The sequence below is a fragment of the Podarcis muralis genome, chromosome 16, assembly GCF_964188315.1.
Source record: "Podarcis muralis chromosome 16, rPodMur119.hap1.1, whole genome shotgun sequence".
NCBI lineage: Eukaryota > Metazoa > Chordata > Lepidosauria > Squamata > Lacertidae > Podarcis > Podarcis muralis.
Window position 1 is genome coordinate 37,611,503 of NC_135670.1, and position 224,558 is coordinate 37,836,060.

General features: G+C 45.8%; 6 protein-coding genes and 1 long non-coding RNA gene across 20 annotated transcripts; 3 read left to right on the forward strand and 4 right to left on the reverse strand.

Moving 5' to 3' along the window:
* The first annotated feature begins 5,523 nt into the window (after positions 1-5,523).
* LOC114586213 (MORN repeat-containing protein 3) lies at positions 5,524-21,942 on the forward strand. Of its 2 annotated transcripts, XM_077920364.1 has the most exons (7): positions 5,524-5,663; positions 6,972-7,042; positions 10,703-10,858; positions 13,719-13,876; positions 15,498-15,657; positions 18,387-18,571; positions 19,224-21,942. In XM_077920364.1, exons 2-7 carry the CDS (start codon positions 7,039-7,041, stop codon positions 19,317-19,319), a joined length of 759 nt encoding a protein of 252 aa, XP_077776490.1. In that variant the 5' UTR covers positions 5,524-5,663; positions 6,972-7,038; the 3' UTR covers positions 19,320-21,942. The 2 variants fall into 2 exon arrangements, with proteins under 2 accessions (XP_077776490.1, XP_077776491.1); XM_077920365.1 differs by lacking the exon at positions 5,524-5,663 and having other exon boundaries at positions 6,881-7,042.
* A 1,377-nt stretch (positions 21,943-23,319) lies between these two features.
* LOC114586206 (calcium release-activated calcium channel protein 1) lies at positions 23,320-54,209 on the reverse strand. Of its 5 annotated transcripts, none has more exons than XM_028709307.2 (3): positions 54,052-54,209; positions 53,416-53,632; positions 23,320-32,985 (listed from the first exon to the last, which is right to left on the reverse strand). In XM_028709307.2, the coding sequence occupies exon 3, from the start codon at positions 32,977-32,979 to the stop codon at positions 32,410-32,412; it is 570 nt and encodes a 189-aa protein (XP_028565140.1). In that variant the 5' UTR covers positions 32,980-32,985; positions 53,416-53,632; positions 54,052-54,209; the 3' UTR covers positions 23,320-32,409. The 5 variants fall into 5 exon arrangements, 4 of the variants coding, with proteins under 4 accessions (XP_028565140.1, XP_028565141.1, XP_028565139.1 ...); XM_028709308.2 differs by lacking the exon at positions 54,052-54,209 and adding an exon at positions 53,751-53,936; XR_013391074.1 differs by lacking the exon at positions 23,320-32,985 and adding an exon at positions 50,933-51,712.
* Positions 54,210-54,552: 343 nt separating this feature from the next.
* Positions 54,553-142,896, forward strand: KDM2B (lysine demethylase 2B). 8 transcript variants are annotated; one of them, XM_028709290.2, is made up of 22 exons: positions 54,553-54,822; positions 56,276-56,420; positions 59,933-60,011; positions 61,238-61,284; positions 69,716-69,894; positions 73,669-73,775; positions 91,077-91,170; positions 93,212-93,365; positions 94,408-94,523; positions 107,992-108,118; positions 109,859-110,310; positions 114,973-115,059; positions 124,169-124,393; positions 130,675-130,818; positions 132,432-132,518; positions 134,109-134,381; positions 136,349-136,387; positions 137,064-137,737; positions 138,667-138,830; positions 139,562-139,723; positions 140,161-140,379; positions 141,687-142,896. In XM_028709290.2, exons 1-22 carry the CDS (start codon positions 54,790-54,792, stop codon positions 141,866-141,868), a joined length of 3,789 nt encoding a protein of 1,262 aa, XP_028565123.2. In that variant the 5' UTR covers positions 54,553-54,789; the 3' UTR covers positions 141,869-142,896. The 8 variants fall into 8 exon arrangements, with proteins under 8 accessions (XP_028565123.2, XP_077776960.1, XP_028565125.2 ...); XM_077920834.1 differs by having other exon boundaries at positions 134,118-134,381; XM_028709292.2 differs by lacking the exon at positions 54,553-54,822 and having other exon boundaries at positions 56,400-56,420; positions 59,933-59,989.
* A 479-nt stretch (positions 142,897-143,375) lies between these two features.
* RNF34 (ring finger protein 34) lies at positions 143,376-159,958 on the reverse strand. Its single transcript, XM_028709296.2, has 6 exons — positions 159,771-159,958; positions 148,501-148,719; positions 147,817-148,209; positions 145,779-145,835; positions 145,336-145,537; positions 143,376-145,039 (listed from the first exon to the last, which is right to left on the reverse strand). The coding sequence occupies exons 1-6, from the start codon at positions 159,774-159,776 to the stop codon at positions 144,852-144,854; spliced, it is 1,065 nt and encodes a 354-aa protein (XP_028565129.2). The 5' UTR covers positions 159,777-159,958; the 3' UTR covers positions 143,376-144,851.
* Positions 159,959-161,094: 1,136 nt separating this feature from the next.
* LOC144325746 (uncharacterized) lies at positions 161,095-164,901 on the reverse strand. The gene is made up of 4 exons (XR_013390936.1): positions 164,834-164,901; positions 164,149-164,298; positions 162,211-162,365; positions 161,095-161,768 (listed from the first exon to the last, which is right to left on the reverse strand). It is a non-coding gene; the product is annotated as an uncharacterized LOC144325746 (long non-coding RNA).
* Positions 164,902-164,968: 67 nt separating this feature from the next.
* Positions 164,969-186,440, forward strand: LOC114586410 (anaphase-promoting complex subunit 5). Of its 2 annotated transcripts, none has more exons than XM_028709817.2 (17): positions 164,969-165,277; positions 166,006-166,085; positions 168,672-168,781; positions 169,763-169,958; positions 171,485-171,551; positions 172,131-172,232; positions 173,154-173,344; positions 174,673-174,754; positions 175,579-175,668; positions 176,105-176,286; positions 176,640-176,775; positions 178,596-178,670; positions 179,688-179,809; positions 181,402-181,509; positions 183,340-183,487; positions 184,071-184,233; positions 184,655-186,440. In XM_028709817.2, exons 1-17 carry the CDS (start codon positions 165,074-165,076, stop codon positions 184,867-184,869), a joined length of 2,271 nt encoding a protein of 756 aa, XP_028565650.2. In that variant the 5' UTR covers positions 164,969-165,073; the 3' UTR covers positions 184,870-186,440. The 2 variants fall into 2 exon arrangements, with proteins under 2 accessions (XP_028565650.2, XP_077776104.1); XM_077919978.1 differs by lacking the exon at positions 164,969-165,277 and adding an exon at positions 165,402-165,576.
* A 17,449-nt stretch (positions 186,441-203,889) lies between these two features.
* On the reverse strand, positions 203,890-224,079 carry LOC114587009 (vomeronasal type-2 receptor 26-like). Its single transcript, XM_077920681.1, has 4 exons — positions 224,045-224,079; positions 209,602-209,893; positions 206,767-206,893; positions 203,890-204,791 (listed from the first exon to the last, which is right to left on the reverse strand). The coding sequence occupies exons 1-4, from the start codon at positions 224,077-224,079 to the stop codon at positions 203,890-203,892; spliced, it is 1,356 nt and encodes a 451-aa protein (XP_077776807.1).
* Positions 224,080-224,558: the final 479 nt, after the last annotated feature.

Genomic DNA, 224,558 nt, shown 5'->3' on the forward strand with positions numbered 1-224,558 from the left:
TCCCTTATTTGGGCTGCTGATCCCTTATTTTCGAGGCTGCTGGTCCCTTATTTTCAAATCTGTAAGTTGACAGCTATGCTTCTTACAGATGCAGAGCGAGTATTCCAAGACAGAAGGATGCCAACCACAACCGTGCAAGTTCTGCAGACTGAAGCAGAACTTCAGTGGGCGTAGATCTTGCAAGTAAACTGGTCCCAAGCTGTTGAAGGCTTTATATCCTAATAGTAACACACTGAACTTGGCCTGGTAGCAAATTGGCAAGCAGTGGAGGTCTGTGAGCAGTAATATGCTGATGGGGGTCTCACTCCTGTCAGCAATTGTTCCACAGCATTATGCACTAACTGCAACATCCAGATCAAGAACAAGAAATGCCCTATAAGGAGCGCATTGCAGCAAGTCTGGAAGTAACCAGTGCACGGACTCCTGTGGCCAAGATTTTCCAGTCCAGGAATGGTCGTAGCCACTGAGGCTGCCTGGACCTCCAGGGACAAAGCACCCGCAGACTGTGAACCTGCACCTTCAGGGGAGTGCAACCCCACACAAGAGAGGCAACTGAGCAGTTTCTTGGACACAGGAGCCACTCATCTACTGGGCCTCCATCTTGTCAGGATTCAAGCTCAGCTTGTCTTTCCTCTCCTGAGTCAGATGGAAAAACAGAGCTGAGTGTCATCAGCATACTCATCAGACCTTGCCCCAAAACTCCTAATGGCCACTCCCAGCAGCTTCATATAGATATTCAATAGCATTGGGAATAAGGGAGTGCCCTGTGGCACCCCATAACGTCACCTCCAGGGGACTGGAATGCATTCTCCCAATGCTACTCTCTGGACTCGGTCTCAGAGGTAGGACCAGAACCATGGTAACACAGGGCCTCCAAGTCCCACCTCAGGAGGATACCATGTCAATGCTATCAAAAGCTTAAGAGATTTTAAGAAGGACTGGGAACCATTTATGTACATCAGATGTCAAGGAAATAAGCAGCTATCCTATTTTTAAAAGTCATTTGAAGGCAGCCCTGTTTAGGGAAGTTTTTAATATTTAAGCTGTATTGTTTTTAACACTCGATTGAGAGCCGCCCATTATTATTATTTCTACAGAATCAATGTAAAGAAGTGGACACACTTGCAGGGTTTGATTAAACACTTGCACCCAACAAAACAAACTAATAAAATAAATGTAGAAATAGAAATATGAGGTTAGAATGATAAGAAAAGAGTAATAATTATCTTAAAGAATAAGAAATAACCAATAAGCAGGGTGAGATAAAGCACCAGAAAAGGTAGTTGAGGGAAGTCATGGGGGGATTTGGGGATTTATATTCTATTTCCCCCCCTTTTGTGTGAAATATGATGATAAAATTGAAAAACTTAATAAAACCATTAAACAACAAACAAACTTAAGAGCACTTCGAAAAGGAAACTGTGATTATTAAGTCCCAGCAATGGTTTCTAAAAAATAAGTCATGTCAGACGAACCTCATTTCTTTTTTGATGGAGAAACCAGCTTGGTGGATCAAGGGAATGCTGGGGATATAGTGTATCTTGATCTCAGTAAGGCTTTTGACAAAGTCCCCCATTGTATTCTTGCAGAGAAACTGATAAAATGTGGGTTGAACGAGGTAACTGTTAAGTGGATTTGTAGCATAATGGAGTCAACAATTTAGAAGGCAGGGCCAGGAAGGAAAGAAAACCCCTGCTGGTATAAATGGGAAATACCAGAGTTGCGCCTAGTATACAAATTCAAATATGTGTGAGTGTGGACTACTCTGGTCTAATCGGAATGGGATTAACAGCTAGATAATGTTAAAATGTAGACAAGCCGGGGGGGGGGGACCTTACATCTGCCCCCACTGCCTCTCCAACCCATTCTCCAAAATGTACCATCTGACTTGCTCTGATAATATACGGCTTGCTCTTCTGCTGTTAGTTTCAGCTTGATAAAACACAAGCAGCGCCCAATGTGGCAGGAGTCTGAGAATTCACACAACCCAAGATAATATTTGTTGTAATCCTAACACTACAACTAAAATCAGAAGAGGTATTATTATTTATGGCCTCCAGATGGCAGCACTGCACACAGTCTTTACAGGTTTGCTGAGCCTCCACCCAGTTGTCTGTCTACAGATTTTCACTCTGTAACCAACAAAATCAAGGAGGAAAGCTTAGGCCAATGCTGAGAGCACCTGTTTTACATGTAGAAGGTCCCAAATTGAGTCTCTGGAATCTCCAGCTGAAAGACGCAATTGCAGGGAAAGAATTTCTGTCTCTGCCTGAAACCCTGGAAAACCCCAGCCAGTCAGGCATTGCTTAAAGGTAAAGGTAAAAGGACCCCTGTCCATTAGGTCCAGTTGTGACCGACTCTGGGGTTGTGGCGCTCATCTCGCTTTACTGGCCGAGGGAGCTGGCATACAGCTTCCGGGTCATGAGGCCAGCATGACTAAGCCGCTTCTGGTGAACCAGAGCAGCACATGGAAACGCTGTTTACTTTCCCGCCGGAGCGGTACCTATTTATCTACTTGCACTTTGACGTGCTTTCGAACTGCTAGGTTGGCAGGAGCTGGGACTGAGCAACGGGAGATCACCCCGTTGCAGGGATTCGAACCGTCGACCTTCTGATCGGCAAGTCCTAGGCTCTGTGGTTTAACCCACCGCGCCACCCGTGTCCCAAACCAGGCATTGCTTGGTTTGATACAATTTGTACCAAGTATAAAACAGCTTCCTGGGATCCTAACTGAGTGTGTGGCAGGCTTATTTATTTAAATATATCTATGCCAAATACAACATTTAAAGCATAAATTAAATACCAGAGATTAAAACATTGGAGATGCAAATGTTTCTGAGTAATTTGGTAAAAGAATAAAATGAGAATTCCTTGGGTGCATAGATCCAGGTTTGGAGCAAGTGTTCTTTGGTGAGAGAGCCCCAGCAGAGATTTAAAATCACAAAACTTGCAGCAAAGTAGAGTGTGGAAATATAGGCTGTTAGTTTATCATATTCCCTTCTAAGTTTCTTCCAAAATTTCCCACTTCCCCTCAACATAGAAAGAGACCACACATTTGGTAAGTAAAAATGGTTTACTTACAAAGTCCTCAAATATCATATTCATGTCCTTTTCCATACAGCAGCAATAAAAGACAGGTGGTACAACTTAATTTCAAAATTGGTTTCTAAATGTTTCTAAATTATTTGCATAGAAACATAAAGATGGCTTGCTAAAGCCATGTGGTCTGGGCTTGGAGCAACCAGCCCAGACATTCTTACTGGTTGGTTCACCTGGTGGAAAGAGAAAAAGAACGAAGGGTTTGGTAACCCTTCCTCCCAAGGTGAGGGTATGTCACCTAGCTAAGCCTGTCAGGACAGCTTGCTCTATGGTCTTAACCCCTTCAACATTCATTAGATTTAAGCATGTTGGTTATATGAGGCTAGATACTGTGTATCCCAGAAAAGCTTCCTGGAATAAAACAGTTTTATTCAGTCACCTGGAAGTTAGCAGGTATGGGTCACTTTCAACCCTTTCCAGTAGTATCTGATCAGGCAGGGTTCTTACCTTGCATGGAGTCACGTTTTTGCTCCAAATATGTTTTTTGCCATCTCTGTTTGCAGCTGTTCCATTAAACTGCTGGCTCTGCTGCTGCATTTCCCCATCAAACCGCTGTTCCATTTTGTCAAATCATTGGCTCTGTTTTTCCATCATCAACTCCACCTGTTTGCTATTGCTATTCCTTCCTCCATTTCACCTCAGACACACAGCACTCAGAGGTCCTCCTGCAGGAAACATGAATCCCACTTCTAACACCAGTGTTGCACACCAACCCAATCTCCTAGTGGTGAGATATTCCAGGGGTTCCAGGTGCTTACCAAGTCAGCAGAGACTGTGGTGTCTTTAGGGTAATATTGTGTGTGTGTGTATAGGGATGCAGGTGGCGCTGTGTTCTAAACCACTGAGCCTCTTGGGCTTGCCGATCAGAAGATCGGCGGTTCGAATCACCGTGATGGGGTGAGCTCCCGTTGCTCGGTCCCAACTCCTGCCAACCTAGCAGTTCGAAAGTGCAAATAGATAAATAGGTACCACTCTGGCGGGAAGGTAAAACAGCGTTTCTGTGTGCTGCTCTGGTTTTGGTGTTCCGTTGCGCCAGAAGAGGCTTTGTTATTCTGGCTACATGACCCAGAAAAACTGTCTGCGGACAAACGTCTACTCCTTCGGCCTGTAATGCGAGATGAGCGCTGCAACCCCAGAGTCATTCACGACTGGATTTAACTGTCAGGGGTCCTTTACCTTTACCCTTTTATGTATGTATGTATGTATGTATGTATGTATGTATGCACACACACACAGACACACACACACACACACAACCTGAGCCAAGAAGGAGGGGCTCACAGCATTAACACTCCAAAAGGTCTCACTTCTCTCTTAGTCACAGCCTTAAATACCAGCAGAAATCAAGCATGGGTCTGTGTCCAGCTTTGCAGACTGCTTTGTTGCTGCTGACACCACACACCACAACTCTAGCTCTTGTATTCCTAACTACCAGCCAGGGATGGGGAAGGGCCCACCCATTTGCCCCGTGGCATCAAGCAACTTCTTTGGTTATGCCAATCATGGTCCTTATGTGGCTGGCTAATTGTTTTACAATTCCCTAGATAACGGCACTGGTTTGGTGAGCTTGGTCTTGTACCTTGGACTCAGAGGCATTACGTAGACTGATACCCCTCTCCCCCCAAAGCTGCAACAATATAAAATAAGCAGTTTATTATTTTGAGTGTGCATGTGTGTGTAAATGGATAATGTTACATTTATAAATTTTGTTAAATAAAATAAAATAATAAATGCTGACATGTTCTAACCTCTTTTTAGCTTGTTGCTGATATTGTTTCTAAAATGATTTAGATTGCTTGTTTTTAACTGTTTTTAATGATAGTTTTAATATTTATTGTAAACTGCTTAGTGGCTTTGCTACAGTCGACATACTGTACATATATACAGAAATACATCATTTTATTTTTATGCTGCCTTCCAAAGTTAAAACCGTGCTCAACTTGTCTTACAACACGGGGGGAAATACACAATTCAAAACACATAAACAATAAATAAAGCATCAAAAAGTACACAACCAACTTGAACAATTTCCACATCATAATAATAAAAATGCAAACAAAAAACCACAAACCAAACAGCAACACCCCCCAACAACACCTCCTAAGCACCCTAAGAATTAAGTAGTATATAAATTTTATTCAGTTGTTTCTTGATGCTAAACATGTATTTTTTCTGCAGAAAACAAACAAACCCCCAAACCCAGAAAAAAAGCCAAATTCCAGTGTGAGGAGGGGCAGTGGGCTACTGTGTCGACTCCTCCCCACACTTTAGCTGCATATGCATCGCCCCCCAAAAGAGAGGCAGTTCCCTGTGAACAGATTCTGATGGATTTGACCAACTTCTATTCATTAGACAGTCCTCAGGAGGGCAGGGCACCCTCGGAGTCCGTCTCTGGGCTTGCTCTCCTGCAGAGGCTTGCCCGTGTTGCCATGGCTACCCTGCCACATTGCAAGCTGATGTGACCAGCCTGCTCTCCAATGCCAACCCCACAACCGCCCTCAGTTGCTTTTGGGCAGCGCTTCTGGTTTCCCAGGACGGTCCAGACCTAGAGCGGTGGATCTGAGGTCAGTCTTTAATTGCGTTAAATTATGGAAGGGGAAGAGAGAGGAAACCTAGTCTCCTATTTGAAGGGTCCCAGAAGACAACTCAGTGGGAGTTTTTCCTGCAGGACTTGGGGGGGGGGGGGGGGAGTGTGAACAGGGATAGGCAAATCTGTCCGTTTTGGTTTCTCTCGCTCGGTTTCTCATTGTACCAAACTTAAATTCATTTCCCTGCACTTCCAAATCTGTTTCTGGGTGCTTGTTCTTTTTTTTTTTAAATCCTCTAGAAAATTCATCAGCGCCTTAGCGTTAATTTCCCATAATATGCACCATTCTTTCCCTTAATACAGTGCATTCTGTATGTTATTTCTATGGCTACATGCATTGTTATGCGCAAGTTGCCTCTGTTTGTGCATTTTTCTATGCATGATTTTTGCATTGCAGAATTCAGAGAATCGTGAATTTTCGACAATATCTGTGTTTCAGTTTGCATGTTGTGTGAAACTAAACAGAATTGAACTCCTCCCCCAACCCCATGAGCAAGGAGCCCCCTTAGCTAGACAGATCTGGAGTTTGGCTGCTTTAAAGTGTATATGAGACGGCATTTGATTATGAGGCCTTGTTTGCTTAAAATTTAGGATCAGAATGAATTTTAGTATATGTAGGTTTTGATCTTGGCATTGCCCCAGGTGCCTTTGGGAAGGGATTCAGTTACAAACTACACGTAAATTCAGCAATGTGAGTTTGTGGGAGGTGGAATAAATCTATATTGGTGGAAGATAAGTCTATCAGTGCCTACTAACAACATTGGCTCTAAAATGGGATCAGGCACATTCCCAGAGGATGGTGGCTTGATGAGTGCCTATTTGCTATGACAGTTATATGCCTAGGTTTTGAGGCAGTCTACCTCTGGTGGCCAGTTGCCACTAAATTGGCCCTCCACCTTCCTGTTTGTGGGCTGCCTGGTCTCTGAGGACGTAAGATGCTAGGAGGAACAGCGCCTCCTTGGACTCTGGAGCCAACCATAACCCAAGTGAACGGAAGCAGAACCAAAACACATTCAAAATGCTTTGGGCACACTACCTCAGCATCACGTGGCACAGTTAATTAAATACATTACCAATCAGCTTTCCTTGACCTGATGCCTTCCCATCAGTCTCAGCCAGGACAGCTGTTGTAACCCAGAACATCTGGAGGCTGTCAGGTTGGCAAAGGTATGAATCAGTATTTCGCATCACAACTTGGGTTTTTAAAAAAAATAAAAATTGATTGGCATTTATATTTTGTTTTTGTTTTGCAACCAGAAAAACAAAGCATTTGTCTCTATTACAGGCCAAATTCTGCAGATGTTCATCTATATAATTCTATAGAGGGTTTCCAGCACTGAATTCATTCAACCATGGGTGAGTATTTGAGTATAGGAAGCATATCAAGGTGGGGAGGAGGAGGAGGAGGAGGACATTAGATACAGGTGTACAGGTGAGGGGACGGAGAGGATCACAATCCGTAATCCATCTCCCTGCTCATCTTCTTAACGCCAGAAGAACAATGGTTCAGGTGGATTAAATGCAGTGCCAAACGAAGAGCTTCATTCTCACCTTTAAACCAGGGATGAGGAACCTGAGGCCCTCCAGATGTTGTTGGACTACAACTTCCATCATCCCCAGCTGTTGGCCATGCTGATGGGAGTTGAAGACAAGCAACATCTGGAGGGCCACAAGTTCCCTATCGCAGCTTGAACCATCACCAGCCCTGTGGAGGGCAGCCCAGGTGGGCCCATTGTAATCCAGTGGCAGTCCCATGCGCACGTTCTAGAGAGTAAGGCCACATCCACACCAAACATGGACCTTTCTGTGGTGGCTCCCAATTTGTGGAATGCTCTCCCCAGGGAGGCTCATTGGGCACCTTCCTTTTATATACCTTTAGGCACCAGGTTAAAACGTTTATCTGTAACCAGGCCTATCAAACAATTTGTGGCCTTTTAAATGTGTGCAGCAGGGCTATCAGTTTGTTTTTATTTGTCTTTGTTATATACCATATTTTTCCATGTATAAGACTAGTTTTTCCCCCTAAAAATTAATGTCCTAAATTTGGGGGTGTCTTATACAGTGGTGCCTCGCAAGACGAAATTAATCCGTTCCGCGAGTCTCTTTGTCTTGCGTTTTTTTCGTCTTGCGAAGCACGGCTATTAGCGGCTTAGCGGCTATTAACGGCTTAGCGGCTTTAAGAAAAAGGAAACAAACTCGCAAGAACTCACAAGACGTTTCGTCTTGCGAAGCAAGCCCATAGGGAAATTCGTCTTGCGGAACGACTCAAAAAACGGAAAACCCTTTCGTCTAGCGAGTTTTTCGTCTTGCGAGGCATTCGTCTTGCGGGGCACCACTGTACACAGGGGCCATCTCTCCCCATTTTCTTAAACCGGAGTCCCCAAAAATATACATGGGGGCGTCTTACAGATGGGAAAATACAGTATTTTGCATTCTCATTTTGGTTTTTTATGTTGTAAGCCACCCTGTGTTATTTGGATGAAAGGTGGTATCCAAACTTATTAAATAATAACAATGCATTTAAAGCACCAGGATGCCACTTTACCCGCCGTGGCCTTCCACCAAAGAATCCTAAGAACTAGAGCTTGCTAAGGGTGTTGAGAGTTGTTAGAGGACACTTATTCTCCTCACAGAGCTACAATAATCAGAATACCCTGGGAAGAGGGATTGGTTATCAAATGAATGAGGATTAGACAAATTAATGGAGGATAACTTGAAAAGTGTAATTAATACCTTTGAATGCCAGTCGTGGGTAGAAGCTACTGCCTTCATGCCCAGTTTATGGGCTGAACCAAGGTATTTTTCTGCCTGAGGATAAAATGGCAGTCCCGTTGGACGGGCAGCTGAATCTTACGTTAACCGTGGTGATGGGATGCTGGAGGGCAGTGAGACTTACCTAGTGGGTGTGCCTCAGGCTGCAGAGCCCACCTAGAGGCAACCCCCACTTTGTGTGAAATTGTGTGCAATTGAAACACCCCATTCTGTCCCTTTTAGTGACATCTTTTATGATGTTTCAGGGTCACTTTAAGGGTCTGGCTCTGTGCACGTGTGCACAATTGTGCACATGTTGGTCGCGCCTAAAATGGGGGATGCCTGCAGTTCTGTCCTCCAGCATCTTGATGCCTGAAGCAGCTGCTTCACTTGGCCTAATGGTAGGGCCGGCCCTTTCCAGGGGCATCTGTACGGCCACTGTAGGATACAAGATGCTAGATTATTATTATTATTCTATATTTCTTTTTACCCCGCCTTATTCCCTGATGAGACTCAATGAATCTTTGGTCTGATTCGGCTACAGGGCTCTTCTGAGCTTAGGAATTTCTAAGAGGCTTGTTCTTCAGGGTTCAACTTATTCTTTGGGGCCTCTAACTGTTAAATCTACACACAACTTCATGGTTTGCCAGCCCTAGAGCCTTGCACCCTGTTCCACTGCTAACAAAATACACAGAGCAGAGACCAAGAGGGAAAAGGCTGAATTGGCAAGATCTCCTGGGCAATTGGTGCCTCACAATATGGACACCCTCGCCCTTGACGTCACCCGTGATGTCACCATGACCTTATAAAGTCTGGGCAAAATAGCTTAGCCAAAGGATGCTTCAAGGAACTGAGGCAGGTCCCCAGGTGGAAGAGGCAGTGGACCAATAGGGCTGTCCGAGAGAATAACATCAATGTGAACTTCCACCTGCTATCTGGCCATAGGAATAGGACTATTAAGGTAACTCATTTACTGTTTGAAAAATGCATATACCCCAATTGAAATATGTTTCCAAGGTGGCTCATGTGAGGTAGGGGCGAGGTCATTGTTAAGCTCTTATTTAATATATGGCAGGGTTAGCTGCTTTGTAGGCCCAGAACAAGAGGCTGTTTACTGAAGAACAAGTTAACAAACAAATCCATAGGAAAAGGAAAGTAACTACCAGAGGAAGCTGAAAGGGTAGAGACTTGGCTCCAACTCATAGTAAAGGGAGACAATGTTTAGGTCTATCACTTCCCATTACTACAATAATCTATAGCACAGAATAGGTTCTTTAAAAGCTGCCTTATCTAGCCAGAGCCGGCCCTACCATTAGGCTGCCTCAGGCAGCTGGTTTTATGGTTCACAAAAGGGCAGCACATTGTTTGTGGAAGAAGCACTTGTAGGATTTTCTGCCTTGGGTGGAAACTTAACTTGAATGGCTTTAGATACTATGCACCTTGAATTGGTATGTTTGTGTGTGTCTGATTTGTTGCTTCCCTTCAGATGCAGCCCTTATCCTGCATCTACCTCAGGATTGTCTACACTGACCAGCAGCAACTCCCCAGGGTTTCAGGAAGGGGGATTTCCCAGACCTTTCCTAGAGATGCTGGGGATTGAACCTGGGGCCGTCTGCATGCAAATCAGGGGCATTACCACCTGGGTGCAGTGATACAGGAAACAGGTGTGACATCTTATCCTTAAAATAGTCACACCTAGTATTTTCCACAATAAGACAGAGGTTTACTCTGACAGTAGAATTTGCAAGGAGAGAGAGAGAGATTTAAAGTTGTCTGGAATGTATACTTTTTCTGCCTTGGAAACCTTGTCCTCCAGTCCTAAATGTGTGTGCTTGCTGATGGATGGTGGGTGATGGAAGGGAACTCTGCACATGCTCAGAGGTGCTTTTCTTCTGACAAGATTTAAAGCATTTCTCGGGCGCAGGGAAATAATATGTTTCCTGTGAACTCATTCACCTGCAATCAATCAGCTTGCTCTCTTCATTGCTCCAACCGTCCGACGACTTTATTCCATTTTTTATAATTTGGTTGCTGTGCAGTTATTGTTGCTTTAATTTTCTCTTTTATTACCTTTGCTTGTTTAGCCTGGTATTTAATTTATGAGAAGCTCCACTCTCAGATCAGCAACCAGATGACGCAGGTGATAAAAAAACTGCTTGTTAAAAAAGAAAGTCAGTCAGTCATCCTGCAGAACCCATGGCTACGAAAACTGTCTCTCTAATTGTATTTCAGATATCCCTAAGTTTTTCATTTGTCCCCTTCCAGGCAAGGAAAGTATGCCCATTGTTAAGTATCCCAGGACAGTTGACCCGCTTTGGTATGAATGGGATAGGAAGGCCCAGAAATGCGGACTAAGGCACACCGTTTACGCAGTCAATGGTGACCGGTACACTGGCGAATGGCTGGACAACCTAAAACACGGTAAGGACAATCCAGAGCAAGAATGATAGAATATGTTGCAGGATATTCCAGGCAAAAAACCCAGCAGCCGGGAGAGGCCCAGCGATTCCCTCAGATAAAACAGTCTACAGTTTGTCTGAGACTGCATGCAAGAGGACTTAATTAGTATCCACACAAACTATTTCAGGAGGCTGCAAGGGCACCTGGGAGAAAAACACAAGGCTGTTCCTCCATATTTTGACAATGTAAAAACTAGCCTCAGGTTGGATCCCTCTCCAATGCATGTTGAGGCAAGCAGGTCCCTTGTGAGCAGGGGAGGAGGAAGAGGAGTGCGGTGTGGGTGGGTCGCCCCGGATGTCACCACTGGGCGGCACTTACTACGGGGCCTTGCAGCGCGCCCGAGCCACATGTCTCTTCTGGGTGTGACACGGTGGCTTGGGCGCCCGCAGGCTCCGCACTGCTCCAAACTGTCCGCCTAATGCCTCCCCCCTCAGCTGTAGGGCGGTTGAGTGGAAGGAGGCAGGCAGACTCCTTGGAGGCCCCACGGAGTGTCCTGCCCCGGCTGGCCCCGCCCCTGGGCACAGGGCACAGGAGCCCCCCCAGGCGCCCGATCAGCTTGTTCCACCGCTGCTTGGAAGAAGAGATTTAAAGAGATGAACCTTTAAATGAGTAAAGCCAGAGCATGAAAACAGCCCCCCTCACCTGCAATCAGCTATTCACAGCAGGTAAATTGCTTCTGGAAAAGAGGATCTGATTTGCTGCCATGGCTAATAATAATAATAATAATAATAATTTATTATTATTTATTATTTATACCCCACCCATCTGGCTGGGCTTCCCCAGCCACAAAATATAATGGTACCTCGGGTTACAGACGCTTCAGATTACGTACGCTTCAGGTTACAAACTCCGCTAATCCAGAAATAGTACCTCGGGTTAAGAACTTTGCTTCAGGATAAGAACCAGAAATCATGTGGCGGCGGCACAGCGGCAGCAGGAGGCCCCATTAGCTAAAGTGGTGCTTCAGGTTAAGAACAGTTTCCGGTTAAGAACGGACCTCCGGAACGATTAAGTACTTAACCCGAGGTTCCACTGTATTAAAATACAGTAATGCATCAAACATTAAAAGCTTCCCTAGCTGCTAATAGACCTAGCAGGGAGTCATTGGCCTTTTTAGTTCTGAGCAAGTGCTGCGGGTGCCGTCCCCGCAAGCAACTTCTCTTCCCTCTTGCTTGCCTCACTCCCCTTTCCTGACTGAGAGGCAAAGGAACATACACGCTTGTGCACGCACACCTTGCTTTCCCAAGGGATAGACGTAAACAGATCAGTAGAATCGATCTGACCCCTGAAGAGCACATAGAAGTGGAAGAGGAAGTGTGGAAGAGAGACGCTCTTCCAACTTCCTCCTTCAGCACTAGGTAACTTTTCAAGAGAGAGAAAGGTACCGTCAACCACCTTGAGGACAAGGGGGCAGTAAGATAGGCTCAAAAACTTAGCAGGTGTCAGGGCAGCGGCTCCCCTCCCCCCCCTCTGGACCACACTTTCAGAACAAAAAATTACAGTGGTACCTCGGGTTACAGACACTTCAGGTAACAGACGCTTCAGGTTACAGACTCCGCTAACCCAGAAATAGTACCTCGGGTTAAGAACTTTGCTTCAGGATGAGAACAGAAATCACGTGGCAGCGGTGCAGCGACAGCAGGAGGCCCCATTAGCTAAAGTGGTACCTCAGGTTAAGAACAGTTTCAGGTTAAGAACGCACCTCCAGAACGAATTAAGTTCTTAACCCGAGGTACCACTGTACTCATGCCACACCAAAGTTTTTATTGATAAGATATACCATGGAAAACAAAAAGAAACAACTCCTAGCAGTGCTTGATTTATTATAAAGAGCAAAACTGTCTTATAAAATGATCACGAGACACCCAGAAAGTATAAAACATGAATCATTCCCAAAATACAATTATAAACGAGCCTCTTACATACATACCTTAAATACGTACACAAACTCAGTGAGAGGTGTAAGCTTGCCGTATCACTTGATGATCTCGCTCTCGTTTTGAAAAGATATCTGTCCATATTCTGCAAATAAATAAAATAACAAGTTGATACTGTACTATGCGACACTGAAATTCTTAAATGTTCATTTGCTTGTCCTGGAATCTTCCAGCCACACTTGCCATCCTCTTCTGCTGCCACACCAGTGCCAGGCATTGCTCCCTTTGAGAACCACGGTGTCAGGCGAAGAAGACCTCAAGGGCGCCATCACACCCCTGGGACACTGCACTGGTGACCCCTTTTCTATGTCCAGAACAGTACAGTGGTACCTCGGGTTAAGAACTTAATTGGTTCTGGAGGTCCGTTCTTAACCTGAAACTGTTCTTAACCTGAAGCACCACTTTAGCTAATGAGGCTGCCCGCTGCCGCCGCGCCACTGGAGCACGAGTTCTGTTCTCATCCTGAAGCAAAGTTCTTAACCTGAAGCACTATTTCTGGGTTAGCGGAGTCTGTAACTTGAAGCGTATGTAACCTGAAACGTATGTAACCACTATACAGTACAGGGTACCACTGTACAGTACAGCCTTTGTAAATCATTTTTCTTTTTACAATCAAGCGGCATATAAATTTTATGAAATGAATTAATAAATAAATATCATGCAGCGATGTTGAGGACAACCTCCTCTGTAGGTGAGCGATTTGGGCTCACAGGAGTCTTCCATGGATTTGCTTCATGCACTTCTCTCAGAACTAGATAACTACTCATTTATCTAGTTTGGAAACGATTGGCTCAAGTAAATTAAAACTATAATGCTTGGGCAGTTTTATTGGCCACGAGAGAAAGTCTGTCCTACCAGTTCCTGCCTTTTGTCCCCATGGCCAGGCAAGGGCACGCAGACATGGAAGAGGACAGGGGCCATCTACAGCGGAGACTGGAAATTTGGAAAACGGGATGGATATGGGACATACAGCCTCCCTGATCCCATCACAAAAGACTACAAGAAAGTCTACTCGGGTTGGTGGAAGAATGACAAAATGTGGGTAAGTCGTGCTCTTTTGCAATGGCGTATGCGAATGTATGCCTTTAAAAGTGAGCCGAGGGCCATAGTCTGATCAGCATTAATATCAGAAATGGGGGGGGGGGGAATTGGCAAAGCTCTGAGCTGCTTCATTCTTCTGACTCCTGCTGAAATTCACTAAGTGCCTTGTTCCTTTTTCTTCAAATGGTGTGCGCGCACTGCGTCATGTGATGGATTATGTGGGGCGCGGCTTAACAACCTCCCCCAATATTTTATTTAAGTTGGCACACCCGCTTTTAATTCCAGGAGCCTCATGGCTTCCTTAATTCTGTTCCCGTCTCTGAGTGACAGGAAGACAGCAAGCCATGAGGGGAGTGAACAGAGCCAGGTACCTCTGCATACTTTGTCCTCACACTTTGGGAGGTGGTGTGGATTCAGCCCAGAAGGTAGGGGTGGAGGAGAAATCCATAGAATCATAGAACTGTAAAGATGGAAGGCACCCCAAGGGTCATCTAGTCCAACCCCCTGCAATGCCAGAATCTCAACTAAAGCATCCTTGACAGACGACCATCCAATTTTGCTGAAAAACCTCCCAGGAAAGAGAGGGAGCCCATTCCACTGCTGAATGGCTCTTACCATTACCATCAGAATCTGCTTTCTTGTAACTTGAAGCCTTTGGTTTTGGTCCTAGCCTCTGGAACAGGGCAACTCTTTAGATATGTGAAGAAGGCCATCCCATCTCCTCTCAGCCTCCTCTTTCCCAGGCTAAACAGACCCAGCTCCTTCAACCGCTCCTCATGGGACTTGATTTCCAGACCCCTGATCACCCTCCTCTGCATACGTTCCATCTTGTCAATGTCCTCCTTCAATTGTGGTGCTCAGAAATTCAAACCATTTCGGATTTAAAGGTGAACCCAGCTAGCTTGCACTTTCCAAAACAATTTGTTGAACCGCAACCCAGGCGTCCTTCAAAATCTGCACTCCCCCTAATGTTGCAGTGAAGTTCTCCAGCCCACTAGTGTCCACAAACACACATATACTTGTGTGCGTAAAGATGCGTCTATTGGTGAAGACAGCATTATAGCAAGGAAAAAAATGTCTGTTAGGCAAACTTGCATACAAAAAGGAGAAATTCACACTAAAACTCTGGTGAGTTTTATGAGGACATTAAAAAAACAACAACCACAAAGTTGGCATGGAGAAATGAGAAGCTGAGAGAAAACAAAAATTGACAGATTTGTCCTGCTTCCAGAAGTGGGGGGAGGGGGGGTGAGCAAATCAAATTTGCATCAGCAACAAGTACAGTGGTACCTCGGGTTAAGGACTTAATTCGTTCCGGAGGTCCGTACTTTACCTGAAACTGTTCTTAACCTGAACCACCACTTTAGCTAATGGGGCCTCCTGCTGCCACTGCGCCACTGGAGCACGATTTCTGTTCTCATCCTGAAGCAAAGTTCTTAACCTGAAGCACTATTTCTGGGTTAGCGGAGTCTGTAACCTGAAGTGTCTGTAACCTGAAGCATATGTAACCTGAGGTACCACTGTATTGACTTTTTAAAGAAAGAAAATTAACATAAAAGTTAAACATTTTAAAGAGAAAGCTTGCTGTTGTGATCATCCACATGAATATCTTTTGATTTTAGGGATACGGAATAAAATTTTACTCAGATATGGAGTATTACGAAGGGGAATGGGCCGTTGGGAAGAGAAGCGGCTGGGGCCGGATGTACTACAAGGACGGCTCCATCTATGAAGGCCAGTGGTCTGAGGACAAGCCAAGCGGGCAAGGCATGTTCCGCCTGAGTAAGTACCGCCCTGCTGCATCCATGATGCTCGTGAGGTCTGCTCCTCTATGCCTTTGGGCAGTGCTCAGAACGGGCCCCAGCCCTTCCCACCCCCCAGAACAGAACTTGGGGTACATTAACACTGGCCAGATGGTGCCGCCGCCGCCATTCTCAGCTCTCTTTGCTCAGATAGACTGCTGCCGCCGCTGCTGCTCAAAAGGTGGCCTGCGCAATGACAACAACACAACGGCTTGTTGCTGTCTGTGCCACATATCTCCATTTACCCTGCCTCAGCTCACACAGTAGTCTTTTGAAGACTTAATGGGTTTTAGTGGTTTCAAGTACAGGGCCCCTGCGCACAGAAGCAAAAATCACATAAGTTGGGAGCACCCTGGAGGATGCGCAGAAAAGTGGGGGCGATGGCTGTGCTACCCCACACATCAGTGTAAAAAACAACAACCACAACCCTGCTGAGCCCCCAATCTCTTTGGGGCTTCCTCCACCCTCACTGACACCCTCTTCAGGCTCTGGGGAAATTTATGTTTAAGTTTCCTGTCCCCTTGTGTATATGCAGTCACATGTGTGTTGATCAAATGTCAGTGGCAGGGAGACACCCGTAAAACCCAAACTCTCCTGGCCAAGGCTCTGATGGGAGAACTTTTCCAGTCTGGGGGCCACACTGCCCCCCTTCTGGGTGGCATCCTGAGGGTCACAGGGCAAAGTGGGCAGAGCGACAAATGTAGGTTTTTGCCTTTGCACATGTCAGGGAACTGCCATCAGTGCCGGAGGGAGAGAGCAAGCTCCAGAGGGATCCCAGAGAGCGTCCCGGGATTGGGAGAGGCAGCCCATCTTCTGGGGAAGGGAATCAGCGTAGCTCCAGTGGAGAATGGGGGCAGATGGGGGAATCAGCGAGGCGGTCACATGACTCCTTGCCAGGGACCAGCGGGGGGAGGAAGGGTCCTCCGCTGCCTACACCTTCCTTGCACAAAAGGCTTCCGCACAGGGAAAGTAGGAGGAGACTGGGCGTCAAAGAACTTCTTTGCTGGAAGAAGTTTAAGAAACGCCCACTGACGGATTCTGCCAGCGATTGAGACAGCCACGGGTGAGTGGCTGTCCGGACAGGAAAGGTTCACTCAGGCAACCCAGCCAGGTGTTGGCACAGGCTTACGCACGAGCAACCCCTTGAACCATTACAGCCCAGTAGGCCAGTTTCTCCAACCGCTCTTCCGTCCAGGGAGGCCGGAGTTCATGGATGTATTCCAGCCAGGCAAAAAGGTTTGGGGCCAGTGAGAGGGCAAGGCCTGGGGGAGAATTCCAAGGGCAAGAGATCAAGGCCTGGAGAGGCACATTGGTCTCCTGGGCCAGAGGTTCCAAGCCTGCGCTACCGCCTTGAAAGCATGCCGTGCTTGGCTGAGCCAGTGTGGTGTTGGGGTTAGCAGGCTGGACTAATTAGAGCCCTCAAGACCTGGGGTCAAATCCCACTAAGTCATAACAAAGGTAGCTTGGGAACTCTGGGTCGTTTGCTCCTTCTCATCCTAACCCCCTCCCTCAGGGTTGTTGTGCAGGTAAAATGTGGGACAGACCCATATATGCTTTACTGACCTCCTGAGAGGAAAGGGAGGATTAAAATGTCCTTAAAAATTATTATTGTGCCATGCTGAGCAAACACATAATTTACCGCTGTTTTAATAGCTGACGGTATGTTTACACGAACTGTTAAAGCAACAGTTTGGTAGTCCTGCCCAGGTTATGCCGAGGGCAGGTACACTTAATTACACTGCTGTCCAGGATCTGTTTGTATCTAACTTCCAGCATCAGGAAATTGGTGAGATTTAGAGTCTTGGTGGTTATATGTCTTTAGTTTCTAAAAGGACAGGTAATGACTGTGCCTTGACAGATTTCAAGAGGATTCAGACTTGATATCACTTTACCTGAAACCCTTGAAGGTGACACTTCCTCAGCAGAGGTGCAAATTCACTTTGCATGTGCTCAGAGGTGCTCTTGTTGTAATATCACCTATTCCAATACTGAGGCGAGGCATTGAAAAGAAGATTATGGGGTTAAAATTAATACCTGCTGGGATGTTCTGGGTGTTAAGGATATGATGGATTTTAAATCACCACTGCCGCCACCACAAATTGAATAATTGGTCCTCCAGAGACATTGCCCAATTGATCATGAACTGGCTGGATTTTTCCTAAGGTTAAAATCAGCTAATTAATAGATGATTATTTTCCTGTGCCTGCGGATTTAGTATAGTCAGCTCTGTAACTGGAAATTTTGCAAGGCAGGGGGTAAATGCACCTTCTGTTAGGTTCGCGATGGACAACCATCCAAGATCAAATAGCTGGTACTGGCTGCTTGCCCAGAAAGGGTAAACTGAAACGTAGGATTCATGCAGTTTTGCTGGCTCCTCCCTTTCTTGCAAAAGGATTTAAGAGAGTTAACCACAGCATCCAAACTGTGAAGGGCACAGCTTGGTTGTGCCCTTGCGACGGACATGTGCAAAAAATGCTTCAGGGGCAAAGTCTACAGCCACAATGACCTGCCCCAGTGTGTGGGGGGGGGGGCAGGGGGCAAACTAGACCATGATAGAACCATTTATTAGGAGATGCTGCAGGGCCTTGTGAGAACACAAGCCAGCATCTCTCTCTCTCTCTCTCTCTCTCTCTCTCTCTCTCTCTCTCTCTCTCTCTCTGTGTGTGTGTGTGTGTGTGAATCCCACAAAAATCTCTGTGTCAATTGCAGAAAATGAAAACCGGTATGAAGGCTCCTGGAAGGACGGCAAGAAGCACGGTCCAGGGAAGTTCATCTACTTGGACACGGGGCAACTTTATGAAGGCTACTGGGTGGCAGACATTCCCCGTTGTGGAACCATGATTGATTTTGGCCGTGACGAAGCCCCTGAACCAACTCAGTATCCCATCCCAAAGGTAATCTCTAGGTTACAGGCTCCCCACAGGCCCAAAGGCCCAAAGGGTGGGTTCCACTGTCTCTTCCTGCAAGCCAACACCTGAGCAGTAATTATTTAGAGGGCAGTAATTATTTTATTACTGTGGCCTAATTATTTTATTTTATTATTTTATTACTATTTTAGTAGTAATTATTTTATTACTGTGGTCTAAACCACAGAGCCTAAGGCTTGCTGATCAGAAGGTCTGTGATTTGAATCCCCGCGATGGGGTGAGCTCCCGTTGCTCGGTCCCTGCTCCTGCCAACCTAGCAGTTCGAAAGCACGTCAAAGTGCAAGTAGATAAATAGGTACCGCTCCGGCGGGAAAGTAAACGGCGTTTCTGTGCGCTGCTGTAGTTTGCCAGAAGCGGCTTAGTCATGCTGGCCACATGACCCGGAAGCTGTACGCCGGCTCCCTCAGCCAGTAAAGCGAGATGAGCGCCGCAACCCCAGAGTCGTCCGCGACTGGACTTAACGGTCAGGGGTCCCTTTACCTTTACCTAATTATTTCAAAGTTGGCATCTGTATATTTAAATTAGCATATGAAAATGTTATGCAAATCTGTCTCCCTTTTTGTTTGTTTTTTGGCAATGTATTAAATTGCAACACCCCCCCCCCCCATGTTTCTTTCAGGTTGAACTAGCGGACCCAGAGGGTGTGTTGGAAAATGCTATTGTGTTGCTAGAAAATGCTGAAGAAGCAAATTCTCAGCCTCAGAAGGAACGATGACGGCTGACAATCCTGCCCTCCAAAGCTGGGGTTCCTTCCCGTTGAAGGCTGAGCAGCAATGTACAAAGTGTTCTTTCCCAAGAGATTCCCAAGTTATCCCATTCCGATCCCTTCTCTGTTCCCGGTTATGCAAGAGCCCCTTTGCTCACTAGTTTAGCAGCTGCAGCAACACAGAGGGAAGAGGGACATGGTAGAGACCTTGTGAGTTGAAATATACAAGATACCACACATTTCTTTGCAAGTTGCTTACTCTGGATTCTTGAAGCAGCTAGTTGCCCTTTGCACGTCCCAGAGCCGGCCCTGATGTTAGTGGCACACACCTCAGATGGCAGGTGCTGAGGGGGGAAGAGGGGCCTGAATACCTCCAAGGAAGGAGGGTCTATAATTCCTTCCTGAGTGAAGAAGAAGAAGAGGAGTTTGGATTTGATATCCCGCCTTTCACTCCCTTTAAGGAGTCTCAAAGCAGCTAACATTCTCCTTTCCCTTCCTCCCCCACAACAAACACTCTGTGAGGTGAGTGGGGCTGAGAGACTTCAGAGAAGTGTGACTAGCCCAAGGTCACCCAGCAGCTGCATGTGGAGGAGCGGAGACGCGAACCCGGTTCACCAGATTACGAGTCTACCGCTCTTAACCACTACACCACACTGGCTCTCCAGCTCTGGCACAAGCTGGGGATACAAAGCAAAGGGAAGATTTGGGGTGATGACTGCAATTCTCTCCTCTTCCTGAATTCTCTTCCAGAAAAGCTTCTGTCTATTTTGAACCACCTTTTCGTACCATCAAGGAGAGAGACTTTGAAACTGGGATAAATATGATTGACACTGCAGCCTGTAACCCACCACAGCAGGGGGGTGGGGTGGGGGTGGCAAAGAGAGTGACAGCCACATAAGGCACAAATTGTGTTGTCAAGGAGTCTAAAAGAGTCCCTGATAGATTCTCTCCATCATGATCGCTTCTTATTTCAAGACTCTCTAAAACACACATTTTGAACCAAAGCTATTGATAGTATCACGTTCTCCCTTCTCCAAGTAAGGAAACCTTCACAGAAAAGGAAGAAGGAAAAAGAGAGAGAAATCTTCGGAAGCCAATGGTGTATCTTCATTAGAAGCAAATGAACTTGCTTAATTTGCTAGTGTGCGGGTTGACACCAAGCAACAGATACAGCTGTAGGCTCCTTCAGAACGGTTCTGGCGCCAGCAAGACAGCTTCTTATTGCTGTTAGCATAATGTTAGCAAGAGAATTTCCCCCCAACTTGGTCCCCCCCCCCCAATATGTTTTGGACTACAGCTCCCCTCAGCCCAACATCAGGAGGGGCACAGACTCTTCCCCCTTGGTCAACAACCTGCCCACTGCTAACTTAAAATGTCAAATGGAGTCATAATACACACACCTGTCTTTTTGTGTGAGGATGTTGCTATTTTTAAAACGTTTTATCGTTTTCAATTTTACAAAATTTGAACATTAACATTTACCAAATCGCAAACCATACATCTAACATCAACTTCCCTCCCACCCCCCTTCCATAGTTTGTTTTAATTACCTTTTACTGCTGCATATTGTGGTTATTCCATACCCCCCCCCCCGTTTTATCTCAATCTCCTTTACACTGCTGAATTTAATCTTGCTAACATCCTGATTTGTTTACAACAGTTTTTTCAAATATTCTACAATTTTTCCCCCAATCTTCCTTAAAAGATTTTTCTTCCTGGTCTCTTATTCTACTAGTTAAACTAGCCATTGCTGCAAATTATTCTGAAGGGGGACACATAACTCTATACCCTCAAGCATCTCTCTGATGAAAACAGGAATGTCCTAAGGAAAAGCGGGACATTCCAGGATCAAATCAGAAACTGGGGTGGCTTCTATAAATCCAGGACTGGCCCTGGAAAATAGGGACACTTGGAGGGTCTGCAAATATAACTCCTTATTTAGACTGTAATCTCCTCAGGGCAGAGACCTGCCACACTTTCCTCCCCTTTTGGCTGATGTAAACTAACACTAGCTTGGTTCATACAGAAAAACAAGCCATGATCTAGTGTTACAAGAATGAGCTTTCAAGGGAATGGCGGGCTTCTTTCTCCCCTCGCCTCCTGGACCCCAACCCTGCCACACCTGGTTTGAGGCAAGTCATATGCTTGTCAAAACTGGGAAACGGGTTTGTGATCCTGAGAAACCAGGAACAAAATTTAGAATGAATCCCTGGCCTGCCATGATGTCTGAATCAGACCGTTCAGCCTTGGGTTTTTATCCCAGTTTAAAGCACCCTGCGGGACGTGGGTGGCGCTGTGGGTAAAAGCCTCAGCGCCTAGGGCTTGCCGATCGAAAGGTCGACGGTTCAAATCCCCGCAGCGGGGTGCGCTCCTGTTGTTCGGTCCCAGCGCCTGCCAACCTAGCAGTTCGAAAGCACTCCCGGGTGCAAGTAGATAAATAGGGACCGCTTACTAGCGGGAAGGTAAACGGCGTTTCCGTGTGCGGCTCTGGCTCGCCAGATGCAGCTTCGTCACGCTGGCCACGTGACCCGGAAGTGTCTCCGGACAGCGCTGGCCCCCGGCCTCTTGAGTGAGATGAGCGCACAACCCTAGAGTCTGTCAAGACTGGCCCGTACGGGCAGGGGTACCTTTACCTTTACCTTAAAGCACCCTGCACAGGGTTTTAAAAAAAAATTATATGTTTAATTTATTTTTATTAAATATTTTCTTGGTTTACAAAAGTACATGCCTTGTCTCTTTTTTTCAGGTTGTACAGTTTCTTACAAATAAGTTACATTTGTTGTGAGACATTAGTGTAAAGTATAAGGTTGGGGAAGAAGAGGGGGGAGACTTATTCTTTTATATCAGGGGTCAGCAAACTTATTCAGCAGGGGGCCGGTCCACTGTCCCTCAGACCTTGTGGGGGGCCAGACTATATTTTGAAGGGGAAAAAATATGAACAAATTCCTATGCCCCACAAATAACCCAGAGATGCATTTTAAATAAAAGCACACATTCTACTCATGTGAAAACACGCTGATTCCTGGACCGTCCGTGGGCTGGATTGAGAAGGCGATTGGGCCGGTTCTGGCCCCCAGGCCTTAGTTTGCCTACCCATGTTTTATATAGTGTGTGTGTGGGGGGGTTGTGTTAGTGTCAACTGGGTAGGTTCTCTTTCTATTTGTTTACAGTGGTACCTCAGGTTAAGAACTTAATTCGTTCCGGAGGTCCGTTCTTAACCTGAAACTGTTCTTAACCTGAAGCACCACTTTAGCTAATGGGGCCTCCTGCTGCTGCCGTGCCGCCGGAGCACAATTTCTGTTCTCATCCTGAAGCAAAGTTCTTAACCGGAGGTACTATTTCTGCGTTAGTGGAGTCTGTAACCTGAAGCGTATGTAACCTGAAGCGTATGTAACCTGAGGTACCAATGTATTACAGTTCGTTGGTAGAGGGAGGGATTGGGGCCCCAGGGTGTCGTTGGTTGCAGTGGGGTTTATTTGCATTTGTGGGGTCAGCCTTGTTGGGTCAGGTAAGCCAGATTGATTCGTATACTGTCAGTGGGTTCCTATTGTTGTCTTGTTGGGCAAGATTGGAGCCATACTGGGGTGAAGGCATCCTCTTCTATTTGTTCCTGTGTCATTTTCAGTTTGTTGCTTAGATTTTCTAATAAGGCTGTTTCCCATACAATTTGGGACCATTGGTCCATGCTTACTGCTGACAGGTCTCTCCAGTGTCTGGCTATGAGGCTTCTGGCTGCTGAGAGTAGGTAGGTTATGAGCTCTGTGTAATGTGAGTGGCCATTACAATCTTGGAAGGTGTTCAGTAGGGCCAGTCCTGGGGTGACTTCTAATACCCGTTTAGTTAATTTGCAAGCACCCTGCCCAGTTGATGGTGATGTACAAAGCAGCAGAAATTCTTCCTCCTTTGTTGAGCTGCAAAGCACTGGACATTATGAGCCCCAAAAAGAAAAAGAAAAAATACAGATATTCCTCCCCAGAAGAAAGAGACTGCATACAAAATGCACAGAGAGTAAACTGGAAAAATAATTTTAATTTTCTAGTTTCATTTTTAGTCATCTTAGCAATTATTTTCAAACTAGAATAGGTAAAAATCCTTCAACAGAAACGTGATTAAAAAACAAGCAACCAGCCCACCCAAACCAGGTAGTATGCATTGCAGAGCCAAGTCTACTTATTACAACAGTTGTCAATTCTGTCTTTCCCAAGATACATCAAATAATATTTGTGCACATGGCGATAGATTGCTGACAAAATCCCACTGAACTTGCAAAGGAACGTGCCCCCCCCCCATCTTTGGCAAAACCATCAACTCATAAAAATTTGCACATTTGAAAAATCTCCCCCCCCCCCCGTTGCTAACACATCTATACACTCATGTAAAAAGAGTTACATTTATGAATAAGTTACCATCATAATGACTCATTAATTAATTGATTAATTAGGGCTAGAACTGTGTGTTTGTCTAGACCAGGAGTGGAGAAACCTTTCCAATCCAAGGAGTAAATTTCCTCATGGACACCCCCTTCCCCTCTCCCATCCATCCATGCAAAAACAAACAAACAAACAAACAAACAAACAAACAAACAAACAAACAAACAAGAGGTGCTTCGTCACCATTCAAGGACATATTCCAGCCAGGCAGAAGCACAGCAGGATGGGTGAGGAGTGGGGCCTGTGAGGAGCTCACACAGCCTGTTCTGGAAGTCCACCTTTGGCCCCTGGACCTCATTCTGCCCCCTCCTGGTTCAGATTGCCCAGGCACATTTTGCACAGCTTCTGGGGAAATGAGAGAGGTCCACATTCTAGTCCTATACCCCAAGAGGAGGACTTATTAAAAAGCACCACCAGAGCCACCGCTTTGACCTTGTGAACCAGGGACGGGGAGCCTGTGGTCTTCCAGCTATTGCTGGACTACAACTCCCATCACCCCTGACTACTGGCCTTGCTGACTGGGGCTGATGGGACTTGGAGTCCAACATCTGGAACACCCCAGACTCCCCCACCCCAGATTTTGCATGACATTTCAGGACAGCTTACAGCACGGCCCCAAGTCATCTTGAATTCAGGGGGCATCTGGCCTCAGGCAAGTGTTTAGGATTGCAGCCTCAGTCCTTCCAACACAGGATTTCCAGGTACTCTGTATTCTGGATTTAGTGATGTCAGTTTGCTGACCAGATCTACTCAGAAGTTGAATCCCAGTGAAATCTTTCAAGCATGCTCCCATGTAAGTGGGGTCAGGATTGCAGCTGCAGCAGATGGGCTTTAAACCACCCCTGTGCCACTAATGCTGTAATGTCTCGGCTGCCTGGCCTGGTGTAGAGATCCCCTGCCTTGGGAGTAAGGGTGACCCAGTGGGTGCCTGGTGTGTGTGAGAAACTCAGTGCAAAATAAATTTCAGGTGAACTAGGTCAGGATTCAGGGAGGCCCTTTTTCACGTGCCTCGTCCACGAGAGGTACAGAGGGAAGCAGTTCTGCTTGTGGGACGCTCTCCCCAGGGAGGCTTGTCTGGCGTCCTCTTTACATATTTTTAGGCGCCAGACAAAAACATTTCTCTTCAACAAGGCATTTGGCTGATTAACGTTCTATGGCTTTTTCAGTCTGTTTTGTTGTTTTATTATGTATTTTGCATTCTCATTTTGTATTTTTCTGTTGTGAACCACCCTGGGATCTTTGGATGAAGGGCAGCATACAACTTTAATAATAATAATAATAATAATAATAATAATAATAATAATAATAATAATAGCAGAGGACCTCCATCACTGACTGGCAGCTGGCTTTTGATGCGAGCTTTCACTGGGCCAAAAGGGATGTGGGGGGCAGGGGACATGGCTCTCAGGAGAGGAGGAAGGTCCAGCCTTTTGTAGAAGAAATATTGATTATAGCCGTTGTCAAGCTCAGGCTTTGAATAGGCGAAGTCACAGGTCCAATCACCAGCGCCTCCAATTAAAAGACTACCAGGAGATGGGAAAGGCCAGGTGGTTGGCAAAGAGAGCCACTGCCCGCCAGAGCAGGCAATATTGGGCTCGATGGACCAAAGGTCTGACTCAAAACAAGGCAGGTCCATGCACTTAGGTTCCCAGGTGCTGTGTGTATAAAGCCTTGTATAAAGCAGCAACTTTTGCATCACCCCTTTGGCGCAGCATCTTCGGGTGCCAAGCACCTGAGGCGAATTCCAGGTTCCACTGATTTTCAATATATTCAGCAATAGCCTCAAGGTAAACAAAGGGGAGAATCAAGAGTCCCCAGTTATCTTGGGGCTCTTTGCAACTCGCTTTGCAGTTGGGTTTCAGCTCCAAAGAGGCTTCCCATCACCTGAAGAATGTCCAGTTGTGCAAATAAGCCGTTAAAACATTGCTACATGGCATGAAGAACAGCAACAGAACTACTATGATTTTGTGTTGAAGTCTGCATTCCAAACACCCTGCATTTCTTTTTTTAAAAAAGGTTACAGCCTTAATCTGAAAGGCAGAGCTCATTAAGATGATCTCAACACCTTCAAAATACACCCCATATTGGCTCACTGGTCTCTTGCAGTGTAAAAGGGAGCTCATAGAGCATCTTGAAATCAGAGTCTTTTTTTGTCCCCCACCCTCCAATATTCATCATGAAAGAGGGGAAGGGGCTTCCTGAAATCAACAGAAGTCCCTGGCAGCACCTTCAAAGTTCACAGGTGTATGGAAAGGCTACTGACAAGGTAGGTAGGTAGGTACACATACGTTGCATGCAGAAGGAAAGCAGGAGTTACCGTATCTTTCACTCTATAAGACGCACCAGACCATAAGATGCACTTCGTTTTTGGAGGAGGAAAACAAGAAAAAAAATATTCTGAATCCCAGAAGCCAGAACAGCAAGAGGGATCGCTGCGCAGCAAAAGCTTCTGGGATAGCTGCGCAGCCTGCATTCGCTCCATAAGACGCACACACATTTCCCCTTATTGTTTAGGAGAGAAAAAGTGAGTCTTATAGAGCAAAAAATACGGTAATCACTATTTTAAAGTGAAGCCAAAAGGCCGACACCGTGCTGGCTACAGCCCCCTGCTGTATCCTTTTCCAGAGGATAGATGCGTACCAGACAACCCCATCCATCCCTTGTTTTGCCTTGACTCTCTCTGAAGAAAGATTATATACAGTGGTACCTCGCAAGACGAACGCCTCGCAAGACAAAAAACTCGCTAGACGAAAGGTTTTTCCGTTTTCGATTTGCCTCGCAAGACGAATTTCCCCTATGGGCTTGCTTCGCAAGACGAAAACGTCTCGCGACTTTGTTTTCTTTGTCTAAAAACAAAGACATGTTTTGTTTATAAAGTTAATTTATTTTCCCTTCAATTTTTGAACTGCTCTTTACAGTATGTGTGACTTTAAAGAGCAGTTAATAAACTGTTGTTGTACCAAATTTGGCTTTGTTTGGACTTTTTTTGACCATAGGAACGCATTAATTGATTTTCAATGCATTCCTATGGGATTTCGTGCTTCGCAAGACGAAAAATTCGCTAGACGACAAAAATTGCGGAACGAATTAATTTCGTCTTGCGGGGCACCACTGTATTTCTTCCCTCTGCATCTGTCTCTTCAAACATTAGGTTTGTGGCTTCTGCCAAAACTAAACTGCCAAACATTTTACGATACAAGGCTGTGACCCGATTCGCATGGTGCAGTGCGTCGTACAGAGCACAGCCTTCCCAACTTGCTACCCTGCAGATTTTTCGGACCACAACTCGCACCAGTGAAAACATCGCTTGGCCATGCTGGCTCGGCAGTTGGTGAGAGCTGTGGTCTGAAACATCTCCAAGCTACCTGGCTGCTGTTGGCTGGCTTGGCAAGACAGTGCAGGTCTCTCTGTCCCGGAGAGAAGCCAGCGGCCACTTTCCTCCTCCTCCCTGGTCCATTTCGCTGCAGACCTACTGCTCTTGGCTAGAGGTCATGGTTAGCAAGAGAGCTGAACCCCAAGGCCCCGAGTGGGCGACATGCTCAGCCAAACCCTGGCTTGGCTCAGTGTGGCAGCACAAAGGACAGGGAAGGGCAAAGCGGGTGCAAGCTCCTCTCCTGGAAGTTTGGGCTGTGTGTCCTGTGAACTTGCTTGTTCGGTTGTGTTTGCTGCAGGCTAACATGGCTCCTCCTAAGCTCTTTAGGAAGCTAAAGAATGCATATATAACACTGTCCAAACTCCTTCAACCCCCAGCTACACAGATGATATAGAGCTAGGATTAAAAAACCCCCGCACAGATTGGAGGAAGGAAGAGGGGTCCGTTTCCCGGTCATTGTTGCAATTTCTCATTGCCGCTAAAAGGGATGGGCCAGGCGACCAGCAAGTTTAGCAAAAAAAAAAAAAAAAAAGAGCACCTGCTTCTCCTTTTGGGTAACGGGTGTCTGGGGAGTAGGAAGAGACCTGCAGCGTCCCTCAGATGCTCTGCTGGGGAAGGTTTCTCCGCCTGGGCTCATCTCCTCCCTTTTTGCTCTCTCTGCAAAACCCAGCCTAGGAGAGGAATGTGCGAGATCCACAGCCACATTCTACAACAGCCTTCGTTGGTAAATTGTCATGAATGCAAAAAAATAAAAAATCTCAGAAGAGCACTGGGAGAGAGAGGGAGAGAAATGGAATGGGTTCAGGTGGCTTCTAAAAGAACATAGAGTCACTTCAACTAGCTCTGTATTGTCTACACCAGTGGTTCTCCCCCCTCCCCCCCGCTCCCTTGAAAATTGCAGAACATCTTGACATGATTTTTCTGCCTGTTGTAGCAATCATAATGCCCTGTGCTAAATGCTGTAAGAGTTTTACTTGCAGTTTTATTGCCTCTTTCCCTGCCCTTATATATTGTATTTAATGGTATTGCGATTTGATTCCAAAGAATGCAAATTGTAATACTAGAAAATGCAGTATATAAGAAATAAAAGCAGCCATAAAAATACATATTCAATGTGACGCCTCCTGTCTTTAGTCACAAAGCCACAGTCATGCTGCAGAACCACCTGAACAGAGTCTGCAAACCCCTGATCTATGCTGCCCAGGAGAGGATCTCTGGGGTTTTAAGCAGCAACGCCTGGAGGTGTCAGGGATTGAAGCTGCAGCCTTCTGCATGCAAGGCAAGTGTTCTTCCACAGAGCTAAGGCCCCTCCCCTACTTCAGTACATAAAAAACTGATGCTGGCACCTACTGATTTCAAGTATTTTCCCAGCCCTGTATAGGGAAGTTTACTAGCTCAGTGAAGATGCACATAATGTAATACAGGGCGTCTCCTTTTTAGTACAGGTGGGGACCTTTTATCTAAATCCGACTCTTGCATTTTCCAATATCTCTCTCATCGCGATGAGGGCAATTTTGTTTGTGAAAAAAATATGGTTAACAGTGAGGGCTAGAGACTTTAAAAATAAAAAGAATATGTAAGCGAGTCAGCACAGCCAAGGGTCAGGAATGATGGGAGCTGTAGCTTAGCAACACCTGGAGGGCTTCTGGTTCCTCGCCCCTTTTCTAGACCCAACGCCGTCACACAAAGAACACAGTACTTTGATAACACACACACACATCCTGAAATAACACATCCTGCATTCCAGGCTCCCATCACAAGCACGGAAGAGGTTTGCCCAGAGAAGAACTCTGAGCACAGCAGTGTTTTGACACTCCAAAAACGAAGCAATGAGGATTGCCCCTTAGGAATAAAATAAAAATAGAACACAAAAATACATTTCAAAGCCTTCTTGATAAACACTTCTATACAGAGAGACTTCAATGTGCCAAAAGTAAACGCACATCAGTTCCAAAAGATTAATGTTCCTAAAGAACCTGAAAATATTTTCCAAGACACCACAGAAGAGGTTGCATAAGGAAGAAAAAAAAAAAAAAAACAGCTAGTAGATTTCAGATTCCACCCACAGCCCTTACTGCAGGGAAGGGGTACATGTGGCCCTCCAGATGCGGATGCACTCCAACTCCTGCCAGCCCCAGCCAGAATGCCCAATGGGCAGGGCAGCTGTAGTCAAGCAGCGTCTAGAGGGCCAGATTCCCTTCGCCAAATTACAGATTAGAATCTGATTCGTTCGCTATTATTTTTATTTTAAAGAGTGGCATATAAATGACATATAAATTAGGTACTCTCATTTCGGAACCATTTGTTGATCCAAACATTTCCCCAAGATATTTAAAAAATTAATATATATTCACTTCTGGAGCCAAGTGAATGGTCTAGAAACATCTGTAGTTACAGCAGACTTCCTCCCTCAACCTGACGCCTTCTAGATACTACAGTTCCCATTATCCCTGACTGTAGTCCAACCGTCTGTGGAGGGCAGCTTCACTCCAGCGTTCACTTCAGTAGTAAAAGTGCTTCACTTCTGCAAGTTAACCTGCTGCGGGAATAAACTGCCAGAGCAGGAGCCACCCTGTATCCTCAGGTGCCGAGGGGAAATGCAAGGCACTTCGGAAGAGAAGAAAAAACAGACCCCAAAAGAAAAGTGGAACTCCCCGATTTCTTCAGACTGGATGACAGCAACGCTGACGAGCTGGTCCAGACCCACTTAGAACTGTCTTTCAAGCATCCCAGGCAGAAATAAACAGCAGTTAATTAGTCCCAGATAGTACAGCAGAAATTTTAACACCACACTTCCACTTTAAAGTGCAAACCCTGTTAAGTCCAGCAGTAAATTGGGGGGGGGGGGAGAGAGAGAGAGAGAGAGAGAGAGAGAGAGAGAAGACAAAGCACATCCACTGTCTTCCTTCCCTCTTGCCCTCAAAGGGCACAGCACACACCAAAGCAAACACCAGGTTTGCATCTGAGGAAGGCCGACTGCAGTGGTTCCTGGAAGCTTCTGTCATAATAAATGTGTTGGTTGCTTTAGGCAGCTACAACACCGTTTGTTGCTTTGCTGCCAATACATTGACATGGGTCCCTCTGGAAAAAAGGTTTTAAGGAATTGCTTTAGGCAGAATCTGACAAGGGATCCATCCTGTACAGGCAGCCTCCACCCACACCTGGAGCCACCCCCAGATGTCTGTCCAACAGCATCTGGAAGGCACCAGATGTTAGCGAAGGTTGCTGTGGGTCATCAGGGGGTTAAGCCAAACCTTTGGGAACAACCCACAATACCTACCGTAACCAAGTATGTGCAACAGAAACAATCACATATTCATATTTTCTTCCTGTTTACCATGGACTCCTTTATCTCTTCCTTGCTGTTTCCCCATGCCTGTTTGGGCTGAATAGCCCCGTGGCAAAGGGGCCTGCCCACCCAGGGCTCTCTAAAGCACCATGTATATAGGTCCAAAGGAAGGACCTTAGCTCAGTGGCAGAGCATCAATCCCCGCCATCTCGGACTGGCACAGACTTCTGTTTGAAACCCTGGGACTCTGGAGAGCTGCTGCCAGGAAGTGGGGGCCACCTTGGGCTAAACTGAAAACTACTCTGGCCAGTGACAAGGCAGTTTCCTGCATTTATTTCTTTGCTTTAAATTAAACACTGAATTTCAAATCCCCAAAATGACTCACAACAACAGTGTTCAATTCTGGGTTATAGTGTTCCCAGGGAAGCCATGCTGGGAACGGAGCCTGGCCCTCAGAAACAGGCAGAAGAACACTTTGGCTCCTAAGCCAAACATACTTTCTCCCAAAGTAAAACAAGGGCCTTGGGTCTACGGGTGGGAAGCACAGGACCAAGGGTCTGCACACACTACAGAAACAGAACCAGTTTGCCAAGGCTATTTTAACCAAGGCAGTGAAAATGGTTGATATTTGCAGCGCAGCTGCCGTGGTGGTGAAGTGATGCCATTAGTAGCTGCCACTGCAAGAGTCCTGTATAAAAGTTCTAGCATAACAAAACCTCCAAGCAACAAGACTCAAAAGGAATTTGGAGCACTTCCAAAATGCAAATGCATTAATGAAGGGAACAATTAACTTCTGCCCCAAGGACAGCGCTCTTGCTGCCATGGTATTCTCCATTCTAACCTGGGGTTGGGGGTGGGGTCAGGATCACTCTTACTTTCCCCAATAACCCAGGGGTGGGGTGGGAGCCTGGGGGCCTCCTGATGATGTCACTGGACTCCCACTCCCATCATCCTTCCTGACCACTGGGCCGTGCTGGCTGAGGCTGATGGGAGCTGGAACCAAGAGCCAGAGGGCCAGGTCTCTCCACCCCTGTTCTACAATCTTCTATGCTTATGTGCAAGTAAGCTCATTATGTTCAAAGAGGCTCACTCAAAGGTAAGTACGGTTAGGATGTGCTGGCCTGGAATATAAATGAGCTGGATATATTTAAAACAAACAAAAGCCAAAATGTGTTCAAAGATGACCCATGTTTTTCAGGAAAGAATGCCAAATTCTGCATAAATCCTGCTAACTTAAAGCCAATGTGCTCAGTTTCTCCTATTCAATTCTGCTTCAACTCAAGTGAACTGAAGAGTTAAATAGGGTGCTCATCCTGCAGCCTAGAAATCTCTCTCTCCCTCTCTCTCTCAAAAGTCAAGGTACTTGGAAACTGAATTTTCTGGCTAAGAGCTTTTCTGTCCTCCAGGGAGATGTTGTTGCCTACACAGCTCTGTGTCCACTTCTTACTTGTCTCCCGGGGTTTTAAGAAACCCAGGATCACCCTAAAACAAAATATTGCTCCTCGATTCTCTCAAGCAGGTTTGAATTCAGGTTGTTGCAACATGAATCTGACAAGCAAACACCCCCCCCCCCCCAATGCTAGTTACTAAGCATGTGAAAGTAAAATGCTGCACTTCCTTACAAACTTCTTAACTTCCTCCCTTCTCCCCACAGGCCCACCCCCCAACCTGACAGCACAGAATGTCCATTTCCCCTCATGATGAATCAGCGTCGAAAGACAAGGATCTGGACCACAGGACAGGAGGCGGCAGGAGGAGAGATTCCGAATTCCTCTCTCCAGCACCTGAACCTCCGGGTGCCAGTCCTTCAAAACACTGCAAGAACAGCCCATTGAATCATTACTGTTATTTTTTTAAAAGCACTAGAGAGCTAGGATGCGGTACTACTAATCTGTCTTTCCAGGCCAGCCAAATTCACAAAGAAGGGAGTCCAGAGAGCACAGTAGAAACATTTGGGCTGGCTTTAAAAAACAAAACAACAAAAAACAATTTTCATAGTTTGAGTATCTATGCAAAATGGCTGCCCGGAGGCGGGAGGGTGTCGCCTCTGTGGTCCAGCTGATCCTGGAGCCGCGCGAACTCGGCCAGTTCGTTCAGTTCCTGGAACTGGCGGTCTGTCTTGTGAGTTACCAACGACCGGTAGAAGTGGACCGCAAACACTATGAAAATCAGCCCGAAGGGAACCATGATGGAGGTCGAGGTGATGGCAGCAGCCTCGCCGGCAGAGAAGCCCTCAGTGACGTTGCTGGGCTTCCCGCCTTCGAGGGGGCTCTTCTTCTTCAACGGGTGGAACTTCACCCAGCAGAGGAGGACCACTTCGGCCAGGAAGAGCAGAGTCCCAATGACGGTGGAGAAAGCCCAGGCTAGCTCGATGTGGCGGTGCATGCGCTCGTGGGGGGACTCCTTGACCGAGTTGAGGTTGTGGACGTTGCTGACGGCCTCGATGTTTGGGAGGATGCAGGTGCTGACCATCAGGGCGAAGAGGTGGACGGCCACCAGCACCGTCGTGCAGGCACTGAAGGCGATCAGGAGCCCCGGTGGGTAGTCGTGGTCAGCATCCAGCTGGACTTCCACCATGGCCACCTGGGAGGCAGGGGAGAGAAAGGGCAGCAAGAGGTCACAGTTCAGCCCTTGGACCTAAGCCAGGGGTTCTCAAACTTTTCTCTCTGGGGCGCGGTTTCAGGATAACAATTTGCTTGCACCACACTGAATTGTTTTATTGCTAAGGAAGGCATTGGGAAACAGAAAGATGCAACTCCTGGCTGTGTTTGGTTTATAACAAGGAACACAACATCTTTATAATATGTCATGAGACATCCAGAAAGGATAGAGGAACATGAATCATTTCCAAAATCCCTGTTCACAACAATATTTCATGGAGATAGCATAGCTGGTGATTAAGGATAAATAAGTTTTTTTTATATAAAAAAAGGTTGTAATATAATGGAATGTGTACTAGAAACAACTAGGAGAATAAAGCAGCAACAAGAGGAAACCTTGGATGCACCAAGAACAGAGTGTGGGAGACCAATTTTTGGAAAAATTGTATTAAATTCGTAAAATTTGGAAAAATAAATAAAAAGAATTTGGAAACTGGTTGGCGGCCTACTCTGCAACCCCCACCCCGCTGCCCCAGCCATGCTGCGAATAAGAGGCGCTGCTGGTCTCCTCCCACCCATGTTCATGGTGTGCATCTTTATTCCTCCCTTGTTCCTGATGTACATCTTCCCTCACCTCTTCTTCCTGGGGAGGAAGGCATTTGGTGGTTTGCCTCAGGCGCCAGCATGTCTTGGGCCGGCCCTACCTTTGTCCAGCAGGCCAGCTTCCACGCATGCCTCTGTCTATTCGGGCAAGCGAGAGGAATTGCCAGAGCTTGAAGACACACTCCAGCCTGGGAAAAGCACTCAAGGAAGGTCCAGTGCAGAGCTAGCAGAGGGCGTGGCCTGCAGGGAGTCTGGAGGGCCAAGAAAAGGAGCCTCAAGGGCCAAATCCAGGCCAGAGCATGAAACCTGGACTGTGCCCGAGCCTGGCATGGAGGCATGCCATGTTCCAACCTCGCTAAACCCAAAGTGGCTGCAGTTTGGCCAGTGGCCGGAGAGAAGAGTGCTGGGACTCCCTCCTCCCTTTGAGTTGAGATGACAGAAAAAAGGATATTTACATAGCTGAAAGAGGCTCTCACAGGTGTCTTGCATTGCGCCTCAGAAGATACCACACCCAAGCATCTTCCACGCCATGTGCTTTCTCTCGTGCCCAACCGCATTTGCCAGCCTGGACTACAACTCCCACCAGCCAGCACAGCTGCAGCCCCAAAACATCTGGAGGGCACCAGGTTGGCAAAGGCTGCTTTCTGCAAAGGAAGCCACACATCAAGCAAACTTAAGGAATACTTTCCCATTACCCATTAACACAACCCCTGTCTGCTTTGAAAGCTCCACAGTGAAGGGCTAAGAATTGTCTCTTTCGCCAGAGCTGGCACAGAAGCTGGGTTTATCAAAGGAAGTGTCCCTCCCAGTGCAGAGAGGGAATATTTGGCATTCCACAAGGGCCTCTCCTGCCCATCCAGCAAGGCAGGGAGGTCCTGGTGAAGGGTGGAACAGGAGGGGGCAAGGTTTGCTTTGTGAGTTTCTAGCACGGCATCTCCTGGACTTCCAAACAGCCTGGAAACCTCAAGTAAATGCCCGGAGATCGCTCACTTATGGAATACCACTGCGGGAAGTATAAGAAGGTGGCAAAACAAACCTTCTTGGAACTATGGAACTCCCTGCCCAGGGAAGTTTGCTTGCCAGCCTCCCAACTGGCTTTCAAGCAGCAAGTGGAAACCTTTTTCATCCAAGGCGTTTCCCAACATAATTACGTTCTTGAGTTAAGCAGTAATCAGTTGCCCTTTTAAAAGATTTGCCTTTAAAACTTACACTTCCTATTTGTTTGTTTGATTTATATACCACCCTTCATCAAAAGATTTCAGGGTGATTCAAAATGGCACCCAGTTTTACCCAAACATCTTCCAAAATCTGCTCTTTGATTTCAGGAATTATCATGCGAAAACTTTTATACATACGTATAAATGATCTTTATTAAGTTTTCATTTGCAAAATACCACAAGAGCACCAGCCAGGCTCAACGTATTTCAAAACTAATTGCCCCCACGATCCTGAATCAAAGTCTCTTTTCCATGCAAACCAGAAAGTGACTTCTCCAGACAACAGAACAGCTCTTTCTTCCCCTTATCTCTGTGGCTACAATCTCCTGGGGGACATGGACACCATTAGACAGTTGAATGCGCATGCGTACTCTGTCTGTTTCCCTCCCTCCCACCTCCACCTCCGTGCGGCCCCAGGTGCTGGCAACTCACGCTACGCCACTGCCCTACTGACAGAAATGGGCCATGTTCCCTTTGCTTGCACAATACCTTCATTTTGTATGCGAGCTTCTCCAAATGTGCTTTGTATGCCAAACTACCCATTCAGACCCCTTGCCCTCAGTCCCCTCACTATGTAACCAGCATCTCAAATGTGAAATGGAGGAAAGCCTTTACAGCTCTGTGGTTCCACGCTATTGCCAGATGCCCTATGAAGAGAGTGTTTGTCCACGTGGGGTAACGTGCCTGAAGATTTACCCCACTATTTACTGGTTTGTCCAATCTATGAGCACTTAAGAGCAGTTAAGATTTACATCTCTCAGTTGAGAGACAGATTGGATATTTGATTTAACTTTTTATTAGGGGACAGGTCGCCCTATACCTCTGAAAAAGTGGTCTGTTTTGCTTCTAGAGTGGCAATGTGGAAGGAGAACACTTGTGGGGATGACAAGTTAAATTCTTCAGGGGAGCAAATTTATCTGGCAGAATGTCTGGTTTGAATAATTGGTTTGAATAATTATTTTAACTGTGTCGTATATTCTATTCCGGTTTTATTCTGTTTTATGTATTTTGTAATAGCTTAGGCTAGACAAACAAACAATTTCTGCAGATCTGCTGATACCAATACTTCAGATTCTGGTTTTAAACTTTCTCCAAAAATGTGCAATGGTGGCCCTTACAGCCAAAGGGAAATGCAAAATCTGCTCATGGTGTTTAGGTTCTCTATTCCAGTGTTTCCCAACCTTGGGCCTCCAGCTGTTTTTGGACTACAACTCCCATCATCCCTGACCACTGGTCTTGCTAGCTAGCTAGGGATGATGGGAATTGTAGTTCAAAAACAGTTGGAGGCCCAAGGTTGGGAAACACTGCTCTATTCCAGTCTTTGAACAGACGCAGAAGGGCCAATTCTGCAGACAGGATAATCACTTGTGAAGTTGTTGTAGATAACGCCTCAAAAACTTTCCTCCAATATTTTTGGATTTCTGCCTGGGAAAAGCTTTGGACAACAGGAATGAAATTTCCAGCATGTTATGCCTTAAAAGAAAACTATTGCAAGGTGATATCTAGATGGTATTTAACTCCAAAGAAGCTAGCTCAAATATACAAAAATGGATCAAACAGGTGTTGGAAATGTAAGGACTGTGAGGGGTCATTCTATGATATGAGGTGGACCTGCAGGAAAGCAAAGGCCTTTTGGGACATGAAATATAATGAAATAAGATTTTTTTAAAAGTGAGGTCAGAATACTCCTTTCTGGGGATGCTAGACAGTGAAATCCCAAAGAAAGCCTTAACGATATTTATGTATGTGCCTACAGTGGCAAGGATTCACTATGCACAGAACTGGAAGGAGAGAACACCTTCAAAGGAAGAATGGCTGGTGAAAATCTTGGAACATGCAGAGAGCAAAATTGACGGCACTGATAAAAGATACAACTTTAGAATCTTTGAAACAAGACTGGAAATGGGATTTGGCGTGTAAGAAAATAACAGAATATATTAAGAAACGTGTTAAAAAGGATGAAATTAGATAAGATGGAACCTTAAAAGGTAACTGTATGTACCGGTAATTTGGGTAATAAATATTGACGTTGGGTGAGCAGGAAGTCACTAGCTTTGTTGAATGGGAATATATAATTTTTGAGTAACAAATATAACTTGTTATATGAAGAAAAAAAGAATACAGTGGTACCTCGAGTTACATATGCTTCAGGTTACATACGCCGCTAACCCAGAAATAGTGCTTCAGGTTAAGAACTTTGCTTCAGGATGAGAACAGAAATCGTGCTCCGGCGGCACGGCGACATCAGGAGGCCCCATTAGCTAAAGTGGTGCTTCAGGTTAAGAACAGTTTCAGGTTAAGTACGGACCTCCGGAACGAATTCAGTACTTAACCCGAGGTACCACTGTATTTTTTAAGCAATACAGTGGTATTGCTTAAAATTTCTGGAGCTTGAAACTGAAGTTGCACCCCCCATCATGGTTTATCATGGAAATCCTCAGGAGTTGTCCAAATGCGTAGTGAGCAGAGAAACAAATCACTTTCCAAAATATATAGGGGACTAAAATTTAATTAGTTGCCATGTGCCGAAACTACCAGGTGACACAGACAAAACACCGATCAAAACATAAAACAGAAAATACAGCTTTTAATAAAACACAGTGGAGTCCAAGTACTAGAGCTAGAGAATATAAGAAGCCCTACCTTTAGAGCCACAAAACCCAAACGCCACCAGATAAACTGAGAACAAGGTAGTTAATATTGAAACCATTAACGTAATAAAAGATGTTAAAATGGTTAAAATGCCCAGAAGGAGGCTGCCTGCCTTTTTGGCAATCAATGATTTAGCGGGTTGGATTATATGACCTCTGCGTCACCTTCCTGCTCTAGAATTCTATGCTTCAATGAATCACATTTGGTTCCTTTAAAATGTTCTATATTTTATTGGAGGAAGGAAGAATATAGGATATGGGGCGAGGGCCTGCATCATAGCGCACATCCTTTTTAGCCTCCAGTTGGCTAAACAGCAACCATTTCTCCCTCTTACAGGAACAGGGACTCCTTGCCAGCGACTCGCGCTCACTTCCATGTGGAACAACAAGTATTATACAATGAAACCCTCCAGTTGGCATAACGGGGCCTCCCAACCGGCAGCGCCAGCTGAGAAAGTAGAAAACACTTCTTAAGGACGCTTTTGGGCAGAAGCGTTTGCTGGTGCCTTGGACAAAAGCCAGCGTCACTTTGCTTGGAGAGGGGTTTGGGATGTGACGCACTTATCGCAAGGGCGCCCTCCGGGAAGCAGGCAGAGACCATTTCCAACCACAGACAATAATTGGCTGCGCAGAGTAAAAAGTACAGGAAACGGAAACCTCCCAAAACTGACGCAGGCAGATGCTTCCGTTGTTTCTGCTGAGAAAAACCAACAAGCTCTTTGGTGATTTGGAAGAACCCAAGTAGGCCTCATTCCCAGAGGCTAGATAACTCTGTACTCCACAGAATGAGGTTACCTGGCTGGTTTAAGCCAATGGTCTTTGACTGGTGGGAAAGGATCTTCTACTGCAGGGTGTGGGGTAGGACATCCAGTCTGCAGGCCAGATTAAGCCCCCCTCAGTCGTCCCCTTTTGGCTCACAGGGCCATTTTGGACAAGCTAGGTAAAGGGACCCCTGACCATTAGGTCTAGTCGTGACCGACTTTGGGGTTATGGCGCTCATCTTGCTTTACTGGCCGAGGGAGCCGGCGTACAGCTTCCAGGTCGTGTGGCCAGCATGACTAAGCCACTTCTGGCGAACCAGAGCAGCGCACGGAAACGCCGTTTACCTTCCCGCCGGAGCGGTTCCTATTTATCTACTTGCACTTTGACGTGCTCTCGAACTGCTAGGTTGGCAGGAGCTGGGACCGAGCAATGGAAGCTCACCTCATCACAGGGATTCGAACCACTGAATAGAATAGAATAGAATAGAATAGAATAGATTCTTTATTGTCATTACACAAGTGCAACATTGCACAAGTGCAACGAAATTGGATGCCATCCCTTAAAAACAACAAAAGCAAAACAACAACAACAACCAAACAAACCACATTCCAGCCACACCCACACCAACACCCATCAAACTCCCAGGTCACACTATCGAGTTACAGCATTCAAAAAGGCCACAGCTCTTGGATAGAAACTGTTTTTCAGTCTATTTGTCCTTGACTTGATGTTTCTATATCTCCTGCCAGAAGGCAGTAGTGCAAACAGACTGTGTCCCGGGTGAGATGAATCCTGCAGGATGTTGTTTGCTTTCCTAAGACAACGGGAACCGTACAGTTCTTCCAAAGATGGGAGAAGATGACCAATAATCCTTTGGGCTGTGGTTATGACCTTCTGGAGCACCTTCCTCTCCCTAGCTGTACAACTGGAGAACCAAGCACAAATACAGTATGTAAGAATGCTCTCTATGGAGCCTCGGTAGAAGGACACCAGCAGTCTCTCACTCAGATTGTTCTTCTTCAAAAGTCTGAGGAAATAAATTCTCTGCTGGGCCTTCTTCACCAGAGCAGTGGTATTTGCGCTCCAAGTCATGCCCTGATCGATAGTTACTCCCAAAAACCTGAATTCCGCCACCCTCTCCACCCGTTCCCCGTTGATATACAAGGGCTGAATGTCCGCCTTTTTTTCCCTGTAATCCACCACCAATTCCTTGGTCTTAGCCGTATTAAGAGCCAGATTGTTCTCTCCACACCAAACACAGAGCCGCTCCACCTCGTCCCGATAGGCGGACTCATCCCCTCCTGAAATGAGCCCTACCACCGTAGTGTCATCAGCAAAGTTGATGATTTTGTTGCTGGAATAGATGGCTGTACAGTCATACGTATAGAGAGCATAGAGCAGGGGACTCAACACACAACCCTGTGGTGAGCCGGTGTTAAGGCTAAGGGCTGTGGACATATGTGACCCTACTCTAACCCTCTGAGAACGTTCTGACAAAAAATCCAAAACCCAGAGACAGGTGGAGTTGGAGAGTCCAATCTTCTGACCTTCTGATCGGCAAGTCCTAGGCTCAGTGGTTTAACCCACAGCGCCACCTGCGTCCCAATGTCCTATATGCCGTGGACCAAAGGGACCTGATCGGGGCACCATACAACACTCAAAGGTTAGCTTTGTTGGGGCTTACCTAGCTCCATACGCAGTGCTGTGCAAGTCTCAAAACAGGTCACCTGGCAACACGTGAAGTCAGGTGACTGACAGGAGGGTGGCCCTGCTCACCTGTAAAAGTTGGCCCGTGGCACGTGGAGAGAGCCAGCTCCTGCCGTCTGTTCTACTGGGCTGTGACCTGATCTAAGGCAAATCACAACAGCAGCAATACAGCTATACAAACATATGGTTAATAAAAACAGAAATAAGGTCCCCAGTGCATGTCTGGGTGCATCTAGGACGCAAAAAGCTGAAGGATACTAGTTCAGGGCAAAGGAAACAGACATAGACTGCTACTTTATCAAGTCTGCCCACATCTCGCTTGAATGGAGAGCAGAGTTGGAAGCTGCTAATGATTTCAATCAGAAGACAAATAAAGCTTTTAGCTGGTTTAATCGATGGGTCCCCCTGACTCCCCCAGGGATCTTTCAATGCTGCTGCTTCAGGGGATGAAAAAATCAATTGAAGGCAGCTTCTCTTTCCAAGAACGAGCGGCTGCTTTGGTTTCTGAAACACAAAAATCCCTCACACTTCCTTCCACATCTCAGAAGCAAAGTGAACAAAAAAACAAGCTCCAGGGGGAACAAGACTGAGATTTTGCTGTGGACATTTAAATCTAAACAGACTAACTAAGCAACTCATCAGTCAGAAGGCAGGCAATTCACCAACTGAAACTTCTCGAAACCAGCTTTAAGGGAGAGGCATTTGCTTGGAAAAGAAGAACCCAGCCAACTGACAACGAAGTTAATCAGAAACCAGTTACATTCTGGGTCCCACTTGCCCCTTGGCTCCCTACTGCAGGACTCAGGAGCAAGTCAATGGCCACCAAAGTCAATTAAACACCAAAGCCCTCCAGTGCTTAGGGGTCCTGGGTGTCTAAAGCTCTACTTCCTCCCGCATGAACCTGGCCTTGGGCAATACACACCTTGACTGTTCTCTGCCCCAAGCAGCAAAATCCCTTGGACCAGGAACATCTTATCAGGAACAGGGTGCTTTGGGTAGCAGCACCATTCATCCTTTTTTCATGGTTTCTCCAGGAAGGCTCGCCTGTGACTGAATTTCACGTTCTCCCAAGTTCTTTTTTGTGCAAATCTTCTAGATCTTTAACATTGCTGCAGGGTTTGCTTTTTAAAAAAACTGCAACTCTACTGTTTTAACGTTGTATTATTGTTCGGTTTTCTGAAGCAGAAACAATTTCACATTAATGTTCCCATCCTAAGCACATTTTCTCTGAAGTAAGTTCTGCCTGATTTCGATGCAGTTAGCTTTCCTGCAAGAACGCTTAGGGTGGATCTACAAACAGGGAAAACGCTATAAGTATGTCATAAATTAAACTGTTATGACAAAAGAAAAAACCCTATGTAAAATTGCATAGAAAGGTTTTGTGCTCAACAGTGCCATCTGGTGTTACATGTTTATAACACATTTAAAACGTTGTTTTTTGACTAATGTAGCTGAGTCCTTAGTGTTGCGGTCATGAACTTCCTGTTTGTGACTGCAATTGTATGGGAGGAGTGCCTTCAAGTGAGCAGAGGGGTTAACCAATGGGGGAACACGGTGTGCACACACACATGTGTGAGAACTTATGGTGGTGGTGGGGAACAGGACATGTTCCCTTCATTCTGATCCTTTGGAATTGCCCATACCTTCCAATTAGGCCAAAAGCATTCATCAATTGCACTATGAGAGTCTTTTCACAGATATAACTTGAGTACATTAAATAGCCTCTAGCCCCTTTCATAACATGGCACATACTCATCCGGCGCAGTACAGTCTATGCTGAATGTCAGCAATTCTCTAGAGGTTCAGACCGCACATGCTTGCACATGCTTCCCAACTGGAGATGTTGGGAATTGCATCTGGGATGTTCTGCATGCTGCTCTACCGCTATACTCCAGCCTGCAACTAAACAGTTCAGTGGGGAAGCGCATCATTTGAAGAAAGAAGGCCCCATGGTCAAAATCAGGTATTGGGGAGGGGGGGGGAATCCCCCAGGTTGAGTCTTTTTCTCTTAGGCCACTTTCTCAGGCACCGCACATCTCCTGGGACAGAGTTATCTCTGCAACAACCACCTACAGTATGTTCCAAACTAATTATATCAGGGGTCAGCCTTAATGGGGTTCTAGTAAAACAAAAAACCATCAGCTGCAACTTCTGCCAGTCAGAGTTAGAAAAGTTAATTATTATTATTATTATTTGCACACCACCCTTCATCCAAAGAACAGGGGGCTCTGTGAACATTCTGAGCCTAGATGTTTGTCTGTGGTACTGGAACTGAACTGAGATCACAATCCTGCCTTTTACACAAAGGTCCACCTCCCAGTTCCTTTTCTTGATTTTGGTGGAAAGAGTCATTTAGCTGTTGCTGTTTAAACAACTGGGAGTCAAGATGCCTTTGGTGATCTACTTACTGCAAATCACCGAGAGATCTACAGGTGGATCCTCATCTACCGTCTGCCCATCCCTGTGCTAGAACATCAGGTAAGGGGGGAAAGCACAGCCCAGATCCATTGCTCCTCGCCTGCCCTTATAAAACATGCACCTGGGAAAGAGTCTCGTGCAACACTTGGAACGAAGGGGTTTTTAAATGGTTGCACAGCTGTGAAATTAAAATGCTTTGCTCCAGAGGCATCACATGTTCAGCTTGCGGCTCCCAAGCCAACACAAGTCACCCGTCAATCAAGCAGACGCCAGCCTTCTGCAAAGACCCTTCAAGAGCCACAACCTGTTTTTAGCTGTTGAAGAACAACTGACATTTATCTGGCCAGTAGCAAGCTGCCATGCAGAAGAGGCTGTGCTGTGAAACAGCATCCTCATGTGTTTTCTTCCCGTTTTGAGAGCTGCAGTATTTTCTTTTTTTAAAAGTCAGTAAGTTGCAATTCAAACCCCCCTTTAAAAAAAAAGAAGCCTGCACAGTATTTTAAAAACAGAACAAGAAGTCTGAAGAGCTGACAAGCTTTTTCCTCCCTTTCATTTTTGAAGGCAGTTTGCTAAACAAGGCGCAACAGCCCACAATACCATCCATTGGGTTTCTGCTACAGCAAACCTAAAAACTAGTCAATAGGTGCAATTAGCAAACTAAACCTAACATAGGAGATTGAATTTGAATTCATTATCTCACACCACCTGCACAGCAGCCTTCTAAGGTTGGGTAGTGATGTGAGCTTTTTTTGGGGGGGGGGTCCTGTGCAAACGTGGGTTATATGCACAAAGAAATTAGACTGGAAATTGTTCAGTTTGCACAGGAAACCTTTCTGGTGCCCAAGAGCAGGAGTTGAGAACCTCGGGGGGGGGGGGGGCAAACGCAGCTCACGGTTTCCGCTCTCTGTTGAGCCTTTGGGATTCTCCGCCCCCCTCTCTCTAGCTCTGCTCTGGGCTTTCTACCTGGCTGGTATGTTCTGAATGGGGATAATGTTTCTTTGTTTGCCTTGAGGGAGGGGGCCTCTGAAAAGGGTCTCAATCTGCCCATTTTTGCCTCTGGCCCCACAGACCACTGGCTCCCCATGTATCCCTGGAAAGGTGCCCAGAAGGGAATGCCACCCTGCAGCTTAAAAAATGCTCCCCTAGAGAGCGATCTAGTTTCCCATTTTTATTTTACCTGAATTTAGTAAACAAAGCTAGAACTCTGGAGCTGCCAGCCTCGCCTGATGCTGCATTTGCTGTTGGCAGGCACTCATTGCTGCTGATGAAATAAAGGAACGTTTTCTGCAGAAAAATTAAGCCCTGGAAAATTTTCCACCCACATTACTGAAGGCAGGTCAGTACTTTTATCCCCATACAGCAAATGGGGAGGTTGAAGCTAACAGAAAGCGTGCAGGAGAGTCCTGCCTAAAATAGTGCAGTGACTTTGCAGCAAGGATGAGATTCGATTAGTTCATCCTCTTAGCTACGATGCCTTGCCAATTTGACTTCTGTGGGGCTAATTCCCTGGGGCTGCAGCCCAAATCTTACGCCTCTGCATTTCAGGGATGACAAACGAAAATCAAAACATATTTTTCCTCTAACTGCTTTTGTGTCTGAGATTTGTCCATAATAGTTGCTGGCAGAACGAATTTTGGTCCATTATCCCCTTCCTAATCACACAAACGGATGCCAAGGGTTTATACACCACCCACCTTAGCCAATGGTGCAAAACAGTAGGTGTACTTTGTGCCCCCCCCAGCCCCACTTTTTGGAATTCTTTGCGGGGAGATTTAGTCAGCAGAAGCTCCCATGAGACATAATATATGCTAAGACCCCAGTTCAAATTACGCCAAAGCCAGCCTTCATCAACTGGTCTCTTTAAATATTTTGGGCTGCAACTGCCATGAACTGATTTGGTGGGCAGACGCCAGCCTCTCCTCTTCATCTTCTGCAATGGGGGGGGGGGGGCGCAGCATACTGGGGTAATGAACAGCAAGTACTTTGAATGCTACAGGCACATTGACAAGTCACAAACAGTCAAAGCTGCCTGCTTTTCATTGTTAACTGGGTACAAGCAATGGGCTCTTAGCTACAAACCCTTCCCCATTATGTTACCTGGAGAGATTTTGACTCACCACAGCCAAGTGGGTAGTACAAAGAAAGTTATGGAAAGAGAAGGTTTAAATACAGACCTAAGTAATAACTGACCATCTGCAGTCTCATTAATATGCCCCGTTTGTGGAATTCCCTCCCAGAGATAAAATGTTTGTTATGATCTGTTTTATTTTTTAGACAGCAAATGTAAACTGCTGTACAACTCAATTGCAGCAGCATGGGCTGAATTTTAACAGCATGCTTTGATTTTACTGAAGGTTGCTTCAGGGCCACTGGGGTGGAAATGCACAGGCTTTAAATAAAGCAGTATAAATGCAGCTACTGTAGATGCAAGACCTCAAGGTTAGGGGAAGTTGGGCAACCATTTAACATGATGGATGTCCATGTCCCTCTGCCCATTTTCCAGAGTTCACAAAGCACAACAGTTTAGAAAAGAAGGGTGTGCGTGGCACAGTTAACTTGTCATCCTGGAGGCTTATTCACACTGCAGATAACGGCGCAGTAGGCAAACACTTTTGTGCATTTACTTGCTCACTGACCCACAGGGCGCAATGCCACAAGGTTGGAAGATTACGCTAACAGTCTTGGCTACTTTGGGTCCCAGATGCTGTTGGAAGCACGCCCCCCCCCCCTTAACCAACAGTCAGGGATGATGACATCTGGGCACTTAGGCAGAATCTGTAACAATACAACTACAAATCGTTCCACACCAGGACAATACCAGTAACATTTACAAAGAATTTATCTCTATCACTCAAAGCAGCTTCACTTACAAAATGATGCACTCTACACATTAGGAAACATGCAGCATAAGTTATGAATAATTATTACTATTATTAGCACAGGAAACCTAGAAGGTTGCCTTATATCAAGTCAGACACTTGGTCCATCTAGTTCAGTCATGTTGGTACTGACTGGCAACAGCACCCAGGGTTTCAGGCAGGGGGCACTTGCAGCCCTAGGGACAGAACCAGATGCCAAGGAACTGAACCCAAGGCCTTCTACATGCAAAGCCATGTTCTGCCACTGAGCCCTTCCCCCAAAACACCCATCCTCATTGGGGAAGGTGGGGGTGGAGAAGGGGTCCACTTCTATCCCTGTGGGTAATGGTGTCTCTGCAGCTACACTCAAAACAAGGCTGGCAACAGTTCACTCCTACTATGGGAGGAAAGTTCAAGGAGATGCAAATCTTCCTCTCTTGTGGCATCATGAAGAACCAACCGCATTCCTACATGCACACTTTCCTCCTTTTGCTCACACTGAAGTGCAAATTGCACAACACCCCCCTGCACGATTACTGAGAAGTCTAAGTAAGTTCGGTGGAATTTACTGCTGTGTAAATGTGGATAGTTTTGCAAGGCGGGTATCTGGAACTGGCATAGATCAACGGACTAGGAGAGTGGCTGGGTGCTCATATTCACATACAGGTACCTAGTCCTGCCCTGTTGACTCCTATGGGAGGGCTGCAGCTTCGTGCCAGAGCATCTGCCCCCCCCCCCTTCTCTCCCAGACATCTCCAGGCAGAAGAAGGCCTAAGAGTGGCTGCTGTTCAGAGCAGGCAGTATGGAGCTCTATGGATAAATGGCCCAATTCTGAATAAAACATGGGGAGGGGCAGCTAAGCCCTGCTCTGCATTATCGATCACAAGATGTGGCACACACACCATTTGAATGGTAATGTGCATCAATTTGGGCGCGGGGGGGGGGGCTTCCTCAAATATATTTTTTTGGGAGGGGGGCTATTTCGACCCCTTGGAGTTGGCTCCTACGGAGGTATAAGGCAGTTTCCTAAGCCTCACCGCAGCGCTATCAGTTAACTCGGGATCGGTCTAACAAGCATTTGCACAAATTCAAAAGTTGCGGGAGGGAAGCTGGAGCAGCTGGGGAGCAAAACTCTTGGCCGGCCTTGCACGGTTTAATTCCCGGTTAACGGGCTGGAATAAAGCTCCAACCTAATTGCCCTCCTGGCACCAAGGTAGGCCGGGCGTTGTCCTCTCCAGCAGGGAAGAGGATGCCAGGGCAGAGACACTAAGCAGTTTGTCGAAAGCACCTACTGCGCTCTCAGCTTAACTGCTTCCTCCGCCGGCACCACTCGCGCGCGGGCCAGAGCCGAACTCGGAGCCGAGCATTCACACGTTCGCGGAGCGGAAGGGGGCAGGAAGCGGTTCTCCGCCGGAGGGCGCCCCCAAAGGAGCTCCCCTCCCGGCCGGGGCAGGGAAAGAGGGCGGTCGAGCGCTCACCATGGCGAAGCCGGAGAGCAGCGCCGAGGTGCGGCTGGAGGCTTTGAGCTTGGCCCGGCTGAGGTAGAGCTTCCGCCAGGACAGCGCCTGCATGGAGTGCTCGTTGAGGCTCATGGGGAGCTCCGGCGGGGCGCGGCGCGCAACGCGGACCTCGGGCGGCTGCTCGGCCTCCTCCGGCTGCTGCTTCGCCCCGCTCGCCCTCGCCGCAGGGCCCCCGCCGCGCGCGCCTCAGCAGCCCCCCATGGCGCCCGCCTCGGTGCGCCTCCGTCCGTCACTCCGCCTCGCTGCGCCCCGGCCGCCTCTCCGCAGCGCCTCCCTCCGGGGCTGGGCCAAGACCGGATGCGGCCCGCTGCTGCCAAGTTCCCCTCGCAGGCCCCTCCTGCACGGAGGGAGGGAGCCAGCCAGCGAGCCTGGCTGCCAACCGGCCTGCCGGCGCCAGGGAGCCTTTTACGCACCCAGATGCGCCCGGGCGCACGCGGGCCTTGCAGCGCGCCAGTCTCAGGCAGCGCAGGAAAGCACCGGCCCTCGGCCCCTTCTGGGGCACTAGCGGCTGGCCCTCTGCAGCGAGCTGCGACTGTGCCGGGAGGCTCCATTTAGCCGGCCTGCCCTGTTGGGTGGGATCCAAGGAGTCCAGGGTTGAGGGACAGCGCGGCTCTCTCGAGGTCGCCGTGCTCTGAACTCCCATCAACCCCAGTCGGGGCACAGGAGTGATGGGAGTTGTAGTGAAGCGGCCTCCCGCGGGGAGCAGGTAGCGGTAGTCAACCTGGCGCCCTCCAGATGTGCTGGACTCTGGCTCCCATCGGCACCAGCCAACCAACTGGTCAGGCTGGCAAAGGCTGATATGCGCGCAAAGAAGGGCGCCCGCCGCCTGGAAGACCAATCCTCTTCATCGTCGCTCCCCGTCGGGTACACTGCCTCTGAACATGGATGTTCCATTTAGGCAACATGGCTCACTGGCATTCAGCCCAGTTCTCCTCCATAAATTTGCCGCACCTATGCCCGATTAAGATCTCAAGGTGCAATTATGGTATTTCAGGACACGGCAGAGGGTTGGGGCGAGTGCATATCCTGGCCGCGGTGTCATCCGAGAAAAAGCCCCAATGACTGACATGTGTCATTTATTTTAGACTTTTTAAAAAGGGGAGGGGGGAGCCCCTATAGGAATCCGCCGGGAAAGCTATTTTTCGTTGTTGTTCCACGCTTCTCGTTGCCTTTTACAGACTCTTACAAAATGAAAGAGGAGCCGGCATACAAATGGAGCTCTTTCACATTTCCCTCTCCATTTGGCATAGCGCTGGGATTGTGAAGAAACGCGGGCTCCGAAAACCATGGCTACGGCACGCACTGGAGATTTTAATGAGCTGCTACTTTCTCGCCCCCCGCTCAGCTGGTGGCCGGCGAGGGCAGGCCGACCCTTCATTCTCGCCCTGTGGCAAAATGGGGAGCGAGTTCAGCGGGAGCAAAAGCTGCTGGAACAGCTTTAATTGCCTGTCTGGAGCTCCCAGCGACCATCCTTGGGGGCGGCTGCTGCTCTGCGGAAGGCGATGGCTCCCCACGTGGCCGGTGATGCCGCCTGGGCAAGATCCTGGGCCAGTTTATTCGGGACCCCAATCAGCAGAATGACACCGCAGGGCTTGTGCATCACCATTTGAAGTGAAGTGACACACACTGCAGCCTCAGGAGAGGTAACCCCTGAAGCAATTAAGTCCAGAGTTCTTACTGCACCACTGTCTTTAGGGCTGCAGCATTTACAACAGAATCCTTTGTACATTTACTGAGAAGTAAATTCCACAGTGGCCCTAGTAACAATGCAATCCCAATAATATAGTCAGAAGAAAATCATTGAATTCAGATAGGCTTACTCCCCAGTAAGTAGGTTTAGGACCATGGACACTACTGAACTCTTTAAAATGTGTCCCTACTTAAGCAGGGAGGTGTTTTAATTAAAAATTAAAAAAAAACTTTAAAACACTACCAGTAGCAAGCATTTTCTCAAGAGGCCTTGGGTGGTGGCGGAAGGTTTGCCACATCAAAGGACCCTCTTCTAAGAAAGATGCTAATCACAACATATGTGCTTTTTTCTTTAAAAAAATGTTTAGGGGTACTCTCATTTTGACTCAAGAAAATCACCATTTTATAGTTCAAATAGGGAAAAATAAATACAGTAAATGGACAAAAGTACAAAGATTCACAGAATGTTTAGGGGTATGCATACCCCCAGAAAGTTTTATCTAAAAACTAAAGTACGCATGCATCTTGTTTTAGAAACAATTGTTTTTACAAACATTGCAAAAACAAAGTACCGATTAATTCGTTTGACTGAAACCCACATGCTTAATCAACTAAGATTTCTTTAATGGGCTACAGTCTTAATATTCATGTTGTAACGTTCTGGATGTTTTCATCAATTATGACAGGGGCAGCCTGTCTTGTTTTGCCGCCTGAGGCAAACAGGAAGGTACCGCCCTGTGCAGGAACTACACACTGCCCCTGCCAAAGCCTTGCTTGGCCAAAGCCTTGCTCACTGGGATGGCGATGTTTCTGCTGCTGGGACAAGGCCTGAGAGATTGTGCAAGGCCTCTGGGAGATCTTGCTGGAAGCAGCCACTGCGACGTCTGGGGGGCAGTGGGGGGGGTTGCCCATGGAGGTACCCCTTAGGTTATCATTATTTATCTTGGGGTAGTTCACAGCATAAAAATACAAGATAAAAACACAAAATACGTTAGAATAAAAAGAACAAAAACAAAGCAAAACAAATAACCCCGTTCCCCACCAAACACATTTGAAATGGTACAGGATGTTAGTCAGCCCAAAGCCTGAAGAGGAATGTTTTTGCCTGGTGCCTAAAGGTGTATAATGGAAGGCACTAGCTGAACTTTCCTAGGGAGAGTGTTCCACAAACTGGAAGCCACTGCAGAAAAGGCCTGTTTTCTGTTGCCACCCTCCGTACTTCTTGTGGGAGAGGCACACAAAGGGCCTCAGGATATGATGGCAAAGTCCGGGTAGGTTCATATGGGCTGAGGTGGTCCTTGAGGTGTTGCAGTCCTGAGCCATTTAAAGCTTTATAGGTCCAAACCAGCACTTTGAACTGGGCCCAGAAACTAATTGGCAGCCAGTGCAATTGGGCCAGGATTGGTGTGATACGTTACTGAACCATCTTCAGAGGCCGTCCTACGCATGATGTGTTGCAGTAATCTGCCAAGGGCCTTCTGGCAGTTCCCTCACTGCGAGAAGCAAAGCTACAGGGAACCAGGCAGAGAGCCTTCTCAGTAGTGGCACCCACCCTGTGGAAGGCCCTCCCATCAGATGTCAAAGAGATAAACAACTACCTGACATTTAGAAGACACCTGAAGGCAGCCCTGTTCAGTTAAGTTTTTAATGTGTGGCATTTTAATGTATTTTTAATCTTTGTTGGAAGCTGCCCAGGAGTGGCTGGGGAGACCCAGCCAGATGGGCGGTGTACAAACAAACAAACAAACATAATAATAATAATAATTATCCTTGAGATTACCAGAGCATAGAAATAAATTAGGCTATCCCTGTCCAGATAAGGGTGCAGCTGGGCCACCAGCCCAAGATGATGGAAGGCGCTCTGCGACACTGAGGCCACCTGAGCCTCAAGTCACAGCAAAGGACCCATAAGTACCACCAAGCTACATATCTGCTCCTTCAGAGGGACTGTAACCCCATCAAGAGCAGGCAACCCCCCATCCATACAGACCAGGGAACTGCCCACTAGCAGTGCCTCAGTTTTACCTGGCTGCGTCAGTCTGCCTCAAGGACAGCCTGGCCCTGAATTATGGTATCCTTAATTCTCACCTCTTGATTTATCCTCCAGTTCATCTCTGTGATTACACTCTTGTGAGATACGCTCTTGTATTATGCAAAGTGGAGAAATGGCTCTCCATTCATGGTCAAGAACCTGAGTTTCACCCTTCTGGAAGGTGGAGGCAAACCTCAGCCTTTGCTTGGCAGTACTCACATGCTGTAACCAATAAAAGTTGTGGCCTAATTTTGCCCATTAACCTAAAATAACGTGTCTGTGTGTCTTATTATAATCCTATGTGGGTGGAGGGTCCTTGACTCACAATATGTGTGAGAGAACTGAGGGGGAAAGCTGATGTAACGCTTGCTAGGAAACACGTGCATTTATAAGGAAACAACATAGGCCTCTTGTTTCAGAAATGCTATCTTTACAGAGAGGCAAATCCATGCACATAGATCTGATCAACAGACTCAAAACTCAGATGAGAATTTATTTGTAGCCAACAGGTACTAATAAATCAATGGGTGGCCTTAGAAGATTAAAATATTAAACAGTTTAAAAATAAATATACCTCCAAGCGGTATATCATACACAGGCACACAATCACTCAATTTAATTTAAAAACAAACAAACCAAGAAAAATAAAACAAAAGCATAATAACATGTTAAAACATTTAAAACAAAACTTCAAGCACACAAAACTGGATTTAAGCACACAAAACACTGATTTTATGGCAGAGGTGAGGGCATTCTGTGGTATAGGAGCAGCAGCAGAAAATGCCTGTTTTGGGGGCCCTGCCCTATGAAATTCTGTAGGGTTCGGTGCTGCAGCCAGAATTTCCCCAAATGACCTAAGTGACAAGCCTGTGCAGGGGCAGCAGGTCATCCAGGTAACCCGGTTCCAAGTTGTTCAGAGCTTTTTATACATTTATTGGACATGGCTGCTCATCATCTGCATTATCTAGCCCTGTTATTTACAAAGGTAACACTGTTCCAGAACTTAATGTAAGCCACATCATGGGTTCCCCTGCTGTCATATATGCCATCTGCCAGCAGTGCCCTTACATCAGTTCAGACCATTAGCTCAATACTGTCAGCCCTGACTGGCAGCACCTCTCCAGGGTTTCAGATAGAGAGTCTTTTTAAGTTCTACTTGGGAGATGCTGGAGAGAGAACTTGAAACTTTCTCCATGCAAAGCAGATAGTCTAGCACTGGGCCACAACCCTTTTCCGTTTGTCCCTTCCGCAGCCTGCAGAAAATTGAATCCGACATTAGAAATGGCAGTGCCCAAAAACAAGCACAACATTTCAAGCACCAGGACATTCTGTTTCTGATCTTTAAGATGGTCATCCATGAACTTCAGAGTGAAACTTCAGCAAGAAATTGCCAGGATGGTAACTTACCAAAAAGTTTGGTACTATTCATTAGGGTCTGAATGGAGGCAATAGGTTCTTGCCCTGCTATAGGACAATGCAAAGATGGTTGTGTTGCCACCAACACTTGTCATAAAAGGTTCATGTGCTTATTTTGTACACATCGTTAAGCAAACGATTTGAGATTGTGTTTTTTGAATTTTATTCCCATTTAAGTCCAGCATTTACATTTCACACCCTTTAAATCCATGTACTGTATATGTATGCCTGCCAACTGAGATTCACACTGCATGTAGCTGATGCAGTGTTGATCCCATAATAAATTTAAGGTACTGTACTACAAGCCTCTTTTTAATCTTTTGTTAAACAACACATTTATCCTCCTCAAACAAGGTACAGTGGTAACTCGGGTTACGTACTTAATTCGTTCCGGAGGTCCATATTTAACCTGAAACTGTTCTTAACCCGAAGCACCACTTTAGCTAATGGGGCCTCCTGCTGCCACTGCGCCGCCGAAGCACAATTTCTGTTCTCATCCTGAAGCAAAGTTCTTAACCTGAAGCACTATTTCTGGGTTAGCGGAGTATGTAACCTGAAGCGTATGTAACCCGAGGTACCAGGGTATAAGGAGTGCTGCATGCACGTGTATCATTATCCAAAAATTTAAAATGAAAGCATGCCTTTTTCTTCAGAACTACTCGTTTATTCACAAGCAAATTCATGCAGATTAACTAGCTACCATCCAAGACACATTTACCTGGGAGTTCCAGCTAAGTGACATCTATCCATGTTATAGTGACTAACACAACAGCTAATTAAGTCTTATCATGTATTGTTTCTTATTTTTTATTTATTAATAACCAAATATCAAGAACTTAAACAATGTTGAAAGCAGCATAAGGTTGGGCATTATCTATGAACTTGTTCCAAAACATTGCAAAAAATACCTATTTTCCCATAAACCTGAGGCTGGTTTATATGTACCCTTTTGTAATAAATTAGCTGAATCATGGTCAGTATAGACCAAATCTCAATCAATTCAGATATAGTAGGATATATGCCCCCCCCTTTTTAGCTAGTATAATAACAACCACCACAACCACCTTGCTTCCATCAAGGTTGAACACATTCAATTGATCATTTTCCAGAATAATATATTTTAGATATCCAAGCAAAAATTCTTAAGGTTCCAAGGGGATATGATATCCTAACATATAAAAAGATATAAGCCTGAACAGATTTCCAGAATAGTTCTATTTGAGAATTCCAAACGATAGGTATGTGATTTGCTTTATTTAATCTAAATCTCCAACATTTATCCAATCCTAATTATACATTAAATTCAATTTACAAGGCATTAAATACCATTGATAAAGGGTTTAAAAACAGTTCTTTAGGTCTGCTGAAATTTTATGAGAATGGAAGTTGTCCCAAATCCTGCTGACTTTAGTGTGTTGCAACACACTTCATGCCATCATCTCTGTAGTCCTTACAACAACCTTGCAGAGTAGGCTATCATCACCACCTTCGTTCCTTTGCCATGTTGCAAACAGGAGGGCCACAGTTGAGAGCAGATTACCTGAGATCACCTGCCAGAGGTGAGGTGTCAAGAACTTCCTGGTTTCCAGCCCAGCCTCTGCCTGCACACAGATGCTCTTCCTCTCCAGGGGGGCATTGAGGGGGTGTTTTATGGGGGAAGGAACCACCCCTCTCCTCCAAACTGACACGAGATGATCCGTAGAAGACAGAACTTGCCCTATGGACCTCTAAGAGCACATTGTGCCTCTGAGGCTTCCCTGGAAAACAAGAGATTCAGTTTGGGAGGTGGGATTCTCTCTACACCCCAATACCCCCCCATGCCAGGCTTTCTGGATTATGGGATGCAGCGCCTGTTAAAAAGAGCGCGCGAAAAACCTCTTTGCAGATTGCCAGCTCTCTCGTTCACTCGGCCCAGGAAGAAATAAGAAATACAGGAGACCCCCCCCCCCTGCAGCTTCCACTTCCTGGCGGCTTCTGGGTCTCTCTGCCAGCCCGGCTGCCAGCCCCTCATCTCGCCCCAGTCCGCCCTCCTTGGCCTCTCTCTCCGCCCTCCCCAAGGCAGATGCTGCCAGGGACCCCTCCACCTCTCCAGGACCCTCGCAGAGCGCAGGCTGCCCTTTCCTCCAGCCCCCTCCGCCGCTCCTCGCATCCCCCCCCACCCCAGCCCTACACTCACGTGTACGTCCCCATGCACACGCGCAGCCTGCAGCGCCTGCGTGCTCGGGCGCACTCGTGACCCGCCAGCATCCTTCGCCAACATGCGCGCCGGGAAGGACCGGCCGCGGTCCTGCGCGGAGGGCGCCCCAAGCGCGGCTCTCCCGCGCCGCCGCCTCCCCCCCCCCCCGCCCCAGTGTTTACGTTCCGGGGGCTGCCATGACGCCTGCGCGCGCCCTCCCCCTTCCTGCCCGCCCCTCCCTCCCTCCCAGTATCCTCAATGCTGGGAAATGATTGTTGAAGGACTTTTTGCATAAGAAACACACACAACAAAAAACACAACAACAACCCCAAAGCCGCCCCCCCCCGACCGTCGACCGCCTCGCCTGCTGGGGCTGCCGCTTGCGCAGCTCCAGTGCTTCCTCTGCCCCCCCCCCCCCGCTGCTAAAACACACCCACCCACCCACCCCAGAAGTGCAGATTGCAAAATTTGCAAAAGGGGGAGGGAGAGGGGAAAAACTTTGCAGAGACCCGGATGGCCTTCTGGAGGGGTGGGGGGCTGGCTGCGGGTTTGTTTCTAGAGGCGCTCGGAGGTGGGGGGATCCCCCCCTCCCAGGGTTTCCCCTTCTCTTTCGTTTTGCAAGCCTTGTGTGTGTTTTGGGCCAACCCCCCCCCCCGGCAGGAAGAGCCCCGGCCGAACCTTTGCAGCAGGACCCAAAGGAGGAACTGTTGACAATTAAGAGATGAAACTCTTCAAAAGATGGAGACAGAGAAAGACTCTGGAAGAAGATTGGTGTGTAGTGATATGTTGTTGTTGTTATTGTGGTGGTGGTGGTTTGGGGAGTAGGTTGGGTTGGGGGGCGGAGAGGGGGGGTTGTTTTCAAGCGATTTTGCGGAGATGGTGAGCGAGAGGCTGTTTGCAGGGCGGAGGGGAGCTGCTGGCGTGCCTGTGTTGGGGGCTTTAAACCCCGGGCATTGTTGCTGGGTGTGTTTTAAAGTGCTTTGCAGGGAAACGGCGGCGCCTCTCAAGTGTGATGGGGGGGGGCACAGCTGGTGCATTGCATCTCCCCCCCCCCCCCAGTCTCCTCCTGCGAGCCCTCGATCACGCGAGCACAGAAGAGCCCAGGAAGCACCGCTTGCAAGTTGGGCTCAAACACGCTCTGGGGGTTGCTGCTGCCCCCGTAGCCCAGCCAGCGTGTTTGTTGCTGTGTGTGCCTCTCTTTTAAAAAAATGGGGGGGGGGGAGAGATTTAACTCCTTCCTGGCCTCCTTTCCCCCAAACCTTGACTGAAAACACTCCTGCCCCTCACCCCACTCTCAGCCTTGGTTTGTTTTGTTTTAATGCACTGAATGCCACGCTAGGTTTTGAAGAAACGGGGGTGTATTGTGGGAGGTTTGCAAAGTCGGGGGGGGGGCTCTAGCCCATAAATCCCATGTTACATAATGCAATGTGTTTTTTAAGAGGCTGGCTTCCGGTGTGACTAGGGAAACAGTTGGATTATGTAAATGTGCGCCCGGGCTTGCCTGTTTTGCGTTTCTTCCTGCGAAAGAGTTGCTGCTTTTTCGTTTCCAACGTACGGGCAAGAAAACCCCGCCATCGTGGGCGGAGCGGGCTGCCTAATAAACTCACCCCCCACATGGCTGGCTTTCCTTGTTGCTCGTTTGAATGGGCAGTTTGCTCCTGCGCCCCCCGCTTGCCTTGCCGGGTGAGATGTGCCCACCTGGCCCTTCAGGACCTGACGTCTCAGCCCAGCCCTGGCCACGGGGGGAGTCAGCAGGCCTTCAGACTACCGACTTGCAACATTCACGACTGAGTACCGTTCACACGCACACGCGTCCCCTGTTAATTTAGGGTTAGGAATCCTAGGTTGAGGGGTAGACCGCGCTCCAGTTGCAGAATACATTTTGCTTGCATTTTGAAAACTAGGCTGTTCCCGTCCCCCTGAGCAATGCGCTGCAAAAGCCATCTTCTGCCTTGCACGCTGCAAGCCCTCTGGGCCCATCCTTTCCCCTCCACGCTGATTTGCGCGTAGGACCTTATTTTTGTATATTTATTTTGGTGTCTACGTGTGGCTCCTGCAACGACCGAACTTCTAGTCTGTTTGCCCGGACCGCACACAGAGAGTATGTTTCGCTCCCGGCCGCCCTTCAAAGGAAGCGCTACCTCTACACGTTTTGCACGCGTATGCACCGACGCACACGTGTATGTGTTGTGTTCTCACCACCACCACCTTCCCCGTCCTGCAGCGATCGATCGGCAGGAGGCTGTACGACGAGGACGACGACCTCTCCGACGTGGAGGAGATCGTCAGCATCCGCGGCTTCAACCTGGAGGAGAAACTGAGGAGCAAAATGTACCGCGGAGACTTCGTGCGACCCATGGAGGGGAAAGGTAACCCGGGGCGCCTCTCCAAGGCCTGGGCCCGAGCGCCGGCTTGGGAGACCCGGGCGCGCCGCCTGGGCGCGTCGGGGGGCGGGGAAGGGGTTTCCCTACCTGCCCGGCGGAAACCCCCGACGGCTTCTTGGCCCACGTGCAAATTGCCTGGTGAAGTTCGTATTTCCCGCCAGCATCCCCTTTTCTAAGGGATCCGGTGACGAGGAGCAAGAGGGGAGGAGGAGGAGAGCGGGCTGGGAGAAGAAGAAGAGGCAACGGCTGGGGGACTCACGCCAGGGGAGCCCGGCCGGGAAGCGAACCTGCTGCAGACGTGCGCTTCGCGGGGCGCGCGTCCCTGGACATGCCGATGGCAGCTTGGAAAGGCAGCGCATGGGAATAAAGAGAGAGAGGTTTTTTAAAGGAAGTGAAATGATTTTGCACCACCGATTTCTATCCCAGCCGCAGCCTCCCCGCCCGGATATGTCCACAGCGGATGGCGGAGTTGACCTGGCCTGCCTTGACGCCCCTCATGCAGTGGAAGCAGCAAGGCTCTTGCACCCAGCCTGCTCCCTCCTGCCTGTCGGGGGACCTTGGGCCTCCAAGTGCACGTTCCTCTTCAATTCGGAGGTCGTGTGCACCCTTCCTGAACGGGTTTGGGTGATGCTGGTAGCAACTAGCTTCTTCCCCCCAGGAGGCTGCAGGATTGGCCTTGGTGTTCAGGCTTGGGGTACCTGTTTGGGTTAAGTGTTATGCAAGCAATTTACGGTCCAGTTCTTAGTTCTAAGCAATCCACTCTCCCAAGCATTCCTTTTGTGAATCTTTTTTCCTCTTTTCATGAAATGGCTCCTACAATGTAAGGCCCATTTAACTCAGTTATTATAATATGTAAATCTATATGTAAAAAAAAAATTATAGTGTTTTTCAGTGGAATTTTTTTTGTTTCACAAGTTCATCAGTAAGATGGAATAGGTGCCAATTCCAAATTCCCCATTTTTCCATTTTAGAATATTCAACAATAAATATAAATCACACACAAATCCAGTACAGTTTTCTGTGACTTTCCTCCCTGCTCTTCTGCAGTTTCTTATTTTTCTATCAAATTCTTACTGCATATCTTAATTTATCCTTTTTACCCATTTATCCTTTTTAATTCCCTTAGTATCTTTACTCCTCTTGTTTATCCTGTATCATTCCTGCTAATGTTTTCAGTTGTTTACAGTTTGTTTTCATATATTCAATAAATTCCCCCCATTTTGCTACAAAGAGTTTATCATCCTGTTCTCTTAATCTTCTGGTAAGTTTAATCATCTTTGCATATTCCATCAATTTTAGTTGCCAGTCATCTCTTTTTGGGGTAAGTTCCTCTTTCCAGTTTTGTGCATATATCATTTGGGCAGCCAGGGTACATACATAAATAGATTTTTCTGATCTTTCGGCACCAAGTATACCTAAAAGGAAAGCTGCTGGTTTTCAAACACAAGTTATTTTAAACATTTTTTTCAATTCATTATAAATAATTTCCCAGAAGGCTTTTGCACCTTACAGGACCACCACACATGAAAAAAGTACTCCCTCTCTTTTTACATTTCCAACATACCAGTATATTGGATTTAGACTTACACATTTTTGCCAGCTTGGTAGGCGTCAAATACCATCTATACATCATCTTCATGTAGCTTTCTTTTAACGTGTAGCATGCTGTAAATTTTAAATCTCCTTTCCAAAGTCTTTCCCACGCTGCCATATCAATATTATAGTCTATATCCGTTGCCCAGTGTATCATTGATGATTTAACCATTTCAACCTTTGTTTCCCATTCTAATAATAATTTATACATTTTAGACATTACCTTTTGGCTTTTCTTTAGCAGGTCTTCTTCTAATTGTGAGGTTTGAGTTGTAAAGCCAATTTTTTTATCAATCTTAAAAGTCTCATTTAGTTGATGATATTGTAGCCAACTTGTTAATAATCCACTTATTTCTTCAAAAAAAGTTAGTTTACTCTCTCCTTCCTTCTCTTTTAACAACTCCCTTTAAGTTACCCAGTCCTCTTCCATGTTCTTTTCCCCCCACCGCTATGGCTTCTACTAGTGAGAGCCACATTGGTCTTTTCTTTTCCAGCAAGTTTTTATATTTATCCCATACTCTGTATAGATGTTTTCTAATTATATGTTGGTGAAACTTTCATGGATTCCAGTTTTCCCATGCCACAAATATGCACACCAGCAAAATTTATTATCATGTCCTTCAAGATCCAAAATCTGCAAGTTCTTCAATAAAAACCACTCCTTTTAACCAGCAAAGATAGAATGCCTCATAGTATAGTCTTAAGTCTGGTCTGGAGAAGCCACCTCCTTCTTTCACATCAATCAATTTTTTGGGGGCCCTATCTGAAAAAATGGCTTCAAATAGTGGTTTGTTGGCAATAGATGCACCAGAGAAAAACCCCTGGGCAAGGTTCACACATAACACTAGTTTAATAAGCTGATAGGATAAATAATAATAAATAAATAAATAAAATAAAGTAAAATAATAGCATTATGTGAACCAGCCTAACCTACCTCAGAGGGTGAGGTGCCTAACCTACCTCACAGGGTGGTTGTAAGGATACAATGAAGGGGGAAGAACTGTCTTCAGCTTGGAAGGAAGGTGGAAGGTGTAGTCAACAAGGCCCCATCTGCACTAAACATTTAAAGCAGTATCATATTATGTTAAACCAGTGCTTTTTTTGTGGGGGGACGCATACAGTGGTACCTTGGGTTACATACTCTTCAGGTTACAGACTCCGCTAACCCATAAATAATGCTTCAGGTTAAGAACTTTGCTTCAGGATAAGAACAGAAATCTTGCTCCGGCGGCGCGGCAGCAGCAGGAGGCCCCATTAGCTAAAGTGGTGCTTCAGGTTAAGAACAGTTTCAGGTTAAGAACGGACCTCTGGAACGAATTAAGTACTTAACCTGAGGCACCACTGTACTCCTAAACATTTTGTGAATCTTAAGTTTCGCCTCATCGAGGGGTAGTATTTCAATATGAGTAGGAAAATGAGAGTATGCCTGAACATGTTTTTAGAAAAAAAGCACTGGTTAAGCCACTCTGGGAACTGAAGCTCTGCGAGGGGAACTCTTAATCAATTTGATTTTAATTAATTTTTAGAATGAAATATTTTTAGAATGTGTGATTATTTGACTGTTTGATTATTTGATTGTTGTTAGCCGCCCTGAGCCCGGCTTCGGTTGGGGAGGGCGGGATATAAATAAAATTTTATATTATTATTATTATTATTATTATTATTATTATTAACACCCTTAGTAAACTATAGTTCCCAGGATCCATGAGGGGTGTGTGTGTGTGGAAGTGCTGCCTGTTAAAAAGTGATGTCGTAGTGCTTTAACGGTATTGTGCAGATAGGGCCCAAGTTGTCTTCATGCTTTGGTTGTGGACTTCCTGGAAGCCTTTTGGAACCTGGGCTAGATGGATCTGTTGTTGCTCTCTCATGCCTTTCCCCCTCTCTCGTATTTTTCCTCCAACCAGATTTCACTTTTGAGTATGTGCAGCGAGAAGCACTTAGAGTCCCCCTCATCTTCCGAAGTAAGGATGGACTGGGAATTAAGTAAGACAGTACTCCTAATGTTTAACAATATACCTCTGTTTCAATTGGATGCGTAGCTTGCCCGTCTCAAGGGCCTGGGGTGGGGAATAAAGGCCGTCGGTGGCCTTTCTGAATGAAACATACACACAAGGGCAGGCTTTTGGGGGATATCCAAAGGAAGCAAATCCCAAAATAGAGGGGCTGGCTCCCCAAAATAGAGGGGCTGGCTCCCCAAAATAGAGGAGTTTGCGTCCTTTGGAGAGTCTGCAAAACCTGAGTCTGGTCTTCCAGAAGCAAGACAGAGAAGAGTTTTTCAGATGGTGTGGCACCCCTTTTTAAAGTACCACTTCTCTTGCCTTCGGAACACTTTCATTCTCATGAAATGGAATTGCCCTCAAGGTGTCATCAGACTTGAGCTCCTCTTAGCACAACCCAGCATTGGCAGTGGACAGGGAAGACAGGAGCTGTTCTTCCAACAAGAGCTGGAGGTTCATGGGTCCCCCTTACTAAGCAAATAACTGCTGCTGGCCTCATAAGCCTAGTAGTAGGGGCTGAAGTGCCTGAGCTGTGAACAAGGAATGTCTTAACATTCAAATCCTGGTTGTGCCATCAGTAAAGTTGGTGGGCTACTCAAAACTCAGCCCCCAAATCTTCAGTCTAATATGGGGGAAACCAGTGCTGACCTACTTAACAGGTCTGCAGTAGGAGAACTAAGTTAGTGTCTGTAACATCCTTCAAATGCTCTAAACAGTGGTGACATGTATACACAGTATTATTATGAGTTTGGGGTGGGGGGCAGAATCCACCATTAGCTTTTTCTGACAAATCCCAGCCACCAAGTTCATCCCTGAAATGGCTACGTTTAAAATAGGCAAAGCACATTTTTACAACCCTGGGTTGGCCTGTGGAACCCACTGCCACAGGTACGGTGAGGTCCAGTAGCCTAAACTGGCTTTTGAGAAAAGAAAACATTAATAAATGGACCGTCAATCTGCAACCCCAATACCCAGAAGTGTAGCTCCCATGCTCAGACAGTATATATCTGCCTGAGCATCTGATTTGAAGAATTCTTAACACCCTCATTGGGAGCTTTTGTGTGGTGTGTAGTCAGCCATGGTCAGGAGGCAGGTTGCAGCGCTGAGGGAGAGTGGGGCAGCCCAAGATGGCAGTTCTTGTGTAAATTTCCTCTTGTCTGTGTTTACCTCCCTGAATTCAAATTGATCCCCTCCTTCCTTTGCTGATTTCAGGATGCCGGACCCAGATTTCACTGTACGAGATGTCAAGCTGCTAGTTGGTGAGTTTGGTTTAGATACGCCGCTTTTCGTGCTTTGGGGGTTGGGGAGAGAGAAAGAGAAATTACCTCTGTTGAAGACTGTGTCCAAAAGTATTCAGATGCCCACATATTCCTTGTATAAACGGTACAAAAATGACTAGTTCACACAACTGTATTTGCCTTGTGTACCAACAAATAATCTATGTGACTCCGTTGTCTACCTATCCCTTTGTTGTTTAGTCGTTTAGTTGTGTCTGACTCTTCGTGACCCCCTGGACCAGAGCACGCCAGGCACTCCTGTCTTCCACTGCCTCCCGCAGTTTGGTCAAACTCATGCTGGTAGCTTCAAGAACACTGTCCAACCATCTCGTCCTCTGTCGTCCCCTTCTTCTTGTGCCCTCAATCTTTCCCAACATCAGGGTCTTTTCCAGGGAGTCTTCTCTTCTCATGAGGTGGCCAAAGTATTGGAGCCTCAGCTTCAGGATCTGTCCTTCCAGTAGGCACTCAGGGCTGATTTCCTTCAGAATGGAGAGGTTTGATCTTCTTGCAGTCCATGGGACTCTCCAGAGTCTCCTCCAGCACCAGAATTCAAAAGCATCCATTCTTCGGCGATCAGCCTTCTTGATGGTCCAGCTCTCACTTCCATACATCACTACTGGGAAAACCTATCCCTACCTGTGTTAAATTAAGCCTCCATATTCAAAGGTAGTGTATCTGAGTATTAGATTCTGGAGACACAACTATGGTTGCTTTCATACCTTTCTTGTGGGCTTCCTGGAACTACTTGCCTTAATCCTCAGGTCACATCTTAGCATTCTTGTGCCTCATAATAGCCTGAAAGGGTTTGGGTTTGGGGTGAGGAGGATAATATCTCTTTCTGTTGCAAAAGTTTTCCTGTAGTGTCACTTGGCGCAAACTTTTATTTACTGTGGGCGACCAGAGACATGGCGCTCACAAGCCTCTTGTCCCTACCATGGCTTTCCCCACTAGGCCACATTGCCTGGGGCAGGTGGGCGTTGTCCAAAACACCCAGAGGACACCAGGTTGGTGAAGACTGATTGAAGCAGTAGGTACAACTATTTTGCTAAGGATAATGGCGGTCCATTTGCAGGACAACACAGAGACCAAAGGCAGCTATGTCGTAGAAGTCTGCAGTGCCCAGGATCGCTGCGTAATACGTACAGAATAAGGATTTTATTGATCCAAATGATAGTCAAACACTTGCTTGTTAGCCACGACATTAAGTGTTTTTTTCTAGGCCAGAAATGAGACGCCCGCCACTTAGCTAGAGGGCACATGTAATCTCACAGTTTTTTTTCATACTGTAAGGAGGTGAGTTCTTCCCAGGTGAGGTTGGTGTCAGATGGGGATCTGTTGCTGAGTCACTGTTTTGTTCATGTGTGTGTCTTTTCTTTTAAAGATATAGCATTGCACTGTAAACTTCTTAAACGTATAAAGGCCTTGCTGGATTCATTATGCAGAAAGTTGCTAAAAGAAATTGCAAAGGACATATTGAACACTAATCCATATAAATGATGCACATTTGTATACATCTGCTGAATTGTACATAATTTATTCTTCTGCTAGCCATGTAGATATACAGAAGATATACCACAGAGAACAGTCACACCTCGGGTTACAGACGCTTTAGGTTGCACGTTTTTGGGTTACGGATGCTCCGAAACCTGGAAGTACCAGAACGGGTTAATTCCGGGTTTTGGCGCATGCGCAGAACCACTAAATCGCGCTATGCGCAGAAGTGCCGAATTGCAACTCGCGCGTGCACAGGCGCTGCGGGTTGCGAACATGCCTCCCACACAGATCAATTTCGCAACCCGAGCGTCCATTGTACTTCTTCTTTCTTGCCAGCTTAGGCTTCTGGATATTGCCAGATACCATCCAGATACCTTCAAGCCTATCTGTTTAACCATTTGGGCTGAAAACTTGCTTTGAAAACGAAACATTCCTGAAAGATAGAAAGCTGAGATCCAGTGTTCTGTTATGCACTTGGCTGTTGTAAGCACAGTTATGTATCACAGCATAATGTCACTAGTGCTGCTTCACTGTGGGAGCACATGCTTGGCTGGGAGAAGAGTGGCTTTATGGAACAGACTCCCTCGGAAGGTTGTGGACTCTCCTTCCTTGGCAGTTTTAAAGCAAAGTTTGGATGGCCATCGGTCAGGGATGCTTTAGCTGAGATCCCTGCAATTGCAGGGGGTTGGACTAGATGACCCTCAGAGACCTTCCCAACTTTCATCCTATGATTCTATGGTTCATATAAGTTGAGTTTCTCTTGAACTAGGTTAAACCTGGGACAAGAGCAGGAGGGAATGGCTGGCTTGATTTTGCCAAGCTGCAGTGCCCCCACTGCTGGTGGTGAAAGGGTGGCATTGCAGCTTCTGGCCTGGCAGACTGTGGTCACAAATGGAGCTGATAGGATCCCATCTGGCTCTCTAAAGGTCCTGATCCTCGCCTGCCTCCTCAGTGTCCAAGCTGTTGCCCTATCTGCTTGCTTGCAGGACAAACGTCACTGGCAGAGAATGGCTGACAACATTTGTACGTGGCAAATGAGGACCTTTTGGGACCCTCAGCAGCAGGTGTGGGGCACACAGTTATGTGCTTGGCACTCTGTGAAATGTGGCCCCTGTCAGTGCCCATTTTTAGTGTTAGGTCAGAGGTTTTGTGTGTGTTAAGATTGCATCTAATCCATCAGCCTGAGCCAACATAATAAATGTAGACGTGGCGTACTTTTTAACAACAAAGCAAAGTGAAATAGAACAAAATCCTTTGCATAGGACCGCTGGGTGGGGTGCAAGTGTTTCAATTCCTCGTGCCACTGTTTTTTTGCAGAGAAGAATGCATGCATTACTTCCTTTTAGCCTCACAACAACCCTGCAGGGCGGGTCTGCGCGAGAGGGAGGGTGATCTTGAAGATCTGAGCTACCTGCAGCCCTTTGAAGGATGCCTGAATGACTGCGAGGTCTTGTGTGTGTGGTCTTTCTTTCTTGCTTTTAGGATCAAGTTTATTAGCTAGAAGCCTTTCCATCTCTGGGCCGCAGCGAGGAGTTAATGGCACCACTTGGATTTAACAAGCTAGAGTAATTGTCTCTTTCCTTTTAAAGGGAAGTTTAACGGTTTTCTCTTGTCCTTTGGGGGGAAAAGATGCCCACTCCTTTTTCCTTTCCTCTCCCCTGATGCCACAATCAGAGCCCTGGCAAGCCATTGTGAGCCTGATCCACTTGCCTGATGTGCAGGGAGCTGTGAAGCCTTAGGCTGCTGAATCATTTTCTAAACATAGTAACTAGGATTTCAGCTTTTTGCCCTTCAAAGTCTTTCCTGTGTGAACTGCTCTGTGGGCCCTTGTCTTCTTGGGCTTTTTGCATGAAGGAGGAGACTTGCTTACTGCTGAAATAATGGAAGTGGATTCTCCTGGTATAACATGCTTATTCTTGCTCCCGTTGTGGTTTTCAGTCCCATCAGGAAATGCTTCCATGTCGATTTGGCTGCAGAACCCAGAGCATTTGACCCCTTGAACTGCAATGAATTCTGGGGGTGTGGGGAGAAGACACTGCTTAATGGTTATCGGATCATGCTGTTGCCCCATTTCTGAGAGAGAGCAGGACCTGGGACACACTACCCCCCTCCCCAAAATGGGTTGGCCTTGTGAGCCTCAGGCTTGCATTCTGTCTCCTCCTGTTCCTCCCCTTGCTTTCAGCAGTGGAATGCCTCCTTTCCTGAGCTACTGCCAAAGCATGGTTTGCAGTTTCCTCCAAACCCAGTAGTTTGCACAAACTGCACTTAACTTGAGAAATGGGGCCAGCAACTGTTTCCGCAGGGAGGCAAAGAAGCAGGCTGCTCTCCTCCTGAGCAGCACATTGCTCAAAGGGAAGAACTGAATCAGCATTGCAGGGCTTGACCCTGAGGAGCCATCAGACCTGGGCATCCTTGCCCTGGGACTAGAGGTCTCCACAGTTGGGGTGCTGGATTTCTTTCAGATGCCCTCACCTCTCACAGGGCCACAGCAGCAGCAGCAGAGATGGTGGCAGGAGCTTCAGAGCATCTTTCCCGACTAGATGCCCATGAGGCTACTGGGGAGGAGGGAGCAGCACATGTAAATGCCTGCGTGGATCGGCACCTGATGGAGATTCAGCTCCCATGCAGGCTACAGATCTTTCCCAAGCTACGGCCTTCCTTTCTGACACCCGGAAACAGATCTGCAAAGGATGCTGTTGGTTGGTTGTGTCACCAGATCCTTGCTGGGCTGGAGGTTGGCGTGGCATTCTTTGTTTATCTGCAGTTGAGATCAAGCCAGTAGCATAGTGACACGCTGGCCCCAGCACCCTGGTTTGAGCCCCCTGTTGTCTCCCCAAAGCTCATCTGCCCCGCAGTTGATGCCTCTTCCAGCTGCTCCCGTTCCCATTGCCTCTTCCTCATCTTGCTTTGGGGCTGATTCTGTAGACTTCATCTCCAGCTCTACCCAAGATACCTGCCTAATCCCTAGTAGTACATCTCAGCAGAAGAATCCCAATGCTATCACAAGTCAGCCAGGCCCCTGACACTCATTGCTCTGGCTTCTAATATCTTGGTAGCTGGGATTAACCGACACAAAAATGCTTAACGTTACATTGCTGTGTTTTGGCTGCCTTGCATTTTATGGATTGCATGGTTGCTAGCGAGCTACAGCTAATTGTGCTTCTGGTGTGCAGGCAGGACATATTGTGGCTGCATTCACAGTTAGAACATGAAGCCAGGAGTGGCTGACGTGACGCATTCCAGATGTTGGAATGCAACTTACATCAAGCCCGGCCAGCATGGCTAGGGGGTAGAAGTGGTAGGACTTTTAGCCCATGCCACCTGGAAGAGCACCATGTTGGCTACCCCTGTGGCTAAACTGGCTTATTTAAGAAACCACAAATAGCCTCACAGACGATCAAACAAGCGGAAGTTGGTTTCTCCGAAGATTGGTTTGCTTTCCAGTGGCAGTGGCTGGACAAAGGATGGTTTGCCCTAAACAAATCACGGTTTAGTGTTGTGCATGGGCCAGGCCATTGATGTGCCCAACGAGGTTATGTGCCTCAATATTGTCATAGTGTTTCATGCCCAGTGGTGAGTCTTAGCTAATGGTGTTTGTGATGAAATAGGTGTGTGCTTTGGGCACACTCCTGTATACTTGTGAAGTGTCCCCTTGTTTTTCATTGACAATTGCTTGTACTTTTTTGCTCACATTAATACTAAATACATTTCATGCATTAAACTATGTTTTACAGTTAAAACTATGAACGTGCAGGAGGCAGGGATGGCCACCAGCCTAAATAGCTTTAAAAGAGGGCTATTGAAGGCTCCTTGTCATGATAGCTGTGCTTTTGAATACTGTTGCTGGATAACACAGGGAGGGGAGGGTGCTGTTCTTGTGGGCTTCTCCCAGCCATCTGGTTAGCCGCTGTGAGCCCAGGATGCTGGACTAGGTGGCCATTGCCCTGATCCAGCAGGGCTCTCGTCTCACGTTCATGGCTGATTACTTGACCCAGTGCTGTCACCTGGATCACAAGGGCAAGGAGAGGGCATGTCATTTTCCAAAAATGGTTCTGATCAGCTGGTCAACTTCTGGTCAACTTCCTGACTCGAGTGAAAAGCACTTATCTCAAAGGTGTTTGCCAAGGCAAAGAGCTTCAGTTTTGGGCTTGTGCGTTATGGCAGGGGTCAGCAAACCTTTCCAGCAGGGGGCCGGTCCACTGTCCCTCAGACCTTGTGGGGGGCCGGACTATATTTTTTTTGGGGGGGGGGAATGAACGAATTCCTACGCCCCACAAATTACCCAGAGATGCCTTTTAAATAAAAGCACACATTCTACTCATGTAAAAAGACACTGATTCCCAGACCGTCCGCAGGCCGGATTTAGAAGGCGACTGGGCCGGATCCGGCCCCCGGGCCTTAGTTTGCCTACCTATGATCTATTGCCAGATTCCTCAAACTGTTGATAGCCGAGGCACATATTGTCTCCCCCTGAATTAGAAGTGGAGGCTCAGGTTCACTCATTCACTAGAAGCTTATTTTTAGCATGTGTAGGAGGATTAATTTCCCTTTGCTCCCTCATCCTCCCAATGCTTTTGCATGAATCACTGATCATATTGGATGGAGGCAGACCTGGAGCAACGACTCGTTCCAAGAACTAGCTGGGAACTTTCCTTTTGCAGCTAGGTAAATTCTGCTGGATCTTTGACTCACTTGGTTATTTCTCTTGCAGTCATGCAGAAAGTGCAGAGTTGGGCCCAATATCTCCTGGCAGAGCTGCTAAATGCCCCTGTCTGAAACCCTGGAGAGCCCCTGCTAGTCAGTGCACAAAATTCTGAGCTAGGTGGACCATGGTCTGGCTTGGGTATAAGGCCGTTTCCTTACACCAAGGAAGTGTAGCTGTGTTGTTTAGTGGTTAGAGTGCAGGACTAGAACCTGGGAGACCAGGGTTCAAATCCATACTCAGCCATGAAGCTCGCTGGGTGACCTTGGGCCAGTCAATGACTCTCAGCCTAGCCCACCTCACAGGGTTGTTGTGAGGATAAAAGAGGAGGGGGAGAACCATGTACATCGCCCTGAGCTCCTTGGAGCTAAAATGGCTTATAATAAACAAATGGCTTCACAATCATGCAGAGACAGTCTTCTGACAAGTCTCTTGCTGCTGTGTTATGGTGTTGGGAGTCACTGAGTCATCCAGCAGAGAAATAACCACCAACAGTTGCAGAGAAATATCCATCCAAGCTGGTTAGAGGGAAGTGTGGCCTGAATGATTCACGCAGAGCGATTATGGGCTGCCTCCTTCATTTGTTGGCAAGTTGGGCTTTTAAATTAATATACCAGTTTTATATCTAGCAACCTGCTAGATAGGTCATGGAATGTCTGGTCTAAGGCCTGGTTGACTGAGGTGGATAAAAGGATACTACAGACTGAAAGTGGAAGATAGCGTATCAGCATGCTTCCTTGCAAGTTTTTTTTAAAAATAAAAAACAAAGCCCCTTTTTTTTAAGTACATAGAAAGTTAGCATAGCAAGGGGTGTGGTGTGCTGAAACATTTCTTCCTGCTGTGCTAAATTTCTGCTTGCAGGGAATTGCTTCTTTATGGAAGGGAAGATTCTACCCCCTTCCTTTATTTTTAGAATTTTAATCTGAAGCAATAAAGTTCACTCTTATCATCTTGGGGTTCTTCCCCTGAAGGATAATGTCCCAACCTCCTTTGATTGATCTGTTTACCCATGTTCTTTAATACCATTCGTTGGGTGCAAACCTTTGCACTCAACGAATGGTATTAAAGAACACATTCTACTTATTTTTTACCTCTCTTTTGCTTTTCCTGCAATAAACAGGACCAGTTGAGAAGATGCTTCCCACCTGCCCCAGTATTGTACCTGGGGTAAGACTGGGAATTGACCTCTGACTCTCCCCTCTGCTCCTCCCCTTCCTCCTCTTCTTGTCCCTCACTGCAGGGACAAGGGATTGGGGGACAGTGTATGTTTATTTGAACATGGGGTCTCCCTGCTACTGCAAAATAAAACCTACTTTTTGGTGGTTTGCTTCAAAGTGGGGGATATCATCTGAATAGGCTCCTGGAAAGGCAATTAAGGAGCAAGGTTGTTGTTTAGTCGTTTAGTCGTGTCCGACTCTTTGTGACCCCATGGACCAGAGCACGCCAGGCACTTCTGTCCTCCACTGCCTCCCGCAGTTTGGTCAAACTCATGCTGGTAGCTTCAAGAACACTGTCCAACCATCTCATCCTCTGTTGTCCCCTTCTCCTTGTGCCCTCCATCTTTCCCAACATCAGGGTCTTTTCCAGGGAGTCTTCTCTTCTCATGAGGTGGCCAAAGTATTGGAGCCTCAGCTTCACGATCTGTCCTTCCAGTGAGCACTCAGGGCTGATTTCCTTCAGAATGGATAGGTTTGATCTTCTTGCAGTCCATGGGACTCTCCAGAGTCTCCTCCAGCACCCTAATTCAAAAGCATCCATTCTTCAGCAATCAGCCTTCTTTATGGTCCAGCTCTCACTTCCATACATCACTACTGGAAGGAGCAAGGAGGTGGCCCTATTTATCAGCTTTCTGTATAAGAACATAAGAAGAGCTGTGCTGGATCAGGCCAGTGGCTCATTCAGTCCAGTCTGTTCTCACAGTGGCCAACCAGATGCCCATGGGAAACAGGGAAACAAAGCAGGATTTGAGCACAAGAGTACCCTCCTTTCCTGTGGTTTCAAGCAACTGGTATTCAGAAGCGTCACTGCCTCCCAACTGTGGATTCGTAATGTAACCGTCATGGTTCGTTTATCATAGTTTATCTCCTGAAACCATAGTTTGTCTCCTTGTGTTAAGGTTTTCGAGACTTGGTGTAGTTATTTTAAACATCGTGCAGGGAATAAAAACTTGGTTGTCTTTCTCCTCACCCTTTCCGCATGTCCAAAATCATCTTACAGGGAGCCGTCGGATTGTGGATGTAATGGACGTCAACACGCAAAAGGGCACAGAGATGAGCATGTCCCAGTTTGTGCGATATTACGAAACCCCGGAGGCGGAACGCAAGAAGTTGTACAACGTGATCAGCCTCGAGTTCAGCCACACGAAGCTGGCAAACATCGTCAAGCGCCCCAATGTGGTAAGCTGAGACCTCTTTGGGTGGTTATTGCGCTTAGGGTATTGGGGCACCGACATTGGGGTAGTTCGGTCCTTTGAGACCAGGGAGTAACCTGACCCTCTAAGTCAGCGGTTCTCAACCTGTGGGTCCAGACGTTTTTGGACTACAACTCCCATCATCTCTGAGCTCTGGCCTTGCTAGCTAGGGGTGATGGGAGTTGTAGTCCAACAACATCTGGGGACCCACAGGTTGAGAAAGGCTGCTCTAGGTGTTGTTGGGTCACATCTTCCCTGACCATTGGCCACTCTGGCTGGAGCTGATGGGAGTTGGGGGACCCCCAAAACCTGGAGTGCCAAAGGTGCCCCATTCCTGGTTTATCCCCTAGTCTTAGCGGTCTTACCAAAGGTCCTCCTTTTTAGATGTCAGTGAATGTTGCTTCACTTACTCTAAAATGTGGTGAGCCTGCCCTGCTGCATTTTGGGGGGTCTTCCTGTTGGTCCTGCTGAGCCAGTCAATGGCCATCTGCCCAAAAGTCCTATTCTGAAAGCTGTGTGTGTGTGTGTGTGTGTGTGTGTGTGTGTGTGTGTGTTCAGTGAACACAAAAGAAGAACCGGTTGGATCTGACCCTGTGGCCCCTCTAGTCCAGCATCCTGTTCTTACATTGGCCCACCGAATGCTGCTGGGAAACCAGTAAGCAGATTGTGAGAGCAAGAGCAACTCTTGCCCTCCCCTGGTTTCCAGCAACTGGTATTCGGAAGTCAGAGCACATATAAATAAATATAGAACAATAGCCCAGACTTTGGAACTGCCTCCCTAGAGAAGTTAGAATGGCTCTCTCCTTTTTGGGAACTGACTGCTTTTCATGAGAGAGCTAGTGGTGTGTTGGTTTGTTTGTTTATTTATATTATTATTATTATTATTATTATTATTTATTATTATTATTATTATTATTATTATTATTATTATTATTATTATTATTACTGTAATTAACTATGTTTTAGATCCATCTACCTGTTTGTCTAATTGTTCCCGCCCCCTGTGTTTTGAGCTGTTCTTATTTTTAATATCTGTAAGCTGCCTTGAGTCCCTGTTGGGGGGAAAAGGCGGGATATAAATAAAATTACAATAGTCATAATAAAGCAAAGCCAGCGTGGCTAGTAGCCATCGATAGCCCTCTCTGCCCTGAGCTTGTCCAGGGGTCAGCAAAGTTTTTCAGCTGGGGGCCAGTCCACTGTCCCTCAGACCTTGTGGGGGGCCGGACTATATTTTTTGGGAGGAGGGGGAGAACAAATTCCTGTGCCCCACAAATAACCCAGAGATGCATTTTAAATAAATGCACACATTCTACTCATGTAAAAACATGCTGACTGTCTGCTGGCCGGATCAGGCCTTAGTTTGCCCACCCATGAGCTTGTCTATTCCTCTTTTAAAGGTATCCAACTTGGCCGCTGTCACTGCCTCCTGCAGCAGGGAGTTCCATTGTGTGACTGTCTGCTGTGTAAAAATGGACTTAGTAACCTCTCCTGAATCTTCCAACCCCCAGTTGCGTTTGGGTGCTCAGGAGTTTTAGTGTTATGAGAGAAGAGGAAAGCTCTTCCCTGTCCACTTTCTCCATGCCAGGCATAATTTTAGAAACTTTTGTCATGCTGCGTCTTACTCCCAACTTAGTTTTCTCCAAACTAAAAAGGCCCCAGAGCTGCAGCCTTTCCTTGCAGGGGACTCACTCCACCCCACCCGCCCCGGATCATTTTGCTTGCAGTTTCCTGAACTTATTTTCCAACTCAACAATATCCTTTTTGAGTTGAAGCGACCAGAACGGTACACAGGACTTCAAATATGGTCACACCATGGAATGATTTGTAGTAGGGCTGTGATTGTAATCCGTTAGATTAATCAGTTAAAATTAATGACTAAAAGGCACCCTCAATTAATTGGGAAAAACATTTTTAAAAGAAGTTTATATTTAATATATAATTTTAATGTAACAATTGCAGATGGCAGGGGCCCTCTTAGAAGAGGCGTTCCCAACCTCTCCATCCTGTCTGAAGAGGAATTTTTTATAAAATTATTATTTTATAATGTGATTATAATATAGCTTTTATTAATTTCTCAGAAGCATTTTACCCAGTTCTTCACCCAAAAAGCTTGAGTAGCTTACAACAATCAGTAATGACAGGGATCCACTTAAACATATGCATGTTTCTGCTTTCCTCTTCCCTTGAAATGATTATTCTAATCATATGCAAATTTATACAGGTTTGATTGATTGATTTCCTCCATTAAAACTTATTTTTATTGACTGACCTTGCCGTGCTCTCTTGGCTTGTATGCTTCTATGCTTCATGTTAACAGGGCTACTCTGGAGTAGGTAAGCAGCGGCTATGTGCCCTGTCTCTCGTCTTCCTCTTTTAGTTCTATCCTGCCTTATTCTTAGGGATCATCCAATGGAACTGATTGGCAGTAGACACAGGACCAAGGGAATTACTTCTCCATGCACCACACGGTGCATAATCAACTTAACACAGTTCATCGTCCCACGATTGTGTTGTGGCTGCTAGTTGCAGGCTTGCAAACAGCCACTTGGCTATTGGATAAATTCACAGGGGACTGTCCTGTCGATGGCTGTTAGGGGTAATTGCTAGGATTGGAACCTGTAGTGGCTGATAACTGGATTAGTGGAACTTTTAATGCCTTCCCTTCCCCGCACCAGGATTTGTTTCATGCTTGTAAAGGTTTCTCCATTGAGAAAGAGCAGCTATTCCTATGGATCAGTGGAGAATCATAATGGCTGCAGTAGAACCTTCATGCCTGGGTAACTGAATACGACTTGCTGGGATTGATGGTGGGAGAGGACTGTGGTCTTCATGGAGCATCTAATTGGTCACTGGGGGAAGCAGGATGCAAGCCTAGATGGACATTTGAGTCCAATCTAGCTGGGCTCTTTCTTCTTATGAGACTTTATGGCTGCCTCCCTGTTTGATGTCTTCCTACGCCCTGTCAATTGTTGCAGATGGATTGCTGAACCTGGGGGAAGGGGGGGCAGCAGACGGGGACGGACCTGTGGTGTGATCCAGCGCAGGCATGACCTACTTGATGATGTGCACATCCGCCTCGTCTGCCTGATACCAGTCAATGGGAACTTTGTTCTAAGTCTCCCCAAACCTCTGTGCACAGTCTTGCAAATTCACACTCCAAAAGAGACTAGGGCCCTGCGGGACTTGACATCTTTCCACAGGGCCTGCAAGACAGAGCTGTTCCACCAGGCCTTTGGCCAAGGCACAGTCCTTTGGTAATCCTAACAGAACTCTAGCCCAGTGGTTGCCATTAATTTGATTTTGAAATGATTTTAAAATGAATTGATTTTAGAATGCTGTTACTTTTATTGTTCTGAGCTGTTCTGAGCCTGGCTTTGGCTGGGGAGTGTGGGATATAAATGATGATGATGATGATGTCCCAACATTTCATGTCCCCTAAATAAATAAAAAATGTTTGCCCTAACAAAATCCTGAGAACGGTGCACAAGTTGTTGTGTACAAGTGTGACATTGTGAGATCTAAGCCAGCCTCAGAAAACCATGGAACCGTACAGTAACCGTGAGAGGAATGTAATCTTTGTAATTCACATTTCTGGCAGAATTCAGCGTTGTGTGTTGCTGAATGTGGTTTGCTTGGGGTGGCAGAGTTTTGGTTTCTTTTTCCGCCTGCACACACATCGCTCTGCCAGTATCCCTTCCTTGCTCTGAGATCTTTCTCCAATATTTCCTGACTTAGCTGGTTCCTTTGGATGCCCTTTTAGGTAGACTTGGTCGACTGGGTGGATAACATGTGGCCTCGGCATCTGAAGGAGAGACAGACAGACGCCACCAATACCATCTCAGAGATGAAGTATCCAAAAGTAAAAAAGTAAGTTGATTTCGCTTCATTATGAACCACTCCCTGTGGAATCTCCTGCTGGTGTGAAGCTTCGGCTTCGGATGAAATTTGAACCGTGTGTGTGGCTCTTGTTGGGCTGGAATTATTTTGGGACGCAAGGCGGAGATTGCATGTTTGAATGTTCTTTGCGTCAGTGATGGAACACAGACAGGACAAGGTTCCCAGGGACCCCAAGAGCTGTTTGCAGTGGTGCAAGGCATCACCGGTGAAAAGGCTTGTTTGTTGTTTAGTCGTTTAGTCGTGTCCGACTCTTCGTGACCCCCTGGACCAGAGCACGCCAGGCACTTCTGTCCTCCATTGCCTCCCGCAGTTTGATCAAATTCATGCTGGTAGCTTCAAGAACACCATCCAACCATCTCATCCTCTGTCGCCCCCTTCTCCTTGTGCCCTCCATCTTTCCCAACATCAGGGTCTTTTCCAGGGAGTCTTCTCTTCTCATGAGGTGGCCAAAGTATTGGAGCCTCTGCTTCATGATCTGTCCTTCCAGTGAGCACTCAGGGCTGATTTCCTTAAGAATGGGAGAGGTTTGATCTTCTTGCAGTCCATGGGACTCTCCAGAGTCTCCTCCAGCACCATAATTCAAAAGCATCAATTCTTCAGCGATCAGCCTTCTTTATGGTCCAGCTCTCACTTCCATACATCACTACTGGGAAAACCAGAGCTTTTACTATACGGACCTTTGTTGGCAAGGTGATGTCTCTACTTTTTAAGATGCTGTCTAGGTTTGTCATTGCTTTTCTCCCAAGGGTGAAAAGACTAGCCCAGCACAAAGTTTGGTTGCAGTCAGTTTGAGGTGGGGGCCACCGATGTGGGACCTGAGGGCAGAGTGGCGCCCCTGAGGTGTTTCCCAGGTGCCCGTGATGCCTCTTAGCCCGCCTCCCACCCTGCCTTTTTTATCGTGATGTGGTGAAGAGCGTTACCTCCTCACCCCGCAAAGTACACAGAACTGCATAGCAGGGGACTAGATGACCCTTAGGATCCTTTCCAACTCTACAGTTCAGTGACTCTATGCAGTTAGAAGAGTGATACGCATTTGGTGATTCTGGAATAATCATTGGCTTTTAAGATGCTGTTTTATTTATATTTTACGATGCCCCAAGGGATTTGGTGATGGCAGAATGTCTGGGCACACCTGCCAATATGTTTGAGAGGTACTGGCCAATCAGAAGGGCCTCTGGCTACGGTTGTAACCTTAGATAGGAGCTGGACAAGCAGAATATCTTAGCAAAGTTTATTATTTAGTATTATTTATTTTGTCTTTGAGGAGCATGGGGCCAGGTCACACTTTGAAACTTCCTGAAGCCGCTATAGGAATCTCGTTCAGTTGTTGAGATTTCAGCTGCACCACTTTCATAACCACAAAAGCTAGAAATGTGGGCAGTGTGGCATTGTTTTAAAGAAAGCTTAGATTCTCAGGAAGCTCATGTTCTGTGCTTTTGTCTGCATTTCCAAGGAACTGAAGCATACAAGAAGCCTTGCTAATCGTGTGTGCCTGCAGTTCTGTGTGCTTTTTCTAAATCTAAATCGAATGCTGGTCCAATTTTCTCAAATGGAAAGCAGACCAGCAAAAAAGCAAAAGAGAAATGAAAAGTGATGGTGGTTTTTGCAAACACAGATGGTGCCATCCAGTGCAGATGTTGGTTTTGGCTGCGAACTGCAAAGTTCTGTGCTGGGGATGAAGTTAGCGATTGTTCCATCTGCTGTACCAGTTCAGAGATGATGCTTGAGAAGGAGCTGGAGAATGAAATGGAACTGTTCCATTATCTCTTTTGAGAATGATTCTTCTTTCCCCCATCTCCTCCTTCCTTACATTGATGTTCTGAATATTGTTGTGAATTGCTTCGAACAGGCAGTGAGTGACTTGCTTCCTGTGAAGGGCAAGGATCCCCAGATTATGGGACAACTGCCACTGTGTTGTTGGGGGAAAACAAATGAGTGAAAAGGTGTCTGCAAACCTGGTGGCCTCAGGGCACAGAGAAGGTGGATGTCTGTGTTTTGGTAGCGCTGTCTTTCTCTTCAGTACCAGTCGGCCTCTGCTGTGGGGTGGAACATCTATATCAAGCCTGATCACATCAGTCACTTCTCATGGCTTAGCTTTACATGTAGAGGCTGTGGAAAGCCTTGCGGTTTGCACTCCCCTCCCTTCTTTTGCATACAAGAGGAGGAGATAAAACTTTCACTTTCAATTTCAAAGTAGCTGGAGCTCCCCATTACATCCGGACTTGAGGAATGCTTGTTAATGTAAGATTGTTTTTGTTTACATAGCAGGATTTATATACTGTTTAATGAAAAATAAACAAGCTTATAAGCATGCTTACAATTTTGTCTTGCTTCCTAACTAGAGCCTAAAACCTGGGTGGGCAACCTGGGGCCCTCCAGCCGGGCCAGTGGTTGGGGATGATGGAAATTGTAGCTGAACAATATCTGGAGAGCCACAGAACAGCCATTCCTGAGCTATACCTACCAGGGGATTCTGGTTAGTCTTGAAGAACCCCGCAGGAGGGGAGGGCGAGTGCCCAGCTTCTACCCATAATGCTAAATGAGGGGTGTGGAAGCGCTGGCCCCCTCCCAGTGTAGTTGGACTCCACCGCCCATCATTGCTGACCGTTGGTCATCCTGGATGGGGCTGCTGCGTGTTGGAGGGTCATTGGTTCGCCATCCCTGAGTTAAGCTGCTATTGAGTGTTATCTGAAATGGCTCTTCCTCTCGAGTCACGTGAAAAGCAAACTTTTCCAGGTGTAAGTGTGAACCTTGCCCCCAATTTTTACTGAGAAATAAAGTGTTCCTCAGCTTCAGCCTAAGGGACATGGGTGATTCTGTGGGTTAAACCAGTGAGCCTAGGGCTTGCTGATCAGAAGGTCAGCAGTTTGAATCCCTGCGACGGAGTGAGCTCCCGTTGCTCAGTCCCTGCTCCTGCCAACCTAGCAGTTCGAAAGCACGTCAAAGTACAAGTACAGTGATACCTCAGGTTAAGTACTTAATTCGTTCCGGAGGTCCGTGCTTAACCTGAAGCTGTTCTTAACCTGAAGCACCACTTTAGCTAAATGGACCTCCTGCTGCCGCCGCACCGCCGGAGCCCGATTTCTGTTCTTATCCTGAAGCAAAGTTATTAACCTGAAGCACTATTTCTGGCTTAGTGGAGTGTATAACCTGAAGCGTATGTAACCCGAGGTACCACTGTATATAAATACCTTCCGGCGGGAAGGTAAACAGTGTTTCCGTGCACTGCTCTGGTTTGCCAGAAGCGGCTTAGTCCTGCTGGCCACATGACCCGGAAGCTGTACTCCGGCTCCCTCGGCCAATAAAGCAAGATGAGCACTGCAACCCCAGAGTTGGTCTTGACTGGACCTAATGGTCAGGGGTCCCTTTACCTTTACCGCTTCAGAGTTTTGGGGAGCACAGCAAACTAAGTTCCATATTGTATATTTACTAGGGGTTTCCATCCCTGCTCACGTTGATTGCCACCCCATACCCCGAAAGTTTGCCTAAAACTTCCCCAACGGCTCCCCCCAATTCTGCGACCCCCCTGCTGTTGGCCCTGCACACAGAGGAGAGGGGAGTGAAGAGGAAGGAGTCTTGGTCTACATACTGCTGCTTGACAGAAGGAGGTTTGAAATGGCAGTAGACTACGGGCAGAGAGGCTTCAGCCTGTGGCAGCAGTGGCAACCACGGGGAGCTTGGGGAGGCCTTCATGGGCTGACCACCTGGCTGCCCGGTCACTTGCCCCTCCGGACAACCTGTACCTTTGCTCTCTCGGCCACCTGGGCCACCCACTTGCTCAGATCCCCCCCTTTTTTTAATAATAAATTTTTATTAGTTTTCGATATAATCATACAATTTTATCCAAATTTTACCTGATTTTAACAAAATACCAATTTTGGACTTCCTTCAACTTCTCTGGTAATCATCCATTTTTACCCTTCAGTTCGCATTCCTTTAATTGCATTGCCATTTGTCTTCCCTCCCCTTTCTATTTTCTTTCAGCAATACCTCTTGAAATTTTACAGTGCTTCTTGAAACCCCACTAGCGTTGTTTGCACCTCACATATCTTTTTCAGATAGTCTACAAATTTCCCCCAATCCTCGATGAACTTTTGGTTTCGGGCATGCCCACTTGCTCAGATCCCAGCCTTTCTATGCCCCTGTTGTGTGTGCATGCTCCATAACCAAGCCAAGGGTGTGACAACCTGCGCAACATGGGAAGCCCTTAGCAACTTGGGACTTATTTGCCTTCAATATCGCCTTACCCCACATGTACACACTCAGACGCTTCAGTCGGCAGAATGGGCTGTAAGAACTTGGTTGTTTAGTGTGGCAGCATCTACACTTTGGAACTCCCTGCATATTGAGATCGAGCAGATACCTTCACTGTACTCTTTTTGGTGCCTGCTTAAAACATTTTTGTTTAGACAAGCCTGCCCAGATGGCTAGAAAGCTGAGGTAATTCTTAACCTGTATTTTGACTTTTGGATGTTTTAAAGCAGGGGTGCCCAAACTTTTTTCAAAGAGGGCCAGATTTGATGAAGTGAACATGCGTGAGGGCTGGCCAAAATTGTTGAGCTTTTTCTAGGATTGAACTTGTTGAGCTTTTTTAAGGATTTGTCCCCAATAAATAAACTGCCACAGGGGCTGGAGAAAACCAACCTGTGGGAGGGACAGATTAGGCCCCCCCAAACGGACTTTGGACATGTCTGTTTTAAAGTATGGCTGTGAATTCTTCTCAATTTTTTTTGTTTTATCTTTTTGTAAACCAAAAAAAAAAAAAAAAAGACAAAACTCAATCAAGCAGTATATGAATCTAAATGTAAGAAAAGAAAAGGGAAGGCCAATCTGGGTCATTTGCTTGCTTGTTCTTCTAGCCTGCCTGCTTGGCTCGCTCACTCTTCAGACTTGTTATTATTTATTAAATGTACATACCGCCCTTCATTTGAGGACCAGAGTGTGGCTTAGAGCAGAAAAACACTAAAATGCATGACATAATAACAAACACAGTAATTCCCTCCCCCACCTGTTTTCACACCACTGTTCATGTGGCCTACTGGCCACCTACTGGCAGCCATGCAAACTGCAGCATAGCAACTTTTTCCTTAAAAAAATAATAATCTCAGAAAGGAGATACAGTGGTACCTCGGGTTACATACGCTTCAGGTTACAGACTCCGCTAACCCAGAAATAGTGCTTCAGGTTAAGACCTTTGCTTCAGGATGAGAACAGAAATCGTGCTGCAGCAGGAGGCCCCATTAGCTAAAATGGTGATTCAGGTTAAGAACAGTTTCAGGTTAAGAACAGGCCTCCAGAATGAATTAAGTTCTTAACCCGAGGTACAGTGGTACCTCGCAAGACGAATGCCTCGCAAGACAAAAAAACTCGCAAGACGAAAGGGTTTTTTGTTTTTTGAGCTGCTTCGCAAGACGATTTTCCCTATGGGCTTGCTTCGCAAGACGGAAACGTCTTGCAAGTTTGTTTCCTTTTTCTTAACACCGTTAATACAGTTGCGACTTGACTTCGAGGAGCAACTCATAGCACGCGGTGTGGTAGCCTTTTTTGAGGTTTTTGAAGACTTTGGTGATTTTTGAACCTTTTCCAAAACTTTCCCGACACCGTGCTTCGCAAGACGAAAAAAATCGCAAGACGACAAAACTCGCGGAACGAATTAATTTCGTCTTGCGAGGCACCACTGTACACTGTATTTTGTAAGGCAGCAGACCAGTGCTGTGTTGGGTTTTCCTTGCTTTCCCAGCTATGCTTGTGTGATCACGCAGTGGCTGGATTTGCAGGATTTGCAGTTTAAGAGACACTGCAGGTCCTCCCGCGGTGGGAGCTGCGGCCTTGTTAGTGAAACCCAAAGGGCGGTATCAGGATGAGGGCAGGAAATGCCATCTGGATCATCCTGGCCCTTCAAGGGATCCCTGTTCTTGATGCCAGACCTGAATGTGGTTTTTATTGTGGGAAGGTTTCTTGGGACACCCGGTAGAAACATTCCTGTATAGACAAGCCTACCCAGATGCTTAGAAAGTTGAGGCAATTCTTAATCTGATTAAGTATTTCAACCATCAAAGTTTCTTTCAGAAATCCAAAGAAATAAAGATCATCAAGCCTGAGACAAAACAAAATGACCGCCTCAGTTTCTCTCTCTTTTATGGTTGGCTGTCTTAACTGTATTTTGTTCTGAAATTGTTCTATGGGTCTTTGGACCGCAATAAAGATTTATTATTATTACATATTTCAACCTTAGGATGTTTTAAAGTGTGGCTGTGGATTCGTCTCTGTTTTCTTGTTTTATCCTTTTGTAAATTGCTTTGAGGGATGTTGTTTTTCGCAATCAAGCAGTGTATGAATCTTATGAAATAAATAAATACTATAAATATTCCAAATAATAATAATATACACCTGGATTACAAAGTTTGTACATAACTTGACATCTTTGCAGGCTCATGGCCAAAACTCCTGTGGTCTAAGTGGGCAAGGAATCATTGCAGAACAGCTGGATTATAAATATAGGTCGCTTAAAAAGTTATTACTCTGTGTTACTATTTAGGGAGCAGTTGGTTAGAACAAGGCCTTCCCACTTCCCTTTATATCTTTGCAGCTAGCAGGGCTGGGGCCTTCCAAATGTTGTTGGATTCCCACACAGCCAGAGGTTAGGGATTTTGGGAATCAACTCCGACAAGATCTGAAAGGCTGTGGGTTCTCCCCTCCTGGGCTAGAGGCTGATGTTTTTCAGTGCAAGCGGAACATGATTTTTCCTTTCCTCCTATTCTTCTCTTCCCCCCCTCCCTTTCTTTCGTTAAACTTGCTAGTAATTTCTATATAGTCATTTTATTTATTTATTTACGGTTTTAAATGCAAGCTGAACATTGAGGAAGGGTTCTCTCCCCCCCCCCCCCCCGGATATCCCTGATTTTGTTACAGGTCCACCTGAACTGCTGCCTGGTGCTTTGGAGGCCTAGTCTCACCACTTCAGGCCTTAAATGGTGGCATCAGCTGTTAATGCCTGTAAGGTGACGGCAGGTGTGCCCTTTGCCTGGTGGCGCCAATGTGTGCCCTTTAAGGTGGAAATGTGAGAGAGAAATGTAGGCACCATGAGACCCTCCAAACTGCATCTGCTGATGTTATTGAATGAAAATGGTTGACTGCTCCAGAGCAGTTTTGAATATGTACAGAACATGTTATGTTAAACCACAGATAAAACCCTATATGAAACAGTAGAAACCGCATTCTTTGGAAAGAGGGAAACACTGGCTCTGTTTCCCAGGCCTGTGAACCCTTATTACTTGGACAAATGGAGAGTGAGTTCAGGTTCCTTTCTGTGTTTTGATAAACTGGTGCATCCAAAGGACTTGGGCCGGTAGCAGCACTGACCGGGCAGGTGTCTTTAATTGTGTAGACGCAGAATGTTTTGTCTATGCTACAGGAGATTAAAACCTCTTCACATGTTAGCACATCCCTCCACAGAAGGTTCTCACTCAGCCATGATGCTCGTGAGCATAAGAAGGGCCTACTGGGCCGATAGCCCATCTAGTCCTGTATCCTGTTCTCACAGTGGCCAACCAGACACCTGTGGAGCAGAACATGAGCACCAGAGAGAGTTCTCTCCCCTCTTGAAGTTGTGCAGGCAGAGCACATCATGGCTGGCAGTCGTTCATAGTCTTCTCCACCATAAATTTGTTTCCCATACTATTCGGTACCATTGGTCCATGCTTACAGGACCTGACAGGTCTCTCCAGTGTCTGGTTATGGTGTTTCTGGCTGCTGAAAGTAGGTGGGTTATGAGTGCTTTGTGGTGTAAATGGGCATTGTTGTCTTGGAATATGTTTAGTAGGGCCAATTCTGGCGTGATGTCTAATACTTGCTTAGTTATTTTACATATTTCTCGTATGGCTGTTGTCCAGAATAGTTGGATTTTGGGGCACTCCCACCACATGTGGAGGTATATGCCTATGGAGGTGCATCCTTTCCAGCATTTTGGTGAGCTTCCTGGGCGTATTAGTGCTATTGTGCAATCTTTTTTTAAAGCCATCCAGGTTGGTTGTCATCACTTCCTCCTTGGGGAGCAAGTTCCATAATTTAACTATGTGCTGCACAAAGAAGTACTTTCCTTTATCTGCCCTAAGTCTTCCAAAACTCAGCTTCTAGTTCTAGTGTTAGGGAGAAACACTTTTCTCTATCCACTTTCTCCATGCCAGGCATAATTTTATAATCTCTTACCGTAGGCTATTCACTCCCTTAGCCTAACCTACCTTGCAGGTCTCTTTGCAGAGATCAAATCCAGCAGAGAGAGAGTGAGAGACCCACATACTGTATTTACTCAAATCTAATGCTCACCTTTTTTGGCCAAATTACATTTCGAAAATTAAGGTGTGTATTAGATTTGATGGCACATACACATTCGCCAGCAAACGCGTTTTTGGTTTCAAAGTTCTGAAAATTATTATTTGGGGGCAGGGAGGTGTGCGTGTCCTTTGCATGTGTGTGTTGTGGGGAGGGAGAGGGGCTGCTGAGCTGGATAAGGACACACTTTTCCCAAACCCTGGGGGTACAGTTATTAGCTGTTGTTCACTGGGGACCCCCCCCCAATCCCATCAACCTCCCACCTCTTTTTTCTCTCCGAACAAAGGCAAGAGGGGGGAGGAGAGGATATGCTTTGAGCAAGATGGGCTCCTTCTTTGCAGCAGAGGCAGGAAGACCAGTACAGTGGTACCTCGGGTTAAGAACTTAATTCCTTCCGGAGGTCCGTTCTTAACCTGAAACGGTTCTTAACCTGAAGCACCACTTTAGCTAATGGGGCCTCCTGCTGATGCCGCACCGCTGGAGCAGGATTTCTGTTCTCATCCTGAAGCAAAGTTCTCAATCTGAGGCAATATTTCTGGCTTAGCGGAGTATGTAACTTGAAGCGTCTGTAACCCGAGGTAACACTGTACCAGAAACGTTAGTGTCGGTTAACTCTTGCTTTGCTTTGTATTTCTGTACTTAAGCTCAGGTGGATTTATTATTATTTTTTTGGAGTAATTGAATTTATTGAATGGTTGGTTTCTGCCATTTTTGACTTTACCAACATGTATGTCGTATATTTGTATTTCCAACGCTCTGTGTTTGATATTTTGAATGTTTGCTGTAAGACACTTCAGGCATAGCTAATTGTGGAAAAGCGTCATATAAGTAAACTCAATCAATTGACTTATGCATCCCTTAAATCCTGCACTGTGGAACTGGCCACCCTAAATCATATTTATGCTGCCATGTTTCCTCTCTGAACTACAGGATAGTTCAGAAACAAAGGCCACTCCCCTCACCTGATGGTTGCCGAAATCCACAGTTTTGCTCATGGCAGTTTGTTGCTGCCTCACAGTTCATTGTGTCAGCTAAGGCAAAACCACCATTTTTTGTTTCCCTTCCCTGCAGACTAGTGGCATGGTGTGTGTGTGTGTGTGTGTGTGTGTGTGTGCGCGCGCGCCTAGCTTTTTGGATTGATAGTTTTGGATTGTCTTTTTATCATACTGTTTCCTTGAAGAGAGATTAAGGGTGATTCACCCCTGCTTTTAATTTCACAATGACCTTGTGAGCTAGGTTAGGGCGAGAGCACAGAATGGCCCGAGGCCAACCAGTGAGCTTCCACAGCTGAAAGGGGATTTGAACCCGGGTCTCAACGTCCAATTTCAACACTGCAGCCCCTACACTAGGTTGGCAGTTTAGATAATGGTAATGGGCTCCCCCTGGAATGATGGGCTAGAACTTGCCAGTGGCTAATATGGAACCCTAGTATTGGAAATGTTACCCTTCCCTCCTCGAGATTGGAGTCAGCGCAGTGCTGTGGTGTCAGTTCACTTGTTCAGCTTTCTTGCCCTGTCCTGAAGTATCAGCGTACAGTGGTGCCTCGCAAGACGAAAAGAATCCGTTCCGCGATTCTCTTCGTCTTGCGGTTTTTACGTCTTGCGAAGCAAGCCCCTTAGCGGATTAGCGCTATTAGCGGCTTAGCGGATCAGCTGATAAGCGGCTTAGCGGATCAGCTGATTAGCGGCTTAGCAGATCAGCTGATTAGCGGCTTAGCGGATCAGCTGATAAGCGGCTTAGCGGATCAGCTGATAAGCGGCTTAGCGATCAGCTGTTTAGCGGCTTAGCGGATCAGCTGATTAGCGGCTTGGGAAAAAGGGGGGGGGGAGGAAAAAAACCCTGCAGGAACTCGCAAGACATGTTCGTCTTGTGAAGCAAGCCCATAGGAAATTCGTTTTGCGAAGCACCTCCAAAACGGAAAACCCTTTCGTCTAGCGGGTTTTCCGTCTTGCGAGGCATTCGTCTTGCGGGGTACCACTGTATGTTGCTCTTGGCACCTGTTCCGACATAAATATGCCCCTCTTTCTACCCTTACCATGCCAGGTAGGTTGGACGAAGACCCTGTCTACTGTCCTTGTATGAAAACCATGTCCATGTAGGAATTAGCACAAATCTTACTGCGTAGACAGTCATTCAGGGCGAGCCTGAATGCATGCGCAGCGAGAAGCTGTGTGTTACTGTTGCTGTCTGGGGTGGTGCAGTAAAAAGCAGGGGTGAGAAATCAGAAGGAATTTCCTGTAGCAATCAGGTCATCTGTGAAGTGGCCCTCCAAGATCTTCAGGGTGCTAAAAAAAATACAGTTAACTTCTCTGCAAAATAGGAATTTTTATTTTTTAAAAATAATTTTTATTAAGTTTTCCATTTAACAATCCAATCATATCACATTAATTATTCCAGATTATACCAATACATATTGTATAGTCCGAATATTTTGCCAAATTTTAAATTTTGTTGGGGGTTCCCATGTTTCGAGCTCAGTGAGGGTCCAATCATCTCATATTTCTGCTGCTTTTGATGTTCACAAATCCCATCTTCCAGTCTTCTTGTTGTTATCATTTTTCTTCTTAATAACCTCTGAGTTGTTTCCACAGGCAAGTTAAACCAAACATTGTTGTATTTCTGTGTGAACTTTGTAAGGCTCTCCTTAAATCACCACATGCTGATCCAACAGTCCTGCTCGAGCGGCAGGCGCCATTTTAGTCTGTTCTGATGTAATAAAGTCGCAAAATAGGAATTTGAATTCAATATACTGTCTCTCAACACGGCACTCTGGGGTTAATGATTTCCCCCGATAGATATTTTGTTGTTGCAGACACAATTCTGTAAGTGGTAATTACTGCTAAAGGTAAAGGGACCCCTGACCATTAGGTCCAGTCGTGACCGACTCTGGGGTTGTGGCGCTCATCTCACTTTATTGCCCGAGGGAGCCGGCGTACAGCTTCCGGGTCATGTGGCCAGCATGACTAAGCCGCTTCTGGCAAACCAGAGCAGCGCACGGAAATGCCATTTACCTTCCCGTCGGCGCGGTACCTATTTATCTACTTGCACTTTGACATGCTTTTGAACTGCTAGGTTGGCAGGAGCAGGGACCGAACAATGGGAGCTCACCCCGTCGCGGGGATTCGAACCGCTGACCTTCTGATCGGCAAGCCCTAGGCTTTGTGGTTTAACCCACAGCGCCACCTGCGTCCCCAATTACTGCTACAGTTCATAATATGTTGTTCTGGAGCGTTCTCCTATTTGAATAACAGTGTTGCGCCCATCTGATACAGTGGACACTCAGGTTGCGAATGTGATCCATGTGGGAGGCACGTTTGCAACCCGCAGTGCCGCATGTGCGGGTCACAATTCAGTGCTTCTGTGCATGCGCAAAGCGCCGAAACCTGGAAGTAACCTGTTTTGGTGCTTCTGGGTTTGGCGCGGTTCACAACCCAAAAATGCGCAACCTGAAGCGTCTGTAACCCGAGGTATGACTGTACTGACTTTATATGTGTAGGTGAACTAGCTATGGCCGATGTTATGTATTGGGTTTAACACATTTTATGTTACAAGACACGTTTTATTTAACAGCAGACCTATTTTGTGGTACTGGTGTGATCCCCCCCCCCAATTTATTGTTATTGTTTAGCTTGAAAAGTTCCAATTCAAAGGGTAGTTAATGATTAACAACAATTTGGTGTTTCAGTGCTCTTTGTCAGGGTCAGTGAAAGTAATAATTTGCTCCAGTTTTTGTTTGTAAGATTAAAAAATGGCACTGATAGTAAGTGGCAGTGCTTCTGCAAAATTTCTTGACTGTCCTGTTGAATTATTTGCGTCTTTTAAATGCTCGCGGAGGGGAGACCACTGGCATTTCAAATGTGTGTGAACATGAGGATAAGCACAGAGAAACCATGTGAAGAATCCCAGACCTGAAGCAAAACATTGTGTGTGTAAGGGCCCCCATAACTGAGCCCCTCACAAGCAATTAATAAATGAACCTATCACGTCTCTCGCCTCATAAATGCTCCATGCCTCATACTAGTGTCAAGAGAGCAGCTACAAACGTATGTTTAATTATGGGGAAAAACCAAAACCTCAAATCCTCTCTCTGCAGTTTTGCTATAGTTTTATGATGCTGGATTTTAGACTTGTGTTTTTCCAACCCCCGTGACGCGCTCTCTTAGAAGGAAGGAAGGAAGGAGTTACACTTTCCTCATTGGCCTGAACAAAAGAAAAAAGGAAAAAAGAAATCCCAGGGAGACCAGGGAGCCATCTGCTAGGAATTGGGAGTGGTTTTATAGTCTGATCTCAGAGGTAGGGGTGGCCTTGTAAGGCCAGAGGCCAGAGGCTGGGCTGAAACTCCAGCCGGAGGCGAGGAACTGATCGGAGGGTAATGATTGTGTTTGTCTGTCCATTGGCTTGTTCGCTTCTGCACATGCTTTCTCTAGGAGTTTGGCTGAACATGTGTGGCTTTTACTTCTCTTGTAGCAGGCCCAGTTTTCCTTCTGCATCTCTCTGTCCCTCATGTGAGACACCCCTTTCCGCTGCATGTACCTGCCGGGGAGTTTTCTTTGTCAGTTGGTGTTGATCAATTCATCCCTCTGTGTTGGTTTTGCCCATGATGGTTCTGTGTCTTCCCCCTCGCTTTGCCCTTTTTGCTCCCTTACACATCTGTGTCCGCTATCTTTCAAATTTTTCTGCACATGTTGTTACATTTTACCTGTGAATTGGTGCATTTCTGGGAACTTGTCCGGAATTATTTGCTGATGAGGTTGATTTTGGCCACAGTGGGCCAGGAACATTTCTTCTGGAAACACCTGGGAATTGGGATGGTACCACAGAAATCTGTTCTTACACAATTCAGAAGAGGGACACATTTTAAAACATTGTACAGTGGTACCTCTGGATGCGAATGGGATCCATTCCGGAACCCCGTTCGAATCCTGAAGTGAATGCAACCCGCGCACGTAATTCGCCACTTCTGCGCATGCGCGTGACGTCATTTTGAGCATCTGTTCGTACGCGAGCGGCGAAACCTGGAAGTAACATTCTCCATTACTTCCGGGTCGCCGCGGAGCGCAACCCGAAAACGCTCAACCCGAAGCTACTTCAGCCTGAGGTATGACTGTACGTACAATTGCTGGGTATATAACAGAAATTTCTTGTTATCCCATATGTTGCCAGTTTGTGCCTATCCATTTCCTGTGGCGATTCTGTGCCCCATTTTCCACAGCATTGTGGGTTTCCGTTTCTTGTGCAGTTATGCAAATCTGTGGCATACATTCATCATGTCACAGTGAGACTTCAGTATGGTCGAAGGAAATGTACATAGCATCTCTCAGGGAGATTTTTTAAAAAAAATGTATAAAGGCAATCTTTAGAAGAGCATCAGACAAGGAAATCTCTGCCCACACATTTATGCGGACAACACAGGAAGAAAATAACACCCACAAAGCTTAGAGATGGCCTTTTTGGTGCTATAATGGAGTGTATGCAAAGTGACACAGCAATTGTTTCTAATTTGGGTGCAATTAAAGCGGTTGACACAAATGCTGCCTGAATCCTCTCCAGTTCAGCCTCAGCTAAGTAGCAGCACAGAAAATTCCGCAATAAATTCCACCCCCACCCCACCCTGTATCTTACTGTTCACCACCTTCCAAATTTTTATTGACCTAACAAAAAAGAAATTACAAAATGCAACAGCTCAGTAGCTGAGCATCTTTCTAGTCCACAGCAAAGTCACAAACTGAACTTTCTAGGGAGAAAATGAGGCATCAGAAAATGCAACATGGCTGTTGAAATTTAATGAAATTATCAAGGGATGGGCAGTGGAATTTAAATCTTGCATTTTTACTGGGCCTGCAATTTTTTTTTTTTAAAAAGCATTTTATTTTTTTTGCAAGAGTTTGCAGTTCAAGGAGCTGGAAGCCCCATGATTCTGCCTATCCTCTCCCCCCCCCCCCAGCTCCCCATGTCTTCTTAAGTGCTTAGGGCTCTGCATTATTTTAAGTGCGTTGCTCTCAGCCTATTGCAGGCAGTGGGAGAGCTTCACCTAGATGTGGGTTGAACTGAGGAAGTTTCCTTTTTTCCAAAATGGACTCTCAAGCAATTTCATGCGGCAGAGAAAAGCCCCTTTGAGAAGTTGAGCCTCCATCTCCCAGAGCAGAGGCAAGTCCGTTTTGTGATGAGAAACCTGCTTGCCAAGGCTGGAGAGGGATGTCGGATTAGCCTCCGCAGCAGAAGCTGCTGTGAGTGGAGCATGTGACTGCAGCGTTATGTTGGGAGGAAACGGTAGAGGTCAACGCAAAGGCATTTCGCCAGAGACTGCATGGCGGATGAGAGCTTTTTCAGATCCCTAACCCTTTCATCAGCCGCCGATAGCGAACAGAGGAGCGTCAGATTAATAATGGAAATTTCAGGACAGAGTAGTTTATTTGCTCTCTGTTGCTGAGGGAGAATGAAGGGCTTCTGAAGGCCCTTTAAATATATTTTATTAATCCATCTGTGTGAGGGGAAATTTGCCATTCTTGAGACTGGGTGTTCAACTTTGGGATGAGGCTAGGGGAACACTCAAGAAATTCCCTTGTTGCAGAACAAGGAAATCTGGGTATCTCCTTCCATTGGCGCTGCTTCAGTTTCAAATGTTGTGGGGATTCCATTCAGACTGAAATGGTCGAGTTGCAGTCCACACAAACAGGCTACCGAAAGGTCTGTGGGTTAATGGTATAGCACATGCTTTTCACATAGAAGACCCCAGATTCAGTTTCTGGCCATTTAAGTTAAAGGCTGTCTAGTGGCAAGTGCGGTTTCGAAAGATCTCTCTGCCTGTCTGGGTTTAGAGAAGTACAGTAGTTTCTGAGTGCTCACAGTGCTTCACATTCTCAGTCCTCAGAATAGCCTTGTAAGGTAGCCTTGGATTAATACTCTCATAGCATTTCTAGAGCAATCCTAATGGTGTCGATTCAGAATTAAGCTCCATGCAGCACGTTCAGTGGGACTTACTCCCTGATAAGTTTATACGGAATCGCGGCTCTGGAGGGTTCATGGAAGATTTGAACTAGGACTTTTCTGGCGGACACACCTGGCCACAACACTAAAAAAGGTTTGGCTGTTAGAATTGTAGGCTACGTTAACAAATTGTATGTGGATTGCTTATTCATTTATCATTTTCAATTTTGTCCTTAAGATGATTGAAAATAACACAGCTTTGAATTTGGGGTTGTTGCTTGTTTGTAACTTTTAAATCATTTGGAAACTAAAAGAGTCGTCCCATGTGATTGATTTTGTTAAAAGTTAGTTTACACATTCTTTTTCTTGTAGATGGACTTCAAAAGAAAGAATAGTATGGTTTTCATTTCAGCTGGGCATGTAAAACAATAAAGTGGGGATGGAGAAGGACAGTTTATCTAGAAAATGTGGAGGAATAAAGGACTCATATTTTGAAAAGTGGTATGTGGAGGTCACAGTCCAACCTAGTTACGCCTGCTTCAGCATGTCCAGTTCTGTGTTGGATTGTCGCCTGAGAGTCTTAACAGCTTCTTTGGGATTCTGTAATATTTATTCCCCCTCTTTCCCCCCACCAAGGAGGAAAGATTTAAGTGTCTAAAATATCCCCTGGATGAAGCAGGAAAATTAATCTCCGTCTTGCCTTCAAAGTGCAGTTGGAATTCTGGAGTGGGGAAACAAATGAGGCTTGTAATTGTACAAGGAAAGCATTTTAATTGCAAGGCAGGGGTGCAAGGAGGGTTGGTGTGTGCCCCCCTCCCTTTCCCCGAATTCTGCAAATTTACTGTCTTCATGACAGCATTGCGTGTCAACTCCCGGCACTGGATGGGGTTGCTAGGCAGCAGGTTCTTCCATATCCCAAGACTTTCTGATTTGCCAGCCTTCCTGAGGCACATGGTTAAGCCTCTTTCCAGCCTACCGTCTAGAGGGACTTTTGCATGCTGCTTGCATACTGTCGAGATCTTGCACCTGAAATGTGACGAAAGGGGGAGGAAAGCACTGCTTGTTGGAGGCTTGGGGGGGGGGGAATGAGGGGGACTGGAGAGGGGATTCGCTTTTTGGCGCTGCATCCTCAGTCTGGTGCAGAAGGTTGGGGAAATAACTGTATGTAAAAAGGACGAGGCTGGGATACAAACCCCGAACCAGCAACCGGAACAAGGAAAAGAGGTTAGTGGGTTAAGTGGCGTGCATTTCCTGCCTTTGCGAAGGTGCCTCTTGTAAACCTAAGAATGGAGGCAGGAATTCAGCCATTAGATATGGATGGAGGCTGGAGAATCAAGTGGAGCGGTTGGGGGGGGGGGGAGGCGGCGGACGCTCTGTGCCTTTGCAGCCGCCCTGCTGTAAAACTGCTCCCAAACTCTTACAAAGGTGACTAGGGGAACGAATGGATTTAGTACTTTGCAAATTCCATCTGTGGATCCCTTCTCATGTTCTCTCATGACCAGAATCTTAGAAGATAATAAAAAACAGGAGCAGCTGAGCACAGCTCATGTTTCTAGTGATACTCTTGTCTTTGCCATCCCTTGCGAAAGCAACGCTGGTCGTGAGTAAGCATCCACCTTGGTTTAGGTTCAAGCAGAACTGTTTCAAACTTTGTTATTGAACCGCATTTGAAAAGAGCTGGAAGAGAAGCTTTTCCTGCCCACCCAGAGCTAAGAATCACATTGGAACACAGAGCCAAGGGCTGTGCACGTAGATAGCCAGTTTCATTGCTCCACTTTGGGGGGAGGGCTGTGTGTGTCCCCCAACAGATATTCCACTAAGAAACCCAGAACTGCCTAGACGGGTTTTTCTTCCAGAATCCAGTTGTTTTAAAACCCATTCAGAGGATTAATGGAGTGTATTCTTGTGAGACCCTTAACGTTTATGCAGTTACTACTAAACATTAATTTGTGGGAAATTGCTTTTGTTTCCTATGGTTGGTTAGATTTTTAAAAATGTTTATGTGCTTTGCAGGTACTGTCTGATGAGTGTGAAAGGATGCTTCACAGATTTTCACATTGATTTTGGGGGCACTTCAGTTTGGTATCATGTCTTCCGTGGAGGGAAGGTAAGTGGATGTGACACCTTTAGAGGAGGGGAAGGGGAAGGGGAAGGGGAAGGGGGGAAGAGCCCTTATTTGCAGCCCAGTAGCCTCTGATTTTATGCTCTTTATCAGATCCTTGTAATTGCTTATGCTCAGATTTTGGTCAGTAGAAAATGCTAAGATAGGAAGAACATCTTGCTGTGGTTTGTGAAACAAAAATGGAGCATTGTAATGTACTTATTTGTTTATTTATTACACTTGTTCCCAGCTTCTTAATTTTTCCTGGGTGGCTGTGGGGACCTATAAAAAACAGCTCATGACATTAAAATAAATAATTTTACACCAACAACTCATTATTAAAGCAAAAGACCAACAAATAATAACCAACTATCACCATTTCTCATATATCTGGTGAAAGAGAATGTGCTTGGCTTCAGAAACTGAGAAATATATATTCTGTTAACCTAGTTCCAATAGGATCTCTCTCTGTTCTCAACTCTCAGACAGGTGATTTATTTTCACACACCCGGACGTGGGTGGCGCTGTGGGTTAAACTACAGAGCCTAGGGCTTGCTGATCAGAAGGTCGGCGGTTTGAATCCCCGCGATGGGGTGAGCTCTCATTGCTCAATCCCAGTTCCTGCCAACCTAGCAGTTCGAAAGCACATCAAAGTGCTAGTAGATAAATAGGTACCACTTCGGCGGGAAGGTGAACGGCGTTTCCGTGCCCTGCTCTGGTTTGCCAGAAGCGGCTTAGTCCTGCTGGCCACATGACCCGGAAGCTGTACGCCGGCTCCCTCGGCCAGTAAAGCGAGATGAGCGCCGCAACCCCAGAGTCGGTCACGACTGGACCTAATGGTCAGGGGTCCCTTTACCTTTATTAGGATTCAACTAAATGTTTATATATGCTGGTTGTTCTGCAACTAGAATTGCAGGTCTCTTTCTTGAGATCAAATCACAAGGTCTCAGAGGCCAAGTGCCACTCAGTTTTTCTGCCCCATTTCTTACCACTGTTGGGGTTGTAATGACTTACGGGCTGCAGTTTTAAGTGTGCTCTGGCCTTCCATCCCGCTCAGTCAAAAACTGAAGAAGTTGAGCATCTCTTCCGCAGAGCAGAAGTGCGGTTGGCTTGTTGCGCTCAACTTGATTTCAATTCTTGGGAATTGCTTGCCTAAAACTCGTACATTACTTGGGGGCAGATTTGGCATCAGGAGCTCTGCAAGGCTGGTTTAGACTTATTTAGCCATATCAGTCTCCATTGAACATACAATATTTTTTTGTGTTCCACCATTAAGTGGACAACACAAGCCCCTGGTAGATCAGGAACACACTGGGTGATCTTAAACCTCAGTTTCCCCCCTGTCTCTTGAGACAGACGGATGCCAATAAAACAAAAAGGCCCACAAAAAGTGGTGAAGAAAGTACCCAGCTACACAATAGAACAGTGTGGGGAAAGGTTCAAGTATGCAGCATGAAACAGGCATACCTGTTGGCTAGAGCAGGCATGAAAGGTGTGAATATTGTGAAGCTGGTAGAGCCACTGGCATGCCAAGACAAAATGCCGCCCAAATCAGATGGTAAACTCCATCTAGGGCTAAATATTGGCATGAGACCAATTGGTATATTATTATTATTTTAAAAAAGACTTTTGTACTGCTTTTCCGGTTGCTTATCTCACAAAGTGGTTTACAATCAGTAAAATACATTGGGGGAAATATCAGTGATACAGCAGTGAAACTAAAAGTTGTATTGCATTCGACAACAGCAAGACGTAGGCACACTGGCTGGTCATGGCAGGACTCTGGGATCATGATACAACTAGCCAAGAATTACCATAAGGGAAAGCCGAAAAGAATTTCCAAGAGAGATTTCTGGAAGTCCTTCTGATCAAGGCACAGCCCTTTTGCAAGGGTCTTTTTGGGGGGAAACCTTTAAGCAGGAAACATTCAAGTGTGAAAAACGTTTATTCTGCACCTCCTTGGATAATGATGAGAAACCCTGAGGAAATGTTTATTGGGGTATGAGAAGAGATTCCCCTGATTCTAGTTTTTCATTTTTATTTCTAGATCTTTTGGCTGATCCCTCCAACTTTGCAGAACCTAGAACTCTATGAGGAATGGGTTCTCTCAGGGAAGCAAAGTGATATCTTTCTGGGGGACAGGGTGGAGCTATGCCAAAGAATTGAACTGAAACAAGGGCACACCTTCTTCATTCCTTCAGGTAATGCAACTGTTTTTCAAAGCCATGTCCTTCTCCTTGCATGTTTTTGGGACTAGAACATATTCATGGAAGGCCATCACTTGATCCAGACCTGGATCTACAGCAGGTTGTTGCTTCCTGCAAGTAGAAAAGTAGCAAGCCTGGGAGAAAGCTGCTTGCCTGGCCCCTTGCATGCAGAACTGTTTTTTCTGTTTCCAGGGAGTTCTTAGAAGCAGCGAAGTATTGAAAAACAATGTGTGCCTTCCTTGCAGTCTGAAATAGTGTGGTTTGTTTCAGCCTCCCGATTGTGCTACATGCATCCTCCAGACCTGTGAGCCTCTAATCCAGTGTTCCTGGGGCCTCTGGCTGCTCAGTTTGGGGAGGGAAGGTGTTGTGCTGGCCTTTGAGCTAAAGCCAGCAGGTAGTAGTGCTCTGTTCACATAGCAAGGCCAGAGGGCCAAACTTCCGATAGGCATCCCAGCTCTGGCTAACCCCAAGGCTTCATGCTGCCTGCTAAATGGAGGCAATGGTGTTGCACATTCCTCTTCTGTCCTGTGCTTGAAGTCTGGGGGTTTTGGGTCCTGTGTCCTGTACATACCTGTTCCTAGGTAGCCTACTAGGCGAAGCCACAGCCTCCAGCTTTGAGGTTCTTTGTTCAAACCTTGGGGATATGGACAACAATATTACAGGCCCTTCAGTTTTTATAGTGAAAACACCATGACTGGGGGAATTTTAGCACATTCTGTGGTCACTGAAACTACACACTACTTAAGACAGCATTTATTATACTTACCTGGGGGGTGGAGGGCTTACCGCGCAACAGCTGCCTATTCTCTGACTGAGCACATGAAGATCCTAGTGTGCTCTTGTGTGTCGTATGCAGCTTTAGGAAAGAATCTGCATGCTGACATGTTTATCACGCAGTCCCCCCATTTTGTTCTCTCCCCTTAAATCCTTCGCCCCATTCACCTTTCAGTGATTTTTACTTCGCCACTCTCAGATGGTTTTTCCCAGGGGGTGTGTTCTTTTCCCGATGTCTTTCATTTTCTCCCCACCTTTCTAGGGTGGATACATGCTGTCTATACTCCAGTAGATTCCTTGGTGTTTGGTGGAAACATCCTGCATAGTTTTAACGTTCCCATGCAGCTTCACATCTATGAGATCGAGGATAGAACGAGGGTAAGGATGCTCAAATATATCTGACTGTTCACTCATGCCATAACAGTTCTTTTTGAAAGGCAAGACACAGAAGGTACCAAGATGCCTGGAAAAAGACAGGTAACATCGCCTGTCGGTCTGTGGTCTCTTGGATGGAAAAACAACTCTCAAATCTTTGGGGCAGAGTAGAGAAGAAGCACACTTGAGGTCTAGGACAGAGCAGCAGGCTGCATTGGAGCAGGCTGGAGACCAGGAGCAGACTTGGGTCCACCTGGTGCTTCCCAACTGATGTTAAATACCATCTTTTGAGCCCTGGTTTTTGCCATCCTCAGGCAGAGGCAGGATTCTGGCCAAACTCCAGGAGTTGCAGGCCATGGGCAGCTTGATGAACCTTTTGAACCTTCATTGACATGACATGTTGGTGGCAACGTTCTGGGGAGCTAAGGAATGACTTTGTGTGAGTTAGTGAGGTGAGCTTTCAGTAGCACCCCAGCAGCTGCAGAAATGAGATGCTGTTTTTGGTTCCTTCCCTTGTTCAACTGAATATGGGTGGTTCTTTGGCAACAGTGCCTCCACTCTTCACAGGCCCTGCAGGTTTGAGGACCACTGGCTGCCCTTCTTCCTCCAAGTGGACCCATAAGCCCCGCCAGATGACACCAGTCTACCTTCAGCTCCTCTTGGACCTGTGCTACCCAGAGCAGAAGCCCCTCATTCCTTGCCCTGCAATGCACTCTACCTAGCCTAGTCCTATTCATTCTCGTTCTGGCTTGGAGTCCTCATTTCCCATGGTGCATCCTTGTTTGACTGGGGAGGGGGTTGATGTTGTAAATTCTGCCTGCCAGCTGGCACAGGGCCACACTCCACTCCTTGGTTTTGATGGTTCCTCAAAACTTGGCTTTGTGGAATTCTAGTCTGTGATGGAATTCTGTCAATTGTTCTTGATTGGCTCCCTGGCATTTTATTTCGTGAACACTGTCCAGTTACGTAGCCCTGTCAGTTGTTAGCCAACTGGGTCCTCCGTAGTAGTTCTGGAAATCCCACCCCCTCCAAGTGTCCCATAAGGGCCTGCTCTCCACTGTGTGTTTGTGGTGCCCTCTGCTTTCCCCACCTGCGTCATCTAGTGGGCCTTTCATGCCAGTTGAAACATGGAAGGTGACCCTGTCCTGCTCCACCTTTTTAGGAGGTGTTTGAGAGAAGGATCCACCCACTGGAACACAGGAGGAGACCCTTCTGCCTCATTTTCCAGAGGTGCCATGTTAAATTGATAGGACTTTGCTGCTAATTTCTACACAACACAATTCAGAGAAGTTTGCTGTGCTTCAGAGGACAGGTGGGGCAAGTGCTTGGGGCTGTTGAAGTGTATGCATCACATGCAGGTAGTAGACAGGTGTGTAGGGCGCACTGCATCTCTCCCAAATTTACTTGTATGGCACACAGACTGCTGGGAGAACCCATAGAACCCCATATTCCATTGTTTTGGTTGTTCCTTTTTTAAAAAAGTATGTTTATTTCGTTCAGACTTGTCTTGAGAATCTTGAAACATGAAAAGAGTGTAACTAGTGTTTTTTCAAAAGATAAATTAATGTAATCTGAATTTGAAAAGCCCCAAGTCTCCCCTCCGCCATGGATTCATTGCATGGCCTTGGTCAAGCCTCTCTCTCTCTCTGCCTCAGTTTCCAGTATGTACAACTTGGAACAATAGAGACCTATGTAACATGAGAAGGGTGTTATGAGGGTGAACACAGAATGAATGGAGCCATGCTTACTGATGTACCCTGCCCAACCAGTTTGAAGGTCTCCATTGCGTGATGTAAGGGTGTCCTGGGGCTGTGGCCTAGACTGTGATGGGCAGCCTAGTTCTGCTCAATCTTACCTTTTCATTTTGTTAAACTACAATTCTTGTTGTCTCTTGATTTGTATTTAAATTTATAAAGCAAAAGTGCATCCTTAGGCTCTCCTGATATTAATGGCACTGCTAATCTGCACAAATGATCCTAATTATGCACTGTTGCTTAAGAAAGCGACCAGCGCCGTGCTGAATCAGACTACAGGCTCCTCCAGGCATCCTGTTTTTCAGCATTCATTCCGGTTTGCTTGCACAAAGCTTATGTGGTGGTTAGACTTCTCTGTCTTTATTTAACATTCATCTTACTTGTTTGCAGGGCGTTAACATATATTCCTGTTCATCATTTGTTCATCCCACACTTTTCAATGCATCTCCCTGTCACTTTCCACAGAGCAAAATGTCCTAGTTTTTTAAAGTTGATCTGCTATGCCAGGGCAATAGAGCACTTTAGTCCCCTTGAAATGTGCAGACCCAAAGTTCTGGTCTTCAGTTGAATATCTTCTGCAAAACACTAACAACCTGGAAGCGCCCTTAAATACTGTACTCTGTCCAGTATCCCCAACAACTAGCAGTCATCTGATGGTCCACTTTGGGGGGCTGCAGTCTTTCTTCTGCCCACCCCTGGCCTAGGCAGTGTTTTCTCAAATGGAGCCACAGTCACTGTGTGTAGCTGCTGGGGACTTCTCACTGAGCCACTGAATTTCTGTTTTGCATTTTGGGCCTCCTGCAAGTGAGATCAGGGGTCTTCAGTATGGGGTTGGGTGGGGGCAGATTGTGAAAAGCACAGCCACAAGAGCACCATGGTGACCTAGTTCACTGGCTCTCCAATTGGCCTTCAGCTACAGCCTAGAGATCTTTGATATGTGCTGGCTCCACTCTTTAAGTGTGTGCCTTAAACCTGCATAACAGCTACGGCCTTGCAGACCCAGCAGACCAGAAGCAGCACTTTACTGCAAAGTAAAGCCCATTACTCTGCAACACCAGCTGAGAGGCGGCAGGGTCTTAGGCCTTTCAGGCAGGAAATGACCATTTACTTTGCAGAAAAGGCTTTACTTTGCAGTAAAGCGCTGCTTCCTGTCTGCTGGGTCTGCAAGGCCAACTGGGCAGTGCACTCTCTATATATTATAGGGTGAAAAAATATGAAACCTTTATTGTTGTCTGGAGTTCATACCGATAAGAGAAAAAATATCATTATATTGCCCACTCCTGCCACCAAGTCCTGTCTCTAGGCTGTAGCTGAAGGCCAGTCGTGGCTGTGTTTTTCACACTCTGCCCCCCCACCCAAGGCTGAAGACCCCTGGTCTCCCTTGCAGGAGCTCCAAAATGCCTCTGCATAGCAAGTTGACTACTAGTTAGCATGGAGTTGAATTTTCTTGACATATTATAGTAGTAAAAATCCTGTAAGCTGACTCGTTGGCTCACTTGCCTGTAAACTTTCATTTCTAAGGATTGGTCAGTATTGTATTTGCCGTGGTGAGATGTGGATGTTAAAAACGGAAAAGACAAGGAAATGCTTCTTACCTTTTTTTTGTTTGCCTGAAAGACAAAAAATAGAATAAAGACAAAAATAGAATAAAATGGTGGCAGCAAGTGAAAACCTTTTATGAAGAGGGAAAGTTTCTGGGTGTTAAAGCTACTTATAAGCTGTCCTGGGTGTGAGGAAGTACAGCAGCAAAAATGTGGTATCAGCTTCCTGGGAATCTTGGCTGTCATTTTTAATATACAAAATATTTTTTAAAAGCAACCCCACTTTCTCCCCTCCTTCGCTCGAAGATCGCAGCATAACAATACAGTGGTACCTCGGGTTACATACTCTTCAGGTTACATACGCTTCAGGTTACAGACTCCGCTAACCCAGAAATAGTACCTCGGGTTAAGAACTTTGCTTCAGGATGAGAACAGAAATCGTGCTCCGGCGGCGGGAGGCCCCATTAACTAAAGTGGTGCTTCAGGTTAAGAAGAGTTTCAGGTTAAGAATGGACCTCCTGAACGAGTTAAGTTCTTAACCCGAGGTACCACTGTACAAGATGAGACTATATGCTTAGCAATGTATGGGCAATGCCTGCTGAGATCTCAGAAACCAGGCAGGTGACTGGATCAGATCTCTAGTGGACGAGGGGCCTCAGGGTTTTAGTTAACTGTAGCTCTTTCCTCCATTAGTGACTGGTAAAACTAGAATAAATTATACTGATAAGAGAAATCGCACCAATATACTCAGTTTTGCTTGCTTGCAAATGCCGTGCAGAATTTGGATTGTGCAGATTTTGGGGGTGTATGTTTTTATTTATTTTCAAGAATAATACCTAGTTACAGAATAATAAAAATGGCTTCAGCAGTACAGATAGTGCAGAATTAAAAACAACAACAACATTTTAGCACAGAGTACCAAGTAGCTTATCTCCTTGGAAGGAAGCCCTACTCAGATTGTTTGGGGCTCATGTGCAAGCGGTTGTGATTTAGCCCTCTTGGTTCTTCCTCTGCAGATCATATCCTGTAACGTTTTCTTCGTTCAGAATATTGCAACAGAGTCTCTGGCTTTTCAGCTGAACTTCCTTGATGGACTCCATTTAGGCGCATGGCTTTCTTTCAAGCACTTAAGTGTGTGTGTGTGTGTGTGTGTGTGTGTGTGTGTGCCCCCCCCCCCCCCCCGTCCAGCAGCAGAAGGAGATTTCCTGGTGCTGTTCACAAAGCAATTCTTGCCAGCACAAAGAGAGAGTGTCGTGCAAGTGTGGCTTTGCTCCACCTTCTTTTTAAATGGCAAAGATGTGCTTGAGCCTGTGCTGTACTGTGATTGTTGGTGTTCAAAGCCCCCACCCCAATTTTTTCTTTCTTTTAATGGAGGGAGGAGACTGGTCAATACTGTAATGCTGATTTATAGCCTGACCATACGTGATGATGTTCGTCTAGGAGCTAGGACCTAGATTAATTTCTCACATCTTGAGAGTTGGGAAGAGTTTGGAAGAGACAGACTAAGAGCTGGGGTGGGCAGAGCGTAATGGTTAAGAGCATGAGTCCCGTGCCATGAGCTTGCTCAGTTGCCTTAGGCCAGTGTTCCCCAACCTTGGGCCTCCAGCTGTTTTTGGACTACAACTCCCATCATCCCTCACTAGCAAGACCAGTGGTCAAGGATGATGGGAATTGTAGTCGAAAAACAGCTGGAGGCCCAAGGTTGGGGAACACTGCCTTAGGCTACCCACTGCCTCTTGGCCTTGCCCTTCCCACCAGGAAAATATGGGGCTCATACAGGGATAAAGGTAAAGGGACCCCTGACAGTTAAGTCCAGTCACAAACAACTCTGGGGTTGCGGTGCTCATCTCGCTTTACTGGCCGAGGGAGCCGACGTTTGTCCACAGACAGTTTTGCCGGGTCATGTGGCCAGTATGACTAAGCCGCTTCTGGCGAACCAGAGCAGTGCACGAAAACGCCATTTAACTTCCCGCCAGAGCGGTACCTATTTATCTACGTGCACTTTTTGGTGTGCTTTCGAACTGCTAGGTTGGCAGGAGCTGGGACCGAGCAACGGGAGCTCACCTCGTTGTGGGGATTCAAACCGCCAACCTTCCAATCGGCAAGCCCTAGGCTCAGTGGTTTACACCACAGCGCCACCCGCGTCCCTTCATACAGGGATAGTTATTATATTTTCATTTTCAGGGTGGTTTACAACAGGAATAAAATAATTTGAAGTGCTTCATAAGTATGAAAAGTTGTTGTTGTTACTATTATGATTATGATGATTATTATTCGCTAGAGGTCTGAACTGATCCTTCTGTTGGGCTTTTGAAATAAGACCAAGGGCTGCAGGCTGCTCACCACTGATGCAGCACATTTTGAAGTGATTGTCAGCCCTTCAAATTCTGTTCAGTAACGAATGGGTCTCGGGTGCAACTCAAACAAGGCTGGCATCGTGTGCTCCAGAAAGCAGGCCTCTAGTGACATTGTGCTCAGCACGGTAATGATAGGGGCCATTTTGCAGCAGCAGCAGACACTTCCAAACGCTATTCGAGGGATCTTGCAGTAATTTAATCTGGATTTGACCAAAGCATATGTGACAGAGGCCGGATCCTGCTGGTCTCACTTAACCACATAATTATGTCAGTCTGGCCTAAAAAGGGAGAAAGAGAAATTGTTGTGACGTTTATGAGTCTTACTCTCAGCTGATGATTGAGTGGCTGCTTTTTTTTAAAGGGTTAAGGAAGCAATCCTATGAGAACTGATCTGTATCAAGCAGTAGCCAGAGGTGTCGGCTAAAAAATGCAACACTTGTGGGGTGTGGGTGTGGGTGTAAATAGATTTTTTTTGTAAAAGCCCCTGAAATATCTTTTAACATTTCACTTTGAACTCTGGAAGCTATCCTTCCCCAGTGTGGATACATTTCCTCCCATAATGTTCAGAAATAATTTGAAAAAACCTTTGGCGGGTTGTAAATTATTGATCACAGAACTTACCACTGGAAAGAATCAATTAAATCATTGCCTCCAAGCGCCTTGTAGGATAGGCTTTTTCCCTTCGGTAGATGATATATTGGAATATTTAATGATACCGCTTTGGTTCTGCAGTTTACTGCATTTCCTAATTAATGGCCTGTCTTTGTGCTATAGAGCTTGCAAGGCGGCTCACAGTATTGAAAAGCAATTGCAGTGCAGTAAACCTGCAATTTGCGTGGGGGTTACGCTCCGGGATATTGCCTAAAGCGGAAACTGCATAGAGTCAAAACGCATTGGGTGCCCTCTTTTTAATTTGTTAAATATGTTTTGCCGAGCGTGCGAAGCTGAATGCACACAAGTTACATGTGTGCAAGTTGTGGGCTTATTATATTTATTTATTTATATTTATAACCCCGCCTTTCTGTCATTTTGAAACTTAAAAGGACCATCCCTGAGAAGAGGGCTTTTACATACTCGGGTTCAGCAAGGTCGCTGTATCATCTTCCTTCCGATCATATCCTGGGACCAGCAGGCCCTGAAATGCAATAAAACCCAAAAGCACTGCTAAAAAAATATTCCAGAATCGCAAGTGTAAGAAACAGCAGCTCACCTCCCTCCCCCCCCCCAAACCTCAAATCGCTGCATCATTCGTCAAATGATCGGACAAATAAAACAGTTTTAACTAACTGCCCACAAAAAGCCAGCCAGGTTGGTGTCACACAGATGTTTCTGGGGAGTTCATAAGAAGAGCCTTTCTGCCTTCTGTTCTGCCTTCTGCTTCCCACATCAGCCTGCAAGATGCTGATTCATCCAGGGCATGATGGCAACATCCCTCCTCCATTGCTTCGCTCTCAGCAACTAATCAGTGATGTACTGGAGCTTCCAATTTACCATCCTGGTTAATGGCTGCTGATAGAGCTCTCTGCTTTGTAGCAACCTTCCTCGGAGGCTGACACCTCTTGTCAGCCCAGTGCGGCCATTGGCTTGGGGGGATGGTATTTGTGATCCTGAGCACCCAGTTAGGGAAGGCTGCTTTATAGAAATACAACTTGAATTACTGGACGAGAGCTAAGAGCTCATTGAGTCCAGGATTCTGATCCTAGCAGTGGCCGACTAGAGCAGTGTTTCCCAACCTTGGGCCTCCAGCTGTTTTTGAACTACAATTCCCATCATCCCTGACCACTGGTCTTGCTAGCTAGGGATGATGGGAGTTGTAGTCCAAAAACAGCTGGAGGCCCAAGGTTGGGAAACACTGGACTAGAGGAAGCTTCCAGCAAGGCATGAAGGCAGCTGCTCCCCTCCACTGTTACGGTTCATGTCTGGCAGGGCGCGTCGTCTTCTATTCACAGCACATGCACCGGCCGTCTCTCACTTTTGATGGTTTTGCAGAGCACAGGGCACATTTCAATGAGATAGCAAATTAGAGACATCGAGGGAATTGGCTGTGGGATGGAGCCTGGATCGCGAGGCCATTAGGAACTCAAATTGACGATTCGGAATTGATCGTCCATGGCACGGGAGCACTGCATGCCTTGTGACTGCCTTGTCTTACGCATTTGAATTTTATTTCGTTTTATTTTTTACACTGGTAAAACGGCTGAATTTGGTGACGCTCAGAAACCTGTCAGCGAAAATGTTGAGCAAATGATGTCTTTAATATTCCCCAGGCATCTGGCTGAAAACCTTTGGAAGGCCGAGGGGTGGAACGGGCGGCTTCCTGTTTGTAAGTCAAATTCTTTGCCAATTTTGTTTCCTGCAGTGCTCTCTAAAGAAAAAGAAAAGAAATACACATTAATCATTTGAGTTCCTCTTATGAACATCCCTCTTTTAACATGGCTGGTTTCCCTTGTGTTTGACTATTGCAGTGAGCAATCTGGTATGTCACTGAAATCCTAGGCAAGGCGGCAGCAGCCAAGGTGGTGCCCTTGAGATATGGTTGGAGCACAACACCTGCGCTGGTTGGGACAGGTGGGAGTTGTAATCCCACAGGATATTGAGGGCACCCTGTTGGCTACTTCCGCCATAGAAAGCTGAAACCCCAGGCTTGAAGGCTGATGAAAGTTGCAGATATTGCTGGGATGGTTGGCCTGTATTCTGGGAACCTCACTATTAGTGGGGCAGAACTTGTTCAGTGGTAGAGCATGCGCAGAGGTGCTGTTTGTGGTATCTCCAGTTAAAAGTCTCAGATACCAAGTGATGGTAAAACCTGAGAACCCCAAGAGCCACTGCCAGTCAGCATAGGTGGACAATACTGGCTAGGTGCCAGGCTGCCTCCAGGCACTGGGACAGTTAGGCATTTGCCTGGGTCCCGAAACTGCCAGTGGACTCACTGACATCACAGCGCTACCATTTCCACTAAGAAGACCAGGTGCGGCCTGTGCAAATTCTCATTTTGCATGTCCTGTCTCTCTTGGGTGAGGGGAAAGCACTGATAGGACTGTGCCCTTGGAGCAAGCACCACCTATGGACAAACAGTCTGATCTGATGTAAGGCAGCTTCCAATAGCCCAAACCTATAAATAGTACCGGGACGCGGGTGGCGCTGTGGGTAAAAGCCTCAGCGCCTAGGGCTTGCCGATCGAAAGGTCGGCGGTTCGAATCCCCGCGGCGGGGTGCGCTCCCGTTGTTCGGTTCCAGCGCCTGCCAACCTAGCAGTTCGAAAGCACCCCCGGGTGCAAGTAGATAAATAGGGACCGCTTACTAGCGGGAAGGTAAACGGCGTTTCCGTGTGCTGCGCTGGCTCGCCAGAGCAGCGATGTCACGCTGGCCACGTGACCCGGAAGTGTCTCCGGACAGCGCTGGCCCCCGGCCTCTTGAGTGAGATGGGCGCACAACCCTAGAGTCTGTCAAGACTGGCCCATACGGGCAGGGGTACCTTTACCTTTACCTTTATAAATAGTACCAGCTGGATAAAAATAAGTTTCCCATTGATAGAGCATGTTCACTCAGGTGGTATGAGATCATGGGAGGGTCTTCTAGGGGAATGGATGTGCTCCCTGCACAGTCTCCTCAAGGTGTAGCTTGGTAGCCAGGGGCGCCAAATTGAATAAAATATTGGGGTGACCCAGGTAAGCCCTGCCCCGATCCTATGCACCGTATGCCTCTAGCTTGTCTGTCTCCTCTTTCTTCCCCATAGGCCCCATGTGGGGTCTAAAGACATTCTGGGCACAGGTCAAGGTGTCACTAGATGCCTGCATGCCACTTTCCAGTCACTGGTTAAAAAAGCAAGCCTTTAAAAAAAAATCATTAAAAATGGGAGGGGCAAAGGGCCTGGGCATGCACCAAGGAGCAGTATGAGGTTGCCATGGTACCACATTGGGAAACACAGGTATAAGCTGTCCTGAGTGGCCATTTTGCTTAGAATATACATAGAACCCAAATGCTGTTGGCTGTGTCCCTAATACATTTCTCCTGCATTCAGAGTCAGAATGCAGAAAAGCAATGAGAGAAATATGCAGCATTATTATTATTATTATTATTATTATTATTATTATTATTATTATTACTACCACCCCACCCATCTGGCTAGGTTGGCCTAGCCACTGTGGGCAGCTTCCAACACATTAAAAAAAACACCAAACATTAAAATCTTTCCTATACAGGGCTGCCTTCAGACATCTTCTAAAAGTTGTATAGTTACTTATCTCCTTGGCATCTGATGGGAGGGTGTTCCATAGGGCAGGCGTCACTGCCCAGAAGGCCCTCTGCCTGGTTCCCTGCAACTTCACTTCTCGCAGTGAGGGAACCGCCAGAAGGCCCTCGGAGCTGGACCTCAGTTTCCGGGCTGAAGGATGGGGGTGGAGACGCTGCTTCAGGTATACTGGACCGAGGCCGTTTAGGGCTTTAAAGGCCAGCACCAACACTTTGAACATGTTCGGAAACGTACTGGGAGCCAGCGTAGATCCTTTAGGATCCGACGGCCACTCCCAGTCACCAGTCTGGCTGCCACATTCTGGAATGCTGATCGCAGGTGTGACTTTAAATGGAACTATGGGTGAAACACCAGGGCTTAGATGGAAACATGTTAAAAGCAGGCCGGGCTGGAAATAGACATCAGTGGTACTGGATGAATACCAATATTCCAGCATGCTGCAGAGCAGAGAGAGGGGGGGGGGGAAGCATGGTTACTCCATCCCTGCTGCTCAAAGTTGCCTTTGGCTCTTCTGCAACTGTCACCAAGCAGCAGCAGTTCCACCAAGCTCCCTGCACTGTTTCCATTCCAACTGGTTATTATAAGTTTAAACATTACAGTAGTGCCGGAGCTTGTTCCTTTCCTCCTCCATCCCCATTCCCTTTTCCTTTTATGTCATCTATTGTAGGTGGTTTTTCATTGATCTGTAACACTGCTTTTTTTGGCTAAAGGTTGGGATAAAACATATTATAAATAAATGAGCCCAATGCACTGTGCATATATCTCTAGTATGTTCTGGCTAAGTCTTCACCTGCCACCTTTAGAAAAGTCACCAATAAAAAGGGGGGAGGTGAAAAAAGGAGTAAGAGCAGTTAGAAATAAGTGATGCAGCAAGAGTAGTGAGTCCAGTAATATTCTTACAGGGCAGCACTGGGAAAACTATCCACATCGGGTTCTTTTCAACTGACCTTTACTCATCGTAGACCTCAGAAATGAATATTCATCCCTAATGTTTGCTCCTGCTCTGGAGGGTAGGACTTGAACAAATGGTTTCAAGATATAAGAAAGGAGATTCTGGCCAAACATCAGGAAAAACTTTCTGTCAGTAAGAGGTGTTAGAGAGTGGGACCGTCTCCTTTGGGAGGTTGTGGGCTCTCCTTCCTTGGAGCTTTTTAAGCAGAGGTTGGATGGTTACCTGTCATGGATGCTTTAGCTGAGATTCCTGCAATTTCAGGGCTTTGGACCAGATGACCCTGGGGTCTCTTCCAATTCTAGGATTCTATAATTCTAAGCCAACATTTTGCATCTGGCCATAGGTGATGGGCCAAGGTGTCTCTAGGAAGAGAAGAAAAGATATTGTGAGGGGAAATTTGTAGACTGCTTTATGTATACTACACCCTTTTTCTCTTTGTGGAAATCAAGGTGGTGGTATGTATTGTGTTCCCATCTTGCCTTTCATGAAAGGCAGAATTGCTGTATCACACGCCTCCCTGGGAAGTGTGGTCATCACTGTGTCTGTGCAAAAACAGCAACCACAAAGCGCCTCGCTATGACTAGCAAAGTGGCAATCACGATGACTGGAATTTATTGTCTACCACTGGAATGGGCTGTGATGTCCATTTAATTCTATGGAAGAAAGTTGAAAGCAGTTGCAGCCTAGCCGCCCCTGACTTCCTGTGAAGTGTGCCTCCTACAGGAGAGGAAGGTGCACTACACCAGCAACCAAGGGTGAATAAAGCAAACTGGCAATTTATGCATATAGATTTACAAATTGCTGATTGGGAGTTGATGCCAAAATAGAGTGACCAGTTCAAGGCCAAGCAGTGAGTTTGCTTGAACTGTGGGTTCCCCCAGAACCAAATCTAATCCTCTGTCCACTGGATGACGCCAGCTCTTGAATGTGTAAGCTGTTACATCGACTGTGTATCTCACTTCTCAATAATCCGAAGTGCCTGCTTTATGACACGCACTTTGGCTGTTCCTTACAACAACCTTGTGAGGCGAGTCCATGACAGTTCTCATTTTACTAGTGGGAAAGCAGAGACTGAGAGGTGAGAACATGCCATGTGTAGGACTAGGATTTGAACCCACAACCCCACTAGTGCTGAGTTCATTTGTAGAAACCTTTAACAAATGTTAACCACCGCATCTGGCGACAATAGCGACTGAGGAAGCAGCAATATGGTTTCTTCATGATAGTAATAGAATTAGTAATGTATTTTTATAAATTCTAATCTCGATGCTTGAGGTTTGCTTGCGCTTTTTCTAAGAAGAACCAAAGCCCCTTCGCTCCCCCCCTTTATTATTGTTGTTAAATGTATTTGCTTCAAGGGCTGCTTAGTCTGCTGCAGAGTACAATGCTGGGGAGAGCCCAGCCACTCAACATTGTGATTTGCTCTGAGACCTATATTCACATCCATGGGTGGGGGGTGGAATAAGCATTTGCAGATGCTAGGCAGTTTTGTGTCATGGGCCCTCGGTCTTTTAAGTAGATACCAGTCCCCCTGATATTTAGGAACACAGAGGGTGGGGCGCTGCCAAAGCTTCACTCTTCCCCAAAATCTGAGGTCCTTTCCGTTTTTCCTCTGAAATGAGTCACCTCTGCACAGCACCCTTCTCTGCTGTGTGAGTGAGTGTGAGAGAGGGAGAATGAATGATATCACAACATGAGCGGTACTATGCGGTACAGAAGGGGAAAAACTCAGCACCCCAAGGGATCCACTTTTGACGGCATCCCTGCATTTGAATATAACGGGAGTCTTCCTGGATCAGATCAAAGTGGCATCCTGTTTCCCACAAGGGCTAGCCAAATGCCTCCGGAAAAGCCCACACGTAAAGACAGTCATCCCCACTCACTTGTCCCCAGTGCCTGACACTGAGAGGTATACTGTCTCTGATGCTGGATGTTCTGCCTCGCTACCGTGGCTGATAATAATTAATAGACCTCTGCTGCTCTTCCGTGAAATTGCCTAGTCGTCTTTCAACGCCAGTGGACGCCACCACAACCTGTTGGGGCAAATTCCGTCTATTAAGGATGTGTTGTGGGAAGAGGCACCTTCCGACATGTACTTCAGTTCTCATTCTGTTGGCAGTGTGTGCATGTGGCTGTGCAAAAACGGGAGGTAACTCCTGGGTCATCTAGCAACATACACATTCTCAACTTGAATCCTCTGGAGACTAACATGTGCACCACCATTTCTATGCTTAGAAAGGGGAAGAGTAATATATCAAATTAAAGTTATATTTTGTGTGTGTGTGTGTGTGTGTGTGTGTGTGTGTTGGGGGTGGGAAAGAATCCATGGTGAGGATTCCACCCTCCCCTTTCATCCCCCTTCCTCTCCCCCCTCTCCCCTCCCAGGAAGGTGTAAAATTAGTGAACCACAAAATGAAGCGCTAGCTCCCGGAAGGCAGGCCAGGCTGCTCATTGTGTATGCAGAAGGCATCCATCTCTCTCAGCTCCCGCCCTCTCTTCCTCTCCTCCCGCTCCTGCAAAGGCCACTTGTGCTCTCGATAAGATGATAACAGGCTTGAGGAGCAGCAAACTTCCCTGTCTCCCAGATTGACCGATGTTTTCCCTTTTTGCTTTCAGGTGCAAGCCAAGTTCCGTTACCCTTTCTACTATGAGATGTGTTGGTATGTTCTGGAGAGATACGTGTTTTGCGTGACCCAGCGCTCCCACCTCAGCAAAGAGTATCTGAAAGAATCAATGTTAATTGGTGAGTGAATTCTTTTGCAGCTAATAATCAGAGTGAACAGGCAGGGAGATGGAACGGCACCCTTCCTTTTTGCTTCTGTGCACAAACGGGTCGAAAATCATAACGGTGAAGAACTGTGGAGATTGAACTGAATTATTCTATCATTTCCTAAAGGAGCGAGTGTGTGGCTTGAACCTCAGGCGTTTTATCCAGCACACCAAGTTCCCCCAGGAAATGATATTTCTCAAGGTCTCCTGCGAGCAAGCGAAAAAAAACATTCAGATATGTATACTCTTGTGTTTCTGCAGGGTTTGAATCCTCCCCAAGAAATGAGGGTTAACTGGGTGCCGTTGACACATGGGAGCAGGAGGGTTAGGGTGGCATCCCAGGGCACACCCCTAAATTCTGCACAAAGGAAGTACATTTTTCAGCACTTGGAATAAATTATGTAGATAGTTCAACTTTGCATGCTTAATTTGCATAGCATATAGCCAGTTTATACACTTTGCAGAATTACGTGGTAGAGCTTTTCATAGACTGGATCAAATGAGGCTGCAGTTTTGGGTGGGTGAGCAGTGGTAGTCTGTGGGAGAAAGCTGAATGCCCTTCTTGGCCACATAGGGTGGGCTTGCAATTAGCTGTGGAGCTTGCAATTAGCTGTGGAGCATAGGCAGCTGTCTTACGCCCGATTTGTCCACCTAGCCCAGAGTTGTCCCATGTAGACTGGTAACACCTCTCTAGTGATAAAAGCAGATATCTCTACCACTAAAGGTAAAGGTAAAGGGACCCCTGACCATTAGGTCCAGTTGTGGCCGATTCTGGGGTTGCGGCTGAGGGAGCCGGCGTTTGTCCACAGACAGCTTTCCGCGTCATGTGGCCAGCATGACTAAGCCGCTTCTGGCGAACCAGAGCAGCGCACGGAAACGCCGTTTACCTTCCTGCCGGAGCAGTACCTATTTATCTACTTGCACTTTACCGGCTACTAATCCTTTTAAACTGGAGATGGCATAGATTGAAGCATCTTCTTCAGACAGTGCTGGTATTTCACCACTGAGCTATGGTCCCTGGCAGAGGCAAGTATAGACCAGGCCTGCAAGGTGCATGCACCATTCGCAGAGAACAGTTATCAGTGCTCAGATGAGATGTAAATCGATGAGGTCATTCATTCCTTTTTTTCTCCTACTCCTTCCTGCTCTTCAGGAACTGTGGCACCACTGCCACCTAGTGACATCCTCCAGGATGGCAGGTCTCTTCCTTCCGTCAGCAATCATATGTGGAAGCCAAGTGGGGTAGTGTGACCATCAACCTTGCATGCACCATCACTAGTGTGTGTGAAAGGCTGTCTTAAGTGCTCTCCAGTTTAAAACAAAACGCCTGCCAGGTGCACAGAAAAATAGCCTAGCCTAGTCAAGAGCCACTGTGGCATAGTAATAGAGTGTTGGTCTAGGATCTGGGAGAGTAGGATTTGAATCCCCACTCAGCCATGAAGCTCACTGGGTGACCTTGGGCCAGTCACCATCTCTTAGCCTAAGCTACCTCACAGGTGGTTTGTGGGGATGAAATGGGGAGGAGGAGAACTATGTTCACCACCTTGAGATCCTTGGAAGATAAAAGATGGTATATAAATGTAGTAAATAAATAACCATACTAGTGATGGTCTAGGGACTGTCCTTGGCTATCGCCTTTGAGCTGCCAAGGCCAGCTTTCTGTGCAACTGAGTCCTACCTTCAGGGCGTTAAAAATTCTTCTTATCTGTCTCAGATACAACAAGGAAACGCAGCTTAGACAGCTTCTCATCGGATTCCTGGGTAGACATGGATGACGAATCGTGTGATGTCCACACCCGGGAAGAGAAGGATGACTGTCTGGAAAAAATCCCCAAGGCCTTGGCGGACGGATCGTCTTCTCCCAACAGTATACATTCAGAAGGGAAGGAGGTTTCAGGGAGGAAGGAAAAATCTACAGCCACCCGCTTCCTCAAAAGGACTTTGTCCAATGAGTCGGAAGAAAGTGTAAAATCTACACCGGCAGACTATCCCAAAACTCCCACGGGCTCCCCAGCTACAGAGGTCTCGGCGAAATGGACTCACCTGACAGAGTTTGAACTGAAGGGTTTGAAAGCCCTTGTGGAAAAACTTGAATCCCTTCCGGAGAATAAGAAATGTATACCTGAAGGCATCGAGGATCCTCAGTCTCTGCTGGAGGATATGAAGGTGTGTAGATGTTTTGCTTCTAAAAATGGTAAGCTCTGTGATGTCAGGAGGCTGTCCAAATAGCCTGTAGTTGGGAATCCATCTCGAGAATGGGCCCTGATTTCTGTGCACTTCACATACCTTACATAGAAAACCCACAAGGAAGAAGAATGTGTTTGGTGTAGTCATGTGGTGAGTAGTCTGCTTAGCTTTGTAAAGAGTGAATAGCTTGTCTCTTGGAGCAAGAAAGGAAGGGCTATTTCAGAACCCAGTGAGGGCCTATCCTACTGATCTTCACATCCAGAAGCAACAATTCCCTGTATGTAGCCATAGCTTCAACAGTTTTCTGCTTCTCTTCTTTCTAGTCCATCTCTGTGTGGTGGACAGAAGCCACCTGGGAAAGAGTGAAGTGGAGTGGAACATCTTCTGTTAATGTTCTCACAGAAAAAGCACTTCATTTGTGGGGGTTAAGAAGCTGCCACTATTTTGGCTGCTTCAACAGCTCCTGCACATAGACCAAAACCAGGAGTAAAGCACATTAAAAGGAGCTGAATGACAAAAAGAAGGGAAGTCTCTGGCTTTGTGCCCTGAGAGCAGGGGGTGGGGAGACACACACAACACTATGGGACTCCTTTCCACTTGAGTGGAATCCTCAAAGCCTCTGGCTGGGGGTGGGAGACCTGCTTTAGACACAACTTGGTTCTTTTAGCAAATACTATATGTATCTAAGAGTTTAGCTTTTCGAGGTCTTATCTTCATGAGTTATGGGTACTGGGAGAGCTCTTAACTGCATATCTCAGCCTTGAAAATTAGTCTGCAAAAGTTAAGAACCCACAGAACTGGCTTGTTGCCTGTCTGCTTCTGCATTGCCATGTGACATTACAATGATGACCGGGGAGCCACATGTATGCAGCCACATGTATGACAGAAGAAAGGTGGGATATAAATTTAAGAAAAATAGGGTGAAGAGAGCGGGAGAGAGATGGAATTGACCCTTCTTCAATTTGCCAAATACTTATCTTGCCTGGTTAGTATCCTGAAGGTAATTCTTACTCCTCATAGGCAGTGCTATTTTTCTAGAAAAATAGGTGCCAGAACTCACATGAACGCCTCCCTGGTTCTCTTAGAATGGCAATGGCACCCATTGAGAGGTGCCGAAAGTGAGTTCCAGCGAGTTCCCCCTGACAATAGCCCTGCTCATAGGTGATCAGACAAGATAAAATGAGTTACGTCAGGGGAACAAAGAATAAATGTGGGCAGCAGTAGTCATTAGGTTTCATTTACATATTGGGTAAGGATATGTGAGAGGCTTCGTTAGGTTTTGGGAGAGGTCATTCCAGAAGCTTCAAAGAAGGGGTGAGCTTTGAGATGAGGTGGTGGACTCAGCCAGCATCAGGTGATGCTGTTTGGGGCTGTCCTTAGGGATGCTGGGAATTGTAGTCCAGCCCCACCTAGAGGGCCTTGGCTTCCCATCCTTGGCCCTAGGAGTGTGTGGAACATGATCCAGGTGAGAGGGGCCTGGGCAATGTTGCTTAGTTTTGAACTGTTGGAAACTGTACCACTGCAGATCTCACAAGGTGGGTCAGGGTTGGCTCTTCAAATGCTCCCACCCATCAGAATCTCTCTGCACACATGAGCTTTAAGCACTGGAGGTAGGTATCCTTCTCTCACCTCACTTAGCTAAATGACTAATAACTAATGTGGATTCGTATATTGCTATCAATATATGTGGCATCTTAGGTAAAGGTAAAGGTACCCCTGCCCGTACGGGCCAGTCTTGACAGACTCTGGGGTTGTGCGCCCATCTCACTTAAGAGGCCAGGGGCCAGCGCTGTCCGGAGACACTTCCAGGTCACGAGGCCAGCGTGACAAAGCTGCATCTGGCGAGCCAGCACAGCACACGGAAACGCTGTTTACCTTCCCGCCAGTAAGCGGTCCCTATTTATCTACTTGCACCTGGGGGTGCTTTCGAACTGCTAGGTTGGCAGGCGCTGGGACCAAGCAACAGGAGCGCACCCCGCCGCGGGGATTCGAACCGCCGACCTTTCGATCGGCAAGCTCTAGGTGCTGAGGCTTTTACCCACAGTGCCACCCGCGTCCCTCTTGTGTGGCATTTTACAGAGCACCAAAAAGAAGACAGGTCCCTGCCCCAAGGACCTTACAGAAAATGTGGGTTTTGATGAGGGATATGCAAGGGTAGGATAGAGAAAAAGAGGCACCAGGAAGGAGTTTTATTAACCTTTCCTGCGGACTATCAGTAACGGCAGTGTTTGAGACAGGATGTTGTGAATTGCAACACAACCCCTACCTTGATTCTTTCTCTGTTGGGGACAAGGAACTGAATCCTTTAGATGTGTTAACTGTTTGTGTACGTGGAGATTTTAAACAGCAAAGCAGGCACCATGCAATGAGCGATTTCCCCATTGTGTGGTGCGTTCTCTTATGGAACTGTATCACATCCCCCCAGCCCGGGTGTTTAAATACAGTAAGAAAACACTTAATGAGGCACTACTACCAGTTGCTCTTAAAACACTTTTAAATTTGATTTAGAAACTCATGATAGGTGTAGGAAACTGAGGTTTTGTAGTGATTAGGGGCAGGTGGACGCTGCATGAAGCTGATTCAGCTGTAATAATTTTCAGGGTGGCGCTGTGGGCTAAACCATAGAGCCTAGGAGTTGCTGATCAGAAGGTCGGCGGTTCGAATCCCCGCAACGGGGTGAGCTCCTGTTGCTCGGTCCCTGCTCCTGCCAACCTGGCAGTTCAAAAGCACGTCAAAGTACAAGTAGATAAATAGGGACCACTCTGGTGGGAAGGTAAACGGCGTTTCCATGCGCTGCTCTAGTTTGCCAGAAGTAGCTTAGTCATGCTGGCCACATGACCTGGAAGCTGTACGCCGGCTCCCTCGGCCAATAAAGCGAGATGAGTGGCGCAACCCCAGAGTCGGTCACGACTGGACCTAACTGTCAGGGGTCCCTTTACCTTTACTAGCTGTGTGTTAGTCTGTTGCAGTAGAAATTACAACGTGTCTTGTGGCACCTTAAAAGACTGACCAATTTATTAAGGCATAAGCTATCATAGATTACTAGAGTCCACTCTTGCTTCTGACAGATTGTTGTCCACTAAAGCTAATGCCTTAACGAATTTGTTAATCTTCATTGAGTAAGTTCTGTTTGCCTTGATGTTAGGCACTTACGCTGAATGCTAGAAAACGTGGGTTGTGTCTGTGAAAACGAGCTCTGCTGCATGAAGAAGTGTCTCTCGTCTGTTTAATTGCCCATGTCCTATTTTCCCCAGACAGTATCAATGTTGGTTGCTGCAGTGTAAAGAAGATTGAAGGATGTGGGGTTGGAATTCTCACAATGTGCTTTTTGTGTTCATATCAAGATCCCTTTCCCTGCCTCCATTCTTTCCCGATCTCCTATCAGCACAATCCTCTACATGTCTGCTGATCATCATTAATAGTGCTTGCTGCTAGGAAAATGAACATTATTTATAAAGATATATTTGAAAAAATAAATTCGAGAGGGGTGGCTGTATATTAATCTCTTGCAGCAAAACTAATGAAGACTTATGGCACAGCACCTTAGAGACTGAACACACTTTCATAAACCGTAGTCTCCGTCAACAAGAAATTTACAAGTAAAAAACCTGTTATAGTCAGGTTTATTATAAAGTAATTTAAAGAAATCTTAAGTTGATTTAATGACAGGACTGGAAGTTGATTACCTGGTTGGTCAGTGAGAATCTGCACATGTATTATTTGCAGATAATAGGTATATGGGACCGCCTCTCCTGCTATGCCCCATGGAGGACCTTAAGGTATATAGCAACACCCTAGAGGTCCCGGGCCCTAAGGAAGTTAGGTTAGCCTCAACCAGAGCCAGGGCCTTTTCAGCACTGGCTCCGGCCTGGTGGAACGCTCTGCCTCATGAGACCAGGGCCCCGCGGGATCTGATTTCTTTCCGCGGGGCCTGTAAGACAGAGTTGCTCCACCTGGCCTTTGGCTCAGAATCAGTTTGATTCCCTCCCCCTCTTTCTTTTTCCTTTCTCCTCCTGTGAAAAGGCTGCATCCTAATGTTTTGATGTTGTATCTTAATCTTTTAAATTGTATTTTAATCAACTTGTTTTTATTATTGGTTGTTAGCCTCCCTGAGCGCGGTCTTGGCTGGGGAGGGCAGGGTATAAATAAAATTATTATTATTATTATTATTATTATTATTATTATTATTATTATTATTACATTTGAGAAAAATACCAGCTTTAAAGCAGCCTTCCCCAGCTTGGTGCCTGCCAGAAGCTTTGGAGTGTTAGTTTGGTCTAATGGGAGTTTGGGGGAAGACTGTTCTAAAGGAAAAGGCATACTTTGTTAAAAGTAAGGAGCCATACAATTGCTCCAGTTAAAAATGACTGTTTCAGCAATTTAACCCCCCTCTGCTTCTTAGGTTGTAATAAGGCATTCGTTGTATCATTCCTGAAAGCTTCCTGAATGATCTCCACCTTACATCCACAAAATGAGAATTGCGAGGTGAAACTTCCACATCTTTATTTCCAAGCTTCAAAGCAGAAAATAACATTTAACCTTTTCACTACATTTTTCTGATTTTCTTCCCTTTGGCAAGTCATGGTGTGACAGGTCTTTGCGCACACAGCCCTTAATTACCCTCTTTTCTTTTTGAAACAGAACATCCTGAAGGAGCATGCAGACGATGACCAAAATCTTGCCATTTCTGGGGTCCCAGTGGTATCGTGGCCTAAGAAAAACGCAAAGGTAGGGTGTTTGGAGCTGAACTTGTCTAAAAATAGCCATTTCCATGCCTTTTTCTCTCCCCAAACTTTGACACTTCTTGGTAGGAGCCTGGCCAGTAAGTAGTTACTCACCTGGGTAAACACTCAAGCCTTGTAGCTAGCTGGACAGCACTGCTGGTTTCTATCAGGCATCACTTTCCAGGCTGCAGCATTTATTGGTAGTTGAAGAACACACAAGGTAGCGTCATATCCAGATCACCATTCTATAGCAAAAGGGCATGAGAGGACTGCGTCTATTAAGGAGCACTTTCCCAAGGGGTTAGCACAGAGCTTTTCAACCTTTTTAAGTCCATGGCTCCCTTGACCTACTACTCCTGCAGCACCTATGGGGCTCAGGAGCTCAGTTATGTCACCCCTTGCCTGCAGAGCTGGCAGCCTCTCGCCCTTTTTCAAACACCCTCCCTTGTCGAGTGTTCCCTCAGCCTCCTCTCCCCTCCTCTCCCATTAGGAGTCCAGGCAGCCACTGCTGCCATTCTTGGTATCTGATCTGCTCCCCCTGCCCCAAAGAGAGGTGCCACCTCAAACTGCCCCACAGGGGCCTGGGAAGCACCCCCTGGCTAGCCCCAGAGGCACCATTAGCCTGGGGAATTTGTAGCCATGGCTGCTGCAACAAACAGCCACACAAGCCTTTGGGAGGCAGAGACTTGAGAGGGCATCAGAGGAGGGAGGGAAGGAAAGAGGGACAGGCCAGTATTGCCCATGGCACCCCTGACCATACTCAAAGGAACCACAGGGTGCCATAGCACACTGGTTGAAAACCACTGAGTTAGCGGGTTGCATCAAAAACAACAGAGTACCATATGGTGCCTCTACAAATCTCACTGCGACACAAGCTTTTGTGGAGTGGGAACTGGTTCATCTGATGTCTGAAGTGTAATGCTCAGTTGGCAGGTACTGGAAAAAATGTAGACGTTAAATGGCAATCAAACTTAAAAAGTACAATCTCTGACAATTCAGTTAGAGTTAAAATGTAAGCAAGCTAAGAATCCACAGCAGCAGTAATAGGTGATAACCCAGTCATTTTAGCATTGCTGAGTTAAATGGGACAGGAAACCATTTTCTCTCTTCAGACCTACATTTAGTCAAGGTCAGGAATGCTCAGATTATATTATCACCAATCCCTGCCATCGTGAAGGATCACAAAAGTAACTTAGTTGGTGAAGGTTCAGGCATTCTGATACTGAGTTGATGCTGGGTGAGGTGTCAGGGAGCAGGGATGTGAGAGTCATTTGACAATATGAGCAATGAATGAGCAAAGGGGTTCCTGGTTATTAGAAGTTAGTTTGTGTTCCTTCTAAATTTGTTCCAGTATTATGTTAGTGGCCCGCTGATGAGAGAACATGGGCCCCACATTCCTTAGGGGGTGCTTCCTCGTCAGGCTATGTAAAAGCTTATTAAATCAACTGATTTTGAGAGGATTTTGCTTTAAAACAATGTCATTGAACTTTGGTCGAATGACATTGAACTAAATTAGATTTTAAACCTTTGATTTAGGTGCGTATAGGCCAACTTTTTACGTTGTTCATCAGTTTCAGCTGACTGGATCACATCCACACCATACATTCAAACACTTGGCTTTCCCCAAAGAATCTGCTCACAGAGCTACAGTTCTGAGCACCCTTAAGAAACTGCAGTTCCCAAGACTCTTGCAGGAAGTCATGTGGTTTAAATGTGATCCTGTTGGTTTGTACAACACAAACAGATCATTTAAAAATTAAGTGCAACTGACAGAATAATTTTGGGCCAAGGGAGATGCTGAGGAACCATAATTTTCAAATGGGTAAGTGGGAAGGGTGTAGCTTAATGATTTTGTGGGTTACTCTCAAGGAGAATCATGCCAAAGAAATTTTTGTTGGGGTGCCTCGTCTGGTTTTCCCATAACCGTTTCCACCCACTCGCTGACCACACTCCGTGTGTAAGCTGCCACAAAGAGTTGCTTTTCAGAGAAGAGCTAGCCATTCCTTCTGCCATGGGTTGTAAAAACTGGAGGAAGTTGTTGGGGGGGGCAGGTGTTGTTGAGGATATCAGTAAATCTGTTCAAGAGGCAGGATACACCTTGCTCATTAAGGAGCAGGGCTTGCTCCCACTTCTTCCTCTCTCATAAGAGAATCGGTGCCGACCAAAAGGTTCAAGCAGAGGAGACTCTGCCATGACCATGGCTGCCTGCTTGCTTAATTTCAGGAAAATAAGGCCAGCTTAAGTGGAAAGTGCATGCAGAGCACAGCAGCTAAGTGTGAGAAGTTTGCGCCAGAAAAATGCTAGTCCAACTCTCACCTCAGTCACACAAACATACTTGAGTGGCTTCTGATCGGTTACTGTTTTCTTAGCCTAAATATGCTGCAATACAGGGCTAACGGTGGCCTATCTTACAAAGGGTTATGAGGCTTAAAATATTTGAAGTGCTGTGAATGTAGATTGTAGGGCCCTCAGGGCAGAGACTGGCCCTTTTATCTCTTTCCTTATAGGTTTTTAAGCTGAGGTTGGATGGCCATCTGTCCTGTATGATGTTGAGATCCCTGCATTGGAGCGGGTTGAGCTAGATAACCCTTGGGGTACCTTCAAACTTTACAATGATTCTGTGATTCTGCTGGTTGACTGAAAAGTAAGCCTGGCTAAGCTTGATGGGGGTTACTCTGAAGTAAGTGTACTGTTGTTGGTTTTTGTTTTTAAGCACAGATAAAGCTAATACGGACACGGGTGGTGCTGTGGGTTAAACCACAGAGCCTAGGACTTGCCGATCAGAAGGTCGGCGGTTCGAATCCCCGCAACGGGGTGAGCTCCCGTTGCTCGGTCCCTGCTCCTGCCAACCTAGCAGTTCGAAAGCACGTCAAAGTGCAAGTAGATAAATAGGTACCGCTCCAGCGGGAAGGTAAACGGCGTTTCTGTGTGCTGCTCTGGTTCGCCAGAAGCGGCTTAGTCATGCTGGCCACATGACCTGGAAGCTGTACGCCGGCTCCCTCGGCCAGTAAAGCGAGATGAGCAGCGCAACCCCAGAGTCGGTCACAACTGGACCTAATGTTCAGGGGTCCCTTTACCTTTACAGCTAATTTGTTGTTGTTGTTTAGTCGTTTAGTCGTGTCTGACTCTTTGTGACCCCATGGACCAGAGCACGCCAGGCACTTCTGTCTTCCACTGCCTCCCGCAGTTTGGTCAAACTCATGCTGGTAACCTCGAAAACACTATCCAACCATCTCGTCCTCTGTCGTCCCCTTCTCCTTGTGCCCTCCATCTTTCCCAGCATCAGGGTCTTTTCCAGGGAGTCTTCTCTTCTCATGAGGTGGCCAAAGTCTTGGAGCCTCAGCTTCACGATCTGTCCTTCCAGTGAGCACTCAGGGCTGATTTCCTTAAGAATGGATGTGTTTGATCTTCTTGCAGTCCATGGGACTCTCAAGAGTCTTCTCCAGCACCATAATTCAAAAGCATCAATTCTTCGGCGATCAGCCTTCTTTATGGTCCAGCTCTCACTTCCATACATCACTACTGGGAAAACCATGGCTTTAACTATACGGACCTTTGTTGGCAAGGTGACGTCTCTACTTCTCAAGATGCTGTCTAGGTTTGTCATTGCTTTCCTCCCAAGAAGCAGGCGTCTCTTAATTTCTTGGCTGCTGTCACCATCTGCAGTGATCATGGAGCCCAAGAAAGTAAAATCTCTCACTTCCTCCATTTCTTCCCCTTCTATTTGCCAGGAGGTGATGGGACCAGTGGCCATGATCTTCTTTTTTTTGATGTTGAGCTTCAGACCATATTTTGCGCTCTCCTGCACTCACTTACATAGCAGAAGTCTTACCAACTTATTATTAGATTGCCCCCCACCCCACCCCCCAAAAAGACCATGTGCTCAGGAAAAGTTCTTTTAAAAATATTTATTTCCATCAAATGAAATACTGCTGCTTCCAATTGTTCTGCAAACCATCTAGAGGGGAAACATGCTTTAAAAACCCAGGAAAGATGAGGAGGAAGCTTGGGGTGGAGGAACAGTGCAGCTTCAGGAGGGTTTTTTTTTGGGGGGGGGGTTGTCCACCTAAAATGAAGTCCTATTGACCCCCAGAGAAGATGCGAGCCTCCCCCCTCTCCCTGTCAGCCAATGGCGAGGCTCCCCCCCTCGAGCCCCGGCCTCCTCGGCTTGCCATTGGCCCGGCCCGCGGGGGCCCGCCCCTTCCTGGTTCGGCCTCATGCATATGCATGAGTTCCCTCCCTCCGTGTGGCGAGCGAGCGAGAGGCGAGGCGAGCCGAGTGGCGGCGGCGGCGGCTCCCCGCCATGCCCGCCCCCCGCCCCTCCTGCTGCCTGGGCCCGCCATGAGAGGAGGATGGCCATGTCGGTGAGCCCCGACGAGGACGACTACGACTCGGAGCGGGAGCCCGAGCACGACCAGGTCGGAGGGGGGGGGGCTTCTCAAAGGCAAAGTTTGAAGGGGGGGGAGGGGGCTTTCCAAGAAGGCCGAGTGTCCCTCAGTGCAAGGCGCAAGGGGGGGGGAGGGAGAGACAATGTAGCCCCAGAGAAGCCCGGCCTGCATCCCCCCCGCCCCTCCCTCGCCAGGAAGGAAGCCTCCAAACGGGGAGGGGGCGGGGAGCATCCCTCCTTGTGTCAGCAGAAAGCAAACGGGGGGGGGGGGGGCGGGGGCTGGCTTTTGTGCTCCCAGAAAGGGCTCCTCGGGGAACTTCATCTTGCCCCCTTGTCGAAAGAAAGGAGAGGAAGTCAGAAAGAGGTGTATTTAAACCCAGGCTCCCATTGTTGGCGTGGCTTTGAAATTGACATTTTATGCAGCCTTTTGCTAATCCAAAGGTTTGTTGATTGAGCTATTGGGGGGGGGGGGAGGACGGAGATCCCAGGTGCTGTTTTCTATGGATGAGCTGCGCCTATGGGGAGGGTGAATGGATCTGAGCTGCTCCATATAATAGGGCTTCCATTCAGCGCTGGGACTAATCCTGTCCCAAGTGCTGGCTTTGCTCCGCTCTCTCCAGTTTACAAAACAGCAGCTTGTGGCACTTTAAAAGTTAACAAATGTTTTTGTGGCATGAAGTTTTGCAGGCTACAAGCCTCCTGCTTCTGAGTCCATCATATTAAGGGAGTGAACCCAGGAACAAGGCACATTGAACATAGTTGGGTTTGCTTATGATTAAACATGCATAGGCTGAGCACAGTGTACCTTGCTGCCTTATTCACATTTATGCATAAGCAAGTTGCACTGATTTCAGCAAACTTTACTCTCTGGCAAGGATTGCTGCCCATTTACTTGGACAGCCTGATCTTATGCATGGTCTGTACTTCTCTGCACATTTTCTGAGGAACAAGGCACTCTGAACACAGTGGAGTTTGCTTCCAAATAAACCTGCTGTAACATGTACTCAGGCCCAGAAATTCTCACATCACTGTAAACGTCTTTTAAATTGTCACAGGACCTGCTGTTGTGTATTGAAGACTAATGGCATATGGCCTTGAACAATTTTGAATTGCTCTGCATTTATGTAATTTACCACACCTATTAACAACAGTTCTCAGTGTGGCTTACCACACATATTAATTGATATAAGACCAGTGCTAAAATAAAAAAGAAAAACAAAGTAAAATAGAAATAATATATTCAGTCGCTTCAGCAAAAAGCCACCAAATGCCCTGGCAATTAACAAGGTTTCTACTTTGCAGCTAAACACCATTAAGGTGGGTGTCGGGCAAATGAGTGTTTCAGGGATTTCAAGAGAGTTTTAGGGATGAGAATCTGTCACTGGTAACCACAAAGTTCTAGGTCTCAAGTGAATAATGTAAGCAGTCAGGTAGCCAGGGTTTATGTGCTGATTGACAGCTGGAATTGGAAGTGAGTGTTACTGTTGTGTAATTTTTAGAAACATAGAAGATCAGGCCCTCTGTGCAGTGGACGGATTTGACACACTTAATAAACTGGTTAGAAGACTTTCCTTTGTTCTATATCATCATCGTCATCTGCTTCAAATGTGTTGTGAAATTGTATAGATCTTCTTGAACTCCCCAAAATGCAACGTCTTTGTAAACAAGTCTTTTTAATAGCAAAATAACTTCTAAATTGTTGCTTCAGATGGTCATGAGAGTGGGGATGAAAAATGAACTGATCATTAAATAACCCAGATCATGTGTTATAGGGGGTTTATTTTGCTCCATTGTAGACCTACTTCAGAAATATGAAAGAAGCACAGGGGCTGCTGTGTGTGTGTGTGTGTGTGTGCGCATGCACACACATAGGCACTTTCAGACACTTCAGGCATTGCAGGAGATTGGACTAGAGGGCCCTGGGTGTCTCTTCCAACTCTACAATTCTAATTCACACATGACATTTTCAGACCTACATTTAAAAGAGTAAAGTGAAGGGAAACCTTTGCTTGCAAATCTGCATTGTGTATACTGTGGAGTCAGACCATAGGTCTGGCTAATTCAGTGCTGTCCAGAGTGTCTGATGGGGGCCTCTCCCAGCCCTACCTGGGAGATGGAGCCCATGCAAAGCATCTGCTCTCCCACTGAGCTATGGCCGCTGCCTTTCTTTCTTACGTGCTGCAGTTGCTTACCCAATGCACAGTCAGTAGCAGTCATAGTCAGCTACTGTGCAATGTATGAACAGGCTGCTCTTATGCTGTGTTAACATAGGTTTTACATTTTTCTTTTTTTCCTTCCTGCTGGGCGCCACTGCTCCAATTCTGTTTGTTGCCTTGAGTAATGGTCTGTGGTAGTTACCTTGCTTCTGTAACAATGATGAGTCGCAGTTTTAAAATAACTGCCTGGGGCTTCCCTGAAAGAGGAACATTCTTTCACTTAATAAAATGTAAAATGAAACTTGTAACAACTTCTACTTTAATGGCTCATTTTATGTTGTGTACCCAAAAATGCAATTTTGTGCATGTTTACTCAGAAGTAAGTCCCTCTGTGTTCAGTGGTGCTTACTTCCAAGTAAGTGTGTCTTGAATAGAAGTTTTGATCTAAATAATAAAGAGCCCCGTAACACCTTTAACCTGGGGTCCACTTCATCAGAAGCAAGTATAATCCTCATCTGGCAGGTATTTGGGGAGAATGTTGGAAGTTAAATGGCAGCAGAATGCTAAAAATATGGCCTGACAATTCTGTTGGAGCTCAGTAAGAAAGGTGACCCTTCCCAACAGTTGTAACTGGTGATGCCTTTAGAATCAGTCGCCTACCAGGATATCAACTTGGCTTAGGATTGCTGTAAAAGGAAATTCCAGTGTGAAATTGCTGAATTACATTTTCCAAGAAATTCAGTTTGGATGGAGATGATGGCTTCCTCTTCCATTACAGGTGTTAATTTACCTAGCAATGGTAAGATGTTTGGGCCATCACCAATTACTGCCATTGTGAAAGGTCACTGTTTTAATGTTGCCTGCATTTAGCTGTGGCTGTGTTGTCACAGACCATCGATTCCACGAAAGCTTAAGCCAGACTTCACATGGTTTTCCCTCCTGGAAATAGGAGTCTCTAAATGTCCGTTGTTGGCCTATATGATGTCTAGTGTCTTTTGTGTCAGACTGGCACTGGGTGCTTAGACGCATGGCCTAACCTACCTTGCAGGGATGTGGTGACAATAAAAGTGGGCAGAGAGGAATGGAAGCTGCTCTGGGTGATTTTGAGAAAAGGTTGGATAAACGATGTAGTAAATAAAAGAGGTGTAGAATCACGAACCATAGTTTGCATGATGTGAGCGTGATTTTACCCACTTCACTAAAGGATTCTATGAGTATTGAAAAGTCCTCTCACCCCACAGTGATGCTTTACTCTCCCAATTAACAATTAAAGGCTTGGGCAAGCAAAAAATAGTCTGGTGCTTAAGCAAAGATGGTGCCGGGAGTCCTTTCACAAACAGGGAGCCACCCCTGAGAAGGCCTGTCTTTGTGCTGCTGCCACTCTCTGCACCTCCCTTGAAAGAGGCATGCGGATAAGGGCCTTGGTATGATAAGGTTCATATGGGAAGAGGTGGCCCCTGAAATATTGAGCCCCTGAGCTGCATAAAACGTTATAGGTCAAAACCAGCACTTTGAGTTGAGCTGGGAAATTAATTGGTAGCCTGCGCAGTGATGCCAATTTAGTGTTGTAAATTCATACTGCCTTATTCCGGTCAGCAATCTGGCTGCTGAATTCTGCACTAGCTGCAGTTTCCAAGCAGTCTTCAAAGGCTGTCCCAGGTAGAGCACGTTGTAGAAATCTAACCTAGCGGTTACCAGAAAGTAAACATCAGAAGATAGGGCCACCAGTCTAAGCTGGTGAAAGATACTCTGGGCCACCATTGCCATTTGTGCCTTGTGTGACAGTAATAGACCCAGAAGTACCCCCAGGCAGCAGAGCACCTCCTTCAGGGGAAGTGTAACACCCTTCTGAACAAGCTGAACCTCACCTGCCTCGGCTAGGGAACCACTTGCTAAGAGCGCCTCTGCCTTACCTAAATTAAGCTTTAGTTCATTGGCTCCCATCCAGTCCATTACCAGTGCCAGGCCCCAGTCTAGCACATCCATTGATACGTGTGCAGACATAAAGGAGAAGCAGAGCTATTTTTCATCCACATACCGCTGACAATGTACCCCAAGATGCTGGATGACCCCACTCAGTGGTTTCATGTTAACAGCATAGGGGGTAAAATTGCCCCCTGTGAGGCCCCTGAACAACTCTCCCCAAGCTCCACTATTAGGGAGTGGGCATCCCGGAAGGAGTACACTCCAGAGGGATTCTGGAAGCTGCTGAGAGATCAAGGGGAATCCGAGGGAAACACTTCCCAATTTCTCTCCCGACAAAGATAGTCATGCAGGGTAACCAAAGCAATTTCCAGGCCCAAACTTGACCCAAATCTTAATTTAAATGGCCAGCACTGGTGGGCCTTGGCAGGGTTTGAGGACCCCAGAAAATTCTGAAGGATGCCTTGTTCTGGTGTAACTGGCCTTAAGTAAGCCAGTTCCTTGCAGCCTCTGTCCCTGTATCTGCAAACTAGGGATAATGATTAGAATATGATTATCCTTGCTCAAAAGGTAAGGATTGAGAAATAGGGTATGGGAAATACTTGGAACGTTGCTGTTTAAACATTGCTGTTGCTTGCCATTCCCAGAACCGGGCCGTCGGGAGACCCAAAGGAAAATTGGGCCCTGCCTCAGCCGTGAAGCTCGCGGCGAATCGGACAACTGCAGGAGCACGGAGGAGGAGGACGCGATGTCGCAAGTGCGAGGCCTGCCTGCGCACAGAGTGTGGCGAGTGTCACTTCTGCAAGGACATGAAGAAGTTTGGTGGGCCTGGCAGGATGAAGCAGTCGTGCATTATGAGGCAGTGCATTGCGGTAAGCCTATTGCCTGATCGTCTTGTGCAGTGATTGAGAATCACCTTTAGGTGACAAGCCTGGAAATGTTCTGGCAAAATTGGTGCTCACAGACCACAAATGATGAAGTTAGGAGGTAGGCTAGTACAAGTGCAGGCAAATAATAATAATAATAATAATAATAATAATAATAATAATAATAATAAAAATTTTACATAATAAAAATTTAATAAACATTTACAGATTTTTAAAAAGTGCTAGAAACAGGGGAAAAACAATAGTTAAAAAACAATTAAATAGTGATAGAACTATCCTTATCTATTAAAACCATACAAATAACAACAATTAAAATGCACCACACCAGCCCTTTCATTAGAAGCAATCAGTTCCCAAAACCTCTTGGAACAAAAAAGTCTTCACCTGCTGGCAGGACGACAAGGAGGAGGAAGCCAGTCTGCCTTCTTCAGGGAGGGGTTCCAAAGTCTGGGAGCAGTCACCAAGAAGGCCCTCTCCCACATCCCCACCAAGTGTGCCTCTTCAGGTGGCCCAGGGCAGGTTCATATGGGAAAAGGTGGACCCTCAGTTAGCCTGGACCTAAGCTGTATAAAAGCTTTATAGGTCACAAGGAGCATTTTGAATTGTGCTGGGAAACAGACCAGTAGCCATTGGAGCTGTTGTAGCAAGTGAGTTATGTGCTCATATATTTATTATTATAATTTATTGCATTTTAACATTTTTTTTAAAAAAAACTGCTTTCCTAACGTGTCTGAGTTTGCACTGAGTGTCATTTTGTAGAACTTGAATTTCCTCACTGGAGAAAGGCAGAGAGCTGTTACCAGGATTTCTAGGTCTCTTGATTGCAAAGCATAGGAACGTAGGAAGCTGCCACAGAGCTTGATCCATATGGCTCAGCTCTGTCTACCCTGACTAGCAGTGTCTAACTTGGAGATGCCAGGGATTGAACTGGGGGCCTCCTGCATGCAAAACAGGTGCTCTACCCCTGAACTGCAGCCCCTTCCCCTTAAATGTGCTCCATTGAACAGAGCAATGGCGTTACACCTCTGGGTACAAATTCCGTTCAACCATGGACTCTCTGGATCGACTTGTCCTGTGTTGCTCCTCTATGAAACCATCACAATAATAGCTTTCCCCTTGCTTATTAGGATAGCGGGGTGGGCTGGGGGTCTGGTTAAATGAGAGATTGCACCGAAAGCAATGTTTCTCAAACTTGGTTCCCCAGCTGGACTACAAGTCCCATCATCCCTAGCTCGCAGGACTAGTGGTCAGGGATGATGGGAGTACCTGGTTTTCAACATCACGATATATCACCAGCTACAGTAAAAACAGTGATATGCTGATATATCACAATGTCCGAAATGTATCTCGGCTGCTTCTTCCTCCCCACGTACAATTCTCTATCCCTGCTAAAGAGCACAATCTTGCTGGGAAAATCTCCTGGGCGTTTGTTGGGGGCTGTCTTGAGGAGACAAGTGCCTGTTCATATCAGTGGCGCTTGCCCAAGGGTGAGTTCCAGTGGCTCCTTCGAAGCAATATCACGACTGTTGTGCAACTTTGCCTTATCTTTGTGTTCTTTTCTTCTTGAATAATCCCAGTCTTTAAAGCTACTTGTGTCTCTAGTGAGGTATTTCAGTCCATGTTCCATTATCTGATGTAGGATTTTATTCATGTGAATTACCTTCTAAAAGCATCTGCTTTTTAGAACTCTCCAAGCTGCAGAATCGGCTTACAGAAAAGGGGTGATTTATAATCCTTTCTTTTAATCATTATTGCTTTTCCACTGACAGCGCCTTTGTTTCTTTTTCTCCCCCCTCCCTTTTGTCATAAGACTTGTAACAGATTGCAGCAGCCCATGTTTGCACTTGTGTCTCCATAATGTAAGGGCAATTAATTAAGTGACCTTCAGCACCTGAGTTGCTGGGCACAGGGATGTTGCAGAAAGCAGAAGAAATGTAGAGTCTTGTGCAAAACCTGGCAGTGGTCACATCTCTGAATGCTAGGAATCCTTAACTGACATCCTTGGATTATAACTAAGGCTGCAACCTTGAATTAATTTTACAGCATAGTCTTATACATGCCCACTCAGAAGAAAGTCTCATTGAACTTCCTGGGGCTTATTCCCAGGTAAGGGGTTATAGGATTGCAGGCTAAAAAGATCTCCCCTATTAAAAATAATATTTATTAAAACTGCAAATGCTACCCACTGTCCGAAAATAGGCCATTCTAATCTGAGTGGTCTATTTTCATAATCTTAAAGAATGAAAGTAAATTGTATTATGCTGGTCAATGCTTTGTTACACTTTCGTGTATAGGCAACCCCCTGTTTACACACCTTGAATATGTGTGTGACCATGTATATACATGCATCGTGCAGAATGTGGAAGTGACCTGGAAATGTCATAAAGACATCACTAAAAGGGTGGAGTGTTTGCAGGTCTTTTCAATTATATGTGATTTCACCAACGCTTGCAGTGTCTTGGAGTGTAACCCCTGCGTAAACTGGGTGCTACCTGTACTTTAAAAAATGATAACTTTAGAAAGAGAGGCATTATCACCCTCTTCCCCACCAAAGGAGGCATGCCTCTTCAGGTATATTGCTTAATTCACTGGCTCATATTTCTGCAATTAAAAGAGCTGGTGTGGTGTAGCAGACTGTGGAACTAGGACCAGGGAAGCCCACTTTAGGATCCCTTCATGGAGTGATCTTGGGCCAGACACTGTCTCCCAGCCTAACAGGGTTGTTGTGAGGATAAGTTGGGGTGAATGGGAGAAGGAGAATCGTGCCTGCACCCTTAAACTCTGGAGGGAAGGTGGCATACGAACGTAGTTAACACACCTAATTATAGCCTGTGCTTTCCAGTTAGATTATGTCTTTAGAAAGCTATATCTTAGATTTCTTTTAAAAACCTAGAGCCATAAGAATACATTTTTAAAATAACTGAACAATATTTATTTTTATTTGAACGATTTATATACTGCTTAACTACCATCTTCTCTAACCAGTGTACAGAAAAAATACAATTTGGAAAAGGTAATCATACTTCAGTTAAAATGTCTGCTAAAGTAAGAAAGAAAAAAATCTTCAGTAGGCACTGGAATATATATGAAACAATCTTAAAACCATCTAAAAAAAGTTTGTACCATCCAATAATATTGGTAGAGCTGAGCTTTTATATGCCACATATTAATAGAGTGCCTGTCTTGGCTGTAGCTGCAAAGGCAGCCCTTTTGGGTGGGTCAGTATTAGCATCACCAGAAGGGAGCTGAGGCCGAGAGGGGATGGCTTGCCAAAGGCAAACTAGCAAGCTTGCAGCCGAGCAACTGTGCTATTGGCTGCCACACCAGCGCTCAATGAATTATTTTTAAACCGCTTTTATGTAAAACAGTCAAAGTGACTTACAAGGGACAAACAGATGGAAGAGAAAACCAGGTGAAACAAAATACTAAAGTGGTAGCATTAAATATTCATATTGAAATGACAAATGAAGAGCAGCAGACATAAAGTTCCTTAAAACCAACAGATCGGTCTGAAATGCTTTGAAACATGAGCGCAAGATGATCACCAATACAGGCAATGATTGAAGTTTCCAAACTTCCACAGGTGACACATTTGCAGCAGGTTAACTATTATGGGACATGGGTGGCGCTGTGGTCTAAACCACTGAGTCTAGGGCTTGCTGATCAGAAGGTCAGCGGTTTGAATCCCCGCAACAGGGTGAGCTCCTGTTGTTCGGTCCCTGCTCCTGCCCACCTAGCAGTTCGAAAGCTCGTCAAAGTGCAAGTAGATAAATAGGTACCGCTCTGGCGGGAAGCTAAATGGCGTTTCCGTGCGCTGCTCTGGTTCGCCAGAAGTGGCTTAGTCATGCTGGCCACATGACCCGGAAAAACTGTCTGCGGACAAACGTTGGCTCCCTCAGCCAGTAAAGCGAGATGAGCGCTGCCACCCCAGAGTCATTCGCGACTGGACAACTGTCAGGGGTCCTTTACCTTTATAACTATTATTTTATTATCTATTGAATTTGTTCATTGCTTTATCTTGCCCAGGGCAACCCAAAGCAACTCACAAGTGGACAGATAGACCAAATTCCCTCCTAGATACATTAAAACCAAGAGAAAAAGATAAATATATATAAAACATCCGCCTACTTCTAAAAGGCCATAGACACTTAGAGGCCAATGGACTGGTCACAGAGGAACATTTTCACCAGGTGCCTAAAGAATTGTAACGGAGGCACCAGGCGAGCCTCCCTGGGGAGAACATTCCACAAACGGGAGCCACTGCAGAAAAGGCCCGTTCTCATGTCACTACCCTCCAGACCTCTCATGGGAGAGGCCCACAAAGAAGGGCCTCATGCAAGATTATAAATATAAATATAACCTCGGACGGATGGTCAGGACAGGGAGAAAGAAAATAATAACCAGATGCAGATAAATTAATAATCTCAATACTTGAAACTTGGCAGAGGTAATAAAATAATAATAGTAAAACATAATGATGATAATAATAATAATAAGATCCTAGGCGGGGAATCCGGGTGACGACACTGATGTCATTGCTCTCTCGATAAATTTGGCAACCTTCTCTGTTGTCGAGCTGTTCTGGTCGGCTAGGAGTGAGAACAGTTTGGCTTCACAAGAGTGGCCCGGGATGGCAGATAGGAGCGGCGTGATGGTCTCGTCCCTGAGATCTTTATATAGGGAGCAAGACAAGAGAACGTGTGACACAGTCTCTACATAGCCAGCTCCACAGGGGCAGAGCCGGTTCTCAAATGAAATTTTTTTGTTATCTACCTTCAAGAACAGCTGAGGGTAGCATATTTAATCTGGCCAGTGTAAAGGCCCGCCTGAGTTTTGGAATGGTTAAGGTAGACAAATACGGTGCCTGAAAATCAAAGTGGGAGGGGGGCAGATAAGCGTACCAAGCACTAAATTTCTTAATATAGGCCTGGAATAATCTACCAGAGAAAAGGCCACCGCCCATGGGACAGAGGGCCATTATTGAATGATAATCCAGTTTTTACCTAGGGTTTTAATAGGTCATAAGATTCTATGGTATCTATATTTGTAATGTATTTTTGTCGGTGTTTGTTCTTTAATGCTATGGCCTGTCGGCTACGCAGATAAAGTCTATTGATTGATTGAAGGGCCTCATGGGATAATCACAGGGACCAGGTCAGTTCCTATGGGGAGAGGTGGTCCTTGAGCTTTTTTAAGAGCTCACTTAATGGTTTTGGCCTTTAGAACATACTATGGCAACAGGTTTCATAGACTGGAAGTCCCTCCCTCCTTGCCTTCCTCTGCCAGCAGGTGAAGACATTCATGTTCCAACAGGATTGGGGTAATGAAGGGGCTGGTGTCATGCTGTTTTTATTTTAATGATTGGTATGGCTTTCATAGATTTTATATGTGTGTGTAGTTTTACTTTGAGCAATGATTAATTGATTTTTAATTATTTTTCTATGCTTTTTCTGATTTTCATTTTTATATCTAAGCCGCCTTGTGCCCCATTAAGGAAAAAGGCGGGGTGTAAATAAACATAACAATACTTAACTGTTGTATGTGTGAAGAAGCCCTTCTGTTTTCGCTTGCTTTAAACTGCCCTCCAGGACTGGAGTGATCTCTCTTTTATTGATTGACAGTCAGCTCTCAGTTCTTGAGATCTTTCCTCCAGGATGTCCATTGCCTTGGCAAGGGCAGACGCAAGAGGCAGGGTACATCAGTTGGGACCCCTAGCTCGGGCTACAGAATCATAGAACTGTATAAGCTTAGAGTTGGAATTGGAAGGGACCCATGGGTCATCTAGTCCAGCCCCCTACAATGCAGGAAGAACTGCCTTTCTAACAGTTGCTTTCCAGAACAGCCAACTTTAAGTTGCTCAGAACACTGGCCCAACACAGAGCCTAAGTGAGCCCCACACCACCCCAGCTCTGAGCTGGAAGCCAGGCTATGGGGGCTAGTTTTTGCAACAGCAGAATCTCCCACCTCAGCAGGAGGCACAGAGGTTGGCATGTTTTCCTGGTCTCATTTCAGAGGTTGGGGACAAGGCCCTGCCCCACCCCAGATTTGCCAGCCCCTGTTCCTCTGTGTGTGATGTTACGATAACGCCTTGGCGGACATAGAATCACAGAATCGGAAAGACGTTGGGTTTCTCAGACCTTTAGAAGAACCAGCCACTAAAAGTGCTGCGAGCCGAGAGGATGGGGAGGTTTCACAGGTGTCTGTGCTGATAGCTTGCTGCCTGTTTCCTGATCTCTGCTCCTTTCCTCCTGTTTGTGCGTGTTTAGCCGGTGCTGCCCCACACGGCTGTGTGCCTGGTGTGTGGGGAAGCAGGGAAAGAAGATACGGTGGAGGAGGAGGAGGGCAAGTTCAACCTCATGCTTATGGAGTGTTCCATCTGCAATGAAATCATACACCCAGGATGCCTCAAGGTAAGGGCTCTCTGAGGTGGGGTCCAGAAGCTGCCTCAAAACAGGCCTTGCCTCACTGTTCCATTTGTCATGTTCTTCGCAAAATGACTGAGCACAGCTCCGTAGCCATGCGTGGCAGCAAGGTCGGCCCAAGGCTCTTTGTTGCCTGAAGCCAGTAGCGCTCAGGGGAAGCCAGATTACCCTCCTGCTTCTGCAATCCTGAGCCAACAGCAAAAAGCAGAATTCTGAATACACAAGTAATGGATAGAATTGTCTGCCACAAGATGTGGTGGGCACAGATTCTTGGATCTGATGCCTGAAAACATTAAAGGGGAAAATGGCACGTCAGCAGGCCCAGACCCAGACAGGCAGGTTTATGGCAGGGTTCTGGGCCAGCCTACCTGTAATTACGCTTGCTTGTAATTACCCCCATATGATGAATGCCTGGAACGTCACTGCAAGGTGGTGGTGCAAATTAGTTTGCCATTCAGACGGGGGTATAAAGAATAAAATTGTTATTATTTGTTAGGCACAAGGAAGGATTTCCCAGTTAGATTTCTTGGATCTGTTGTATGCTCCAACCCTCCCTTTCTAGCCTACTTTGCTGCCACATACACCCGGACAACACCATTACTGGCCCCAACAACATCACACATACCATCTTGGGACTATTTAATTGCTCATCGTCTAACATTGTGTATGCCATCAAATGCCAACAGTGTCCTTCAGCTCTCTATATTGGACAAACAGGCCAAACCTTACGCCAAAGAATAAACTGACATAAATCTGACATCAAGAATCACAAGACAGAGAAACCAGTAGGAGAACACTTCAATCTCCCAGGACATTCTATACAAGATCTCAAAGTAGCTGTTTTACTACAAAGGAATTTCAGAAATAGACTGGAAAGAGAAGCTGCTGAATTGCAACTCATTACCAAACTTAAAACCATGGAGAGACCTGGTCTGAACAAAGACATTGGATTTTTATCTCATTATACATGACAAAGCCATTTTTCACCTTCTCACCCCTTGCTTTTCCCTGTAAGACCTATTGCAGTCGTTAAGAGTCGTCAACAGGCTCATCACAGCTATCTGCCAATCACCCATTCCCACCACCCTTCTGAGTAATACCCCTCCCCACCTTCTCACTATATAGAAGGATCTGGCAACTTCTGTTTCAGTGTATCTGAAGAAGTGTGCATGCACACGAAAGCTCATACCAAGAACTAACTTAGTTGGTCTTTAAGGTGCTACTGGAAGGATTTTTTTGGTTTTTTCTAGCCTTGTTATCCTCTCCCATAATATCAGTTTGGGAAGCCTTTCTTTTCTTCGTTGTGAAGACCTCTTGATAAAGTTTATAGAAAAGACTTAAGAATCCAGGAAAATCCCCATGTGGGTGTAGAAGTAAGATTTTCAGAGACTGGGGAGAAGGGCAGGGTTTATTTGTGCTTATGCTAGATGAAGCAGAATAAATTATATGAAAGATTCAAAATGTAGTTGACTGACATGAATTGTAAATTATCAGCACACTTTTCAAAGAGCATTTTGTTTAAAAAGTGCCAAGCCCTGCCTGCCTGCCTGTATATTGGGAGCTGATCTGTAGCTTCCTCTTGTGTGTCATTTTCCTCCCAGGTGCGGGAATCAGACGGGGTCGTCAACGAAGAGCTGCCCAACTGCTGGGAATGCCCAAAGTGCAACCACGCTGGCAAAACTGGGAAAGTGAGTTTCACTGGAATTAATTGTGTTCACTGGAAGGGAGCTGTGCTTTTTCCTTCCTCTTTTTTTTAAACACACGCTAAATTGCTAATCTCACTGCTGAGCAGGAGCAGCTGCCAATGTGCTCAAGGTTTCTCCCATTGCTTCACAATGCAGCCGGGAGATGAGTCACTGCAGGCAAGATATCTTGGGGGAAAGTTTTGTCTGCCGCTACTGATCTTCTCCACTGAGCAACCCCAGAGAAGTTTCAAGGAATCCCTCCCCCCAGATTATGCTCTCTGCTTTCTCCCACAAAAAATGAGAAACTGGTCACACCTTCTCTCTCTCTCTCTCTCTCTCTCTCTCTCTCTCTCTCTCTCTCTCTCTGTGTGTGTGTGTGTGTGTGTAATATAAATATAAAACCACACATGCATTAAGGACAACTCTTTTTCCATTCCATATTAACAGCTGTGAAGGTTTCAAGATTTGAAGATATACTCTGACTTGTCTTTCTACTATTATTTTAGTTTTGTTTTTGTAAAGCGACTATATATAAAACCTTACTTATTATACATATATCTCTGTGGTGCCTAAAATGTGTCCCCCCCCCATAGACTAATTTAACACACTTGATTCATTCACTTCTGGCCAGAGGCAGACAAGGGGAAAGGAGGCGCAGGGTGTGTCTCTTTAACCCTTTCCAAATCCCAACCCTGTAGCTTTAACTTCCCCTGTAGAGTTTTATATATAACTGCAATTTCATCTTGTGCAGGGGTTCAGTTCCAAGGGTGCCTCATATACTCGAACTGCCCCATGAGAGCATCCTAACCCTTTCCACAGCTGGTGCACTGAGTGGGCCTTTCTTTGTAAGCAAGGCAGAGAGCTTGAAAGCTCTCTTCACACCAGGAAAGTGTTGCATGGTTTTAATCTGTGCAAATTCCAACTGTGCAAGACTGAAATCGCACAAATTAAATGTGTGTAAGATCTGATTGTACTGTATTGCACTCTTAATGTGTCCTTCCCCCTCAACCCTTGAGGGCAGGAGCTAGCGGGTGGAGCCAACTGTTGCTGGCCCTTTAGCTCTGGCTTGAGTACAGAAAAAGGAAGTCACTGAACATTAGAGAGAACTGACAAGGTTCACTCTGACTCTATAATAATGTGGGCACAGGCCCTTGGGAAGGAATCAATGGGTTGAATTTCTGCTGCCACTTATGAGCTGTGATGCAGGGTGGAAATTTTGTGTTTCATAATATCATTAGTGACAGTAAATGGCTGCCAATTGCAAATACAGTATTTGGTGAACTTGGCCGTTTCAGTCATAATTAATATTTTTCAGCTGAACTATCCTTTTGCTTTTGCCTCTAAAGTCTTTACAAGTATTCCAGTAAATTTCACTGGGTGTGGATGCCAGCAGTCTTTTTAAAGCTTTGTTTACTAAGTGAAATCACTTTCTAGAGGCAGGGTGGGAAGATAGTGCTGACCAGCAACTTCCATCCCCATCTGGAGGGTCAGAGGTTTGCCCCCTCCCATTTTCCAGAAAACCCACGCTACTACCTATAAGCCACGACGCAAAAGCATAAGATATAAAGTTTGCTTGTGTGCTTTGTCTCCCTGGCGTACAAGCAAAAGCGCGGACCAGGGTTCAAGTACGCGTCAAACCTGCCCGGCTCTCTGCTGAAAGAGCAGAAGATCAACCGAGAGAACAAAGAGGTTGTCCCAGATGCCACCAAGCGGAAAGTCGAGTGTGAGGAGCCCCCTCGGAAGAAGTCCGATGACCATCCCAAGAAGTCTCCTGTTGACCCTCTTTTGAGGAGGAAGTCTGAGGAAGTCCACCCACGGCGGAAACGGAAATTCGAGAAGCCCCAAGAGCCTGCCATGAGGAAGCGGGTATGTGTTCTGCCTGGGGGGGGGGGGGCGGTGTTATTGGGCCTCTTTGGGAGACCTTAGAGGTGGGAAGTGGCTTTGTGAGCAAGGCCTGGTGGAAATGCTCCCAGCCTGCTTGCCCACCTACGTGGATCAACGCCAGCTATTGTGTGACATGTCGGAACAGACAAACCTGCATGTGGGATGTTGCTGTCAGGCAGGTGTCTTGAGATAGCAAGCCAAAGTGCCGCAGCAAAAGCCATAATAATAAGGCTCGGTCTTTGAGCATTCAAACGCATGAGTGCTTCACTGATGCTACCTTGTTGCAGTACCTACAACAGCCCTGTAAGGTAGGTCAGTATTCTCCATGTTGCAGAAGTCGGGCCGTTAGGCAGAGTGGCTTTCTGAAGGCCACGGCAGAGGCAAGGAGACCAGCCAGGGTCTTCTGATTCAGTGATCCGGCCTCTTGGGCTGCAACCCTGAGCGCATTCTAACCTTTCAACTTGCTTCTCAGCAGACATGCTTAGGATCTAATGGTTAACCACTATTGCTAACCTCTACCCTTTCCCTCCTTACTTTAACTATTTTATCATCATTATTTTAAAGGCAGTTGCATCTCATTTATAGCTCTGCTCTACATGATACTAATATTTATACAACATGTCGCATAGATGTTGGGGAGATGCTGTATGAATGGTAATACATTAAAAAAAATTAACTACTCTATAAAAACAAACTATGCAGTGCCTGCTCCCTTGTGCTTCAGGGGAAAGCAGGAAAGACTCTGGCTGTTGCTAAGGATCCATTCAGTTTCTAGAATTAGGGAGGCCCCCAAATGATAAACTTCTACTTTATTTTGTTCTTTGGAAGACAGAGAGTGACAGAGAGGGACCTTAAGTCTGTGTTAGAGAGCAGGTATTGCATTCGAAAGGTCCAAGGTTCAGTACTCAGCCCCTCCAGTTTAGAAGAAAAGAAATAATCAAATAACAAGTGATGGGAAAGGGACCCCAAAGAGGCGCTGCCAGTCAGTGTAGGCAGCACTGGCCTGGGATTCAATAGCTTCCTGCATTGCTAAGATTACAGCCCATTCCTAAAACAAACCTCCTTTCCTGTCTCAGCCACTAGGTGGCACTTATGGGTCTTTTCAGACTGGTGCTGCAAATCTCCCTCTTTCCCTTCCTTCCTGGTAGCTCTTTTCTTCCTTTGAAGGTGCCCTGTGCAGTCCCAACTCAATGCGCATCTTTGGGGCTGGCAAGGTCAGACCTTTTTTTAGTGTGTTTTTCCTGGGTGTTCTGTGGACATGGAAAGGTGAAAAAGCCCTTCCCTACATCCTGCTTTGAGGATTTCACAAGAGATCAGAGGATACCATCCACCCTCTCCATCTCCCCCCACCATCCCATCCTTGGAGCTCTCATAAATGTTTCCCATTCCATTAACATCATTTTTTAACCATTCCTAAATACTGGGTCCTGGTGCGACTGAGTGGCAAAGATTTGTGATCTAGGAAGCTCTCCGTTCAAATGTCACCTCGCCTGAAAACTCCTGAGGTAGCCTTGAGCAAGCCAGGGGTGATTTTAAGTGTCTTAACTAACAAGCGGGTTTACACAATTTAAAAAAGCAGCCTTGCCCACAGGCGTATAGTCAGCTTCATTATCTCCTTCCTTTTACACTGTAGATGTTGATGTTCATACTATCCAATATTTTCAGTTGTTTAATTTTTAAAATCTGTATTCTAAGAAATAAAAACGGTAAATCATGTATTTTACACCTGAATTGTAAAACCCTTGGACTGCAGTTCTTCCTGCAGGTTACCTAAATCCCCTTGGATTCTATGGGAATTAAATAGTTCATTGGTGTACAGGATTGCAGTCCTTGGTCACTGAAACGTCATACAGAAATGTTGTGTACTGTGTGTGTGTGTTAGCTAAGTTGTCTATACTAAGTCTTGTCTCTTTGCTCTCTCCCACCCCACAATCCCTTTCCGACCACAGTTAAAACTAGGCAAAGAAGAGAAGCTGTTCAGGAAAAAGGTACTACATTAAATGGTGTAGATTTCTTCCATTACTTCACTCACCTATCCAATGACTTACTGTGACTATTCTGGAAATGGCAGGTTTTGAATCTTAGATTGGGGGGAGGGGGGACGCTGGTGTGTCTTCTGCAACTCTGCCTACACACCTGGAATCTTAGCTTTGATTAATTATTGGTTCTTGCAACATGGAGATATGGTTAGCAATGAAATTCAGTCTCCCTCCCTGCGAAAAAGAAGAGCAGGCCTGCTGTTTTACTCTGCCTCTGTGAAAACCTCGCAGGCCTGTGGTAAAATGTCAACCTGAGTTAGAAAATTGTGATTTGGATGCAGAATGCCCATCATATAACTAATTTGTTGTGTGTCCTTCCTCCACATCTACTTAGAGCATGTTTTGGATGACATTTATAGTTGAGGGAATTTCTTGAGAATCTCAGGGCCCACCTGCACCACTGACTTAAAATTGATGGAGCTGTAAAAGCTTGGGCTGTATAATACCAAACTAAAATTCTGAGGGCTTTTTGTTGGAAGTGCAGGGGATCTTTTTAAGGGCCCAAGCTTTCTTCACAAAGCTACAGTTGCCCCTGAAAGGAAAGGACCCCTTGAAAGCAGTTTTAGTCTATAGGGTTGAGGGGCGCCCATTGCCTTTGTACTGAGCCAGAACCTTCCCTTTCCAGAGGCGATCGTGGAAGGCCACAGATGACCGAGCTGCCCTGGTCAAGCCAGTCCGGCGCTTCAAGCAGGAGCCTGAGGACGACCTCCCAGAGGAGCCTCCCAAAAGCAAGGAGAGTGACCAGTCTCGCTCCAGCTCCCCCACGGCGGGGCCAAGCTCAGAGGGCGCAGAGTCCCGAGACAAGAAGAAGTTCAAGATCCGGCGGAAAACCCGCCTCCCAAACAAGGAGCTGAGCAAGGAGCTGAGCAAAGAGCTCAACCAGGAGATCCAGAAGACGGAGAACAGCCTTGCCAATGAGAATCACCAGCCCATCAAGTCTGAGCCGGAGAGTGAGAGCGAGGAGCCCAAGCGGGTGCTGTGCCCCGAGCGGCCTCACCGCTTCAGCAAAGGCTTGAATGGAACCCCCCGAGAACTCCGGCACCAGCTCTTGTCCAGCCTCCGGAGCAGCACCCCCCGGGCAGCTACCCGGCCTCCCCGCTCCCTCTCGCCCCCCAAGTGCATTCAGATGGAACGTCACGTCATCCGGCCGCCCCCCATCAGCCCGCCCCCAGACTCGCTCCCTCTGGATGATGGGGAGGCCCACGTCATGCAAAGGGAAGTCTGGATGGCTGTCTTCAGCTACCTCAGCCACAGCGAACTTTGTCTCTGTATGAGGGTTTGCAAGACCTGGAACAGATGGTAAGGGGCAGCGGAGGTGTTTGCATCTTGGTGTTGGGAAGGGAACAAGTTCTAGAGAGCAGGATTGCCAGGGCCATGACATTTGGAAAAATAAAACTCAAGAAAAGTTTCCAGTGCCACCTGCAGAATCCTGTAAATCTTGGCTTTGTTTCATAAAGGGGGGGGGGGGTTTCTAGACCTCTTTGTTTCTTTTGAAAGGCGCAGGTGAGATGCTGTGGTCATATTTCTTATATCTGAGTTTGATGAACACTGATAATGGCATTGGAGAGGGTTTGGTTGGGTGTTCCAGGGAATTAACTTCCTGCTCGCTTATTTCTTAAAATCCAGTGTGATTCAGTTTCTGGAATGTTGCAGTAATTATCCAGGTATCCCTGAAGATATCATGGGCTCCATTCATGCAAGGTCCATGATAGGGAGCCTGTGACCCTCTAGATTTTGCTGGACCACCTTTCGCACTGTCCTTAACCAGTGTGTCTCCCCCCCCCCCCCCATTTTAAAAAATATATATGTTTAGGGGTACTCTCATTTTCCTACTCATTAAAATACTCAATGAGGCCAAACATAGATTCACAAAATGTTTAGGAGCATGCATACCCCCAGAAAACGCACTGCCCTTGACTATTAAGCATATTGACTGTGTCCAATAGGAGCTGGGAGTCCAACAAAATCTGGAAGGCCACAAGCTCCCAGCCAGTGTGTTAGGTGTTTACCACATGTTCAAGGAAGTCCAGGTATCTGTATCCACATCAGCATTTTGAAAAAATCTCATCCTATTTATAAAGTTTTTTCTGATGCAAAACTCAAGCTGCTCGTTGTAGGCTTCTCATTTCCCCTGGTTTTGTTGGAGGTTTTTAAAGAAATTGTGTAGGTCTCTTTGTCCCAAGTGCCAGACCAGCTTTCTTATGAAACCTTCTTCCTGATCTGCTTAGGTGCTGTGATAAAAGACTGTGGACCAAAATAGACCTAAACCACTGTAAATCCATCACCCCTCTCATGCTCAGTGGTATTATTAGGAGGCAGCCGGTCAAGCTTGATTTAAGTGGGACAAACATATCGAAAAAGCAGCTGAGCTGGCTCATCAACAGGCTCCCAGGTAGGTCTGCAGTGACTACGGTGTGCTGAGGGACTCACACACATCTCCTACCTTTTGCGGGAAAGAGGCCTAAATGAACACTATTCTCTTTACCTTGCTGAGGCCCAGAGATGGACATTGCAGCCTCAGAGCCCAGTTAACTGCTTTTAATGTTTCTGATAGTAATACTGTCTGGGTTCCTGCGTGGCTGCAGTCTGGCTGCACAGGAAATGTGGCAGACCCAGGCAGAAGTGGGAAGCAGAGCCCGATACATTAAAGGGGGCTCATGACGAGGCCTACATTTGTTCCTTTCGATAAACTCGGGGAGTTGTATGTGTTTTGTACAAGAACAACATTTTAGTGTCCTAACGACCTGCCTCTAAGCTTGGCCATTATTTATGTTCACCTGCAATATTGTTTCAGCTGTTAGTTTATTGCCCTCTGGAGAAAGGCACTAGGAATACTTTTGAAAGCGGAGCCTGGTGAGCCTGTGGCCCTCCAGATATTCTTGGACTCAAGCTCCCATCAGCCAGCATGGCCTGTGGTTTAAGTTGATGGAAGTCATAGTCCAACAGCATCTATAGCGGCACAGGTTCTTCATTGCGGCTTGTCATCCCGTTGCTTGTGTTAAGCAGGAAACTTTTCAACCTCTTATTGTGAAACTAGAACCTCCCCCCCCCCCACCCCACAGCATTCCTCAAAGAAATATTTGCTCAGTGTGCTGTGTGCTCACTTCCCTTTCTCTTCCCTAGGTCTCCGAGATCTGCTGTTGTCGGGGTGCTCGTGGATTGCAATGTCTGCTCTCTGCAGTTCCAGTTGTCCACTCCTCCGAACACTGGATGCGCAGTGGGTGGAAGGCTTAAAAGATGCACAAATGAGAGATCTTTTGTCACCACCAACTGACAACAGGCCAGGTATATCCTCTTCCTTTCTGAAGAGGAATAGCTTCCTTTGTATTTGGGCCAACACACAGAAGAAAAACCATAAATGTGGCAGTGGGTTAGGTGCAGGATTCAAATGTTTCCTGAGAATTCTAGGATTGCTTTCCAGCTACACCAGTTCTACTGATTGTGTCTCTGTGTGTATTATGTTCCTGGGTAAAATTCAATTTTATGTACCCACTTATAAAAACCCATTTTTCAAAAATCTCTATTTGGGGCAGCTGTCTACATGCAGTTTTCTCATTTGGAAGTCTAGAGACTTTTTGGAAATGCCTCTACTTCCATTGTATTTTAGGCATTGTAATCGCATATACCTTAGCCTGATGTATTCAGTGGTTAGACCATTTAATTACAAAAATAAACATTTCTCTCTCCTTTCCCTCCCCCCCGGGTCCTCGCTTCTTGTATAGGCCAAATTGACAACCGGAGCAAGCTGCGCCACATCACAGAGCTGTGCCTGTCTGGCTTGGACATCACTGACGCTTCCCTGCGTTTGATTATCCGGCACATGCCTCTACTGTCCAAGCTCAACCTCAGTTACTGCAACCACATGACAGATCAGTCTATTAACCTGCTAACAGCTGTGGGAACCACCACACGGGACTCCCTAACGGAAGTTATTTTGCAAGGTATGAGATGGGGGTGGAAGGGTGCTAATGGACAAGTCAGATTCAGCTGCCTAATTTTAAGGGCCCTGTGATGAAGGTTGAAATGCTGCCTTAAAGAGCAGAACAGCCCACTCATCATTTGATGTTCAGCTCCACATGCAGTCCCAGCACCACCTCAGTCTGGTGCTTCCTTTACATTACACCATCGCTGGAGAATACGTGACCCACCGGATGTCAGCATGGCCTGTGGTCATGGATGGTGAGAATGGGAATCCAAGAAAATGAGACAAGAGGTTTTCAAAGTGCCTAAGAAGTTTGTGCTTCTGCTAACACTCAACATTTCTTAAGGGGAGATGGGAATCCTTCGGGGGCAATTCCTTTTTGTTGGAACAAGGGGATGAGGGAGACTGGAGGCCATTTTCCAAAGTCTGTTGGGCATTAGCAACCACAGCAAACCAATTTTGTTTTCTTGTACCCAGTGCGTTATTTTCATTGTTTTGATTTTTGGGAGTTGGGATCCAGCAACATCTGGCGTACCTTGCTATACACCTTTCTCTGTAGTGGAAGCAGAGCCACAGATAAGAATAGGGTGGAGAATGCCTTGTTTCCTTCAGTTCCTTTGTTGTGGGCCCTTAGCACATAATTTCAGATAGCTGAGACACCTTTTCTGACTTAAGGGCCACAGAATGAGGACAGGAAATGCCACCCAATAATCCTGCCATCAAAGAGAGATGTTTCTGGTAGCAGGCAGTGTGTGAGGTATTTTGTGGAAAACTTTTGTAAGCACCTTTGAGCCTTATAAAGTGGGAGGCAAGTGTTCCAAGTAAGACTACCTTTCCTTCACTCTCTCCCCTCCTCATTGCTTCATGTTTTTGTTTATCTATATGCTGTTCTGAATGTGGCTCCTGATTTAGAAGAAGTAGCAAGGCCAGAGCAGTACAATCGTACCTCTGAAGTCAAACAGAATCCATTCCGCGAGTCCATTTGATTTCCAAAGCGCGGCTTCTGATTGGCTGCAGGAAGCCCCGTCAGACATTTGGCTTGCAAAAGAATGTTCGAAAACCGGAACAACCACTTCCAGTTTTCGATCGTTTGGGAGCCAGAACTCTCGGCTCCCAAGGCATTTGGGAGCTGAGGTATGATTGTAATCCATATGGATGCAACAGGTAGCCTCCTCAGAGGGCTTCTGGAGTGGCTGTGATTGGGTTATTCAGTTGCAGCCCATGCAAAAACACATCTAAGCTTCATAGCCCTAGCAAAGGCCTCTTAAGAGTTTAAGAATGGGTCTCCTAAGCCAACCTTCCTCCTATTTTTTGTCTCCCCGACAGACTGCAACAAGGTGACAGACCAATGTCTCTCCTATTTCAAGCGGTGTGGGAGCATCTGCCGGATTGATCTGAGGTACTGCAAGCAAGTGACCAAGGAAGGTTGTGAGCAGTTCATCGCAGAGATGTCTGTGAGCATTCAGTTTAGTCAAGTGGAAGAGAAACTGCTGCAGAAGTTGAGTTAGTGTTTACTGGGGCAAGTTTGTAAATAACCAGGAGCTGGAAAAAGGACTCCAGGAGACCACAGAAGGAATTTTATTTTCAGTTGGGAGATGTGGAATATGCCAAGTTGGGGGACTGTTTGGGCTGTACAGGAACATGTGGTGTTGAAACCATCCACAAAGCGCTCTAGCCTGGATGGGATCTTTTGACACTTTGCCCAGGCTCTTTACATACCTGCCTCTGGTGACAGCAAAGGATTCATGCCTAGAAGAACACTGAGGAACACCTATTTATATACCACAGCTGGAGCATGTGTAAATTTTTAAAGCATTTTTGAAAATGTCAAAAGCAATGTTAATTCTGGGGTTATTAAGGTGGGCCATTACCTGTTTTTCTGCCTTTTGAACTTTTTTTGTTACATCCAACGTTATGCAGAACTATTTTTGTACAAATTTGTTTAAAAAAGTTATTTATGCAGAGTTACTGAATGCATTGCAGGTGTTTGGTCATTGGTTTCAGATTGCCAAGTTTTATCTTGAGATAGAAGAGAATTTGAACTTCTTCCCACTTAAATTACCTGCTGAGAGTTATACCCCAATTGGGATGGGGGAGGGGGGAGTAGGTTAATCCTTTGAAATGAAAAAGCATGTTTAATGGAAGTTTTATATACTGCTTTGTATAACACTGTAAGCATGTTGTGGAGAAAAGGAGGTGTAAAATACAGATCAAGAACAAACAAGTTGCCAAGTTTTTCCCTGTATAAAAAAAACACATATTTTCTCGACTGAAACTTCCAGTTACAGCTGTGCATATGGGAAGGCATTAAAATACTCTACCTGCTGTAAAAAGTCCATTTATATCAAACAGTTTCAGGGTTTGAGTGAGTTCTTGTTGTCCATATTTAACCTGGTTAATTTCTGATTGTCACGAAAGGGGGGGATTTCAGTATTGATAAGTGCCATTGTTGTAAAGTGGTGGTGAATACCCCCAACCTTCCTTCCCGATACAGTTTTACCTCTGTTGAATTTGTATAAATGATTGTACAAAAATGGAGAGGTGACCTGTGCATTATGTTCAAGTTGGGTATTGAGCAGGAAACTGCTTGTGCTGCAGGGGCAAAAGAGAATCAAACCCTTAATGCCACTTCTGCCTTGGGCTGGCAACTGGAGGCTAGTTTGGCCTAGCAGCTATGACAACAGGCCTGCTAGTCAGCTCTGTGGGGTATATTTTAAGAGAACAGTGCCCAACAGGCAGCTCTGAACAGCCCTGGATCTATTTTTTTACCAAAATGACTTTTTGTACATCTGACTGCAGGAAGGTGACCTAGTTCTCTGGTTGATATGCAACTCATGTCTGCCTTGTAGTAATACTGACTGGGATTCCTTCCTTCCATGGATGTATAGCTTTCTATCTGCTAAAGACACCCACCCACCCCTCAGTAGTCTGTGCTGGGGACAGTTTAGGAGCTTGGCCTTCCTGGCTCCCCAATCCCATGGGCTGCTTCAGCCAGGCGCGAAAGAAAAAAGTCAATGCCAGATAACAAAATGTTTTATTAAGTCAACAGCCATTGTTCAGAATGTTAGGGGTATGCTACATTCTCTTTATGTATGTACTCCCTGAACAAGGACTTGATCAGCTGATTTTCTGCACCTTATCTTTAAAAAAGATCTTTTCTAAAAATAAAGCCATATTATCTTGCTCCCTTCTGAAAAATAAAGTATGAAAGTCATACATTCTGTCTTGGCTGGAGACTGAATGGTACTCCATCCCACTCAGTCTCAGAGCCTTCCCAGTTACTTAGTTCCCACAAACATTAAAATTTACTCTTGTGCGCACAAGCTTTACACTATCTGCTTTTGAGAAGCAAAACAGCAATACCTGCCTACTGTGCAACGAAGGAACTTTTTAACTCCTTGTTAAGACATTCTGGGCCAGACTGACAGGATTGCCATTCTTCCTACAGAGGTGAGGCAGGACTTTAGGAAGAGGATCAAGACTTTTATCAAAATATTGCTATGTTGTTTCAGGTTTTTCCCCTCACGGCTCAAATTCAGTAAGGTTCTAATAGTAAAGTATTTGGTACTGTGTAACCCCAAGAATGGGAGTAATGTGTTTCTTTCAACCTGATCCTAGAGCTGAAGCTTCACATTTCTATACTCCTTTCCACTAGATATGCTTTAGCTATGTCTTCTAGGAAACTGGAATGAACGTATTCTGCAAAAAAAAAACCACTGAAATAGCTGTTCAGTAAACTTGGTAGTGCTTCTGAACAAAGGAAGTCATGATTCCTATTAAGGATTTGTTTTCTCTGAAGAAACCTTTCTACTTGGCCGTTCTATTACTCCATACTCATTTCATCGTAGGAAATTTCTAACATGTTAGAACTTATGAATAATCAAAACTGAATGGGTCACCTTAGAAGCAAGTATGGGGTAGGGTAGCTTTAGGTACTATGATTAAGGCTACTGCGCTTCATTGGGTACATGTGGAATTGGGACTAGAGCCCCATTGCCTGAATAAGAAACATTCACCAATCTGTCTGCTTGAGATGGGTGTGAGTGGTACATTTGAGGGTCCATTTGCATTTCATTTAACGTTTAAAGGACTGCAGCTAACTATTCCTTGGGATGGTACACTTACTTTTAAATGCACTTGGGCATCATCACTCCTGCTGCTTGCTAGAAAGGCAGCACCCTACTTCCTGGCCCTTCCACTGGGTAACGTGCCATATTCTTCAGAAGAGAGCAATGAGTAATGCTAGATTTGCTGCTGCATGTTAGATTCAACCAGTTTCTGGTTTTATCCAGGTAACACAGCTCTATTCTTAACAAGGCATCTGTCTGCCTGAGCAGAAGTACATTGGTCAAGCTCCTAAGCTTCTGTTCAGGATGCTATGAATTTTTGGAACTGAGGCCTACTATGGGGCATCCAGACACGACTACCGTGGTCTGTGCCTCACCCCCAGAGAAAGCGCACTGAGAAGCCTCTGGTTTTGGTCTCCCACATTCATGACTTGAAGACGTGCACGGCTCTTACAACATACTGTCGGCAGATGGGACATTCGCTCATTCGCTTGCCGCATTTCGTGCAGGTGACCATGTGGCCGCACTCCAAAAGCACGCAATCAATCACTGCGTCCATGCAGATCCTGCAGAGGTTGTCGTCCTCATCATTCAGTTGAGGTTTCTCCCCCACTGCGAAGAACCAACAGAACCCATGTTAGAGAGGGAGGCATGCCATGACATAGGTCTTTCCAATTAGTAACCCCACACAAAGAGCCAAGCTGCTTTAGTGCAGACTTGTTTATGCTAGACAAAGAAGCAATATTATAACTGCAACTTTAAAGCAGCGTGGAACTGTAGTTCTACACTGATGATCCATTTTTTGCATTAACAAAACATCAGGGCAGCCCCGAAGATGAAGGGCAAAGAGAGCTGTAACAATATGCAACATGCCCACCCCCAAACAAGTAGAGAATAAGTACACCTACAAGTCCTGTGATTTGCTTCATTCTCCCTGTAGAGCCTGCTCACTTTTTCCACCAGCTCCCATTTTTCACAGCATCCCGAGTAGTTGACAAAGTTGCGAGCAAGTATTTCCTTCAGCTGGCGAACATTTAGCCCTTCAATATCATCCAGGCTTGAAATATCAGATAGTGAGGCTCTTGCACGCTTCCTGGACTGCCCTGGGGTCTAAAATTCATAAGACGTCTATTAGCAAAGAAGCAGGCGGCATTAACTCTGTTTGCCTAATGGGGAAGGGGAGGCCTGGCACACATTAAATATGCATTTGTTTTAGAATGTTTCCAAGTCTTAAATTATTTTAAGAATTTTCATTTACGAATCTTGTATCGCTATATCAAATTAGGAAGTTCATTCTCTTTTTTTTTAGTGACTGCAAGACCTAAATTTCACCGGGTGATTCACTTCTTACCTGCTCTGCATTTTCCTCCTCTTCACCAAGGTTTGCCAAGAGTCTCTCACTTTGTCCCTACACCCACAAGAGTATAAGCAAAATCCATATTAGGGCAATACCTTTAACAAAAGATTCCCAAATAGCATGCAAGCTTTTCGATTCTCCAAGTTTTTCATCTAGGCTAGATGTTAAAAGCAGCACAGGGGCAGGGGAGAGAAGAGTTGGCTGTTGGCAGCGCCACTGATTTTGCGGTAGTGGAGGAAGAGATCTTGCCAATTGCTCCACTAGGTAGGACTTTGCAAATTAGAAAAATGTCCATCCTAGAGTGGGACAGCACTCTTAACAGTTCCTTTCTGGCTAGCTCTTGACAGGCAGGGCTTCAACAGGTTTGTTTGCTATCTTGTGCCACAGTCAAAGGCAAGCCTCATTCCTCCCTTCTTTTCTATCTATTCTGACTACCTATGTGGAAAGCAACACGATGGCCAAAAACAGTAACAATGTGAAAAAGCTTTATGGAATAATTCAAAACATCAGAAGTAACAAACTGAAGTCTCTGAACGTCCTTAAATGAATCACGGTGCCGGACTTTATGCAGCGGAGAGCAAGCTGTGAAGCTTTGTATGATCAGCAAATGTCCAATTCTGATGTCCAAACTCTGAACAGTGTTTCCGGATGGCAACTACTGTTTTGTTCAGTTCTTCATCAGCCAATTAGTTCAACAAACACTCGTATGAGCACTGTTCCAGAGTATCATTCATTTTCATGTATATTATATCAATTCTAAAAAAGATTGGTTAATGAGAAAATTATACATCTTTCTACTTACAAGTTTTTGTTGAACTAATTGGCTGGTGAACTGAACAAAACAGTAGTTGCTATCCGGAAACGCTGTTCAGCAGAGTTCAGAACTGGACATTTGACGATTATACAAAGCTTTACAAGCTTGGTCTCCGCTGGGTAAAGTCTGGCACCGTGACTTATTCAAGGACTTTCAGAGACTTCAGTGTGATAGTTTTGATGTTTTGCATTATTCCATAAAGTTTTCTATACTGTAATTGTTTCTGGCCATCCTGTTGCTTTCGATATTGCTGAGTTACATTTTTTGTTTACTTACTACTTACTACCTATGTGGAAAAGCAGAGAAAGAGTGAAGCCCTCTCTGGTGACTTGGATGAGATGGATAAGCAAGAGTAGCAGGGGAACCTGGCAGAAAGCTGTGTGTCACCCATCATGATTTTCTAGTAAACATTAGCTGGATCTGATTGTCCTTGGTGGCACACATGCATAGTGCCACAGACAAGGAAGCACTTTCGTGGGCTCCAATGGGTCATTCTGTCATTTCAGGAGGTTCGCCACAAGTGGAGGCTGTTGTTCCCAGCACCTCTGAAGGGCCAGGAAATTTGCGAGTGGGAAGATGCAAGTCTCATGGGCTGGTGGATTCAGCACAGAGACCACTTTGCACAAAGGAAAGCATGTATATATAAAGTATGTATACCACCTGATTGCAAGAAAACCTCAAAGCAATTTACAAAAAGAAAAAAAAAAACCATTTAGGATTATCAATACAAGACAATTAAAAACATTCAAAAGATAATTAAAATCAACAGTAAGCTAAAAAGATTAAAGAGAGAACTTTCTACAAAACAAAATTTTTTTAAACAGGGATTTATCATGATAAGTTCAATATTCAAATCCGCCTCTGATCTTAGTCTTAAGATAGAATGGGAGCAAACATTCAAATAAAGGCATTTAGGTGCTATGTCGATATTAGGTTGCATCACAGCCTGCTGAGAACAAGAAACATAACAATAGTTGACACCCTGTCCCAATTTCTGGAACTACAGAAACTGACTGCTACAATTCCTCTTTCTCTCCTCCAGATTACCACCACCTCCTCTGCCAGCAAGAGAAAAACACATGGATGCATTTTGCTATCTGTACTGTAATTAAGATGCAGAGCCAGAGGATCAGCTTCCAGGCCAAGCTCCACCCCTATTCCACCCTAGGGTACAGAGGGGCAGAAAGAGCCCAATTGCCCCACCCAATACTACCATACCTGTATCTGTAATTCATTTCCTGTGCTCTCATGCCTATGTGCGAAGTCTCCCTGAGAGGACGATACAGAAGCTGACAGAGAAATAGGATGTGTAGAAAAACTAGAAGTCTGTGATCGTGCTGAATACAAGCTGCTAGTGTCTGTATCCTCTTCAGAAGCCAATCCATGATGGCACAGTACAAGATCTACCAAGTCTTCCTTTTCTCGACAAGTATCTGTAGGGATATTTCGAAGTATCAGGTACTGACGCAAATCTTTGACTTTCAAACGCATTAGCTGCGGACGCTGGAATGCTGTCTCCTGCAACAACTGACATGTGGCGCATCTTCGGAGGGTCTCTTGCAAGACTGAACACATGGAGCAGAAATCCTTCTTGCACTCACAACAGACATGCTAAGTGCACACACAGAGGAGAAACAAGCCAGAAGAACGTTAACACAATTGTCACCAGTACCTAGACATCTTCTTTCCTCCAAGCACTATTTACATACACTTTAAGAAACCCACAAATACATCAAGCGGATTCAGAACACAGAAATATTGGGATTTACAATGTATACTACAAGCTGAGCCAGACTTCTTTCCTTGCCCCTGTCCAGCAATAGGCTTTTTGGGCCAAAGACTGGGGGTGGGGGAAGGCAGAGACATACAGCCCTCAAGTGACGGAAAGTGCTATATACTCACCCTTTTTCTGAACACAGAGAATGTGAGGCCACAAGATTTACAGACTAGATTAGATCCCCCTGCTGCTGAAGAGGTATACACGGTGAAGTCTGTACTGGGTGCAAATCTAAAGGGATTTGCTCCACCCCCAAATCCAGGTTGTTGGCCACGAACAGCTCCTGTCCCCATGACTTCATTCAACAACCCACAACAGGAAGCCCACATGGATGTCGCTCCCGCCTGTAAGACACAAACAGAAGCCAAGGTGGTCAGCTAGTAATTCTCCTGAATTGAGGAGCCTCTCCTGACCATAAGGAAAACAAACACACCTCTCTCAGTGCTAAACTTGTGGTAGTGCTAACATCATGAGAGCCACATAACCAAAGAAGAAAACAGAGTATCCCTGCTACAGATAGGCTACCTTGAGGAAAGGAATTGGGATTACCCTTAACAAAACAGCAAAAACTGCATATTTGTTGCACAGGAAGCCTATTTTCAAAAGGGCCCCAGCTCTGCAGAAAGCATTCTGGAAGAAGTACTTTGTTTTGTTTCTGTAGCAGTCATTCTAGGAGCACAGTACACCATTTCCAGAATGTTGGCAACTGAACAATTGTCATGATAGATGTAGAAAAAGGAGAAAACCTGTTTCAGTCCCACTGCACAAATTGAGAGAGACTAGTCCAGCAACACCTAGACAGCAAAACTAGCAACTATCAAAACCATCTTTTCCTTTTTTATTTTAAGAAAAATGCACACCACCTTTGTTCCCTTGTCCTCATAATCCTATCTATAATTTATAACCTGCACTTCTCACTTCAAAAGTTCAAGAAAGCTACATAAAGCTATAGTTCAGTGATAAAGTTCATCTTTGTTTAGATTTTTCCTTATTTTTCCGTGTATAACTCGCCCCTGTGTATAACACGACCCCTATTTTTTGGGACTCAAAATTGAGGAAATGGGGGAAGATTGCACAAGTTGTTGAGCTTTTTTTTTGGGGGGGTGCCGACAATCGCTCACCTGACGCTGCCAATCGCACTCATCCACGAATCGTATGCCCGCTCGCTGCCAGCAGCCGACAATCACACGACCAATTGCCACAGCAGCCAATCGCCAGCAGACCTGGCCACAGCAACCATTCACACACACACCCCAACGCCGCTGACAATCTCCTGCTCGAGGCAGCAAGACGACCCCAAATTTTTAGCATTGCTTTTTAATAAAAAAAAACCTTGTCTTAGACACGGAAAAATATGGTATGCCCACAGAACATCTGACCTCTAAACTGGAACAAAAGACCATATTTGTGGTGGTGCATCAGGCCAGGTTAAAAACATTGTGTGCTGCATCCAATATGATTTCTCATCATACAATTCACATAAAAATATATTCCTTTATTCACTTACGAATTTTCTAGAAGGTCAATCAGAGGACTTTTAAATTAGACAATAGTTAAGTTTGTTACTAGAGGATAGTTTTATATGAACCAGCAGTGAGAAAGTTATGGGCTACTTTTTTGACCCAACATAATGTCAACTAAGGCACACGGGTGGCACTGTGGGTTAAACCACAGAGCCTAGGACTTGCTGATCAGAAGGTCAGCGGTTCGAATCCCCACGACAGGGTGAGCTCTTGTTGCTCGGTCCCTGCTCCAGCCAACCTAGCAGTTCGAAAGCACGCCAGTGCAAGTAGATAAATAGGTACTGCTCCAGCGGGAAGGTAAACAGCGTTTCTGTGCGCTGCTCTGGTTCGCCAGAAGCTGCTTAGTCATGCTGGCTACATGACCCCGAAGCTGTACGCCGGCTCCCTCGGCCAATAAAGCGAGATGAGCGCCGCAACCCCAGAGTCGGCCACGACTGGACCTAATGGTCAGGGGTCCCTTTACCTTTACTTTAATGTCAACTACCAAGCAGATTTTTTTAAAAATCTAAATGAATTGGAGAACTTTACCAAATTAAGTTTTGATCATTTGATTAACTGTGTGCCAGGTAATATAGCTTTTCTGAAGGGGGGGGGGGGAGAGAGAGAGAGAGAGAGAGAGAGAGAGAGAGAGAGAGAGAGAGAGAGAGAGACACGGATGTACATACATACACTGCCTTTCCCCCTAATGGGACTCAAAAGGAGTTTACAGGTAAAAAAACCAGATAAAAACAGAAAAATCAAGGTTCCTGGACCATTCTCATTATTCCTTCATCTAAACCTCCTCTCTTCGATTTAACTGTGCCCGTCTTTCAGAATGCATAGTCTCATTTGTGTGTCCCATTAAGCACCCAGCTTACTTTTCAAGGAACAGCCACTTTCTCTGCTAGACATCTAGACTAGAGATGACTGAGACTGATTTCACTGAGAAAAGCAAAGAATGAATGGTGCTTGCACACTTAATACTAGAGCCCTGGGTACCAAACTGATTCCAGGGGACAGCATCGCTTGATGGATCACAGTTGATGCCAAAAGGGCTAAAATCCCATCTAAAATGGCATCTGGCATTCTGCTAAGAAGCACCATGCTCTTCTCAGCAACATTTACATAAGCCGAGTTTGCAAGATCAGAATATAGTATTTAAGCTAATAACTATTTTAGCAAAAGAAAATGTGTGTGAAAAACTGCCAGCATATAAACCCGGGGGGAAAAGACACAGCAAGTCAGGCAACCAACTTCCTGTTTCTTCCTAGACTTTTATTTTACACACAGTAGTTATTGTCTTGAAGGATGTGTTAAGTTAACCATTCCAATGTAACTCAAACATCCCAGCACTTTCCAAGGCAACATTTAAGACTGAGGGCATAATTGGTTGGAAATGCATCCTATGAAATGCAGGTAGGTTACAGCTGAGCGTATACTTGCTATAAGTAGTACCCATCTGCTGAAGTGAGGTTTGCACAAGAAAACACTATTAATGGATTGGGCCCTGAACTGGTATTGCCTATACTACAAACCATTGTGTGAGTTTAAATAAACTCTTCTAACAAGACCACATCAAAATAAGCTGCATCACAATCCATGGGTAGACACAACAAAATAAAAGAGTAAGTGTGGTGATGGACATTTTTGACAGGTAGGAAAAGAGGGATGTTTCAGTTACCTCAGCTATGTAATTTTACAAGGCTATAAAAATGCCAGAAACCTAAACATTTCATATTATTTTCCTAGCTATGATCCCAGGAATCAAAAACGTATCTTAATATTGTGTAAATGCACACGCAAGTACACACACTAAACAAAGTGAACTGTTAGCTCCCGAAAGGTTGTGAGATTTAGAAAAGAGATTTAAATTAATCACATTTAAGTTTGGGCTCTTTTCTTATTTCTGAGCCAAAGCAGTAGAATTCAAACAGAATTAATACAGATCATGACTTATAGCCAAGAAGAAAGAACCTGACTATATCTAAGTGTTTTGAGATGAGGTCCCTTTGAACTTCATGACAGAGCAAGGTATTTAGTTAAACTGAACACATTATAACTCTTGCACAGTTCACTTAATTTTTATTTTATTTTAGTTAAAAGCACCCAATTTTTGTGGTAGTTTGATGCAAAGGTATTGGACTCTTATACTTTCCAAAGGCCAGGATTAGCCCTTCCAATACAATGACAAGAACATGTGCCAGATGAATACACAAAATACTGTAACATATATTCTATGAAAAACTTGTACTATAAGTGTAGCCCTATATAGAGCACATTGCAATAATGCAAGCCAAAGATTACCAACATACAGACATCAGTAGCAAGGCTATCCCAGTTCAGAAATGGTCAAAGCTGGTAAACTGCACTTCTAACCACTGAGGTCAGCTGTGCCTCTACCAACATAGATGGATCCTCAAACTATAAACTTGTGGTACAGTGTCTCAGAAGCCAAACATTTTGGTTTTCGAACACCGAAAACCCGGAAGTACTTGCTTCCGTTTTCAAACATGCCTCGGAAGTCAAACGGCTTCTGCTGCGTGTTTTTCCATTTTTCCAATTGAACTTGCAGCCAGCCCTTTGCGCCTTGGTATTTGAACGTTTCGGAAATCAAATGGTCTTCCAGAACAGATTACATTTGAGAACTGAGGTACCACTGTACTTATAGTTGTTGCACCACAACCCTCTCAATCACCTTTCCCAAAAAGGGGATTTGCAATCGGGAGGTAGTTGTCACAAAGCAATGGGTTTTGATAACTTCCACTGGACATTTTACAATAAAGTGCAGTGAACGCTAATGTAGCAACAAAACTGCTGTAGAGGGGCTCAAGTGCCTTGCAAACAAGTCACTGTGGGCTTCCAAAGAGTCTAAAATTCCATTCCCTATAGATACTGTATTAACAAGCCCCAGATAATACAAAAAGCTCAACTGGGCAGCTACTTGAAGATGCGACGGAGACAGAGAAGTGGGCCTTCTTCACACCACACAGCAGCCACAATTATAATCTTAAAGAGCAGTGCACATAGGCTGGTGGGCACAGCACAAGAGCAACCAAGAACCCAGGAATTCCATGAAGGCATTTTTATCAGAAACCCATTTGCTGAGGTGTGGCTCTTTATCCTAGTTGCTATAATAGCCAATTATATCATTTCTGTACATATTTTACTGGATTTTACATACTTCTTCTAAACTGTGATGTTGTATACCGTTGGAAACTTTTCTTAAAAAGTGAAAGCAAAAATGAAAGATCTTGTCAGGCTTCTTAACAAACCTGTAAAGGAGACGCAGCACTGTTACATCAAAAGCTGCAGGAAGCTTAAAAACAAGCTACACAGGACAGGGCAAATGGGATTAAATTCCAAAGACGGGCTTTAGATGAGCCACCCTCAAGAGTTACCCAAGGACTCAGTGTTCTCCTGCCCTCTGGCAAGATTTAGATAATTTCTCTTACGTATACTTAAGCCAAATTTAAAAGGGGTTGATGGAATGTTAATCAGGCAAGCCTTTGGGACATCCAAGTTCCACCAACTCCACATACTTATATTTTGCCCAATATTAAAAAACTGGGAGAAGGTGCCTATAGGCTACCAGGAATCAACAGCAATTGAAAGAGGAAAGGAGGTAGAGATGAGATATTCTTCTGTTGCAACCTCCTTAGTGAGCAGGACTGTAATTATCTACAGATTAAAGTCCAAATTCCTAAGACTCTGATGCTGGTTGTCCACCAACAAGTTGTTCTCTTTTTGAGATGGGTATACCTATGAAATTATCTTATATCAATTCAGTAATATTTGCATTCAAGTCTGACTCAGGTACTGGAAGGTGGTGGGCCTTTATCTCTTGCAAAAACCACTTAAATGGAAGCACATTCCTATGTTCTTCTGCTAATCCAGAGCAGCTATTCACCTCTGGCACCAAACTTGGATTAGACCTGTCTTCATCCAAAACATTATGATTAAACAACACAATCCATGGCTCTTGGCTCTACAGAACAATGCTAATGAAGGTGTATAACTTTGCAAAAAACCCAGAGGTGAAAAACTACATGTGTAACATGGAGCGTAAGCACTACCCCTGCAGGATTCAAGAAAAATCTCAAGTTTTGTCCTCATCACCACATGGTGCATGCACTTAGTTGGCACCAAGATGTTTAGGAACAGTAAGAGCTGTTCAGCAGTGGAACAGACTGCAACGAGAGGTGGTGGACTCTTCTTCCTTTGAGGTTTTAAACAGGTTGGATGGCCATCTGTTATGGATGTTTTAGCTGAGATTCCTGCATTGCATGCAGTTGGACTAGATGACCCTTGGGATCCCTTCCAACTCTAAGATTCTATGATTCTATAATCCAACTGCCAGGTTTTTTTTGGGGGGGGGGCAGTTTCCTCCTCCAGTTGCCACCCCCACAGCACCTGCAAAATCATTTGGCCCCAAGAAAAAAGCAGTAATAGATTCTTCCAAACAAATTTCCCTTTCCATTTTATTCTAATGTATTAATTGATAGTTATTATTGCAATGATCTTATGTAAACTGCTTTATGAGGTCACCCTGAAAAATGGTATAGTATATAACTACCTTAAATAAATAGTACATTAACACAACAGCAAAACAGGAAATCACACAGCAGGGGGAAAAGAATTTCCCTTTGCTAAGAGAAGCTCTGGAGCCCTTTGCTCCAGAGAAGCTCTGGAGCCAACACAGAAAAAGCTCTGCTCCTCAGAGATAACACACTTATTGGGCTAGGAAACATAACCGGGACGTTGGCTTCATGGGCAGATCCTAACACACTAGGTGGGTAAATATTATATGGGAAAGGTGCTTCTAAAGCTGCTGGGGGGCAAGATATTATAGGGCTTTTAAGGTCAAAAGAAACACCTTGAACTGGGCTCAAAACAAACAGAAAAGATGCACACAGCTCTCATCAACAGACACCTGTGAACAAAGAGTCAGAACAGGAGCATTCTGTTTATTACATGTACAACAGTTTATAAATAACAATTCCACCCACTCCTTCCCTCGAGTTCAGCCCACCCTATTTTAACTTTTACAACAAATGTAACAGAGTTTTATAGTACCTTGAAGTGGCACTTTGGCTCACTGTTTAGTTTCTCTCTTTACCTCGGTGTTATGCATGTGTTAGGGCTGCAACATTTAAACTGGTTAATAATTAAGAATATTTGATCAAATAAGAACATACCACAATTCATTTGGCAGTCCTTTTTTAAGTTGTTGATTTTGCTAGTACAGAAATTATAAAAAATGGTGACAGGCAGGTGGCACTTTAAAGAAGAGTGCTCCTCTTTTTCCTGCACACAGGAGGGAACAGATTGAATTCCCATTCCCTCCTCTGCTGGATTCCAGCAAGCCACTAACTTCTGTGGGCTTATTTAAACACTGTTATATTCACGTGCACATTTATTCATACTTAATTGATCAGCTAATACATATTTGATTATTTGGTTAACAGTGAAATCCTGTGCATGTTTACTCAAAAGTAATGTTGTGTTCAGTGGTATGTACTCCCAAATAAACATGCACTCTCTGATTTCTTTAATCAGCTGAACAGCCCTTGTGTGTATATATCATATACTACACACACAGGATACTTATTACATTTATATGAGTGGATTTTCTAGAACCTTGATTTTATCTTGCTTTCTGCTGCTATTTTAAACTGGCTTTCCTTATTAAGGTTTTTTTTTTTTTTTTTTAGATTAATAAGAAATCACAGATTGCATTATCTTTCTCTATTATGCTGATCTTATGTACACCTTGTATTTTTTTTTAGAAAAAAGGCAGAGTATAAAGAGGTGCTAAAAATATATCTGAGGAGAAAACTTCCTGTGTGGGATGAAGTAAGTTCTGGTCCACAACCCATTCTGTCACAACAAGACTGCATTCCTACACATGCACTTCCTTGGGAATAAACGCCACCAAAACCATTGATTTACTACTTCCAACTAAACATGCATAGAGTCAGCCTACATTGGCCTGTGCCAACCTGGTGCTAATTCAAAACACCAGGTTGGCAAAGGCTGGAATCCTACACAAATACTTCCCAGTAAATGGGCAGCAATTCTGCACACAGACATTCATCTGGGAGTAATCCCCACTAAACCCAGTAAAATGAGGCTACAATTCTGTTTTTTTTTTAAAAAGATATTTATTAAGATTTTCAAAGTATTACAAAATGAAAAAAGAAAAATACAAAATAAAAATAGTTAAAAGCAATTCCATCTTTCCATTACTTATCTTTCATTTTTTTGTATTCCAGTTCAATTTGTTAGTTCAGCAAATCCTTTCCCTCTTTATTTATCCTAGTCTTTAATCTTAAAATATTATAACATTAAATTTTTGCCTGTTAATAATCCATTTTTTCATATTCCTTATAGCATTATAGCTAAAAACCACTTAACTTCTTATCCAACATCATTCTAACATTCATTAATTTTACAGTATTTCTGTAAGTAGACTTTAAACTTTTTCCAATCTTCTTCCACCGACTCTTCTCCCTGGTCTCGGATTCTGCCGGTCATTCCACCAATTCCATATAGTCCATCACCTTCATCTGCCATTCTTCCAGAGTGGGTAGATCTTGTGTCTTCCAATACTTTGTGATAAGTATTCTTGCTGCTGTTGTGGCGTACATAAAAAAAAAATCTATCCTTCTTTGACACCAATTGGCCGACCATGCCCAGGAGAAAGGCCTCTGGTTTCTTCAGGAAGGTATATTTAAATACCTTTTTCATTTCATTATATATCATCTCCCAGAAAGCCTTAATCCTTGGGCACGTCCACCAAAGGTGAAAGAATGTACCTTCAGTTTCTTTAAATTTCCAACATTTATTATCGGGCAAATGATAGATTTTTGCAAGCTTGACTGGTGTCATGTACCACCTGTATATCATTTTCATAACATTCTCTCTTAAGGCATTACATGCCGTAAACTTCATACCTGTGGTCCATAACTGTTCCCAGTCAGCCATCATAATGTTATGTCCAACATCCTGTGCCCATTTAATCATAACAGATTTCACTGTTTCATCCTGAGTATTCCATTTCAACAGCAAGTTATACATCCTTGACAAAGTCTTAGTTATGGAATCTAACAATTCTGTTTCCAATTTTGATTTTTCCACCTGGAATCCAAATGAGGCTACAATTCTGTAACCACCTAACCTGGGAGTAAGCTCAGATCTGGGCAGATCCACACCAGTGTCAGAAACTCAAATATATAAGCTAATTGCCAAACGGCAGCTTAAACCTAGGCTATGGTTATGTAGCTCATGAGGTGACCTTGGGGCCGTCACAGCCTCTTAACCGACCTCACAGAGTCATTGTAGGGATTAAATAAGATGGGGCTGAACCGTGTACCGTATTTTTCGCCCTATAGGGCGCACTTTTTCCCCTCCAAAAATGAAGGGGAAATGTGTGTGCGTCCTATGGAGCGAATGCAGGCTCCTTGGCTTCAGCGATAGCAACGCGAAGCCTCCGAAGCCTGCTCCGGAGGCTTCGCGTTGCTTTCGCTGAAGCCAGGAGAGTCTGCTCTTTGAGGCTGGCGGTGGGGGAAAGCAGCGCTTCCCCCCACTGCTAGCCCCACAAGCTAGGGGGGCACCGGGAAGGCGCGCGACGCCTTAGCGCTGATCCCCGACCCGGCTTTGAGGCTAGTGGTGGGGGAGCGCAGCGCTTCCCCCATCGCCAGCCCCAGAGGATGGGGGGCAGCGGGAAGGCGAGTGACGCCTTCACACTGCTCCCCGACCCCACTTTGAGCTGCACACTCTTTAAAGGCTGCACGGCTCTTGGGGGCTTTTCCCGAAGGAGGGAGAAGGGACTGACTGGCTGAGTCAGTCCCTTCTCCCTCCTGTGGGCTTTTGCGGGAGATGGGGGAATTCCCCCACCTCCCGCAAAAGCACCCAGAAGCCGTGCACTTTTTAAAGGCTGCGCGGCTTCTGCCGGCTTTTCTATGAGGTGGGGGAATTCCCCCACCTTGCAGAAAAGCCTGCAAGAGCCGCCCAGCCTTTAAAGAGCGCGCAGCTCTTGGGGGCTTTTCCCCAAGGAGGGAGAAGGGACTGACTGGCTGAGTCAGTCCCTTCTCCCTCCTGTGGGCTTTCGCGGAAGGTGGGGGAATTCCTCCACCTCCCGCAAAAGCAAGGAGGTGTCCTGTCCGCTGCTCCCAGAGCTGCGGGGGGGGGGGGAATCATATTTTTTCCCTTGATTTCCCCCCTGAAAACTAGGTGCGTCCTATGGGCCGGTGCGCCTTATAGGGCGAAAAATACGGTACTCCTTGGAGAAAAAGGTGGGATATAAATGAAATACATTAGCTCTCGTGCTTATCTGCTTAAGAAAGCTGGAGGGGCCAGTCAGATGGAGATATCAGTCGCCAACCTGGCACCTAGAGATCTCCAGAGAGTCGCAATTGGACCTGCGCCAGTCACAAATGCACCTGGCATCTGGGGAATTGCTTACACTGATCCACACCATACAAATAAAACATATCCCACACCCATTATCCCCCCTCCAAATAATTCTGGAAACTGTAGCTTGTTAAGGGTGTTGTGAATTGTATTTCAGTTCCCAGGATTCTTCAAGGGAAGTCCATGGGATTTAGATGTGTGGCAAATGTGCTTTTAAATTTTATTTTATTTGTTTCATAAAATTTATATACTGCTTGATTGTAAAAAAAAAACCCTCAAGTGTTTACAAAACATAAACCAGTAAAATTAAGAAAAAATCACAACCATACTTTAAAGTTAAAATACTAAAGCAGATCAAAATTACCTAAATTTTCTAAACAACTACATAGGCGATAATGTTTCTAGCAGGTGCCAAAGAGAGCAGTGAAGCTGCCTGCTTGATCTCAATAGGCAGCAAGTTCCAAAGTGTAGGTGCTGCCATACTAACAAGGTCTTACAAATGTGGAACAAGTATTACATGTCACCCATAGCAGTGTCAATTCCACCTACTGAAGCAGTCAAGTGGGCACATGTTGGGTAAGGCGATCTCTTAGGTAAACCAGTCCCAAGCTGCTAAGGACTTTCTATGCTAATAGTAACACCTTGACCTTGGCCAAGTAGCAAATTGGCAACCAATGCAGAGCACAGGTGAGGTATGCCTCCGTCCTGTCAGCACTTGCGCGGCAGCATTCTGCACTCACTGCAGCTCAAGGGAAGCCCCACAGAGAATGCACTGCAGTAATCCAGTCCTGATGGTGCAGATCTGTGCTACGCTGTACACAGGACAGACCCACTGAAATCAGTGGAGTTAGGTAAGCCACAGCTAATTGAAGTCAGTTTATTATGTGTCTCCTCCAAGAATGACTTCCTCAGGAAAAAAACATTTAAGAAAAAACCAGCCCTGGTGGATACAGCCCAGAGAGACCTCCTCCTCTGCGCGCGCTTGTGTGTGTGTCCCCTGGGGGTCTCTGCAGGCGCTGGAAAGCCCCCAAAGGCACACACACTCCCATTGTATCCCGAGCCAAACGGAGGCCAAAGATCTATCTGGATTATGTTGTCACAGACACCCGAGTAAACATGCCGTAGGAGCGCGCTGTCAAAGTCTTCTGGAGGCGCCACAGGACTCCCGGGATTCTGCCGGATAAAGGGGCCCCCACCCCCCTCCTCCCGGGGGGCAGCAAGGCGCCCTTTTAACCCCCCCCCCCCATTGACAGGCGAGCGCGCGGGGGGGGGGGAAAGGCTGTTACCGTTACTTCGTCGCCTTCAAGAAAAGGCTCCGCCCCTGGCCAGCCCCGCCTCTTCCCTGGCTGCCCCCTCCAAAATGGAAGACAACCCCCCTTCCCTCAAAAAAACACCCCCCACCTACCTGCCTCCCCACCTTAACTCCCCCCCCCCACTTTTCAGGGTGCCCCTCAAACCTCCCCCCCCTCCCCGGGTCGCACCTTCATGGCCGCTTCGGCGCCTCCTTCCTTCGCCTCAGCGGAGACGGTCTAGCGGGGGAGGGGCGCCTGCCTCCCCAACGGTCTCCCTCGCGCCGCCGCCTTGGTATGCGCATGCGCCGCGCACCCCCCCCCCTTCCGCGGAGAAGGGCCTGGCGCCGGGACCACCCACCAAGCCGAGCTCGGGAGGGGCCAGGGAAGGACTCGGCTCGCCTCCCCAACAAGCGCCACCCCGCCTCCCCATTGGCTGCCCTCGGAGCCCAATCAAAGGTGTCCGCTCCGCAGCGCCACCAATCAGAGGGAGGACGTTCCATTTCCCCTTCCACTGAAAGGGGAGATTAAGAGCAGGGGCGGAGGAAGAGTCTATATTCCACTGGGAGAGGGGGGGGGAGGAAAGAGGAAGCAATGGCTATGACGTCACAGCTCATTCTTTTCTAATGGGATCTGTTCGTTTGCTCTGTAATACCTTTGAGAAATAGATGGGGGGGGGGCAATTGACAGTGGTAAGACCTCCATATCTCTCTTCGGTAAGTCACTGTAAATAAATACACGATTTAAAGCGGCAACTCTAACTCCACTTAGCATGGGCATGGGAGCAAGCCCCGATTGAATGCAACATTATTGACATCTTGGGTCTGCATTATTAGGACTGGGCGTTGAGGGATTCCCTCCATCCTTCCGCCAAATTCCACAGCGGCCTCGGCTGAAGTGCACCTTGATTGCATTAAAAAAACACACACACCAAAAAAAACAACAACAACAACGCGCGCGCACACATACATACATGCATACATAACGGGAATATATTTTATTGCACTGCCGAACAGAACAAAACGGCTTCTGCCTTTTTCAGTAGCCCTGGTGTGAATTCTGCAGTGGGAATATAGATGCAATCAATTGCCCATTTATAAAGACTACTGCTTTACAACGCATGTTGGGAGAGCTGCTAGCTGTTGGCAAATCTGGAGGGCTTGTGCAAATGGCCCTGCTCGTGGGGTGGACGGGTGCCTAGCAGTGCTGTCAGGATGAGGGCCGCGAGTGGGAAATGTGCAGCCCTGATTTTCACATTGCAGAGCCTTTGGTAAGATAAGGGTGGCCTGGTTCCTTCCCCTGGCAATCCACTGACAGGGAGGGAGAGATATAGAAGCAGGTGTTGTCAGAAAGAGAATTACTCTTATTTTCATTTCTATACTGCTTTATATTTTTAATAAAATAATCTCAAAGCAGTTTATAGCACATTATAGCATTAGGCAATGTTGGGGTTTGCTGACTGGGCCCAAGCTGTCTTGTTCACTGAAAAGCCAATAAATGCCACAGACAGAGGAGATTCCCATAATCACTCGTTTATTCAGCTGAGTAAAACAGAGCAGGAGAGCCACACTCACCAGTGTGATGGTGAAATCGCCCCAAATAGCCTTTGTTCATACTTTTTATAGGCATTCCCCCTTTCGAGGTTCCTTGCGCTGATCAAAACAGGACACCCTTGAAGGGGAGAGTTGCCTGGCAGAGGGAGGTGCAATCGCCTAGCAACGTTACCTGGTTTTCACATATTTGTGGTTCATCCTCCTAAATTCCAAAGCAGGCAGTTTTTTACAGAAGCAAAATGGCATCAATTAGGCTAACAAAAAAAGAGAGAGACAAAAACAGGGCTCTGTGGCTTTTCCTAAGACCCCACAAAACAATGTCCCAGAGAATCGTGGAAATTGCAATGTGACAAAGCAGGGGGGGGGCAGTTCTGTCCCACAGCAGCTGTTCCAACTGAGGTCATCATGTGTGCCAGAGTAAACAAAGAGGTTCCAGTCACCACTTGCTCGGATGAAGGGCTTCTGGGACAGTTGCTGCAGCTCTGTCTAAATACAAGACACGATTGCCTATGGACATCTCAAGCCTTGGGCATTGTTGAAAGTTATTATTCCTCTACTTTCTTCCTCAGTATCCCTTCTGCCGGGTGTCTTATTTAGTTTTCAAACCTGAGGACAGGACTTGTCTCCTCGTTTCTGACTGAACAGCAGGATGAAAGAAAATAGAATAAAAATATTAAACTGTACATTTAAAAGAATATATTCCATCTTTGTAGAGCTTGGAGTTAAATTTGCTCTTTGCTGTTCTGGTACAGCCAAAAGGAACACTATATTTTCTTATGGAAAAATAAGCTGGTGGTATTGCCAAGTCTATTTCCTGAGGAGCAAGGCTCAGGTATCAAGCAACAATAAATAACACTGGGAAACAAAATTTTTGTTGCATTGGCACCTGCAGTTGTTCTAACCTAATTTCGTTGTGCTTTCATATCTGAAGTTGGTTTTGTTCTGTAAACTCTAGTTTTTTTGCAATTCATGTTTTCCACTTTTTGCCATAATTTTGCTTTTCAGAATGCAAGAATTCAATATTTTATTAAGCACATAGCCAAAGTAGTACAATATGAGTATAAATGTAAGTGACTTACATAGCATTGAACATGACATGTATAGCATTGAACATGACATGTCTATGTACATAGATATGTATATGCTGGAGGTATGCAAAAAAATGTGTTCCCTTGGGATACACAGTATACTGGGGAACATTTTTTTTTTTTCATTTTCTGTTGCATAGTCGGATCTGAAAAATACAAATATTTTAAAAAATAATAATTAAAAAAACAAAAAACTAGGATGGAGCTCCTCTACTCATTGTCCCCCAGAAGATGGAGTTGCCTGGACAGAGCTACTCCCCCTTCCCCAGCACAGAAGCCCCCACCTTCTCTACCGGTATCTTTCCTGTGAAATGGCCACTTTTGAGATCCTAGAGTTTTGGGAGATAATGTTTCCTGCATTCCAACATCTGGCTCACTATTGGAGCTCTCACACACCTGTCTCTCACTGGCGCTGTTTTTCTCCTTCCCTTTGTTCCCAGCTCCAGATTACAGCTGCTTTCCCCCTCCTCTCTGCCTTCTGCTGCTTTGGTTTAAGACTACTTTGGTTTAAGACCTGACTCCAGAACGGATTAAGTTCATAAACCAAGGTACCACTGTAAGGCATTATTTAATGGTACTAAGAGCCATTATAAAATTGGTGAATTAATTGAAAGTTAAAGAGTTGCTTAGAAACATAAAGAGTAGCTTCCTATTAAAAAGGTCAGTCTATTGACGCTTATATAGTGGTACCTTGGTTTAAGAACAGCTTTGTTTATGAACAACTTGGATTAAGAACGCTGCAAACGTGGAAGTAGGTGTTTTGGTTTGTGAACTTTGCCTTGCATCCAGAACATGTTTCGCTTCCTGTTGAGCGTGTTCCATTCCATTATTTTACACCACAAGGGTCTTCAAGTCCAGCCCCTGCAGGAATCTTTTGCTCTACATGGGGCTCAAAGGATGACCCTGAGATTAAGGGTCTCGTGCTCTACTCAACGAGCTATACGGATTGATCTAAATAGCAAACAGCAATTATTTATTTTTTACAATTTACAGTGGTGTAAAAGAAAGGGTGTAGGAAATGAAATGATTGTTGTCTTTTCATTGTTTAAGGATGTTTTGTTAAGACTTTTGATTCAACACACTTATTTCAATATACAGTTGTACCTTGGTTTTCAAACTTAATCCGTTCCGGGTTAAACCAAAAGCATTCTTAAACCAAGACGTGCTTTCCCATAGCAGCAGGGGACTCAATTTACAAATGGAATACACTCAACAGGAAGCGAAATATGTTCTGCAGCCAAAAAGCACTTTTTCACCAACCAATCAATCAATCAATCAATCATTTATTGTATTTGACTAAAAGGCATTACAAATCCAGTTACAAAAGCAGCAAATCCAATTAAGCCTATTAAAAAATAGGTTGTCCAACCCCCTTGGAATGCAGGAAATTCAGTTGAAATTGTATTTCTGTAGTGCTATTAGGAATACTCGAAATGGGTACCCACCCACCTCCCTTCATTTGGGGGGGGGGTTCTTTGCCCAACAGCTTCCCTGCCTGCTATCTCCCCCTCCATTGCCTCCCCCTGGCATTGCCTCCTCCCCCAGCCCCCACCCCAAAATGCCTGCTGCACCCCAAGGCGTTTTGCACTCACCTGAACCCTTGCAGGGAAAGGGGCGGGGCACAATGGGAAGGGGCGGGACAACAAGACTGTTTAAGCCACGCCCCCTTTCCAACAGAAGCAGCATGGGGGCAGGGTGTCAGTATCCAGAATCCCCTTCTCTGCTTCAATATATTTCAATGTAAAATGCTATATCCTGTATTGATATAGTTAGGGCAGAGAGAGAGAGAGCGCTCACAGCAGAGCAGACATACAGGACAAACTGTGTCCTGTACTGATTGAACACAGGACCTATATTGATTCAATACAGGACCTAGAATTTTACACTGAAATACAGGGCAATCCTGTATTATATAAGACGGGTGGCAACCTTAGCTGGGCAGATGAAGGTATCTGGTTGTGCTGGTGCTGATGCAGCATGGCATTTCTTCTTCACTGCGCTCCTCCCAGCGGTCATTCCTCCTTTGGTCACTACCGTGGATACACAACTTGACTGCCTGTCTCCAGGCACTGCTGTTGTCTCCAAGAGAGTAGCACAGGCGGAGTCGCTGTTGCCAAACTTTGTGTCATGTTTGTAGACATATTTGTAATGCATAGATGGTTTGCCATGGTGCTGGAGGAGACTCTGGAGAGTCCCATGGACTGCAAGAAGATCAAACCTCTCCATTCTGAAGGAAATCAGCCCTGAGTGCTCACTGGAAGGACAAATCCTGAAGCTGAGGCTCCAATACTTTGGCCACCTCATGAGAAGAGAAGACTCCTTGGAAAAGACCCTGATGTTGGGAAAGATGGAGGGCACAAGGAGAAGGGGACAACAGAGGACAAGATGGTTGGATGGTGTTCTCAAAACTACCAGCATGAGTTTGACCAAACTGCGGGAGGCAGTGGAAGACAGGAGGGCCTGGCGTGCTCTGGTCCAGGGGGTCACGAAGAGTCGGACACGACTAAACGACTAAAGAACAACAAAGTTGGTTTGCCTAGCGGCTACCTCTTCCATTCTGTGTAAATGACCAAGCCAGAACAGCCCTGCTATAGTTTTATATTTATTTACATACCTTTCCTTTTCCCCTGACATGGAACCAAACCAACGCGGAACCTTCCACTTCGCGCTCCGCGTTTCCACTTCAACCCTGAAGTACGCCGTACTGGAGCCGCGCTCTGATTGGCTCCTGGGCTTTTCGCGCCGGAGCGGCTCGGGACGAAGGCGCGGTTGCCGGGGTGACGGCGGCGTTTGCGCAGCGCTGCCCGTGCGTGCGTCGCTGGTCTGTGCCCGCCGCTGAGCCGGGAGCGGCGCTATGGCCAGCGTGCACGAGAGCCTGTACTTCAACCCCATGATGACCAACGGGGTGGTGCACGCCAACGTCTTCGGCATCAAGGACTGGGTCACTCCGTACAAGATGGCGCTGCTGGTGCTGATCGGCGAGCTGGGCCGGGCCGGGCCGCACCTCAGCCTGCTCGAGAGGCGGCGCCTCAACCGGCTGCTGCTGCCTCTGCTGCAGGTGGGGCAGGGAAGCGGGGGTCGGGGGGGGGGGTCGGCCGGGGCAGCACTTGGGCGAGTGGCCACGCTGCCGGGCGCGGGTTCAGCTCTGTCCCTCATGCACTTCATTCCTCTCTCTCCTCGCCGCTTATTATCCAACACACACCTACATACACGGGGGCATCAGATTCATGCCCGTGCGGACTGTCGTCGGGGAAAGCTTGTGGTTTGTTATTTGTGTGCATTGATATGCCACCTTCATCCTCCAAGGAGCTCAAGGTGGTGTGCATGGTTCTCTCTCCCTCACAACACCACTGTGAGGTAGGTTAGGTTTAACTGGAGGTGTCAGGGTTTTCCTTTGTTTAGCTCTGACAGCGCTCTTCTGTTCTTCTGTTCCCTGGCCCCTCTTCACTGGAGATACAGTGAATGGGCATTGGGAGTAGGACTGCCTTTGATGGCAGTGCCAGAGTGACCAGGGGAAGAAGACAGGGCTGCTGCACCTTCATAGCTGCAAGGAAGGCCGAGTTTCAGTAGGGTTCTTTGGATGCATAGGGAGCTATTCGTGACTTTTCTTTCCTTCATTACCCAGCTTGGGAATTCTTGTAGTGCAAGTGCAGCAATCAAAGTTGGGCACATTCTTTCCTGTAGTAGTAAAGATGGCTATAGATGTTGGGGCTGGTACAGTTTACTTTTGTTTTCATCTAGAAATTGCTGTTAACTATTTCGTGTTTCTCCATGTGCTTTATTTAGGGGCCTGATATGACACTGTCTCGCTTGATTAAGGCTATTGAAGAATGCTGCCCTCACTTAGCAAGTTCTGTTCAAATAAGGTAAGTTCATTTGTTCTTTCCATAAGCATAACTGAGATGAGAGTTCTTAATCTTAACCCTGAATACTTTTCAAGCAGAATTAAACAAGTATGTAGATAAGGACATGATAAATTGACATAGTAGTAGGTTTAGTGACTTTTGTTCTAAAGTTCACATTGTCTAAGTAACCTGAAACAGAGCAATGTGGCTTTTTAAACAAGTAGGAAAACCAAAGGGCAGTGCAGAATGTTCTGGTTCAATATGCAGTAAGCCAACAAATCCATTTTCCAGGAAACTCTATTCTATCAATTCTCCAGCCCAGTTTTCCTGCCTCTCCCTCTCTCCCTGCCCTTAACAGTCAATACTGCAAGGCCACTCAGCATGCTCAAACCTCATTGGACTGCTTTTTAGTCCCCCCCCCCACCTTTGGGTTCCCCCCTCCCATCCCCCATCATGTGCAGGTGTGCTTCTGCAAACCATGGGTGTGAGGGGTTTACCCAAGCTTGATGATGCCTCTTCTCCTAGGGGTCTGCTTGAGTGTACAGTGGTACCTTGGGTTACAAACGCTTCAGGTTACAAACACTTTGGGTTACAAACTCTGCTGACCCGGAAGTAGTACCTCGGATTGCAAACTTTGCCCCAGGATGAGAACAGAAATTGCACGCTGGCGGCGTAGCAGCAACGGGAGGCCCCATTAGCGAAAGCGCGTCTCAGGTTAAGAACGGTTTCAGGTTAAGAACGGACCTCCAGAATGAATTAAGTTTGTAACCCGAGGTACCACTGTAGTTCTTTCTTCAGAGTGTCCAACACTCCCTCTCCCTTTTCTAGTTCATTCCGCTCAGGAGTCAGTCCTAAATCCCAGCAAGTCAAATCTTAGAGCTGCTTAAGGGTTCCAGGGGAGGGTCTCCTCCAACAGGGGGCAGGTTTATTCTGAAATTGAGGGCTTCTATGCCTCTCCAGGTGTTTGGCGGGGTGGGGGGTGGTGGCCTCTGTCTAGGCCCAGCCTGAAGAAAGCTTCCAGTGGGGAAGCAAGAACCATATCTCTGTAGACGCGCCTTGTTTAGGCATCCAGCCTATTCCCTCCTCTGGATGTTCATCCTGTTCTCTAAGGCTTTTTATACCCCCCCCCCCTCATTCTGCATAAGGCACAGCAATAGGGTTCCCTCTCTTCCACCAGACAGCTAATGGAAAGTGCTCCTCCCTCCTCCCACAGCTGGAGTCTCCAGAGAATGTCCAGTTGTGGTCTCCTCAGGAGCCATTGCCTGTTGGTCTGGGGTGAGGCCTACTTAAAGGGCCAAGGGCCAAAAACACCTGGCAAGCCCTGACAGCCCTCCACTCTCTCAAGCTGTCCCAGTTGAATGAATAGGTCTCTGCCATATGTATTAATTTTGTATTATATTTAAAGTAATCTGTTGTTTTTAAATGTTTTTGTTACATTTTCTACATTGAACTGGGACATTTTTAGAAGGCGATTAATACACAACAATAAATACTAATTAACGCAAGAATGGTTCTTCTTTGGCTACATCAGAATAGGCACTTGGAATTTAGAACTCACTATGAATATGTATGATGGGTTTAGTTCACTCCAGACATCGCTTATATCCTGTCCTTTAAAAATTTGAAGCAGTTGCATTTGTTTGTATAGGACTTTGTATAACCTTTATAGAAAAGCCTTATGGGAGGGGAGTGACACCACATATGTTCCAGCTGAAATCTCCCTCCCCCATAATGATCTCCCCTTGGGCAGATGAAAATAAGGACTGGAACATTGACTTATACAATTTATTTTGGCCTCTGTTGGGAGAAAATGACATATTGTTGAGGAGCTAAATATCTACTCTGAGGGTTCTGGTGGGCACATGTTCCGTGGGATGGTCTTGGGAAAACAGACATCACTGCCCTCATGTCATATCACAAATTGCTTTGGAAATCACTCACTTTCAGAATACTGTTTAAAAAGTTCTAATAATAGAGTTAATTATGTAGTTCTTTGGATCCTGACTACAGATTTGTATAACACCTAGTTTTTGTTTTTTTAAAAAGTCATTTATTTGAAACTTTTTAAAAACAACAACATAAAGCTCTCTTTGCAAATGCTTGCTTATAGACTTTAAAGGTGTGGAGAACTTGTCTACCTATAAATATAAAAAAAACTAACAGAGTAGCATGATGTAATGGTGTCATTTCTAGTATTTTATTATCCTCGTCCAAGTGCTCTGTAAACACCGAAAATTATACAGATTGTTGAGCTGGTTGTTTTTAACCTAGTCTGTTTCTGGCCCTGTTCTTTGGCACATAATTCTTAAAATAATAATGAAATTCCAGATTGATCTAATTTTAACGCCACTTTCTAAATGAATGCTGCCCCCTGCCCCTTTCCCCACACTATTCTTTGGGGAGAGGACAATAGCTTGGTGGACTATCATATGGTTTGCATGCAGAAGGTCCCAGGTTCAGTCCAGGACATCTCCAGTTGAGATGATCAGGTAGCAAGTGATGGGAAGGGCCTGTGCCTGAGACTCCTGGAGAGCTTCAGCCAATGTGAGTAGGCAGAACTGGGCTGGATGGACATGATCTGACTCTGTGTGGTGGTATCACTTGCAGAATAAAGCTAATGGCAGGAGGGGAGTTGAAAGATATGGAACAATTCTTTGATGATCTTTCGGAGGCATTCAGTGGAACAGAGCCAGAAGTTCACAAAACCAGCGTTGTAGGTACTGTATCATTTATTATATAAAAACCTTGGAGAGCCTCTCTCTATCCTTAGGGACTTCCAGAGTCCTGGGTCCAGAGTGCTCACCTCTTTTTCCTGGGCAGGGGAAAGAAAGCATGGTTTCTCTCACTTTCCTCATATTCTCAAGGTAAAGCTGTTTCTAACATTACAAAGAGTCATTTGTAGTTTATCACATTTGATGATATTTTGCAGTGATAATAGTTTTTTAAAACTCCAGTAAGCTGCAGTTTCCCAATACCTGCACGTTGCACAAAACATGGTTTTGATTAGTGACTTCAGTGTGCCAATTTTTGTCAGGTGAGAAGCAGCCTTTCACTTATGTTTTCACTAGTGGAGACCATGGAGGAAACCCTGTGTGAGGGAGAAAGAGGAAAAAGAAGCCTTTTGGTTTGAGATGAGGAGGTCTGAGAATTCTTTACTGTCTTAGTGGAAACTCCTCTATAAAAGGAGTGGCTAGCAGAGAGGTCAGAAAGGAATGGGTGGGTTTATACATTTGCTGAAAGTCTGTGGGCGTAAAGGAAAACTGGAGAGCAAAGAATTCAGTTCTCTATGAGTTGAGTCTGTATTGGTTTCTGATCCTTACACCTGTGAAGATATACAGAAAAGTGGATGGGAAATGTTAGTTAAAATCTCAGAAGCCAGTGGTATGGTTGAATATGGTTTCTAGTGATTGGAGTTGCATGTTCAGTGAGCCACCGAGCTCCTAACCACTATTCATGACCAAAACAAGCTATGCAAAACAAAGTGGATTTGCTTTGCTTAAGTTGTAGCATTCATCCAGAGTGCAAAATTAGAGTTTATTTGGCCATGTGATTAAAAAATTTTTTAGCGTGGAGTACGCTTATCTTGGTTATAAGGACTGTCTCCCCATAGTGGTGTGAGTGGGTACTGCAGGATTTGATGGAGATCAAGACATCTTAATACACTCCAAGAAACAGATCCCTCCCCCCTCTCTCTGTAGGCTTGTTCCTGCGCCACATGATCCTGGCGTACAACAAGCTCTCATTCAGCCAAGTGTACAAGCTTTACACGGCTCTTCAGCAGTACTTCCAAAATGATGAGAAGACAAGCGGAGGAGACGAGACTGAGATGGAGCTGACCCACTGTGGGGAGCTGGAAGGGAAGATGGAGAAAGATGAATTTGATGGGCCTCTCAGGTAAGCTTCTAAGATTTGTTTCTAAAACTTGTCTCTGCCCTGCTTTGATAAATAAATCCTTCTAGCAGCTTTTGTCAGCTTGGTGTCCTCCCAGTTCTCATCAGCTGCTGCCAGCACAGCCACATGAATCACAGGACTGTAGAGTTGAAAGGGATTCTGAGGGTCATCTAGTCCAACCCCCTGCAGTGCAGGAATTTCAACTAAATCATACATGACAAATGGCCATCCAGTCTCTGCTTTCAAATCTCCAAGGAAGGAGAGTCAGCCACCTCTCATGGGAGTCTGTTCCACTGTCAAACAGCTCTTACTGTCAGAAAGTTCTTCCTGGTGTTTAGTTGGAATCTTCTTTCTTGTAACTTGTTCGGGCCGTAGCCTCCAGAGCAGAAGAAAACAAGCTTGCTGCATCCTCCATGTGATAGCCCTTTAGATATTTGAAGATGGCTATCATATCTCATCTCACACTTAGACTAAACATACCCAATTCCTTCAACTGTTCCTCATTAGGCTTGGTTTCCAGACTCTTGATCACCTTGGTTGCCCTCCTCTGCACATATTGTAGCTTGTCCATATTCTTCTTAAATTGTGGCGCCCAGAACTGGACACAGTACTCCAGCTGTGGTCTGACCAAGGGAGAATAGAGCAGGACTATAATTTCCCTTGATTAGAACGTCAGACTTGACTTCAGTTAATGCAGCCTAGAAGAGCATTAGCCCCTTTTGCTGCTGCATCACACTGCTGACTCACATGAAGCTTGTGGTCTACTAAGACTCCTAGGTCCTTTTCACAGGTACTACTGGTAGGCCAGATATCGCCCATCTTATATTGGTGCAGCTGGTTCTTCCAGAACCTTACATTTGTCCCAATTGAAATGCATTTTGTTAGTTTGGGCCGAGTTCTCTAATCTGTTAAGGCCATCTTGAATCCCAGTTCTGTCTTCTGTGGCATTAGCTATCCCTCCCAGCTTTGTGTCATCTGCACATTTGATGAGCTTCCCTTCAATTCCTTCCTCCAAGTCGTTTATAAGGATATTGGACAGCAACAGGCCCAGGACAGAACCCTGCCTCACCTCACTTGTCCCCTTTCCCCAAGATATGAGGAACCATTAATTGGCACAGCAAATCCATCCAAAATCTTGAGAAAAGGTCTCTCCCATCATCTATGACTAGATCCTTCTAACAGAAAATGCCAGGAACTGAATCTAGGATCTTCCTCATGCAAAACGTGCTGTATCTCTGAGCTCATTTTCCACCTCCCCCCACTCCTTAAGACACATTATCTCAATCTTTTATACAGCCCTGGGAAGACATAGAGGTTGTCTATATTACACCCATATTGCAAATGAGGGGCTGAAAATGAGTGAGTGAGTGGTTCAGGCCAGAAGTAGTGTTTGACCCCCAGGACTTCTTCATTTATGATTCAATAGGCTGAGCATATTGAAAAGCCATTTCAGCCTCTTTGGTCTTGTAATTATTAGCAGGCTAGAATTCTGAAGGAATTTTACAGTGGGTCTTTTGCTCTGTCTCAAGGGAGGAAGAAATATCTTGCAATAGCCCGCTGTCACAGAAGCAAGCAGAATACTTCCTATCTCAACAGGTAAGTTAATAGTTATTCTTAAACCTGCCAGTCGGGTGAGCTAAAGGTGTGGCTGCTGGGGAGGGGGGCTTTTCCATGGTGGCACCTGGTTATCCCCAGACGTGCTCCATTCTTAGTGTCTTTAAAATGCCATGTGAGGTCTGTCCTGTTTCCTCACACCTTAATACCTATTCACTCTGTTGGAATTCTGAAACAGTTTTTAAAGTAAAATATATTATTGATGTGATTGAAAATTTCAAAGGGCTTTGGATCCCAGCCTTTGAGTTCAGTTGCATTGACATCTGGATGCTAGAATGAAAGGTATGTTTGAGAGCCATTCTTGCTTGAATCCCTTAAGCCCGCTTTTCATTTCTCGTAATCAAATTAGCAAGAGCCTCTCTTTTGAGTGTAGCCTAACAAAGCTTTGGCTAAATCTCTCCATGGCAATTTGTAAACATGCTGTCAACCACCTTTTTCTTCTTGATATGGAAGGAATTCTGTTGCTGTGGTGATAATAAATTTAAATGGTTTTTAATCCCAGCAAATTCATGCTTGTCTTTGTCTGCTTGCTCAAGTGACAGGTTTTTAATTTAATTCCAGGCATCTTTATTGAAAAATGATGAGACCAAAGCTCTCTCTCCAGCAGCTTTGCAAAAGGAGTTGAACAGCTTGTTAAAATTTAACTCAGATTTTGCTGAAGCGGTAAGTTTGGTTTGGCCCCCCCCCCCCCCAGGCAGTCTGGTGTAATCTGTACTGTAGCACACTCAGCAGTTTGGTGTTGGTAGCACTGGTAACAGTTTTAGTGACATCTCTGACCATCATTGGCTGAGCTAGTATGTCCTGGGCAGGTCAGGCAGCAGAGCTGTCGTTGGTTGAGGTGCCTTGTTTCTAAAGGAGGGCATACAGAGAAGAAGAATGTCTCAACAAATTAGAAGCTGGGAAAGGTAGGGCACCTGGGAAAGCAATGGGAATTGGTACAGAATGCTGAAAGAAGGAGGGGGTGGGAAATTGAGAAAGGGGGAATGGGCAGAAAAAAGAGGAGCATGTGGTTGGGGCCACAGTGTTAAGGAAAGTGGAAAGTACTGTGGTTTGAAATTAGCCCACCAGATTCTTGGCCTCATGGCCCCTAGATTTATCATTGGGTGACCTCGCAACCTTTCACCAAATTAGGTAAAGGTACCCCTGCCCGTACAGGCCAGTCGTGTCCGACTCTAGGGTTGCACGCTCATCTCGCTCAAGAGGCCGGGAGCCAGCGCTGTCCAGAGACACTTCTGGGTCACGTGGCCAGCGTGACTAAGCGGCATCTGGTGAGCCAGCACCAGCGCCGCACACGGAAACGCCGTTTACCTTCCCGCTATAAAGCGGTACCTATTTATCTACTTGCACTTAGGGGTGCTTTCGAACTGCTAGGTGGGCAGGAGCTGGGACCGAACGACGGGAGCTCACCCCACCGCGGGGATTCGAACCACCAACCTTGTGATCAGCAAGTCCTAGGCACTGAGGTTTTACCCACAGCGCCACCCGCGTCCCAAATTACTGTGTGCTAAATCTGTGTTCAATGTGGCCATTGCAGTTGCCTCTGATCACTCGCAAGCTGTTGTTTGCTGCTGTTTTCACTTCCAGCATTATTTAAGCTACTTGAACGGCCTTCGGGTCCAAGATGTCTTCAGTTCAACACACAGTCTCCTTCACTACTTTGACCGCTTGATTCTCACCGGCGCAGAAAGCAAAAGCAACGGCGATGAAGGCTGCGGGCGGAGCCTGAGATACGCAGCTCTCAACTTGGCTGCGCTGCACTGCCGCTTTGGTCACTAGTGAGTTGCTTCGTGTTCCTCCTGCTGCACAAATTGGCATGAGACCTTCTTTCCCCATCTGCCACATTGCTGCTTTCCCTCTGAGAGATCTCATGTGAACTCAAGACGGTCCCACAAGATCTCACAAAGGCATCTCAGAGCCCCTTTGCTGAGCAGCACTTGCCTGGTAAGCAAGGCGGAGCACTTAAAAGCTCTCTGCCTTTTGGGGGGAGGAGAAGAAGGCCCTCTCAGCATGCCACCTTCAGAAGGTAAGGATGTTTGCACAAGCGGGTTCCAGGGAGGTCAGGTATGCAATATGGTAAGCTCTTATAGTTCCCTTCCTTAGCGGTAATGGTAACTGCAAACAAATAAAACAAAATAAACTAAAAATTGTAGTGATAAGATGATGGTAAAGAATAAAATAGTAATAGGAAATTGGAAAGAAAACCATCACCATCGTTTTAATGGAGGGAAACATGAGTAACAGGATTTGTTCAGTGAAGTCAGCCTTTGAGTGGGCCCATTGAATGAATAGACTTTGACTTGACTCCTTTGATTTCTGTGGGTCCACAGTGAGCGTGGCCTAGCTGGATGCAACCCAGACTCACTGAGTTTCATTCAGTAATATTGAAAAAATTGATATGAAATGTGGTTATACAAATAAACAGTAACTGACGGGATTGCTCTGATTAAGGATGTGTCCTGAACTTTGTCATTCCAGTAATGGATGAAACGTTTTTAACACAAAAGAAGTGGTTATCTCGCTCACTTGTTCTTTTCCTTTCTGTGCTGAAAATGAATCAGCTGAGACTGAACGTTTCTCTAAAACACGATGCACAACTCACCCCCTGAGCCCCCAGCAAGACTTGAGAGCCAGCCACTTTTTCAATGAGCCAAGGAGGGAGAAGGGGGGACCTTAGCGTGCCGGTGGGGGAAGAGGGATTGTCTTCTCTCTCTTGATGCTGATCTCCACACAGACATATCCAGCCGGTCCCTTGGCCTATTTTCCCAGCTGCTGTTGCTACCACTCCTGCTTCTGCCTTCCGGAGCTGACCCCTTGCACTGTGGTTGCATTTCCGTGCAAAGGTCCCAGAGTGTACTGTGGATCAGAAGTGCTCCCCCCCCCCCCCAGCTCTTAGCATCAAGATTCTACTTAGTGCTAACCCTGAAGTCCACTGGGAGGGGTGGGGGATCAACAATGGGATATGATCTTTTTGGCCCCTGACGGTTCCAGGCCCTGCTCCTACCAGACCCCTGGGTTTTTCCACCTCCCTGCCTGTAACATCTCATTGTTGGATGAGTCTGCATGAAGAGATTCTTGGCTACTTCTGTGTTTCCTTTGACTGTAGCCAGCAGGCTGAGCTCGCCCTTCAGGAAGCTATCCGGATCGCTCAGGAGTCCAATGACCACGTCTGCCTGCAGCATTGCCTGGTAAGATGATGGAAGCTTTCAGCTGGTGTGACAGAGCTGTTGCTCACTTCCTTTCCATTACTGGTGCCTTCACAGATGCTGACCCTATTTGCCATAAACTCTGAGGTTCGGACAGGCTGCACGTCTACAAAAATCTTGGCTGGTTTTACTAAACGGCTTAAAATTGTGATCTGTTGTTTCCATCCAGCCCATGTTACATCTAGTTTAAAAAAGGAAGAAAACAATTGACTTGTTAGGTTTTAAAAGCTGATTTTTTGCCTCCAGCTGGCTCTGGCCGTAACAAGTATGGCTATGTAAAAGCATTCTTTTGCTCAATCTGTATTCTTTAACCATTTGAACACTGCACTCTGTTCTCAAATCTTTACTGGCAAATGCCTTGGCTTTTATAGGTTTTCCTTCCCCTTTAATGGCACCAATCAGAGAGAGAAGATTCCTGCCTCAATGGCAGAATAAAAACTTGAAAGCTGTGAAACATCAGAAGCATCATCAACCACTGTCGAAACCTATGACCATAACTCTGTGGGTCCCATTGATTTGTGGTCCACTGGCATCCATTCTTAATGTGAGGCTCACTTTTGGCATGCTTGACTCCTGAAAGGCAGTTTGCAGGCATCTATAAAAGAGAAGAATCTACTCCTCCTCTGTTGTGTCTGTGGACCAGCCTTCCCCAACCTGGTGTCCTCCTAATGTTTTGGACTACATCTCTCGTTGGCTCCAGCCAGCACATGCTGTACTCCTAAGCATCTAGAAGGTACCAAGTTATGGAAGACTGATTTAAACTATTATGCAACATTCATTCCCCCCCTTCACTCTTCACTTTCCAGAGCTGGCTGTACATCTTGGAGCAGAAAAGGTCGGACAGCTGTGTGCTCTTGGAGCACTCTGTGAAGAAAGCCGTCTATTTTGGATTGCCGGTATGTCTCTCCAACCCTTATTTATCCATTCCTTTGTCATTATAACCATTTTACGCAGCCCTTGGATTAAATGTGCTAAGGGCTGTTAGCAATAAGCAAAACTGCAGTTTTTACAACTGTAAAGGGCAATCACAGCAGATTTCCCCTTTTTAAAAATCCATTGGATGCTGAGCTGCAACCCTCCCTGGGAGAAGGTTCTGTAACTGGGATGACACACCCAAAAGCACCCTGTTCCCAGTTGCTCCCCCAAACACACCTTGGAGATGCCAGGGACTAAACCTGGGACTTCCTGCAGGCACTCTGCCGCTGGGCTGCCTCCCTTCTCCAAACTCTGGCCCTGCGAGCTTGGCTCTTGTCGTTTGCTTGGGGCTCTCGTTGACTGATTGCTTCCCTTTTCAAATTCTGTGGCTTTGTTTATTTTGTTCCTTTCTCCTAGTATTTAGCTTCCCTGGGGATCCAGTCCTTGGTTCAGCAAAGAGCTTTTGCGGGGAAGACTGCCAACAAACTAATGGGCGCCTTAAAGGACTCCGACCTCTTGCACTGGAAACACAGCTTGTCCGAACTCATTGACATCAGCATTGCCCAAAAGACGGCCATTTGGAGACTGTACGGTCGCAGGTAGAGCAGACCCTTATCCATCTGCCTGCGCCTGCCTGCCACATGCCCTGATTCTGCAGGAATGTGGAAAGGCTGCTGAATGTGGTATTGGCCACAGACTTAGGCTTCCTGGTAATTCATCGCTCTACAAAGTTTCTCTGTCATCCCCACAACCAGCAGAACTGAAATAAACTCTGCAAAAATAAAATAAAAAGGGAACATGCAAATAATAATAATTTTTTTAAAAAAAATTGCTGGCAAAGGATTTTATTTTATTTTTTGCTGCAAAGTACATGAGATGCTTCTGCACATAGCCCGAGGTGCAGGGTCTGTGGCTATCATCCTTCAGCGCTCAAATCTTCCTCTTGCCTTAGCACCATGGCCCTCCAACAAGCCCAGATGTTGCTGAGCATGAACAGCCTGGAGGCCGTGAACGTGGGCGTGCAGCAGAACAACACCAAATCGTTTGCTGTGGTGCTGTGCCACCTGGCAGAACTACACGCGGAGCAGGTGGGTGGTGTGTGTGAGACTGCATGCTCTGGTTCCACGCAGTCATTTGCTCTATAACTGGCAGTTCTTTTTCTTCCTGGAGGCTGGAGGGAGAGGTCACTCTTCCCCTGAAGCAGCACCTTGGTTCTAAAAGGCTCTGGGAAGACCAAGGAGAAATTTGGCTTTTAAACGAGGAGAGCAAGTCTCTGGCTGTCTTTAGCCCTCAAAAGTCACCCCTTTGCTGCTAGAGAGAGCTTTTGCTCCAGCTTTTAGCTCCTGGAAGAGAGAGGACAAGATGTGCCAAAGCCTCAGAGACCTAGGAATTATCTGTCACCCCCTGGGCTTCTCCTCACTGCTCAGTTTTTTTCATCAGCCTTTTGCTGTTTTGTTAATACTGTTATTGTTTCGTTCTGTGGTTTTTAATACAGTGGACGCTTGGGTTGCGAACATGATCCATGTGTGAAGCACGTTCACAACCCGCAGCGTCCGCAACCTGCAGCGCTGTGTCTGTGCACGCGCGGGTTGCGATTCGGCGCTTCTGCACATGCGCAAAGCGTGATTTAGCGCTTCTGCGCATGCACAAGCGCCGAAACCCGGAAGTAACCCATTCCGGTACTTCTGGGTTTGGTGCGCAACCTGAAATCGTGCAACCCGAAGCATCTATAACCCGAGGTATGACTGTATTACAGTTTTACTAAAAGTCTTGTTTTGATTTTAGTTGTGATGGCCTTGTAATCCACCCTAGGGCCATTTGGTGAATGGGAGCTGCTATCAGTATAGATAATGTAGGGTTGTCATATTTCAAAAAGTAAAAACCAGGACACCCCGAAAGTTGTTGAGCCCAAATGTTGTCCGGACATATGGTAGCCCTAAGATAAAGTCTAATAATATATATTCAGGGTATCATCTGAATCTGCTGCGAGCATGCTTGCTTGCCTCCCTTGTCTGTCAGACTTCCAGGCCTTTTCAATCATCCCTAGGCCCCACCCCCTTTCCCACCTCATCCAGTAGGGTTGCTTTTTCTCCTTGTGGCACTACTATCCCACCCACCAATCAATTCAGCTGTTGCACAGTCCATGGAGGACACCAATGGATGGTGCCCACTTCCAAGATGTGGATGGGTTCTCGGTTTCCCATTCTGGGAAAGAGCAGCTCCCATCAGACCCCACCACCTTGACGTTAGCCAATTGATGACACTTGCCCATTGTGGAGTCCCCTTGTCAAGTGAACTCTCTGGTTGGATACTCATGCAAGTGTCGTATGTTTCATAGCTTTCCATGACTGCCCAAGTATAGCCATGATGTGCTTTGGGGGTTCCACCTGAAAAAGTGAGTCTAATGGAGAATAGTTCCCTGGTCCCAGAAGGTTCTACTGCTCCTGCTTGGGTAAAACCATTTTAAATGTTCCATTTCTGCATCTGACAAAGTAGGCCATACTATGAAAAGAAAAAACACACCAAACCTCTTCAAATCAGTTAAGGGTGTGTTAATCAGTTATTTATTTTCAGGCTGTTTCATTTTGGGGCATTTTATATTTTCTATTTTTCTTGTAAACTGCTTTGTGTACCATGGCAAAAAGGCAGGTTAGGAAATAAAAAAGAAATCAAATAAATAGTCAAGGACAGAGTCCAGTCAAAGGCAAGTTCTGTTAGGGCTCTTTCAGTGAGAGAGTTCTCACTTCTGTTGAAATCAATGTGACTTAAAAGCACTTAGCCTTAGGAGGATTGTTCCCCAAATCTTATATTTTTCTTGGAGTTCCTATAGACATCAAGGTTTCTATTTTGAGAACCAATTTCTTGAACATTTACTTCAGTCTTGTCTTTCTGTGTATGTTTGTGTCAGGGCTATTTTACAGCAGCCTCTGAAATACTGAAGCACCTGAAAGAGAGATTTCCTCCCAACAGTCAGCATGCACAGGTGAGGCCCAATGTTTGGACTGTAAGCTCCTTGGGAGCAGAGACTTATCTTTTTTATGACATAGGGAAGAAGCACTCTCAGCTTGCTTTGGGTAGCATTTCTGAACAGTGCTGTGCCGAGGATTTGGTGGGCCTTCCTAACCTCTTAAATTCTCATGCTTCACCTGGAGGAAGCTCTCTGCAGACTTGAGTGAGAATAGTTCTGGTTCCCACATCTCAAAAGGCTAATGTACAGCTGAAGAAAGACGAGCGGAAAAGGTGAAAAGTAAAAGCCTATCCAAAATGTGACCAGGGATCTGGAGCAGCTCACCTGATGAAAAAAGGCTAACATGGTGCCTCTCTGATGCTGTTGGGCTCCCATCTCCCTCCAGCCCCTGCCAGCATGGCCAGTGCTCAGGGAAGGTGGGAGGTGCAATCCAGCAACATCTGGAGGAGCCACAGGTTCCTCTGCCCTAGTTTTAGAGATAAGGGTTAGGGCAAGTGATGCCATTATCCATGGTGTGAAGAAAGAAAAGTGATTCTCCTTCTCTCCTTGGTCCTCCAAGGAAGGTGATTGGCATGAGATTCAGGGCAGGCAAGAGGAAGTCCTTTTCCACGCAGCACATGGTTAAGAAAAGGACTTGGACGAAAGACTCCCTTCAGTAAATGGACAGGGAGGGGACTGCAGGGATGAGTGAACTGGAAAAAGAGATGCCGCCTGATCCAGGAATATTGGAAAGGATTTCCGGGTGCATGGACGTGACACCGGTAACGCCAGACGACTGCATCCTGGAGGATAACAATACCTGACCCTTTCTGCTAAAGCAAGCACCCCATCCTCTGGGTTCTGTCATGGCCATCTTGGCTACAGCACCCTTTGATTTGTGTCAGGCCAAAGAAAGCAGACCCTGAAATGTTACTACCTCTGTAATATATATACCTGTATGAAGTTGGCATGTCATATATTTATGAGGTGTGTGTGTAAGTAAGACTCCTGTCCTGTTTCTTTTTAACCTGATCTGGAAATGTTCTTGTCCAGCTGTGGATGCTGTTTGACCAGAAGATCCAGTTTGACAGAGCTATGAACGATGGCAAATACCATGTTGCTGGCTCCCTGGTGGCTGGGATTACAGCCCTGAATAGCATTGAGGGGGTTTACAGGTAAGAGATCACAAACCTGCAGGAACAAGGGCCTCTTCTGATGTCCCCTTGAAACGGGATTAGCATTAACATGGGATTAAAATGCCTGTGGGATAAGGCATTGTATTCCTCTTTCTTTCTTTCTACTTGTGCTAGCTTTTCCCACTGTTATACTGTAGAATATATATATATATGTGTGTGTGTGTGTGTGTGTGTGTGTGTAAGACATTTTGTACATGCATTAGTAATGCTTTACCGCATGAGTTGGGAAAAGCCTCACTGGCCCTCAGCCGTTGAGTGCATGGACTGCCAGTCCTGGATGTTTCACTATCCATCGTACAGCCCTAAGAGCTTGTGAAAACTTGCTTCTTTTAAGAAGAGAGAGAAACATAACTAGGATGCTTCCTTATTCCCTAAAGGCAAGGCCACAGATCTGTGGCAGACCACCTACTCTGTTCAGAAGGATCCAGGTTCAATCCCTGGCGTCTCCAGGTGAAGCTGCACAAGACCCCTGTGGGAAACCCTGGAGAGCTGCTGCCAGTCAGTGCATGTATGACTGAGCTAGATGGAGCAAGTTCTACTATTTGTCTCCCTAGCCAAGTATTGTCTTTTCTGGCTGGCAGCAGCTCTTCTGGAGCTCAGGCAGTCTTTCCTCGCTTGCCACCCAATCCTTTGTAAAATGGCGGTGCTGCCAGAGATTGGGCCTGGGCCTTCCTGCCCCTCTGCGTGCCCCCCTCCCTCGGCAGCGTCTGAGCAAGCTGCGTTCTGCATACCATGCTGCTCTGGGCCCGCAGTGTGAATGCTCTGGTTAGGGCAGGATGCCACCCGTGAGCCCATAAATAGAGGGAAAGCAAACAATTTCTAACTCCCCCTTTCTGAAAAGTCTGTTGCCCGATGCCAGTTGGCACTTGCCATGACGAGGTGACTTTTGCCTTGCCGAGTTCTGTGCTCTTTCAGATGCGTTGGTGGGGGAGGGGTTTTTTGTTTGTTTGTTATTATGTTATGAATTTTTGTGTTTTTATACTGTAAACTCATCCTTGGATGAAGGGCAGTATATAAATTTAATAAATAAAATAAATAAAAATAAAAGAAGCAATTAAAATGCAATTAAAAACCACTATGAATATATAATATGGACACACCATAGGCCACCTGAATGAAACTTGCAGACCACAGTTTTGGAGCCCCTGCATTAAGGTTGAATCAGAAACTAATGACACTTCATTGCAATCCATTCTTTGCATTAAACTGTTAGAAGTCTGTATTTTATTTTGAAAAATTATATCCTGCTTTTCATCATCTAGGTCTCAAAGCTGCTTACTGTGATAAAAAACAAATAACATACAAAAATTTAAACATAAATTAAACCACAGAAATTTAAATTCCCAGATATTTTTAAAAGAACATGAATTTATTTATTTGGTTATTGTTTTTAGTGGCTGGTGACAGTAAGGCGCTAAAATGTGGGATACAAGTAAATAAAATCTTACACTTGATCCAGCCAAAAATAAGCACTTTGATATTGAGGGAAGAGATTTTGAGCACTTGAAATCACTGCAAATTGGAGGTGCTTCAGACTCCATTTTGGGGGCTCCTGGGATTCTGTCTTCCAGAAAAGCCATCCTGCTTAAAGCGCAGAATCAAATGTCTGAGGCGCACAAACTCCTGCAGAAGCTCCTGATTCACTGCCAGAAAATTAAGAACACCGAGATGGTGATCAGGTAAGCATTGAGTTTCCCTGGGGGCCTTCTAAGTGCCCTGCAGCCGTGGGGCGAGGCTGGGGGTCCTGCTGGGCCTCTTGCGTGGGTGGCCCCTCTCTCTTTCGTGGGCCTGGGGGAAGCTCACAGGGCTTTCCTGCAGCAGCTCCCCGCATGCAGAATGCTCTCCCCAGGGAGGCCCACCTGCTATCAGGGCAGCCCTCATTTCAGCACTAACAAGTAATGTTTTGCTTTCCTGGCATTTGGGCAGCACCAGTATTTTGATTACATTATAAACATGCTCGTGTATTTTTATTGTTTTTTTACTCTGCTTGTAAATCACTTCAGACTTTATATTATATTTTATATTTATTTTAAAAATAAGAATAAAATCCTTGTGCATTTTTAATTTTTTTTATTCTGGTTGTAAATCACTTCAGATCTCTTGTAGTGTGCTTCCTTTCACACTGCTTCCTCTGTTTTATTCTCTCCATTTCCTGCAAGAAGGGGTGGGGCTATAATACCAGCCTCAAGTGCTGGGCAGGGCCTGTGGCTCAGTAGTAAAGCACCTGCTTTGTAGGCAGAAGGTCCTGGATTCCGTTCCCAGCACCCCTAGGTAGGAATAGATATGTCTCCTCTCTGAAAGTGCTTCTCAAATGTGGGTCCCCAGCTGTTGTTGGACTACAACTCCCATCATCCCTAGCTGGCTGGACCAGTGGTCAAGGATGATGGGAGTTGTAGTCCAACATTGGCTGGGGACCCAGGTTTGTGAAGCACTGGTCTAGATCAAGGGAACTAATAGCACCACTCTATCCTGCCTTGGTCAGACCCAGCCTGGAGTCCTGTGTCCAGTTCCCAGCTGAGAAGCTGGAAGGTATGTAAAGGAGGTTCACTAGGATGGTCCAGGGTCTGGAATCCAAGCCTTATGAAGAACAGTTGAGGGAATTGGGTATGTTTAGCCTGGAGAAGAGGAGAGGTGATATCTGGAGGGCTGTCACGTGGAGGATGGAGCAGGCTTGTTTTCTCCTGCTCCAGAGGGTGGGACCCAAACCAGTGGCTTCAAGCTCCAACTAAACCTCAGGAAGAACTTTCTGCTGGTAGGAGCTGTTCCACAGTGGAATGGACTACCTTGGAATTTGTAGACTCTCTTTCATTGGAGGTTTTTAAGCAGAGGTTGGATGGGCCATCTGTCGGGGATTCTTTGACTGCATCTCCTGCATTGTAGCGGGTTGGACTCCAGTACGTTTCCGAGCAAAATTCAAAGTGTTGGTGCTGACCTTTAAAGCCCTAAACGGCCTCGGTCCAGTATAGCTGAAGGAGCGTCTCCACCCCCATCGTTCTGCCCGGACGCTGAGGTCCAGTGTCGAGGGCCTTCTGGCAGTTCCCTCACTGTGAGAAGTCAAGTTACAGGGAATCCGGCAGAGGGCCTTCTTGGTGGTGGCACCCGCCCTGTGGAACGCCCTCCTACCAGATGTCAAAGAGAACAACAACTACCAGACTTTTAGACGACATCTGAAGGCAGCCCTGTTTAGGGAAGCTTTTAACATTTGATGCATTACTGTATTTAAAATTGTGTTGGAAGCTGCCCAGAGTGTCTGGGGAAATCTAGCCAGATGGGCGGGGTATAAATAATAAATTATTATGATGATGATGACCCTTTGGGCCCCTTCCAACTCTAAAATTCTGTGGCTCTATGAAACCCTGGAGAGCCCCTGCTGCCATACTTGACAATTGGGACCAGTGGTCTGACTTGATAGGCAGTAGCTTCCTACATTCCTAAGAGTTGAATTTTCCCGCTCCTCTACTTACGCACACTGTTGTATTTCTTTCCTTGCTCCCCTCTGCATGACTTAGTGTCCTCCTGTCCATTGCTGAGCTCTACTGGAGGTCTCTGTGCCACACAATAGCTCTGCCCGTCCTGCTCCAGGCACTGGCTCTCTCCCAGGAATACCGCCTCCAGTACTTGGCCTCTGAAACCATCCTCAACTTGGCTTTCTCCCAGGTATCTTTGGCACAGGTGCAAGCAGTACCTGCTTTGTTCTTCCTGCTCCTTTATGCAGTTCTGTCAATGTGCTGTAAGGGGACAGCCCCTTGCCCCAAGAGGCTTGCAATTTAAAGTTCGATGCACAAAAAGAAATGGTAAAACTTACCATATAAGTTTAATATATCTATCAGTGTTTAATTGTTTTTAAATGATTGCTCTATCTATGTTTTCAGGGGTTCTTATTTTTATCTGTAAATAAATATATATTTTTTATGTATATGAATCTATAATAAAAGGGGGGATAATAGGCATTTATTTCATTCTCCTGTACTTGGGCTTAGTGAATGACCTTGGAATGTGGGATCTAAAATAGCCGTTCACCAACATAATCTGCAGTTGGGACTCCAAATCCCATCAGTCCCGGCCAGCGCAGCCAGCCATTGGGGATGGAGGTAATTGCAGTCCACTCACATCTGGGAGCGTCACAAGTTCCCCAAACCCCTCTTTAACTTCTACACAATACCTAATTCAGCAAAGCGAAATCTAAACCAGCAGGTGATGATCTCTGCCTGACATTGGGGGGCTCCCGCTTCCCTTCCAGCTAATCCTTGGCATTCCCGAGCAAGCGCTGAGCATTTTGCACATGGCGATCGAGCCCATCCTGGCTCACGGGGCAGTGCTGGACAAAGGAGCCGCCATCTTCCTGGTGGCCAAGTGCCAGGTCGCCTCTGCTGCCTCCTACCCTCCTCAGAAGAAGGCGGAAGGTAATAACTCTCCGTGCACCTTCTCATCTCTATTCCATAGGCATGTGAGTGGAACGATATATTGCGGGTGGGAGGACTCAGCCCAAGAGGCACAGGCCTTCAAGGGCATCTCTTGGGTACACATACCATCCTCCGTCCTCCATCCAGGGCCACAGTCCGGCCAGGGAAGTGATATGGGAAGGGGACGGAGCAGGGCCAAGGAGAGGCGTGGCTGGTGGAGGCTTGGTTCAGGCAGAATGCTGAAGGCCCAGATAGGCAGCTGGCTTTATAATCTATTTAATCAACTGCATTTTAATATATTTCACTGTTTGATCTTTGAGGAGGGGGGTGTTTTTTTAACAGTTGGGCAATATATGGATTTTATGAAACAAACAGGCAAATGTTTAAGCAGCAGAAGGAAAACTTTGCTCTTTTTTGACAGCTCTGGAGTCAGCTATCCTGAACCTCAACGAAGCCAAAACCTATTTTGCCAAGGTGGACAGTAAGGAGCAGCTCCGGGATGTCCTTTATCTCCAGGCCAGGCTGTTCCACAGCCTTGGCAAGGCCCAGGAGAGGAACCAGTGTGCCATGCTCTTCCGCCAGCTGCACCAGGAGCTCCCTGCGCGGGGGGTCCCCTTGATCAACGCCTTCAAATGAGCCCTTTGAGCAGAGGGCCTCACTCCAGAACAACAGGGCTCAGCGCCGTTCCGCTTCAGCAGGACTTGTGCAAGAGAACTCTCAAATAGATTGCCTCCTAATCCGTTCCTCTGCAGCAGCCTTTCCGAGACTGGTGCTGTCCTCATGTTTGGGTTGGGGCTGATGAGGCGGTAGTCCAAAACATCTGGAGTTTCTCCCCCACCTCCTTCCGTTTATTATTATATGTCTCTTGTTCTGTGCAATCCTCAGCATTTGGAAATCAGTACCAATAAAGTTGTAGGTTTTGGGGTTTTTTCTTGCTACAAAGAAGGATGTTTCTGTCTGCCCTGAAATATGTTTCGCTTTGGCTGCAATTCATGGTTTGCTTGGGGATTTCCTGCCCCCCTTCTTCTTGCAGCTGAGACTTGAGCATTTGGCTTTACAAGTGGCTCCATTGTAGGGAAAGTAGGCTTTAGGAACACAAAAGGTTAGTTGTGTGGGCAGCTAATTGGCGACTTACTTGCGAATTGTGCAATTTCTTCATAAAGTGTGGGACTTCTCCCCGCCTCCCCTGTGTTTGGAAACACAGAAGTGGTTGGCTCAGAAAGGACTAAGAGCCTGTATGCCTGGCTTGGACGCAGTACGGTCACTTTCTTAAAATACTTCTAGGTTACACACAGCATGCCATCCTCACCAGCTTCTGAGGAAAAGAACAAAATTTCTAGCTCTCGTGGATGTCTCAAGAGATCTGAAACCACATGAACAAAAGCAACCTCAGCTTCACCACAATAGTTTAAACATTATGTATCCTAAGTATACTGACATTACAGTGTGCTCTATGTGGGGCTACCTTGGGACTGATCTGGGCACTTCTGCTGGTGCAGAACGCCGTGACTTGGTTGCTTGTTGGGGCATATTTGCCTTGTTTACGGGGATTGCATCGCTGTCAGTTTGCTAACAAGCCAAGTTCAAGGTGTTGATACTGACTTAAAAGTTCCTGTACAGCTTGGGACCAGGTTACCTGAGAGACTGCCTTATCCCTTATACACCCAGTAGGTGGCTGCAGTCGGCAGGAGAGTTTCTCTTGCTAGTTCCAGAGATCTCAGAAGCCTGCTCTGCAGAAACTCTGAGCAGGGCTTTCAGTGCGGCTGCTGCTGTTGTATGGAATAGCTTTCCCCTCAAGATACAACAAGCACTCATTATCTTTACTTCCTGGAAAGAGTCAAAGGTATTTTTGTTCCAGCAGCCTTTTCCAGCTGGATAAATGGGTCTTCGCCATGGTTTTAATCTTCTAAATGCACTTGTTGCTTTTGTGTTTTTAATTGTGTGTAAATCGCCTTGAGACGGAAGCTCAACCCAAAAATGTTTACAAAAATACATATATTGGGGGAAACTACATAAAAATGAATGTATTAGTGAAGATAGCTGGCAAAAATGTGCATGTAAGTCAAAGCTGCATCAAAAAAAAGTGTTTATTAGGAGAAATTCACATTAAATTGTTGAGAAATTTTCATGATTTTTTAAAAAAGAAATTGCTGTGGAAATGTGGAAAACTGAAGATAGGAAAAATAGAAAACAGAGAGACCTGAAAATGGCAGATTTGTCAATCCCTGGTGACTACAAGATGCTAAACTGTTGAGCGAGGTGGGGTGGGTGGAATGGAATGGAGTATCCTGGCAGATGGGGTAACTGGCTTGCTAGAACCCTGAACAGAAGTGTTCCACGTTACCACATATTGTTGCAGGTCCTCTGTGTCGGTGCCCTTTCCATTTACATATATGCAGTCTTCGTATCCAGCTCAGAGCCACAGTTCCTGCCATGACCACATAACAGCGAGAGGGTGTTTACCCAATGGATCATGTTGTGTTTGTGCAAGACGGGTTCAAATCCTCAATGGACGGCCTTGGGAAATCATCTGTGCCTCATCTCTCCCATCAGCAAAATGGGAATAAAGAATTTATAGGGGTGAGAGTTGTAAAATGCCATGTGTGCTTGAATGACCTGATCAGGGGAGCTGCTGGCTCTCGCTGGGAGGGAGAGGAGGGGCCACACACAGGATAGACACACCCTGGGTACTCCCATCTATTGGACTGGCCTGACAAACTGGGTTTGGTGAGTTCTGAATCAACTCACGCTGGCCTAAACTACAGTGGTACCTCGCAAGACGAATGCCTCGCAAGACGGAAAACTTGCAAGACGAAAGGGTTTTTGGTTTTTTGAGTTGCTTCGCAAGACGATTTTCCCTATGGGCTTGCTTCGCAAGACGGAAACGTCTTGCAAGTTTGTTTCCTTTTTCTTAAAACCGTTAATACAGTTGCGACTTGACTTCGAGGAGCAACTCATAGCACGTGGTGTGGTAGCCTTTTTTGAGGTTTTTGAAGACTTTGGTGATTTTTGAAGCTTTTCCAGAACTTTTCCGAAACCGTGCTTCGTAAGACGAAAAAAATCGCAAGACGAAAAAACTCGCGGAACGAATTAATTTCGTCTTGCGAGGCACCACTGTACTTTTTCTTATTTTGCAGGTGAATAAAAAGAAAACCACTGAGTCGGAAAATTGGTTTTGCATTTCATGTCTATTTGACCATATATACTGGGGCAGGGTTGACTGTGCATGTTACATAGGAACTTCTATAGCATACTACACTGTAAAGGCCATACTGAGCGGCAGAGTGCCTTCCCTGCAAAGCAGCAGGTTCCAGGTTCTGTCCTCTCTGGCACCTCCAGGTGGGGTTGGGAGACTCTTGCCTGAAACCACTGCTGGTGATGAGCGTAGATTATACTACATTTGAGCCAAATGTTCCAAGGGTCTGAAAGCAGCCTCCCATGTTCCTACTTACTTTTGATTGTCTTAGCCTAATGCATCCTTCAAATCGGCTCACTCCAGCCATGTAAGCTCAGCCAGACGGAGTCCCAGCCCCTTTTGGGATGCTTACGGTTTTGAGAAGGTGGTTGTTGTTGTTTTAGCGCTGCCAATGCAGCGCTAAAACTCAAACACAGTTCGAACACATTCCAAGATTTTAATAAAAAATAATCTTTATTAAATAGTTTTCCAGATGAAATACAATAAATGATTGGTTGGTTGATTGGGGGGAAAGTGCTTTTTTACTTAGATGCTAACTTTCTCTCTGCATGCCATTCCTTGAACGGCAAAGATAAGGCTTGCTTTCACTGCTCTGTTCATTTGTGCATTTGACTAGTGTTATGTGGAGGGAAATGCAGCCCCTGGGCTGAAAAATGTCCCCCTCCTGCCCCCTTGGGTGTCCGGTGTGGCCTTCACAGATATAGACACACCTTGGGGGAGGGTGTTTTGGCTGCTGAGCTGCGCCCCCCCCCCCATTGTGAGGGCTGAGGGTGTGATGGTGATGCCTCCCTAGCTGCTGCCATTGTCTGTGGGTTGACTGTGATGCCACAAACACATTTGGCAGCTGAGCAGGTATGAATGTGGGCCAAGGTGCAAGCCTCGGCAGTTGCCCTCCCCAGAGAGAAATGGGCAGCTCGGTGGCACTCAGCCCTGGTGGTCTCCTGCCCCGTGGCAGCAAGCTGACAAGCGGAAGGAGGCAATCGCCTGGTGCTGGGATGCTGTGGAGCAAGGAGAAGGCAAGTACAAAGTTTACTTGCTGGTGGGATCGCTACCTGAAGGCGACGGATATTCAGCTCTGAAGCTGGTTGATGCCTGGCAATGGACCTGGCGAGGCTGCAGCTGGTGGGTGATTGTCGGAAGAGTTTGCGTTCAGGCTAGTGGATGCCGTGAGGCTACTCTGGCAGAGATGGATGCAAAGTGGTTTGGAAGCCTTGTTTGTTAACAGGCAGCCAAACCGAGGAGGAGTCTGGGGGGACGCTGTTGGATGGGGGCCATCCCACTCACCTCTTTGCCTTTGCCTTACAGGGATGTCCGGAGCCGGTGAGGTTTTCCCCAAGTCCAGCCTTCAAAGTCATGAAGAGAAGCGCAGGACGTCCCTATTTACATGGGAGAAATGAACGTGAAATACTGGCAGCGAACAAAGGACAAGGCCGTGGCCGTACCTGAGAGAAGGAGCTTTGAAGGAAGACTGCAGGCGGACATCTGCTGCATTGCAAGTGATGGGGCAGTGGGGAGAGAGAAGAAAATGAGGGAGGAAATATTAGGCCACATTAGGGCCATTGGAAGTGCTATGAAGACGCTTTGAACAGGAATGGCTTCCCCTCAGGGATTCTGGGAACTGTAGGTGGTTAAGGGGACAGAGAGTTGTTAGGCGGGTTAGGCTTAGGCTTAGGGTTAGGAGTAGGGTTAGGGTAGGGGTAGGGGTAGGGTTGTGTTGGGGTAGTGTTAGGGTTAGGGTTCCCTTCTTGTCCGGGAACTCCGGGAATTGTAGCTCTAGTTATGGGTTAATGTGTAGGGTTAGGGTTCCCTTCTTGTCAGGGAACTTTGGGAATTGTAGCTCTAGTTAAAGGTTAAGGTTAGCGTTAGGGTTAGAGTTAGGGTTAGCGTCAGGGGTAGGGGTAGAGTTCCCTTTTTGCCAGGGAACTCTGGGAATTGTAGCTCTTGGAGGGGAAGAGGGGGTCTCCTAACAACTCTCTGCACCCTTTTCAAACTATAGCTCCCAGATTCTTTGGGGGAAGAAGCCATGAGTGTTTAAAGCGGCTTCATAGCACATGAAATGGTGTGGATGTGGCCCTGGCCTCCCTCACCCCACTGCCCCTTATTCTTGAGGAATCGAAAATATTTCCCCATGCAAATCTGTCGGAAACAATGTATTTCATCTGGAAAACTATTTAATAAAGATTACTTTTTATTAAAAAAATAAACCTGGGAGCTATAGTTTGGGTCTTTGGGTTTGATGCTGTTGTAACTGGATCTGTAATGGCTTTTAGTCAAATACAATAAATGATTGATTGATTGATTGATTGAATGACTGACTGATTGGTGAAAAAGTGCTTTTTTACTGAGATGCTAACTTTGTCTCTGCATGCCATTCCTTGAACAGCAAAGCTTTCCCAGGCTTTCCAATAAAGAGCAAGGAGCTGAGGAAGCAAAGGAGGAGAGAGATGAGGAGGATGTAGGTGAGTGTCCGGTTGTTGGCTTTAACGATTGGAGTCTCCCTGTTCTTGACAAAAATCCCAAGGACTAAAACTGTGATCAATGAGAAAGCAATAGTCAAGGTAGCTAAGATGATCCCTAAATCTTCTTTGTAAGAGAGGTAACTTAGAACCTTAGCAATGCATCTAGTTTGGTCCTTGTTTGGATATTGGTCTTCTGGACATTTGACACAGGCATTCATATCTGAAAACAACAAAGAGCTGTTCAAATATTTCTATAGGTTGTGCTGCATAATTCTAATAATCTAATTTAGTGCAAGAGTTTGCTGTTGATGGTGGTTTTTGATATTTTTGATATAAACCCTGATTGAAATCAATGTAGAAAATCAGTTTCCTCCAAGAGCACCTGGTCATCAACTTGAATGGCTTTAAAAGAGGATTGGACAAATTAATACAGAATAGGGGTATCAATGAGGCAGTATGCATCTGAATCCCAGCTCCTGGAAATAACACAAGGAAGAGTGGTCTTGTGTTTGGGTTGTCTGTTCAAGGGATGTGCATTCTCAAAGCAAATACGATATGTTACAGAAGATGAATGATATCACAGTACACAATTGCCTCCTACCCTTCTGGCCAGATATCATTCCTTCTGGACACGGAGCACAGTCATAACAGCAAAATTTCTCTCCCTCCTTCTTTTTCCTGCTGTAGCCAGGATGGCAGTTGTCATTGCACACAGAAAGGGGCAGCACCTGCACAGAATAATATAAAGGGACTTGGATTAGTGCTCTTCATTCATTCAGCTCTACAAAGAGAATTAAGTTGGGAAGATGAACCATTTGGCCCAATTCCTAAAAGAACCGTGTAAGGTGCATAGCAGATATTATATTGTGCAGCTTGGAGCGATTGGATGCATAAAACCTTTTCGAAAGAAACATTTTCCAGACCCATTATATATTATTTAAAACTTTACTTGCAGAACTTTCTACAAAATGATCTAATAAAATCAGAGCCCCAGCTACACTAATCAGTCACTTCCACTCCCTGTTTTCCAGAACTTGTAGAAGTAATATCTGAGTTGTGTGTTTGGGGACATTGCAGACAGATGCAATTGGAAGATTCCTGTAGGGTTCTTGACTAGCCTGAAGACTTTGGGACTCAGTGAAGATTTCCTGGTGTGGCTTATCTCTTTCTGAGAGAATTGGAGTTACTTAAAATATGTCGTGAGAATAAGTAGGTTCTGTTTGGCATCATGAAGGCCCAACAGAGACTCCATTTTCCCAGGGTCTTGCAAAAGAACAATGTCAAACAAAAACTGATGATCTCCTTCTACCTGTCCACAACAGAAAGTATCCTTTCATACTGTATTACAGTGCGGTACGCTGGTTTGACAGCCACGGACAGAAAGTCCCTACAGAGGGTGGTGAATACAGCACAGGACATCATGGGCTGTCTCCTGAGTTCTCTAGATGACATCGCGTGAGACCGCTGCCTCGGAAGAGCGAGGAAAATTTTTGGGATGACTCACACTCAGGCCAGCACCTCTTTAATCTCCTACCTTTGGGCAGGAGATACAGAAGTATAGTCAGCCACACCAACAGGTTAAAGAACAGTTTTTATCTGTGGGCTGTTGGGCTGCTGAATGGAAAAATAATAGTGGTGCAATTGACTTCCAACAGGCACATAGAGTGTGAACAGGACTGAGTGTATGTGGGGGGTGGGCAGCGGAGGGGGGCTCGTTTAACTTCACTGCACACAGGTGACAATAAAGGTTTATTATTATTATTATTATTATTATTATTATTATTATTATTAGAGTTCTTTTCCTGTCTTCTGAAGTGTTATCTACCCCCCACAGGCTTTTGTCACCTCCAAATTGATAAAGATTCTCTCCACCCTTTTGTCTTAGTGATCAATAAATATTTTGAGAAACAAGACCTTCAAAACAAAGCCCTGAAGTATCCCACTTGCAATATCCCCAAACTCTGACGATAAGCCATCCATGGGTTCTGTTGTCCAACACGTTCTCTATTCATCAGATTGTATAATCATCTAGCCCATATTTCTTTCATTCAGTAACTAAAAATCATGGCGAACACTGTCAGAGAGTTTCCTGAAACCAAGATGGTGTACCATACTTGTGAAACCTCCATGCTCTAATGTACACGACTTGCCTGTGGAGTCTTGTGGATTGCTGAAATGGTGGCCATGTTGGCAGAGACTTCAGAGATACATCCCCCAATGAAAGCTATCAGATTGTTTTGGTTGTCACATTTGAAGTTGGGGGCAAACCTATGTTCTGTGGAGAGCAGGCTGAGGGTGGCCTTGTAGGTCATCCTTGCAGTGTAGTAGCTATTGAGGATACGAAACCCCAGAGAGATATTGGATAAGATGTTGGGATTCTCATTGATTTCTTTGACAGCAAATGCTAAGGCCAGAACGTGCTGGTAGTTCTTTGGCACTGATCTGCAAGACAATTAGCAGCTGTTTAATAAAACCACAGCTATAACAACAACAAGAACAACTTGTGCACTTCATCATCACATCTCTACAGGTTTCTAGGATTAAACTGTAGTTTATAACTGCACAAGATTATATACCAAAGTACAAAAATAAGACCTATGAAATAAATATTTCTCCAATCAATTAACGATCTAAATGCTCATCCAGTTCTAGGACTTTTTAATGCTTAATAAAATATTACAGGTGGAAAGTACAATGAAATCCTTTCCCCAGATACTATTGTATTGTACTGGAGTCAATTCACAAATCACATTTCTTTAAGAAAAAGGGGGGAAAGGTCAGTATCGTATTTAATATGATTTAATAACTTTACAATTCTATGATTCTAAATAAAAAAGTATGAACAAGAAATAGAGACAAGTTTCTTTTGTAAATATTGGCCTATATCTAATGATACTTCCATAAGAGGGTTAGGTTTGCTTTGCCCCTCTAAAGTCTGTTATGTATTGCATCAATAGCCCTATGTTTCTCCCTGTATAATGAGAGAGAGTAAGCTTTGCAAATTAGATGCATTAAAACAGGAATAAGAAACATATCCATTTCTCTAACATATAACAATATGAAACCAAATGTCAGAAATACTTGAAGTCTGAAATGGCAAGGGAAGGGCTGAGATTGAGATCAAGGATGTAAGACAACAAAGTGTAGCGAGAGCAGAAATGAAATCATTTTAAGCAGGACTTTTTTCGCCCAGAACTCACTGGAACTCAGTTCTGGCACCTCTCAGGTGGGCGCCATTGCCATTCTAAGAGAACAAGCCGCTTATGGTGAGTTCTGGCACCTCTTTTTCTAGAAAAACAGCGCTGGTTTTAAGGTTTCCTCATTTTGCCACTCATTTAAAAAGGAATAGGACTTCTAGCAGTTTGGAAATAAATTTAAAATGTAGTATGAACAAATGACAACCAGAAAGAAGATAAATGCTCCTTGCCAGATAACCACCTCAGAAGCAAATAGATGCTATGAGAGGATCCTGCTCCAGCTGCGATACAGAAATGCACACGATCCATTCATTTCTGTAAGATATCTGGAGGAAACACACTAGCGGTTTATGCCCAACAAGACATTGTAGAAGGTATCACACACATATTAACAAACCAAGCGTCACTTCATTTACATCAAAAGCTCAATAAAGCACATCGATCCTTAAGGCAGTGTTTCCCAACCGGTGTTCCGCGGCACACCAGTGTGCCGCGAGACGCTGCCTGGTGTGCCGCAAGATGTTGCCTGGAGGGAGGCGGGGCGGCGGCGGCGAGGAGAGGCCGCGCCTCCTGCTGCTGCCTGGCGCTCCTCCTCGCAGCCGGCAGCGCTGCCTGGGCGCCTCCGCGCGACTCTGCCTCGCTGGGTTTGGTCTCCCAGCAGAGACGGGTCACACGCGCCCCTCCCTCCCTCCCTCAGCCTGCGCGGAGGGAGAGCCAGAGAGAGGCATCGCTCCTGCGCGGCGGGAGAGGGAGCAGCCGGAGGGCTCCCCCAAACGAACGCATGGGACCGGAGGGGAAATCCTCTCCGAGGAGGATTGAGCGCAGCCGAGAGAAGCCTTTCGAGGAGCTGCCGTGTCCCCTGGAAACCCCCGTCCCAGCTCTGCCTGCCTGCCTGCCGTGGGGCTCGTATCGCCCTTTAAAGGGCGCGGGAAACTAGAAATGTGGGGACTTGGGGTTTTCCTCAGGCTGAATTCCGAGCCTTTTCACAATCTGGTGGCGGGAGAGAGGGGAATCAGCTGCGAGGGAGGAAATAAAAGGAGCTGCTCGCCTTTCCTATGGCCATTCTACACAGCTGCTGTTTGCAGCCCAGTCTGAACGCCGCCTCGCCAACCCCGTCGATAGTTTCTTAGGCACCCCCCTCCCTCCAAACCTGCTTCGCCCTGGGACGTGCCTATAACTATAACTCGTGGTTCTGATGTCCCAACGCTCCCACGGGGCACATTTCATTCAGGCGGAGGAGGGGGTCGTTGGCTAACGGCCAACAGGCAGAAAGGACTGTCCAACAATGCGATTATCCACACACACGCATCTGATCCATGGATTAACATCAAAATCCTTGCATTAAAGCTCACTCCTAAGGAACCAGTGGGTCATTAGGCTTTCAGATGCACTTTGAACAAAGAGATGTTCAAAGGGAAAGCTGCTTTTAATAACGCTGCTTTTGCAGGTACTATTGGTCTGGGCCTCATCCAGCATCTTTTCAGTACACCCAGTTAGGATTCAGCAGTCCAGTTGTACACTCTTGGGTATTCAGCATTAGCTTAAGGCGTGCAATAATCACATGCCCACTTTTGCAGCATCTTCATAGCATCCCAAGTCACTCTTGGAATGCTCTCTTTATCATACCCTCCAAGTGTTTACTTGTGTAACACACCCTACCATATCTTGCAGAGAAGCACTTCAGAGAGGGCCAAATTGTCATCATTAGACCAGTGTTTCCCAACCGGTGTTCCGCGGCACACTAGCGCGGGGCTCTCGCCGTCTGCCTGCCTGGCTGCCTGCGTGGCGCTGACGTCACGGGGCTGTAACGTGCCCCACATAGGCACACACGGGGCGGCGAGCGAGCTCCCTCCCACATTCCATCGCCGCTCGCTTCGGCCGGCCTACTGGGCTGTCGCAGGCGGAAGGCCTGCGCATGCGCGAGGTTTTCGCGCCTTCGGGATTCCCTTCACGCCTTCCTCCTCCCGGGTCCTTGAGAGCGCGGGAAGTGGCAGCGCGAGACCGGCGTTGAGCCTGGTAGGTATTGCGCTTGCCAAGGCAGTCATTTGGGAAATGAAAACTTGCAAAGCAAGCAACCAGTTCAATCTGAAGTACGTGTATGCTTAATATCCTGTATCTGAAACCTGTTCTGCCCCCTCCCCCACACTTGGTGCCATTTTCATCTACACATGCAGCAGAGTAAGTTGACCCAGAATAGTACCAATTCAGGTGGCAGATGGGGGAATGACAGTGCTGAATGCTTTCCCATGTAGAACAGTCCCTGCAAATAAAAACCTAGCATATTTGGAAGAGGGATGCTAGCCTAACCATTACCTTCTATGCTGTTACTATTTTTTTTTTTTTTACATAAGTAAAAAGTGACCTTTCCCCATCTGGCATGGTGGTGTGCCTCGAGATTTTTTTCATGAAACAAGTGTGCCTTTGCCCAAAAAAGGTTGGGAAACACTGCCTTAAGGATATGTTCTGAATAATTATAATTCATACATATTTCAAATTGTGTGAGAAATATTGATGCCTTACATAGGTTCGTCAATCGTGATCTGGGCAGGCTGTTCCATGAAAGAGAGCATATTAGAGAGGAGTAATACTTGAGAAACAATCTCACCAATGACAATGCCTCCTGGCTGGTAAAATTCATGAGGAATAGGGAGGAGATCATCATATATGCTGCAATTAATAGAATGTGCATTGCATACCATACAACATGGTAGAACGAGCAGCAACATCACCACAAGCAAGATCCTGTTGATGAAACTCCCCTTCCAAAGCTGTTTTCCCATGATTCCAGTTGCAGAATTCAATGTGGGTGTTTTTCAGTTTTCTACAGTCTTCCTTGAATGGCAGATGGTGTTGCTGCTACACAGATTTGCAGCATGGCTATTTAGGGAATCTGGGTACCAGTATCCTGCTACTTTATTTCATTTCACCTCCTTGCCCATCGTTCCCAAAACAGCGTATTTTCTTTATCTCCCCCCTTTATCCTCTAAGGATGAGCAAATTTTTAAAATTTATTTCTAAACAACTTAATATTCGTGTCTACAGGTCAGGTGTCAGTAATTTTGCTGGGGTGAGCAAAGGAATCCAAATGCAAACTTGTGAATTCTCAGCTTGTTTCCCCAAAAGATGGGTATGCAAATTACAGGGCATGTGTGCTATTCTATACTGGTCAACGAGGTTCAGTTTTCCACAGTAAGAATCTGGGAAGCAAAAATTAAACAGGGGAAGCAGGAGAATATATGAGGAACCAGGATACTCACAGCATACTTTATTTGTTAAAAATCAGTGGGAAAGTGGTTATGCAGAAGAATGAAGATACCCTATATATCCCTAGATCCAGTTCTGAATAACACAGGAATTATATAGGTTTTTCAATATGCTTATTTTTTATTTTTCTTACAGGCTCTGGATGTCAATTGTGTCACAAGACAGAAAACAGTAATTTTGGCAATGATAGGAATGATTATAATTTCCCAAGCGTGTTTCTGGCCTCTGAAGTGGCATCATTCAATACAAAGCTCCTAGGATATCTTTTCTGAATTTTCCAACTATTTTAGTGTTTATCCTCTTTTCTTTTTCCTTATTTGCTGCTCCCTGTTATATAGTCTCATGCCCAAGTAGAGAAGACAACATGGAGACCAAGATCCCGACAACAGTTCTTGAATATGAACTACAATTCCCAATTTCACAAATCAAAACAGGGCATTGACCTGTGATAATGTTTGTCCAGTACAACTGTACTCACAAGAAGGCTACATTTGAGCAATGGTCTCTCTCTATTAAAACACTAATACAGTGGTGCCTCGCAAGACGAAATTAAGTCGTTCCGCAAGTCTCTTCGTCTTGCGAGTTTTTCGTCTTGCGATGCACGGTTTCCCATAGGAATGCATTGAAAATCAATTAATGCGTTCCTATGGAAACCGCCTTCAGACCAGGTCCGGGGACAGTCTGTCCCCCGTCCTCTTCTGAAGGCTGGGGGGGGGGACAAGGGCTTTTCTTCCCACCCCCAGCATTTTAAAAAACCCCGGGACAGCGGAGGACTTCTCCGCTGTCCGGGGCGATCTTAAAATGCTGGCGGGCGGCATTTTAAAATCGCCCCGGGACAGCGGAGGACTTCTCCGCTGTCCGGGGCGATTTAAAAGCCCCTGGGAAGGCAGGCAGGGGGGACAAAGACTTTTGCCCCCCGCCAGCCTTCAGAAGAGGTCCTGGACCTCTTCTGAAGGCGGGCGGGGGGGGAAGTCTTTGCTCCCCCCTGCCTGCCTTCCCGGGAGAGCGGAGAAAGGCAGCGCGTTTCTCCGCTGTCCCGGACGGCTTTTGAAGGCAGGCGGGGGGGAGCAAAGATTTTCGCCCCCCCGCCCGCCTTCAGAAGAGGTCCATCGTTCCGAAGCCCGGCGGCGGGAGGAGGTGTTCCCGCCCCGTCGCCCGGCTTCGGAGGAGCCTTCCGAAGCCCGGCGGCGGCGGGAGGAGGTGTTCCCGCCCCTCCGCCAGGCTTCGGAGGAGGTCCGAGGACAGTGGGGAAGACGCGCTGCGCTTCCCCGCTGTCCCGGAGATTTCCCTATGGGCTGTCGTCTTGCGAAGCAAGCCCATAGGGAAATTCGTTTTGCGAAGCGCCTCCAAAACGGAAAACCCTTTCGTCTAGCGGGTTTTCCGTCTTGCGAGGCGTTCGTCTTGCGGGGCACCACTGTACTAAAAATCTCATGATGTGGACTTTCCAGTGAATTTTTAAGTGAGCTTAATAAACAGATGAACTTACATCCTCTCACTTTTTCTGGCCATTATTTGCTCTCTACTGGTCAGATCAGGCCTGAATAAAATTATGTAGCATTTAGGAGAAAAGATGCAACCCAGTAATCCAGCACTGGAGGCCAAGATGGAGAAGATCTCCACAGCCACCATGTATTTTCCTTTGGTGCTCAGGTAGGTTGGAACAAACACTGCAAAACACCAACATGCTGAAAGTGATAAATTTGGCCTCATTGAAACTGTCAGGTAATTTCCTGGCCGGAAAAGCCACAACGAAGCTGATTACGGCTAGGGAGCCCGTATAGCCCACGACACAATAAAACATGACCGCTGATCCCTCATTACAATTCAAGATGATTTTCCCATTCAATGAGTGCATGTCCGAATCTGGGAATGGTGGGGAAGTACTTAACCACGGGATACAAATGCTAGCTTGAATGAAGGTGCAGATGAGGAGAATTGAATTTGCCAGTCTTTTCCCCACCCATTTGCTCATCCCAGATCCTGGTTTGGTTGCCATGAATGCCAGAACCACCGTTACGGTCTTTGCCAAGACACAAGAAAGAGCCACAGAGAAGATGATGCCAAATACCATTTGGCGTAGAAGGCAGTTCCCTTCTCCTGGCTGTCCAATGAAGAGCAAAGCGGAGATGAAGCAAAGAGGAAGGGAAACGAGGAGGATGTAAGTCAGGGTCCGGTTATTGGCCTTGACTATGGGTGTGTCCCTGCGTTTCATAAAACTTCCCAGCACTAGAATTGTGATGAAAGAGAAAGAATTGGCTAAAGTAGCTAGGATAATCCCTAGGTTTTCTGTGTAAGAGAGGAAGCTTAGAACTTTGGGAATGCATTGACTGTGGTCCTTGCTGGGATACTGGTCTTCGGGACATTTGATACAAGGATCCATATCTGAGCGGGGGGGGAATGAAAAGCTGGTTATTTCTAGGAATTTACTCATTTTTACCTGGACAGTTATTTAAAAGAGTCAGACTGCCTTTATTGTCTTTTGGAAATTCTTTTAACTACTCCAAGGAAAGCACTCCCATTAGTGAGAATGAATTGTTCTGTGTTCACATCTTTCCATTTGAGTTTGTGGGTTGCAGTAGCTAAATGTTGTTCTGTGTGATGGAAAGGCGCCATGTACGTCAATTCAGCTTAACATAAAGAGGACTGGATCCGGCTTTCATCCAGGCCCACCTGCTGCACCTCCTTTGGCTACCCTGCCACCTTCACAATGGGGCAGGGGCTGGCAGAGGAAGAGGGGGTGGCAGGGGGTGGCATTTTCTCTTTTGCCTCACGTGGCAAAACAACCGGGGCCAGCCCTGATAAGGTATCATGCAAAAATCTGCCAGACCTTTGAAGAATGAATTGTTAAACAAAAGGAGATGGACTTCTGGCAAGCGATGGGCTGCACCTCACAACGGTTGGGAGGAATGTTTTTGCAAAAAATCTCAGAAACCTCATCAGGAGGGCTTTAAACTGACTAATGTGGGGGAGGGAGACAGTGCTCCTGAAGGTAGGAGTCTATCAATTGATGAAGATGATCATCCAAATGTCATAGACCGAATGGAGCAAAGAGCATGCAGACCTAGTGGTGGGAGGAGAAAATCCTTAAATAAGAGACACGGGGGAATGATTAATGGACTTCAATGTCTGTACACTAATGCGCAAAGCATGGGAAATAAACAAGATGAGCTTGAGCTCCTGGTACAGCAAACTAAATATGACATAATAGGAATCACTGAAACCTGGTGGGATAAATCCCAAGATTGGAATGTAATAATGGAGGGATACAATCTATTTCAAAGAAACAGACCAGACAAGAAAGGAGGAGGAGTGGCGTTATATGTCAGGGATGTGTATACCTGTGAAGAGATCCAAGATTTAGAACCTCAAAGCCAAAGTGAGAGCATTTGGGTCAAAATTAAGGGAGAGAAGAATAACAGTGACCTCATTGTGGGAGTTTACTATAGATCCCCAAGCCAAACGGAGGACATAGATGATGCCTTCCTGGAACAGATGGCCAAGCATGCAAAAGGAAGGGAGATAGTAGTAATGGGGGACTTCAATTACCCGGATATTTGTTGGATGTCAAACTCAGCCAAGAGCATAAGGTCAAACAGATTCCTCACTGCCCTTGCAGACAACTTCATTGTCCAGAAAGTGGGAGAAGCAACAAGAGGAACAGCCATTTTAGATCTGGTCCTAACCAATGTTGATGACCTGGTTAGTGGGGTAGAAGTGGAAGGATCACTAGGCGCGAGTGATCATGCTCTTCTGAAGTTTACTATACAGCGGAAAGGAGCAGCCAAGCATACTAGGACTCAATTTCTCGACTTTAAGAAAGCCGACTTCATAAAGCTTAGGGAAGTGCTGGGTGAGATCCCATGGACAGTAATACTAAAAGGAAAGGGAGTTCATGATGGCTGGGAGTTTGTTAAGAGGGAGATAGTAAAAGCACAACTTCAGGCAATACCAATGAGACGGAAACATGGAAGGTGCCTAAAGAAGCCAGGGTGGCTATCTAAAGAACTTTTAACTGAGTTAAGATTAAAAAAGGATGTGTACAAAAAATGGAAAAGGGGGGAAACCACCAAAGAGGAATTCAAACAAATAGCCAGCACGTGTAGACACAAAGTCAGAAAAGCTAAAGCACAAAATGAACTCAGGCTTGCTAGAGAGGTTAAAAGCAACAAAAAAGGCTTTTATGGGTATGTTCGTAGCAAAAGGAAGAACAAAGAAACCGTGGGGTCACTCAGAGGAGAAGATGGTGAAATGCAAACAGGGGACACAGAAAGGGCTGAACTCCTCAATGCCTTCTTTGCCTCAGTCTTCTCCGATAAAGAAAACAATGCCCGACCTGAAGAATTTGGAGCAAATGATTCAGCAGAGGAAACACAGCCCAGAATAACTAAGGAGATAGTACAAGAATACTTAGCTAGTCTAGATGTATTCAAGTCTCCAGGGCCAGATGAACTGCATCCAAGAGTATTAAAAGAACTGGCAGATGTGATTTCAGAACCACTGGCAGTCATCTTTGAGAATTCCTGGAGAACAGGCGAAGTCCCGGCAGACTGGAGGAGGGCAAATGTTGTCCCTATTTTCAAAAAGGGGAAAAGAGAGGACCCAAATAATTACCGCCCAGTCAGTCTGACATCAATACCAGGGAAGATTCTGGAGCAGATCATTAAGCAAACAGTCTGTGAGCACCTAGAAAGGAATGCTGTGATCACCAATAGTCAGCATGGATTTCTGAAAAATAAGTCATGTCAGACTAACCTGATCTCGTTTTTTGACAGAATTACAAGCCTGGTAGATGAAGGGAACGCAGTGGATGTAGTCTACCTTGATTTTAGCAAGGCATTTGACAAGGTGCCCCATGATATTCTTGTAAAGAAGCTGGTAAAATGCGGTCTTGACTATGCTACCACTCAGTGGATTTGTAACTGGCTGACTGACCGAACCCAAAGGGTGCTCATCAATGGTTCCTCTTCATCCTGGAGAAGAGTGACTAGTGGGGTGCCACAGGGTTCTGTCTTGGGCCCGGTCTTATTCAACATCTTTATCAACGACTTGGATGATGGACTCAAGGGCATCCTGATCAAATTTGCAGATGACACCAAACTGGGAGGGGTGGCTAACACCCCAGAGGACAGGATCACACTTCAAAACGACCTTGACAGATTAGAGAACTGGGCCAAAACAAACAAGATGAATTTTAACAGGGATAAATGTAAAGTATTGCACTTGGGCAAAAAAAATGAGAGGCACAAATACAAGATGGGTGACACCTGGCTTGAGAGCAGTACATGTGAAAAGGATCTAGGAGTCTTGGTTGACCACAAACTTGACATGAGCCAACAGTGTGACGCGGCAGCTAAAAAAGCCAATGCAATTCTGGGCCTCATCAATAGGAGTATAGCATCTAGATCAAGGGAAGTAATAGTGCCACTGTATTCTGCTCTGGTCAGACCTCACCTGGAGTACTGTGTCCAGTTCTGGGCACCACAGTTCAAGAAGGACACTGACAAACTGGAACGTGTCCAGAGGAGGGCAACCAAAATGGTCAAAGGCCTGGAAATGATGCCTTATGAGGAACGGCTAAGGGAGCTGGGCATGTTTAGCCTGGAGAAGAGGAGGTTAAGGGGTGATATGATAGCCATGTTCAAATATATAAAAGGATGTCACATAGAGGAGGGAGAAAGGCTGTTTTCTGCTGCTCCAGAGAAGCGGACACGGAGCAATGGATCCAAACTACAAGAAAGAAGATTCCACCTAAACATTAGGAAGAACTTCCTGACAGTAAGAGCTGTTCGACAGTGGAATTTGCTGCCAAGGAGTGTGGTGGAGTCTCCTTCTTTGGAGGTCTTTAAGCAGAGGCTTGACAACCATATGTCAGGAGTGCTCTGATGGTGTTTCCTGCTTGGCAGGGGGTTGGACTCGATGGCCCTTGTGGTCTCTTCCAACTCTATGATTCTATGATTCTATGATTCTATGATTCTATGGAAAGAGTCAAATAAATGACCAGTTAATTCAAAGGGGACTTTTGGTTTACTTTTTCAAGACACAACACTTTCTTAGATACTTCCAACAAAGATGCTTAGTGCATGCATACATTCTTCATTATGGTCCAAAGACCTGCGAAAACAGTTTCAAAAGTGGGCGGCTTTCAACAAATTAAAACACAATATGACATCAAACCTTAAAAACTTCCCCTGAACAGGGCTTCCCTTAACAAACTTTATTTGGGCAATTTGATTCCATTCATATGTTGTCACTGATGTTTTCTAGAAATCATACTCTGTTTTTTACCAACATTAAACATTTGAATGAATGACAAGATATAAAATCTCTTATACCACATAAGTCACTTGTGAGGAAGACATAAGAACTACTTCTTCGCCATACAACAAGAGTGAAACTGGTCTATCCCTCAGATATACTGGTCTACAAATGTACAGTATGAGGTGATACTAATATTGTTTTCATTCACATTAAACAATAGAGCCTGAAAACATTTTTGTCACCCACACCCAAAAGCTGGAGTACTACTTGGCCATTCCAAAGAGTGTGCTACGTGAACTTTTACTGAAGTCTTGTTGCATCTTTATAATTAAGTACAGCCACCCACCTTTTACACCTGTTTGCTATAATTTCTCCCATATGCATTCTCCACTAACCAGATCAATGGAAAATGCAAGATACAGGGACCATTTCTTTACATATATTGGCTTAGTCAATTGAGAAATTGATGCCATTTTGATTTCAAGATCTATTTACTGAAGGCAGAAATTTGGTATGGATTCTATGATGTAAGACTTAGAGAGACAAAATCAGCCTCTAAGATCTCTGGAGTTGAGTGATATTTCATTTCAGTGGGCAGACATGTTTGCTCAGCTCAGTGAAAAACAAATCCCTGGAAAGAGGTTGGTTTATTCAGCTGAAACCTTCTGATAATCTGGATCGTCTTACATCTCCTTAAACATGCAATCAGCTTAGTGAACAAGGAGAGGATCTAATTTCTCAGTATGAGAAGATAAATACATTTACCTATAGTAACTCAAGATGGGGGGAGGGCATTTAAAATGGACAGAATCCATACCCTAATTTTAAATAAAAAACACCAAACCAAAAGCACCTCTTTGAATATTTCCCATAATCTGACCCATTCAACCACTCAGTGTCTCAAAACCTCTGTGCTGGGAAGAGATGATCATAATTTGTGTGGCACAGTCAATCTAGTTAATTTTGTTTTTGCCCCTCAGCTTGCCCAAAATCTGAGGCATAAGTTTTATGCTCCTATAGGATCAGGCACTGTTGGGAATTAGTTCACATAACAGATGTTTTAGATTCATACAATAAAATTGGCTGTTGAAATAAATCCTCAAAAACAAAGTCATGCCTCATTCTTTATGTGAGTACAAGGCCAACATGAGATGGGGTCAACTGAATTTGGGGAGAGAATGCATCAAACACTCATACCACAATTCCAATGGCATTTCTATTACTGTCATATCTGATGAAATATGAGTAAGAGTCAAATAAAGAGATTAATCTGTATTTTAATTTATTTTTTCTTCCTTATCATTTCTTCCCTGCTGTTCAGCTCAGGCCTAAGCACAATGATGTAGCATTTGGGGGAAAAGATGCAACCCAGTAATCCAGCACTGGAGGCCAAGATGGAGAAGATCTCCACGGCCACCATGTATTTCCCTTTGGTGCTCAAGTAGGTTGGCACAAAGGACAACCAAACACTGCAAAACACCAACATGCTGAAAGTGATAAATTTGGCTTCATTGAAACTGTCAGGGAGTTTCCTGGAAAAGAAAGCTACTATGAAGCTGGCGGTGGCTAGGGAGCCCATGTAGCCTAAGACAGAGTAAAACATGGAAGCTGAACCCTCGTTACATTCAAGTATGATTTCCCCAATCACTGAATGCGTGTCCTTATCTGGAAACGGTGGAGAAGTACTTAACCAAAGAGCACAAATGGCAGCTTGGATGAAGCAGCAGAAGAGCACAATTGAATTGGTCAGTCCTTTGCCCACCCATTTCCTTATGCTGGATCCTGGTTTGGTGGCCATAAATGCCACAACCACAGTGACCGTCTTTGCCAATACAGTGGAAATGGCCAAAGAGAAAACAAGACCAAAAGCCATTTGTCGGAGAAGACAGATCACCCTTCCAGGCTGTCCAATGAAAAGCAAGGAGCACAGGAAGCAAAGGAGGAGGGAGATGAGAAGGATGTAGGTGAGTGTCCGGTTGTTGGCTTTGACTATGGGAGTATCCTTGTGCTTCAAGAAAATGCCAAGTACTAAAGTTGTGATGAGAGAGAGAGAAATAGCTAACACCACTAAGATGATCCCCAGATTTTCTTTGTAAGAGAGGAAGCTCACAATCCTGGGAACACACTGAGTTTGATCCATGTTGGGATATTGGTCCTCTGGACAATTGACACAAGCGTCTATGTCTGAAAAAGGAAAGAGGTTCTTAAGTATTTCAGAATGTTGACCAGCATCTATCTAAACACAAACAGCTATTTAAGCACTCCTTTACACTAGGTAATGCCAATCAAAAGCAATCAGCCACAAGAAGGTTTGAGGATGTCTATTTTTGTGTCCTTGCAGTTCATTGACAAAATCCAGGAGAAGTGACTCTTATAGAAAGTTTGTATAGAAAGTAGCCCACGGTACAAGTTCAAACTCACCTTAGTTGCTCCCTCCACTTCTGCCTCAGGACCCACCAACTACCGTATTTTTCGCCCTATAGGACGCACCGGCCCATAGGGCGCACCTAGTTTTTTTGGGGGGGGAAATAAAGGGGAAAAAATTTATTTCCACCCCAGGCACGAGGCTGGGGCGGGGGAAGCCCGAGCTTTCCCTGACCCCAGCCCCCAGAACAGGCAGCTCTCCGCAAGCCGCGGGAGCCCGGCGCTGGGCTCCCACAGCTTGCGGAGAGCTGCGCGAAGCTAAGCCTGGGTGCGCTGCGCCTCCCCGCTGTCCCCCGAGCTTGTGGGGCTGGCGGCAGGGAGAAGAGGGCTTCTCCCTGCCGCCAGCCTCCAGACCAGGTCGGGGAACCGAAGCTGTGCAGCGCGCCCCGGGCTTCGAGATACAGGCTGCTATCTGCAAGCCTAGGGAGCCCGATGGGAACTCCCGCGGGCTCCCAAGGCTTGCAGAGAGCTTCCTGAAGCCTGGAGAGCAAGAGGGGTCGGTGCACACCGACCCCTCTTGCTCTCCAGGCTTCAGCAAAAGCCTGCATTCGCCCCATAGGACGCACACACATTTCCCCTTCATTTTGGGAGGGGAAAAAGTGCGTCCTATAGGGCGAAATATACGGTACTCCTAGAAGGTTGCACAGAACAGGATGAGGCCCTGAGGATTCAAAAGGTTTCTCACCCTGGCTTTAGAGTTAGCTGGAACCAAGAGAGGACCTTCTCATTGCTTGGGAAATTGCTGGCAACTGAGGGGCACTTTACTCATTTTCCCATCTCAGATAGGTGTCTAATCATCCATCCATCCATCCATCCATCCATCCATCCATCCATCCATCCATCCATCCATCTACATTGAGTTATTACATTTATATCCAAGGAACTACAAGTGGCATACTTCGTTCCCTCCACTTTATCCTCACAATGTCCCATGAGTTGTGTAGGCAGCAAAATTGTGATTGGTCTAATGTAGGACTGCCATACGTCCGGGTTTTCCCTGACACATCTGGGTATTGGGCTGCCAAATGGCGTCCAGGCAGATTGTTACTGAATAGTCAAAATGCCTGGAGAAACCTGAACGTATGGCAAGTAGGGAGGTTGTTGTTGTTGTTGTTGTTTTAAGATCCTTTAAAAATCCTATAAAAGCCCAATAACTTTGACCATTTAAAAAAAAATGACAACAACTCAACAAGAAGATAATTGTTCCTGAAAATCCCTTTAGTTTTAGACTCCTCTGCATTCATCATCTTTCTCCAAACAAAGATAATAAGTAGCCTATATCTATCTATCTATCTATCTATCTATCTATCTATCTATCTATCTATCTATCTATCTATCTATCATCTATCTATCTATCTATCTATCTATCTATCTATCTATCATCTATCTATCTATCTATCTATCATCTATCTATCTATCATCTATCTCTATCTATCATCTATCTATCATCTATCTATCTATCTATCTATCATCTATCTATCTATCTATCTATCTATCTATCTATCTATCTATCTATATCTCTATCTATCTATCTATCTATCTATCATCTATCTATCTATCTATCTATCTATCTATCTATCTATCTATCTATCTATCATCTATCTATCTATCTCTATCTCTATCATCTATCTATCTATCATCTATCATCTATCATCTATCATCTATCTATCTCTATTTCTATCTATCTCTATCTATATATCCCATAAATTAGGTCATGGGAATGCCTGCCTCCCACCTTTCTGACTAGAGATCATTCCGTCTGGACACGGAGCACAATCATAGCAGCAAAACTTCTCTCCTTCCTTCTTTTTTCTACTGAAGCCAGGGTTGCAGTTGTCATTGCACACAGAAAGGGGCAGCGCCTGTGCAAAATCATATACATGAGGAACAATAGATTAGCCCTTTTCAGTCCTTCACCTCCATGTGATTAGACTCATGTGAGGGGCAGAGAGACTGAGACCAGTTGGCTCAGCTCCACAGTCGCCCATTTGTTAGCGATTCCCACCCCCATCTCTAGGTTTGATCAGTCTAAGACTCAGCCTTAAAGCTGATCATAGGAAAGACAATGCGATCTCCAGACTCCCCAAAATACGAAGTTGTAGAAAGAAGATAAAGATATCTTGAAGATAAAAGCAAGGCCATCTTTTTTCCTTCCAGAAATCACTACGTGATATTCTGTGACATTTTAGCAAAATAAAATATTTTACTTTCCAATGCTTTGTTAACAGGCTTATGTGACAACATTTTTCCACAAAGAAATTAAATGGCAGAGATGGCAAAAAGGATTCCTTGCTTTAATTTAAGGTTTGAGATCAATTTATGAGGTCAAGGATCATAAAGCATTAAATTTACAATAAGGCACCTCAAGAACTTATGGAATAGTGAGCTACCCAGAAGGGAACATTCCCCTTTCATATAGTCAAGAGTTTGCAGTTATAATTCACCTGATTAAAACATGGATGCCACACAATTTGCTCATCATTGATGGTTAACTCTTTGCCTGCTGGAACCTGAGGCTCCAGTCGTCCAACTTTCAATCTACTCAGTGAGCCATTGGGGAAAGTGATCCAATTGGTAACATCAAAACCTTCAACCAGTTCTCCATGTTCATCAAAGTGCACCATATCTCCAGTGCTGAGGTTGAATACAAGGCTCTTCAGAAAGGGATGGACCTGGAATATTGAAATATTTACATGGAATTAATGACATGAATAACTGTTCTTAGAGCAGTATATATGGTGATGGAGTATTTCCACTTGTCTATTATTATTATTATTATTATTATTATTATTATTATTATTATTAACATGAAATTAATTACATAAAGAACAGTCTATAGAGGGGATACATTGATTGAAAATGTCTAGCAAACCAGATCAGTAGTTGGGTTCCTTTTGCAGATATTTGGCAAGCTAGCATGACAGTGATGTTGACTCTGAGTAAATGTGCACCAGGTCAGGCGGGCTAAGTTCTGTGGCTCTTGCCACCAGACTTGGCTGGAGCTCATTGGGACTGGTGAGGCGAAAAGGCAGGAGATCAGTGGTAGATGGAGGCAAAGCAAAGAAGTTCAGAGTTGTCTTTACCTGCCATGGTTGCACATTCAGAAAGGCAAATCTCTCTCCTCTTGCCAATCTGCTATGTTTGGAGCTGGATTTGTATATGGAGTTCAAAGCATGTGCCACAGCATAGACAGCTTTGTAGACATTGTAGCTGTGACCAGTCATCTGTTTTTCATACAAAACCCCAGGGAGGTTCTCCAGTTTCTCCTCCAAAGAGCAGGGTTCTTTCTGCTCAGCCTCCACCTCCTGTCCATTAGATGCTTTCAGGGAGCAGGTGAAAGCCTGTTCCCAGACGTCCTGGATGAATACATCCTCTTTGTTCCAGAAGGGTCTTATCGTCTGAATGAACTTCTGGAACCCTAATGGCTGACTTGAGTGGACAGTGAAGGATAGAGTACCATGGAACATCTGTATTTCCCAGTCTTTCTGAATAGACACTGATGCAAAATCCCAGTGAGATGTAGCAACCCACACTTTACCCAGAGGTGGCCATCCCATTATTGGTCCTATAAATGACAATACTCTCAAAAACAGAAAGGATGGAGGTTCCCCATAAACCACAAATACATTAGCTTTTGTCTCAAACGCAATTGCATAACTTTCCCAGTGCTGTAAAGCCAAGCGTATCATCTCATCCAGATAATTCCATTTTTCTAATCTTACTATGAAATCATAGCAGATGCCATGCTCAAAGAGTAGTGGTAAAATTGTCTGTAGAAACTGGTCCCCTTTGTCATCATCCACAGCACAAAGTACAATCCATGTCCATCTGAAATGCTGAAGTAATTGCATAATTCCTGTGTGCTGTTTGGCTTCATTTGGGACCATCTGGTATAAAAATGGGAATAGCATGTTTGCATCCTGTATCGCCAAAAAGGATCCATATGTGAGCTAAAATAGAGTGTGTGAGGGGCTTTTTTATGGATTATGAGAGATTGCAAAACTATAGATTTCACAGGTACTTCAGAGACATAGCTTTCCCAATAAATGTCTGCATAGGTTCTTAAAGAAGAAAACTTCAAGTAATGTGGAAAAATACCCAGTAATCTGCTTCATTATTGATAATTTCTTAATGTTTCTCCTAATGTTTTTAAAATATGTAGTCCAGCCTTATAGAGCAGCAGAGAACAAGTATTTCCCTTCTTCTATGTAACAGCCATTTAAACAGCCATTTAAAGTACTACATTAACTTCCTTAGTCTCTTCCTCTCTGGAATAAAGTTACACTGTTCAGCCAGCCATTCCTTACATTATGTGTTTTCAGTTGTGTATTAGGTCTAGTAAAAAATGGGAAAAAAGAAACCATAAAAACTCAAATCCTTTATGACCTAGGCACAATCATTCCATTCCACTTCAATTTACAGATACTTGAGTTTTCTGTACAATTGGCTCTCAGCACTGCTTGGTTAATTCCTATCCAAACTGCCCTCTTCAATAAAACTTTGCAGGAACCTTGTCACAAGTTTATCAAATCAAGATAGTATGACCCATAAACCCATGCTCCCGATTTACCTGTGGAATCTTGTGGGTTGCTGAAAGGGTGGCCATATTGGCAGAGATTTCAGAGATGCATCCTCCAATGAGAGCTATCAGATTGTTCCACTTGTGACATTTGAAGTTGGGGACAAATCTATGCTGTGTGGAGAGCAGGTTGAGTGTGGCCTTGTAGGTCATCCTTGCAGTGTAGTAGCTATTGAGGACGCGGAACCCTAGAGAGATGTTGGATAAGACTTTGAGATTCTCATTGATTTCTTTGACAGCAAATGCTAAGGCCAGGATGTGCTGGTAGTTCTTTGGCACGGAGCTGTAATAAAATTACAACACAATGGACTGAAATGAGGAAAAAGAAGAAGAGGAAGAAGAAATGCTCCCTGCATTTAAGGGAGTTACTCTTTGTACCAATAAAAACTAGTAGTTGAAAGTCAATAGGTGTGGCCATGCCAACACAGTGTCCATAGGTGCAAGAAAGCCATAGAGAACATCACCTGAGGACACAGAGCCTCTGATCGCATCCCTTGCTCACTGCTTACTTCACCATGAGATGTTGCGAGTGGTTATGCCTCCCAGAAGTACATATAACTGAATAATGGAATGCGAAGAGCAAAGCTCTTTGCTCTGAATACGTTTCCAGGCTCTGATCTTCAACTGAGCAATTGAACAGAAAATGGAGCACTCAGAGGGCAGAAGTGGAGCAATCTGAGGGAAAAGCATGGGGAGAAAGTGATGCGCTGCAAGAGTGAGGAGAGACAGAAAAGAGCAGGAATTGTGTTCCACAGAGAAAGAGCTTGAAGGTACACATGTACATGCATTCACATCCCTCAAGGTTGAGAAGGAATCAGTGGCGTAGCGTGGGGGGTGCAGGGGGGGCCGGCCGCACCGGGCGCAACATCGGGGGGGGGGGCGCTCGCACTCGCAGCTCTCTGCCCCTACCTGGCTCACTCACTCTAGGGGGCGCAAATTACTTGCCTTGCCCCGGGTGCTGACAACCCACGCTACGCCACTGGAAGGAATGAAGTGTGGACAGAACAGAAATAGCGGGGCAGCGACAAGGCATGATCCAACATGTGAAATTCTTACTTACTAAATAACAGAAAGAAGCACAGAACTGTTTATTTCAGTGGGCATTGCAAAGGAAAATTTAGTGTACAAACAGTTACAGTAATAAGACAAACAGATACAGTAAGCCCACAATCTGTCTTCAGCTTTACATGCCTGACAAAAGAAAAAGAATTGAATCCAAAGGGGGTGGGTGTCTGGGGAAAAAGACTTTGGGAATCCCATCTGCCATTGAACCCAATTTGTTTTGGCCATACACAACGTTGGCTTTCAGCGTGATTCCCGGAACGTGACCCTCGTGTAAATTGGGGGCTTCCTGTCTCTGTCTCTCTGTCTACCCATATCACCCTTGCCCCTCATCTTGTCATGCTGAGGTTGAGTACCTCATACCTCTTCCATAATACTGAAGAATGCTTAACCCCCCCCCCTTACAATTGTATTGGGTTTCCATGAAGAAGAACATCAAAATATGAATCACAGTACTGCTTAATGACGCATTTTCAACCATTGCGGTCTGACTATTTTAGACTCAGTAAGAAGGGGAATAAATAATGTCTTACACAGGTTCATCAATCAGTATCTGTGAAGGCTGTTCCCTGAAAGACTGTTTATTAGACAAGTATATGACTTGGGAAACCATCTCTCCAATTACAAGGTCTCCTGGCTGGTAAAATTCGTGAGCAATAGGAAGAGGATCATCATAAATGCTGCAGTTAATAGAATGTGCCTTACATATAGTGTGAAGCAGAAGTAACAGCAGAAACAGCACCAGAAGGATCCTGCTCAGAAATCTTCCCCTCCCAATGTAGATTCCCATGTTTCCACTACAGCCTTATATGCAGATGTTATCAGTTTGGCTAACGTATCCTTTGAATAGGGGGCTGTTAGGTAATCTATGCACCAGCGCTTTGGTCTTTTAGTTAGCCAGCAAATTTTCTTTTTCTTCACACATTATTCCCAGGGATGGCTGGAGGTTGCTGGGATACAAATAATAACATTTTAGCTATTATTACTTCTTTTTAAAACAACCAACGGCAGCTGTTTAGTTATAAATTTCACTTTTCCTTGGTTTACAAAGAAAATAACCATACCCATGACTGTTACCCAAGAGAACATAAGGTACATTGTGGTGAGGCAGCATTTCAGTTAAACAATATGCTAAACTATGTGCTAAACCATGTGCTAAACCATGCCTAGTCAAGGAAGTTCACATTTCACAAAAAGAATGTTCCTTGAAATTGATGACTGCACAGAAGCATATCCAAACATGTAAAAGAAGAATGATGATACAAAAGACTGGCAGAGCCCTGGCTGTGCCTAGACATTGCTTTGAACATTAGCAAGTTGTTATGCCTTTTAAAAGATGCTATTGTTTTTTAATCCAAACAGAATGTGTATATCTACTATGGAAGAGGATGGAAGCCAGCAATTTTGACAATGATGGAAATAATTCCTCAGTGTGTTCTTCGTTTTTGCAGTTGCAACATGCCTGACCAAATTGCTAAAGCCTCTCCCCCCTGAATTGTACGACTATTATTGTCTTCCTTGAGAGATAATAAGTAGGCAGCATTGCTTAGTCCTGAGCAAGAGTTAAGTTTTCCCAGAGATCATTCCTAGTTGGCAGAAAATGAAGGTCTGGGTTTAAACGTAGAGTCAAATCTGAGTATATGTGAGATTCAGTTCTGTCCCATCTTGTCCCCCACCCTGAAGATGGGTTCATCTCCTTCATCACTTGACTTCCCAGTATTGTTTGCCCCCATATTGCTTTTTTTTTTAATTAAATTTTTATTGAAGTTTTAACAAACACCATAACAAACTAAGAAAAAAAACAAAAAACATGACATACAAATACAAAAGGATAAAACACGTATAACCTCAATTTTTGCTTTCTTTTAGCTTACTTTCACGACTTCCTCATACCTCCCCTTTCTGTATTCTAATTTCAGATTCAATTTTCAGCAAATCCTTACCCTACTTTTAAGTTAGTTTTAATGACAATTATTTTCTTCAAATTATCCCTTACTGCTTTTAACCCCTTAATAACCAATCCAACATTTTTCTAACCTTCATTAATTTTACAATATTTTTTTAGATACTCTTTAAACTTATTCCAATCTTCCTGCGCCGTATCTCTTCCCTGGTCATGGATTCTGCTCGTCATTTCCGCCAGTCCCATATAGTCTATCACCTTCAGTTGCCATTCTTCCACGGTGGGTAGTTCTTGCGTCTTCCAGTACTTTGTGATGAGTATCCTTGCTGCTGTTGTAGCATACATAAAAAATGTTCTATCCTTCTTTAATACCAATTGGCCGACAAGGCCCAGGAGGAAGGCCTCTGGTTTCTTAGTGAAAGTGTACCTAAGTACTTTTTTCAATTCGTTATAGATCATTTCCCAGAAAGCCTTGATCTTTGGGCACGTCCACCAAAGGTGAAAGAATGTTCCTTCAATTTCTTTACATTTCCAACATTTATTATCGGGCAAGTGATAATTTTTTGCGAGCTTGACTGGGGTCATGTACCACCTGTATATCATTTTCATAATATTCTCTCTTAAGGCATTGCACGCCGTAAATTTCATACCTGTGGTCCACAACCTTTCCCAGTCAGCAAACAAAATATTATGACCGATGTCCTGTGCCCACTTGATCATTGCAGACTTAACCACTTCCATATTGCTATCAATAACAAATTGATATTAGGGGTGCCATATTTCTAAAAGTAAAACCAGGACACCTACTTATGCAGTACAGTGGTACCTTGGTTTACAAACTTAATCCATTCCAGAAGTCCGTTCTTAAACCAAAGCATTCTTAAACCAAGGCTTGCTTTCCCATACAGCGGGAGACTCAATTTACAAATGGAACACACTCAACAGAAAGCGGAACATGTTCTGCTTCCAAGGCAAAGTGAACAAACCAAAACACCTACTTCTGGGCTTTCAGCGTTCTTAATCCAAGTTGTTCATAAACTAGGCTGTTCTTAAACCAAAGTACCACTGTACTGCAGCATGCAGACCTAGCAATTAGGAACAGAGCCTAGCCCAAGTAGCTTACAGTCAGAATTGGACTTCTGTGTACATGTCTGGGAAAAGCAAAAACCAGGATGCCCCAAGCCCCTCTTTTTTTTAAAAAAACCCTTATACATTACAGTCATATCTTCGTTCTCGAATGCCTTGGTACTTGTACGTTTTGACTGCCAAATGCTTAAAAGCTGGAAGCAAGTGTTCCGGTTTTCGAACGTTCTTTGGAAGTCCAATGTCCGACATGGCTTCCACGACTGAGTACAGGAAGCTCCTGCAGCTCCTGCAGCCAATTGGAAACCGTGCCTTGGTTTTCGAACGGTTCTGGGAGTCGAATGGACTTCCGGAACGGATTAAGTTTGGCAAACAAGGTACCACAGTACTAAGCTGTTCTTAAACCAAGGTACCACAGTACTAAGCTGTTCTTAAACCAAGGTACCACAGTACTATCATTCTGCAGCATGCATCATTAGCAATTTGAAAAAGTCTAGCCCAAGTAGCTTACGCTCAGAATTTGACTTCTGTGTACATGTCTGGGAACAATGAACAGGCTGATTTTCGGAGGTCACCGAAAATACGTATTTGGGTCCTAGGTAATTCAGTCCAGTTGCCAATGGCTCTCTTAGTTTTTCAAGTATGGGCCTTAGCTGTGGTGGCTCCCCTAAAGCGGAATACTCTTCCCAGAGAGGCTCGCCTGGCACCATCGTTACATGTCTTTATTTCGTTTGACATCTGTTTACTGAAGGCAGAAATTTGGCATGCATTCTGTGATGTAAGAGTTGGAGAGACAAAATCAGCCTCTAAGTGTGATCCAGCCCTGGAGTTGAGTGATATTTCATTTTAGTGGGCAGACATGTCTGCTCAGCTTTGTCAGTCAAAAACAAACCCTTGGAAAGAGGTTGGTTCATTCAGTTGATAATAATCTGGATCTTCTTACAGCTCCGTAAACATGCAATCAGCTTAGTGAATAAGAAGAGGGCTTTATTTCCCAGTATGAGAAGATAAATACATTTACCTACAGTAACTCAAGATGGGGGGGGGGGGGGAGGTATTTAAGATGGACAGAATCCATACCCTCATTTTAAAAAAACAAAAAACCCCAAAAGCACCTCTGAATATTTCCCATAATCTGACCCATTCATCCACTCAGTGTCTCAAAACCTCTGTGCTGGGAAGAGATGATCATAATTCTCTTGGCAAAGTCACTCTAGTTAATTTTGTTTTTGCCCCTCAACTTGCTCAAAATCTGAGGCATAGGTATGATGCTCCTATAGGATCAGGCACTGTTGGGAATTAGTTCACATAACAGATGTGTCAGGGAACTGCCATCGGAAGGACAGGAGGTGGAAAGGCTCACTGAGGTTGAGAGAAACGTAGCAGCTGAAGAGGGAACCAGTAGGGGGAGAGAAGGGACTCCAAGGGAAAGTGAGTCGGAGGGATGGCTCAGAGACACTTCCAGCGAAAACAGTGGGGAGGTCTCAAGACCTCCTATAGGGACACCCACTCCTCACCGGAAACTGTCACGCCGAGAGTCCAGAAGACGTGTTTCCGTTAAGGAGCTTTTATGTTGGAAGAGATTCCGAAAGCGACCACTTTCGGATTCTGCTAGCGACTGACGCAGCCATGCCGGAGGGGCTCCGTCGCAGGCAGAGGTTTGAGAACTTGAGCAAACTCTGAGGGACTTGCAATTTTACGCACAAGCAGCTCATTATCCCATCACAGCAATCCGAAAGTCTCTGTAAGCAGCTTGTGCAGGGAGAGGCATCATGAGCAACCCAGCCGAAACCGGAGGAGCAGGAGGAGCTGGAGCCGGTCCAAACCTGGAAGAAAGGTACAGGGTGTTGGAGGTCCAGCTAGCGCTGCAAACGGCACGGCTCGAGGAGAGGAGGGCTCAGGATGCAGAAAAGGGAAAAACCACCCCGCTCGCCAGAAAGGTGCCAGGATTGGTGCAGAAGTTTGGGGGGGATCCCAGGAACTATCATGCCTTTAGAACAGAGATGCAATATGCTCTCAATCTGCAGTTTGATGACTTCCCCGACGAGGAGTCGCGAGTGGCTTTTGTGATTGGCCATCTCGAAGCGGCGGCGAAAGACTGGGTCAGGCCCCTGATGGCAGTGAATAATGAGATCCTAAAGGATACGCGGAAGTTTTTTCGTGCCATGGACCTGATGTTTTCCAGCGACATTGAGCAGGGAGTGGTGCGAAGGCAGTTAATGGCTTGCAAACAGGGGAGCCGATCTGTCCGTGAGTACTGGACTGAGTTTACCATGCTGATCCATAAGTTGGGGTGGGACCTATCGGCGGAACCCATCCAAATGCTTTTCGAAGAAGGGCTTTCTTCGGCGGTGAAAGACGAACTTTCCCGGGCGCCCAGGGCGGAGTCTATGGACCAGCTGACCAAATCCGCGCTGACCATAGGAGCACGCCAGGAGGCGAGGGCTTTGGAAAAGCGGGAAGGGAAAGGGGAACGTTGGAGGGATTTCCGCATTCCAGACATTCCAGAGCCACCTTTCCCGCTGGCAGAGCCGATGGAAATTGGAACAGCGCGGGCGCGCGCAGTTTCAAATCCCAGTGAAGGGCGGAAGAACTTTGCCCACTTGACGGCTCCCATCACCGACTGCCTCAGCAGCAAGAAGAAATTTGTTTGGACGGTGGAGGCGGAGCGAGCATTTGAAGAACTGAAAAGGGCATTCGCCTCGGAAGAGCAACTTCTGCATGTGGATTTACAAAAACCCATGAGAGTAGAAACCGATGCGTCAGACCGGGCGGTAGGGGCGGTCCTTCTTCAACCGGGGAGGAGTACGTCGGAGTGGAGACCGTGTGCCTTCTTCTCGCGGAAGCTGAATAAATCCGAGAGGAACTACACGGTGTATGACCGGGAACTACTCGCCATTCACGAAGCGTTCCGGAGGTGGAGACATTTATTAATTGGGGCACAACATAAGGTGCAAGTGTGCACCGACCACAAGAATTTAGAGTATTGGAGAATGGCTCGAGTGCTCAACCAACGACAAGTGAGATGGGCACAGGAGTTCTCCAAATTCCACTTTGAAATTCGTTATGTGCCAGGCCCAGAAAACGTCAGGGCGGACGCTCTCTCTCGTAAACCTGAGTATTTGGAGGGGGAGGGGGCAATCGAAGAGAGACATGTCATCCCTGAGGACCGCTGGGTGTGTGGGGCGGCGCTGGTGGGGCAACGAGAACTGGTAGAGGAAACGGAAAATGACGAATATGCCCAGGATAAGCTCAGAGGTCTCAGGGGGGAGGGCGAGAGCCCCGGGGGTTTTGAGGAAAGAAATGGGGCATTGTATTACAAAGGGGCACTGTATATACCCGAAGGTGAATTGAGGGGGAGAGTACTCAAGCAGTTGCACGATAGCCCCACGGCGGGACATTTTGGGCAACACAAGACCATGTGGTTGGTTACCAGGGAATTTTGGTGGCCCAAGGTGAGGGAAGATGTAAGGGAGTATGTAAGAGGGTGTGACCAATGTCAGCGAGCCAAAGGGGAAAGGCGGGCGCCGGCAGGGTTATTAGAACCATTACCCACGCCAGAACGGCCTTGGGAAGCGGTATCGATAGATTTTATGACGGATCTGCCGAAGTCCAAGGGGAAAACAGCCATCATGGTAGTAGTAGACCTGTTAACTAAGATGTGCCACTTTGTAGCATGCTCACATGCAGTCACAGCGGAAGAAACCGCGAAGTTGTTTGTAGAACACATTTTTAGGTTGCATGGCGCCCCCTTGAGGGTGATCTCAGACAGAGGCAAACAATTTACGTCCAGGTTCTGGAGGAAGCTCATGAGCTTGCTGCACGTGGAGGTCAATTTTTCGACTGCCCGACACCCTGAAACCAACGGGCAGGTGGAAAGAGCAAATGGTATCGTCCAACAATACCTGAGGTGTTATGTCAATGACAGAGAGAACGATTGGGTCGAAAAGTTGGCGCTGGCAGAATTTGCCTACAATAATGCGGAGAATGTGTCTACAGGGATGAGCCCCTTTTTGGCTAATTACGGGTGTCACCCCAGGGCATTTCCAGGGGGTGGAGGGGAGAGATGGAGCGTCCCAGCGGCCGAACATTTTGTAGAAGAGATGGAAGCGATCCATCATCAGCTCCAGCTCAACTTAGAAAGGGCCAAGGAACAATATAAGAAGCAGGCAGACAAGAACAGAAGGGAAGGTGAAACCATAAGGGTGGGGGATCAGGTGGGGCTGTCAACCCAAGGGTTGCCTTTCAAAGGGGGTTGTAAGAAATTGAGACCCAAAAGATTGGGACCCTTTGAGGTCATTCAGCAGGTCAACCCAGTGGCTTTCAAACTCCGGTTGCCCAACCACATGAAATTGCACCCAGTGTTCCACAGGTCGTTACTGTCACCGTACAGGGGGGGACGTGAAGGGGAGCACGCCAGGGGACCCGCTTTGGAAGAAAGGGAACGCAGCAACCATGTAGCGGAAATCCTCGATTCCAGGTGGAAGGGAAATCAGGTGGAGTATTTGGTGGCGTGGGAAGGGGAACCGGAGTCAGAAAACACCTGGGTGACTGCAGGGGATGTCAGTGACGAGGTTTTAATAGAAACGTTCCACCAAAGGTTCCCGAGGAAACCTCAGCCTGTAGCAAGGTTTAGGAGGGAGTATTTCGGCACCACCGACGAGGAAGAGGAACTGGAAGGATTCGCGGAATCGGAGTTGGAAGAGGGAATTGACTCCGATGACGAGGAGTACCGGGAGACCAAGGACAGCAACAAGTGGAGGGAAGTGTTCGAGACTTCGGAAGATGAGGGAGGTTCTTTCAGGGGTTTTGCCTCCTCACCGCCCATAGAGGAGGGGACGGGAGGGGGTGAAGGGGGCCCTGGAGGGGAGGTGGATGTCAGGGAACTGCCATCGGAAGGACAGGAGGTGGAAAGGCTCACTGAGGTTGAGAGAGACGTAGCAGCTGAAGAGGGAACCAGTAGGGGGAGAGAAGGGACTCCAAGGGAAAGTGAGTCGGAGGGATGGCTCAGAGACACTTCCAGCGAAAACAGTGGGGAGGTCTCAAGACCTCCTATAGGGACACCCACTCCTCGCCGGAAACTGTCACGCCGAGAGTCCAGAAGACGTGTTTCCGTTAAGGAGCTTTTATGTTGGAAGAGATTCCGAAAGCGACCACTTTCGGATTCTGCTAGCGACTGACGCAGCCATGCCAGAGGGGCTCCGTCGCAGGCAGAGGTTTGAGAACTTGAGCAAACTCTGAGGGACTTGCAATTTTACGCACAAGCAGCTCATTATCCCATCACAAGATGTTTTAATTTTATAGAATAAAATTGGTTGTTGAATTAAATCATCAAAAATGAAGCCATGCCTCATTCTTTATGTGAGTACAAGGCCAACATGAGATGGGGTCAACTGAATGTGGCACTATCATTACATGTCTTTAGGCACCAGGCAAAAATATTCCTCTTTACCAGGCCTTTGCCCATTAAATAATCGATTTCTTGTTAAAGCTGTGCAGAGGGGGGCTGTTATTATTGTATTATTATACTGCCTGTTGTTACTCTTTTTATTATGTTTTTATTACTGATGCTCCATAAAATGTCTTCTTAATGTTGTACACTGCCCTGGGATCTTTGGATAAAAGTCAGTATGTAATCAAATAACAAACAAGCAAGCAAGCAAGCAAGCAAGCAAGCAAGCAAGCAAGCAAGCAAGCAAACAAACAAACAAACACTCCCCCACCATCCGCTGGTGTGCACTTCATTCTTCCTTTCTGTAGGGTTTGGGTGCATCATCTCGTTCTCGCTGGAAACTCAATGGCACATCTGAACCAAGCAGATTGAACGCCTTGCACATCAGCTGGTGCAGTGTGTGTGTGTGTGTGTGTGTGTGTGTGTGTGTGTGTGTGTGATGCTTCCTGCAGTATTTGGAGGAGCCAGCCAGTTCCCAGGTGGGACTCACTGGCACCCCAAAACCAAGCAGGATTGCAACCTCCCCCATCAGCTCATGCAGGCAGAGTTTGATCTTACTTTCTGCAGTGTTTGGCCATGGCAGCCAGTTCTCAGTAGGAAGAGGGGAGCATGACGTAACCAAGTACAATGAAACTCCCTGCAAGTCAGCTGATGTTGGGGTGGGAAGGAGAGCTTCCCCACCATCTCCAACCTAACTTCCTACAATGTGCTCCGCCTGCTCCAACTAAGCCTGCCCATCCAAGCTGAATCCTGTCACACACACACCAATTGTCCTGATTTGAACAGGACATCACTGATTGACAGAAGCCGCCCTGGCTTCTTATTCCAGGAGGAGGTGGGGAGAAAGCCCAGCCAGCAAAGTTGAATGAATGAATGAATGAATGAATGAATGAATGAATGAATCTTTATTGCGTCAGCCATCGGCCATAGCAGTAAAACAACAATATGATATGCAAAGAATAGAAATAAAAAGTCAGTTATATAAAATACATTTTAGGGTTTTGAATCAATAGTCAAATAGTGGATCTTATTCTAATTGCCCCAGCTAAAAACCTTGCAGCCTTTGCTGTCACCTGCTCGTCTTGATCTGCCAAGAGAAAGGACACTGTGGTAGTGGCTGTGTGACCCAGAATGGACAATACAATCTAATGCAGGTATCTAATGCTCGTAGGTCTGCTTAGCCCCACTGAAATTAGTGCACTCAACATAATCCTGCTCATTTATGTGACTGGGTTTACTCTGAGTACAACTAGCAACGGATACAGCCTGTGAATCAGGGCCCATGGACCCTGGGGCTGTGTTTTCCTCACCCTTGACCTGATGCATTAAAGGGACAGAATTAAACATTTCATGGCACATGACCTTGGACTTGGGCACATAAATAGGAGTGGCCTAGCTGGATTGCAAGAAACAGTGAACTGCTTTGGCAACCTTTCATAAAACTCTCTGATCTGCGTTAAATCAGCCCTCTAAAGTTCAGTTCTGCCTTGGTACGTGCACTAGTGTAAACCTGTATAAGTGAATGCTGTTCTTGTCATTTGGAGCGAACTCTCCAGGGGTATCTCCCAACGGCAAACACTGTGTCAAGACCCTGCAATTAGAGATAATTGACGGAGAGCCCTTACAGCCATCGCATATGCTACATACAGGTGCAATTTTCACAGATCATCATTATTCCTGATTATTCAGTATTACAACTAACCTTAAAATAGCATTTGCTATACAGTTTTCTGTGCTGCATTGTAAACAGCGCTTTGACTTTTACATGGTATTAACTGTGACCTGTGTTTACCCGGACGCTGTGCTTTCCACCTTGTGCCAAGTCCCAAAAGGGCAGCAAACCAAGACAAGGCTCTGCAATTAGCTGTAATTTTCACAGCAGAAAGCCCAATTAAACTTGTCAGCCAGGATTCTAATTATGAAGCAAACTTCAGCAAGCAGCTGACAATCAAGAAGAAAGAGAGAAACCCGCTCTTTTCTCTCCTCTGCTGTCTGCCACACTTTAGTTTAATCATATCAACAAGCAAATATCTAGCTGGGCCCAGAAACACTCAGGCAGAGCTGATCAACACGCACAAACTGTTTCTCACTTAACAAGGCAAATATCCTATGTGAATCCCACCACAATGAAATGCTTATAATTTGAACACTAGGTTTGGACTCATCCATGAACGTATCCATGAAAAGTATTGGGAAACTTCTTCTAGGCTGGGATGCTGCGGCCAGGCTGCTGCCCAGTGCCAATGATCTGAAGAATGCGGCTCTGCCATTCAAGCTATTTTACTGGCTGCCAGGACATTTGCACACACAATTCAAAGTATCCATAAGCCCCGCTCCGTGCCCAGAAGCGTTGTGGCCCATAGAGTGCAGCAAAATACTGGGTGAGGTTTTGCCCAGTATCTTCTCTGTGTGATGGGCTAATGGGGAAAAGCTGTCCCATAAGCCCTTGCTGCAGAGGGTAGGGCAGGCCTATATAAGGCTGTTTCCCCTGGAGCTTTCAGAGCTTGCCGCCTGCCCACCCTCAGGTTAGAGCCTTCACTGGGCAATTTTGGGTAGTTGGTTGACAGGGCCAGAAAGGATTTTATTTTCTCCAAACGTGATTGGCTCCCCCCCCCCCTTTCCCTCAGTGAAATTATGCCTTTCCTTTGTTAGGTTGAGGATGGAAATGGCATTGGTCAGCATCAACATAGTATAGGGGGTCCCCCCTAAGGGTCCTGAGGGGCGGATTGATCATGGCAAACCCAAGCGTGGTTTCGGTATCTGCCTGGTTGGAACCTGCACCCTGGTCCTCAAGGGAGACCTTGCTTGCTTGGCCTGCACCACGGCAAGGTTCAACACTGGCCGACTCCCGTTTGGAGTGATCCAAACCCAGCGGATCCATTCCATCAACACGGGGCTTGTGGAATGATGAACTGATCCTGGGACCCAGTGCCATGCCAACCCTTGCCCTGCCCGCTGCTGCCAACAAAGATTTGTCCTGATTTTATCCCATCACCATTGTACAGTCTGGTTATTTTGCTGCTTTCATGGGCCACATATTGGGCCTGCCTGGGCAATGATATTTAATGTTCTGAGCAGCACAGGACAGGGATTTTCGAAGGACCGCCTCCTCCTAGATCAACCTAGTTGCACAATCCCACCCTTTTGACACCATGACTGCAAGGTGGTTTTAAGAAGTTAACACTCTGTGCTGTGTGATCTTGAGTACACAACGGAAATTTAATCCCATGCCTTTATCTAGGTCATCATCGCTGAACATATGTGTTCCTTCCGCTTTGGGGTAAGGTGCAGATTTACACACCATCACCTAGTAGGATTGCCATCTTTTTCTTCTTCTGTGCCCCATGTTCTCTTCTTTTAGCTGTATCTTGACCTTCAAGTATTGCAGGTGACAATGTTCATGAAAAACTTCACCTCCTGATTTATATATAGCACACACAACCCTTAATATCACAGAAACATAGGTGCCAACTCTATGGCTTTGAGGACGCCTCAGCCCCTACCCCAAATATACTGGGAGCTCCCCGCTATCTTGAGGGGCCGAGCCTTGGCAGGACTACCAGCAGCAGGCCCCATTGGATCTTTCTGCGGCAGCAGCAGGTCCTGTTGGGTCTCACTGGGCCTACTCACAGTCTTGTACTTGGTTCTCGATGTCTTCTAATTTTTTAAGTTTAAAACAAGCATCAGCAGAAGTCAATATATCTGTATAAGTGCCCCATTTCCTTTCCATATTAATTTCCTTTAGGGCATTTGCTTTGATGAGGGATAGCCATAACAATGTTTTTCTTTCTTTTTCTTAAAAAAATAATTTTTATTAAGTTTCCATTTACCAAATTAAACATATCATACCAATTAATCCAAATTATAACAATACACATCATAAAATCCAAATGTTTTCCAAATTATAAATTTTTGTGGGGGATACCCATGCTTCTTGATCGGCAGGAGTCCAATCATCTAATATTTCTGCTGCCTTCCCGTTTACAATGATATTTCCAGTCTCCTCTTCTCAATCCTTGTTACACATTTTCCTTTTAATTCACCTCCAAGTTATCTCTGCAAGTGGATTGAAAGAAACAGTCCTATTTATATTTCTGTGTGGACTTTGTATTGCTTTCTCGTGAATCACTCTCATAAATCCAATAGTCCAGGCGTTCGATCAGGCAATCTCCATCTTGTTCATTCCGATGAAATACAGTCTAAATGTCTGCTTGTTAACTTTCCAGACCTGCTGCATCGTAAATTAGTCTTTTCCAGGAGGGGTTGCCCTTTCAAATTTATGACCCCAACCTGATAGGAGATCTCTGGCTCGCCCTCCCTAAGACCAAATATCTTGCAACAAAGGTTTGCCTTTCCATGTCGAATATTATTTCTTGCTGCGTCACAGAGAGAGCCTTTCTTCTTTCCAAATCTTGCACAGAGTAAAACCTTTAATTCATATTATTTTCCCCCACACAGTTCATTTTTAGTCCCGCTTGCAAATTAGTTGTTGTGAGAGATCTTCTAAGGGGGAGGGTTGTTAGGTAATCACATTGGAAAAAAATAAAAAGTCTCCCCCCCCCCTTTCCGTTCCATTCCACCCGTTCCACATACCATCATGTCTGCAATTCTTTGGTGTAATCCTCCTGTTCCTTCCGTCCCAATCTTCTTCATCTCAGTGGTAAAATTTACTAGCAGATAAAAACACTCCTGACCTCTCTTGAAGCATGTGCGTTTACTTCTCCAATTTTTCCCCCTTTTAAGTAACGCAGCTAGTTTCACTCCTGGAAGCAGCTTTGGAGGAGTTCCGAGACCGGCACGAGGGTTGTGTGCCCAGTGCCTCGCACCCCCTCCTTCTTCCGAACTCGGGAGTGATTTATGGCAACCGCTGGCAAAAACAGCCCCTGGGAAGATGAGGGAGACTGATTTACTCCCCATAATCAGCCTCAAATTACCTCGTGCGAGCTGGATAGATGGTATTATCCGCCATCTTCCAAGGCGCATTTGACTGCATAACAATGTTTTTCTTTCCAAAAAATTCTTATATCTCACCCAAACACCATACAGACCCTTTCTTATTCTCTTGACCAGTGGTGCAGTGGTGAATTCTGAAGTTCAGGAGTTCATTGTGACAGCCCCAAAGACACACCCCAAAGGTTCCACATTGGTTGTCTCCGTTGGAGGTGATGAGTGTGAAGAAGATCAATATGAGGGGGAGGTGGATAACATATGGGAGTTTAATAATGAAAGAAGGAAGTAAATGGAAACTGAAACCATATGTTGAAGTAAAAGAATATGTAAATGATTGGTTGCATTATTTTCAGATTAATGAAATGTTTAAAAAAGATGTATTAGAAACGTTTTGCCGACAAGGAATCAAAATATCAATTGGAAGTATTGAATAATGACGTAAAAATTCTGTCTAAAATGTATAAATTATTATTGGAATGGTATACAAAGGACAAGGAG

Excerpts from the sequence above, each read along its gene's own strand:
- LOC114586213 (XM_077920364.1), top strand. Across the intron at positions 13,877-15,497 it reads GGAAGAATGACAAAATGTGG|GGATACGGAATAAAATTTTA; the intron begins GTAAGTCGTGCT and ends TTTTGATTTTAG. Across the intron at positions 15,658-18,386 it reads GCAAGGCATGTTCCGCCTGA|AAAATGAAAACCGGTATGAA; the intron begins GTAAGTACCGCC and ends TGTCAATTGCAG.
- LOC114586206 (XM_028709305.2), bottom strand. The coding sequence starts at position 34,297 with ATGGGAAAGTATTCCTTAAGTTTGCTTGATGTGTGGCTTCCTTTGCAG. Across the intron at positions 32,986-34,060 it reads TGAGAGCCTCTTTCAGCTAT|GTGGCCATGGTGGAAGTCCA; the intron begins GTAAATATCCTT and ends CCTGCCTCCCAG.
- KDM2B (XM_028709290.2), top strand. The coding sequence starts at position 54,790 with ATGGAGACAGAGAAAGACTCTGGAAGAAGATTG. Across the intron at positions 56,421-59,932 it reads GCGACCCATGGAGGGGAAAG|ATTTCACTTTTGAGTATGTG; the intron begins GTAACCCGGGGC and ends TCCTCCAACCAG. Across the intron at positions 140,380-141,686 it reads AACGGAAGTTATTTTGCAAG|ACTGCAACAAGGTGACAGAC; the intron begins GTATGAGATGGG and ends TCTCCCCGACAG.
- RNF34 (XM_028709296.2), bottom strand. Across the intron at positions 145,836-147,816 it reads GAAATGAATTACAGATACAG|GGACAAAGTGAGAGACTCTT; the intron begins GTATGGTAGTAT and ends TTGTGGGTGTAG. Across the intron at positions 145,040-145,335 it reads TGAAGCAAATCACAGGACTT|TGGGGGAGAAACCTCAACTG; the intron begins GTAGGTGTACTT and ends GGTTCTTCGCAG.
- LOC114586410 (XM_028709817.2), top strand. The coding sequence starts at position 165,074 with ATGGCCAGCGTGCACGAGAGCCTGTACTTCAACCCCATGATGACCAAC. Across the intron at positions 165,278-166,005 it reads TGCTGCTGCCTCTGCTGCAG|GGGCCTGATATGACACTGTC; the intron begins GTGGGGCAGGGA and ends TGCTTTATTTAG. Across the intron at positions 171,552-172,130 it reads AATACTTCCTATCTCAACAG|GCATCTTTATTGAAAAATGA; the intron begins GTAAGTTAATAG and ends ATTTAATTCCAG.
- LOC114587009 (XM_077920681.1), bottom strand. The coding sequence starts at position 224,079 with ATGGCGGATAATACCATCTATCCAGCTCGCACGAG. Across the intron at positions 206,894-209,601 it reads CAACCCACAAGATTCCACAG|GCGCTGCCCCTTTCTGTGTG; the intron begins GTAAATCGGGAG and ends GATTTTGCACAG. Across the intron at positions 204,792-206,766 it reads AATGATCTCTAGTCAGAAAG|ACATAGACGCTTGTGTCAAT; the intron begins GTGGGAGGCAGG and ends TTCCTTTTTCAG.